Here is a 288,358-nt window from a genome sequence, read left to right as displayed (position 1 = left end):
TCTGGGAACAAGCTATTAGCACGGCTTCTTTTCGCTGCCGTTCATCGCCGCCATTTCGTGAGCTTTTGTTGCCGTGAGCACGCTATGTATATAGACTTTTCCTACTCGCTGCTACCAGCCTCTCATGTCGGTAGCATGCAGAGGGCGAGGTCGCTTGGGTGTATGGGCTCCACTTACTGTCGGCACGCGCATCGTTGTCATGCTTGCTTCTTACTCAGCCCAGTCACTTCACATACGCCGCCATTACCCGATCTGTGGAGGCGTTCTGATACGCCCGGTCGGAGATCACTGATTTCTCAGTCTCTGGGCTATGGATTTTCGCTCAAGAGATAGCGGAGTAAAGCCCTCGCCTTCCGATGTAATATTCCGTCCTTCCAATCCGTGTCGCACCCCTATTAACGCTTCGAACATATTGGGAATCAAACGCCAAGGGAGGAGGTGAAGCCCTAAGCCGCCATCTTCCGCGGCGTCCAAACCACGCCCCCTATGGTGGTGAGTTTAATGCCAAGATGACATTAGACGCAAGTCCCACGAGCAGGATCTTGTTTTTAGCTTCATACAGACAAAGGTATTTCTTCATCTGTATGTTTACATATATACCCAGCCAAAAAAGAGTAAGACCATGGTTATTCACAAACTGCACTTCTATAGTTACTACAGCCAGAAGGAATCCAAAACAGTAGCAAAGTACTCCAATTCAAAGCTGGAGTAAATCGAGCGCCAAGATCTGGCCAGCTACTGTTATTGCAACCCCTGTACAGAAGATAATGGAGATAGGTAGTTAAAATAAAACCCCATAGGAAATAATGGTAAATTAAATTAAATTATTGCAAATAGTAAAAAATATAAATAGATATATTATAACGTCGAAATATCATTTGTTAGAAAGTACTCATTTTAAATTTAATTATAAAATGTTTTAATAATGTTTTAGCATCAAAACATTATTCTGACAATAGATTCTATTACATTATTATTAAATTACTTTTAATAAATTATATACATTCTTGAATAAATATTCATGCATAATACGTTTTTTTTTAATTTATGTGGAATTAATTATTTACTTTAAACTCCAGATAATGTTTTTATTGATATATTTATTTGAAATATAGTAATAACTAAATAAATGTAGAGCTCTATTTACTTAATTTTGAAATAAATATATAATTAATGAAAATATATTAAATTAAATGAAATGTATTTTTCTGAAATTCAAATTACAAAATAAATGTAAGCCTCATTTCTAAAAATAGTTATTTTATTGTACAGTAATACATATTGAACATATGATGTAGAATTTATTAAGAGCAATTTAATTATATTTTAATAAAATGTATTTCTATATGAATTTTTAAATGAAAAGAGGGATATTGAAATATCTGTGATTACATTACAAATGTGCACTATTTTTGTATATTTTTAACATTAAATTGTATTTATTTATATTTTTATTTCTTTGAAATAATTTAATATAATATAACATTATTTCCTGCGGGGTTTACATTTAAGTTCCTACTTCTATTATTTTCTGTAGGAGGGTATTGCACTACCAGAGGTAGGCCATGTGTGGCGGTAGACCTACTACTTTTTTTGTTTAGTAGTAACTTACACTTGTAAGTTAGGCCCCACCTCTTTTTTCAGGGGGTATAGACGTGTAAGGCTACACTTCTGAGTGACTTTACACCCAGATTGTGTGAATATCAAAAAGTAATAAAAGTACTCAAAAGTATAAGAATAAATTTACACATGTAAATTAATAAAAGTGTAGCTTACCTTTGTGAATAGCTCTGTGTGAGCCTGAGTGAACCAATGCTCCTCTCTAAACCTCTATGCACCATCTAGGCATTTTGATTGCAGTTGGTGAATAGGGTAGGGTGTGTGCATTTATGTCTGAAGTGTAGGCTTTGCACTATGGTCAGTTATGTCATGGCACCACCCACAGAGAACTAGGGCACTCCAACTCCCTGGCATCAATATCCAGAGATCCCTATCTACCAACTTTCTCAGCATGGACTTTTGACCTTCTGCATCCTCTATGGCACTCTCTCACCTTGGCACATATCACCTTCTGTTACGCTGCTGAGACCAGAAGTGACATGTAAGACGTAAATAAATGCACACTTAAATGAAGGAAGGGTCTCAAGAAGGTGGCCGCTCTGGCTGCTCGCGGCGAGGACCAGTATTTATATGCTTCGCACTTTTCTCTTCTCGATCTGTCTCCCCCATTCTTAATACCTTTCTGAAGCTAGAGCACTGTAGTCTTGCCACTATTCTTGCTCATCTGTCTCCTGTGAATTTTCCCCCAGTCATAATTTTTTCACCCTACTCTGGTCACCATAGAAAGTTAGGCTGGCAAAGTACTGAGCCCGGATTGGTTTACTATATATGTAGATAACCTACTACATACCTGGAATGGTGTGTGATTAACAGGCAGAGGGTGTTTGTTAAGACTATGCATATAAGTATGCCTTAGGTACGATAACTGGCATCCACATGTATGAATGCAATCTTGTGGTAAAACTCAAATACCTTCTTAATTCTTTTCACCCAGGAACATATTTACAAGCCCCTAACGCAATCGGAGAATCACTTTTTTTGATGCTCCAGCCACGCTGTGTTCTGGCCCATCTTTACAAACCCCTGCGAAACCACTTTGCGTGGCTTTACACAGCATTGTAAATATGTCCCTCTTTCATTCAGTACTCTGCATCAAAGGGGTGTGTCATGGGTGTTGCTGTGGGGGTTCCCATGCAACTCCCATTACTTTTTGACACTGCTCCAGATTTACAAGGATTAGTAAATCTGAGATAGCACCAAAAACTTTCCAGGGGAGGCATTAAAGTGGCGCAACAAGAATACATACTTTTATTTCTCCTTGTTTTTTGCTCTTTCTATGTGTGCTGCATTTTGCAGCAAACATAGAAGGAGCAACACACCATTTATGATTGTTTATGTGCAGGTAGGTGTCCCTTCCTGGACAACAACAATCATCCCTGCCATGCAGGCACCCTTGCACCATGATGGAAGGTGCCTGCGGTGGCGCACAGCTTTTGTTTTAGCACCTCCGTAGGAGAGAGCACAAGGGGTGCATTGTATTCTTGTAAATACAGAGCATCCCTGCGTTTTTCTAAATGACGCAGCTCGGCACAGCAAAATTGCTTGTGGCGCAACGCAGAGCAATTTCATTGTATATATGCCCCCCAGTGTTAAAACGTGTGTGCTTCCTCCATTCCTCCACAATCACAAAGATGACTGCAGACGCCTGAGGAACCGATTTGCTGACTTTCGATTGGACAAACACCGAGTGCAGGCAGGCGGTGAAATGTTGGTCAGCTTTAAAAATGCTGTGAAAAGTCTGAATACCATCTGTACTGGCATACAATTTTGGCAGGGGTGTTTGGGGTGTTACACACTCTAAAAAAAAGTATTCTGTATAGTTAGGTACAAGTGCCTTCAGTTGGGTATGGTAAGGCGGCAGTCGGAATTCCCCTGGGATTTTCAGATAAACACAGACAAAAACACACACTGGCTCCCTTGTCTGTTTTGAAGGTTTTACAAAATGTTGGTTAGTAGGAAAAATATTGTGTTTTAAGTACTCCTAACACACTGGCCCTTATGACCCCCTCATTCCCTGCTTCTCATATAGGGCCAGATGTATAAAACAGTTTTACCCATTCTGTGTCTATGGGAAAATGAGTCATACATTAAACCCATAGTGTTTTTTCACAAGATACATCAGAAGTGATTGTTGTGAGATCTGAAGTGTGCTCCCCCCTTCCATCGTACTGACCAAGCTACGCCCCTGAATCTTGAAGAGAATCAACCTACTGGGCAGACATGCTTGGCATTATCTCTGCCAATTGGATTATGAGGTGTAGGGGATGCGGAAGTTATACCTTTGGGCTGGCCCTGGAGCTTGATGTATTCCTCATAGAACAAGGAACAGACCATCGGAGACCCAAGGGCCCACGGCCAGGTTCAAGACACCTATGCGCAGAAATCTCCAAGACCATACTGGTCCCAACAATCCATCTTTAAATGTGAAAGGTACAAAAGATGGAGACAAGCTGGGAGAGTCAGGCGCAATGACATTTGGTTTGGCATTAAGTCAGCCGTTCGTGTCACCACTGATGGGATTCCCAACCCTAGAGGGTGAAACAGGGATCCAAGCAAGACCATGCTCCAGTGTACAGTGGTGAGTCCTGCCCCTGACACTGGCCTACAGCCAAGTAAGAAACCCATCTGTTTCCCTGCCTTAAGCATACCATTGTTATTTAGTTACTTAGGGGGCTCAGAAAGTATGGGCCTCATACCAGCTCACATGATTCTATTCCATCTCACATTGACTACCTACCACACCAGAACAGGTGAGAGAGACTTCTTGGTTTGAACCAGTGAAGGTTGAGGTGTCTTTACCCTTCATGCAGGAAGATATGATGGAGACTTATCTCACGTGTGATAGTAAATGAGACTGAGGTATGTGTTCCTGTTACGTTTGAGAACGAATTATGTGCTGAAGTGGATATCGTGTAGATCTGTGGAACTGTGAACAATTTAAAAAGACTGCTGCAAAGAAAAATAAAACAAGAACAGTTGCTTTCTGCATGCAATGCATCTTTTAGATAAATAATTTAATGTGCGATGAATGAGTGTACTTTAAATTTGAAAAATAGCCCCATATGCATCACCAACACGACCTAGGAGGCTGAATGATATAGCACTATGCAAAAGCATGAGGTAAGATATAATACAAACCCTGGGTCACAAACTGTGCTCCGCTGGAGGAGTTTGCATATTTTTGCATACTCCGCGTTCCGTGGAGAATGCGAAGTTCCTGCAAAACTTTCGACTCCGTAGCGTAGCGGAGTTCAATCCCGGACCCTCCCGCCTCTCACCCCCCTTCAATAGCTATTTTTCAGATAAAAATTACAATCAAAGTTAAGAAATGCGCACTTACCTTTATCGCAGCATCTCCAGGCCTCCTCCTCGCCGTAATCCCCTACGTCAGACGTTTGTCATGGTAGGACTGCTCATGCGTGCGAACCATGACGTATGTCTGACGTAGGGGAGTGAGCAGACCACGTCGAGGAGGAGGAGGGCAGCCCGGGATGCCGCGATAAAGGTAAGTGCGCTTTTATTTATTTTAATTGTAATTCTTATTTGTAAAATATTTATTGCAGGGGGTGGGAGGTGTGGAGCGGAGCTCCACTGAGTTTTTGCCCAACTCCATAGAGCTCCGCATACAACAACTCCACCTGCTCTGCCCGGGGTTATATAATACCCAACAAGCACACTAGATCATGCAAGCAGGCCAGCTGGTACACAGAAGACCTCTGAGACATCAAATGACACTGTAAACAGCTAGAAAGGAAGTGGAGTGCCAGCAACAACACCACCGACAGAGGTACCTGCAGGGCTGTACTCAGACGCTATCACCAGCAAATAAGAGACACCAAGAAAAAAGCACTAGTGGGTCACATTGAATGAAGCTCCAACAGCTGCAAGGAGATCTTCTCGATTGTTAAGAATTTCACCTCACTCTCAGCCGCTGTCACCAACATTGCTGCCTCACAACAACTCTGCAACAAGCTATTCAAATTCTTCCACAGCAAAATCTCAAACATCTTCAGCAACTTCGCACAGCAATCCAATCACAGAGAACTCATTGCTAGCCTACCCACCACCAACCAAGACAGCCAACTGACCAAATGGACAACCCTCACCAGAAACCACACAGCGGCAATCATGTGGACCATCCACCCAGCGGCCGCACCAGACCCATGCCTCCACAACATCTACAACCTCGGAACATCACGAATCAGCTCAACCCTGACCCACATCAGCAACACCTCCATCATGTTCACCACTTTCCTGAATGAATAAAAACTTGCAGAAATCAACGCCCTCCTAATGAAGCTCATCGGCGACCTGAAACAACACAGCAACTTCTGACACATCTCCCTGCTTCCCTATCCAGTCAAAGTTATTGAGAGGGCCATCAACAAGCAACTCACAACCCACCTCGAACTTCACCATCTTCTAGACAACACTCAATCAGGATTCAGAAAGGAACCTCAGCATCGAAGCAGCACTCATCGCGGTCACCGCTAATTTGGCATTTTGAATCTTGTCTGCTAACAAGTTTGATAAAAAAGCTTTAAGATGTTAAGTAACTTAATCAACAGATCAAAAGGCGAACATGGAAGCATGATAAGATGGATATGTGTCAATAAATGAAAGATCTTCTTGTTGTAAAAGCTGGATATGAGAGATGAATGATAATAGACTAATATGACCAGAAAACGCATGGACTCTGGAAAACGCTTCCCAGTGCAATTTGATGCAAACAGATGTTTGTGCTACGTGCAAACAATGAGCACTAAACCTATTTGCAGTGGAACAGTGACCAGATTGCAGTGCTAATATTAGTAGATTGCAGTGTAGGGATCAATGCAAAAGGATTTCAGGTATAGATGTAAAGAGATTGTAATGCTGTGTTTAGTGCAAGCACGTGGCAGGTGTAGATTCAAATAGATTGCAATGTTGTGTTCAATGCAAGCACGTGGCAGGTGTAGATACAAACAGAATATAATGCTAAGCTAAATGCAAACACATGCCTGGTTTAGAAACAGACAGATGGCAATGCTGTGTTCAATGCAAACACATGGCAGGTGTAGATACAACCAGATTTCAATGTTGAGTTCAATGCAAGCTCATTGCAGGTTTAGAAAAAACAGATGGCAATGTTGTGCTCAATGCAAACAAATGGCAGGTGTAAATACAAACAGCTTGCAATGCTGTGTTCAATGCAAGCACATGGCAGATGTAGATACAAACAGATTGCAATTCTGTGTTCAATGCAAACACATGGCAGGTATAGATAGAAACAGATTGCAGTGCTGTGTTCAATGCAAGCACATGACAGACGTAGATAGATACAAACAGATTGCAATGCTGTGTTCAATGCAAGCACATGGCATGTGTAAATGCAAACGGGTTGCAGTGTTGTGTTCAATGCAAGCACATGGCAGATGTAGATACAAACATTACATTGCTGGGTTGCACATAAACACATTACTGTTTAGTTGCAAATCAAGTGCATTGCTATCTTTAGTGCAATTTGAATTACACGTTTTATATTTTCAGTTTCAGTTTCATTAACTTTTATTCGATTATCAAGTAAATAATCATAAAAAGTACATAATAAAAATTTTTAGACACATGATTAAGAAACACAATATTAAAAAAACATTTTTAAATAGAAAAATAAATTTTAAGATACAGTTCGGTTCCGGAATTAGCTAGAAATGCTGCGACGTGTTATCAAGACTGCTTTAAGAAAGGTCGCTATATATTTAGCGTCATGCATTGATTTTAAGGATTGCAAATAAAGATATGCTGCATGTGTTTGTGTGTGACCAATGGTTCGGAGAATCGGAATAATCCACTTTTTCCTTGATATTTTATAATATTTACAAAAAAGGACAACGTGGATCGTAGATTGAGGAGAAATTCCGTCACAGGGACAGTTCAGCAAGTTGGGCGACCAATTATTCATTTCAGGGAATGTAACTAATCGGAAGAAAATGTTAAAGCGAAGTCTTGTTAATAGAAACCTTTCGTGATTGGATAAAAAATACGTCAAATAAAGCTGCATGGATTTTCCAGTTTGTTGGGCGCCAATTTTTTCATTTGATGGTTTAATGATCTCTGTCTGATTCCGTAAATCCCTTAGGTGGTCCAGACACATTAATTTTAACTGCTTCCTAGAGATGTCTTCCATTGAGGGTGGTTCTTCAAAGTAGGATTCACGATTCAAGTCTTTAAAGAAATTAGAAACATAGGTTAACCAGGGGATTTTCCGCCAATTTGCCAGGGTTAAACAGTCAGCAATGAGGGAGCGAGTTAGATGACATTCAGGTTTGCACCATATTCGATGCCACAACAGAATGGGCTGGCATCGGATGGTGTCAATAATATATTCCATACCAAGCTCCCGATGTGAGGCTAATGTCGGAGAACTTTGGGGAGGGCTAGGATATACTTTACGAAGGCATTTTCAGTGACCTGTAAGTGGTCGATACGTCCATGACCCCAGATTCCAGCACCATAGGTGGCCACGCTGTGGCATTTCGCATAGTATATTGTCAGGAGTTCAGATGGGGCTGGTTTCCCCAGTTTCCTCGAGAAAGATGTTAATGCTAAAGTTGCACGACGAAAGTGGAGATTCCTGGCCTCGATTGCCTTCCGCGAATTCAGAGCATCGTCCACTAGGATACCTAGGTATGGATAGACCCGGGTTTTTTCCAGTTTGGTGTTGTCAACCATTATTGGTTTTGTGGTTTTAGTCCTTGGGCCGAGATGCATTACGAAGGTTTTCTTGATGTTTATTTTGAGACCGAGTGAGTCCATAAAAGCTGTGTACTTGTTGGTTTGGATCTGAAGTTGGTTTAGTGTTCGTGCTAGAATCACTGAGTCATCAGCATACAACAGCGTAGGTATTGGGCGATGACTTATCTGGGGGAGGTCCTGACTCCCGTCCAGCATAGCCTGTTCAAGTCCATTAGTGTAAAGATTGAACAGGAAGGGAGCCAGGACACAGCCCTGTCTTACTCCCTTCGTTATCTGGAATGGACGCGACAGTTCGCCACTGATACCATAACGAACTCGACCTTCGGCATTTGAATAAAGTTCTCGTAGGAATGTTGTTATCGGGGGATCCACACCCAGGTCAGTTAGTATTTGCCAGAGTTTCGCGTGCTGGACGCAGTCAAATGCCGCACTTAGGTCGACATAGATGAGGTAGATGTTACCTCCTTTGGCGTGTACATATTTACCAGCCAATAGAACAAGGTTCAGAGCCTGCTCCACGGTCCCAAGCCCCTTCTGGAAACCATATTGCAGGTCGGTTATGATGTTATTCTCCCGGGCCCAGGATTGTAAGCGGTCCAGGAGTACTCGACCTGCGATTTTGCCCATTGAGTCCAGAAGGGAGATTGGTCTATAACAAGCAGGGTCGTTGCGGTCTCCTTTTTTAAAAATGGGCAGGAGGATGGAGGTAGACCATGAGTGGAATAGGCCGATCTTGGTTACTGCTGACATGACCCGGGTGATTATCTGCGCCCAAAAGTCTACATCATGGAGGAACAAGTCCATTGGAACACCGTCAGGGCCAGGGGCCTTGCCAGGTTTGGAAGCCCTAATTGCCTTTATAATTTCATTAAGATGAAAACATATCTTAATTGGGTAGATGTTATTGCTTGTAGGCTGGACCTCGTGAGTTGTGTTTTCTGTTACGGGACCAGGGGCTGTTCCAAAAGTTTGGGCGAAGTGGGAAACCCAGTTTTCCTCCGGTATAGCCACATCAAGATGATCGATATCTGTTTTGTTGGCCAGGAAGGGCGATCTTATGGTTTGCCAGAATAAGGTGCTATCTTTTCTTTGAGCACTGTCGTGTAAGCGCATCCAGAGGTCTTTTTTAATTTGTTTTTTGCGATCTTGCCTTACTGTATTGTATATCTTCCTCAGATAGGAAATTTCTTGAGGATCCCTAATAGGTTTATGCAAGGCGTCTTTAAGTGATGAGAGGGCCTTTCGACATGCGGTGTCAAACCATCTCGTGGTGGGATGCTTAGTCTTGTTTTTTATGATAACAAATAACTCGCCCCTTATTGTTTCCTGGATGCTTTGGAAACTTCTGACAATCGTCTGCGGTGATGCCTCCGGAGACGTGCATTTGGATAGCCACTGACCTGATTTTTCAAGAACCCTTTGTGTCACCACTTCAGGATCTATCTTGGTCCATTTTACTGTATACCCGTTCAGATTATTCATAGAAAGTGTTTGTTGATTGAGGGAGCTCAGTTTTATGGGATGGACTCTTTCCCGTTTGATGTTAATTTGTATACTAAGCGGGTAATGATCACTTATTGGGTTTGACCCAGTTACGAAATTCGCTAGTTGCCCTTTAAGTGAATTGGAGGCTATTATGTAATCTATGATTGTGCAGCAGCCTCGCCCATGGAATGTGGGCTGGAAATCCTGCTGCGGATTAACCAGTTCGTTCGCATGGGCCATATCAAAAGAGAATATAATTTCATTGAGTTTATTACCGCAGAGCGAGTGGGCGAAGTGAGGTATGGGGTTCCCAAGTTCATTTTGGAGGCCGCAGTTTCCGTTTTTATAGTTTGAACACAGAGGAAGGTTAAAGTCGCCACCCCAGATAGTGTAATTTGAGGTTTTAGTGTTGTCATTTTGAGACACTGCTAGGGCTGTGGCGATCTCCTCTAAGTTTGACCAGCAGTCCGAGGTACCTAAATTGTTGTAGTAGTTTATGAGAATGTAGTTGTTATTGTCTTTGGATGATGACATCTGAGAGATTTGAAAAATTTGAAATGTTGATGACTCCTTTAATAATTTCATTTTGAGGGGGAGGGTGTAGGCTACGTACGTCATGAGCCCCCCTTTGGGTCTGCCCATATTTCCCTGTACTGCTGTGGTGAAGAAAGTTTTGTAACCCGCGAGGTGGAGTGGGATTGTACACCAAGTTTCTTGCAGGCATAAGATCTGATGTCCTCTGCCATGTCTAGCCATGGCCCTAGTGTTATTTTTGATAATAAGCCTGCGATGTTCCAGTAAGCAATAGAGATGCTCAGGTTTGTGGAGTCTGCAGGGACAGGAGGCGATTTTAGCAGAGTATTTGCAGGAAAGATGACTTGAGAGTGGTGGAATTCAACCTGCGGGGAGTTAACAAGAGGATTAGGAGCTAAAATATGCTGGTGGTGCAAACCAGTGTTGATTCCTTCTGAAGCTAAGGAGGTAATCTGGGTAACCTTGTTAGAAGTGTTTGTAGGAACAACTAGTGTTTCCGGAGATAGGTTGTCGATAGTAACAGTATTGGAAAAGCTAAGGGAACCGGTTGATAATTCTTGGCATACATTCCTAAGATTGCAAGGAACTGGCTCCAAAGAAGCTCGCTGCTGAGTGAGGTTCATTTGCGATAAGATGGAAGTGTTTGTGTTCCTAGGTTCGACCCTGGGTGGTCAATCGACCATCTCCAGGCAGTCAAAGCGGTTTTGCGTTGGGAGGCACTGCCAGCCTTCATAGGATTGTATGGGCCTATCTTGCCAGTATTGCCTTGGCCAGTCTCTCGGGGGATTTCTGCCTCCCTGATCATAAGTGTACTCCTGCTGATTCCAAGGCTCTCTTGGGGTCTGGCGCCAGGATTCCCTAGGGGTCTGGTGCCAATTCCAGGGTGGGGTATATCGATGTTGTCGCACAGGAGGGTAAAAGAAAGAAAGGTGACGAGCGTCAATTCCCCCCTTTTTTTCCAGCGCGGGCCAAGCACAAATATGATCCACTACGGAGGGATCTCTGCAGGTTACTATTACGCAGTCTCCGCGGGTCGTTTTTGTTGTTTTGCCAACCCATACTACCCTGCGGACTGTGGATATCCCTCCCGAGTGGTGGGGTTCTAAAGGCCTGTTGATACTTAACCACTGCATGACCTTGTTTTTAAGGGACCATGCGGTTTCAGGTGTATCATCGGTTAGCTCTGGTACACCGGTGAGTACTAGCGTATATGGAGTGGCTTCTGGGGGCAAGTGGACTGAACGTCTGGTAGCTGATGTTTTATTGGGGTTATTTTTGGACGAAGGCTGGGGGACGGCTGATTTTGGTGACAGAGGTACTGACTTTTTTGGTGAGTGGGGTTTGCTGGGTTTGCTGATCACCGGTCCTGGTATATCTTGGGTTACCAGGCCTGTGTTAGATGTTTGCCGATCTAATACCACAGTGGATTTACTCTGCTGCGGTTGGGGCTCTAAAGTTTGTGAAGTTTGATTTATGACACTTTGCGTTTGATTTTTAGGGGGTAGAATAGTCAAATTTGATCGTTTTATTGCTATAGATGGTTGTGGATGAGAATGGTTTTTGATGGACTGGGGGGCTTTTCGCTGGCCCTTTATTTCTATGGATGTATTGGTGTCAAGAAGTGTTGCCGACACTATGGTCATCTGGGCTTCCAGATTTCTAATACTGAGTTGAATGGGTTTTAAGTACTGGTACAGCAAATCTTTTACGGTGGTCAGGACTTGCGAGGTCACGTTACATGTTCTGCAGAGGTTAGCAGTCGCCTCGTTCAGAGTTGTTTGATGGAAAGTGTTGACTGCCGGAAGGAGTGAAATGTTTTGTTGGAGGGGATATACTGCTTGGTTTAAGTGATCTGTGGCATGAGCGGGGATCGGAGCCATTTCTGCTACACTATCAATAGGTTTTGTGCTGCCTTGTTTTGAAATGGCTCCTTCCCTTTCTCCTTGTGAGAGCAAGATGGAATTGCACTGGGATCCTGCCTGAGTTAGGGTTTGGCAGACCGCTAAGTCAGGGGTTGCCTCAAGATTGTCCGAAGTTAGTGAAAGGTCAGACTCTGACTGAGTGACAGAAAGGTCTACTGTAGATGGTACTGTAATGTTTTCAGAGACTGACATAGTCACGGGTAAAGAGCAGTTTTGGGAAATAAGGTGGATCGGGGATGCGGCAGTTGCTATGGTGCCTAAAGATGAACGCTTCGCGTTCATAAGATCCAGTGACACTCTTTTTTCGAGTAGGGAGATACTCTGGTTTATTACCTCATGAGTACGAGTGATGAACAGATCAATGGGGCCGGTTATTTGTGCTACCTCCTGTGCGTTTTTGGACTTGGTCTTTGTAGTGCTCCTTGTCTTCGGCGGCATATTTGTAATCTGCTAGGAATGGATGCTGGGGTGGAAAAAGGGGTGGCCCGGTCCGGTCTCTACCGGGCACTAACGGGCAACAACGGGCCCGCCCTTGGCCCGGGCTTAGCCCCGGGCGCTCCCGCGCGCTCCCGCGCAGCGATGTGCGCCGCTTCTTATAGGCGTCAGAAAAAGGGTGGGGCGGTCAGGGAGAGCGGGCCAGGTGACTTGGCCTCGGGGTAGCCGGGACTCCTGGGAGAGCGAGTCCCGGTCCCAGCGCTCGCAGCCCTGTCACTCACACACTCACCCAGCAGGGGCCAACAATTGGATGGGCAGCCTCGGCGAAGCGGGACCCGCAGGGAGCGGGTTCCGGAAGCTGCTGGTAAGTCCTTCCCTTCGATGGTGGCAAATCCTTCCTTTCACAACAGGGCAGAAGTCAGAGTGGTGTCCCGGTTTGCTAAACAGGCGGAATCCTTTTCAGCTGTTCTGCTGGGCGGGGCGGTCAGGGAGAGCGGGCCAGGTGATTTGGCCTCGGGGTAGCCGGGACTCCTGGGAGAGCGAGTCCCGGTCCCAGCGCTCGCAGCCCTGTCACTCACACACTCACCCAGCAGGGGCCAACAATTGGATGGGCAGCCTCGGCGAAGCGGGACCCGCAGGGAGCGGGTTCCGCAAGCTGCTGGTAAGTCCTTCCCTTCGACGGTGGCAAATCCTTCCTTTCACAACAGGGCAAAAGTCAGAGTGGCGTCCCGGTTTGCTAAACAGGCGGAATCCTTTTCAGCTGTTCTGCTGGGCGGGGCGGTCAGGGAGAGCGGGCCAGGTGACTTGGCCTCGGGGTAGCCGGGACTCCTAGGAGAGCGAGTCCCGGTCCCAGCGCTCGCAGCCCTGTCACTCACACACTCACCCAGCAGGGGCCAACAATTGGATGGGCAGCCTCGGCGAAGCGGGACCCGCAGGGAGCGGGTTCCGCAAGCTGCTGGTAAGTCCTTCCCTTCGACGGTGGCAAATCCTTCCTTTCACAACAGGGCAGAAGTCAGAGTGGCGTCCGTTTTATATTTTAAAGCTATATACTATTTAAAAAGATTATCGGTTCGATTTAATTTGTTTTGAGCCTTTAACGGAGGGCATGGGCCATAAAACTAAAATTGAAAGATGAAGGGGAGGGGCAGCCAATAGAGGGAGATGCTAAAGGGCCGAAACGATCAATTGTACATTCAGCAATATTAACATTAATATTTCTTCTCTGGAAATTTTAAAGTTGCCTCCAATATTGTTTGATTTGGCAAAACAGCAACATGGCTTTTGTAGAAAAACAGAACGTATTCTCATTGATTTACCGAGTTCACGCCTTTACATTTCCAATAAACCATTTATGTATAAAGCTTGACATCTAGTGGTAAGTTTAGGGTATTGCCAAATTAATAACAAAGCTCACGCAAAGCGTAAAATACAAGGAAACACACAAACACAAACAGGCAGCCTCTCTTAAGTAAATAGGAAAGGTGAAATTTCCGCGGTTATTCTACTCACGAAGTAGCACCTGAAAGAGGTTGAGAACCTCAAAACCGAGCCACAAACCGAAGCTGTGTTTTTTTATCTTTTTTTTATCAGGGAGAGGTGTGGCGCCGCGGCCAGGGCGACTGACGCTGGAATCTGGGGACCACGGTTCGATCCCCGGCTCCGGCGTCAGGTCAGCCCAGCACCATGTGACTCTGGGCAATAGCTCGCTTAATCTTCCCGACGGCCCCCAGCGCCTAGAGACCCTACGGGTGATTGTGCGCTTTACAAATGTGGACTTTATCTATGTTAAGTGGTAAATCTTAACTGCAAGCAAAACGCACAGAAAAACTTCCAATTTTCAGCTGTCTATTGTTACAAAATTGTTTATTATACTATTTGCAACAGTTTAACTACCGTAATGGAGAAGTTATAATACACGTAACGTTTGAAACAAAGGGATTATGGCATTTTATTGGTAGGGAAGAGTAATGGAAGTGCTAGAGCACTGGGCCGGTTTTACCATTTCTCCTGCAATGAATCTTTTTAGTAGCCTGAGAGGTAAAGGGAGTTAACATCAACCCAACAATTCAATTTGCAGTGTAGTCCATTTGGCCACACATTAAGCACCATGAATCAGTAAGTAAGATCTGAGGCAACTGCCCCATTGGAGCACTGGAACGTCGCCCCCCTGAATTTTTATGCTCCCTCGGTTCCAGCAGTAAAGTTTAGGTTGTTTTTTCCAGCCAGGCAGCCGCAATGTTTAAAGTTCAGGGCAGGTGCCAATCAAAATGAGAAAGAGCACAGGGCGGCAGGCATGGGTGGGGCTTCAGAGCAGCTTTGGTTTGAAGTAAAGTGCGCATGTCGGGTTGGACAGGTGCCAATCTGGTACAACCCGACATGCGCACTTGAGGCTTCTCCTTTAAGCAACATTAGTGAGCCGGGGGAGATCGGAGCTGCAACCCTTCAGTCTCTTGAGTAGCGCTGGGTTTGCCTGCTCCAGCCAATTCTGGTGCTGCTTCCATGCAATTTGATAACATAAAAAGCAAGAAAGCAGCGTCTGGATTGGCTCAGGATATGCAGGTCTCTGCTATTGCTGCCGGCTACGATGGACTTTAGAAGCACCCGTAATTTCCTTCCTTGTTGAACTCGGAGACTGAGAGTCAGAGAAAATGAGTGGGACCCAAACTGAGCTGTGGGCCATGTCAAAAACGCAAAGAGGACTCATATTCATTCTTCAAAAGTTATGATTTTGGTGAGATTAATCAAGCGTTGCATATTAAATTCAGGGGAGAGGATGTGGCGTAACGACCAGAGCTGCTGACTTTGAAACGGAGGAGGGTGCAGTCTGCCCTCGTTGTATCTCAAGGGGTGCAGTAGGAGAGTACAGTGAGTCCTCTCAACATCTAGGGATCAAAATGTGGAGCAAGGAAGGGAGCAGTGGGCCCTCACAGACCATAGGGAGTGCAAGAGGAGCAGGAAATCTGCAGTGTGCCCTCACAGCATCTAGGGGTTGAAACAGGAGCAGAGAGGCCTTACAGCACCTAGGGAGTACAAGAGGTGCAGAGGAGGCCACAATGAGCCCTCACCATATTTAGAGAGTGAAAGCGGTGCAGAGGAGTGCGCAGTGAGCCCTCACAACATCGAGGACAGCCAACGTGCTCCCTATTTAAGGGCACAGCAGAGGCATCCCGGTGCCTGTGTTCTGCAGAGGGCCCAGAAGCGGCAGCGTGCAACTGATGGTGCTAATTTAAATTCCCACTTTTTATTTTTTCCCATTTTGTTTGCACTTAGAGTCTCATGTCAAATATTTAGACATGATGAACTACGTGCATCTAGTGGCCCTGATAAGCTCAGCAGTTTTTCATCCTTCCGTTATTTTGGCAGAGCATGACAATGAGCAGGTCTCGTGCATTGTTCTTTGTGACAGGCGTGTCCCCTGCTTATGTTTGTCTCACCTGTTGCTAAGAAGCATGCATGTGTTTCCACAAGTTCCACAAGTTCGCAAGTGATTCTCAAGAGTTACTTGTCTGGAGAGGGATTACTGCACACTCTTAGCTGAATCTGCACTTTGTAATCATCTGGAATGAAATAACATTTAAAAATACTGAAAACGTGTTACTATTGCGTGCATATTGCATCATGATTAAGATCCAGTGCAGCCTTTCTGGTGCACATGCCCTTGATCTTGAGGATTAACAGGCCTTGCCCATGTTTTGCCAGGAGGATGCATGTTTTTGTTGGGTGGTGTGTTGCTATTTCTCGTCATATGCTGCCAGGACCTGCTTTAGCACTGATGGTGTCCAGTGCGACAATGTTTGTAGGTGCCACCCTAATGACCACCTTCACGGTGGCTTCCCTCACTACCACCCTTCAACAGTGCCCCTCAAGTCTCCATAACCACTCTCTCTCAGATTAATTTAATTAGTTTTATAGCGGCACTTGTTCCAGTGTAGTGTGTCAGAGCACTTTACATCACACACACATTACACAATCAGTAATACACGTTTACACCAGTATATAGGAAATGTTACACAAGACAGAGGACTACAAGGGGTAAGAGTCATGTCATCCATACTGGTAGGCAGTATAGTTTGAGTGCTTGGTCTGGAGAAGCAAAAACTCACTATTTAAAAATGTAACACCATGGTTGGAGGTTCTACACTTTTTGCAACATTGGGATAATGAAAGCCGGGAAAAAACCCTAACGTTCTAATCTATACCTTGCAGTTTGCATGCAGCTCTTTGATGACAGTTAATCGCTCAATATTCTATGTTAGGACTTTAACTTTTAAACTACAAGTAACAAAAGTATCTCTCTGACAAAAGCTGAAAGCCACTGCATGAATGCATGGTACATATTCAGTGCAACAGGCATATTTAACCCTCTGCGCTACCTTATGATGAGTCAAAACTTCTACTAGGCAAAACTCCGATCTTTCTTTAGCAAGAACATTAATCACAAGAGTTATCTTGACATTTTTATTGTTGCCTGAAAATTACAGGAGGAAAGGGACGTGGCAGCAGGTGCTTTTAAAATGATAATGTACTTGCAAATACGGCGCATAAAGTCAGCACCTAGTGCAGTGGCACCGGTCTACCGCCCTAAATCCGGCCCTGTATGCTGCTGCTATGATAATTAGTAAGTGAACACCTGGGCAAGGTAGATTACAACTAATATGGGCAAGGCAATTTAAAATCAGTCAGCAAACAATAATACAACATGTGTTCGAAATTAGATATTTATTAAATAGAGTCATATATCAAAATATTTTCCTAATTTTCTTTGGTATATATATATATATATATATATATTTATATATATATGTATCAAGAATCTGATAAATCATTTGGTATTAAAATCAATTGTAGACATTAAGTGTTATGTTTACATAATCAATATTGCACAATTTAATATACAGAGGACAAGAGACCTAGAAATATACAATAGATAATTTGATGATCGAATCCATGATCACAGTTCAACAATTGGTGTGGGATCAACACTGTATATGGAAACTGGTGGTATATTATTATTCTACGCGCGTTTCGGCAATGCCTTCATCAGGTTCCATCTCAGAATTCACTGTATGTAATTGGCCTGAAAGATGTCTAGGGGTAACCTACTGGTTGAGAAAAAGAGGGTCACGTAGTGCCACTGAGACTGGGTATAATAGAAAGCAAGTGCACTGACTTCTGTCCTGATGCTTTAGATGGCTGTGTGATAATCAAACCAGTCCATGGGATAAAGAAATAAAAGAAGGGAGATGATGGCAATCAGTATATTGTGGCAGATAATCTGAGCAATCCGGTGTCTAAATAGTTGAGATGCTGGAACTTTTATAGTTAAAACTGAATGGTCATCAGACACTGTTGGGACTTATAAATGGAGTATATTGATGCCCACGGTTGCTTGAATTACGATCAGAATTTCAGTGTTGTATAAACTGGTTCACTCTTAAAACATATAATGCTGCTTGAACATTTCAAAATAAGCAGTATCCAGTCAAAAGCCTCCGACTTCTTCAGCATGGTAACAGTTAAGACACCTGGATCTTCACGATAGTGATGCATGGATTCTCTGGCCATAAAACAGCAATGTGAGCTGATCAGCATTGTAGACAGACCTAGAGTTATGGTTCTGTTGAATTTGCATCTGACACCTCTAATGTACGTCTCCCCTCCCCCGGACTAAACCCAGCCCCACCACTCACAAACCTCATCAGCTGCCCCTGAGTAAGGTTAAGTAGGTTTTATTTATTACAAATTAAGGTACAAAACTGATGCATATAAATCTCAAAAACATATTGAAAAGATAAATAATCACCAAAGGTAAACCAAAACGCAGAATTCATTTAAGTATTAGTAGTATAAGGCATACGTCAAAAATTAACTTTATTTGGTTTATCACAACCTTAAAGTATCCGTGTATAAAATGACCATCGGTATAAAAACAAGATAAAATTTGTATTCTTAAAATTTACAAATCCTAAAATGAAGATCGCCCAAGTTTAATCTGTTTCACTTTTCGAGAGTAAAGTCTCTACCAGAGTCATGAATTTTACTCCACGGCATATGAGGATGTTCGATGATGCGCCCAACCAGCTAGTGACCGCCTGCCTGCAGGTGTGAATTCTTAAAACGTTTAGGATTGATTTCAACAAATATCTTCTTTCGTTTTTTACTGTCTCGTACGTGCACCTTAAATGGTACAAACTTTCTGTGTGGTACCCACAAAGGCGGCATGTCTTTTCTTGCTGTTTACTTTTCCAAGTTGGAATTAGATCTTTTGAGCAATGATCACCCAGTCTATATGCCATGAATTTTATTTTTAGAGATAGCCGAAAGTGAGCTTCAAGGTAAAATTGTGGTTTTAATCTTTTGTATGGATTGATTACGGACCAAGCATGACGGCGTTTGGCTAAGATCCTTTTGTCTTCTATCAAGGATAGTGACTTTGCATTTAGCTTGCAAACTTTATTGAAAGATGTTCGTTCCAAATGGCTGTTCCAAACCTCCTTGATTTTTAGTGACTCCAGGGTGATTCCCAAATAAGTGCCCCAATTGTTTGGTTCTTTTTCTTCATATTGTTTCTTAATTTCCAGTCAACAAAGGTTGTTTAATGATCCTGTTTCTGATGCTCTAAGTTTCCAACACCATTTTGCAAAGATTGCTTTCCTCTGGTAGACTTGATTTTGGAATCCAAATTCCAGGCGTATTTGTGCTGGGGACGATCCTTTAAAAAGATTAAATACGGATTTATATACTCTAATCTGTAATTTATTTAGGATGTCGATTTCTTTCCCGTGCCATATTTCCAACCCATAAGACAAAGTAGGTAACAGTTGAGCTGCCATGACCTTTAGAAGATGGCCGTATGAGGGGCATTGAAGTTTCTTTTGGAGTAGTTTATAGGCGAAGGTCAACGATTGTGCTTTGGCTGAAATATCTCGTTTTTGTTCCACCATGGACATATTTCTGCACAGTTTGATACCCAAATATTTATATGTGGTTGTCTCCTCAATTTGGATATTCTTTGCATACCATCTAAAAGATCCTTTACTCGGGCCCGCCAGTCTCACGACCTTTGTTTTTGTTGTTGTTAAGTTCCAAACCTACTAGGTCGAAGTACTCTGTTAATTTGTTTATGACCCTTTGTAGCCCTATCGGTGTGTTGCTTAAAACCACAATATCATCTGCATATTGCAGAAACTGAATTGATTCGTCTGCCAGTTTTGGGGGGTGACCATTTGCCTGTAGCAGGTAACTGTTTAGGTCTGCTAGATACACATTAAATAGGCTTGGAGAGAGCACACAGCCCTGTTTAAGTCCATTTCTTATGTTTGTTTGTTTTGATATCCTTCTCCCATCTCCTAGTTTTATTTTGGCCCATGTTTCGCTGTATGAGGCGATTATTATGTCTATTAGTTGCTGCGGGAGACCCCAAGATTCTAGCTTTTTCCACAACCGGTCTCTTGGCACTCTGTCGAACGCAGATTTTAGATCGATGTAGCCTGCCAGAAGTCCTGCCTTCTTTTTTTTCTGCTCTTTCTATTAACAACGACAGAACGGTGAGGTTTGTGGTGCATCCCATGCCTTCTCTAAAACCCGTTTGGAACTTCGGGACTATTTTGTTTTTATTTATCCATTCCTGTAGATGGCGTAATATATATGATGAAAAAAGTTTTGCCTCTAAGTCGATGAGGGCTATCAGCCTGTAGTTCCCAGGTTCCAATCTTCTCCCGTTTTTGTAAATAGGGTGGAAGATGTTACCATACCAGGACCGTGGTATCTTTTTATCAGTGAGGAGTTGGTTGAAGAGTGGGGTAAGATAGTTTGCCCAGAAGTCAGGGTCTTGTTTAAATAGGGCGTTTGGTAGCCCATTGGGGCCTGCTGCGCCTTCGGCTTTCAATTTTTTTTATCAACAGAGTTGTTTGTTTCACTGTTGTCAATGGGGATGGCTCCGTAGGTGCCCCACTTGGTGTTTCTTTTTCCCATTTGTCTTTTCAGTGTGTTGTTACTTCATTTCTCACATCCTTTCCCTTGTTTGTTTCCTTCCTTGATTCTGTGCACGGGGGTTGCAACGTATGGTTGTTGTATAGGGTGTCTATGTGTTTCAGTCATGAGGTTTCACTTATTCCTATGTTTTGCTGCCCACCAGTCCCTATTGATAATTTGTTGATTCGGCCCCAGAATTCACTGCTATTTGGGAGTTTACTTGTCCTTAGCAGGTATACCCATATTTTCCCAGTATATAGCCTTTCTGCCTTTCCGCAATCTTTTTTATATTCTTTTCGCATTTTCTGTAACTCGCTATTGTCTATAACCACTCCCTGTCTGTTTATTGCGGCCTTTTGTCTTATTTGTTTGGCAATTTCCTTTTTTTTGTCTCTTAGCTTTGTGGTGTACCATGGCAGTTTGTGGGCGTCATATGCATGTTTCACTGTATATAGATTTTCCCAGTTTTTTGCAAGCGAGTGAAGTTCCGGTGTCGGTGTATTTTCTACATGCGTATACACTGTTTCCATTATCGCGTTTGTTATGGCGCCTCTCCATTTGAGTTTGCTTAAATTGTAAACTTCCGGGATTGTAGCTAACAACGTGATACTTGCTTTTTGTTGGGAGTTTAAGTTCAGTATAGTTTCTTGCGGGAAGTGGTCGCTTTCAGGTCGAATTATGATGCCAAAATGATTAACCAGCTGTATGAACTCTTTACTTATCAATGTGTAGTCTATTATGGATTTTTTATTTCCACACATGTAAGTCATTTTTACAGGTTGGTCGCCCTTTGTGTTTCCGTTTAGCGTCATTAGTCCCAATGATTCCAGGTCGTTCCATATTGTTTGGATTTTGCATTTGTTACTCTTTACTCTTGTCAAGTTACTGTTGAAATCACCTGCGATCAGCATCCCGTAGAATTGGTGAGTTATTTGTAATGTTTTTATTAAATTTAGAAGTTCTAACAGTTTATTGATTTTTGTGGTCTTCTCAGGGTGAATGTAGACATTTAAAATCAATAACTTCCACCCAACTTCTATTGTTGATTGATTATTTTCTAGCTTTGTGATTTGTATCCAATTTACCCCTGAGTCCATTATCTCTGACTTCCAACTGAACTTGTTTGTTATAAATGTGGACAGACCCCCCCTTGGGTGACCATATTTTGCTATTTTTTCTGCCATCACATGGTGTTCCTCGTATCCAGCGATTTGTCTGGGGGTAACATTCCATGTTTCTTGCAAGAGAATTATGTCGAAAGAACCCAGGAAGGCAATTGTCTCACGATCTTGTTCCATGTCTTTAAAACCGTGGACATTCCAAGAGCAGATTCTTATTTTCCTTTCCACTTTCTTTCGATCCACAATGTTTCTTACTTGCTTTTTTCCTTCTGAACTGCTTCCATCAGGATCGATGCGAATTCAATACTTGTGGGATCCAAGACCAGTCCTGGTCTACATCTGGTCGATGGTTTAGTAGTCCCGGTTTTGTACTGGTAGACACGGGTTCCCTCCTTATTTGTTGGGTGATTGTCTCATTTCTTGCTCCTCTTAAAATGGAAGATGTTTTTACTTTTATATTTGTTGCTAGGGGGGCCGTGCTGTTTAATAGTGGGTATGGATACTTTATTTGAGTGGGATATTCAAGTGTTATGCCCCATGCCTCAAAGTCAGTTCTTGTGGAGAAGATAAGGTCCTTTGTCTCCTTTGATGCCCAGATGGTGCTACTCATTTCACAGTCAGGGTCCTTATTCGTTTGAACAAACTCTACTGCTATGAGGTCTTTAGTTGTTATTTCCCTTAGTTTCGGAATCTCTTTGAATAGCCTTAGTATATTCCCCCGGTTCAACGTGTCCATTTTACCTTTTGTCGAGTATTCTGGCCTGAATAGTAGTTTACGACCTGTCTCCATGAGAACCGTTTGGGCTTTCTGAGTCCGACTGAGTTCACTTCTTTCCTCTGTTTGGTCTCGGTGGATGTCTTGCCTTAGGAGTTTAACACTGGATATTTCTACTGGATTAAATCTTAATGATGACACCGCTTCTTTGTGGTACCATGGTGCTGGTTCGACTGGCCTATGCGTTGTAGTCAGCCTCTCAAAATAGCGTTGAATTGCCTTCTGGGGGGCATTATGTGTCCCTTCGTAGTTTCTTACCGTGATTGTTAATTTGGTATTCATGCTCATTGATTGCACTGATTGCTCTGTTTGGGTTTTGTGGTTAATTTCTTTTTCAGATTGATTTGATTTGATTCCATCGCATTCCCCTATGGTCGACTTTAAATTGTCTTGCGCTTTAGGTTCTTGGGTATTGTCTTATATTTGCACTTTTACCTGTGGTATTTGTTGTTTATTTCCTGATCCTCCTTGTGGTTTTGCTGGATCATCCACTATTCTTTTTGTTTTATTTGCTGAATTTATTTTTGTATTTCCATCATCTCTTGGAATTCGTTGGGTGTTAGGCATTGTCTTTCCGTACTTTGGGTTTTTTGGCTGTTCAGTGTTTTCTTCTGCGTCGGCCTCTTGGTTTATTGCTTCTATTATGTCTGATTCTTCTCTCTGATCTATTGAACTCTTATTCCTTCTTTGTGCAAATATAGGATAATTTTGACTTTCTTGTTTGGTTTTGGAGACATTCTTCCTGGCTTTCCGTGCTCGTTTACGTTGTCTTATGAAATTGGGTTTCAATTATGACCGCTGACATATGTGTTTTACTTTCATCTTGACCTTTTTCGTTCGTTTCCCTTTCTTCAGGTAGCGTTTCTTTCTCAATGAAGGAACTTTTACCTTTTTGCTTTTTGGTCTTTAAAACTTCGCTCTTTGTTTCTTGGTATGAGGTTTCTTCAAAAGACCTTGTTGTGCGTGTCACGCGTAAGATTTCTGACAGGATTGCTGGTAAAGTGACCAGTTTATCCATTATTTTCCCACAGTCGCAGTTTGGTAGCATTGATTTACCCTTTGTTTGTATTTCCTTTATTGTTTCTCTTGCAATGTGATCTGAGATTGTTTCCAATTTGGTGTTTATTCCTAATATATGCGTTGCGATTATATTCATAGGATCCACCTGAACGTCCAGCTTGTCGGATTGGAAATTTAAGACATCGATTGCTTGCTGTAAACTTTTTAGTAATGATTCGCTCCAGGGGACCATCTGTGTAATTGTTGGATGCATCGGGGCCCCTGTCGTGGACTCGAAGCCACTGGCGGAGGAAATAGTTATGGCTGAGTGTTTCTTTTGCATTTCCATGTTGAAGGCCACTTTTCTCAGGTTTACGATCCTTCCTACTGATTGGGCTGGATATAGATTTTTTGGGGGTTGAGGTAATTTCCTGTTTTTCTCCCTTTTCTATTATTATCGACCGCTCTATATCATTGTTTTCCTCTTGCTTTTTCCCCCCTGATTCCTCTGCTTTTTGTGTGTTTACCTCTAGCATCTTCAGCAGTTCTTCTTTCTCGAAAATTGAGAAAGATCTTGTCCAGTTTATCTTGTGTGTATTCCCTTGGGGATTCGCTTGACATCCAATTTGGCTTTGGTCGTTTTTTAAAGTTAGGCTATTTCCATTTTCTTCAATGTTTATCTTGTCCGGTGTGGACATAAGTTGGCAGTTCGGTGCATGGATCTGAGCTGTTGTTTTTAACAATCAATTTTTTAATCGTTGATTTTTCTCGGGGCAGTGTACCCATGCTGCCTTCCAATTCATTGCTTTGTTTATGTATAGACTGATTTTCTCGCTGTACCTGACCTTTTCCTTACCCTTTACTTGGTGTGATTAAGTTTATTGGTTTTAATGGGCTTTGTAAGCTTTTTTCTTCTTCTGTTCTCGCGTAAATTGCCGCCATTTGATCTTTTAGAAAATTAAATTTGTGCCTTAAGTTTTTCTCCTGGAACTTAAAACGTTCTGGAGTGGGGACTGGGATCAGGCTCTTTGGCTCCTTACCGGCAGTCTCCTTTGTTTTGTTTTTGTTTACTTGCTTGCTTTGGTCTTTTGTAGCGCCTCTTTTCTTATGTTTGTATGTTGGTGCCTGTCAAATTTTTCCTGACCCCATGGTCTCATTACAGTTACTCAAAGTGATTTCCTACTAGTGGGCTGACTTGGGTTCCTAAATTCGAAACTTGTGCGTGTTATGGGTTTTCTTTCCTGTGTGAGCGATATTTTGGCTGGCTTTAGCGTTTAAGTGGTCTGGGAGTCTAGCTAGAAAATGCCGATTTTCTTAAGTGTCTCTAATGATGACTTTTCTGATACCTCCTGATATTTAGGTGATTTAAAACCCTGTTGTTTGCTTGCTCTGACCCACCGGCGCTAGGTGGAATCACACTGCCCCTACTCTCTCTTCCACTCCACTCCTTCTGCCAGTACTGCTGTGGCTCCTTTGCCTCCCAAAGAAACCTTTTTTCCCTTGTCTCTTGTCTCTACGCCCTGTTCCCTATGTTCTACTCGGTGAGACCTTTTCCCCTTCTCCCTCTAGCCAACACACACACCAGTCAAAACACCACGGCTTACCTCCAAGCCTGTCTGCTCTTCAGGACACCAGCCCACCGACTATCGCAGGCTAGCTGTTCAGTATGGCATCGAGTGCGTGGCAGTGTGACTGTGACATAATTTAAGCAGCTGCCGTCAGGAAAGGTAGCCGTTTGGGTAATGGTGGTGGACGTGGCTGAGGTGATGGCGAAGGTTCAACTTTAGTGGTCAGGCAATTTGGTAGGTAGAGATGGAGAGGGCTGCGAAGTAGCCGGCTCCAGATGTGCGCCTCTTCAATAAATAGGTGATCCTTCCCAATGGTGCTGCTCCTTGTGTTTGTTTTGTTTTTGGCTGGAGCTTTGACAATAACTGGTGGGGTTTTTGCTCTATGTTCCAAAACTCATGCACCCCGAGGGCTTCTCTGCCCTCTTTTGTTTTTGTTGCCTCCTCTTGGTGCCCTTCCGCCTCTCAGCAGGAGAAAGCAGGAGGGGACAGACACATCTGTGGTAGGGCCGGGTCGGCTCAGCTGACTGCTCTGAGCTGTTTCCGCGGTTCCGTGGTCTCTGTTTCTGCTCTGCTCTGTTCCATGGGGACGCTGCCTCGGCCACTCACCGGAGTTCAAGCCAGCTGCCCTCCTGCCCTCTTGCCACCGCAGACCGCTGCCCCGCCGCAAATCCTCCCGGGCGAGCTCCCAGTCTCTGGGCTCCCCCCGCGAGCTCCCAGCCTAGCCCGGCTCCCAGCACCACAACACCACAGACCAGCAGCTCCACTCCGCTCAGCCTAGTTGAGCACAGCACGGCACACCACAGATGAAGAACATGGTCAGACGTGCGGGTGGTCAAGCAATGGCAAACACGGGGCCAGGCAAGGACCAGGCGTGGTTTAAACTTCAGCGGGCTTCTGTGGACTACGGCGGGCTTCCCATCAAAGGCTGACAGGGCAGGCGCGGCTTTGACTGACAGTGAGCCGGTGGGGCCCGTTTCTGCTCAACCCGCTCGCCGCTCGGCTTTTCGGCGGGCTTCCCGTCAAGGGCAGACAGGGCAAACACGGCTTTGGGAGTCAATAAGCCGGAGTGCCGGTAGCCCGTTTCTGCAGCCCGTTTTCTGCAGCAGCAGCTCGACCCGCTCACTGCTCGGGGTTCTGGCGTTTCTAGTGGCTGGCGATTGCAACCCTCTGGCTCCCTCTAGTGGCTCTCTCTGCAAGTAGTATAAGGCATACAAGAAATTCAGTTGCAGCAATACAAAAGATAAGAAATTTGGATTTGATGATCGGTATACAGGTTTCAATGCACCTGTCTATGTGTGAATAAATCTAAAGTCGCCTAAACCAGTCTTAAACTAAAGTTGGGAAAACTAGGGAAACCTAGGTAAATAAGGGATAGCAGGAAGGTGTCAGCATAGCGGAGAATTCAGTATAAGTTCTCCACATCAAGGCAATGCATAGCATAACGCATCACAAAAAATATAAAAGCAGAGAGGTCTGTACTCCTCAAAAGTCCAAGAAAATCTGCCTAAAGAATAACAGTGTGAACACCAATTAAACCCACAGAACAATTAAGAATTCCATGTCATTGACTCCAGTAGTTTTCCACCTTCTCATAGTAGAAATTGGCAACTCCCCTTAATTTCCCATTCTATGGTTTGAATATCAGGACAAGGTTGGCTGTCTCCCTGCTCCTGATACGACACGAATAGGAAACTTCTCTCAGTTCATTAGCACCTCTCACTCTTGCCAAAAGTTCTCATCTCAGATCTCACTATCTCTAAAACACAATATGCATTTCACTGACTATGAGATCATGTGAACGCACCAACAAAGAAAGAACATTGCAGTGCAAAGAAAACTTTCCCATTATTTATTTATTTATTTGCTGGTTTTTATAGCGCTTGAATCGACTCCAGATGGAGTATCTCTGCGCTTTTGGTGCCGGCTAAACAGAAGATGTGAAATTGGAGCAGATGCTAGATCTCATTTTTAAATAAAACAGTTTTCAGTTGTCATTAAAGGCTAAACATTAGGAACTAAATGCTTAAGGCCTTTGGTTAAGCTAACTTAGTAAAACAGTCAGAGTACACTTTGTATACATGATTTTATGTGTATATATATATACATATATATTATTGCACTGTAGCTACAGGACAAAGTCCCTTCACCTGAGCCAAAAGGGTAGTATCCTAGGGGGGAAACGTCCTCCCAATTCAGATGCAGAGCGACCCCTGATTCAGAGCGACCCCTGACCCTGCTTGCAGGCCAGGTCGCTCCCCTGCTGCCACACAGCTCCACCTGTGCGCCAGTGCCTGGCACGCTGCCACTGCCTCCCTGTCCGTGAGTTCATTCCTGCTTGCCCCATTGGTAGAGTGTCTCCGTTTTTGTACCTATAAGCTGTGATTTTGTATTTTATTGTACTGCTTTGCTTTCTGCTGTCCTCGTTGTTTGGTGTCGTTGTCCCCCCCTTTTTTGCCATCTGTTCCCCTTGCCCATTCCCGCCACTGCTCCCCGGCGGCCCCACCCCTTTGCCGCCCCGCTCCCGCCTCCCAGCTGATCCTCCCTCCCTCCCCGCCTTAAATGGCGGCCGCTGCGCGCCAGAGGCAAGCCGGTCTGTGCCTGTCCGCGCCTTGACCGCGCCCAGCACCAGAACCCCTGGACCCCGCGATCACCACAACACCAGACTCCAGTACAACGCCGGCACTCTCCTCGCATTCAACTCCGGACGAGACCACACCTGCATCCAAGCTGCCCCGAAACGCACCCACGGACCCTTCTCCTGCTGCACCTGCAGCTTCACCTGCAGCAGAGCCAACAAACCTCCTAGGAACGGACCCAACTACCTCCAATGCAAACCGCTGAACACCCGCTCTGCACGAAAACACGCCGTCGAGCTCTGGGACCTGCTGGACACCTCCTGACCGAAACCTGGTGGAACAACTTCTCAGCACCCAACATCGCCATAGCCGTCCCGTATGGATACAAGATCACCCGCAGGGATTGCGCCAACGTAATCGGAGGAGGAATAGCCATCGTCCACAAGTCCACCCTCAAGGTCTCCACCCATGTGGACGACACTCTCACTCAACACCGCTGAGCACCTACACTTCCAGATCCACACCGACCCCAACACCACCCTCAGAGGAACACTTATCTACAGACCCCCCGGACCCCAGGCTCAGTTCAGCGACTTCATCGCCGACCTCGCCAGCACCCACCACTCGCCTCCACGGACTACATCCTCCTCGGGGACCTGAACTTCCACCTCGAGAACAACAACGACGCCAATTTCGCCACCCTGATCGACAACCTCGCCAACCTCGGCCTCAGATAACTCGTCACCACACCCACCCACGCTACCGGCCACACGCTGGACCCCGTCTTCTCCACAGGCACCTACGTCGCCTTCAACCACACCACCGAACTCCATTGGACCGACCACCGCTGCATCCATTTCACCTTCAAGAAACCAACCACGCACCACCGCACCCAACAGCGGCCCCACAGCTGCTGGAGCAAAGTCACCGAAGACCAGCTGATCACCACCCTCGACCAGAACCCTCCCATCGACCCCACCAACCCAGACGCCGCAGCCCGCAACCTCAGACAGTGGATCGACGACTGCGCCAACACCCCCGCCCCACTCAAGAAACCCTCCAACAGCCACGCCAGCAAGAGAGCCACCTGGTTCACCGATGAGCTCCAAACCTTCAAACGCGCATGCCGGAAACTGGAGAAGATATGGCTCCACGAACGCACACAGGACAACCACGCAGCCCACAAGGACGTCACCCACAGACATCACCATCTCATCCGATTAGCCAAGAGATCCTCCTTCAAAGACCGCCTGGATAACAACGCACCCAACAGCAAAGAGCTCTTCAGCATCGTAAAGGAACTCTCTAACCCCAGCACCAACGACATCCCGCCCTCACAAGAACTGTGCGACTCACTAGCCATCTCCTTCCACCGCAAGATCGCTGACATCCACGACAGCTTCAACACCACGACCGCCCCGACTTCGCCAGACTCCACCTCCCCTGTGAACACCACCAGCGCCAACCGCCTGACCTCCTGGTCCAACGTCAACGATGACGAGACATGCAAGGTCATGAACTCCAACCACTCAGGATCTCGGTCAGACCCGTGCCAACACCAACTATTCAACAAAGCAGACGCAGCCATCGCACCCCAACTACGGAAGGGCATCAAAATCTCCTTTGAAACAGCAACATTCCCGGAAAGCTGGAAGCACACCAAAATCAATGCCCTTCTCAAGAAGCCCAAGGCAGAGCCCAAGGACCTCAAGAATTTCCGGCCCATCTCCCTGCTCCCCTTCCTGGCGAAGGTCATCGAGAAAATCGTCAACATACAATTGGCCCACCACCTGGAAGACAACAACATTTTGGACCCGTCCCAGTCCGGATTCAGACGAAACCACAGCACCGAGACAGCCCTCATCGCTGCCACAGACGACATCAGGCACCAACTAGACAACGACGAAACATCAGCCCTCATCCTCCTGGATCTGTCAGTCGCCTTCGACATGGTCTGCCATCGCACTCTAAAGACACGCCTCCTAGAAGCCGGAATCCAAGAGAAGGCCCTTGACTGAACCACGTCCTTCCTCTCCGGCAGAACCCAGAGCGTCCGCCTCCCTCCCTTCCGATCCAAAGCCACCGACATCATCTGCGGTGTCCCCCAGGGCTCATCCCTCAGCCCGACGCTGTTCAACATCTACATGGCCCCCCTCGCACAAGTGGCCCGCCATCACAACCTCAACATCATCTCATACGCCGACGACACCAAGCTCATTCTCTCCCTCACCAAGGACCCACACACCGCCAAAACCAACCTCCACGAGGGAATAAAGGCCGTCGCTGACTGGATGAAGAACAGCCCTCTCAAGCTGAACTTGGACAAAACGGAGGTCCTCATCCTCGGACCCACCCCCTCAGCCTGGGATGACTCCTGATGGCCTACCGCACTGAGAACAGCACCAACACCCACCGACCATGCACGCAACCTAGGATTCATCCTCGACTCCTCCCTCTCCATGTCTAAACAGGTCAACGCCGTCTCCTCCTCCTGCTACAACACCCTCCGCATGCTCCGCAGGATCTACAAGTGGATCCCGACCGAAACGAGAAGAACGGTGACACAGGCCCTCGTCAGCAGCAGACTGGACTACGGTAATGCACTCTACGCAGGAATCCCAGCCAAACACCTACGATGACTACAACGCATCCAAGAGGATCACCTTCAAGCTCCTCACCATGCACACAAAGCACTCCACAACGCCGGACCAGCCTACCTGAACAGCAGACTCAGCTTCCCCACCCCCACCCACCAGTTCCGCTCCGCCAGCCTCGCCCTCGCCGCTGTCCCCCGCATCCAACGAACGACCTCTGACGGCAGATCCTTCTCCTACCTCGCCGCCAAGACTTGGAACACCCTCCCTACTCACATACGACAGACCCAAGACCTACTCGCCTTCAGAAGACTCCTCAAGACCTGGCTCTTCAAGCAGTAGCAGCACCCACCTCCCCTCAGCGCCTTTAGACCCTCACGGGTAAGTAGCTCGCTTTACAAGTACTCTGATTGATTGATTGATTGATTGATACGGATCCACAATATTATCCCACCTAGTACAGAGTCGGTCAGGCACTGTTCTCAGCTCCCGGGCACCAAACCCTCATGCGCAGGGAAGGAAGCAATTACTTTTTGTTAAATAACCCTCACACACTAGTAGTGTCATGCTTCGTCATCGGGTTCGCCCTGACTCCTAAAAGTCAGGGTGGGCTAGACCTTATTTCAGGGAGTACTTAAGAGATACAGACCAGGGGAAAGATTAAAATTCCTCCTCCGCCTCCATGTATCCCTTTATTAGCAGAGTTGTAGGGGATATGAAAAATAGAAAAGGGGGGTCATAAGGAGGTGATGGTCCAATGGCCCTAATGCCAACATGTTTCAGCTGAATTAGGGGACACAAGAGGGTCCTGGGCTTTCTTCAGGGCAAATGGATTTCCCTCGCTGGTTTGAATAAAGGACTTGCCTATATTTCAATATAGAGTGCAGAAAGCTAAACTCATATGGGCTGGTAGGTAGAACACTTATCTCTCATCCGGTACCAAATGGTTTCATGCCCTCCTGTAAAAGAAACAATGATTGTCTAATCACGTGTCTAACTCGCGCTGTGCTTATGTTCCCCAAGAATTCATTGGGGATGGGTGCTATAGTGTGCTTTCATCCCACATGCTTTGTGTGGTTGTGATCAAACGCAAGCTACCTGGGGTGCTGTCCTAGGTAATTACATGTACAGACATTGCATGCCGGTACATGAGCCAACTGGAAGAGGAACACATTTGGACTAATAGTCCATACTTCGGCAAAGTCCATGCTCGACCCGCTCACTGCTCGGCGTTCTGGCGTTTCTGGTGGCTGGCGATTGCAACCCTCTGGCTCCCTCTAGTGGCTCTCTCTGCAAGTAGTATGAGGCATACAAGAAATTCAGTTGCAGCAATACAAAAGATAAGAAATTTGGATTTGATGATCGGTATACAGGTTTCAATGCACCTGTCTATGTGTAAATAAATCTAAAGTCGCCTAAACCAGTCTTAAACTAAAGTTGGGAAAACTCGGGAAACCTAGGTAAATAAGGGATAGCAGGAAGGTGTCAGCATAGCGGAGAATTCAGTATAAGTTCTCCACATCAAGGTAATGCATAGCATAACGCATCACAAAAAATATAAAAGCAGAGAGGTCTGTACTCCTCAAAAGTCCAAGAAAATCTGCCTAAATAATAACAGTGTGAACACCAATTAAACCCACAGAACAATTAAGAATTCCATGTCATTGACTCCAGTAGTTTTCCACCTTCTCATAGTAGAAATTGGCAACTCCCCTTAATTTCCCATTCTATGGTTTGAATATCAGGACAAGGTTGGCTGTCTCCCTGCTCCTGATACGACACGAATAGGAAACTTCTCTCAGTTCATTAGCACCTCTCACTCTTGCCAAAAGTTCTCATCTCAGATCTCACTATCTCTAAAACACAATATGCATTTCACTGACTATGAGATCATGTGAACGCACCAACAAAGAAAGAACATTGTAGTGCAAAGAAAACTTTCCCATTAAAGGCTAAACATTAGGAACTAAATGCTTATGGCCTTTGGTTAAGCTAACTTATTAAGACAGTCAGAGTACACTTTGTATACATGATTTTATGTGTATATATATACATATATATTATTGCCCTGTAGCTACAGGACAAAGTCCCTTCACCTGAGCCAAAAGGGTAGTATCCTAGGGGGGAAACGTCCTCCCAATTCAGATGCAGAGCGACCCCTGATTCAGAGCGACCCCATACCCTGCTTGCAGGCCAGGTCGCTCCCCTGCTGCCACACAGCTCCACCTGTGCGCCAGTGCCAGGCACGCTGCCACTGCCTCCCTGTCCGTGAGTTCATTCCTGCCTTGCCCCATTGGTAGAGTGTCTCCGTTTTTGTACCTATAAGCTGTGATTTTGTATTTTATTGTACTGCTTTGCTTTCTGCTGTCCTCGTTGTTTGGCGTCATTGTCCCCCCCCTTTTTTGCCATCTGTTCCCCTTGCCCGTTCCCGCCACTGCTCCCCTGCGGCCCGCCCCTTTGCCACCCCGCTCCCGCCTCCCAGCTGATCCTCCCTCCCTCCCCGCCTTAAATGGCGGCCGTTGCGTGCCAGAGGCAAGCCCGTCTGTGCCCGTCCGCGCCTTGACCGCGCCCAGCACCAGAACCCCTGGACCCGCGATCACCACAACACCAGACTCCAGTACAACGCCGGCACTCTCCTCGCACTCAACTCCAGACGAGACCACACCTGCATCCAAGCCTCCCCGAAACGCACCCACGGACCCTTCTCCTGCTGCACCTGCAGCTTCACCTGCAGCAGAGCCAACAAACTTCCTAGGAACGGACCCAACTACCTCCAATGCAAACCGATGAACACCCGCTCCGCACGCAAACACGCCGTCGAGCTCTGGGACCTGCTGGACACCTCTGCCCCAGACGTAGCCTTCCTGACCGAAACCTGGTGGAACGACTTCTCAGCACCCAACATCGCCATAGCCGTCCCGTATGGATACAAGATCACCCGCAGGGATTGCGCCAACGTAATCGGAGGAGGAATAGCCATCGTCCACAAGTCCACCCTCAAGGTCTCCACCCATGTGGACGACACTCTCAACACCGCTGAGCACCTACACTTCCAGATCCACACCGACCCCAACACCACCCTCAGAGGAACACTTATATACAGACCCCGCCGGACCCCAGGCTCAGTTCAGCGACTTCATCGCCGACCTCGCCAGCACCCACCACTCGCCTCCACGGACTACATCCTCCTCGGGGACCTGAACTTCCACCTCGAGAACAACAACGACGCCAATTCCGCCACCCTGATCGACAACCTCGCCAACCTCGGCCTCAGATAACTCGTCACCACACCCACCCACGCTACCGGCCACACGCTGGACCCCGTCTTCTCCACAGGCACCTACGTCGCCTTCAACCACACCACCGAACTCCATTGGACCGACCACCGCTGCATCCATTTCACCTTCAAGAAACCAACCACGCACCACCGCACCCAACAGCGGCCCCACAGCTGCTGGAGCAAAGTCACCGAAGACCAGCTGATCACCACCCTCGACCAGAACCCTCCCATCGACCCCTCCAACCCAGACGCCGCAGCCCGCAACCTCAGACAGTGGATCGACACCTGCGCCAACACCCCCGCCCCACTCAAGAAACCCTCCAACAGCCACCCCAGCAAGAGAGCCACCTGGTTCACCGATGAGCTCCAAACCTTCAAACGCGCATGCCGGAAACTGGAGAAGATATGGCTCCACGAACGCACACCGGACAACCACGCAGCCCACAAGGACGTCACCCGCAGACATCACCATCTCATCCAATTAGCCAAGAGATCCTCCTTCAAAGACCGCCTGGATAACAACGCACACGACAGCAAAGAGCTCTTCAGCATCGTAAAGGAACTCTCTAACCCCAGCACCAACGACATCCCGCCCTCACAAGAACTGTGCAACTCACTAGCCATCTTCTTCCACCGCAAGATCGCTGACATCCACAACAGCTTCAACACCACGACCGCCCGACTTCGCCAGACTCCACCTCCCCTGTGAACACCACCAGCGCCAACCGCCTGACCTCCTGGTCCAACGTCAACAACGACAAGACACGCAAGGTCATGAACTCCAACCACTCAGGATCTCGGTCAGACCCGTGCCAACACCGACTATTCAACAAAGCAGACGCAGCCATAGCACCCCAACTACGGAAGGGCATCAAAATCTCCTTTGAAACAGCAACATTCCCGGAAAGCTGGAAGCACACCAAAATCAATGCCCTTCTCAAGAAGCCCAAGGCAGAGCCAAAGGACCTCAAGAATTTCCGGCCCATCTCCGTGCTCCCCTTCCTGGCGAAGGTCATCGAGAAAATCGTCAACATAAAATTGGCCCACCACCTGGAAGACAACAACATTTTGGACCCGTCCCAGTCCGGATTCAGACGAAACCACAGCACCGAGACAGCCCTCATCGCTGCCACAGACGACATCAGGAACCAACTAGACAACGACGAAACATCAGCCCTCATCCTCCTGGACCTGTCAGTCGCCTTCGACATGGTCTGCCATCACACTCTAAAGACACGCCTCCTAGAAGCCGGAATCCAAGAGAAGGCCCTTGACTGAACCACGTCCTTCCTCTCTGGCAGAACCCAGAGCGTCCGCCTCCCTCCCTTCCGATCCAAAGCCACCGACATCATCTGCGGTGTCCACCAGGGCTCATCCCTCAGCCCGACGCTGTTCAACATCTACATGGCCCCCCTCGCACAAGTGGCCCGCCATCACAACCTCAACATCATCTCATACGCCGACGACACCAAGCTCATCCTCTCCCTCACCAAGGACCCACACACCGCCAAAACCAACCTCCACGAGGGAATAAAGGCCGTCGCTGACTGGATGAAGAACAGCCCTCTCAAGCTGAACTTGGACAAAACGGAGGTCCTCATCCTCGGACCCACCCCCTTAGCCTGGGATGACTCCTGATGGCCTACCGCACTGAGAACAGCACCAACACCCACCGACCATGCACGCAACCTAGGATTCATCCTCGACTCCTCCCTCTCCATGTCTAAACAGGTCAACGCCGTCTCCTCCTCCTGCTACAACACCCTCCGCATGCTCCGCAGGATCTACAAGTGGATCCCGACCGAAACGAGAAGAACGGTGACACAGGCCCTCATCAGCAGCAGACTGGACTACGGTAATGCACTCTACGCAGGAATCCCAGCCAAACACCTACGATGACTACAACGCATCCAAGAGGATCACCTTCAAGCTCCTCACCATGCACACAAAGCACTCCACAACGCCGGACCAGCCTACCTGAACAGCAGACTCAGCTTCCCCACCCCCACCCACCAGTTCCGCTCCGCCAGCCTCGCCCTCGCCGCTGTCCCCCGCATCCAACGAACGACCTCTGACGGCAGATCCTTCTCCTACCTCGCCGCCAAGACTTGGAACACCCTCCCTACTCACATACGACAGACCCAAGACCTACTCGCCTTCAGAAGACTCCTCAAGACCTGGCTCTTCAAGCAGTAGCAGCACCCCCCTCCCCTTAGCGTCTTGAGACCCTCACGGGTAAGTAGCGCGCTTTACAAGTACTCTGATTGATTGATTGATTGATACGGATCCACAATATTATCCCACCTAGTACAGAGTCGGTCGGGCACTGTTCTCAGCTCCCGGGCACCAACCGCTCATGCGCAGGGAAGGAAGCAATTACTTTTTGTTAAATAACCCTCACACACTAGTAGTGTCATGCTTCGTCATCGGGTTCGCCCTGACTCCTAAAGGTCAGGGTGGGCTAGACCTTATTTCAGGGAGTACTTAAGAGATACAGACCAGGGGAAAGATTACAATTCCTCCTCCGCCTCCATGTATCCCTTTATTAGCAGAGTTGTAGGGGATATGAAAAATAGAAAAGGGGGGTCATAAGGAGGTGATGGCCCAATGGCCCTAATGCCAACATGTTTAAGCCGAATTAGGGGACACAAGAGGGTCCTGGGCTTTCTTCAGGGCAAATGGATTTCCCTCGCTGGTTTGAATAAAGGACTTGCCTATATTTCAATATAGAGTGCAGAAAGCTAAACTCATATGGGCTGGTAGGTAGAACACTTTTCTCTCATCTGGTACCAAATGGTTTCATGCCCTCCTGTAAAAGAAACAATGATTGTCTAATCACGTGTCCAACTCGCGCTGTGCCTATGTCACCCAAGAATTCATTGGGGATGGGTGCTATAGTGTGCTTTCATCTCACATGCTTTGTGTGGTTGTGATCAAACACAAGCTACCTGGGGTGCTGTCCTAGGTAATTACATGTACAGACATTGCATGCCGGTACATGAGCCAACTGGAAGAGGAACACATTTGGACTAATAATCCATACTTCGGCAAAATCCGCAGCTGGTTACGATACATAGACGACATCGTGGTCATTTGGCATGGAGATGAGAAAAGCACTAGAGCATTTGAGGACTGGATAAACCATCTTAATTCGTTCCTCTGCTTCACCATGTCTAGCCACAACACAAGGGTCTCTTTCCTGGATGTCAATATAATTGCCAAGGACGGGAGATTGGAAAGCACGCTTTACACAAAACTGACAGACCGCAATTGTCTGCTTCACTTTAACAGTTCACACCCTCGATCGCTGAGGTAAAACCTTCATGTCAGACAATACCTAAGGATCTGAAGGAACTGCTCTGACCTTGAAAATTACAACAAAGAAGCAGATAAACTAACGAAACAACTACAGGAAAAGACCTATCCTAGAAAGAATATAGAGCAGGCACGGAAAAGGTCCCGTAATACACCACGCGCTGCCTACTAGAGACGAACGTGTAAAGGGAAACTGAGTCATTAATATGTGTCACCACCTACAATTCATCATCTAATATCATAAAGAAAATATTTAACAACAAATGGCATATACTAACTTCCAACCAACTTGAGTTTGAGAAGCCCATGTTTAATTCCGATGCAACAAAAGTTTCAGGAACACTCTAGTCTATATAAACCAGAACAAAATACACATTTCACCTTTTGGAACCAACCACAGGTGATGCGCCATTTTCCATGCGGTTCGTGTGTTGGCTGTAAGTTCACTAACCACACCACCCATGTTGACCTAGGTCTTGCATACCCTTAGGAACAGAGAGATCACGTGAATTGTAATACTGAAAACGTTGTGTATATGATTACATGCCCCTGCAAAGACAAGTACATTGGAATGACCACAAGGAAGGTCAAAATACGGATCAGTGACCATAGGAGCACGATCAGGAGAGCAATTACAGCTACCAGACTCACTTCCCATTACCTTGAAAAGGGACACACAGACAATAATCTGGAATGGACTATAATTGAGAAGATTAAGGGTGGCACAGGCATATCAAAGAGACTGCTGGAGAAGGAACAGCGATGGGTTTATAGGCTATGGACCCACATACAGGGACTTAATGACTCTATCCCATGGAATCAACTGAACCCGAAATGATGTATATTCTTTGGTTCCATCGTCTCTTAGCACATGCCTTGGATACAAATGCAACGGCCTCAAAATCGGCCCCACTAGCACCCGATAATGAAAAACAATATGAGTGAACACTATGGACAACCAGAATTGGAGGCTTATATGTTGAAACAATGTTGGGCTATGGGCTCACTATGCAAATATACTTATAACACACAAATTATTATAATAATTACGGGTTAAAATGTGGTTAGGCAAGTCACATGACCACTCATTTTTATAATATTTGTATTCATATGGAGACTGGTTATCTGAATCCCTGTTTTTAGATATTTTGTGTAAAGACAACACTAACAAACATAAAGACAAGGCAACACAGGGCGTTTCCAAAAAGGAAATTCAAAGTCCCGAAAAGCGATGACCTCTTTTCTTTAGAGATATGGCTAATGACAATGATAACTATCTTCTATGGATAGCCAATACTACTGGCCTCGCATAGGGTTGGACATCCCTTATTAGCATTAGACATCCCTGCTGACACAGGTCCCTCCCCGTAAAAGGGTTAAGCGATTCTGGATGTATAAAGAATTTGTTTTTTTTTAAAACATGCTGCAACAGATAGCCTTGACTGCCTTGCATTACGCTAATTCATGGCGTTGTTCCGAGACCATGACTAGGGAAGTAATTGGACTTCAGTTTCCATAAATCAGTTCCATTCTGTATTCCCGTTTGGGGACCGACGGAATGGCGTCATCGGAAAGCGTCAGAGGCAGAGCTCCACTCCTGGGCGGTTGTATAATGTTACAACGCATACTTTTACAATGCACACCTTTACAACGCATTTTTTACAATGCAACATCCATTACAACGCATTCCATTACAGCGCGTGCCATTACAACAAATTTTTAAAAACTACCTTTACAACGCATTCCATTGCAACGTATACTACCTTTACATCGCATACCATTACAACGCATAACATTACATTGCATGTATGGTAAGTATTGGATGGTGTAGGGGTAAAAATTACTATTCTAACTCCAGGGGGTGCAACAGTAGGGTAAGTGTTGGATAGTGTAGGGGTAAAAATTACTATTCTGACTCCAGGGGGTGCAACAGTATGGTAAGTGTTGGATGGTAATGGTATGCGTTGTAATGGTATGCGTTGTAATGACTGTGTTGTAATGACATGCGTTGTAATGGTATGCGTTGTAGTGTCATGCGTTGTAATTGTTGCGTTGTAATGGCATGCTATGTAATGGATGTTGTGTTGTAAAAGTTTCATTGTAATGGTAGTGCGTTGTAAAAGTTGTGTTGTAAAGGTTGTTTCCCCTCCTGGGCGATCCGGGAATGTTTAAGCAAGAACCAGTTATGAAACACGGTCCAGGCTTTGACCCTCACAAGTGCTGGGAGGCGCTGACCTAAGTATGTGAGGCTATGGAGAAGGACCTTTGATAAAGTAAGTAAGAGGCGAGGAAGAGTGAGAATGCGTTGTAAACAACAGTAAGTTCTCCAGAAGCATTTTACTAATGAAGCGAGTGTCTCTTTTGTCTCCCCTCATTTATTTATTTATTCTTGGTACATGTACAGAGTCTGACTACAAGGCTATGCCGCTTTATCCGCAGTCACTTGAAACATTCGAGATCCTCCGCAAGAGGGTAAAATATTCAAATGCAGCAAATATTAATGAGTGAAGAGTAGTACTTAACCCAGAAGTATATGTATGTTTGTAAAAGGTGCAGGGTGAATGTGATGTGAAATTTATAACCTACATCTTTTTTACCTGGCTCCACATTAAGGGTGGTGAAATGTGAATGGCAACACCACTCGATAATTGTAATTACCTGGGACAGCACCCCAGGTAGCTCGTGTTGATTACAACCACACAAAGCATGTTGGATGAAAGCACACTATAGCACCCATCTCGAATGAATTTTTGGGTGACATAGGTGCAGCGCAAGTTGGACACATGTGATTATACAACTATTGTTTCTTTTACAGGGGGTAATGAAACCATTTGGTACCGGATGAGAGATAAGTATTCTACGTACCAATCCAAATGAGTGTAGCTTTCTGCACTCTATATTGAAATATAGGCAAGTCCTTAATTTAAACCAGGAAGGGAAATCCATTTGCCCTGAGGAAACCCCAGGACCCTCTTGGGCCACCTAATCGGGCTGAAACATGTTGGCATTAGGGTCATAGGACAATCACCTCCTTATGACCCCCCTTTTCTATTTTGAATATCCCCTACCACTCCGCTAATAAAGGGATACCTGGAGTCAGAGGAGGAGTTTTAATCTTTAAACCCCCTGGTCTGTATCTCTTAAGTGCTCCCTGAAATACGGTTGAGCCCACCCTGACCTTTAGGAGTCAGGGTGAAACCGATGATGAAACACGACACTACTAGAGTGTGTGAGGGTTATTTAACAAAAAGGAATTGCTTCCTTCCCTGTGCTTGAGCGGTTGGTGCTTCGGGATTTGAGAACAGTGCCCGACCGTCTTTATACTAGGTGGGATACTATTGTGGATCAGTGCATGATTATATATGCACCTGCTATCACAGAATAAATGCAAAACATTATTAAGGATGACATTTCTGTAAAATAGTTTAACATGAAGTGCACAAGCATAAATATAAGCAAGAACTACAATTTGTAATATTATAACAAATATATTAGAGCACACACCCATGTAAATGATTACTTTCAACAGTGAATACATACAGCAGTATGTTTGGTGCTTCATTATACATTAATAGGGTTAAGACACAGTAAATATATTGCGCTAATGCACACAAATATCATTATGCTGTACCGTATAGGGGTGGAGCTTAAATTGAGTGTTTCCAGTCCCCTCTCTGATGGTGAATTTAGACAACACAACTAAGATATAAATCATATCAGAGGGACCAGTTAAAACCTGTTAGTTTTCATCATTTTTTGATAAATTCCTCCAGATGTTTCATGAAATCATAGTATATACAGTGACTCTCCTCTAAATCTACATCCACTCTCTTCCTTTTCACTCTCAGCCTTGCTTTTGTACACTTATATCTCTTAAAGATCACTACTAGGAATATCACGCAAAGGGCGATTATCACAAGAGGCTTCAAGATAGTGCCCAAAATCCCACTTTCTAGGTTTCCAAACATTTGCCCACTGAAGCAAATCCACTTCCAATCACTGCCCAAGCACCTGTTGCTTCCAACTCCTTCAAATCTTTCTTTAGATCAGTGATGTCCAAAATATATTTTCTCAAGTCCCTACTGTTGCCAGGGATGTAGGTGCAGCATTGATGGACCTTTAATTCTGACAGACTCTTCCATCTTTTGCAAGAATGATGTCTAACACAAGTCTGTTCTGCAAAATCAGAGATCTTATGGCTACCATTTCAGTATCAAAAAGTAATAAAGCTGCAGTACTAGTGGGCAGCTTGTCAAGTACAATAGACAACTTTTTAATCTTCATATCATTCAGTATCACCCTACAGATAGGATCATTGAACAAAAAATATCCCCTACAATTTCACCAGCACTAGCTCCTTGCTTGGGTCTGGAATTCTGTTCCTACAAAGGATCATCAAAATGTTCCACATTATAAATCTTTGGAAAGACTACACCTAAATAGCATGTACAGTACAATTTCTTGGCCAACTTGAAATAGGCATGCTTTCCAGGAATAAAATAAACTCCAGGAATCACAGAATTGTTTCCATCTATAAATAGTTACCAATTTCCTCTAACTTCAAATGTGTAATCGCATTCACTCTTTCCCGCAAATAGAACATCATATTCATTCTTGTTAGTTTGCATACACAATTTCCCTTCAAGTTGCCAATCTTAAGCTAATGTGGTTTGATTTCCTGCTGCTTGATGATCAGTCTTTTCTTTAGTCCACTTAGGAGGAGGGAGGTTAAAGTTTTTTTTAAATGCTTTTTATTGTTTCTCGTAAGTATGAACATTTAACCATGGCATTTTTTAGCATGCATTTTTTCATCCAAACAGATTGAGGTTCCGTGGTTTTCGGGACCGGACTCCATTTTGTTTGCGTTGCTCAAGACGCCATTTTATGTTGCCCTCACGTAGGCCTTGGAAGTAAACGAACGAACAAAGTTGCATGGGCTTCGTTGTCCATGTACATATTAACTTGCCCTTTCTGACTTGTGAGTGAACTGCAGGACGCTGACCTCTTCACCTGAAACTGACCCTTCATGAAGCCAATTTCCCTTGGTTTGATTCTTGTCTGAGATTGCCAATCAATGTTCAGGACCTCGTTAACGTTTAGTTTCCTTGCACATATCTTATCCTAATCAGCATCTGAATTGTTTCTTTCCTTACGACTTTTCATTACATGAGTAGTGCTTTCAATTATGGGTTTGTCCTGCTTGTGGAAATTGAATTTGGGACATTCCTAATAATTAACTTTTGGGTTGGGTTACTGTAAATTGTGTTTGTGTTAATGTGATACTCAGTTAGAAAATGTGTCCTATTGGTCAGAATTTTGCGCAGTGGGTGTACATTTATAATGAGAATAATGTGTATAAATACTGATGTCTTGCTCTATGAAAATTGAACAGTTTCTTAAGTTGTACACCGTGTTGTATTGCTGAGATTACTGTTACTAGCTGCAGCTAATAAATTTGATCTCTGACGCCACCTAGAAGTATTCCGTGTCTCTGTTTGCCAAGACAGGAGAACCCGAAGACTTTGGGTGTGTCCCTGGCGCCGCTGGGTTCTAAAACCCGGTTCTTCAAGATATAAAAAGCGTTTGGATACAGAAAGGTTTACATGTATCATTATATCGACAAGCATACCAGTGATACAATGTTGATGGCATTACTAGGTCATACAATTGCAAGCATAATATGGTAACATTTGCAATAAACATGTAATAAAAAACGTTCTATTAAGTAATGTATGTACACAGTGTCTGCTGTTGTTAGGCGTGATTTTATTTGCATCCTAAAGCGTTCATTTGTCTAGCGTCGTAAATATGAGGCAGGTTTGACGTGAGTGCTGTGTGACACATATCAGTGCAGGTTATTTCTAATGGCACTGGACTGACATCCGGGGTCATGGGGGGCCTGTGCGATATCAAGGCCCTGTTGCGGGTGCTGTTTGTCATGTTTAATGTTGTTTCCACATAGGCAAAATATTTATGCGAGTCCATATGGGTTGCGCAGAAGGGTGTGTGTGACATGTTACATTGGAGGGTCTTGTGTTCTGCCACCAGTGCCCTATGGAGGTCTGTGAGCCAGATAGTGATACAAGGCACCACTGCAGATTTCCAGGACATGGCTAATCTATGCTTGGCTAGGCAGAGTGCCAGGTCCCAAAATTAGTTTAGATTCTTGCGACAAGCATTTCATTTTGTTATGCCTAATATAAAACAACTTCCCTGGACCGTGACCTCCGTTTCCGTTGCCTCTGATAATATTGTGAATATGTCTGCCAAGTATATCGCTATTTGGGGGCATGACCAGACCATGTGGGGGAATGTAGCCTCTGGACTATGGTGCCTGGGGCATATGTCAATAGATAGCACACATTTGTGCCAGCCTGTCTGGAGGTAGATATGTATGATGGAGGTAAATACATTGAGTGTATTTTATCCCGGCGTTTGCAGATATCACTTTGGGAACCCCAATGCACTGCAGCCATTGTTTGTCTGTCATTGATACTGCAAGTGCTGAGTCCCAGTACTCACGCAGTGGCGTCAACGTGGGCAATGCGTCCGGCCTAAGAGAATTGTATAGCATGGTTATCGCCTTCCTGCCCACACTGTGTGTGAGGAGAACCTGTAGCGTGTCGTATGTTGTAAGTTCGACTTGCGAATTCCGCCACATCTTCATCAACTGACATGTGAGTATCGCATATAGCAAGAAGGTCCCAGGGGACACCCAGTAATCATCCAACAGTGTTTCAAATTCACCCAAGTTTGAGCATGTGTGTAGGTTGCCCCAGGGGTTGATGCCAGCAGCTGTCCACTCCACCATTTCAGGCCTCTTGAGGCAGGTATATGTGCCAGGTGTTATCTCAAGAGGGAGATCCGGAGCATAAGGTGGGGGGTTTATATCTGCCCAGTACATAGCTCCTCCAGCTTCTAGGAGCCTATGCCATCAATACATTCCCCTCCATCCTCAGTGCTGATGTTTTGGAGCATTTCAGGATGTCGAAGACCCAGAGCACAAGATTGCAGGCGAGCAAACAATGCATAGGCCATTGGAGCTGCGCTGCCGCATAAAAGTGTTCATAGTTGGGTGCCCCCAGGCCTCCCTCCAAGATAGGAAGGTAGAGCTTAGAGAACGTGACCCTGGCCCTGGATTTGCCCCAGACTAAGGATGTGAGGAGTGACCTCAGATCTCTGAATAATTTGCTAGGCAGATGAAAGAAAGGGCTGCGAAGAAATACAGAAGCCTAGAGAGTATGATCATTTTAGATATTGCAATGCAGCCCAGAGGGGATAAGGGCAGATCAGTCCAAAATGGGAGTGTAGCACAGGCATTTCGCATACGGTGTGGTATACAGCAGCTTCACCCACTGCAGAAACTGAGAGCCCATGCCATATCCTGCGAAAACCGTTTGCAGATAGTCCCACCCTAGGGTGTCAAAAGCTTTCTCGATATCCAGGGAGGCTATCCACATCAGGTCCACCTCCATTCGTGCCCAGTCAAGCAGATTGAAGAGACGCTGGAGTTTTAAGCCTGTGTTTTGCCTGGTGTTGTAAAGTTGGCAGGGATTGGGTTATCATTAGCTGAAGCCACCCTGTATTTAGAGGTTATCTTATCCGTTTTGTGGAATCCATTTTGTTTTTCTGGCAGCCATCTTGTTTGCCATGTGCTACCACGTGCGTGCCATGTGCTCTGTCCTACCTTGCTGTTGTCTGCTCTTGGAATCTGCCTAGAGACAGGTTATATTTAGTTTTTTCTGCTTCGCACATGCTCAGTTGAGCTTGCAGCTGTCCATGCAGCTGCTGTTAGTCTGTAACTGTCAGGATGTGTTCACCAGAATTAGCAACTGTTAGCTCCTCCCACTTGTTGACTATGCATTTTCTGTATGACCTTATATGTACCTAAAACCTTCTTCTTATACTTGTACCGCCTTCGTTTGAGCCTCTGTGTGGGTATAAAAGGACCAAGCTCCTTCCATTCAGGGTGCTATTTCATACATTGCCGAAGGGTGCTGTGTGAATGTAGTTCCACCTGATGAGGTCTAATAAACTTTGTATTTTCTATTAAAGTTTCTGTGCCAACTTCTATCCTATTGGTCTGAGGACTTGTGCAGAGAAGGGCGAACCCCTAGCACTAGTAGGCCTTGCTGAGGCCCACCACTACAAATTGTCGCCCAACACGGGGCTCATCGGCGACTCGGATGCCCGAAGGAGTGGTCGAAACAAAGGATTGGAATCTCGCTTTGGACGCGATCGCTGCCCGAGGAGACCCGAGTCTTGGTAACCACAGCGTTTTTCCTCTCTTTCTGATCTGACCATCCAAGTGGTGCCGGTCCTCGACTGAGATCTCTTCTGTTGATTCACCGTGCAGTGACCATTTGGTTGATTTGAGAACTTGGCAGTTGGAATCTGGACACCAAGTGATTGGTAAGAGTCTTTCTGCAGCACTTGCTGTTGGTTTTGATGCCTGGGATTAGTAAGGTAGTTAAGTAACGCTTACTGTGGCTTTGGATTTGTATGATTGGCCAATATTTGCATTTGGAAATGTGTAATATATAAATTGCAATTTATATAGACAGGTAATGAGGAGATTTTTCTCTGTTTTGAATTGATTTGAATGGCGCAACGTACGAAAAGTACCTTAAGCGCTACTTTGGTTATAATACTGCACATTCTGCACTTTTTTGGCATGCCTGTTTCTAGCACACTTCGTAGGATGTGTTGCTTTTGTGATGGTACCAGTTTGAGACTCAATGAAACACAACCGCCCCCTCCCCCCCCCCCCGGAGGGGACGCCTAATAGGGATATGTATATTAAATATGGTATTTCTTCTATAATGTACAGCATGTTATGGAATGAATATACTCGTAAGGACCCTGAGTTGCATTGGCTTATGCATGGGTCATTTGATTTGCGAAAGATTCAGTATGTAGAACAATGTATGTTTAAGCAGAAGACTAGGCAAGATATGTTTGACTGTGCACAAATGTGGGAGAAAGAAGTGCGTGAACAAATGAAGCGTGAGCAAGCCTTGATTGAAAAAGAACAGCGAAAGAACATTTATGTGAAAGCATTCGAGTTGAAAAATAAGGACATAAAAGAACTGAAAGAGAGAGAGGATAGGGAGCGTCATTTACAGGTAACTGCCCAATATGCTGTTAAGCAACCCCTTTATCCTATCCTTAATAAACCTCAAGATGATTTCTTGTTATTAGATCGTTCTCCACCTCCGTATATTCTTCCCACTGCCCCTCATGAGTCAGATGAGGACTCTTCTAAAGAACAGGAGAAAGCACGGAAAACTCGTTCTATGTTGTCCACTGAGCATTCGTCTGAGCTTAGATCTGCTGCTCGTAAGGCCCTTCGTAGTACCGCCCCTGCTTCTGAGCTTTTAGATGACATAAAAAACTGGCAGGAAAGGGAGCAAATATATTTTACCGAGGTATTTGCCGCAGAGGTTGTTGAGCGGTTTAGGAAACATTCTGATGAATTGGAACCTGATGATGTAGCAACTGATTGTAAGCAAATGCGTGATGGTCTTTTTGTCTTTTCTCAGGTGGCTGATACAATCAGGCGTTTGGTTAAACTGCATGCTGATGCAGTCTGTTTGAGAGAGGAGAAAAAGGCAGCAGCAGCTGCACTAACATCTCAGACCGGCGTAGTACAAGCTTCTATCGTCGGAACAGATAAGACTATGATAGTTCATGCGAAATCTATGCGCCTTTGTATGTTCCTCCTAGAGGCGAGGGAACAGATGATGATAAACGTTCTGCTTATGCAAAGGGTTATTTTATTTATAATTGGGTCTACACTCCTTGGAATAGAGCGGATTTTATGGCCCTTAAAACTGCATTGACTGATCCGCGGAAAAATCCAGCAGATTTTTATGAGGAAGTTGAGGGAGCCATTAGCTCTTGTACTATGACTTTGCCCGATATAGACATGTTCTTTGGGTTGATATTACCGCCTGACCTGTGGAGAACTGTGCGTAAAGTAGATGATTGTGTGACTTTTGAGGTAACATTTTACCTCAAAAGTTAGAAAGAGAAAGAGAAAAAGAAAAAAAAAGAAAGAGTTAGAACAAAAAGAAAGAGTTAGAACACATGGATGTAGAGCGGGAACCTGCACAGAAACTGTGTAAATTGATTTTGGAACTTCCTGCAGCTATATTAGTTAAGTTAAAGATGATTATTCCCCCTAAAAAGATAGATTGGACTGTGTTAGCGTCGTGTAAGCAAAAGGCCAATGAATCAGTTTCAGATTTCTTTACACGCTTTGAGGAGGCATTCCACAATTTTAGGGGCCAGTCATTGACAGATGACAGGGGTAGGCATCTGTTTGTCGATAAATATGTCGCAAACCTGTTGCCAGGAATAGCTAGTTGCCTAAAGGCCAGTGAGAGTTCATGGACTACCGCTTCTCCGGTTTCCCTTTTGACTATAGCTCAGTATTATGAACGCCAGGAATTAGAAGCAAATGGTAATGAGGATAAGAAGACTAAAGAATTAAAAACGAAGGTTATGTTGGCTCAGGCTTATGGTCCGTCTTCTAGAGGTAGTGATAGAGGTGGACGTGGATCTTATGGTTCGTCTTTTCTTTCTTATACTCGTTCGAATTTGTCTGTTGACCAGTGTGCGTACTGTAAGAAATTTGGACAATGGGCTTCTGATTGTCCAGCACTGCGTGCTCAGCAGTATCCACGTGGACGGGGACAAATGAGGAATCATTCAGGATATTCAGGGCCTAGAGGAAGCACAGGTGATCGTGCTATGTTTGATGCTAATACACGTGGGCAGGATGGGTTTAACACTTTTGATAGACGGAACCAATATCAAATGTCTGACTATGTGCCGTCTGATTTTCAAGATTCTGCTTATGCATAGGATTGCCTAGGATGGGTAAGGAATCCGTTGAAGTTCCAGTAGATCAGAGGGGTCCCTATGTTACAGCACATGTTTTGGGTTCTACTGATCAGTTTCTGGTTGATACAGGAGCTACTCGTAGCGCCTTATCTAAACAATTGGTTCCAAGGGCTCCCCTGTCTGGCTCAACCATTACATCGATAGGGTTTGATCGAACACCCTCCCTTAGCCCATTGTCATAACCACTTGCATTCCATGTTGATAAGTTCACTGCTCCATGTCCATTTTTGCTCTCTCCGAACACAATATTGTGGGTATATGCTCAAGTATTTCAGGGCTACGATACGATGTTCTCCTGAAGGAGTACGTGTTATTTTGAATGACAATTACCCCACAATTGAGAGATCTTGTCTTGTTAAAGAGGATACTGCATTAGCTTCGCTCCCTAGTACTTTGTGGGCTACTTCAGACACTGATGTAGGGCAAATGGTTATTACACCAGTGCATATTAGTGTCAAGGAGGGCGCTTCATTGCCATGCTTGCCTCAATACAAAATTTCACAGGAAGGCGAAGAAGCACTTATAGGCATTGTTCATGATTTAATTAAAGTGGGGGTTATGGAGGAAGTCCCTTACAATGTTTGCATTAGTCCTATTCTTCCCATTTTGAAAAAAGATACTGATCCTAGGATTTACAGATTCATTATTGATTTGCGAGAAGTTAACAAGATTGTAGTCCCACAATACCCAGTGGTTTCTGACATAACAACACTTCTTACTTTGGTTCCTCCGACAGCAACTACATTTTCTATGATTGACCTGAAGAATGCTTTCTTTTCGATTCCTATTCATCCTGATAGCCGATATTTGTTCGGCTTCACTTTAAATAATCGATCGTCCAGATTTTGTAGAATCCCTCAAGGGTACATTGAGAGTCCTAGTATTTATAGCCAAGCATTGAAAAGTCAGCTTGATTATTTTGCTTTACCTGAAGGAGGGGCTCTCATACAATATGTCGATGACATCCTGTTGGCAGCCGATACTTCTGAACAATGTGAAAAATGTACTTTGTCTTTGCTTTCTTCCCTTGCATCGCACCATCATAAAGTGTCACAGAAGAAATTGCAATATTGTAGACCTAAGGTAACCTATTTAGGTCACCCTCTGTCTAAGGAGGGCCGTGCACTTACACCAGATCGCATTCCAGCAATTTTAGACACACCAGTGCCTTCCACTCAGAAAGATGTCCGTGAATTCATTGGTCTAACTTCATTTTGCAGGTAATGGATATTAGGGTTTTCACACATTGTTAAACCCCTGTTAGCGCTTTTGACTAAAGACACTCCAATGCCCCTTCCAGGGACAGATGAATGTCAGAATGCTTTTCATCAGTTACGTCAAGCTCTTTGTTCTGCACTAGTGTTAGGTACTCCAGATTATACAAAACCTTTTACACTCAATGTACATGAGAAAGATGTATGCTCATTGGCAGTTTTAGTGCAGACACATGGTGATAAGCAGCGTCCCTGTGCATATTTTTCAGCAGTACTTGATCCTGTTGCTCGTGCATTGCCTGGATGCTTCCGTTCAGTTGCAGCAACAGCTGTGTCCATACGTCAGAGTGCAGGGATAGTTTTGTGACATAAATTGTTAGTGCTAGTACCCCATGCAGTAGATGCCCTTCTAAACCAGACCAAAACGCAGCATTTGACTAGTGCCCGTCTGACAGGCTACGAATTGACACTGTGGGCCCCTCATATTACCCTAAAGAGATGTGCGACTTTAAACCCAGCCACTTTGTTGCCATATCCTGTGACTCAGTGTCAGTCACAGGAGCCTCATGATTATATATTCCTTACTGAGGAACAGACAAAGGGTCGCGTTGATTTGCAAGATACGCCCCTTTCAGATGTAGATGGGAACTGTGGGTTGATGGGTCCTGTTTGATTGTATGACTTCAGCTGCATATGCAATTACGACACTTCAGACAGTAGTGGAAACAGCTCGTATACCTCAGAAGTCAGCTCAAGCAGCTGAACTAATAACTTTAACACGAGCGTGTGAACTTAGCTCTGACTTGCGTGTAAACATCTATACAGACAGCCGCTATGCTTTTGGAGTGGCCCATGATTTTGGCCTGCTTTGGAAGGAAAGAGGCTTTCTTACGTCCCACGGGATGCAGATAATGCACGGAGAGTTAGTGCATAATCTCTTCACTGCACTAACATATCCAAAGAAGATAGCTATTGTGAAGTGTAGTGCACATAAGAAAGTAACTGATAAGACAGGACAAGGTAATGCCTTTGCAGATCGCATAGCTCGTGAGACTGCAATGCAACGAAGCACTACTTCTATGTACGTAGTGAAGTCTCAAGCTGAGCGATGGCATGATGCTAGACAGGAAGTGTTAGATGTACAGAGATATGCTTCTGTAGCAGAACTTGAGCAATTGGCTAAAGAAAGAATATTGGACGATGAGGTTTGTTGCCACAACAAAGACATGGATAAATGGAAACTACCTGCAGCCTATTTACAACCTATGATTCAAATGGCACATGGGCTGGCACATGTTGGAGCTCTAGCAATAACGAAATTGCTTACGCGAGTTTGAGAGCATCCTGAAATTGCCAGCACAGCTAAGAGAGTAGCACAGTCCTGTTTGATCTGTTGGCAGTATAATCCTGGTAAAGGGACACGGACTCCTACAGGAGGGTTTGCTACACCGACTGCACCTTTTGAAGTTTTGCAGATGGATTACATCCAACTTGAACGCTGCAATAACTTAAAGTATTTCCTAGTGGTGGTATGTGCCTTCAGCAAATGGATAGAGGCATACCCAACAAAGGATAATGCAGCTCTCACTACAGCTAAGGTGCTTCTAAAGGAGTTTTTCCCAAGATATGGTGTTTGCAAACTTTTGTGGAGTGACAACGGACCTCATTTTATTGGGCAAGTTGTTGAGTATGTTCTGAAAGGATTAGGAATCAAACAGAAATTCCATGCAGTCTTCCACCCACAACCAGCAGGATTAGTGGAGAGGTACAACGCTACTTTGAAATTGAAGTTAGCGAAAATACTGGGTTCCACATCTCTGAAATGGCCTGATGCACTACCTTTGGCATTGTTGTCCATAAGATCGGTGCCACATTCAAGATCTGGGCTTACACCATATGAGGTGGTGTTTGGGAGACCGATGAACCTTTGGGGAGTTCCTAAGCCACGCCCCATACATGATGTTCCATGTGTTCTGATGAATGATTATTTGGCACAGTTAACTGACAGTTTGATCTCTATTCATCAACAGGTTCGAGAAGCTCTTCCTGACAGATCTACAGGTGAGGCCCACCAACTCCGTCCTGGCGACCACGTGATAGTCAAGGTCTTCGACAGATCGAACAGCTTGGAGCCGAGGTGGCGAGGACCAGAGCAAGTGCTCCTTGCGACAAGGACTGCAGTTCGAGTGACGAATCAAAAGAATTGGGTCCATAGTACTCACTGTAAGAGAGTACTACCTACCTTGGTGGAACCTGCTGTGTTGACCGACCATCAAGAGATTCTGGAGACGGAGAAAGGACAAGTTATCTCACCTGACAAATCTGCGGAAGTCTTCCCGGACCACACGATCGTTGAAGAATCCCGATATCAGCTGAGACCAAGGAAAGAATCTGCTTTGCCGAAAAAGACTTGTTGAGCTACCGCCCTCGGTTGGTGAAACGGAATGCCGATGTGGCAAGGGGGGGGAATCAGTCCTGCATAGTGTAGTGACACCCGTCTTGACCCTTGGTAAAGAAATCAACAGCTAATTGCAGATCTTAGCAACATTTTGTGGAGAGTCAGTGGTAGGAGTAAAACTGACTGAATTTGAAACTGACAGCTTCGGAAAAAAGAAATTGCATTGAACTATTACAAAAATGAAATTGTTTGAAGGTTTAAAGAAGCTCTTGGGAGGTAAGTGAAAAATTTGTTTTTTATTGGTGATGCTCCTGAAGGAACACCTGTGCATTTTATGTCTACCAATTTGGGACAAAATTCATGTATGTGGGTTCACCAATGGTGCAAGGTTACTGAAAAAAGGGGTGCTTCGAGATTTCCCAAAGATGGTACTTTTGAATTGCAAATCATTGACAAATTAAGGGAAGTGTTATGTGAAATAAAGACACCATCTAAAGGTGCACAATTTGAGGCCTTAAACCTGTGGGAAAAGACAGCAAGAGAGAAAGCAAGTGAGGATTAAAAGATAAAGCACCAGATGCAGGAGAAGGGAATTAATGATGATAAAGAGCTTCAAATAAATAATAATTCAGGGGATGAAATAATGGATGAATTGTTAACTGAGTGTCCACCACTTTATGTGGTTCCCATTAAAAATACTGAAAATAGTGTACCAGTAAGTACTACAGGGGCTACTGCTTCTGTTGAACAGGCAGAAAAACAGATTGAGAGAACTTTGCAGACATTTTATATTGACCCATTACCTGTTGATTCAGCACTGACAGTGATACCTCAAGGTGTTACTGCTTCAAATGTGCCTGATTCAGTCCAGGAAATACAAACTGCAGATACACAGATAATGGAGCCAGGCATTGTTTATGTTTGTGCTTCAGACAGACTGCATTTAAATTGCCACACACATTTTGGTGCAAGTTAAAACACATTTCTTAAATTAACAAGGGAACCCAAACAGTTGGCTGAGGACCATGGGGAATTATGCTTTGGAAAACAAGGGTCCTAAGCTTATACACATAACGAAATTGAATGAAATATAGGCCATAATAGGAAGCTATATTTGTCCTCTGCCCAGCCGTCACAGCAGCGGACCACTAGGACATCGCTCCTTCGTCCCACCAGAACCCCAACTACAACAGAGTCATCATACTTGAAAGACGTAACCCACAAACTCTAAACGGCATGGAAATATAGGACAGCGTTCCTCCCAGCCCTCAGAACCTGTTTTTACCAGAACCCCATCTTCAACGGAGTCATCGTACTTGAAAGACGTAACCCATAAACTTTAAACGGCATGGAGATATAGGACAGTGTTCCTCCCGGCCCTCAGAACCCCGTCTTTTTCGTGGTCAATACACCACACTGATGCAGCGTCCTTACCTCCGCGGACCTGCACTAGAAATCAGTTCCATAGGACGTACAGGCAGAACTTCTAACCGGAGCCTCTGAAAACCGCGTTGGCAACCAGCCATACTGGCGGTTGCATTATAAGTACAGGCAGGCAAATGTGTGTCAATTGTTGTCCTGATGATGATCCCATGTAACTAGAGCGTAAAGGGATCGAAACGTCGACTTTAAGTAGTACTTCCACAACCTAACCATTGTGTTGTATTCTAGTTGTGTTTAGTACTGACTGGCAAAAACTTTAATGGAATACTGATTTAAAAGTGGCCAGTTTTGCTCTTCTTTGCCTGTGGAATCCCCTCCCCTACATGTTGTTTGTCCCTCTTGAGTAAGGTACAGGACTGTGCCTACAAACGATTCATACAAGTGTTTTTCATTGTGTTTAAAATAAATACCCTGTCCGGCTGGACAGAGGACAAATATAGCTTCCTATTATGGCCTATATTTCATTCAATTTCGTTATGTGTATAAGCTTAGGACCCTTGTTTTCTAAAGCAGTTAAAACACATGGCCCATGAAAAATATGAAAGTAAGGCCTAGTCAGTCTGAAAAGCTTGTGCTGAATTAACGTGTTTTTGCAGTGTAGAAAAAGTGGCCTTTTTAGCTTTGAAGATTAATAGAATGTGTCTCTCTCTCTTCCCAGGTCATCCCTTGTAATCTAAATTCACTATTTCTGTCTTAAGAGACTTTGACTTATTGCATATTTTGATAAACAAGTTTAGTTTGAAACGCCTCTTTTTATAATGTGTGTGAATTAGCAATGCACCAAACACTACACATGGGGCTAAATGCTTTTTGCATGAAAAGCTACCTAAAACATTAAAGCATGTTGCTGTGTGCGCTGTATTAACTGTGTGCGCTTTTAAATTTGACCCTAATGCATAATAATGCTACGTTGTACATTGCACATTTTTGCATGTTGTACACAAATTATATAAAAAGCTGCTTTAAACTAATAGCTTGGCTAGGTAAACATTTATAAGGGGTATTATTATGAGGGAGGGAAACAATTGGCTGATTTACAAGAAATTAATATTCTCTTTTGTGTCTGTTTTGTTTTTGGGCCTATTATTAAATGGCTGCCTGTGAATCCAGCAAGGCTATGACTTGCATTAAAGAGAAGAGAGCATGCGCAGACACCAGCTTGACTCAAACCGCGGAAGGAGTCAAGGCCACTTTGAACATTCTTGTGATTGTGCCAATGTACCAGTTAACTAAAGTATCCTTCTAGCCTGCGCTGTGGAAGGAAGGAAGGGGAAAAGATAGAAACATTTTTCCTAGTAAATGTTGCTAAACATATAAAACGTTTTCATCATTTGCGCTTCTTTTGTTAAAACTGGTATGCTCTAGAATTTTAGAATGAGTCAGGATAGTGAGATCTCATGCCATCATGGCTGACCAATCATGTACAAGTTTTCCTGAAGATGCAACATTTTTGTGTAGTCTGCCAATAATTAGAGTATAAATAATGACCTCTTTGGAGGCGTGGTTGGCTTTTTTGCTCATTTTGTTTTTTGGCTTAGGCTGTGCTTCATTCGTATGGGTAAGGTATGAGAAACGTTGCGGGAGATAGCTGAAGGGTGGAGATTGCTTCTGAGGACAGGGGAGTTTTTTTTTCAGAGAGTCCTAGCACGTCATATTATGGCACCAGGCCACATTCCTTTAATGTCTGGTGAAGGAAGGGTACTTTCAAGGAGCAGCTCCTATTAGACACACAGAGATGCAGAGAGCAGCAACAGATAGAAAGGCTTTTTAGATTGAGATGCTAAACTTTAAGTTTATGCTTTGACTAATTAATTAGATCTGAAAAGATGTATTTGACTTATGCATTTATTTCTCTTAATGGGAGATTTTTGCAAACTATTTAATTATTGATTAGCCTTGCAAGACTATTTTTCTTAGAAACTCCATTAGAGTTTTAACTGATATTTTGCACCACATGTTCTTTCCTACATGTAATGCTTATATGCAGACTGTAATATGTTCTGTATTAATGCTATTTTTCCAGTTTTCCACATTCTGTAACCTGATTGATATTTTAACAATGAATAAAGGGTCAGAAAATAATTTGTGCTGTTGAGAAAGTGGCTCCTTCTCGACAGCTTTTGATCGCCACTACTCTAGTGCCACTACTTCACGCTTCCCTACCATGAGCAGAAGCATGGACAATCCTACCAAAATAATACATTCATCCAGATGTTGCATCATACTCATAATGCCACAAATACTACCAACTGTTGGGTGTGTGGGATGATACCTGCTCACCAGAAAAAGGAGGAACACCTTTCATTCCTCTTCCATTCTCGCACAATGGTTCTTGTCAAGCTTGGTATGCGCTTTTGTTTGCATCTGGAAAGCCTTCAGTAGGTGGGATTAACTTTCACCTCAATAAAGTATGCTATCAAGATAAAGATGTTTATCCTCAAGCTAAAGGGACCAAATGGGAATGAGAAGAGTACCAACCTGACAATATTTCAACACCATATGTCTTCACGAATATGATAACTATCAAGAACAATGGCCCATTTGTGAATTCTGTTACTAGAGCTAAAGCAGATTTATGTATTAGTAGTTTTGGGAGAATTCCAATGGGGAGAAGTGAATGTACTGTAATTCTAACCATTGAAGGTGCCAATAACAGCAGTTTTACAGCCTCGCATAATACTTACTTTCTTTGTGGCAATAAGGGATATTATCAACTACCTGTTGGGTGGTCAGGGGTCTGCTACTTGTCCTTTCTGTTGCCCCCTGTGTTTTTGGCACCTGCATCGTACCATCGTGATTTCCGACTGTACAATGACATTTCCAGAAGCAGGAATAAGAGGACAATAAGTAGTGATGAAGTGGACCAGACAGACACCACTCTGCAACAATACGTTGATTTCAATTTGGGTTTGTTTTTCTTCGTGGGTGCTGCATTGAACAGCAGAAAGATAAGGCGATTGACCCGTGTTGTGGAAGCTGTTACCAGTCAGACAGCTCTGGCACTTGGGAACATTACAGAGGAGCTGCAAGTTGCGAGGATTGTAGCACTCCAGAATCGCATGGTGCTAGATGTGATTTTGGCTGATCGAGGTGGTGCATGTTGCATCATCGGCAGCAGCTGTTGTGTTTTCATTCCTGATCACTCGCCTTCAGTATATGATGCAATCTCTAAACTGCATACGATTGCTGCAGAGATTCACCCAGAGACTGGTACATGGACTTTTTCTAACTGGATGTGGACACTCTTTATTAGTTGGGGCTGGAAGCTACTGACTATTCTATGTATACTATTAGTGATACTATTTACATGCTGTATATGTATACAATGTGGTCCCATGCTGTGCTCTATTCGCATCACTGCTTGTACACCTGCTAAGAGAAATGTTGCAGAAATGAAAGCCCAATGAATGCTAAATAAAGAGGTCACTGAATTGATGAGCATGCATGTGCAGGATGCATATCTAGATTACCCCAGATGAACGACTGTCTTCAGCTAATACTAAAAGGGTCGTCTGTTGTAAATTTGGCAGCGATTAAGTTAGCATTAGCAGAAGCCATCCTGTATTTAGAGGTTATCTTATCCATTTTGTGGAATCCATTTTGTATTTCTGGCAGCCATCTTGTTTGCCATGTGCTACCACGTGCATGCCATGTGCTCTGTCCTACCTTGCTGTTGTCTGCTCTTGGAATATGCCTAGAGACAGGTTATATTTAGTTTATTCTGCTTCGCACATGCTCAGCTGAGCTTATAGCTGTCCATGCAGCTGCTGTTAGTCTGTAACTGTCAGGATGTGTTCACCAGAATTAGCAACTTTTAGCTCCTCCCACTTGTTGACTGTGCATTTTCTGTATGACCTTATATGTACCTAAAACCTTCTTCTTGTACTTGTACCACCTTCTTTTGAGCCCCTGTGTGGGTATAAAAGGACCAAGCTCCTTCCATTCATGGTGCTACTTCATACATTGCCGAAGGGTGTTGTGTGAATGTAGTTCCACCTCACGAGGTATACTAAACTTTGTATTTTCTATTCCAGTTTCTGTGCCAACTTCTATCCTATTGGTCTGAGGACTTGTGCAGAGAAGGGTGAACCCCTAGCACTGGTAGGCCTTGCTGAGGCCCACCACTACACTGGGATAAAGCGATTCTGGTCAGAGTGCACTAGAAGTGGCACCACTTTGAGAAGTCTGTTGGCCAGCACTCTGCCCAGTATTTTATAGTCCGAATTCAGGAGGGACAGTGGGCAATATGAGCCCTTCTGCAGTGGGTCTCTGCCAGGCTTAAGCAGCACCACCAGTACTGCCTCCTGAAGGGATGGTGGTATCACACCACGATCGAACGCCTCTTGATAGAGGCAATGTAGGCATGGTGTCAATTGCGCGCTGAACGTAACATAGAGCTTTAAGGGCCATCCGCCTGTCCCCGGGATTTTACCTCACCAGCTGCTGACTTGCCTCAGTAAGTTCAAATCTACCTATATGGGTGTCTCAAGGGCATCGTAGTATGTCTCTGGGACCATAGGGAGGGTGATACGTCCTAGGAATTGTTGTATTTCCCACTGATTGAGGTGGGCAGGAGCCTTATATAACACAGCATAATATTTATCGAAGGTACTATTGATCCCTTCTTGCATGTTTATCAGTTGGCCGTCTAGGGTATAAATGGCTGTTATGGGAGTTTGGGACGCTTCATTTTTCAGCAGTCATTCTAGCATCTTACCTGCTTTATCTCCCTCAGTGTGTTGACTAGCAAGGTAACATTTGTAGTCCAGGGCACATAGTCGGCCCAATGCTGTTTTGTAGGATAGCTAAGCTTTGAATAATAAGGGTATAATGTGTGGGTCTGTGGGGGAGAGACGCTTGTGACTTTCAATTTCAGCTTCTAAATCTTTCAGCTCTTTAGTGAGGGACACGCACGAGCTGTAAACAGCTTTTATTGCATGCCCACGCAAAACTACCTTGATTGCATCCCATTCCATACCGGAATGGGATGCCGTGCGTGCGTTGGTTTGAAAATATGTTGTGATGGATTGTTATGTTATGTTATGTTATGTTATAATTGTTTTTATATCGCGCTCTGCTACTACAGAGTATCCTGGCGCGAAGAGTGAGGTTATCCAGAAAAAAATGCACATAGGAAAAATGATTATATGGTAATGTTAAACAAATGTGTTTTGAGCCCCTTCTTAAACATAGAGATTGTCGGAGACGCTCTTAGATGCAGCGGGAGAGCGTTCCAGGCCCTGGCAGTCTGAACAGAAATGGATTGACCGCCCAGTCTTGAATACTTAAATTTGGGCATGGTCATTTGGTACAAATTTGCAGAGCGAAGAGCGCGACGGGGAACATACATGACAAACCTTTTTTGCAGATACATCGGACCTAATTTGTGGGTGTCCCGAAACGCGAGAACCAAAGATTTAAACAGGATTCGATGGGCGACTGGGAGCCAGTGAAGACTGCGAAGGTGAGATCGCACACTGGCTCTCCTAGGAAGTTGGAATAAAAGCCGCACAGCAGCATTTTGGATGACCTGAAGCCGCTGAATAAGATAGGCAGGTAGGCCACTGAACAGTGCGTTGGCATAATCGAGCCTAGACAGAATGAGGACACGCAAAACCGTTTCTTTAGCCTCTCTCGGGAGGAGTGGGAAGAACCTTTTTAACGCCTTAAGAGTGGCAAAGCAGATACCAGTCAGTTTTTTTAGATGGTCTTCAAACTTAAGATCCTGCCCGAACCAAACCCCTAGATTTTTCGCCGGGCCTCCTATTGATTTAGGGCAGGGCAGATCGACTGGCCAGATGAGGTCCCTGAAATTGTCCGGAAAGGTACCATAAAGAAGAACCTCTGACTTCTGATTGTGAAAGGGAAGCACCCAGGGCAGCACCTTTAAGAGCCTCTGTGGGAAGACGCTGCATCGGTGTACTGGCCCTAGGTGCACCCCATGTTAATTGCAACTGCAGGGGGCTATGGTCAGAAAGTGTACGGGCGAGGTATCCGCTTGGGTAACCATGGCAAGGCCATGGGCGAGCAGTATATTGCATCTATTTGTGTATGTAGGTCGTGTAGCCCCGTGTACCCTGTGGGGTATTTGCTACACCAAGCATCCACCAGATGTATGTTACTAGCCCATGCCAGCATTTACTGCAATACAGGAATGGACTGTGCCCCAGGGAGTGGGCGGTGCGTGACCGGTCCAGTTCAAGGTCGGGAGTGCAGTTATAGTCTCCGCCCCAGTATGTGGGGCTGGCGGATCATGGAGTAATGACAGTGACAGTGTGTGTAAATATGCAGACTGACCAGTCTTCAGTGCTTATAGTGATATTAGCGCCACTGGGGAGCCATCCAGGAGTTCCTCCAGTATTACATAGCGGCTGTTCGGATCTGTGCATGTGTGGAGTGTCTGGAGCAAGATCCCGGTTGGCACCCAAATATGGGTAACTCTTGCATGTCCAGAGTATGTGGTCCCAACTACTGTGCCCCTCCGACGTTTGCAAAAAGATGTGAGAGTTTGCACAATGAGATGCGTCTCTTGGAGGAGCGCTATGGAGATCCTACGCCTGCGCAGGTATTGGTATACCCTATGTCATTTGGCATGCCCTGCTAGCCCATAGATATTCCACGTAGGTAAAAGCATTTGGTTACCCTGCATTGCTTGCGTTTGTTGTGTTTAACCTGATTAGTGTTAATGTTGTGCTGGTCTGTGGGGACCAGCCATACGAGTGTGGCTCCCAGTAAAGACAGGAGTCCCATGTGACGCTGCGCTCAGAGTGCATTTCGTGTACAGCATGTGTGTCTTATTAATCTGGATAGAACGTGTATGAACATTTTGCTACCCAACTCCTGCACCCAGGCCAGCATGCCAACGGGCAAATGACCAAACACCCTTAATTGCGAAAAAGCTTAAAAGTAAATAATTATGAGATAACAATAGTAAAGAAAAGTATAGAAGAAAAGATGAAGAGAGAAGAGACATGGGAAACATTGTCGAGTTATTTTTGTATCAGACAGACTTATCGTGAGTGGGGCATGTATAGACGTGACAAATGCAAGAGGCCTGCTTTGATAGTGACAACTTGCTTAGGTCAGGGTTTGTCTAGTGTTGCGAGTCTTGGTCTGCAGTGTCAAATCTGTTTGCAGTGACGTCCTTCACCACAACTGATTGAGTATTTCAGAGAGGGGGTCCTGTCTTTGCGTGTTTCTCCATGCTTCTAACCACCTGTGCTCTCTCCTTCGCTGCCTGAGCTATGGTGAGGCACTGCAGTGGGGCGCCACTGTGCATCCCACGCTGCCTATGGGGGCTGCCATTTCCGAAGGGGACTGCCCCCACCCGTGGGTTATGTGACAGTCCATTTTGTTTCACCCAGCTCCAGGCCACTTCCGGGAAGGAGCAGAATGTGGATTTCTCATGGTGTTGAATCCGCTGAGTGTCAGGGAACTGTAGAGCATACTTTACTTAATGATCCCTGAGGCATTTTTTGGCTTCCAGGAAGGAGGATCTCCGGCGCTGCACCACTAGTGTGTAGTCCAGGTAAATATGCACTGCAGCATTCTGGACATGCCACGGCTCATGGGCCCTTGTCACCTGCAAGCTATGGTCTCTGTCACGATAGTTGAACAAGCCGGCTATTACCGGTCTGGGAGGGTCCACAGGGCGAGCGGATCAACCCGGGACCCTGTGGACCCTTTCCACTGAGAAGAACTTGGAGCGTTTGTACTTCAGTAGTACTTCGAAGACCCATGTCTCAAGATATAGTTTCCTACTTTGTCCATCGATGCGTTCTGGCAGTCCAAAGATGCGCACAATGTTTCTCCGGGACCTGCCTTCCTGATCTTCCACCCGGTTTCTTAAGTGCTCCACCTCAATATGCAGTGACTTTATTTGCTCTGATGTTGTAACTAGTGTAGGTCTCATAGCCGCCAATGATAACTCAGTTTCCTCGACCCTATCCTTCAGTTTTTTATGATCTTCATGTAGGAATTCCAACCCCACACATAGACAGTCTATTTTGGGTCCCAACGTTGTTTTTTTCTACATTACAGCTGCCAAAAGCTCATCAAAACGGTGTGTATGTTTTTTTTATCTAATGATGCTAGCTTTGTGGTTTGGGCAGCATCAGCAGGGGGTCCCCCGTAACCGACGCACCCCCAGCCTGGGCCTGGGGCCTGTCCACCTTAGTTTTACCAATCCTGGGGGGGATAGGTAGATAGGCAATGTTCCGGGCAGTCAGGAGACAGAAGTGGAGGGGCACTGGTGCTACAGAGAGGTCTGCAATGCACTGCTCCCGGGCCCTTCTGGGACCCACAGACAGTTCCATATAATGTCCAGTGCAGAGTTTTTATTCCAAGCGGCTCTGATTAACTGGCTGGTATGTGGGGCTGAGGTCCTGGCCACAGTGCAAGCTCTGGTCACTCCTCAAATCCAGGCCCTGAGTCTATTGTTGTGCCTTTAAATAGCTTTTTCTATTTGTCTTTGTCCCCTTTATGTTGAGCTCCAGAGAATTAGATAGGCTTAATGCGCCCCACCAGCTACAACATACTCAGCCCCTTTGGGTGCTAAGCCTACTGAGTCCTGCAGGTTACAACTGGGGGAAGATCACATGCCCCAGGAGGAAGAGTGCAGTTCAGGCTTCTCTTCAAACACCGGCACTATCATGCACAGTCCTGGCTGCTCCGTCCTACACAACCGTTGATACGGGGCCCCCTGGGCCCCGTAGACGCATGCCCACCTCCATGCCGCCTGGGTCCCTCTCCTCACAGGGTGACACCTTAGGCCGCAGCAGCCGCATCGGACGAATAGGCCGCTCAAAAGCCAGAAAGTCAGGCAGTTGCATTGAGGCTCCCAGCCAGCTCCAGACACAATGGCGTCCCAGATCCGTTCCCCTTCGTCGCGCGGAGGTGTGCCAGCCAGGTATGGGAGACCGCCATCTATTGTGGTCTGGGTAGTGCTCCTGCGTCCGACAGGAGACAACACCGGTGCTGCATGCCTGATCACCGAGCCCGGGTGATCCGGCCTCGGCTGTCGAGCAAGCCCACTTCCAAAACGATAGACCTCACCCACGGCTCCGGGACACCACAAGGATGGTCCAAGCACAGCACCCATGCCGGTGCAGTCAGTGAGAGTCAGTGAGATTCTCGCAGCAAAGTTTACGGGCAACTTACAGTCACAATACAGGATGTTTCAGCTGGTGCAGAGGAGAGCTATTTACAAAGCATCTGTTGCAGCCGCCTTCTTGGCCACGCCCCCAGGAGGGAGGTAGAAGTTAAAGCAACAAATCTAACTAAGGTACCTATCTTCCACCAGGTTTAAAGATTTCTTCTCAACATATGTTAATATGCCGGTTAAATTATGTCTATGAGCATAGGCGGTATCTAATATCATGGTAGGTGTAAAATACCTTTCAGCTATATCAGTGATTTTTGGCATAATAATGTCTATTCAAATGTTTAAACAAGAGAACTTCTGAAAGGACCAAATCATGATTTGAAAAATAATAAAAATAATATTGAAAGCAACCTTGTCCACAGAAAAGGCTCAGCAAAAAACTACAAATGACACCATACATTAAAGGTATGTGGTGATAGGTGATACCTTCTGCAACTGCTGAAGGTAACTGCATGCAGACATAACAAGGCTTTCCAGAGACAAAGAAAGAACAATTCAAGACAACCAACAACAAAAAATATACTTTCCATGCTCCCCGTGCCCCTCCCTCCCTTCCTTCACTAAAGACTGCCCGCCCGTACTGGCTCACCCACTCCTCCGCAACTCTCCAGAGTTGCGGCTGTCCTTCAGCGTCCCTCAGTGGGCTCCACCATTCCTTCTCCACTGCTCCGGAGATTTCTCCATCTTAGTCTCTCTCCTCTCTTTCTCCCACTGGCCAAGACTCGTCTGTCCGATTTGAGGGTTTGGACAACATCCGCTTTCGGCTCCAAGCTCCCCGCGTGACCTCCTTCTCTTTGCCTTCATTCTCTGCCTTCTCTTTAAGTCATGCCTGACTTCCTGTTTCCTGTCATTTTTCTTTCCTTGACCCTCCACAATTGTTTTCCTTCTCTCTGATCTCCATCTCCCTGCTATGACATGTGAGAGGCTGAAGTTATTGCGGAATCGATAATGGATGTCCCTTTTCCTTTTTTCCCACGGATGGAATCCTGGCCCCTGGCAACAGAGAGCAGAGTCATCCTCACCCTTACAAGTAAGTAAAGGGGGCGACCCATCTTCCTAACACTTCCTTAACCCTACTCCAGGTTCTTCTAAAATGACAACCTTCAGCAGACCTGGGCCTAGGTACTCTTCTGGCTTCTCCTACAAATCTATACAAATGTCTCTAATAAATGCACAGTTCAAATTCACTGATAATCACATCCAGAATGAAATAGCCGAGTCCTCTTGATGGGAAAGCAAATTCAAGGTGCAATTTGAGTAAAATGTTCAGTTCAAGGAGGTTCAGTTGGATCCGCACTGTTATTCCAAAAAGCCTAGAACTCTCTATCTCCGTTATTGGCTGCAAAGTATGCTCATTAAGGGGATGAGTACCTCAGACAGGACACTCTCTAGATTTTTTGGATCTCCGTAGCTCGAATCAGAATCCTCAGTATCCTCCAGAAAGGTTTGAAGCCCACATTCATCTGGCAGATTCAGTCTCCCTCTCTCTTGCCCGCTCGGTCAACGTTCCTCAGCTGCCACTCCTAGTTCTACAGCACTAGGTCCTTCATCAGGGTTTGGATCTGGCTCAGTTACCACCACATGACAAGTCTGTCCTGCCTCAGCTCCAACTATTGACCAATCAAGACCCCCCTCAGGCCGAACAAGGGCTGTTTCAGAAGTTTTGCTGGCCCCCTTCAGCTTGACTAACGTGCTCCTGTGGTCTCTCAACCAACATTGGCACTGCAGGGAGAGGTGCTGTTACAAAATCAAGGGGAAGTGGAACAGTGCGAGTGTGAGCACCATGCACTCAGTTGGGGGGACCACCACATTTCACAGCAGTTGTGGTGACTAGGATAACCTGGAAGGGCCACAACAGCGGGGTTTGCGACAACACCTCCACATATGTTTCCTCACCAAGATCAAGTCGCCGGGACTGAGGTCATGGCCCTGCTCCCAGTGAGAAAGGGTGGTGGCTGCTTCAACCTGGTGCGACACAGAATACACCATGTCAGCCAGTCCTATGCAGTAATAATGTATACAAGTGCATTTGCAGTTGCAGCTGGCAGTCTCATTGCTCTGCCCATGATATTTTCATGGGGGACAATCCTGTCTTCTGATCAGGAACACTGGGAAGACTCCTCAACACAAGAGGCAAAGCATCAAGCCACTTCAAGGGTGTAGAAATACACACTTTTGCTAGTCTGGAGTTCAGCATATCATTCATTTTACGATGAAGATAAATATGATCTCGTGCCTCCGTGGTTTCAATTCCTACAAGAGTGTTGTTATTGACTTATTTTCTACAGTAATCTGGAGGGTACAGGATACATAAGGTACCAGTGCTGTTTCTCAGTATGAATTTCAGTATAGTTAATTTTCACGGGAGGTTCATTAATAGTAATTGTGCACTGATGAATCGATACATAAAATCAGTTACTCACATGGTGTGTTATAAAGACTCTTGACAGAATCAATATAATTGAGTTTGCACAAAAACATGATGTATATACAGAATAACTGATTTAATGTACATAGCACTATTTAATGATGTTGCACTTGTATGAGTACTCCCCTTATTGCACATAGAGGGTGCTTTGTCTGGTTTTGGAAATTGATGTTATCAACATGTATAAATACAAATGATAGATTCTATGTATTACTTCCAGCCCTGAGGACGTCGTGGGTACACACCCAATGACGACGAAACCCGTTGGCATAAGGGAGTGGAAGATTTTAATCAAGTGAAACGAAATAAAGACACAAGACAAGCATAAATATTTGTAGATCAATCTATATATCTTTGTGTATTGTCAATTTGTATGTCATTTGGCTTGTGCTTCGGAAAATTGTTAAAATTTGTGTTCAAGCTTTTAATTGAAATATTAGGAGGGATTGGTTGTACACTCTCCATTTCTGTAAAGCACAGCAATCAGGAAATTGCAAGTGCTCAAAAAATTGTGTGTAATTGTACATGAGCGCGCCGAATCTCTTTAAACACCCAATCTGTAGTTTTGTCAAACAAGAGTAGGCGCTCTGTAAACACTGGTACACTAGAAAATACATTAACAATGAGTGACAATTTGGACCGAGATAGGATGGCAGCTGAGCTGTTTGATAATTTGAGCAAGGGGAGCACAGTAAACGAAGCGGTACATAGTGGTAATCAATCAAAAAATGAAGGTCTACATGAGAAATTCATCAGACTTGAAAAGTTAAAACGTGCTGAAATGTCCAAATGGTGGGACGGCACAACTCTAAAACAATATGTAAAATTGGATAGGATACCTAGAGGCCTTCGCTCCCAGATCATCCCAACTTATGATGATTTGGACGAAGACCTCTTAAACATCTGGGAAAAAGAACTGACATCCAGTTCCATGAAGTTAATGGACATATTGATAGAGAACGCAGAGAGGAAAGTAGCCAAATTCCAAGCGGAAACTGCACAGTTGGAATCTGAGATTCAAGCACTAAATATGCCAGAACCTACAACCAAAAACGATGAGATCTTAAAGAAAGCTTTATCTGATCACCAAAATGACATTAAACAGAGAAAAGCCTGTAAATTAAAACGGGATGAGGTGGATTACATGAATGGGAGGGTCTTTACATTCTCAAGCAAATATGCTTATTTGGTGCAGACAGATAAAACTAAACAGGTACCTGCACCATCGTCTGTTAGCTCAAGCAACACCTCACTAAGGGGCCCATTATGATCGCGGACGGACTTGAGTCCGTCCGCGACTATAGAGGAGGAGGGAACCTCCACATGGCCTGTGGAGTTCCCTCCTGTCCAATTAGGATGTGACCCCCCACCCTGGCGGTCACATCCTCTATTTTTACCATTGCGGCGGGTGCGGCTTCAAGCTTCACCCGCCGCAATGGTAAAAATGCATACATTGCATTTGCCTGCCGATTTCTGCATACAAATGCAGGGGGGTACCATAGGTACCCCCCATGTGCAAATCCCACCCCTCCCTTCACCCAGGGGGCCCACAACGGGCCCCCGCAGTGAAGTTCCCCATGCTTTTCCACGGCGGAAAACCGACCGCGGAAAAGCATTTTTTAAAGCCCATCCTAATATGGCTGGCGGTGTCTGAGAGACACCGCCACCATATTAGAGCTTTTCCGCCGCGGTTGTAATCAACCGCGGCGGAAAAGCTGCGGACGGAAACCAGGACCCACCAGCCATCCTAATGTGGCGGTGGGTCTTTGCTGGGTCCGCTGCGGTTTTTCCGCATCCTCCGGGCCGGCGGTGGCTTCCGCCGGCCCGGAGGATGCGGAAAAAACGCAGTCGTAATAGGCCCCTAAGTACAATACCAACTAGTTAGAGTGAGGTAGAGGGAGCATCAGTGACACTACCTAACCAGCCACACCCTTTAGGCAACTCTTCCTTCATGCTAGAAGTAAACCGAATCAAGCGAGGGAACAGGCTCCATGGTCTCACAAACATGAGCCATCCACAGGCAGTGCAAAATCAGATTCAGGTAGTGGCTCATCTTGTATATCTGGTCTTGGCTTGGTGCACAGTTCAGTGAAATCAAGACAGTCATGCTCCACTTCACCATTATCATGGTCATTGTCAGGTAAAGGCAATAACAGGATTCAAAACAGCACAGAGCTTCAGTGTGACATTCTCTGTCTCAAGTATGATTTGCTCATACTTAGTGAAGAGGCTGTTTGTTAGGTGCAGTGTTCGTGTTCTGGTTAAAAATATTTCAATGGAGTGGGGAACAAAGACAGTCAATGGATGACCAATCACAATGCTTTCACACCTCTCTATGCTAACACATGTTGCCGCCACGGAGTTGAGACATCTGGGCGGTGCTTCAGTTACTGGGTCAAGGGTGGCAGAGAAATACGCAACAGGTCTGTGAGCACCTCCATGCATTTGTATAAGAGAGAGCGCAGCTTTCTCTGTCACTGCAAAAGAGAGCAAATTATTTATTGTAATGAGGCATTCCTAGTGCTGGACCATGACAGAGACTTTCTCTAAGCTCTAGTGAGGCAACAAAGCAATTGTTATCCCAGGGTACCAGATCCAACACATCCTTGAGTGTCAACCACTGTAAAGGCTTATCCACTAGGGAAACATTGGGTATCCACAGATGCCAGTCGCCCACCATTCTCTAAAACATCCTTACCTCTCTCTGTGTTATTGGTGGATTACTTTGCAGAATGGCTGAGATACTTTCCTGTGACATCTTCTTTGATCCTTTCTCATGCGATGTCTTAGATGCAGAACTTCTTTTAAATAGTACTGCACCTTATTTGGGGACATATTATGTCCATTCTCAGCCTGGCGGTTCAACAGTGCAATGGTATCAATTTTACAAGCTTCTTGTGTATTTGATGCAACCAACAGGTTGTCAATGTATTATACCAGGGCAGATGGACTGATTATTATGTCGGATGGACCGCAACCGACCAACCGTCAGTTGCGATCTGCCTGCTATCTGCCCCTGCGGTCCGCCCGCCACATTACGATGCGTCGGACAAAGGTATCGGGTGGAGGGACCATCCGCTGCTCTTTTGACAGGCTACTGGAGCTGTTGGAGCATCAGAAATTCTCATGAACCCTTAATGAAAGCAGAGCCAGCCTCGGCTTCGCTTCAGGATTATGATGTCATTTTCCAACAGCCTTTCCATGGCGGCCTTTCTGACATGGAAAGGCTGTTGTAAAATGACTTTGACGGCCTCCTGCAGGGCCTCCTTCCCCCCTGGCCCTCTGCCATTAGGCATGGGGGGCACCTATGGTACCCCCCAAACATCCCTGCTCCATGTGGCACACAGTGCAGGGATGTTTCAAAACATCCATTTTACAATGGCAGCTTGTGCTTCGGTCCTTTTCCACCAGCCATACAAGCTGCCATTATTAAATGGATGTTTCTAACCGCCTATAGGCCGTTCGCATCCTAATACTGAGGTTGGAACCGTCGACCTAAGGTCAGGTGTTTCCAGACTGCTACAGTGATGTCCGCACAACATCGTAATGAGCCCCAGAGTTACAGAGCATGATCAGGGACTTACAATTCTTTTTAAGGATCTGGTTGAAAATGGGCGGACTCTCCATATACCCTTTGGGGACTCTGCACCACTCCTAAAAAAGTTGCCGAAGCGAAAAGCGAAGAGGAACTGACTGTCCACATGCAACTGTATGCAGAAAAAGGCCTGGCAAAGGTCAATGACCATGAACCACTCAGCCTCACATGTGACCGGAGATAAAATCAGAGCTGAATTCTGTACCACAGGACAATTGGGAACAACAATAGTGTTTATATTTTGGCAATCCTGAACCATGCAGTACTTACCGCTACACTTCTGTAAGCCCATAATGGGTGAGTTACATGGACTCCCCATAGTCTTCTTTAAAATGCCTTGTTGGACCCCCAACTCAATCACTGGAGTAATCCCAGCAATAGTTTCAAGGGTCAAATTGTATTGCGGGGTTCTTGGAAACTCAACATTGGGCTTTATTTATGTAGGGACAGGCTCAATTCCTTTGATGAGTCCAATGTCCTTTCCTGAAAAATCCCAAACTTCCAGCTTCATTGCGTCTTTGAGATCTGGGGGTAACCTTTCACTTGTCATCACAGGAAACAGTTCAATTGTTGAACTCTGATTTCCCAATTTAAAAGCAACGTCCTCATCATGAGTATGGAACTCCACGCCCTTTGGTGTGCAGCAAAAGCAAATTGTGTCCCAACAGACTCACAGGACTTGAATAGCATACCACAAATTGACGATTCTTTACAAATGATCCTATCTTTACCGGTACTTCCTCTGTTGTGGGGTTTGTCATTTGCTTATTTGCGACTCCTACACTTGGATTCTCTTTCCGAAGAGTGGCAGGTTTGGAACTTCCACTATTTTAACAGTAAAGCAGATAGCACCAGTGTTGATCAAAAATGACACAGATTGGCCATTTATCTTATCATCTACAAATAGACCACTGTGTTCTACCACCAAAACTGCACCAAATAAGTAATCTTCCTCCCCCCTCAGGCACCGTCAGGTGTACTGATCGGAACCGTACTTCTCGAATATATCAAACACAGCATACTGTTGGAATGGGTTTTGCTCTGGAAAACATTTTGCTTCATATTTGGAACTTGGTTAGAATACAATCTGGGGCCATTCACATTTACTGCGATATCAGGGGTTTTGGAACTTGCACCATTGGAGCTTGAGGTTCATTAAAATTTGCTCTCTTGGTCTCTGCATATTCTGACACTGCACTGGGTTATTTTTCTTGGGCTGTGCAAACCCTGATTAGCAGGATTAAGACAACATTCCCTCTTCCAATGCCCCATCTTATTGCAATAGTGACAAGGGTTGGTGGTCTTCAAAGTAGCTACCTCATGCCGGTGTTATCCTGGCCACTGAAGCCTGCCTGAAATATTTTTATCAACACTGTGGGGCACCACCCACAGGTGCCATGTGAGGAAGGGTCCCCTAGTAATCTGGTTCCGGGTGTGTACACGTTTTGCGGTACGCTCATCGATTTGCCAACTTGCATGCTTACGTACGTAATTTTGTGTCTGACCCTCTTGAGTGTAATGTATCTGTAAAGCAGTGGCTCATTGGAAAGTGATGTGGGCACAAGTACCCCTACAATTTTACACCCCAAAAGATACCTCAATAGCACGGCCATGGGTGAGTGTATTGGGGACAGTGTTAATCCTCAATTTCAGGAGGTTTTCAGATGATTTTGGACTTAGACTATTTTTGATTTTGCCTATTACTCTGTATTGTCCTGTTACTGAGAGCCTTCATGCAAGGACTCCCAAATTGGAGGGTTTATATAGGAAATCTTCTCAAAGATAAAATGGAAAGTGCAGATTCATCATGGTGTGAGCTAAACAATTGCAATCCCAACAAATTAGAACATTGAATATTAAAGCGTCATTCAAACTTACCACCAGAGACGTTTTAAGGCATGGCCAAAGTGGACTCAGGCGCAGGGCCCCAAGCTTTCGGGGGGGGGGCATGAAAGAATCAGCTCTGTTCTATAGATAGTCTTGCCCTGATGACCTTGAAGAATTATTAAACAGAATGTTTTAAATATTGTTTTCCTTTAATTCATTCTAATGTGAGCCATGTGTGAGAGACTATTACAGACATTTTACAGAGAAATGTTGTGTCTATGTTTAATGCAACAGCCATAAAAAATGTTTTTTAATCTAAACAGGACCTGACATATGAGCAATGGTAGAGTGCTGCAGATTATTTACAGTACTATTAGTGAACTGCTGCTGTGTTACAATATTATCACTATACCTGAATATTAGATCTAAACACATTTAGAATTTGTACGAGTGTGCCTGTTCACTGTCAGGGACCTGGCCAAAGAGGGCAAAAAAGAGCTGAAATTGGATTATAAATTCAAATCTCTTCTGAACAGGCGCCCTCAAAATACGTTTGGCCCAGGGCCCCCAAAAACCTTAAGATGTCCCTGCTTACCACCTGAGCACAATCCAAGTACATGGATATTGAATCAGCCCCTCCATGCTAATGTCATTCGGAGACGTCAGCGCAAACAAATTACAAAACAACAGTGAACCATTGTGATGAATGCACTACCATGGGCCGGTGGAAGAACCTCGAAGGAATGTTTCATTAATGAGCCCATGGTAAAGAGTCTTCTTCAAGAACAGTTTATTTGGAAATAAACAAACATGACTTGCTTGAATATGTGCAGCAGAAATTATTAACAGGGCACAAATACCACAAGAAACCCATTTTTAAAAAGAAGGCATCAAGACCTACTTGAGGCTTACTTAACATAAGCCAAGAAAACACACTTTATCAGATCATATCAAAAAATGTCAAAGACAATAGCATCATATTAGTATAAACATTTGTTTTTTGAATATAGATCGCTATTCTGCATGTTGTTAATAGAATATAGTTGATACAAAATCAGTCGCGATGGGGGTCCCGCACTCATGGCAGAATCTCTGCAATGAGAAACTGCTGTAAGGAGGTCCCACCACGAGTGCAGGACCCCCACTGCGACTGCAGAGGCAATTTGTGAATTAGGCCCTCAGACTTTAGTTGTGGACAGGCTAACCTTCAGGAACTTGGTGTGATTACTAGAGGGGCCTTCAAATACATCTTACTGATAGAACTTGATGCTCTTGAAGAGGTTGAAGATGACAGTTGACAAGATCGCATATTTGGGTACACAGCGGATCATGAGGATATCCTTAGATCCTGAGGAGCTCAAATGAATAGGATGGTGTTGGTTGGTGAATCACTGCAGGGCAGGGTCATCAAAGCCCATTTGTAAAGAGGGTGTTGAACTGTGCTTGATAGTTAGTGGTGTCAGATATAGCTATAAGGTGTAGCTGTAAAGTCTAGCAGGATGAGGAGAAACAGGTCACCATGGCTTGTACGATAAAGGTCATTTTCAACCACTACGCCTATGGATCTTACTCTTCTATGCACAACATAATGGTCTGAATCCGGATTGGCTGGACCCAGGCATGCCATAATAGGGTAATGGTCTTTATCTTTTTTGCAGAGAAATGTCAAAAACCTTTCTGGTGATCTCAACCATTGGGATGAACGACTGGCTGATTGTGTGGCTACTGAGTTATGTTTGACATTCTTCAGTAGTAAGAGAGTCTGCCTGTCTAGGTGGAATCATAGTAAATGTTATGATTCTGTCTCTATGCCTCTGGGAGGAGCTCTATGCAAAGCAGCTACAGCCTGGAAATTATCATCAGAACTCATTCAAAACCTTTTAATACTGCAGCGTTTGTTATACCCGCTGGCCAGGGGTGGACTGGCTGTAGCAGGTACTGGGCATTTTCCCGGTGGGCCGAAAGGGTGGGAACTGTTTTTTGACCCGTGGGGCGGGTTTTGTTACAGTGGGCTGGTTTTACAGCAGTGCTGTAAAATCGGTACCCTGTAACAAAAGCAGGAGCGGTGAAGTAGCGCGTGACACTAGCACCCTCAAACGGGCCGGTCAAGCGTAAGTGCCGGGCTGGTTTAGGTTCCCAGTCTGGCCGTGCCACTGGCTATCACTCATGGCTAGCCTAAGGACACATGTGACACCTTTCAGGTGAAACTTAGTGCACGGAGCACCGTGGCTACTGGGAGAAGTCACCCTTTCCTTGGGCAATTAAGAAGACTGAAGGAACAGCTCTCACTACACCTGGCCTTTGACATGTTGTTCGATCAATGTCTTCAGTGTTCTGTCATAACCATGAATGCCTCTCAGGATTTAGTGCAAACTCAGCAGCAACCGGCTCAGGTGTTATAACAATTATGCCATAAAAAATTATAGCCTTAAAACAGACCTTAGCATTAAGGTCAGGCGCGCAACACCCATTGGACTCACCGGGCTTCAGCCCCCCCCCCTGTCGTGTGTGGCAGCCCGGGATGAGACAGATCCTGGGCACACACAGAGCCGCACCCGAACGTTTCACAGGTCTTTAAAAGACCATTTGAATGTTAATTAGGCCTTGAAGTTGTTTCACCCCCTTCTAAGAGCCCCTGCAGCTCCACTCTGCCTACTGATTAAAGGTTCACCCCCCCCCCGAAATTTTTTCTTAGCCACCCCCGAAATTTGGCTCTAGTTGCGCCTCTGATTAAGGTCTACTGACATACTGGTAGTCTCTTCTGAGCTCCTCGTCTTGCAAGGAATTTTCAAAGAAACTGAAAGATTTTTTTAATTTTTCGATGGTGCATTTTGTCTTTCGTCCTGCACAGTTCATGAACAAGCCAGACTAAGGCACCTTATTGGTTTCCATTCTGGTTTGCCCAGGCCTTTTACTTGCATTTGTAAGAGGATGTTCAAAGCTCCTAAGATTTACTATTCAGCAGAGCAAGCTCTCTGTGATATAGGTGGCATAATGTTTTGATTAATGTCAGGAACACTTTAAGAATTTTGGGGGCTCTGGGTCAAACATAATTTGGGACCTCCTGCTCAGAACAATTCTGAATTTATTATCCATTTAAGGCTCATTCACGCCTTCGGTGAGTATGGTTGGATCATTGACAACTCTCTTCCTTGGCCAGCATACATCTGGGCCCAACCCTGAAGTAAACAGCCTCCCTCACCACCAAAGTAGCAGAAAGAGTAGCGGCCTGAACATGCCCGCTGCATGTGGTGCGGTGGACTGTAGTTTCATCATTTAGGCGTGTGCATATGAAGCCTATTTTTGTTTACTTCACTTTTGTCAGTGCGCCTTGAGGAACTGGGACTCCAATTCAAGTGCCACTAGCCTGTGATTGCACCATCCCAGCAGCTGCTTCAAATTAACACTGTAGTCATGGAGAGAGCAAATAATGCTGCCCTGCACTGCACATTGGCATGTGATCTAAAAGCAGAATGACTTGTAGTTCAACCACGCCTTCTGAACAGAATGTGTGTTGTAGCTAGTCAGTTATCACCATTTGGGCATACGGTGTGGCTGGTCCTTTTTTTACAGCACTGCCTGTACTGCGTGCAGTAGGTATTTGGACTCAAAAGGCAGCAGGTTGTGGTTACACCTGCAGGCAGCAGCTCCACGGGGACAATGCCATTCCGTTGTTTGCTGCTTCTAAATGCTTTGCACTAGCTCCTTTATTTAAGCCTTGCTGCTCGAAGCCACAGATACCCAGGGTTGATTTAAAGGTTTTACTAATGAGCCTGATTGGACCCAAGACAGTTTTGCAAGTGTATTACATGGTAAGGTCGCACAACCATACCACATAATGCACCACAATCATCACAGTTGTATTTCCTACAATGTTTAACCCATAGGTTGTCATTGCACTAGTACACATATTTTTCAAGAGCTGTCAAAGTTCCCAGGGCCCTGCGTGAATATCTCATCCAGTACAGGTTTTTGCTTTGCCTTCAGGGACTTGTTGCCACGATTTTATATCCGGACGATCTGGGCAATACATCCTGAATGCAAAGCCAAAATATAGACTGGACATGCTTTTTAGGCGTGAACCTGGGAAGCACGACAGCTGTTTTCAATCCTGAAATGTCTCATTATAAATAAGAGTATTCAGGTGTGTTAGCAAGTAGCTTGAAGTGAACGAGGACTACAACTCCCAGAATCCACTGGCATGTTAAATGAAATGTCAGGGCTGGCACACTGATCCTTTTAACAGCCCTAAACCTTCAATTTGAAATCCAAAATGTTAAGCTAGTAAGGAACAAATGATCAAGCACACAAACATATTAACCTGCAACTAATAAAAGAAGAGTTATTGATTTTGCTGCAGCCAGATATCTTTGGGGGGTGAGGAGGGGTGGAATTTACATAGTCGCGTATGTTCATTTCAGAGAGATTGCCTTCAAGGTCGGGTCAGTGAGAAAAAACGAACGAAAAACGTTTAGGCCACTCCCTTGACAAATGTAGAAGGTGTATGCGAGCTCCCTCCACCGTAAACAAACACGATTTCAAGGAGCGAACACAGACTGAAAATAAAAAGATAAGAAACAACGGAACTTTTGGGTCATAAGGTGGCTGCTCTCCCAGGAGCCAGTGTATCATATGCCCTGGTACAAGTAAGGAAATTAGTCCTCTGGATGCAGTTTGGACTGTAAAATACAGCAATAATGGGGTTTCTCTAGGCCCGGGTGCCACTGCACCTGCCGCCCCAGTGGAAGCTACGCCCCTGCCAGGAGCCACGCTTAGGGGCTCGCGCTGCCGCCTGCTAGTCAATAAAGGTGAGGCGCGTGAGCCGGGCTCCGCCTACAGAGCTTCCCTGGAGGTCCCTGGGTCACGCGCCGCGCCATGACGCTACTGCTTCTCTTCGCCTTCTCTCAGGCCTTCTTCCCGCTCTCGCTCGGGGACCGCCTGAGCGGCGAGTTATTCAGAGCCGTCTTTCATAACAACCAGAATGTGGAGTTTAAGGCAAAAGATGTGAGTGCCAACACCTAAACCCCGTGGTTTGACTGGGCGGGTGCTGTCAGGTACTGAGCACACCTACACACTCATTTTAAAGCGACGTACCGGCACTTTTCTACATATGTGCAATTCTTTTAATGGAAAAGTAGTAGTGCTTCTAGTGAACAGGTGCCCTTGGGTGGCGAGGCCCTACACTTCCACATACCAATTTCAAACACTGCCTAAAACGGTTTTGCCAATTTAAAAAATCTGACATCCCTGCTTTTTTCGCTAGTGAGATACTTTTTCTTCACTGTTGGAGTTCAAAGCATACATGTATTCCACAAATGTCAATGTAATTTACCTGTGACAAGATATAATATCTGTCACTCATTTATGTAAGTATTGTTTTAACCTATTTTGCACCATTCTGTAACTGTCATTTTTATATTTAAAACAAACAACGCTGTTTTAGCCACAGTAGACTTGAGTTGCAAATGCCTGGTGTTTGTAATCGTGTATGCTTTTTGCAGATCAATTCGGCTCTACAGAAAGCAAAGCAGCAACATTCCGGTAAGAAACGTCGACTAAAATAACTGAGCAGTTCTGCAGCTTGGCTGCTTGATACAATTTGATGTAGAATTTCAAATGTGTCATTCTTTGTGATAGCATTTGGGTGGATGTGTGAAGAAATCTCAAGGAGTCCAATTGTTTTGTTTGAGTAACTTATATCATTGTGACGTAACTGGTTTTCGGTCATTGTGATGTAACTGGTATTCGTTTAGTTGTAGTTTTGTTTTCCTATTATGTCAAGGACTACAAGTACCAGAATGCAAAGCAAAATTCAGGGTTGATGAGTTAATTTCACATAGCACATCTTTTGCTCAGTTCACACAGTTTTCCAGAGATACTAAGTAATCATCCTTCTTGTGAGTGGGTCTTTAAAAAATGTACATTTGTGTAAATATTGATGCTTGACATTTTAAGGTGGCAGTGTTGCCGATAAGGCCTGATTATGAGTGTCCCTTTATATATAAAACACACACACGCAGGAATCACAAAAGCATACATTTATCGCCCCCTGGGACCAGCGAGTGCGTGGGCCGCCACTCTTCCTGAGCACATAGCACCTCTTATCCAGAACTCTACTAACTTTTCAATTCTTGGTGATCTCAACCTACATCTAAATGATCCCTGTTGCTCCATCAGTAGCAACCTTTTACAGGACCTGGCTGCATTAAACATCACCCTACATAACTCGGGTCCCACGCATATAGCAGGACACCTTCTGGACCCCATTCTCTCCAATTTAGAAACCATCGATTGCGAGCCCTCACTACCCATCTTATGGTCTGACCACTTTATGGTAACTTTTACCATTACCATTGGTCGCCAACTTAACATTCCTCCTAAACCTACTGAATCTAGACCATCTAGAAACTGGAACAAACTAGACATGAATGAATTCAATCTCCACCTTGAGAACACTAGACCTCTCACGGAAGGTACTTGTACTGAAGCTGCTGAGGCTATTAACGCCTGGCTAGCAAAGGCTGCAGATGCATGCCTACCCCAACGCATGCAAAAACATAATCCTCACCATCCGCCCGCACCCTGGTTTACAGCTGCCTTAAAAACAGAAAAAACAATCTGCGAAAATCTTGAGCGCAAATGGCGCATAAAATATGACCCTTGTTCCAAGCAAACTTACAAAGCTGCTCTATCCAAATACCACTCTTTGTGTAAAATTGCTAAAGTTGAACATGTTAACATAACCATCCTCGAAGCACAAAACCGCCCTAAAGCTCTCTTTAAGGTAGTACAGAGTTTGTCGGGCGCATTGTGTCAATCCAAACCACCATGCTTAGATATTGCACAATGTAATTCATTGGCCGAATTTTTTTATTGCCAAAATAGATACCATCTATTCCAATTTTGAGAAACCTGTCCCCTCCCCCTCGCTGCCTTACCTACCCGCCCCTATCCCACTCTTTGAACATCTGACTCCAGAGGACAAGTCTCTTACTTCGGGTCAACCAACTCTCTCCACTCCCCCTGAACTTACAATTTCCTGTGATTCCAGGATTCCCCGAGAAACCAGTTCTCCTGCTTCTCTCTTGATCGATACTTGGGAGCCATTTAACATTACGACTCTCTCTGATATCATCTGCAAAATTAACTCCGGTTCTCCACTGGACCCCCTTCCTCCCAATATACTAAAAAAGCTGGACTATTCTTCCCTTGCACTCATTGTGGATCTTCTCAATACCTCCCTTAAAGCAGCAACAGTACCCTCTGCATGGAAACATGCAATGATAGTGCCCCTGTTAAAAAAGACTAATGCTGACCCTAGCATCCCATCTAATTTTCGCCCAGTCTCACTTCTTCCGTTTTTTTCTAAAATCATGGAAAAACACATCAATTCCCAACTGTCAACCCATGTTGAAGCAAGTGGATTATTACATCCATCTCAATCCGGGTTTAGACGTGGCTTCTCGACAGAATCCACACTGCTAGGGGTCTCCGAACACATCCGGTGCCGAGTTGATAAGGGGGAAACCGTGGCACTCATTTTACTTGATCTGAGTGCCGCATTTGATACGGTTTCCCATCCCATCCTTATCAATGCCCTCAGATCATCTGGCATTATCGGCACAGCTCTCAACTGGTTTGTTAGCTTTCTTTCAGATCGCACCTTTCAAGTTTTCTCCTCGTCCTCTGCTTCTCAAACCTTCACATCGGCGTACGGTGTGCCGCTGGGTTCCATCTTGAGCCCCTTGCTATTCAATTTGTACGTCAGACCTTTGGCTACTATTGCGGAGCAAGCTGGGCTCACTATTTACTCGTACGCCGATGATACCCAGGTTATCTACTCCCTTTCCTCTGACTCTCATTCCTCCTCCTCTTCCCTCCGTACAGGACTGAGTAACATCGCAGCCTGGATGTTGGTCAATAAACTGCAACTAAACGGGGGAAAAACAGAGGTTCTTCTGTTCGGTCACAACACCACCTTATGGGGAACCCGGCAATGGCCTTCCCAAATGGGCCCTCTACCTACCCCGTCCAAAACAGCTCGCAACCTTGGTGTCATCTTTGACGACCAACTATCTATGAAGAACCATGTGGTCAAAACTTCATCCACTTGCATCACCATCATTAAGTGGTTGCGTAAAATCATTTGGATGCTTCCCTTGGACACTCAGAAAACCGTGGTCCAGGCTCTTATCACCTCGAGACTGGACTACGGGAACATCCTTCTTCTGGGAGCCAGTAAAAAGGTGACTCGTAAACTGCAGACAGTCCAGAACATGGCCGCGCGACTTCTCTGCAAATTACCTAATACTTCCCCTACCTCCAACGCCCTTCGCACCCTGCACTGGCTCCGAATTGAAAACCGGACAAAATTTAAGGCCCTCTGCTTCATTCACAGAATAAATTCTGGTCTAGCTCCACCTTATCTCAACTCCTTGGCACAACAATACTGTCCCCCTCGTAATTTACGATCTTCTAACCAACACTTACTTTCAGTTCCTAGAATTAAAAAAGCCAGAGTGGGTGGCCGCTCTTTTGCATGGCTTGCCCCCTCACTCTGGAACTCTCTTCCCCTTCAGTTACGAACTGAACCCAACTACCTCAGGTTCCGCAGACAGGTAAAAACCTGGCTATTCAACATCTAACAGTTCTCTTCTGACTCTCCCCTCTCACCTTTTGGTTTTAGCGCCGGGAAACCTGCGGGTAGCTGAGCGCTTTAGAAACTTAATTATAATAATAATAAATACAGCAGTAGGTCTGGGCATTAAGACAGGAGACCATCTATCTCACAGTCCACATTGGCAAACATATCCATGGTAAGTGTCACAAACATCTTACATAACACCTTGCATGTGTGTCAAGCTACTGAGAGAAGACATAGGATGAGGGGAAGACACTGCTCAGGTGGTCGGCCTTATGCTGTGTCATTAACTCGCACATGCATTGCTGAGCGAGACAAAACACCGTTTCCCCCCAAGTGCTCACCAGCAAAGCTTGTGCAGTTGTAGATTATGAGCTGGTGTTTCAACATCTGTTTATGGAGGCTTTGGCAACCATGTTGAGTTTATAATTTCTCCCCGCTTGGTCTTCCAGACGAGAAGCAAATTTCGTGACTGGCAGCAAAAAAATGCAGATTACCCCTCTGATTTTGAAGAGTGAGTCTTGTATAAAAAAATACAATTAAAAAAGAGTCCCAGAAAGGAGAAAGAGCTCAACTTAGCCTTCCACACATAACTGTTCAGCTGCTTAGTGAGGTTCTGGTGGAGAGGCAAAGAAGGTGGGCCCAACAAAAAATTAATGTCACTGCTACCCACAAGCCTCGTAAGGGACGGAATATATAGATTTTCGGATAATTAGGCTCTACGTCTTCACTACTGAAAGAAGATCAGCCTAGAGAGTACCTTATTTATCATGCCTAGCTCATGCGCATCCAATCCCGGCTAAGGCCGGGTCAATCTCAGGAAAAAGATGGACACACATCTTCACAACTCTTAGATCTGAGAGAAATCAACTAAAAAACCTTGATATATTCTCAAGTGCTCACAGAGAAGAAGATTCAACCTATTTTGTACTGGAAGTACTTCTATGGTTAGAAGGTTGCAGACAAAGTGATCAATGCTAACTGCTGGATGGCAAGAGACTAAGTAAATCTATTGTTCAGATAGGGGTGGACTTTGCTCCAGCGTTGTTGTGGGTCCACTTGCTTACCATTGTTCCCCCAATGGACATTTATATCCATCAAAGAGGCGATGGGTGTTAGCATCAACAGTTAATCAAATTTCAATTAACAGTGCAACCATTTGGCTACACAATGAGGACCAGGAACCAGTAGACAGTTCAAAAAGGTTTATTACAAGTTATTCAAATAAATGACTCGGTACCATGCTATAAAGTTACAAAATTACAACAGCTATTGCCAGACGCCGAAAAAAATTAAGGTGATTTAGTATCAGGCTGACAAACAGTTCTGTAACTGCTATGCAGAACAACAACATTAACATTTGATGCTCAGATAATAATATAAGGTTCTCTCTTCTATACATTAGTAATCTAGGATTCAGACAGCAGAGGATGGTTTGGGGAGAGATGGTTCGGGCAAGCAAGGGAATTCCTTAAAGGAAGTCTGGTCAGGACAAAAGAAATTAAATAGAAAGTGTTAGCATCTCAGATGCTCAGCCAAGAGCCTTCTAAGGGTCAAGTGTAAATGTTAGCCAAAGTTACTTTTAAGCAAAAAATCCGGAAAAGTAATAAGGAACCTGATCAGCATTGCAGCAAAGTCAGAAAGGGAATGCAAGGAATCTGCGAAAAATCTGAGTAACCGGCCAAGGGGAATGGTATTTTATAACGTGTAAAGTCCATGGGGCGACACACCCTCGATTCCACCATCAGGGGTCTATTGAAATCCATGAATCATCACGTTTCAGCTGCAACATTTCCAGTTTGTCCCACACTGGACATGTGAACAACATCTTTTCCCAAACACATCAGGGGCGTAACACAGGCCCCCGCAGCCCCTGCGGGGTTACCCAACCTTCATGGGCCCCCCTCAACACTGCACTTCGGCCGGAGAGCTCCAGATTGGGTCCAAAGCGGGCCCCTCCACCTACCCTGCAGGGGGGCCCCTTCAAGGTTCGTTATGCCACTGAAACACATGTAGGTTACAACTTCTGGACAACAGTCAGTTAGCACTGTTTCTCCGTGTACCTGTCGTCCTGGTCCATTCTCAGGCTCCTGTTTCCCCTCCCTCTAGTACAGTAATGTATCTATTCTAAACTAACCATGCATGAGAACTAAATTAAAATCAAATATTTTTAATATTAATGCACACATTACTCAAATTGATTGTCATTTGTAGCAAGATTACATTATACATATGTAAGGAAGTGTTTAGTTAGTGTCAGTTTATCTATTCATGTGAAGTAGCACACACGTTTAGGAAATCACATTTCATCTCTGTTGGGCACATTTTATACTTACTGAAGATGATTCTTTATTAATCACACTTAATTAAACTAAAACATTTGTTTAAGTAAGTTTTTTAATCCCACAGTAAAGGCACTCTTTAATATATGTCAAGTGCAACAGTTAAAATATTTTGTTAAAACATACATGAATCATGTGCTAAGTTCACTTTCATACCATGTGTTTCTTAAGTGCCAGTGGCATTTGTGATGTGTAAAGGGTGGGCAATCTGCGCTGCACCAACTGTAATCCCCTAGTTGTGGCTGGACAAAAACACTCTTGTTGAAGAACCCTCATCAAGATCTCTGCAAATAGTCTTGAAGCAAATGTTGCATCAAATGGGAAGACAAAAAATTGAAAATGGAGAATCAAAATCAAAGAAAACATGGATGCTCTTGTAGATTAGAAATATAGAGAAATGCATCCTTTTGATCAAGAGTCATCTACTCAAGTGTCCATTCTGAAATGCAGATTCTACAAACTGATTCCCTTCATATTTATAACAGGCTGATAGCCACCTTATGTGTCTGCTAGAATTGCAAAAAGAACTGCCTGAAACACTCTTATGTCCCTTCCCGTGAAGGTGAGCTGGAACAATTGTGGTTTACTTGAACAAACTTTAAGATGCCCCGTGATGCCCTTTATTTTAAGGCAATAGACTTCACAGGTAAGTGCTGTAAACATCCCCCACATGATCAGTTGCCACCTACCTTCCCTTGCAAAATGTTTGGTAGAGAAATTGGGGGGTTGGGTACCCCCCCTGACTATGTGGTGCTTAACTTGGTGCCAATGCCTGCTTGAGGGCTGAAAGGTAAGCCTGAACTGTTGTATGGAAAACTTTCTTGTAAGCATTATATAATAAGTCATCCAGCTGCATGCTGAACAGCTTCTGTCACAGGAAAGGCCCCGTGTATAGGCCAAACATTCTGGACAGTACCTACCTTCAGATCTCTCATGCATGCTTGTGGGCAGCTACTGTATGACTTGCCACCGAAGAAATTGACATCGACATCCGATCACCAATAGGCCAAGTAGATTGCTTGAACTTTCTTCCACTCATGCATGCCAGGAACATCCTTTCCCCTCTGGATAGCAGTAGAACGGGTCCAAAAACCTTTCACCTAGGAATGGGAAGCTTCTACTTAATGTCCCAGCCTTCAGTGGCAAGATAAAATCTAGTTAGAACTTCGTTAATGCAGACTTGATGTCTTTATCCCCACTGCATTGGATGGTGTTGTATTTTGATTCAATCCCATGTCTTTCTTTCACCAAACTACACTTCATGCTTCTCTTTCTTACTCGTGTAGGGTCTTTTCATCACTGCTCCCATGTTGTCAGTGTTTTCCAATTGTTTGCTTCCTCCTTTATCCCTTTTGTGCATTATCTCTTGTTTTGGGTTAAAGTGCGATTATGAAAAATTAGTCCTGGTCCCCAAAATTAGTGCCAGTGCCCACTACCCGCAAGCATTGCCTCAAATTAAACATGACTCAAATTAAACATGAATAATATTTACTGTGACCTTCCTACACCCCCCTGCGGTCCAGTGATGGGTGTCATTTGGAGAAGTCCACAGTACCCTCCTCTTCTCTTTAAGAGTATGTACTATCCATTTCTGAACCCCAAATATCGTTAGGGATTTTCCCATTCACCTGATCCTAGACTGTTGGGCTGTAGGTTTGGCAAGGGCTGTTAGAACCATTTTTAATTATTCCCAGTTTCCCAATAACTGCATATTAAAGGCCTGGTTGCAGTCTTCCCATGTTCCTGGTTTATCATTTGTTACTAGTGCTGCCAGACAGTTCTCTGGGCACCCATAAACCTATTGGTAGCCCCCAATGCAAATATCATGGCCTCAACTAGCTATTTCTCAGAGGCAGGACCCTTAAAACCTTGGTAACCTTGAGTAACTAAACAATTCCACTCCATTCCCTGGCACCATGAACGTATGAGACCAGTTCAGCTACTACTGGTTCTCTAAATGGGCTCAAAATCCCCATTACCAGGAGTTGAAGTTCTGATATACAAAACACCACTAGAGACTCCATATTTTGTCCAGTTTCCCTTTTGCCTATCTGTAGCCCACCCTTTCACTGGTTTGAGTTCCAGTTTGATTTTAAGGTCTGTGATTGGATTTTGACATTTTAGCACAACATCTTGTCCACTGGTCCATGGAGTGGTCAGTCAAAGAAAGGGCTCATGGATTATAGCCTCAAAGATACACTGATACTATCCATCACATGAGGTATACGTGAAACAGCTGGTAGTCCGCTTTTGGGTATTCCACATCATTAAGCATATTTCTCAACATCACAAATCTCAATCAGTGTGAAGAGTAAGACCGCTTTGATGCAGTGCTTGAGCGATTTATGAAATTTAGGTTTCTGGATCTGCTATTTCATCAGCAGAAAACAACTAAAACATGAATTTCAAAACCGAGATAAATTTAGAAGAAACCAAGGTCATCGACTGAAGAATGTCAGATGTTTTAACATTATTGATAAATGGGTGGTGAATCCAATTTATTATGTAAGAGGATATAAAAAACCTTCAATGATGGAGTAACATACGAAGTGTAGTAATTACATAAGGAGCTGAAGGGCATGTTCCCCATAATGTGCACCTTCCAAGGGAAATTTAAAGAACACAGTATTCCTTTCCAACCCCACAAGAGAATCCATTGAACCACGTGTCTTTCCTGTGAATTTGCCTCTGTCCTCTCAGTAAACTAGTACATTTGGGAGACCATTCAGTTTTGTAGACTGACTTCACTATCTTGTTAAACCATCCAGGATATTGGGTGCTGTGGGATATCTCCAAGAGCCATTGATGCCCAGAATAACTCTAGATAAATAATATTTCTTGTGCCTAACAGTAGAAGAAACAAATGCTGCACTAAAGTTAATAAAGATGCCTTCTCTGACATGAACGAAGAACGTGCTAATTCTCTAATGGCCCGTAATCTGATTTATGCTTTTTTGGGGTGTAAATGAGGTCTTTTTCTTTTTGTGTGTGACTGGATGGGAAACTCAGCAGTGTCTCTACTACCTTCTTGAGGACAGGAACACATCAGACCCAGTAGGATATGTGATATGGGAGATGACCTGGAAAATTACCATAACCGGAAGAAGCTGGGTCAGTTAAACAGACCACAAGAGCCCTTCAGTGTATAGGAGGCTGCCATTCACTAACCAGTGGATGAGGACAGAACCGCGAGAGAGACCAGAGGGCCAATAAGTGTAGGAGCAAGGAGATCACCGCACAACACCAATTCCCGGACAGATACAAAAAGGACTTGCTTCAAGAGCAAGGAGGCTGTAAGTTGAGACATGAGCTAAGGAAGATGGTCAGTAGAAGACAAATGGATGCCAACCCAGTATAAGAAAGGATTGAGGACTGGAAATCTGGTGCACTAGCTGACCACCCAAGGCATTACACTACCTGGGAGAGAATGCTGTGAGCGGAGTTCCATGTTCCATTATCTGGAGGCTGAAGAGAGAAGAAGAGAGACAGATAGTAGAACAGGGGAATATAGTAGAACAGGGGCAGATAGTAGAACAGTTGGAGCTGGAAGAAGGGTACAGCAGTTGGAAGAGTGCATGACCCAAAAGAAAGATCTGCCACTGTGTGACCTGAATGCGTGCTCAAGTTTTGTCATTCTGCTGCACTGTAATTTTGAAAACGTACACTGTGGGTTGAGGTGGTGGCAGTTTTGGCAAGTGTAATACAACTTAAGAGGACTTTCTACGTTAAACCTGCATGGTTACCTCTTTAGGTGACTTAAATCCTTGGGAGCATCCTCCTAGACTGAAACAAGAAACATAAGCTCAACCACATAAGCTGAACTTTGTAACCCTGCTAGGCCAGAATAAGCAAAATAGTGTAGCATTGGTGACCGAAAAGGCTGCTCATGCCTGACTGGTGAGAGCACTTATTCCTGCTCTTGGTTTCAATGCAGTCCGCATGCTTTTCTCTTGGCTAGAGTCCCTTGATTGTTCTCCTTCTTCGAGTAATATAAGCTGAAAAAGTATAAAGTACTCCTTGGCAGTGAAGTTGCCTTCACACCCAAAAAAGGGTCCTGCAAATCTTCTTCCAGTTCTCACGTTTGGGAAGGTGGCCTACTCTTTCACCTCTGAAAAACCTGCCTTAATCCACCCAGTGGTTATCTCCCGCCTTGATTAGTGTAATGACCTCTATATTGGCCTCCCAACAAATCAATCTCCATACTGTTTGGTCTGAATTGTTACAAGCATATCACCCCTGCTTTTGGCTTCCTCCGTTGGCTTCCAGCAAAGCAAATGGCAAAATTCCCTCAGTTTTGTTCACAGAGCATCACATGACTGAACAAAGGACTGCTTAGCTAGGTTGCCCATTCCTTATCTAGAAAAGTATGATCTGCAAATTGATTGCAACCTAATATCTGTTCAACTATTCCTGTAAAAAAAAAAAATAATTGGAGAAAGGACCGTTCATGTGCAAGGATAATCTCTGTGGGATTCTTTCGACTGCATCTTAGACTGGAAATGATAGGTTGCTAAAACTTTCTAGTCATGTGGGCTTTTAATTAGCCTTCAATATTAATAATATTTTTTCCTAGTCAGCAAACTGTTGCCTAGGAATAATTATTATTAATATTGTTGTTGCCCTGTCCTAGGAACTGTATCTAGACTCAGGGGGTCCCTTTTATTATATTACTTTTAGTTAGCCTTCTCCATTTACTAGGCTTCTGTTGCCTACCTCCACCAGGTACGATGCCTTAAAATAGCTACTGACTATCTCCTTGGGTCAATTCAGATCCTGTTTTACCCTTTCCTGAAGCATTACCATCTCTCAGCGCTTATGGTTATTGGTTTAGACTGTCCATAAAGATCAGAGTGCCCGCTGATCGGATGGATGACTCTGATAGTCTGATTAAAAGCATTCAGAAATTACTGCAAGGTTGTTTATAGCACTTTACAAATCCGCCAAATCAATAAATATATATATATGAACTACAAATAAATTAATTTATCTCTTTGGAAAAAATGAACTAGGTAGACTATCTAATTAAACTCGTCTAGCTACAATATTAGTATTATTCTTAGTGGAGGAATGGCTTTACACTGAACATTTTCAAATATCTACGTCTTACTGACATTGCTTTTTGGACAGGATTTTCTGCAGTTTTCAGAACATGTTGAGATGTTTTTTTCAGATTATTATTTTTTTAAAATTAAAACTGGAAATGACCACAAGTCGGAAATACCCCGTAGACACCATCCAATTCCTACACTATTCCATCACCTTTTTTTTAACCTGTCTTCTCGTTTTTACTTTCTTTACTCTCGTCTTTGCGAGGGATATGTCCTGGTTATTTACCACCTTTCTCCTATCCTTCTTGTATTAATCAAGAAAAAATGCTAGTTTCAGCACCTGGATACAGACCGGATAAACTATTTGTTGCAACCTCTGGTGGCATCCATACAGGCGCATGGATGGCATCGCTGATGTTTGCACACTGCATATAGTTCTATAGTAATTTTATATTTTACAGTTCCACGTGCATAGAATAATGGCGCAACACTATGCCTAATTATGTCTATTATAGGCATAGATTACAATGCAAGCTGGTGGGGTGGCATTGCCAATGCTTGTTTGTTTTCCCCTGCTGATCTGTGTTTGTGAGATTTTTTTAATTCGATTTCCTTGTTCTGTTTTTCTTTAAATTTAGAGCCATGACACCCACCCTGGATACCCATAGTTACAGGAAAGTAAATTATTTTTCCAAGACTATTTCTCTGCATGGATGGTTTCTGAATGGTTAATGTTTTTCTTTTCCAGAGTTGACACAGCATTTGTTGTCCTTTGATCCTGGCGAGAAGTGTCATTCAATTCTGATGGAAGATTATGGAACTTTTTCCCTTCCGATGAATGCAAGCAACTCACACAGCAACATCTGGTGTAACTGGATCATATGGGCAGGCCCCAGAAGACACATCAAAGTTAATATTACGGGGTTTACGTCTAATGACGACTGCACCAAGAACCAAGATGTGATAATCTTTCATGCTATTGCTTCCACTGCAGAAAGTACTGTGATCTATGCTTGTTGGAATAAAAATATCCATTCTTTTTCTGCTCGAGCTATTGCTCTAAATGTTGTTTACATGTCGGGGAGGTCTTCCCAGATGCTTGAAAGTGCCTACTTTAAAGGGACCTATTCCGTATATGAAGACCATAAGGGCAATCATTTAAAATACCCTTCGCTTTCTTCACCGGTTGCAAAAGAAAAGGGATGGCACAATAAGAGCGGAGTAAGTAAAACCTCATCAGCTCATCTTTTGGGTTCATCAGTTGCTGTGACCAATGTGCCAATCAAAGGGAGGTACACGGGTAGCATTAAAACTTCTTCACACATACCTTCTTCTCTTTCGTTTGCTACAACATCATGGAAGAAAACCTCTTATAGGAGAGAAGAGTTCCTCAGTCAGTTAAGACCTACAAAGAACTCAAAAGGTGCACATAGTTCCACAGATGGGGATGTCACTATAAGATTGGGAGATCAAAAAGTTATGGCAGTGTCTGCTAAGCAGCCAATGGATACAAATGGTGGTGTCAATATGCAAAGTGTTTCTCAACCCTCAAGCATCCCAAAAACAATGTGGCTTTTCACGACTACCAAAAACCAAGTAAAGTCACTTATTACGCTGAATGCCTACGCAAGTGCGGAGAAAGAGGGAGGACAAGTAACATCAAAAAATATACAGCCTTTCCCAAATGTGAAACAAACTGTTCCAACAAAAAAATTGTACCAGGTTTACAACTCCTCTTCACTGGTGAGTGACAGTGACTACTTACAAGTAGAGCTCATAGATCAGGATAGTGGGACTATTAAAAACAATTTCTCTGAAAAAGGTCTGTTGTTCACTACGGAATTCAATAATTTAAACCAGGCTGAGCACATTAGCCGATCAAAACAGACATTCCCAAAGGAGATGCCAGTAGACGAAGGTGATGCTGGAACAACTCGCCAAATACAAGATGCATTGTCTCAAACAGTTGCCACGTATTGGGGAGCAAGTGTAGTGCCTACAAAGGCTCACAAAAGTGCACGCAGAGGGTATTCCATCACAGCGAAAAGCACACCTCAAGGTAACCCTGTTTTTACCAACCAAACCCCTTCTTTAAATTTGGTGATCACTACAAAGACTGTTAAGCAGACCCCATTTAGAGACCAACAAAAGTCTCCTGATTCCAAGCCTATCCAATATTCAAAAAGCTTCCAGGATGGAATAAATAAGTTGTCATTGGAGCACAAATATGGACCTTCTGTCTCTGATGCATATGGTAATGGAGCCTCTCCAGAAAAAGACCCAATCACAAAAAGCACTTTTTTTATTAAAGCTCGGAAGAACAAGAAGAATCCCTTGTTTAAACCTGACCGGAAGAACAGAATTAAGACTCTTAAAATGGGTGAAAAAAATAACAAGCCTGAACTCATATTTCTAGAACTTAGCAATTCTAACTCGGTAGCTACTCCACCTGTGAGGGTTGTTAAAGATTTAAAAACTGAAACCATAGTATCTGCACAAGGAAATATTGACCCACAATCTCGAGAACCTCAAAGTATTCCTTCACTTCAGGAATCAACTCTTGAGCTCGGCGGATTTTCTCCACCGGGTGACCTTATGATGGAAAAACCCATTGCCACAGTCAGCTCTCTGAACATCACTACTGTGGAAGCAGGACAACAGGATGATCCTTTTGGTATGTACCGTCTATTTATGAAATGCCTTATATTGTGCTGCTAGGTATTTGGGTTTGAGCTGTGTTTTTTTTTTTTTGCCAGTGCTGTTAGCTAAGTGTCTGTGTTGATCCCCTTTCATGCACTCCGCATGTGTTTGGGTCTGTCATGCAAAGCCTTGGGTATGGAGGGCGGCAGAGCTAAACCTGGGAATATACTTGCATGCACCAACTCTTTGGGACCCTATGGGACCAGAAATCAGAGTCGAGCATGTAAAATAGACTGTAAACGGTTGGATCATGATTTAAGATCCGAAACTCTTGTGTGGTGCGTTAGACCATATGGAGTTGCTTGTGTAATTTGCCTTGAAAACATATTACTCAGCTTCCCTACGTCTGCCTGTAGATTGACATTATAGTATGATTTTCTTTGAAACATTTATAGCTAGAATGTAGGCATTTCCCAATGTGAGCCTGCATACTGTAGGCCTCTATCTGAACTTCGATAATGTGGTGAAAACCCCGAATAAAAGTGCTTTAGGGGTTTGGTAAGTTTGTATGCATTACCATATGGATTCTACAATTTTATTTTACTTTACAGATGATGGTTATGATATGCCAGTTAATTTATAATCTAGGTGTCCAGTTGTTGCTTGCCAATTATTTCATTCGTGCCCAGTCAGTTTCTCCTGGCAATCAGACTGTAGGGGTATACCTGCCTGCCTTACCGAGTGGAGAAAATAGACTAGTGTCCCATGCCTGCTGCCTCTTAATGGTGTTAGCTGAAAAGGGGTCATTTTTGGGACACATAACCAGCCCGGTTAGAGACTGGACAGGTTGGGGGTTCCCCTTAGAACTAAACACTCTGGTAAATTCTTAAAACCGAAACCAGTAGATTTGTATACTAAAAGCTTTTATTATAAATCAATCTAGTGCAAAACATTTGTAGCAAAATGGTTGAAAAAATCCCAAATATATTGGCAACAGAAATGATAAACTAATGATCATATTAGTCTGTTTACATTTCCTGCATGACCTAGATCGTATTAGTAATAGGTACTCAATTTGACATAAGGAGAGATGAGATGCAGAATCCACAAACCTGAGACCAAGGGTGAGCGCTCACCAAGATTACAGTGGGTAGTCGACTATGTCTGAGACTTATGGCAACTGTGCCCTGGAAATGCTTTCTCCGGGATCAATCTGTCCTCTCTGACCGAAGAGCGAGAACACCACCCTGTTGATATGATATTGTCCTCGGATCTGTGAGCAGACGATTTCATAACCAAACAGTGATGTGAATGGTTTCATGAGAAATTGTGAAAATATGCTTGTGCACAAAACGTAGCATAATATTGCAGTGGTGGGTGCCACGTATAACTATGCAGTATTTTGTTTAAAAAAAAACACAAAAAAACTTTCTTTTCAGTTTTGAAACAAAGTGATAAATTGTAATCCATTCCTTCACATAGTGCAGTCAGTCAGCCAATTATCAAATTGAGAGGGTTTGCTACACCCCCTTGTCATGGCAACTCTATGCTTACCCAGCAGAAGTGTGATAACGATATATTTGCGACAGTTATTTGGGATATCTTTTACATCCCCCAAAAATTCTATCAGACGGGTGATCTCTAACCAAATTTCCATAATCTCCTAAAACATGCAGTGCCAAAAGGCTTCAATCTGGAGACACAGTGTAGGAAATCAGCCTCCTCCTCTCCCCGACAAATCAAAGTGATTGGACCATACCGAACCTTGCTGACTAGAGTTTAGCATACACCATGTATGAACTTGAGTTGGATTAGCCAGACTTTGCCATTTGTGGAGACGCCTTTTAATTGTCTGGAACAAAAAGCCATTGCTCATCTTTGTCCTATTCTAGTTTTCACTCTAATTTAATTTTGACATTCTCAGCTTTGGCCAGTAGTTCATTAACAGTACTTTTGCACAGTCTTGTAATTAGTTTACAGGGACTGGGATTGGACATTATCAGTTGTGGTGTCCTGCACTCTGCAGCTTTGCCAGACATAGGGCCTGATTGAGTGGGTTGGTTAATTCGGACCCATGCGTAAACACCGGTTTACGCATGGGTCGGAATTATGAGTTTGAAGGTATTTAACGCATCTGATAATCGAATGTGTTAAATAACTCAACCATCATTACTTCAGACAAGTCAAACCTGCCAAAATTTATGTTGGGCAACCACAATGTGTGTAAGTTATTAATTGTCGATCTGCCTGGCGTGAAACCCAATTGATCCATCAAAGCAGGTAACAGTGGGAATAACCTATTGGCCAATATTTTGGCAAGACCTTTTGTCCACATTAATCAGTGACCAGCGATAGGAGTGACCTAGGGTGGAGAGCTTTGTCTCAGCAAAGTTATCACAATGTCCCATAATCAAAGGTCTTGCTATATACAGCCAGTAGTAATGGAGCGATCTCTTCTGCATATGTTGTATAGAAATCAGTAGAGAGCCCATCGCTCCCTGGTACTAAACCAGTTTTCATAGATCCAATCCTCCCTTTTATTTCCTCTTGCATATTTGTGGAGCAAAGTGGTTCACGTTTGCTCCATTCCAACCATGCCATAGTGGCCTTCTCTCAGTAGGTGTGAATCATCTGTATGTCTAGATCTGCTTTAGCTGTTTAAACTCTGAGTAATACTTAACAAACTCATCAAGGATCACAGACATGCCATGGAAAGTGTTCACATGGCTGGTCTCTATTTCAGTTATGTCTGGTGCCTCCAATGCAGGGCGACTCATGACCTCCAATGTGTGGCCTGGATGTTTCCCCGCTGTAAAGGTCTTAGCCGCTGCATAATTCCCAAGAGATGTAACTTCTCTTTATGCTGCCTCTCTGAAGTCCACTCGTTCGAGATTCACAGCTGCCATTACTTCCAGGCTCACCCCCACTATCTGTTGCTTTTCCACTTCACTGATTTTGGATTCAAGACTGGTCAGCCTACCAGGGCCGGACTGGGAACCAAAACCGGCCCTGGCAAAGTGCTCGGCCGGCCCCCCCTTCTCCCCCTGGGGGAGGGGGGGGATGCCACCAAGCTCTTTACCAGGGCCGCTTTTCCGCCGAATTTGTTACAGCGCCGATTTTGCAGCTTTGCTGCAAAAACGGCCCTGTCACAAAAACGGCCCCCAGGGGCCCAAAAACGGCCCCCACCCTTGCGGCCGACCGGGGAATTGCCCGGTGCCCGCAACGGCCAGTCCGGGCCTGCAGCCTACCCCAATATGCCCACCGAATTTCATGTCTTTTTCCAATGCACTCTCCACTTTCTACTACCTTAAATGCTTCCCATAATGCTGCACATGTCTCTACTGATCCTCAAATTTATTGAAAAATAACCAATGAATGTCCTATTAGGATCCTTAATGTATTTAAAAATATAATCAATGTATGCCCTATTATTTCTTCTGTAAATACCGGCTCAGCTAATGTAATGTAGTTTTCCATAGCCTATGATCATGTGCAACAGATGGGACATTCAATATCAAAATTACCATGTGTGGTCAGACAGTGCGCGGGGTAAGGCTGTAACCCAATCCAACCAAGCATCTATGCCTCTGGTACCCAACCAATGTTCCAGTCTAAAGAGATGTGAACTGATGAGAGGAAAGTGTATTTTCAGGAATTTGGGGCGCAAGAACATAATACATCAAGCAGATAAAATTGTTTCATTGTGTCTTTAAGCCCTGTCTGAACCTGCTTATGTCTGACCATCTCTGCGCCCATGCTGTCAATTCCAGGTCGTAGTGTTAGGGTCTAATCGCTTGCTCATATAATGCTGTGTAGTGCGCAGTCAATCAGTCTTTCTCACTGCCTCAAAGAACGGAGTCATCAAAATTAGGTCCATATGTTTGCTATTGTTTAGTGTACTCCAAATTCATCTTGTACCAGTGGTGCAGCAACTTATGTTATCTGCTGTTGCATGAGTGGGCCTTAATGGTGTGCCACGCCTCACCAGAACTGCCGTTCCCCTGGCGAATTTAGAGTAAGCAGAAAAATAGCTATAAGTTGCCTATCTCATAACGAATTGGGTCAGACAATCTAGAGTCATACGAGTCCCTTGTAATAATGCAATGTCAATGTTGTACCTATCCAAATAGGCTACCACTCTGCATGCTTTGCTGCAATTTATAGCCCAGACATTACGCATTATACTTCGTTGATGTATTGCCATTAGTATCTCCACACTGTTTTTTATATTTGCCATTTGTCTGCATCAGTAATATCTGATGATCGAATGCACATATGTCTGTGTTGCACAATGATTGCCCACAAATATCCCTTCCCCCTCAAACCCAAACTTTTCGATGAAGGCACCCGTAATCACTTCTTGCAACTTGAACCAAAAATAAATGTAGATATTACTACACTTAGGAACACTGACCACTATGTTCTCACTGGGCGGTAGCGAGCTTAGGCATTATAGTTATAAAACCTGCATGCTACCGTGTTTTGCATGCTAGCTTGGACCTTCGAATGATCACTGTACTGGTATAGGTACTGCATTCTCACAAAAACACATCCAAATTTGAGCATATAATATTAATTGCGTACTTCTCAAGAACGCAGAGGAGCTCAGACTGCATTCCCAAGCTAACGTATTGGCAAACAATAGCCGATTACTTTACCTGACACTGTTCTAGTACCATTAGCGTGCATCCCTGATGCGCTGGGTGCGTGGCCTATCCAGCATCCTACATGCCCTAGAACAACTCTGACAATGATTTGTGTCAGAATCTATTACAATGGGAGTTAATAATAGAATTGAAGCTATTTAGCTCCATGCCATCTATGCATATCACTGAGGTGCTGGCCATCTGATGATTCAGAATATTTTCATTATCTGTGCTGTTGTAGGCGCTTTGCATATCAGTTTCAAAACTTCCTTCGGATCTGTTAAAAAAAATGGAGCTTCCCCTTCTGTTCAAACCAGAGTTTAGCTGGGTCATTGCACTGCAGATATCAAGGATCCATCGTTTTCTTTTTTTATTTCTTTTTTTAATGGTGCAAATTTCTTTCTCGCCTCTTGCACAGATGGGGGGGGGGGGCGATAGATCATTCATGCATGTATGTCTTCTTTAGACTGTTTCAGTAGTTGGCCACAGCTCTTGTAGTTGAGCAATTTTACAATAATAAGAATAGGGGGGAGCCCCAGGAACTGTTCTGGGCCTCAATGTGTGGTGCATCCGTTCCACTACAAATGTCAAAAGGTTGCCTTTGCCAAGATATTGCATAAAGCTCCACCATAAAGTCTTTGATGCAGCCCATTGCTGTTGAACTCTGGTACAACAGCTATAAGCAAGGTGCTCCTTCTGGTGCATGTTTCTAGATCTGCTCTGAGTCTGATCTGTTCTAGCACTGTCTGTAATTCTTTTTGCAACTTTGTGTACTCCATTGCATCATTCTTCATACCGGAGATATGGCATTCTGAAGGAAAATAAATGCACCTTGCTGATCTACTATTTAACTCTAATCGTAGGTTCCGGAGTAACGTGCTACTCTCCGCAAAGTGCTTCAACTTTTCGTCAGGAGTAGTAAGCGCTATACAAATTTAATTTACAATATCCAGGCCCTCAGTGGATTCGGCCCCAAATTCATCCTCTGGGTTCCATCGAGCATGAGTGTATTCATCCTTCGAAGGTCAGCCTCAGGGCCGGACTGGCCATAGCGGGCACAAGGCATTTTGCCAGTAGGTTGGAAGGGTTGGGTCCAGTTGTTGTTACTGGGGCCTGTTTTGTTACTGAGGCCAGTTTTGTTGCAGTGTTGCAATATCAACCCCATGTAACAAAAGCGAAGCAGCAGTGTTTCCCACTAGCAACCCATCCCCACCACTCCTCCCAGGGCCAGTCCAACGTAATTGCCAGGGCTGGGGTGTGTTCATGGCTTGTTGAGCTCCAAAGGCAGGCTCCAGCCAGTGAAACTGACTGAAGGTTCCCTAGTATTTCCTGCAGTATTTTATTTAGGCAGTACACGCTGAGCACTAAGATGCTTCATAACTGTTTCAGTCTGTTTTCACATACTGTTAATATAGAGAGGCAGCGGAGGGAAACATGTCATTGTGAAGGAAAAGAAAACGAGCGTTGGCAATGCCAATAGGTCTGGCTTTAAAAGCATTTGGTATGGCATTGTGAAGCATTACAAGTAAATAGCTAGGGAACTATGGAATAATATTGGCTAAGGTTAAAAGTTTGGTGACAGTTGAACTTTCAAGCCAAACCTAAACATCCATGTAGGCTAATGACTGCCCAACTCACATCTGTGCTGCTCTCAGAGAAAAACATCAAAATGTTTTCACACACTTTATTAGCTTTACAATGTCATGTGCATGCCCCTAAATGTTTAAGCTCAGGCAGCTAAATACATTAACAAAATGCTCACAGGTGAGTGGAGGGCAAGCACTTTGTTTTGTGAAAGCACACAATTTCTGCCCAAATTAAATGTACTCCTGAATCCCAACATCTGGGTGGAGCAAGAGCCACTCGCCTGGTAATTCTTTCTTGCAATAATTGCCAGGCCACCGCTGCGCTGTCAAGGCAGACCATAATAAGGCAATGTAAGAACGTGCCACATTGGCAGGCTATTGTAGATTTCTTCTTTGCTGCTGTAGACATTCATTACTATTTGGTGGCCATTAATGTCATGTTAGTTGTTGGCATTGCTCAGGCTTAGCCTGCAGACCCAGGTCATGGGTCTCAGCTGGCCTCCAAGACCCACAGTCAATATAAGAAAGGTGCCTGCTGCAGTGGTGCCAGAACAGCCAGTCCACAGATGGCCAAGCAGGCACAGAAAAAGACTACGATTGCTCCGCTCCACTAGCATGCACAGTGGGATCCCTGGGGAGGTGCCTGTGTCTGAGATGTACACTGCCTGTAGCAGCAAAGACCACCCATTTGGGGATGAGAGGAAATATAGTGCTAGGGGCTCAAAAGGGGTCCAAAAGCATGCTCAAGAAGGTTTTCTAGGCAAATAAGCAGTACCATCCTGGTATGTGGTGGACCGCATTTGATCAGGCCTAGATCTGAATCAAGAAAAGTTCCTGCCCTGTCTAATGGTGGCTTGTCTTGCTTTAGAGACCAGCTGAGAAATAGGGAAGCTGGCTCTGGAAATAGTCGCTAAAACAGTTAAGCTCTGGCCTCCTATACATTGGCTGTGCAACACGAAGATGCTATTCTGCATAGGCAACAGATCTGACAACAAGTGTTTTCCTCTAGCCAGATGAAACCCTCTCTGTATTGAGTTATTTTTTTATTTCAATGCAAATTATGTCAGCTATGCTGCTCAGGCTACATTTCACATCTTTGGGATAGAAAGGCTTATATGACTTGTTTAAAGGCTGCATTGGCAGCTTGCGGGGTCAGCGGATAAGCCCTCTGTGTGGCAGTAACTCCTGTAGAACAGAAGCCTTACTGAGAGGGAACCCCACCACAGTGATGTGGAATTGCTTGGGAGAACCAGTGATTTTGGGGTTTGGGGAGGCTATGTGACAGAAATGGTTTCTAGAGAGAAAGGTAGTCTCCTGAAGTGTGTCTACAGCGACAAGGAATGGAGGTGCAAGTCAAGATTGCGTTTATAAACTGCACATGCAGCAGGACGCCTGGAGCATTTTTGGAGCTGCCTCTCAATACTGACAAAGAATTACCCTTGCAGTCTGGATCCATTGGGAGCAACGTAGGCTCCCGCAGCTTAACACATGCAACGGTAATATTTAGGCTAATTCTAGACAGTGGAAAATGGAATGGACGCGCCACACTGTTGGACATTAGCATCTACGAGTCGTAGGAAAAATCTAAAGACAAGTATGAGAGTTGGAACATAATTATTACCAAACTTCACCAATTACTTTCTATATAACTAGTACACCTTCAGAAGATCTCTAGTTTTGTCTTTAAATCTAGATACTGATGATATAATGACACACACTCTTTCACCTCTCTTACCTCTCTTACCTTACACTCAGATCTTTTAGTTCGCAAGGCAAAATTGGATTGGGCCTGTATAGTTAGCTACACCAGATAATATCTGACTTTAACTGTTATGGTAAACAACCGTAGGAAATGCTTGAAAGTGCTCTTCAAGCATGTACTGCAATCTAAATGTATTTTATGTATTCCAGTCTAAATCTAGACCATTAATGTTGGCCCACTGATGATGCATGGGATGTGCAGAAAATTGCTGAATGAGAGCACATTTCCAAATTAACATGGTCTTCAAAGAAGCAGATAGCACATACAGGAAACAATACATTGTCACCGTACATCAAACTCCTTCTTCCATAATTGTAATATAAAAATATTGTGGTTTTTTTAATCCATACAGATGCAGTTGCTGAGGCTTTGTCAAATAACTCTTCGCTTGAACACCAACATAATCCCGGAGGTACTCTGGAAGCATTTTTGGGGAGCGCGGGATGATGGAATGACCAGTTTAGTTTGTGTTCACTGAATGGGAAATCGTTCTGATGATTCAGAAAATTTCACTTGTGACAATTCTGTTATAATGATTGAACAAATATGTTGGAAAAATAATGCATTTCAGCCAATATTTCAAACTGCTAAATTCAAACAGATTGTTCAGTTTAGAAAATTGTGACAAAGTATTATACTGTGAAACTCCTGGCACTTTATTTGTCGTAGTCCAACAAAATCTTGGACCTAGCGAAGTCTGAGTGTTAAAGACATTTCAGTCTTCTGAGTTTATTGTATTAAAAAATGTAATTGGTCAGGCGGCAGAAGAACGAATGTCATTGAATGCTGGAAGAAATATAGCTGAACAAGCAGCATGCACACCCTGCTTCTGGTAAAAATGAACTCCTGAACTTTAAGGAAAAATGTTAAAACTATGGGCCTAATTACGATGCGGTTGGAATATGCAGGTCTGATTCCTTTCCAACCAACCCATTATGATGTAGTCAGTTGCAAAGGAATCAGAACAGGCTTTCCGACTGGCTTCTGACCGGCTCAGAGAACCCTGCCTGCCAGTCAGAAAGCGGCCAGTAATCCCAAGGGCGGCTCTTTCCGCCAAAGGGATTACGATGTCTGCTTGACAGACTTTCTATGCTAACCTTTCTGACACAGGAGGGATGTTGGAACCTGACTTTGGGGGCCCCCTTTGGTGTGCGGCCCCTGGGTGGAGGCTGAGCCATTTTGATGCCTGCACCTCGTGGCAGGCACCTAGAGGTAAACACATGGAGATGATGGACGGAGTGCTGAAACTTTTCAAACACTCACCCCCAGTCACAGATCTGGGTTGAATCCATCATTCTTTAGTTCACTTTGCCACCTCAGTTGAGACACACCTGGAGGTGCCTGCCACAGGGTGCAGGAATGAACTGCACCTCGCATTTTGCAACGGGAGCATGCATTCCGGCCGTAATACATGCTCCCATTGTAAAGTACAGGAGCGCGACCAAACGGTGTTCGGTCGCATCCTAATTAGTCGGTCGGGACCGCTGACCGGGTGCTGGTCTGTCCCTTGACCGAGTCGATGTCGGGCGGAGGAAACTCCGCCCAACATTGTAATTAGGCCCTGTATGCAATATGAATTTGCTCTTACTAGGGAATTCATAGATGGGTTATCGACACAAAAACAATTATCAGACAATTCAAAATGTCAGTCAATGACTTACAGGTACAGTTGAATGCATACTAAAAATTTGATTTTTACAAATGAGTCATTTTAGTAATCTTTCCATTTTTACTCTAGTTTAGCTAGCACCTGCCTACCAACCCTTATCTATCAATGGCTTATCAGCTTTAGAAATAGCTTTTACTAAATTGGGAGTTATTCTTTACATTCTGCTCCTCCTACTCAGTGATGTGTCTAGAAAATCAGTTTTAAGGCTACAGTACCATTTTCAACCACTATACATCCCCACTCGCAAAACATAACTGGGGAATTTTTAATTACTTTTTAATTAGATCGCAGCCTACCAGACTGGTTTGCTAGGGACATCTTGGGGACATTGAGAAAGTTGATCTAGGAATGCATTCCGCCCTTTGCTTACCATTGGCTTTGTAACTCATATTTTCTCTTTGCTAGCTTTATTTGCGTTAGTCAGTCCGGCTAGAGTTTGTCCCTCCCGTTGCCCAAACCTTTTTTTTACTGTATTCTTCCACAAACTCACATTCTGTAAACAGGCCTTTAAATCTTGTTATCTTGTCACATTTGCTGTACATTCAAAGACTGAGGTCAAATGCCAGGCTAACTCCTCTAGGGACCTTGGTGTTTATTTTTATTTCTCTAACTTCAAAGTGAGAGATTTATGTGACAATCGAGCTAATGGGGTCTGCTTGAAGAAGGCTGTACAATGTTGTTTGTTTTCCTAGCACAGAACAACATTTAAATGTCTGACAATGACCCGAGCCTACAATCAGATGAATAGATGCATTTCCACATATTGTTGTGTTGCATTCTTTTATCAGTAAAACTGTATGGGAGTGCAAATGTAATCATTTCAATTGAAGATGTGTTGTCTGTAATGGCAGTAATCTAACATATCATGCATACTCCATGTTACCCCACTCCACTCCACTCCGAAATACTCCATGCCAATACACTCTACTCTGGACCATTCCACACTACACCATTCCATGTCACTGTGCGCTATACCCCTGCATTCTAAGCCACTTCACTGTACTCTGAAACAATCTACTCTATGCCGCTGCAGTCTACGCCACTCTATTCACTCTGCACCACTCTATTCTACCCCACTGCACTCTAAACCAATGCACTACACCACTTTACTCAAAACCAATAAATGTTATGTAAATGTATTCTGCACAACTGCACTGTACACCAGTATACTCTACTTTGTCACTGCACTCTATTCCACTGTACAATATTGCTCTTTGTCACTTTACTCTGCATCGTTCTATACCGCTGCTCTCTACCCCAATGCACTCCGACGCTCTACTCTACATCACTGCATTCTGTGACCCGCTACTCTGCAGTACGGCACTCTGCAGCATGGCACGCTGCAACTGAACTCTGTGCCACTCTACTCTGCACCGTTCTATTCTATGCCACTAAACTCTACTGTTCACCACTCTACGCCACACCACTGCACTCTAAGCCAATGCACCTAATGCCACTCTAATCTACCGTGTACCACTGCACTCTACGCCACTTTCCTCTGTGCCTCTCTATTATGCACTACCCCACTCTACTATGCACCGCTCTATGCCGGTACACTCTACCCCACTCTTCTATGCACTCCTGCACTCTTCGCCTCTGCACTCTACACCACTCCTGTCTAGGCCAGGTCACACCACACCACACCACTGCACGCAACTCCACTGTACAACACTGCACTCTACGCCAATGCACTCTACACCACTCTACACCACTTAACTCAACAACAGTCTACTCTGCAACACTGAACTCTCCGCCACTGAACTCTAAAAACAAATTTCTAAAATGTTTGTCACTTTGTAGGCACGGGCATCTGTGTTGCTCGTACCAACAAAGTGGTACGCACACACACGTCATAGTACTTTTTTTGTTAACTCTTTAGCCTTGCTGCACAGCATTGGGGATATGCCGCACAGCAATGGTTCTTAATCTGTGGTCTTGGGACCCCTGCGTGTCGCAGAGCCTACTCAGAGGGTCCATGCAGCGGCGGCTCCTCCGGTAAGGCAGAGGAGCGTCACCCCACTGCTCTGGGAGCAATTTAAAAATGAAAACTAAAATGTTAACTAACTTTATTTTCATTTTAGTTTTTCTTACTGCTTAGGTGTGGGGCGGATGAGGCTGGGCTGCCAGAGCAGGGGCCAGGGAGAGGAGTGTTAGGCACACTCCAAAGTGCGCAGGACGGTTTGGCCTCCCTTCTTGGCCCAGCCAAACCATCCGGCGCACTTTGCATGTTCTCCACCAGGCTGCATTACATAGCCTGGTGGAGAACTTGCACAGCCTCCCTGTCCCCGTCTGTGCGCCACACCATGGCACTCAGACCAATTACAACGCTGCAATACAGTGATGTGATTGGCCCAGGGATTCTGGAAGGCTGTGGGCTTTTTGTTGCGGCGTGGAAAATACGTCGGGGGAGAGCCGGCGGCAACCAGGCAAGACTCATTTTATTTTGTTTTATTGCCCTCCTCCTCCTTCCCCTGTTCAGTGGCAGCCGCTACTGGAGAAGTTCTAAATCTCGCCAAATAGCTTCACCTATCAAGAATTAAAAGCTCATACATTCCAAAATGTTTTTTCATACAGTTGCTTCGAAATAGACGTACAATTCTCAAAATGAATCACTTATGCACATAGATTGGTCTGTGTGCAAAATGTCTCTACTTGAATAAAGATGATTACGTTAATCAATATGAAGTGTAAGGCATTATTCTTCCATTTGTGCAAACTACGTTTCCGCTATTGATGCTGCCAAATATTTGCTCACAATCTGCAAAAGAGCAAAGTGACAGCAAGTCATAAGAAGCATTGAAAAAGCCAAAAGGACTGGCCCTTATAATGTGTGCTGTATATTTTTATTTCTTGTATTTTAAATTTCGGACTTGCTTACATCTATAGTTTGTACAAAAGTTTAAAAAATACTAGATTCCAAAATAGATGTTAATGGTGGTTAAATGTAACCCGTTATTTTTTCATTTAAATGTATTATGAAAAAATCATAATTAGTTGCTAGTAAGTGTAAATATAAAGCTTTATGGTTTGCAAGTGCCCAAACATTAGTATTCTAATTAGGGAGAGGATGTGGCGTAATGGCCAGATCTGCCGACTTCAGAGCTGGGTTTCTAGGTTTGTCTCTCAGCATTGCTTAACATCCTGTGATTCTGGACAAATCTCTTAATTTGCCTGTGCTTATGGACAGGGCCTGGTTAACTTCATGGGTAATAAGCCGCACTATACAAATCAGAGTATTCTTAGTAAGAGCTGATACATGCACACCAGACAGCCGCCACTTGTGCCCATTCTAAACACTATTTGAAAATCAGAGTGTTACTCTAATATCTCACACAGGTAGCTGGTTTTCATTATGAATAACTAATATACTAAAATTAGCCAGATTGGCTACCTTCCACCAACACCAATAGAGACAAGCCCTACCACAGCCAATAGGTCTAGGCTATGCATGGTCTTTTTTTTTTTAAGCGGCGGCAAGCTGGCTGGAGGGCAGACAGGGTGGGATGCAACATAGATGTTACCTAAGGGGAAGCGCTGTGACATGGCGGGCCCACACAGACAACGTAGGGTTGGAGGGGTCAGAGCAAAACTGACAATGGAAGGAGGGAAGGTGAATGTGGATGAAGCAAAGCATAACTGACCTCAAATGAAGGGAGTGAGGGATGGTGGAAGAAATGCAACGTGGTTGACTGCAGGATATAGGAAGGGCGGGGGCAAGCCAACCGGACAATGAACAGAGCGAGAGAAGGATGGAGAGGCTAGCCAATATGAGCAACAGAGCTTACAGCAGCTGACCAATAAGAAGTAAGCAAACGAGTGACAATGAAGCCAACCAATGGTAAGCAATTGGAGGTCTCTAAGCCCACTAATAGAAGAAACAAAAGGTCTTGAAGAGATTGCGTATGCGCTATCTAGAAGAGACCTAAAGTGTTAAGTGTGAGGGAAACGCTGGCCAAAAAATCATAAAGCAGCCTAAAAGCATGCTATCTTCAAAAATGCTTCTTAATTAAGTTATGTCCATGAAGCCTTCTGGCTTCTAGCTTTAATAATCAATATGGTATATTGGCAGAAGATGCTGCTTTGAACCATGAACTGTGTAAACCTTTTTCATTTGCTTTTTTCAATAGCTTTATATAGCACAAATGTGGGCTGAGGGCCACATAGCTTTACATGTGAACCAGACGTTGCACATTTTCAGGCACAGGGGCATTAAGTGATTTACCCTGAATCACAAGATTCTTAGCAGAGGTCGGGGTCCGAAATCGGTTCCACAGTTTGAGTCCGCAACTCTAGCTGCTGGGTCATATATACTTCACTTTTGTACATATTCGTAGCTGGCATCTGGCCACGTTTGGAAGGTGCACAGTAAACAAAGTTTTGTTAATATCAAAGCCAGATATTTATTGAAGAATTCCAAAGGGTAGCACTAGCAGCTGGCTGTTCTAATTGTTCTAATACGTGTTGTTACCCCGAGATGTTGCCAGTCACAATCAATATTATACAAGTACATAGAAAAAGCTGTTTTATGGGCCTACCTGAAAGACACTGGTCACACCCTGCACTTTTTGTTTATATTAAATGTGATTTTTTTATTTTTATTAATCAACATCAATGAACAAAGCATTTGCAGAATCTTGTACAGTCGAGATGTAAACATCTATATAAAACTGTAAAATATGCAGGTGTTTCACAAAAATCCTTGCTGCAACTGATCAAATGGTAGTATAAGGATACCTTTCATAATATTTAACTCTGTTTCTGCTGCTATTTTACAGCTGAATACTACAAGATTACTCAACCTTTCAGACATTAAAAAAGGGGAGAACCACCCCATCCCACATACACTTAAAAAAAGCACAAAAATATCAACACCTAAAGCTTAGTTCAACTATGTTTGAACAAGTTCTCATTGAGAAAATGCAGCCACGTTATAGTTTAACATTCCTGAAATTGAAATAATTTGGAAAATGTATGGCTTGCACAATGAGTATTGAGAATATTGGATATAAATGAATATAACATTTCACGTCCTTCGCCTCCAACTGTTGAGGTGTATTCAAAATTTACCAAATTAGAAATACTGCAGTAATCAATAAATCTACCATGTGCATAAAAGCAACATGATAAATCTTTCTTTGAAATGAAACCTAGGCTGATGCAAATTTGAAATAAGTCACAATGAAGCAGATTTGTAAGAAGATAAATAAACTATCCAAATTGACTTATCTAGAAAAGACATTATCAAAGCTGTAGTAAAAGAATTAATTTCGTGATGATGGATCTTTTGTTTCGACAATTAAAGGAGACAAGCTGAAGCATACTTCAATGCTTCAAAAGCTGTAAAGATCCAACACCAGTAACAGATTGTTTATTCTTTTGTTTTGCCACTTGTGGTATGGCATTGAATTTTAGGCAGTTGATTTTCTATATTGTCTGGGGAGGGGATTTGCGAGTTTGTATGTTGCTTTATTACAGCTTTCATTTTTTTATAGTTTGATATTTTAGTAATGTCTGTATGTCTCTCTGCAAGGACACTTGTTCAATTAATGATTTCAGTGTTGTACATGCTTTTCGGTCGAGCCTATAGCGGCAACGTTTTGCGAGGCATGCAGTAATGGAGAATGGAGTGGAAGCTCTGTGGAAGCTCCGCCCACTCTCCGCCCATGTTTTTAATTGGTTCGTGTCATTCGTAAATGCTGATGTCTGATTATGAGGCTTGTTAGTCCCTCCTTATTACGGGGCCATGTCATTTGTATCTTTCCATGGTTACTGGCCCCTTTACTACGAGTGTTGCACGGTATGTGTTATTTAGCTTGTGAGCACTATTTTTCTTTAATAAGGTTCTGTTACTGCCCATGCCTTCTCCCCCTCCTGCAGTCCGTGCCTTCTCGCCCCGCACTCCCTTTGTTCATGTTTTTTTCTCCCCCTGCCCCCCGCCTGCCCGTTTGCAATGCAATAGGTCTCGCGTAAATGCGAGTCCTATTGCATTGCAAATGCTTGTTGGACCTGTATCCGGAAGCAGCACTGTAATTGGGGCGCTACCTAGAGATGCACTTTCACCTTAAATTAAACTCTGCTAAAGGTGAATCATTTTAAAGTGTGGATATTTCATGGCAATATAAGGTGAAGTTTGCAATATTTGGTTCCTTTGTGCGCTGACATACGAGTCTTCTCGTGAACACGTTTGAACAGAGTTTCACTACGACATGTAATTAACAAGTATGTTTCCATTTCTAACACATTTTATTTGACATATGTACACATAGAAAGGCATTATTTTAAAAAAATACAACTTTTGAAAAGCATTATGAAGAAAACCGATGCCACTGCTAGTTAATACCACTAAATACAATGGCACCTAATTATATGGTGCTTGCAAGAGGATTTCTGCTGAGGAAGGCCACAGGTGGTTCTCATTGGACATTATCTGGAACAAATAATGGAAAGAGGGAAATTAAGCAGTTTGCCTTATTTCTGTTGCACAAGTTCTCGCACAAATCATCTGGTGTGATGGCAGGAATCCGTTGTGGCATGAAAGCATTCTGACCAGTCTCTGGGTGGCCAGGTTGTGATCGGGCATTGTCTGATGCAGGTTTTTGCTGCAGATGGCTTGAATTAGAATCAAAGCAATGGCGGGATCCCTTATAACCCTCTAGAGCATGGGTCAAATAAGTAAAACTGGTTATGCGGAGGCATGCTTAGGCAGAGCAGCAACTGCTCTCTACGGTATTGCTGCCACCTTTTTAAAAATTGTTGAACTTTTTTTTTAAAAATTGTATTTTGCGCCATTTTAAAAAAAAACAATCTGCTTACTACCAACTCACCCGCACTCCTGCCTGCACCCTTGAACACTTGCCTTCCCCGCACCTCCCTGGTCCACCACGGAATTTCTCCCGATTGTTGGGGAGGGAGGAGCGGAGCGTCAACCACTTCCAGGCTAGAGGGTAGGAGGAGGCGGACCTCACCGGCAACATTTAATCTGATGCTTCTCACCGTGTTCAAGCGGGTGCGCTGGCGGCGCGCCGAAGGGACGCCAAAGGCAAGCCCGTCTGCGCCTGTCCACGGCCGGCAGGGGCCATTCCCCCTGTCCAGTCGCCCATCCGCATCAGGAGCTGTAGTCCAAACCTCCTACACAAGCTAAAGGGGAAAGTACCCCCCTCGTGCCACTTTTCCTGGGACCCAGCAGAGCAACCCACTACCTGCCCTCAGTGTGGGTTTCAACTTCTACCTGCACCCCCAATTAAAACCTTACAACACACTATGTACCTCCTAAATTGCAGGTCTCTCCCTAGGCACACCCTAGAAATCTCAATGCTACTAGAGGAGCTAAATCCTGACGTTCTATTCCTCACAGAGACATGGCTGCACGATCAGTCAGAATCTGACCTCGTCCAGGCCCTCCCCCAAGGATACCAAATACTGCGCAACGACCGCAAAACAGGAAGGGGGGGGTGGACTGGCAGTAATCTACAAAAACTGCTATGTAATACGCAGCTCCCCCACCCCTATCCCGGACTGTGAAAGTCTCCCTTACACTATTAAATTCACTCCCACATGCATTTTCTCTGGAATACTTATATACCGCCCTCCCGGCCCCCAGGGACAATTCCCTCTCGCCCTTTCACCCATCATAGCAAATCTTGCCTACAGCCCTTCCAATTTCACTCTTAGGAGATCTCAATGCCCATTTCGATGACCCCAATGTCAGAGAAATAACTTCCAGCCTATCCGCCCTCGAACTCTCACAACAAGTGCTCTTACCTACCCATCACAAGGGTCATCTCCTTGACCCTATTTTCAGTAACTGCTCGGACTTACAAATAGGAAATCCTTCCCTCTCCCCTGGACAGACCACTTTCTTATTCCTCTCATGTGGACCACCCCAAAACCATGCCTACCCAAGTCCATAGCAGTTCGCAAATCCCGGAACTGGTCAAAACTCCCCCAATCAGAATGGCTGGAGAGGCTCGAATCCACCAAACCACCCAACACCTCCAACCCCACCGAGGGGAATGAGAACTATAATAATTGGAACACCAACTCACTCGATCTGGTGCTCCCCCTCAAAACCACCAAACCCAAACGCAGCAATACAACAGCCCCGTGGTATACCACCGATCTACGGGAATCGAAACGTAACTGCAAAAAATTGGAGAGGAAATGGTGCCTGGATTACTCACCCACAAAAAACTGGCCTACAGAACTGCAATCAAACCCTACAAAGCCTGCATTAAACTCGCACAGGCAACCTATTTTGAGGAAAAAATCTCCAAATCAGCCTCTTAAACCCAAGGAAATATACCGCATTGCGAAATCCCTCCTTCAACTACCTGAGGTGCCCAAAGAATATGTGAATATCCATACCCACTGCGACAACCTAGCAGAGTTTTTTCTCCGCAAAATCGAAACGATCACCATCTTTCTCCCACCGTTTCCCCTTGCCCGGTACCTCCCCAGACACGGCCCCCCCCTCCCCCAGTCACACTTGAGCACTTCCCTCCTCTAGATCCCACCAACTTCGAGTTAATCATGCATCAGGTTAAGTCTGGCTCACCAAAAGACCCCCGTGCATCCTTCTCCCAGTCATCCATCACATCTCACCCACCATTCTTGATCTACTCAACACCTCCCTCTCCACTGGTACTGTCCCACCCCCCTGGAAGCAAGCCATGGTCAAAGCCCTTTTAAAAAAATCAAACTTAGATCAGAATAATCCCTCTAACTACCGACCCATCTCCCTACTGCCCTGGCTTAGCAAACTCCTAGAAAAACATGTCAACGCCGTACTAACAAACTTTCTGGAGTCAAACACACGTCTGGACCCCTCCCAGACGGGATTCCGCCCCCTCCTTGGGACTGAAACCACTCTGGTCGCAGTGACGGAGGAGGCCAGAAGGATCCTGTACAATGGTGGCTCGGTAGCCATCATTCTCCTTGACCTAAGTGCCGCCTTCGACACTGTAAACCATAACATCCTACTGCACCGACTCAGCGGGACAGTAATCTCAGGAATGTCAATTACCTGGCTCAGGTCCTTTCTCTCTGACCGTTCATTCCATGTATTCGAGAGGGAATGTACCTCCCCCAGCAAACCTTTGAACTGTGGGGTACCACAGGGCTCCTCTCTAAGCCCCATCCTTTTTAATGTTTATATGAGCCCACTGGCTGAGATCGTCCGCCCCTTTGGAGTAAAAATCGTCACGCGGACGACACCCAGCTAGTGGTGGCTCTAGATCCCCCTCAACTCACACCATGGCCTGGAAAAATGTCTGGAAGCGGTCACCGAATGGATGACATCCTCCTGCCTCAAATTAAACGGGGACAAAACGGAGCTTATGCTCCTTGGGAACACCATTAATAAGACCATAGATTCACTCTGGCCCCCCTGTCTGGGTCCTCCCCCTCCACCCAAAGATTCGATCAAAAGCCTGGGCATATGGCTAGACAAGTCACTCGACTTTAACTACCAGGCGGCTAAACTATCTGCCACCTGCTTTGGCCTTCTGAGACTCCTGCGCAAAATCCTCCTGCTCCTACCCTTTCACGCCAGACGGATTATGGTCCAAGGTCTAATTTTGTCCCGCTTGGACTCTGGGAATGCCCTATACCTTTGGGCCCCCCAGTCCACCCTAAACAGGCTACAGATAATCCAGAACCCTCCTCCAAATCCCTCGGCGAGTCTCGGGTAAATCCAGACTAAAGATCTTTACTGGCTCCCAGTAAGGGCAAGGATAGAATTCAAGGCTATGTGCATTGCACATCGTTCCTACTGGGGAACAGGCCCCATCATCAATCGCCCCCTGATAACCGCCTACCATCCCAGCAGACAACTCAGATCAGGATCCTCCTTCCTTGCCGTAATACCCAGGTTCAAGAGAGCCAGATGGGGAGGCCGCTCATTCTCTCACAATCTCGCTAGGCTCTGGAATGCCCTTCCTCTCACACTCAGATCAGAGCCCAAACTACACGCCTTCCGAAAACTCCTAAAATCCCTGCTCTTTAACAAACCAGAGTAGCTTTCATCGGCTCTGTCTCAAGCACGACCTCTTGCAGCGCTGGGACCCCTTAGGGTAGCCATCGTGCTTTACAAATTGTCTTTTCATATGCAAATAAGTGTAGTCACTGCCTTCCTTGCTTCTGGCGCAACAATGCCTCTTATGAAGTGTGCATTTTGTTATTGAATAAAGAGGATTTTTTCCGACAGGGCAACTCCAGTCCCAGTGAGGCTACAAATAACAAGTTTGCCTCTCTGTGTAATTTATCTATCCTGCTAGAGCTTTTTCTTCATTCTTTTGGATGGCTTAATTTAGGCCGGGTGACATACCTTGTGGGATCCAGGTGATTGAGAGTAGGGCTACATGGTCACCTTTTAAGAATTTAAAACTACCTCTTGTGTAATGGTTTGGGATGTGTGTTCAATGAGTGTAGCCTGATCTGATATCATAATTACTGTGTATGATGGGTAGCTTTGGACGAATGCAGCATTTAAAGAGCCAGTGGAGAAAGGTATACCATCCTGGGCAGATATCGGTCTTGTGTTAAATAAAACCAGTGAATGTAGATAAATCCACATAAAACAAGCTTTACATGCCACCTTGTTTTTCTGGATGCCATCAAGGTGCGATTGACATTAGTCTATTGTGTGTTTTGTTCCTAATAGATACCCTGTTCACATTAATACTGGTTATTGAATATCAGGATATCTTACCAAGGAAGGGGCAAAAAATGGATCTTCTACAATCTATCAAAGATACGGTAAGCCAGAATGCATCTTTAACAAACCGTATTTGTGTTTTTGAAAGTGTCACTGTGGAAGCAACATCAAAATCACAATGGCTAGTTAATTTTAGAGTAATTGAATGCACTGTTAGGAAGTACAAACTGCAGGAACTGAACTAATACATTTGCATCTTAATCTGAGACTTTTACATATTCCAAACATCACTAAAGTCATTTCTCCGAAATCGCAGTTTAACCCAAATCCTCCAAGTAATGGATCTTGATAGCTGTGTGAGTGTGCCATGTCTTTCAAAGCACAGCTCTGGAAGGTGGAGAGAGATTGGGTGACATGATGTACAATCATGGCACTTGAAAGCTGATGTCTCTCTAGGCAGAAAATCAGTCAAGTGCTGTGTATGCTTCAGTGAGGGAGATATGGGTCTATAGAAGTTTCTTTAGAAAGTAACATTCTAGATCTAACGTTCAGTCTTAAGGGAGGTATCAAATGATCTCCATTGCTTTTCACTGAGTATCTCCTCATACGAAAATAATCCACATTGGTCATTGTTTGGTTTCTGCAAAATGGATCTTTACTTATTGAAAAGCCAGCCAACAAGTGTTTCGAGAGATATACCTCTTCGTCAGGGCTGTAAAAATGAATTGAACATAAGTCTATTCAAATCTGTAGTAAGCCACTTAACAATGTCTTTAAAGAGTGGTTTATTTGATAAAAAACTACACAGCTTATCATCTGCTTGGCAGGTCCACGTCCACAGTCAGTTGGTTGTACAAGTCAAAGCATAACAATCTATGTGGAACCAGAAACAATGACATCAGCAGCTAGATGATAGCAGCAACCATGAGAGCTGATTAATACAGTATTTAGCATTGAATATAGAATATAACATACCTCCTTTCCTTCAAGCAAAGGGAACAACAAAGGAAATGAAATAAAGAAATACTAAAAAAAACAATACTATATAACGTTAATCACAATCTGTGGGGAGTAGCACGAGCTCTAGAACTCCTTTTACGTTGTCCAAAAGGAACAGTAATAGAATCTTGTTGTTCATTCAATCTCGGAACATCAGGAATGGAAAAAGACCTAGTCTTGACCACCTTTGATAAATTCCACCAGCAACCACCCTCAACTTGAACAGCATTGTTACAGATTCTAATAACTTTTACAGGATCACCAAATTTACATTTTCCTTTCTTGGTGTGAACAGAATTCTTAATGCAAACAAAATCACCAATAGTAAGAGGAACAATCTTGACACCTTTTTTTTTTTTTTGTCAAACCATTTTTTCTCTTTTTCCTGAGCAATGTCAGAATTGATTTGAACTTTCTCCATGACAGATTGAACATTAGTCAGAGTGTCTATCAATTTCCCCATCCATCCTGGTCGAAAGCTAGTGTTAGCCTTTCTTCCTCTTAATACATCAAAGGAGATGTATTAAGAGGAAGCTACACAGCTTATCTGCTTGGCAGGTTCATGTCCACAGTCAGTTGGTTGCACAAGTCAAAGCATAACATTCTATGTGGAACCAGAAACAATGACATCACAAGCTAGATGATAGCAGCAACCATGAGAGCTGATTAATGCAGTATTTAACGTTGAATATAGAATATAACCAAATCATAAACATGAAAATTCAGTGTAGAATAAAAAACAATCACGTCATATGTATTGTGTTTCAACATTATTTTTTTTACTATACACTGAATTTTCATGTTTATGGGTTTAATACACTTAAGTTAAATTATTTTTTAGAGCCATGAAGAAGAGGGATATTCCTCAAAACGTGCTGGTTGGCTGTACAATATTTTAAATAAAGATTTATTATGCAGAAACTAAACAATAATGACCAGTGTGCATTATTTTCACATGAAGAGATACTCTGTGAAATTGTAATCTCTGAAAGAAATTGAGATCAGTTTATACCTCCATCAAGGTTGAACTTTAATTTTGACAAAGACCGTGGAGGTTGGACTTGGAAGAAAAGGTGTCGGGCCTATGATCCCTTGACCCCAATCGGTTATCAACATTCTAGATGTGTTGTAGTCTAATCAATGTCTGAAGAGGTCAGGCTCCGGTGCAAAACATTCATTGTCAAGGAGTGAATGTACACAAATCCACCTACAGCCTCATGAGTTGATTTAGCTGTTAATGAAGTACATTGTGCTGAGCCCGGTGCTGAAAGAAACATAATGTGATTGCCTTTTCTTGACTCGCTAAAGCAATAGCTTGATTTAAGAGAAGCCCTAGCTTCTTTACCGTAGTGACTGAGTTGGTTGCCGGTCAAAGAAGGCCTAAAATTTCAGGAATACAAGTGATCTGATTATTTACATTTACTAGTACCCCAGTTTTATCAGTGTTTACATTTATAAAGTTTTCATCAACCATCCTTGAATCAAGTTTGAGTAGTTTCAGAGGTGGCCATTAATCTCATAAATTTGCTTAAGTCTAGGGTAATCTTGATATAGACATTTTCAGAAGGTAAAGAGTCTCCTCACGAGAGAAAGGAAAATCTCCCCCTAATTGAGCCACCCTCTGTCAGAGTTTGGACAGTAGCATGAGTTTCAGGACCCCTCACTCCCTGTCCTCAGCAAAGGTTGTGCAAAATCAAAGTAAGGTAGAGGTCGATATCTGCAATCCACACCACAGATTTTATTTTGGGGGAAACGCACTATGGGTATGGCAAGGTGAATGTAGCTGGGACAAATGCCATATGAAAATAGCATTCCAAGGTGTATGTAACTGGGTCAAGCTTGAATGAAAATATGAGCATAACCGGGTCACTGTTATATTGGTGCAGCAACTTGCTGTAGGAACCTAGCTCTAAATTTAACATGCATGGATATGTGCGCCTAACGGCAATGTTAACCTGGCAAAGGAATATATGCCAATTTTGATAATTGTGCTACTTGCATGCAATTATATATCTAATTAAGACATTGGGGAGATGAGTTGGCCTAACGGCTAGGGCGGTCAACCTCAAATCTGGGGAACTGAGTCGAGTCTTTGCAAGGACGAGCAGCATCCTGTGATTCTGGGCACATCACTTAATCTACCCATGCCTAACAAAAAAAAATGAATGTGTCCTCATGTAATGCAACTGGTGCTCGTGTAAAGCGTTCTGATACCCGATACCTTCGGGTCAAGTTCGCTCTATATAAAACTCCATAAAATAAATTGTGATACAGCCATGGCAACAAATACCTAACTGTAACTGGGACATTGTGATAGTGACGTAGGCATGAGTCACATTAACTAGAGCCCTGGCTTATTTGATCAGCACAGCTGCCAGGATGGTACATTTATCATCCTACTCTTAGCAGCCGCCGCTAATGATTGTGCGTTACCAAGTTATTTATCATAGTACCCTTGAATATTCATGCATCACTTGAATGTATATTAGTAGAAGGGTGAAAACCCAAATCCAGGTCATTACGTATGCTATCCAATGCTTCATTTCAGGCCAGTGGGGGCCACCGAGACGTTTTGTTCTGATCAGACATTTCTTGAGAGTAAGAGATAAAAACAAAGCTGAAAATCTGGAGAAGAGAAAGACAGAAAACCATCATCAAGGTGGAAAAATAGAGTCTGCAAGAGTGAGATAGGGGCATGGAGAGGCTGGCAGTGGACAAGAGGCCTCGGTGGATTCAGGACTATGCAGCCTTGGTATTCGGCGCAACAATATTTAATGGCGTGGGCCGCCGGCTCCTGAACAGTACTTTGGGAACCGGAACTCCTTTTATGAATTAGGCACTGATGAGATCTCAGTCCTAAACTATGTACCGCCATTTAATTTTTTTAGGTGCCGTCTAATTAGTTCAAAGGAATTAAAACAATACCACAACACCCAGAATGCATATAGCTTTCACGCATTAGTCAGGGACTGAAAACGGGTCTATAATGACCTGGAGGGAGGTGCTCATCCTATTTAGAAGTGCTTTGGTATTCGATTGCATGCAGCATCCAACCATAAAATAGCACATCCAATGCGATTTTATATTTTGGCACATACATTGTAAAAGTGCATGACCCAGGACAAAAACAACGTACATTTCATTTCCAAATACAGTATGTAAAACTGTCCACCTTTTCCTAACAGCAAGTTAGGATTGGCATGTTTTTCTGATGGGGTAGCATCACATTGTATCACACTAAGTACTGATTTGCTATTTGTATAGCACTAACCTAGCCTAAAAGGCAGTGGAGAGCTCTACAGGGTCAAAACGAAGCATAAAATCAATGAGTGATAGTAGAGGAGGCTGGATTGTTCCAGCATTGTGGTGTAGAGTTCCTTAAAGAGTTGTCTTCAACTCTTCTAAATTGAAGCAGCTTTGGACAGTAGCGGCCACTTCTATTGCGAAGTGGTAAGATGGGAGAGGGAGAATACAAACACAAAAAAACTGAATTATAAATAAAGAAAATAGAACTTACCTGCTGCGACGGCCACTGCCTTGCTCTCGAACCTCGCTCTGCCCAGGAACTGCTGCACACTACGCAGGCTTGGTCGGAGTGCCTCAGTTCGTCTTTCAGACATAGAATGGTAGCCTGTGTTGGTTTCTCCACCCAGCTGTACAACACAACTCTGGTGGAGAAAGGCTAAGGGCTCCTGGTTTGGCCAGCCAAACCATCATGTTCACTTGCCAGTGCCCACCACTCCCCCTGCTCCTCCTTTGTGCTGCAGGGTCAGTATGGGTGGCCAAGCCCCTTCCTCTGCTAGCAGCTTGCAGCCTGTGAAACTAAAAATAAAATGATAACATTGTTTTATTATCATTTTATTTTTGCCCTTTGCCACAGCTGGCTTTCAACAGGAGCGACGCTCCTCCGCCATAACAGAGGAGCTACCCCTGGCATTTGGGCGGTCCTCATTAATACTACTTAAGTAGTTTCCACAAACATCTTTCCCATGCTTCATATAGTTTCTGATGGGCATATAAATGACTTGCTGCTGCAGCGAAATAATGCTCCTAAAACCATGGCAGATCCTAAAGAAGTGAAAAATGTCCTCAGTTCCCATTCAGAACTGTTTGTATGACTAATGGCTTTTTGGTGATCGTGTTGGTATGTTGTGGTGTAAAGTTTATAGTCTCAGTAAGGTAATTGTTTCATTTGCTGTATTGAGAAAAGACTGAGCTGAAGGTGATATGAGATTCATGTTTAACCCATCTTTCAGTCCATATAATCCTACCATTATCCACATTTCTGTGTCACTGTAAGATCCTGAATTGGTGAGAGGTGGCCACCCTACAGAAAAAAACTTACATTTTAAAAGTTGATCACATTTGAAAAAAAAAAAAAAGACTTCGAAGTTGTGACTTTACACCCTTCTTCAAGGTACTCTAAAAGTAGAAGCGAGAACACAAATCTCATTTTAGCAATTCATTCAACCCATTTTGAAGAAGGAGCACATTTGAAAGCTTCACCCGAATCCAACGTGCAGCAATACATTCTCCCACTTCAGTGGCTACAATTAACCCTCGGCTGTATTTGAGTATTTATTTCTTTATTTCATTTAGGGTTTCCAAATTTCTTCCATTTTCCAGAAGCACCTTCTGCCTTCATAGTCTTACTTCTCGCCCTGCATACACCAGCCCATATTGGAGTATCATGCAGATAGAACTAAGGTCTCAGAGCAACCCCATATTCTGTCAATGTCCTGGTGGGCAATCATCAAGCCTGAATCAGTCTTTTTTTTATATTTTGAGTAGAGTTTATACCGTCAGAGGTCCAGTGTTCAAGATTGGAATCTAATGCCGGATTTTTTTTCCTGTTACCAGTTGAGATATTGACACACTCTTTTCCGGACTATCCGAACAAATGAGCAGAACCACAGGGCATGAAAACCACCAACTTAAAAGAATCCTCTAATAAAGATCTCGAACTCCAGGCTTTTTGTGCTCAAATGACATCTGATACCCAATGTGGTGCCCTGCGACCCGATGTACTGAGACAGGTCACAAAATGTGCACTGACTTTTTGCGACTGGTCTCTGAATCTGGGATAAGACCTATTTAGTAACAAGTCACATTGCAAAATCGCTAGCTGCAACTGCAGAATGATCTGCCTAATGAATATTAATTGGGCAGGTGGCTTTTTGCAGCACCCTGCAATTGGCCATAAAAAAAGTGGTGGCCTGAAGGAACAGCAGACCATCATCTGTGTCTGTAGTCCCAAACTCTTTAAAAGAACCAGTCCTGCTTTTAAACAAAAAAAGGTTGCCCATATGGAAAAATATCCAGGGAAGAAGGCAGAGGCCCCTGGCCCACTGCCTACTACTCCGAATGCTGCTATCAAAGTTCACAAAGGGGAAGGTGTACTAAAACATCTTCCTCTCTGTGAATCAGTTACCACCTCCTTCGAGGTGCTGATAACCGATCAATGGTTTGTACACACCTTCTCAAACCATTGATACATACCACTGGGATTCCCAGTTTGGGAGGGACGCCCCTTTCTACTTGTGATTCAGAATGGATAGTAAAACCCATTTTGTGAACTGGAAAGGCCTTAGCAACTCGAGAAATAGGCTTAATTCATAGGGGGAAAAAAACGTTTGCTGTGACTATCCCTTTGATTTTGCTCCTGCAACAGAGCTTAGCACATTGGATCCATAATGCCTTATGGTCAAGATCCATAAGAATTTATTAGGTATTCAGCACATAGATTAACACTGAGATTTGTATTGTCTCCAAAAAAGACAGGTGGTTGCGCTTGTTATATGAACACATCAGGGACTTGTGGGCTGTAGTGAATTATCAGAGCCGTAATATTGCAGTCAAAAGGACCTGGGGTAAAATAATGAAACCCTTCCATAGTCCCTACCGTAAAATTGAGTATGCTGGTGGCTAAATGCTGTGCCAAAATGTGATGTATTCCCTATTTATCTCTACTGGGAAAGTGGTATTGGTGAATATTGGAGAAGTGCAAGAGTATACATAGTTTTGTATGCAAACATGCCAAATTAAGGACTGGAAAGATTGTCTGCAGTCTATACTGCCCTGTTTAATATGAAAGACCTCTTTTGGATGAGTTTTAAGCCATGATATTCAGGGGTGAGGTAGCAAGAACACAAGCTCTGAGAAAGTGCAGGCTCCTGCTGTAGACTGGGCACCTGATCATTCCACTCACTTCACAAACTCCTGTTTGTGCAGGGATTGGAATTTCAAGTTGTGCAAAATTTTCTTTGTGCAACAAAGTCCGCATTCCCTGTTACATTGCCAAAATATACCAGTGGAAAAAAGGTCCAATAAAGACCAGGCAAGGTGAGCATGATTGACAGCAACATTGAAGAATGTTCATGCTGCCCTGACAAAGACTTCGGCCTTAAATTGAAAAAATAAATACACAATCCATCTATTTCTGCTTTTCAGATTAAAGAGCATATATTGGACCCTTCCAGTCAACATAATGAAATAAAATTACAACATGTACAGAGGTAGGTGTCTATCTTTAATAACTAATGGTAAAGTATTCCTAAATTCGTAACTAAACGAGATTAATGATATTTGTATTTATTGAAGTATCAATGACATTACTATTGATGCAAGGTGGTATATGAGAACATGGCAGCGATTACAACAACCTTTTGAGTAGCATAGTAAAAAAGCAGTATATTCATAGAATGATTATCTCTTTCGTCTATAGCGTTAACCATCAAAGAGGATGGACAGTTCAGTGAGGATTTCAAAGAAATGAGTCTTCAGAGTACCCTTTAATATCTGGAAGGATGTAAATACTTTAAGGTCCAGTGGAAATGCACGTATTGGGATTAGTTGTGAGAATTCACAAAGTGGGGTCAACGTATATAGGATGATGGGTAGTAAGGTGTTACTGGCTTGTTGAGCATAGTGAGTGGACTAGTGTGTATTGGCTTATGTCAATGGGAAGGTAGTCAGGTGAGAGGACATGGATGAGGGCTTGAATAATGGTCTGTTTCAAGGAGATGGCCATCCAGGTTAGCTCTATTGCTTTATAAAGTAGGGCTGATGGTCGCAAGTGAAAATGTGCATATGATGAAATGCATCACCTTGTTCTCCACCGGATGGAATGCTGTGGCAAAACAATTAGGAGGCTGTACTATGTAACCATTTTGTGAATTGCAAAGAAGATAATTTTGCTGTAGGGTAGACAGGAAGGTGATAAAGGATGTTGTGGTTGTTTGAATCAGGCAGCAGCGGTGTCTACAGAGGAGTCTTCTTAATTTGTCTAGTAAACTCTACAGCTCCTGGATGGAGAGGTATAGGTGAGGGTGCTGAAGCTGCTGAGGGATAATGGGAGTGAGGTTTTGCAGTGCTGAGTATGAGTAAACAGGTGGCCATCCATTAGTGGGTGGCTGTGAGGAAGTCCAGGACGGATGGCTGTAGTTGTGCATTGAAGTGAAAGGAGAAGATTTGTATGTTGGGATTAAAGGAGGACTTATATCCTTCAAGGGAGATCGCACAGAATGGGAAAGAGGAGATGACCATAAGCTATGCTTGGGGCACTCCCATGGGTAGAGGCATGGAAGTGGAAGTTGAGGAGCCCAGAGAAAAGGAGGAGAGAGATGGAAGATAGAAGGAAAACTAGGCTGATGTTCTGAAGAGTGGGTTAACCTAGTTTCCAAAGAAGAGAGCGATGGTCAAACGTGTCATTTTCTAGGGAGAATGGTAAAGGATAACTTGTTCTTATCAGCAATGACTATGAAACTGAAAGCCTGTGTAAGGGTGGCTTCAGTTGAATGCTGTTGGCAGAATGCTCACAAGACAGTATCAAGGGCAATCAGCATGCGAGTGGAAATGTAGTGTAAGAGCTGGTTGAATACTAGCTGATCAAGTTTTGAAATGTTGTATAAGGGTGCAGTGGCAGCTCTCTGCTATGGCGGAGTAGCGATCCCCCCCAAACCCCAAAATGGCAGAAAAGGAAAATAAATTAGACTTATTTTATTTTTCCTTTCCTACCGTGTCTTGAGGGGGTGGGGCTTGGGGGTGACCGCACTGAGGGGAGTGGTAGTGCACTCCCTTCACTGCGCATGATGGTTTGGCCAGCTGTCTCAGGCCGGTCTCATTCCAGTCCATAAATAAAGTTGAGTTCTTTAATCAATCTAAGGCACTAGTAATTTCTCTGGAGCAAAATCAGTCCATTGTTTTGTGCTTGCTTTGCTAGCCCTGGACCCAGAAAATGTAAATAACAATGATCCTGCACTAAAAGGTAATACAGTATGAAAAGCTAGGCTTCAACTGCTTTCAAGCACGTTCTTAAGTGGCAGTGGGCCAAGCATAAGTTTCTCAAAAAAGGATCTAGCATGCCTTTGGTATGTGATCATAAATCATTCTGAGAAATTTTCCTCTATTAGCCACTGTCACTTAAAATACTTCAGTGTATTTTTTTGTTCTTATAGAGTACCTAGTAGCAGATGGGAAGAAGGTCAATATTATTTTCTTAGCGATTCACCTACCTTTGCTTTTGGGGGCTGCCTGTGGTCTTTTCTTGCATTGTGGTGGCTCTGGTGCTGGTACATTTCTCCTAGTCTTTTACTAGCTGCTCCTGCGGTTCTATGTGCGAAGCTCCAGTCAGGGAAGTCAGATCCCTTCAGGAAATAGGAGTGTGATTGGCTTAGATACTTCCCTGTGTAGGTTTTAGCTGCTGCACAGATGTTAACAAACTGGTTTCACTCTTTTTATTTATTGTCGTCAGCGCGTCATCAGTGGTTTTGTTGCATTCCTTTATTTTTTTGCAGTATACTCTATATACTCTACAATATATTAAGCAAATATTTATTGTAAACTGCAAAAACAAATCCAATATACTCCATATACTTTGTGCAGTCATTTTCCCTTATTAGAAATATGGGTGGGAAAAATAAGTCTTGCCATGCTAATAACTATAAACAAAATCACTACCACACATAAAATCGAAAATTGTTGATTTCACAGAGCCATCGCTTAATACAATTTTAGGAGAACTTCAGGCACTCATTTCTAACACTAATAATATTATTGTGGCGGTTACTATTATTTATAAAGATTTGGCTGTTATATCATAGAAAGTTTCTGATGAAGAAATCAAATTAGAGACACTAAAGCTGTTCGACAATTAACTTTCAGTTACAGCAAAGCGCATTACTATGAATTAACTATTACTATATCTCAAAAATTGAAAGACTATACAAATGTAAGAATTTTGTATTTACTAGAAGACATAGAAGGTGTGGTCTGTAGATGAAATTCAAAGACCATGCTGCGTAGTCTACTCAAGTTAAAAATGTATTGGAATAATTGGAATTGGCAAAGCTCACCATATCCCTTCACATCGCAAAGGAAATCAACAGAAGCCCAGGCAAGTGTGAATTAAAGTTCTGTGTCACCGCCATCTAGATAGGACAAGAAAACCTGCAAGGGAAATGTTTTCTTTGATGGTAAATGGAAATAAAGTTTTCATACATTAATACTTTGCAAAGGAAACAGTGGATATTTGTAAAGAATTCACAGTGCTACGATCAAGATTGAAAAATGATGGCTTCAAGTATGGTCTTTTTGGTCCTTCAACTTTGCGAATTTGAAAAGGTGGTATATCAAAAGCATTTCATCACCCTGATGATGCTAGAGTCTACCGTGATAGCCAGCCTCCCTATATGGACATGCATGAAGCTGGAGAATAATCTGTCAATTGCTCTGTAGTTTTGAAATTACCGACATGTAGGCCTTCTTTTTCCAAATTCAAATTGTTGGCTCGTATATTGGCTAATCTAAGGTGCACGTGTGTGTGCGCGCCTCAAGCTTGTTCTTTATGTTGTACTTTGTTTATTTTTTGATCTATAGAGTTTCTTCTATGCCCTAATTGTAAGGGCTACTTTGCTATTTATTATTGCGCAGACGTGTTATTGACCTACTCTGTTAGACTGGTTATTGTTTTTTCTTGTTTTTCAATTACTTCATGCAGAAATCATATTACCTGAAAATGATATCTCAAAATGGTAAGAGTTTAGGACTCCCAGTTTAGCACAAGAACATTTTAAAGTATTTAGCTAGACATAAAGCTGATATTTGTTTAGTTCGGGAGACTCCTATACACAAGTTCCTATCCTTTATAAATAACAACTGAGTTGGGCCTGTTTATAACCTCTTCTTTCATTGGTAATAAAAATGGGGTTGCATTTTATTTGCTAAAAACTCCAGGTTCAAATACTAGACAAGCATGGTGATACAGATGGTAGAGATGTCTATGCAAAGGGCAAAATTGATTCTTTTGTGTTACATTTGATTAATATTTATGGTCCCACTGTGGATGATCCAACTTTTGGAAACCTATCACTACCTAAATTGTAAATCTAGGAAATGTTCCCCTTACTATTGGTGCTGATTTTAATTTAATATGTGATCCGCATCTTGATAGACTACACTCTACCAAATGTAAACCCCCTAAATCACATACATCCTTTAAAACCTATTTGAAGATTTCTAAACTTGTTGCCATTTGGAGACTGTTTTCCAACACCTAAAATGTTTTATATTTTTCTAACCCTCATAACTTATTCTCAAATTGATTATCTATTAGCATCAAGAAATGTCATTCAATTTCTAGTTCTCAAGTTGGGAATATTGATATTTCAGACCATGCTATCCTTTCTATGTATCTAAAATTAGATGTTTCTGTTCCTAAAGCAAGATGGCATATGAATATTGACAGTGATCTGAATGATAACAAACGTAAAGTGCCTTTTGCTACTGAAAATTATATTTCTTTCAATATTGATGTTACATCTAATGCTATACATCTCGATGCTTTTAAAGCATATTGGAGAAACCACACTTTCCAAGATGGCCCGTGATTACCCTCTCACTACAAAATGTCTAATTTTGAAGAAAAAATTGGCAAGTTTGAACATTTTTTTATTTCTTCCAACATCTTTAAACTCAAGTTTCAAAACCTTTATGAATAAAATTCCTTACTTTCCAAAAGAGCTGGTTTAAAAATATCAAATGAGAAAGCAAATGTTTATTTCAATATAAATCTATCCTGGGACATTATTAGCTAATTATCTACCTATGAAAAAAGATGGAACCCAAATTTAACCTATTCTGGTATCAACATTTCTTGAAATGTATTCCTCATATATTAAATCATAATCAACTGATATTAATACAATAGATTTTCTGAACTCTTGTTACCTTCCTCCTATATCACAATTTAATAAGCCTAAACTTTACTCGCCTATAACCGTGGATAAAATTACTGCTGCTAATACCCTGAAACCAAGAAAATCTCCTGGACTTGATGGTACACCTGCTGAATTTTTCAAACTATTTTCTTCTCTTGTAAACACTACATAGTTATATGTAGTGTTTACTGAATTTAGTAATACTGGTACCGTATCAGGGTCATTTACAGAAACATTATGAATTGTACTTCCTAAATCTGATAAAGATCACTTTCATTTTTAATTATCATTTTAGATCACCATAAATCAATATTGTAAAATGAATGTGAAAATCTTAGGGCCTGATTACGTGTTTGGCATTGATGGACCCGCCGTGGCAGAGGTGTCTAATTCCCTGCACGCTGAATTACTATGCCGGTTGGTTGCTGTAGGGAAGACCGGCGGAGTACCTCTGACAGCGCCATTCATTCGCAGACCACTGATATCGCAGCAGGTGACAGCAGCTGTCAGAGGGCGGTACAGACAAGGTTACCGCCGTCCGGATTATGAGTTGCCTTTTCGTCGAGCTGACCGTGCCAGTGAGACCACCTACTTTGAGTCAGCAGAAGCAAAGGCAAAGGGGTGCAAACTTGCCCATTTCCTTTTTTTCTCTTCAGTCTTCCCACGTGAATCCCTTCCTCCTGGGCCCCCCTATGCATCAGCAACTTGAACCCGAAGAAAACAACCCTGTCAGCACTGAAACCCAAGTAAGTCAGTTTCGCACTTGTCACCCATTGACTGAACTGGGCACATATGGTCCGGACACCAGAAATACCTTCATTGACACACATGAAAATATTCCCTGCCGTCAGAAACACTGCCGTTGGGCCAGCTGGAACATCGTAATATGGCAGGCAAGAGACTGTTGACTCTGCAATGCACTTGGGACTGCTGCCGTGATATGGTGGTAAGACCCCCAAACTTCTAATCAGACCCTTAGCCACTAGATTATCAAACAAACATTTTGAATACTATTACTCATATAGACCAAACAGTGATCATAATGGGTAGATGCTCTATTTTATGTAATAGAAGCTGTTCCCTCTTTGCTGCTCCCTTCTGGCCTTCTGGCCTTCTACCGCTAGACGCTGATAAAGTTCACTGGCAATTTTCATTCCAAGAATTTAATTTGGTAAAACCTTTATTAAAATAGTTTCTGATCTTTGCACTCACCCCTGTGCAAAGTGTATTATTAATGGTCATTCTTTCATGTCCTTTCAATAGTTTAGAGGAACTAGACAAGGCTACTCATTGGCACCTTATCTATTTTTATTAGCTGTAGAAAATGTTCTCTTTTTAGAAAATCAGATGATAAAGACTTGGTTATAAAAAATAGCAATATAAAAGCATGGGTTTACGCTGCTGATGTTTGTATTTATTAGTAATCCAGGTATCTCCATTTCTACTGTCACAAATATTATACATGAGTATGCTGTAGTTTCTGGGTATTCATTAAATGTTACTAGGAGGATTTTCCATTAAATGTTCATTGTACTCCTGACGTTAAATAATATAGACATTCTATGGCAAAAAGAGGAAATGGAATATCTTGGCATTTTTTCCCAAATTCCATCAAAAAACATTGTTTTGTGATCAATTAATTTGCAAACTTACTGACAAAATTATTAACTGGTGACACTATGTATGACCTGGTGTGGGATACTTGAGTTCATTAAATAGGTCAATCTTCCTCTAATATTATGTATTCTATCCTGTACAACTACTTCCCACTTTCTACAAGAACATAAATAGATTATCTACATTTTTCTGGAATAACAAGCCCTCAAGAATAATTATGCTGAACTCAAAATTGGTCCAATTAATGGTGGTTTTGACTTGCCTTATTTTTATAAATACCATTAGGGATTTATACCAAAGCAAGTATCCTTATGGCTTCAACAGATCAATCCGTAATTCTCTCCTAAATAGATTGCAATTGAACAAAGCTTGGCCCTTTACCATTACAGGTGTTACTGTCTAATGCAATAATAATGTCACCAATCATAAAATAATACTACTAGATTTTGATTCTTATTTCATGTTCTTATTTTCACCTCAAACCAATGTCTTCAAGGCCCAATCCTATCATAAAATTGGAACATATCAAATGTTGAAATCTTAGATTGAAGCTGGGATAATGTATTTATATTTGTCCATGTGATGTATTTTTATACTTTTTAGAATTACAACGGAAAATTTTATTACATTCCCTCAGATTACTATAAATATGAATGTTTTTGTAATCAATTCTGGTCAGTTTCCCCATCAATATCCGTTGCAAAAATGTCAATCAGAATTATTTGAAATTTTTTAATGTCTAGTCTTTGTGTTTGTAAAAGGTATAAAAAGTTGAATAATATAGGAATTGCTAATTTATCTTTTATTATCAATTTGTTTGACAAATTCTTCAGAAAGGGGAAGGAAAACATTGGTATCTAATATCTGGTTGGATTTGTTTATCTTTAACTGTTTATAGACACCGTGTAAATTATTCAAGGAAAAACTTTTGGATTGTCCAATTTGTTTGCATTGTAATCAAACTGGTGGTTCTTAAGAACATGTACTATTTGAAGGCCAATTATTTTAAATTTTTGGTATGAAATATGGGATATTATTACCAAAATAATCCCCATATGTGAGACTTTACCCTGTAGATCAATTGTATGCAAGTCTCATGCTTTACTTATACATTACTTCATTCTCATAATAAGTTGTTTGATTTTTTTTGTTATCCTCTGCTAGCAAATGTAATTGGAAAAAATGCTTCATTACTATGAGTTCATACCTGGTTGTCTTGGATAACGTTTACTAGACAAATTTCACTTTATCTACAACTGGATTAACGGGTAACACATCTTCTTTCCACTTGTTCTAGGAACCAGTAGATGATTATATTCCAAGATATGTGATCAATTAAATATTGCTTTACAATGGATTGACCTTAATTTAATCTGTCTTATGATTAATTATAACAGTAACACTTTTGTATTGTCTTGTATTTCTCTAAAAAATGAATAAAATATTTTTGGACTTAAAAATAATTTTAAAAGTGCTCAAATTCGCTTTCTCCGAGTCTTTTGCACAACAACAATCTGCGGTATAGCTTTCAGACTTATAAACCCTTTATTACATTTCCAACTTCACTTCAAAGGCTGCCCTGCTCTACGAGGTGGCAATTATCCTACGATGTCTTGCAGAGCAGTGCAGACCGTAGGAAACCGCTCACCTCTTGAAATGTCTGAGTGATATACACAAGTCAATCCCTCTCCTCCTTCATGGCTATTTTATGTTTTATTATTTGAAACTTGAGCCTGGCAGTTGCTTTGGACTAGGTTAAGAATTGTAAAGCGCTATGAAGCCTTTTGGTCACAAGAGTAGTATCATTAATTCACTTAAGCAGACTCGTAATCACTTGGATGCAGACTCCTGCTAAAATACGACCATTTGGGATATTAAGCCTGGGGGGTCTAGATTCAAATCTTATGAAATAGTATCCTACTAGGTAAAAAAATCCTGATAGAATTGAATAGTGCAGTAAAGTGTGTTCTCCCTGCCAACCTTATATTTCTGATGGGGGTATTTTTGCTAGCTGAGCTGTATTTTCCTATTATCCCAAGAAAATACTGTCCCCGCAAATAGATAATCAACCATCTAAAGTGCTTGATGAGAGTTGCACAAAAAATCCAACTAATTGTCCAGTAGAGACTGAAAAAAGTCCCTTCTCCTATTTGTAATCACTAATAACGTTTTATTACAAAAGGAATTACAATTGTAGGAATTCAATGTAACTTGTTGCTCCATCCAGCGCCAGTTTCTATTTTTGTGTATTTAACCTGGTTTATATTTTCACTAATCTCATATGACTTTCCTATGTTCCCTGTTACTGATTTGTTTATACTTTCTCTCCAAGTTTATTAAAGGCGTTTGGAGCACATCACTCGCTCGTTATTTTAGAGAATCAGGTGCAATTCACTATTTGTGGAAGACTGTTTAAGAACATTACATTTCTAACCAAAATAAGTCCGTTTTAAATAATTGTATTGATCAAGCATTCTTGTCCACCCCTGTCATGTATACGAAAGATTAGGTTCTGCACAACCCCCTCCCAATAAGTATGCAGGTACATAATTTTTCAACAAGTTTACCACTTACCATTTCATGGTTTCCCAGTGTAACGATGTGAGTGTATTGATTCCATAAAATAGAATGACCAGGACCCCACTGGGGAACTTAGCCCTTGTCCCTGAATAGTTGTCTGCCTCACACTATCAACATAGTTATTCTATTCCTTCGCGAGGAAACAGGATTGACAACAAAACTTTAAACGAGAAAATATTTGAAGTGCAAAATACCCCAACTCCCATCCAGTTTGAGAACAACTGGGGCTTGAAATCCAATATAGAACAAATGCTCCACACAAATTCAGCAGCAGTACAAAATGAAGTGTAACACTGATGTGCAGAACAGCCTAATGGTGCTGTGAAACAGCTACACTATACTTATAAATAATAAAGGTGGAAATCTAGATTTTCCCACAAACAATTCAAACTTGGCTACACTTATGAAAAAGGATTAGTGGCAGTCTTGTTGAGGTTAGTTAATTGTCAGATGAAGTTATTAAACTTGTTTTAAATAATAATATTTTGCCATTTTGTCACCCTCCTCAGTGATGACACCCAGGGCGGCCCGCACTTACCGCACCCCCTTTCCTATGCCACTGATTAGTGAAAATCAGAATCGCTGTCCCTTCTCTGTTTCGCCCAAGTTTGCAGCAATATTGTGTTCATAGTTTTAGGTAGGATCTTACAGGTGTGGCTATGTATATGGCCACTTGCAACGTCCGTGTGCCCCTCTTTCTTGTAGTATTGTTATATTTATTTTGTTCTATGTAATTTAGAATCCAACTTAAATGGTAGGTCAAAAAGACAGTCCTTTAGGTCAATGTGACAGGGCTAAAATATTTTAATATAGTTTGAGTGTATTCCGAAGAACAACCGGATATATGGAATAAATGCTGTGGTTTGAGTATTCACATTGTGCTTCACTGGGACACCTACACCTTCATCGTTTGACCTTTCATGTTGTCATTTTCAGGTTATATTCTTTTCATATTGTGCTGAAATAATGGAAAAGACGCAATTTAAATGGTTCTCCTGTTGAACATTGTCTCTCATATCAGATCCACTCTAGTGCCACATGGAATATTGTCACCCCGTCGTCGTGTACTTGCACCTAAAACAGCCATAAAGGGTATTGGTGTCGGTTTTAGCTTGCACCCATAAGAAGCTAAAAAAAAAATGTGCTTCTTCCGTTTTGCCCTTGGAGTACCACGGCTTAACAGCTGTTGACAACCGCTTGCACAAACCGTGAATTTTGGGTGATAGCACAGGCAAGGTAGATGCAAAAACAATTAGCACGCATTATTGCACTTTTTTTTTTACAATCAATCATGGAATTAAGGCGCTGTACTGTATAGTTTGAAGTTTGCAGAGTAGGGACTTGATGCCGGCGTGTAGTGCGTTGCCATAGTCTAGTCTGCTGGTGATGAGTGCGTGGGTGACTGTCTTCCTCGACTCAGGGGGGATCCATTTTACAGTCTTGCGGAGAATGTGGAGGGTGTTGAAGCAGCTGGAGGTGACGGCGTTGACCTGTCGGTTCATGACGAGTGATGAATCGAGTACAATGCCGAGGTTTTTGGTAGCATCTGTGGGGCTAGGGGGGCTTCCGAGGGCAGTGGGCCACCAGGTGTTGTCCCATGCTGAAGGGGTGGTTCCAAGGACGAGGACTTCTGTTTCTTGGCGTTGAGTTTTAGGCAGCTTCTTGCATTCCTCTCTGGAAGTTGAATTTTGCAGTGGTGGGGTCCTTGGTGAGAGAGGGAAGATGAGCTGGGTGTCATTGGCGTAGAATACGATGTTTGAGGCAGTGTTGTCGGACGATGGCTGCAAGGGGGGCCATGTAGATGTTGAAAAGGGTCAGGCTCAGAGATGACCCCTGTGGGACTCCACAGGTGACTTCCGTGGGGGTGGAGAGGAAGGGCGGTAGTCTGATCCTTTGGTTTCTTCCGGTGAGGGACGAGCGGATCCAGTCTAGGGCAGTTTCTTGTATGCCGGCGTTGTGTAGTCCAGTGAATAGTGTGCAGTGAGAGATGGTGTCGAAGGCTGCAGATCGGTCGAGGAGGATGAGGGCTGCAGAGTTGCCTTGATCCAGGAGGGTATGGATGTAGTCTGTGATGGCGAGTAGGGCAGTCTCGGTGCTATGGTTGCTTTGGAATCCAGATTGGGACGGGTCGAGGACGGCATGATCTTCTATGAATCGTGTCAGTTCCCTGTTAACTGTTTTCTCTGCGACTTTTGCTGCGAAGGGGAGGAGCGAGATGGGCCGATAGTTCTTGAGGTCTTGTGGAGAAGTGTGGCTCAATGGTTCGTGCAGGCAGACCTTGTGGCAGAGCTCTGGCCAGGGGCCAGGGTTCGATTCCCGCCTCGGCGGGTCTCCGGCTCATTAATTCCCCTGACTGGATATTCTTGCCTCAGTGCCTGTTCTGATCATGGGTCCCACGCTGCAACTCTGGGCAATCGCTTGCTTAGTCTCCACAACAGCCCCAAAAGCTCTGGGATGCCTGGCTGCACCTGGGGTGTGCCCAGGAGTGGACATTTCCCAGGAAAGCCAGGAAGGGTTCCTAAGCGGTATCCGGACAGCGCCGGGACACCTCCGGTGGAGGTAGCTGTGCGCTTTACAAATTGCGACATTTATATGCTGTGGGCTTCTTGAGCAGAGGCCTGACTTCTGCGCGTTTTCAGTCATCTGGGAAGGTGCCGGTTTTGAAGGTGGTGTTGATGGTGTGTTGTAGTTTGGGTGCAATAGCAGTTGTGGTACTGTGAAAGATGTGAGGGGGCAGAGGTCGGTGGAGGCCCCCAGAGTGGATGCCTTTCATGGTCGTGGCAGAGTCCTCTGTTGTGATTGGTGTCCAGTTGGAGATGGTGGGTGGCTGTGGTGTCTTGCGGGTGGTCGACGAAGTTGTCGTAGAGTGATCTGATCTTGAGGTGGAAGTAGGTTCCAAGCTTGTCGCAGAGGTCTTGGGACAGGGTGATGTCTGTGGCTTCGCTGCGTGGGTTGGTGAATTTCTGGATGACACTGAAGAGTTCTGTGGAGTTGGTGAGGATTTAGTTGTGGATGAAGTTCCTTTTGGTTGCCCTGATTTGGTTGTGGTAGTCTGTGATGGCCTCCTTGTGGGTGGAGTAGGTATCGGTTGTCTTGGTGTTCCTCCAGTTCTTTTCCAAGTGCCTGCAGGTGCGTCTGGTTTTTTGGAGGTCATTGGTGAACCAGGCGGCTTTTCTGGGGTGTTGTTTGCCGGGGTTGCGTAGTGGGGTGAGCTAGTTTGTGCCGTTGGAGAACCAAGTGTTTAGTCCTCTGGCTGCGATGTTTGTGTCAGATGCCCAGGTGTCGCTGTGTCTGGTAAGGATGGAGTTCAGTTGCTCATCAGTGATATTGCTCCAGTTCCTTCGTGGTGGGCGGGGGGCTGATCTTGGTGCTTTGGGTTTGTTTACGGTGAAGTGAACGCAGTGGTGGGCGGTCCATGGTGGTTGCGTTGTGTGGCTGAAGTGAACGCTATTACCTGCTGCACAGATGTTATTCTTGGGTAAGGAAAACCACCAGTGCTCACCCTTATTTTAACTGTGAACCTGGGGTTGTTAGAAGATGGTTCCCAAGAATTCATCCAAAGAAATATTACATCATGTTGATGTAAGTATAAGTTGAACCGCTCCACGCTAAATTTATAACATCAGAAACTAGACTAAATCTGTAATCTGTGGTGATAAATAAGATGTCTAAGCATCACTACATAGTCGTAAAAATTATACAAAAGACATTAATTTGCCTATATATAATATACATGTGTGTGTATTATAGATAAACATTATATATTTACAGTACTGACAGCCCAGTAAACCGTGATTGGTCCTGCCTGCCAAGAAAGTGTTTAGACTGGATCGAAATTGAGGGAAATGACCAACAGCAATTGTCTTTCTGGGCTCATTTGGATATTTAGTGATTTAGTCTGTTGAAATCCAAATATTTCTACGAAGCAATCATCTGCCAGACTATATACCCTACATCTGTAGAAACAGAATTGCAAATGATCTAATAAGACTTGAGGGACCCAAAGAGGAGTGCGAGGTGGAGTATTTGTCAATTAAACTACTCACATTTGCCAGTAATCCCACTGATGAGAATCTGTATATTAAATATATAGAAGCCAAAAATAGGGAATCCAGTATTTGATTTAAGCAATAAGAAAGGGAGTCAAAGAATATTTCCTACTCATGAAGACCCATGCACCTGTTACATTCTGTCGACATCGGTCATTGACACATTAGCTATCAACACTGAAAGATATGAAAGTAGTGTAGCTAAGTCTTACCTGGGTGAATTATCGATGAAGTAAAAAGCCAGCAACAAAATTGCATTCGTTTTAAAAATATCAAAAAGAGGAAAAATTTGGAAGTGAGGTCCAACTGAACGAAAGGGGTTGTCTTAGTCTAGGTGAATAAATAAAATGCATATCTAACAGGAAATTGAAAATTTCCGGAGTGTTTGCGGAGTCAGGAAAAGCACCCTGTCCGCCATTGTAGAAAAGAAATACCTGGCAGTTGGGAATACTCCAGTAAAAAATTCAGCATGCCAAAGAAAAGATGGTACTTCCAGGAATGATTAGATCCATGCCTCACATGGGAGAAACAATCTTAGTGGCACAGTGAAGTTTACCTCACGCTTAGGAATCTATGCTGAGCCATAACTCTGAGTATTGTGAAGTCGCCTCAGTGGCGATAAGGACCAATCAATTTGTGTGTGATTAAGAGTAATAAACATTATTAATAAAGAATAATCAAAATTTGTAGTTCACAAACTGCAAATATTACAACAGAAGCCATAGTACATTGTAAAGCATCTATACAATAATTGACGTTATAAATTTCACAGAATTCGAATAATCATTTACCTGTAGTTACCTGTAATAGTTATTGTTCAAGAGTAGACCAAGATGGGTGTTTTGATACCTCACCTAGTATCTCTACAGCAGTAAACAAACTTGACAGGTAAAACACAATGTAGATATTGGGGCTCAAAAAGTCCCAGAATCACAAGAATTATAACTTTTATGTTTTAGTGTGCAAGGTCATTCTTCGAAAGTAAGCTTAAAAGGGTAGTCAAGCAATAACATGTAGGTAAGATGCTCTCTAGCGTGTATATTGCTGTGCATTAACCCAGATCAGCCATAATGATAAACACTGACAATTATACCACAACTTAGTAATTGTAATAGCTTATTTGTGAACTAGTGAAAATATCTTTTTTTTGTGTGTTTATTAGTTCTGGAATGTTATGTCTGCCCGTATTGGCGTGTAATCTATCAATCCTGGGGCACTCTTGAATGCATATACATTTGGAGATCCTGTATTTAAAGAAAAATGACATGCATAAGACTTACCATAGAACTTAATCTGTGAATAGGCCGTGTACACATTAACCGTGTATTTTTCAATGTATTCCTGCATCGCAACAGGAAATTGGGCAAAAACAGTTTCCCTCAAATGTAAAGATTTAAGTGGAGAAATCCAATGCTTAATTTGTAAAATAGAGTACAGGTGCCAGAAACTCTGCTCAAAAGACAGCAGCCTTTACAATTAAATGTTAGTGTGATGAATACCAAGAGAAGCAGTCTTAAATCCACCTCATGCCTCCTTCTTCCACTACTAGCCACCTCCTACCCCTTTATCTCGCTCTTGCAGGTTCCTGCTTTCTCCCTTGGTGATGGTTTTTCCATCTACATTTTCCTCCATCTTTCTGCGTTGTGTGCTTTTCCCATGCGTTCTCCCAGTAAATACTGATGTGGAAAATAAGTGCTGGTCCCCCAAAAAAAAGGTGCCCGCTGGCAACCACTAGTTAAAATTAAGCACAGCAGAAAACCATTGTTTATGCTCATTATGGAGACACAGCAACAACAATGCAAATTCAGTGTTTGGAAATATTTCCTTGGTGTAACTTCTTAATATTAATTTGGACTGGAACAGACCCAGTTTGCTCAGTTTCCTATTGCGCAAATGTCAAAAATAGAAAATGGAGAGGGCACACATGTATGGGCTTTTCGCAATGATGTCCAGCTGTGTCATGGAATATGAGTTAAAGGTAAGTTTTAAGCAATGAGGTCATGGAATATGTGTTAAAGGCAGGGCGAGGGCTGCCTAATAGTTCATGATCTTGCATATCAAAAAATCTCATAAATAAAATCTGACCGTTATGAAATTCTACAGTTCAGGGGGTTTGAAGGCAATGTACTGATACCTTTTGAAGCACATTGGAATGTTAAAATGAATTTAGAGTAATTCGGGTGTATATTTAATACCAAAATGGGTGGTTTCAAATTGCAAGTTTTCAGTGTTAAATCCATAAATAGTCACGCATGGGCGTGAAAATAACAATGGGCCCCATTCTGATGTCGGGAGGAAAGCCTATCTAATAGCTCATCTGAGGCTTTCCTCCCGGCATCATAGGTTTCCGTCCGACTGCTGTATTACAATACTGGCAGTTGGAGGGAAACCTGCCCTTCGGATAGGCTCACAGAGCCTGCCGGAGCGGTGTGTTTAATAGTAATGCCCTAATGACTTTGGAGCTAGCCTTGGCTCTGCCGTTGGGATTATGATGTTGCTTTCACTTGCCTTTTCGTGGCAGTCTGCCCGCAATGAAAAGGCAGGCAGAAAGTGACTTTCGGGGCCCCTAACAGGCCCCCTTTGGCCCTGAGCTATAGGGCCTGCCTAAACATCCCTGTACGGTGTGGCAAGCACCACATGGTTCCTGCCACACGGTGCAGGAATGTTTGAAAATATCCGCCCGTCACACAAGCTGCTATTGAAAAATGGAGGTTCGATTGCATCCGAATTCAGCGGGTGGAACTGCCGACTTATAGTCTGGCTTTTCCATTGCGCTATGGTGTCATCGTAATTAGGCCCAATGTGTCTGACGTTTGAGACTGTAATTGTACATTTCAGCGCTCATCTTAAAAAGCATTTTTTGAAAAAAAAAAATCCTGCAAGTTTGAAGGTACTAATTATCGCAGGGAAAATGTATTTGAAAAATTCCTTATAAGTTTATTCTTTTAGGCTAGTTAGAAATACTCATTTCCTGCCCTCTCTTTAGAAGAATTTGTGGGTGACTTATTGGGGGCATTGCCAAGTACCTTTTTTTTGACAAATTAAATTCTAATGGCTACAATTGGGTGTAATCATTTTTTTTACCATTTTACTTATGCATAGATGAGTGACTTACCTGGCTTACAAAGTTATTTTATGGTGCCATCAATTGTGGTTTTCCAATGTTTCCCTAGTCTTCACACAGTGAAATGCTCATTTCAAGTCTGATTGCATTCATGAAGAAATCACACACGTTCTCTTGATAGTGGCTCAACGTTAGAACAGTGCCACGGAGACCCCTGTATTTACAGTTTTGAAACCATATGTCTCTAACATAGTTTGCTGTTCTTTCACTACTTCCTGCCTGTAAAATTAATTCACTGATTTTTGGTCACATTCAGGACAACAAACTTCAAGGCATTAATATCATTCTGGATTCATCTGAAGCATGATGGGAAAGATTTGCATATTTTAAAAACTCAGCTGGAAAAGTTTGGAGGCACTACTTTTGTAAACGGGAAGTATGTGCTGGTTTCATTCTCAATTGAAGGCAAGTTAAAATTGGGGTTCTGTAAAATTATGTATTTTATTCTGAAATGTGATCATAATTCTTTACATATTTCACAATATTAACAGTTTATATGGAAATGTAGTTTGTGGGTCTCTCGTTGGACTTTTGTTGTTTCCTCAAACCACAGGCCTGTTCATGAATATTTTTTTAGCTCCACATAGCTCCCAAATTGAATAGGTCATTAGAGCTAAGATTTCGTTCTTTTTTTTTTTACCATTTAGGCATTCTAATATTGGAAAAATTAACAGAGAAGTTTTTGAAACCTGTATATATCCCTTCATTTCATGGTAGGAGTGCAGACTTTTTTTTAGCAAATATACTTTACTGATATCTGAGTGTGTAAACAACATCCTCTTGCTGACGACCTTGTATTTGGAGTCACGTTTTCAGCTCAGTCCAAGTGTTGAGAGGTTTTACAAAGCTGGAAGGAGTCAGGAAATGGAGTTCACATTTCAGAGTAGAGAAGCGCCTATAGCACTCATTTAAAATAATAAAAGGATATATTTCAGAGAGTTTAGATTAGTAGATTTTTATTTCATATATTTATTCATTAGAATGGAGTCTTAAAATTGTGGTTTCAAGGCACAAAGTCAATGAGAATAACAGTGGTGGCTGTGACGGGCAGTAGTGGTGGGGTGGGGGATGGGTTACAAAAGAAAAAAGAATTTCACCTCCCTGGCCAGCGGCCGCCACCTCTCCTCTGTCCTCTTCTGTCAACCTAAAGCACAGGCTCGGCTCCCCTAACCAATCACAGTGCTGCTGTCACCAGCATGACTGCAGCATCGTGATTGATCTTGGTGGCCTGGTTCGGCACTCAGACAGGGAGAGGGAGCCTGTGCAATACAGCAGAGTTGAGAACATTCTAAGTGTCCAATACACCTGGCCAAACCGTCATGCGCACTTAAGGGCACCAACCACTCCTCCCCCCTACTGCCTGTGACACAGCCAAGCCCCACCCAAACTGACTTTAGCACAGAACAATAAAATATAATAACGTGGTGTTATTTTATTTTTCCTTTTTTGCACTACTGAAAATCAGTGGGGCGACGCGCCACTGGATAATAAGCAGCTGATTTGTGTTTCACTCGTAGTCATAGGATCTAAGAGGCTTATTTACCACCCCATTGCGCCGCTTTTGCAACACCTTTTTTGACGTACCAGCGGCACAGTGTGCCTGTCCATATTTACAAGGCCACGTAAAGCCATCCTGTATGACTTTTCATGGCCTTGTAAATTCACGCATTACTCTGCATGAAAGGGGCATTTCATGGGTGTTGCTGTGGGTGTTTCCACGCAACATCCATGGCACTTGATGCATTACCAGATTTACAAAGTTTTGTAAACCTGGGAATGCATCCGATTCCTACACCTCCCCAGGAGAGGCATTAAGGAGGCGCAACAAAGAGTAATACCTTTATTTCTCCTTTTTCTATGCTAGCTGCATTCTGCAGCACACATAGAGGAAAACACCTATTGAGTTTATTTTAGGGCAGGAAGCAGTCCCTTCCTGTACAAAAACAATCACCCGTAAAATGCAGACACCCTTGCACCATGGCACAAGGGTGCCTACATAGGCGCATGACAGTCCATTGTGCAAAAGCACAGGGGAAGAGGAAGAGTATCTTGTAGATGCTGCGCATTCCTGCTCTTTTCTTTTGACACAGTAGCACCACAGGAAGGCTTGCTGCGCTGCTGTGCGTCAAAATATTTGAAATAGGCCCCAAAGGTTTTGCAAAGTTGTTGAGAAGCAATATGAAGCAGTATATTTCACAGAATTGCAACCAATATATACAATTAGGGCTCCATGTTTTCCGTTTTTACTGATTTTTACAGATAAATACAGACCATTCTTTTTATTTTCCTGAATGTATTAATTTTTAAATGTAGATTAAATCGGAAATTGGGTTGCTTTTTGAGTGATTCTAAATACTGTCTGCCATGACTACTAGGCCAATAGCTGTGTGGATTAACAGGTAAGGGTGTTAACAAAGAAAGGAATTTTTGTACAGAGGCTTAAGGCTGAAATGTGCATATTTTCATATAAGTGCATTGATTGATCTACTGCGGGTGTTTATCATTGAAACCTGGCAAGCATAAGTGCATTTTTATTGGTTAAATAAATGTGGAAATATACTAGTTTCAGGTTAATTTTTTAACAAAATCCAAAATAAAAATAGATAGATACAGATAAAATGACCAAAAAAAAATCTGGATTAATACAGATGGAAGTGTAAAAAAACACAAAAAAACATACAACCGGAAGGGAGCCCTATATCCAATGAAAGAAATTGTAACTGATAAGTTGTAGTGAGATGTGCCATTTCAGTCAGTCTGGCAGCTTTCATCGCTGTGCATGTTTGTGAGAAAACACAACCCAGCACTAATACTCATGATTTCCTAGAACAGAAAAGGAACCTAAAAATAGGCTCGTCCGGTTTTCTCAGAACTGTAGAACTTTGTCAAGGAAGGTCACCGTGGTGGAGCGGCACGTAAAGGGTAACATAATCCGTATATGTTCGGTTAGTGGGAGGGTATTTACACCAAAGACAAAGAAAAATTCTCAGAGAGCCACCTGTATTATTTTTAATCAGTAAACTATTTAACCGATTTGACTGGTACTGGTCAATAGTCATAAGTTTCATTTATTTTCATACAAAATGATAGCATGTTATTACTCACTTGTGAGGGTACAGCGTTTAACATAATACATTTATGATGACATTTTCCTGGAAAGGTAATAATGAATCAATGTGTGAATAATTTTTTTTTAATATTATTTTTTTTATTGTTTTATTTAAAGAGTTGAAGTGTGCGCGCTACCGATTGGGCATTCCCATACTATCTTTCTTCAGGTTCAAGAGTAACTGGCACTGGGAAAAGCCACCCAAACCTACTCCTGACTGATAATGCACATTGTCTCCTGCGTTCGTGTTAAATCCTGAAGCATGCAGTTTTTCACTGTATTGCCTCACCTCCTCTGCCATTTCTTCACGCCTTGCTATCCTGTTACCCTCGAGCACCAAACCAGTGACTGCCCTCTGTCTCTGACCGCTGACTAGATGACCAGTAGCATTTCTTCTATTATAAAAGATGGCTTTTTGTCTAAATCAGTTGCAAATACTAGCCTATTTCACTGAGCTAGCGCCTTGACACCTCCGGGTATTTATTTGTGCGCTTAAAAATATTCAATAACGCATTTTAGTTTCATGAAACCTAGTTGCTTGGCGTCAACTATCAAAACTCCTTGGGGTTCCTCCAGAGCTCCCGTTCAGCTGTCCTATCCAGTCTGTCTGATCATCTAGCACTACTCCAAGCTTGCCTATTTTTTACCATAACTTGTCTCCAACCACGCCCCACTCTTGCCCTGCTCTTCCCATGAACATCACTGTACCCCTAAAATGCGCATTATAGTCCTTGCAGATTAAACTCTCTCAAATCATTTCATCCCAGTTGTCCGTGCAGTGGTTGCAGGTTCTCTTAAACCGTCTCATCTGCCAAAATATTGCATATAACTAAAGGGTTGTGTCCTCACGAAGCATTTTGCTTTTCTCAAATTATATGGCGACCCAACGGGACTATCAGAAGGGGAGGATAGCCAGGGCCCGAAGGCCTCGTGCCTACAGGTGGGGCTCGATACTTTTATCTCGTAAGAGTCCAGGCAACAATCGTGAGGTAAATTATTGTTAGACGTTGGGGTTGGTTCAATCTTAACTTCTTCAATCATAGGGAACAAACTTAACTGGACCTGTGAGGTAGTCCATATGTGCCAGTGCTTAATTTGTAAAAAAAATAAAGAAGTGCCAGGGCCCACGGTATTTCATAAGAGTTACCTGCCAGCAGTGACAAGTGCCAGTGTCCCTGTCACCTATCAACCATCACACTGCAACAAATGTGACAATTTGGATTATTCCAGGTCATCAAGGCTTTAAAAATTACCTGAATTATGTATTATTTTAATGTCAGTGTATTTTGAATTTTTGAACTCTGTGCAGATGTGCTTTTCTCAAAAATAGGTAGACGGCGCCAACATGAAAGGTAAACACTGGCACAAATTAAGAACACGCAAATGAGTCATAAACTAGGGAGTAGAAATTAAATCTCTTGGCGACTGCCTCGCTCCATCCTAAGTGGCAACTGCGCTTGTATGTACAGTTTTTTTTTTAGACTTCTCAATTCATCATTTGTCGCAGAATTGTATCCCCTAGTCTGTGACCTGCTAGATCTCACACAACGTTAAAACTCTTTTTAAGAAATGCGTAGAAATAAACATCTGAAGTCTTTTCCCAAATCCTTGTTTCTTTGATTCAGGCAATAGATGCAACCTATTGAAACCATGTTCTCCTGCCAGTTACCATTGTCAAAGGGCATACGCACATCTCTATTTACCCCTGTTGCTGCGAGTGCTGCCTTTCCCCAACATTACAAACAATGCCAGCAGCAATCACAAATCCGATGGGTCCTCTACCTCTCAAAGACCACCAAGGCAGGACATCAGTAAGTTCAGAGTTGCTGCAATGTGCGAATGGACCCGCTTTTTTAACCTCATTGAAGGGGTGGAAAATAAGAATTTAGCTTCCAGTTTCCCTGAAGATGTTGTTCTCAAGTAGGTAAAAAACAAGAATTTGCAATGCAATAGGTCTCGCATTTGCGAGACTTTGAGCTATTGGTATTGTAAATGACAATGCCTTTTATTTGTGTTGGTTTTTAAAACATAAATAAAAGGCATTGTCATTTACAATGCCAATAGCTTCAACTCTTGCAAAAGCTAGACCTATTGCATTGCAAATGCTTGTTTAGATTGTGCGCCGTTTCATGAGTCTGGTGCTTTGTCTTAAAACAGCGATAGTTTTCCCCTGCCTAAAATAGGAAGGTGGCAATGTAGCGCCTGAATGCCTGGCCGGGCTCTATATTGGCTTGCTAGACCCCATAGGACACACTTGCAGTCCTTCGGCGGGAGTCCAACTAGTGACCTGCTTGGCCACAAACTAGTGAAGCATCTCGGGGTGGGTGAGCTACAAATTAACAGGGATAGCTGAGGCAGACGTCCGCTCTGCACCGAGCCAAGCCCCGACAATATTTGGTATGCAAATCACGCCAAAAAAAACCCACAATAAAATGTCTTTAAAGTAAAAAAGAAAATTCTTTAACATGCAGAAGCTTTTCAGATTTACTATATTGAAAACACAGTGGTAAAAGGTTAAAAGATGCTCAAATTACTTGGTATGGATGGATGCATGAATAATGAACAACTAAGGGTTATTGACGGTATGAGTTGTTGAATGGGGAAAGTATTGGCAATAAAATTAGGTTTAAGGGTGGCGGTGAGAGGTTGAAAGGTTTACAACTGGTATTGATGTAATGGTTTTAATTAATCAAACAATACATTTTTACTTTAAAAAAAAAAAACTGGTATTGATGAGGTAATTTCTTATTGTATTAGAATGCTCAATTTTCTCTGGCCAACAGGGGAGCTCTTTTTCCATTAGACATCTATTAGGTTCCAAACTAAAGAAAACATTTGCAAAATAAAAAAATAAAAAAATTAAGGAGCTCTGTTTAATCGTTCTGAAAAAACAGGGTGCAGTCCGTTTAAATGTTGGTCGTGTTCGAATTATTCACATTGAAAAATAGCTTTAAAACGCAGTTGGTGCACCGTTCTGTAATCAAGAGGACAAAGAGGTTTTATAATATGAAAAAATGTCTAGTGAAGATAATATGAATATATTTAATGGATCAGCACACGGGCTGTATATTTAAACTCAACCCATTTGCAAAATGATGTGTCGAACACGTTTTTTTCCTTCAAGTGTTGGCGGTATGGGAGATGCACTTTGCCTTGCATTTGTTTTCTTAAAACAGTGTGCAAAAATATACGAGGGTTCTTGCGATCAATGCAGCCCACTTCACACTTCGGTTCAGATGTTATGTTATGTTATTCAGAATTTGTAGAGCGCAAACTGCCGCTCCGAAAGGAGCATCCTGGCGCTAAGGAGCAAGGGAGTCAACAAAAGTGAGAACTAGATGGCAGCCAATACATATGCATCTGGCAAGTTAAATAGCCAGATTTTAAGTTGTTTACGAAAAGGGGCTTCTCGATCTAATAGTCCTAGTTCCTTTGGCATAGCATTCCATGCCCTGGAAGCCAGGACACTAAGGGTTTTTCCCCCTTTGGTCTTATAATGAAAAATGGGAGTGTTGATTAAGTTACAACCTGCTGATCTCAGAACTCTAGTGGGGTTGTAGCACGAGTATCTTTTTGAGAGATACTTAGGGCCAATATTATTTAGTGCTCTAAAGGAGGTCAGTAAGATTTTAAAAAGAATCCTTTTATGGAGAGGAAGCCAATGCAATATCCTGAGGGCCGCAGATGCTGAAGATTTCCTAGGCAGTTTTAATACCAGGCATGCAGCTGCGTGTTGGACGCTTTGTAGTTTTTTCAGCGTCAGCATTTTTACTCCTGCCATCAGGCCATTGCAATATTCAAGACGGGAGAGTATAAGAGCAACAGCCACAGACTTTCTTGAGTCGGTGGGAAGAAAATCAAAGAATTTTTTCAATGATTTGATGATATTAAAACAGCTACTTGCTACATTCCTTACTTGGTGGTCAAAGGATAGATATGAATCAAAAAGAATGCCCAGGTTTCTGGCCATGTCCACTGAACTGGGAGGTGGAGTGGCCCCCTTAGGCCACCATTTACTGGGGCTGAAGTTGACATTTTTCCCAAGGGGCAGTATTTCCGTTTTACTCTAAGTGCATTTAAGATGATTGTCATTCATCCATTGGAAGACATCGGTAAGCCAATTCTGAAAATTTAGTTCAGCCCTTGTGGAATTTTTATCAAGGGATACAATCAATCGGGTATCATCAGCATTTGATGTTACCAGTATCCCATAGGATTCAATTAAATAGATAAGCGGCGCCATATAAATATTAAACCGTAAAGGGCTCAGAATGAAGCCCTGGGGAACTCCAGAGGTGACACTTTTCTCCTTTGAGAGAAAAGGCCCCAGTGAAATGGTTTGAGTTGTCTCTGACAGGAAAGACCTTAACCAGTTAAGGGCCCCATCTGTTATTCCACTCATTTGCAATCTATCAATAAGGATTTTATGGGAGATGGTATCAAACGACGCCGATAAGTCAAGTAGAATCAGGATGGCGTCTTTCCCTTCATCCTGTAAATTTTTGATGGCATCAGTTAGTTCAATAAGGGCCGTTTCCGTGGAATGCTTTGGTCGGAAGCCTGATTGTTGGGGATGTAGGATATTGTGTTTCCACAAAGTTCGCCAGTTCTTGATGAACCATATGTTCGGTTATTTTACCAAGGACAGGGAGAAGGGATATGGGACGAAGGTTAGAAAGGTCTGAGGGGTTTTTATTTTGCTTTTTCATCAGAGGTTTGACTATAGCTTTTTTCCAGTCCACGGGCACAATACCAGAACTGAGTGAATCATTAACTATTTGATTTATAATGGGATTCACAACATCAACTATCTGATGAAGAATAAATGGGGGACAAGCATCAGATGGGGATCCTGATTTACCGGCCATAATAACTTCATGGGTTTGTGCGAGGGTTACAGGCTTAAACATACTGATGGTATTCAGCACGGGTGGGGCAGGGTCATTTACACTCTTTGTGGTGAAATACGCAGTGGGTGAAAATTCGTCCTGTATAAGTTTTATTTTTTGATCAAAATAGTCAGCGATTTGATTGTATCATTGTGTAGGTGTCTGCACAAGAAATCAAAAGAAAGACTTTGTGAGAGTTTAATGCTTGCTCATTTGATGGACCCAAGACCGAAGAGAGGGCTTGCGTTTGTCTCCATCCTTGCTTTTAGTGATTTTATTAGCATCTTTTTATCGAAAGACTGCTGGGAACAGAAAAGAGCTGGCCGCGGAATATTTCCACTCATTCTGCTAGGTGGGGACTCTCTGTATCCGGTGTCCTTAAATGTAAGTTAATACAACTTTATCCTGGATTTCTTACTGGAAAATGCGCTCTGTATAGGACTGTGAGCATCTTTGCTATTCCACTCCCCAACGTGGCAGGCCTCGGTCTGTGAGATCTGGAGGGCAGAACCGAGAAGGAATAAGAGGGGAGACACGCTCAGGCTGGGGTTTGTCCGAGATAGCTGCACAGTTCATGCAAGGTTTTCTCAAGACTGTACATTTTAAGCTGACACGGCCAAAGCTGTTCCCCATCTCCACCTCTGACGTCAGCAGACAATTACTTACTAATAGAATGTGCCACTGTAGAATGCACAGCATTTCCTTACTTCTAGTGGGCTGGAGAATCTTAACAGCACATCCTTCATTTTGGGATAGCTTATAGGAATTTAAAAATAACACAATTTAGCACGAGAGAGCTGGAATTGGAGCATTACAGAACAAGAGACTGTCGATGAGCGGTCCTGCAGTCCCCCCGGGACACAAGCAGGCATCCACTTCTGTCAGGACAGCTGATCGCAGCAAAAAGACAGAAGTGGATGCCTGCTTGTGCCCCGGGGGAACTGACAGCAAAAAAAAAAAGCTTGCGAGGCAGCAGGAGGAGGTGCGGCAGCAGGGGGAGGAGGGGGATCTGCACTTGCGGGAGCGATAATTGCTGCCATTAGTGGCGCGCACTCCTGCAAGTAGATCGCCTCACATGCACACGTTGCCATTGATGGCAATGGAATGCGTGCACGTTTTTGGCCGAAAAGCCAAAGCGATCGAAAAAGGTCTTTTTGCCTAAGCAGCGCATGCGCAATATGTAGGCAAGACCTAAACAAGCATTGGCATTGCCAATAGGTCTCGCTTGTGGGACCTTAGAAGTATTTAGTTTTGCAGCACAATATCCTTGTTGCACCAAGGATATTGTGCTGCAAAACTAAATACTTATAAGGTCCCACAAGCGAGACCTATTGGCAATGCCAATGCTTGTTGAAAATGTGTTTATCTGCCCACTTTCCTATCTCGTGCTCTCGAGATTCGGGTGATGCAGAGATTACTAGCGCCACGCTAAAAAACATAAAAGTGCAGAAGATAAAGTTTACAGCCTCCCCCTCCTCAAGCAGACCCTCACGTCTGCCCTAGAAAGAATGTCATTGGTGCGTGTGGTCTGTGGAAGGGTTGGCACTGACTTACCTATCGCTCGCAATGTGGTGTAACCTCATCTCTCGCTGGGCTGGTGCGTCTTTGGTGTGTTTCTTCTGTGCCTTTCAGGGGTGGGGGGTGAATGAGTGAATCCCTCTGTAAATATCACAAGTGGGTAGGGGGAAGTCAAGGATTCTTGAAATTCCCCTTTCATTTTATTGTTAAATTTGAACACTGCGGGTGGGGCTGGGGGTGTGTATGTGCGTGAGTGTGTTTGTTGAGTGTGTGTATGTGAGGGATTGTGAGTGTGTGAGTGAGTGTGTGTGTTGAGTGTGTGTATGTGAGAGATTGTGTGTGTGTGAGTGACTGTGTGTATGTGCACAAGTGTTGCTGTCTTTGTACATGCCCCGCTGTCCCTCTGTCTCCCCCGGCACAGATCCTCTGCAGTCATGTGCTCAGGGGAACCCGGGCTGTTAAGCGCTAGTCGTGGTTAGCAAACAAAGTTTGAGAGTGCAGCTGAAAGCGCTGCTCCCCAGGAGGAAGCGCTGGCCAGCCGAGCCGTGCCTTCAGCGCAAGCGGTACATTCCCCCACAGGGTCATGGGATCTGGGTCATGGCGGAGCTGGGGCTCCTGTCTCGGCACCTACAGGCCCTAGCACCAGCGACGCTCACACGGGCACGGAAACAAAGTGTAGTGGCCAGGGGGCTGGCTTTTGTGACTGTGGCTGTAATAATGGCGGGAATAACTGGATAGTCAAGTTGGTGGCAACTGGTGTTGGATTTGACGCTTTTCATTATAAAAAGCTAAAGTCCCCTCAAGAGATCACCACGCAATGCTTTCCGCAATAAAATAAATAAATAAAATGAAAGACGAACGGTCTTCAAAAAGGAGACGGTGAGGGCGGGAGACGGTGAGGGCGGGAGACGGTGAGGGCGGAGTGAGTGGGCGAGGAGAGAGAGAGAGAGAGAGGGAGATGAGGTAGGGAGCAATTGTATTACCGCAATAAAATAAATAAATAAAATGAAAGACGAGCAGTCTTCAAAAAGGAGACGGTGAGGGCGGGAGACGGTGAGGGCGGAGTGAGTGGGTTAGGAGAGAGAGGGAGATGAGGTAGGGAGCAATTGCATTACCGCAATAAAATAAATAAATGAAATGAAAGACGAGCGGTCTTCAAAAAGGAGACGGTGAGGGCGGGAGACGGTGAGGGCGGAGTGAGTGGGCGAGGAGAGAAAGGGAGATGAGGTAGGGAGCAATTGCATTACCGCAATAAAATAAATAAATGAAATGAAAGACGAGCGGTCTTCAAAAAGGAGACGGTGAGGGCGGGAGACGGTGAGGGCGGAGTGAGTGGGCGAGGAGAGAAAGGGAGATGAGGTAGGGAGCAATTGTATTACACAGTAAACAAGCAAAAGCAAATGGTGGGGGCCTGAAGGAGGAGGGGGTGCGAGGGGTGAGTGAGGATGGGGTAGCAGGGGAGGGAACACGGCCTGGGGGAAGCTGGCTGGGGAGGGGGAGGAGAAATGCAAGGAAGGCTGTGTGCGGCGGCCATCCAAGAATAATTAGGGGAGGAGAAGCCGCAGCGCGCACGCTGGGCGAAGCCCTTTGATGTGCTCTGCGGCAAATGCAATTAGGAGGGAGGGAGGCTGATGCGCGTTCATGTTTGATCACGTGGTTCACGTGAACTTCTTGAAAACCGCCAGCAAAAAGCTGGTGGTTTCACAAGGATTTTCGCCACTTGAATTCTCGCTCCGCTCGCGAGACCTAAAAATCATGGGTTGAAGTTTAGATATTTGGATGCATTTGTTCTTAATCAGATTGTTGGGCTTCAGGCGCCCTCCAGTGGAATTTTTCGGTAAATCTTTTCTGCTCCCCATGCAGCAAAGCCCACGTAACGTTTGCCTGATTTCCACTAATCGTCACCAGAATGCCTTCCGTTGTCCGCACGTTTAGGGTTATGCTATGACTGTGATACGTGATTTTAATATGAATTATATATTTGTAATATGTGTTAAAATTGCATAGTAGTGTTTATATGATTGGTAATGCCTGAACAATAATGTGCATTACTGGAAAGTATCCTTAGTTAACGTCCCACCTCGCTTTACCTTGAAAAAAACCGGTGTCAGAAGTACTTGGTGGTGATTAAATCACCTATGTTGCAGCAGTTTGCTGTTTTTTTCAAATCGGTTTTCCTCAGACAAACCTACATTTTATGTCTATTGTGAACTGCTTTGGCTGTGTGCTCGAACCCATGTCATCATAATACATGCACAGAGGAGCTTTGGGCCAGTCTCCTTCAGTCATTGGGTCATTTGGGTCAGCTTCGAACCTCCCTTCAACTAGTGATTGAAGTTTGGGCATTTCACGTTTTGATTCTGGTCAGAGGGGTATTTTCGTCTGAACGTTAACTACTGGGTATTAGTGTACACCCACCTTCCTATGGATAGCTCCAATTGCGGTGCATAGGCAGTGAAGCAAAGCATCTAATCAATGTAATGGAGGTGCATTTGTGCTCCTGCTGACCTAAAGGTGATTTTGCGCCCAAATATGCTTTCCTAAGTTTGATTTGCGACCCTAAAACCGTAACCACAGTCCGTCTGGGGCCAAGGTGGTTTTGCACTTTCATCTGCTTTTGTACTTTAAAATGAAGACACACTGCTGTTCCTTTTGTTCCAACAGATTTTGCAACTAGAAGCTGACACCTAAAAGTGGCTTTTGCTTCTTAAAACTTTTCAAACCTTTTGTGTTGCACAAGGGTCGTTTTATAGGTCAATGTGCTGTCGGCGAAAATGTGTCCTATTAATGCAGTCTTTTCTCCCTATCTTGATCGCTTCCTATCTAATTAAGTGCTTTTTCACCTGAATATGATGCCATACTCCTGCTGACTTTGCACCAAGGAAGATTTTGCACCCATATGTGTGCATTTCATTGTGATTTCCAGTGTTTTGCTCTTGGAACCTGTGGTGATTCCACACCTACATAACTTTAAGATGTTTTTCACCTAAATGTGTATTTGCACCGAAGTGTTTTCACATCCCTTATTATATTCCAAGGGTGAATTTGTATATACATGTGTGCTTTTTCTCTTAAATCAGATGCCACAGCACTGCTTACTTTGCACCAACAGTAATTTCCCTCCTAAATGTGATCTATTTTGCCTACAAATTCTGATGCTGCAGGAAGGGTAACTTTTCACACATCAGTATCCTGTCAACTACGGAAGCTTTCCTTCTACATCCAATGTGTTTGAAAGCTTTATTTAAGGTAAAATTGTCAATACAATAAGGTGACATCAGCAAAGCAATAAGAAAAGGTAAATTATGAGAGATAAAACATAAGCAGCCGATGGCACAATGAAAAAGCAAAGCATTTTTGAATTTTAAGGGGGGGGGGGGAGAAGGGAAGAGAGGGGAATAAAACCATGATAATACAATCCAAAAATGAAACCGAAATAAGCATAATGAATGTTGGCAATAAAGTACAGTAAATACACACTTATCTAGTGAATATATGAAATATGAACGTTAGGAAAAACATGAATAAAGAATAGAAACTGCATTAGTGAAATTTAAAAACCTGTAGTTGCAAGCAAGAGTACGAATGTTCACGGGGGTTTGAAATTGTCAGAGGAAAATGGAGAGTATTTCTTTTTGGCGGACTGATCCAAATATAGGGTGAGAGGCAACCAATAGAGTTCAACATTTCGAGAGGGTTTGCAGGAGGACGCGAAAGCAACATCAAGTCTATGTGAATGACATAGTAGGTTCCACCAGCAAATTAAGGAAAGTTTGGTCAGAGATTTCCAATTAGAAACAATATGTTGTAGTGCAAGGGCTAGCATAAGGTCAAAAAGACCATGTGAATGTGGAGAGAGGTCCAAGGATTCTGAAAGGCTACCCAGAAACACTAAAGAGGTAGAAAAAGGAATAGGGAGATCAAAGATACGGGAAACACGAGACCATATCTGTGTCCAGAAAAGTCGAACTGAGGGACAGAGGAAGAAGAGATGAAAAAGATCAGCATTGGGGGCATTACAGGTCCAACAGTTAGCCGTAGAAGAGGATAGAAAACGAGAGAGAGAAAGGGGAGAAAGGTAAAGTCTATGATAAAAGAAAAATAGGGATTGAGTTAGAGATGCAGTACGGGAAGTCTTCAAGGATTTAGCCCAGAGTTTGTCCCAAAGAGAAGTCGGCCAGGAGTGACCTAAGTCTTTTTCCCAAGAAAGCTCCAGTTTTGATTTGGGACGATCAGGATCAGGAGCTGAAAAGTATCGGTAAATAAGGGAAGCTTATGGGGTAGTAGAAAGAATGGTAAGTAGAGAGGAAGACGAAGCGGGCAGTACATCAGGAATAAGAGAGTAGTATCGATCAAGAACGATTTCCATAAGAATGAAATATTTCTTTGCGAACGAGGAAGGACAGTGAAATTGGGATTGAAATTGAGGAAAGGAGCAAGGAGATGAACCATCAAAAAGATGGTGAACCCAGATAATACCCTTCGATCTCCACAAAGGCCAGGCAATAGGTCTATTGCATATTAAAATAAGTGAGTTATACCAAATGGGTAATAATAAGAAGGATTCCCGAGAAACAGAAGCTGTGGATACCAAGGGCCGTAAAAGAGAAGAAGTGTGTTTAAATAAGAGGGGATTAAGACATGGAGCCTTAGCAGTGAAGCGAATGACCTCCTGAAAAGAGTAAGGGAGTAATAATTCAGGCTCAACAGAGAGCCAAAGGGGAGAAAAAGGGGATATATCCTGTGATAACCAGCGAGAAGCTTGGCGAAGTGAGAAGGACTTATGATAAAGACGGAAGTCCGGAAAGTTAACCCCACCATTTAATTCAGACTTACGAAGGGCTGAGAGAGATATACGAGCCTTTTTCTGCTTCCAGAGAAACTTAGATAAAACAGAGTCAATACGACGGAAGTAGAGCGCTGTTATATGGATTGGGAGCATGGACAGTAAATAGATTAAGATCAGAGCAATCATCATCTTGATGGAATCAAGACGACCCCACCAGGAAAGAAATAGAGGGTTCCAAGAGGAGAGTAAAGAATCTATTCTAGAGATGACTGCATTCATATTAAGTTGGATAAAGGATGAGATAGAGTTAGAGAAAAGAACACCAAGATATTTTATTTTCTTAGAATTCCAAGCAAAGCCAGTGGAAGTAAAGAAATGTGGAAGGCAAAATTTAGTTAGAGGAAGAATCTCCGTCTTATCCGAATTTATTTTATATCCTGAAACCAGGGAAAATTTCTCAAATTCATCTAATAAAGAAGGGACAGAGGCAACAGGATCTGAAATAAATTAAAGTATGTCATCCGCGTAAGCAGATAATTTAAGATGATGATCACCGTATGGGAAGCCAGAGATGGAGGGATTGTTACGAATAGAAGATATGAAGGGTTCGAGAGCTAAAATTAATGAGGTGAAAGAGGACAGCCCTGACTAACTCCACGTTTAAGTGTAAAAGGGGGAGTCAGTTGACCGTTGACGAGAACTGAAGCCTTGGGCATAGAATATATTAAAGAAATATAAGAAATAAATTTTGGACCAAAGCCATGCCATTTCAGTGAAGCCATCAGAAAGGACCAGTCAACCCGATCAAAGGCTTTCACAAAGGCTTTCTCAGCATCAACCGAAATAGCTGCAATGGGAATAGACAGAGAGGGGGCCTTACTTAAAACATTAAGGAGGAGTCTGGAGTTGTCTGAGGTGAGGCGGCCCTTAACAAAACCACATTGCTCTTTCCCAATGAGATGTGGCATGAGTGGGTCAAGGCGAAGAGCTAATAATTTTGCAAAGATCTTATAGTCTACATTAACTAGAGATATTGGCCGATAATTCTTACAAAATTTGGGTTCTCGACCCTCTTTAGGGATAAGGCATATAGTAGCATCTTGGAATGAGCCTTGGGCCAGACCGGAAGAACAAAAAGACTGAAAAAGAAAGAGAAGTTTGGGTAGGAGGAGGTCGGAAAAGTGTAAATAAAATTAAACTGGAAAGCCATCAGGCCCAGGAGTCTTGCCTTTGGTTAGAGAAGACAAAGCAGTGGATAATGCAGAAATGGTGAGATCAGTATCAATGTCCGAAAAATTAAGTTGGGAAGTATCTGGTTTAGGCAGGTTCTCAGAATAGGATTGGAGGAGATCTGGGGTAGGGGGATTTTCAGGAGAGTATAAGGATTCATAAAAAGATTGAAATTGGTCCAACATTTCTGCGTCTGTATGTAAAAGGACATTAGAAGGGGAATAGATAGTCTATGATAGTCCGTTCTTTACGCGATTTTAGATAATTACCAAGTAATTTGCCCGATTTATTGCGACCTCCATAGTACTGTGCACTACTTCGAAGAAGAAAAGAAGAAGCTGAATCCGTAATAAGTTTGTTATAAGCAATTTTAGCTCGAAGAAGGTCAGGAGACATATGATTTGGAGAGGAAGTGTAGAATTGATGTTCTAATGACTTAATATGCGCAAGGGCAACTTTACGTTTTTGAAGGAATTTTTTCTTCTTTTTAGAGACAAAGTCGATAATAAATCCGCGGGCTGTGGCCTTGAAAGAATCGTGGGAGAGGGGTTGGCCTAACGGCTAAGGCGCTCGACCTCGGACCTGGGGTTCTGGGTTCGAGTCTCGGTAACAACGCCCAAAAAAACAAACCCTGTGATTCTGGGCAAATCACTTAATCTCCCCGTGCCTAAAATGAAAGTGTGTCCTCATGTAACGTAACTGGTGCTATGAAAAGCGCTCTGATAACTGATTCGGTTCGGTTCTAGTTCGCGCTATATAAAACTCTGCAAAAAAAAATAAAAATTGGAAAAATTCAGAAGTGAAAGAACGAAAAGAGGAAGAAAAAAGAGGATCAGCGAGAAGAGAAGAATTAAAACGCCAGCGAGAGGATTTAGTAGTAGGAGGAAGAAGATCAAATACAGTAATAATAGGAGCATGATCAGAGATAACAATGGGTTCAATAGAAGAGGATAAAAGATGTTGAGATAAAGAGGAGGAAAGAAAGATGTAGTCTAAACGAGAGAAAGAAGCATGTAGAGGAGAGAAAAAAGAAAAATCTATAGTGTCTGGGTGAGTGAGTCTCCATGAATCTACAAGATAAACTTGAGTAATAGTATCAAGAAACTGTTTATGGGGCTTGTGAGGGGTGAAACGAACAGAGGACTTACGATCTAAAAAAGGGTCGATAATCTGATTACAGTCTCCGCCTAATAGGAAAGAATCGTCTTTGTATTGGATGCATTTTGCAGTAATCGAGGGCCAAAAAGAGGAGTCAAAGCTTGTAGGGCCATAAACATTGAACAGAGTAATTGGGATAGAATTGATAAGTAATTTAGCTAGAATCCAACTACCCTCATCATCCTTTTCTTCAAGAAGTACTTTACATTTGAGACGTTTGTGAATCAAAATAGCAACACCATTCTTTTGATGAGACGCTGGAGAAAACAAGACAGTACCAACCCATAGTCTTTTTAGCTTCATAGATTCAATATCTGAAAGATGGGTTTCTTGAATGAGAACAATATCAGGATTGTAAGAGGAGAGGTGTTAAAGTACTCTTTGCCGCTTAATAGGATGGTTAAATCCTTTCACATTCCATGAAACAACTTTGAAGATGAAAACATAGTAAACTGTTCAAAATTGAAAAATGCAAAAATATACTGTACAAGCAATAAGTCAAACTTTAAGGAAGGAGAAAATAAGCAAACAATTAAAAGATTAGAAGGAAGAATAGGAGGAAGGAGGAGAAAAAAGGAAAGGGAAAGGAAAAAGACGAAGGGAAAGGAAAGAGGAGCAGCAAAGGAAGGAGAAGGAAGAAAAGAAAGAAGGCATAGAAGACAGTACAAATCCATAAGGATGACTGTAAGAGACATACCTGAAGGGGGAAATACACAAAGGGGAAGTGGGGAGGTGGTGATGCGTTACAAGACGGGTAGACCAGAAACAGAAGCACAACCGCACAGAGACCTCACAAAAAGTACAAAGGGTGGAACATGATGATGAAGGGAACAACCGATACATATCTGCATGGGGGAAGAAAGAAAATAATTAGTACATCACGGAACCTGTGACACAAAGCATATAACCAAAGACAGGATATAAGAAAAAAGAAGTGAAAGATAAGAAGAGCAGTTTAGAACATGTTGGAGGAGACACAAAAAAAGGAAGAAGGACAAGGTTACAACGGGAAACTTGGGTAGTAAGCAAAGAATGGGAAAGACGAAGAAAAAAATTAGATAAGAGTAAATGAGACTAGAGAAAACAACTAGAGATCATTATACAAATACAACAAAACATTTCAGCCACTATTTGAGGGAGAGGCTTCCATTCCTTTCTCACTCTGCAGAAGGAGGAAGTTTCGTAGTTCACCAGGATCTTGAAAAGACCATGTCTTATTCCGATGAGTAACTCTGAAGGTACAAGGATGGAACAAGCCATATCGTGCTCCAAGGAAGCGCAAAGAAGGGCGGAGAGCTAGCAATTCCTTACGCCTGGAGGCAGTAGCATTAGATACGTCTTGAGATAAGTAGACTCGTTGACCCAGCTAAGTTATGTGCCTCTTGGTCCTTGCTGCTGAAAGAATCGAGAGAAGATCTGTGAACTTCAAAAAGAGAATAATAACACCACGAGGTTTTGTAGATGAAGTTGTTCGTGCTCCCAGTCTATGAGCTCTTTGAATACTGATGGACGTAGAAGGGGGCATGTCTAGAAGTTTCGGAAGGAGGTAAAGAAAGTCACTGGCTCGTCACCCTCAAGATTCTCTGGTAAACCATAAATACGAAGGTTGTTTCTTCTGTTGCGATTTTCCAAATCCTCCGTATGTTGCTGTAGAGAAAGGACAGTCTTTTCTAATGCTACAATGCGTTGCGTGTTGGACTGAACTTCAGGGATCTGTTGTTCAACTGAAGAGAGTCGTGCATCCATGGTCTCCCATTTATCTTTTAAAAGTTGCATATCCTTACTCGTCTCTTTGATGAAAGGGCGCATTGCACGAATTTCTTCCAAAATTAGATCAATGGAGGATGAAGAAGAGGAGTTATCTAGTGTAGGAGAATCTTGTTTAGGTCGTTTACTGGATGTAGTAGGAGGGGAGGATCTATTAGATGAAGATTGTCCCGAAGGGGATCGCTGAGAAGAAGTCGTCGCCATCTTGGTAGATTGAATAGATGTAGACGCAACAGTTGAAGAGGTCACCGGGGTAATCACAGAAGGAGTGAAAACAAACTTAGGTTTATGTAACCTTACCATAGGAAGTTTGCACTCTAGTCGAAGAACTAATCTCAATTCTCTGAGAAGAAGACAAAAGTGTGCGGAAGGTACACGCTTCTGTAATCAAAGTAAATGTGTCTCAGAAGGTCAGCAACATGAGGCGGACGAAATGAAAATTATTTTCCTCAGGATGCACTTGAAAGTTGCATTAGAACAGCGCCAGTGGATTGAATGGTTGATATGCTAGCGGCGCCAAATAGACAGAGCGCTTAAAATGGCAGCCATGTATAGAAATGCTGGGGATGGCGTATTATAAGGCGCGATATCGTGGGGCACCTGAGGCTTGATGATATAAAGCATTTATTCATTAGGAATCCATTATGAGAGGCACTGGTGCACTGTCGGTGAGGAGGAGGGCGCATAAGCTAGGAGAGTCTGCAGCGCTGAAGAGACGGAGCGCCTAAAATGGCGAATCTCGCACAGGTGGGGCCATGACGCAGCTTCCAAGCAGCCACTCCACAGAATAGACAGAGCAATAAAGGCTAAGGAAAAAGTTATTGAAAGTCCCGGTTGCTCACCCCAAAGTCCGTTGATGCAGGATAATACATGGTGAAAGAAATTTATCCTGGCGGTTTGTGGAGGCAGAGGTCCGGTAGCGTGAGGAGCGTCGAAGATGGCGGTTCAGTGAGGCGCGACAGTCACATCGCGAAATTAGATGAAGGCGGCACTCTGGAAGCCGCAAAGCCACTCCGTTTGCTCTCCTCGTGTTCCGGTTAAGAAATCCGGCAAAGAGGTGTAGGAACAGCCCCCTTCACATCGGGAAAGCTGCTCTGAGGCGATACGGTGCGGCGGAGCTCAGCACCTAGCCGGCCATCTTGCGCGGCATCCAAGCCACGCCCCCCCCCCCTTCTACATCCAATGTGACATGCAACTATCACATTTTCTTTTAGTATAACATGACTTTGCACTGGGATACCATGTATCTGATGACTTTGCATCAAAGGAGATTTTGCACCTAAATGTGATTCTGCACCTTAGTGTATTTTTTTCTGCTAAATGTTATTTGTGCTCTCACACGCTCATCAGTGTTGTCCCATGGATGATTTTTCCACTGAAATGTGATTTTTGCACCGAAATGGGATTTATTTTTTTGTTGCTTTACCAAAATAGGATTTTGAGCTTAAATGGTATACCACAAAATTGCGTACTTTGCACCACGGGTGACTTTGCAACCAAAGAGTGATTTTTGCATCCAGATGATTTGTTCTCCTAAACTTCTATTGATGTCACACCAAGGGTGAATTTGCCCCTCAGTGTTATGGCGACCAAATATGGGGTTATACTAGTCCATTCCTTTTGCCCCCAATGTGATGCCATACTACCAAATTGTCTTAGTCCAAAGCTGCATATTGAGGTTGTCACTTTTTCAATCTGCTCCTCAAGGGAATATTCTACATATTTTACATGTGACCTTTTCTATGGCCATCAAACGTGAAACAAAGAACATCATATCAAATGATGGTTCAGGACACGATTGACAGGACCCCAGATGTGGCTTATCCAAAGCTATCTTCAAATAGCTCAAAGAAAGAGCCAAGCAGCTGAGGCTACAGATCTTTATCTGTGAAGAACGCATAGTTTGATCATAGGTTTCATTAAAACCGACTTGCCCTGCTGCATACTCTCAAAGAGCACAACCCGTATGGAAGAAAAAAAAACTTACTTCAGGTTACTATTACCAAAAATGTTAGCCACCCTCACCCATACTCAAATGGAAACAGAACTGTAAAAATCTGGCGACCTCAATGCGTTGGCAGCAAGCATTGGCAAAGCCAACTGGACTCTCTAATTCTCTAACAAATGCAAGCATAGGTATGCACAAATGCACACACAGTGTTGTACTGTGTCTTTCAACTATGTGTTTGGGCCTCATATTTCTGTGCCTTGTTTGTTTCCTCCCTAATTGTGCATTGCTGAAGGTTTTATTTTTTAAATTTGCTCATGACACACAGCACCACAAGCCTGGAGAATAAACATAGGGTATAGACATGAGGTACAAAAACTGCACATTTCGCAGAGAGACAGCACAAATAATCTGCACCTTTGGGCACTCCTGTGTTTATATGTCAGCACATTCATGCCATGATTTTTTGCTTTGCCATACTACAGTGTGACTGTTTTGGCGCGCTGGAACCTGGACCCGCTCAATTTACTCATTATATTGTTGCTGAACCAGGAAATATAAAGTGTTATTCTTTAGTTGCCAAGTAGGGATTCTGTAGGATTTCCATTGTGTTGCTACTGGATGAATTGTCTATCACCTCCATAAAGATGCTTAGAAAGCCACAAATAGCACCACCCATATTGACAAAGAGTCTGTTCACGTTCATAGAAACCCGTGTTTAATCAATAGTAAGACGCATGTAGTTTTTGTAATACAAATACTCTGAATGCTCTCTTATAAGAATACTTTTCTGTTTATTACAGATATCAACGAATGCGAGTTTGGCGCAGAGGCGTGTGATGAAAATGCAGAATGCCACAATGAGATCGGCACATACACTTGCCTGTGTAGGGATGGCTATGAAGACCCTTCAGCTGACCCATTGGGAACAGCATGTGTGCGCAGCCAACCATCAGGTACATGCCAATACTTTTCATCTCAGCATGAAACCTGCACCGATCACTGTAGTTCACTAGTTCCAAGCGTACTCATTTTCATACCCAGTTCGTTAATGTAAACCTCCTCTCCGCACATGAACCTTGTAGCCCACCTACTAACCAGCTTCTTTACCTCAATTTCTCTCCAATCCTCTTGTACAGGGGTCCTTTATACCTCCTTAACATTGGTAGGTTAGTTCCATAGATTCTATCTAATGTCAGTGACATTTAGATATGTGGTCATGCCACTTTCCAGTGGATATCTCATCGCAAGTATTGCCATGATTGCGGAGTGTGTATCACTTCCGGAATCCGTCATTTTGCAGTGACCCCTAACCCTCCTCTTGAAACTGCCATGTTATGTATGTTAAGTCTGCGTTGATCACAAGTAGGCACTTTTGTGGGAAACCATGCAGTGGTTGGCCAACAGCCCCCAATGATCAATGTGCATTGCGTAAGAATTGGTTGTTGAGGGTAACAAACATGACTGCTCAACATTTGCAGAGAATTGGTGAAGTTCAAACTCTGCAAAGTGTATGGGGCAAGCGCCCATAGAATGCTCGGATTTATGCCCCATCCTACACCTAGCCTGACTATTTTGTCGTACAAGATGAAAACCAAAGTGGGTTTGCTCCTACCGGTCAGGACTTAGACAATGTAAGGTGCAGGGACGAACAGTTAAAGGATGGGTGGCCACTCTCACAACCCAGGATGTAACAAAACAATGTAGCTGAAGGGGATCAAATGTGAAATCGGACTCAGCGCAATACGCTTCAGCCCTTTGCCACATACAGCACTAAAAGTGTATGTTTGAGTGGCCTATTAAATTGTGATTACTGTACAAAGACTCATTGGCACAAAAATCGCAATTATAAGTGGTGCAGTGCTTATCGCACCTGGTAATTAGAGCGTACGAATAAGGCCACACTTGTTGTTAAGTTTCAGCAGGTCAAACCTAACGATATTTAAAGAGTAAAAAAGACCCAGAAAATTCAGAGGCAGCATCAGAACCGTTTTCAGAAGGTCATGGGGCAAACAGGAGTGTTTGGGACCAGCTTTGGGTTTTTGTGGCCTTTTACTCTTTCTGTCCTATGGCCTGATCTACTGTGGATCCTGAGTAACTGGGCCAAGTATTACTCCTTCAGCACTTGAGTGGTAGCGCATGTGAAGCAGTCAGGGAGAAGTAGGCACAAGGTACACGAGGGCCCACAACTCAAAATACCCACAGTGACCCCAATAATATGACTGTTCAGTCCAATACTTAATTTTTGGCAAGAAAAGAAGTGTTACCCACGCAAAGTATAATAAAGAACACTAAACAGACCATAAAAGTCTCTCAGGGCTAGCACCCTACCTACCTGATTTTCACACGCTGCACCACAGAGGGAGAAGCCGCCACCGCCAGGAGTCATCCGCCCCTAGAACTCCGCGCCGCCGCTCCGGGAACCACAACACCCGGCAGGCCTCGCGGCGGCGCGTAGAGTGACGCGCACAGAGAGCGCGAGCGGGTTCAAAGGCGGGCAGAAACCGGCAAAGCGGGGGAGACCGCTACCTACCTGATTTTCACACGCTGCACCACAGAGGGAGAAGCCGCCACCGCCAGGAGTCATCCGCCCCTAGAACTCCGCGCCGCCGCTCCGGGAACCACAACACCCGGCAGGCCTCGCGGCGGCGCGTAGAGTGACGCGCACAGAGAGCGCGAGCGGGTTCAAAGGCGGGCAGAAACCGGCAAAGCGGGGGAGACCGCTACCTACCTGATTTTCACACGCTGCACCACAGAGGGAGAAGCCGCCACCGCCAGGAGTCATCCGCCCCTAGAACTCCGCGCCGCCGCTCCGGGAACCACAACACCCGGCAGGCCTCGCGGCGGCGCGTAGAGTGACGCGCACAGAGAGCGCGAGCGGGTTCAAAGGCGGGCAGAAACCCGCGTCGCGGGACGCGAGCGGGACGCCCGGGGCTAAGCCCGGGCAAAGGGCGGGCCCTCTTAGGCCCTCAGAGGCCCGAGGAGCCTGGCCTGTGCCAGACACCCTGCCCGACTGCGAGTAGCCAAGGACACCGAAACTTCATAACTGTAAGTAGGCTAATTCTTGCTGTCATACACCGTCGTGAGCCCGTAAGATCTTGATGTACTGAGACTGATAGCGGTAACTGGCCGTTACCACCTCCTGCTTTATTGTGGGAGATTTATTGGCCTTGCCATGAACCACCCAGAGACTAGAAGCATGGCAGCTGCTGGGGTAAAGAAATTGACTGGTACCTTAGACGATTTTATTGTGCGCACAAATGCCCTCATTGATGAAGGGATTATACTGATGAACAGAAGGGTGTCCCAAGATTTAGCAATGGCAAAACGTTCCTCTTTGGGCCATATTGCACAAGCTTGCACTCCTAATGGTCCATCCGCTCCACACACACTTGTAATGGTACACAAGGACGGGGGCTGTGACATACCAGCCTCCCAGGAAGGTCTGGAGGCAACCCCTAATCTTTCCTTGTTGGTGGTAAACAGCCCGGCTGTAAACGAGCATGAAACTACAGCTAGTACCTTGACTGAAAGGGGCAGGAAAGAGGGGGCAATCCCTAAACAAAAGAGTAATAGACAAAAACCCATTAAAACAACCACTCGCAAAGGGAAAAAAGCCCAGACTGGTAAAAATCACAATCCAACCCAGCGGGATCCGATCCCTTTGAATGTGAGCACCAACTTAGATGCTCATACTCATATCGAGGACACCATGGGTGGGTCCCAGGCAAGTGTGCCCATAAGATTAAGTCTGCCAGACGAAACTGTCTTGGATAGTAGCTTGGAGGGGATTTTGGAACTAAGTGGGGAAGTTGATAATCAAGCCAGAGGGAGTGAGGACAGTAGTGGCCAAATCATGGTTAACAATAACATCTTTGAAATGTTAAAAATCCTCTTAGAACCGATTGAGGTTAGGCTACGATGTCTGGAAACAATACTGAATAATATCCATAAAGATATTAGTGCCCCTAACTTCAATTTAAACAATAAAGTTCCACAAAAAAAACCGTCTATGAATAGACCACCCACAGTCGCTAAAAGCATCGCTAGCACTAATCTACCTCCAAAACCCACCACTAATCTACCTTCAAAACCAACCACTAATCTACCTCCAAAACCCACACCAACATCTAAAAACCCAACCACAACTGACAATGTAGCGCCACTCATACAAACTCCCAAATTACAACAGGATAAAGATAACGTAGAAACGAGGGAGTCGCGCAGAAATATACATCTACCGCCAGAAGCTTCACCATACGTTGTGGTCCTTACCGGAGTCCCTCAACCGGATGCCAAATCAAATGAAAACAACGGGGGACTTGTAAATAAAACAATACACTGGCTAAATGATAACTACCCTCTCCCCCCAGCCTTCAAAAGTAACATCCTGATGGTTGAAAGGGCTCCTTGGGTGGGGTACAATAAAAAAAGGACACACGGTGATTGCGTGGTGATAACATTTGAAAACCCACGCACAGCTGAATTTATTACGACAAGGCCCCCAAGAAATTATGGGCTGTCCATTGTGGCTAGGGCATTATCCTACTTCTACCCCGAGGGTGAACATCCGGATAATAGGTGGAGTTGGACCAGGGATAATCGACACCATGGTGGTAATAATGGGCAGGTTTTTGATAATAACTACCACAATGCACAGTGGAATGGGAGGTATGATGATGGTTGGAACATTGTGCAACACAAAGCGAGGCCTCCTTACTTTCGCCCACAAGGTTTTGACCTAGGACGGGCAGGCAATCTGCAATTTCCTCCGATCTTTCCGTGTTACAACCGGTTTGATTGTTTGGAAGCGGTGGATTGACTCCCCAAGATTAAGGAAGATGCCCAGATGTCTAATAAACCTGTGGACTTGGATCTTAGAAGTTGTTCAGGGTCTGAGGAAACCCCAGAAACACAAGTGGGGGACGAGATTACACAAGGGAGTGAGGTTAGACAACTAGATGCCACTGTAGACATTCTACCCGCAGAAAAAGATTATTGCAAGGTGGTCTTTTGGAACGTGGCAGGGTTAAAACAGAAGATTACCAATCCAACTTGGGATGAGGCCATTACCAACGTGGGAATTTTAGCCCTTCAAGAAACTTGGGCTACCACGCCGATACATCTCAATGGCTACAAAACTTACTTTACCCCTGCGGTGGGTGGTGTACATGGAAGACCCAAGGGAGGGTTGATTGTATACATATCAAATCTCCTAGTTTATGATAAAATTTATTTCTCTCCTGGATCCAGTTACTATCAAAAAATAGTGATAGACACAAGGAAGGGTCCAAAGATGGTTCTTTTTAACTTTTACAATAACTGCTTAGGTAGCATGATTAAGGATGTACTTGCTACACTAACCTCAGATATGCAATACGAACTTGATATGAGTAAAAGGGGCGAAGTTATGTTATTATGGGGGGGTGATTTTAATTGCACTCTTTGCAAAAAGGGCCAAAAGGGTATTTGCGGTTTAATGCTGGAACAAGACGTCAACTTGACGCATTTCGAACATACCCTACTAGGTGACTCATTAAACGAGATGATTTTTAATTTCAACTTTGGGTTTTCAAATGAGTTAGCACATCATACAACGACATTTGCTCCAACCTTTGTTGGGCGGGGTGCCTCATCTATTATTGATTTTAGTTTATGTACACAAAGCTCAGCGAGCAGATTGATTAGCGTGAACATCATGGACTTACCACTGAGTGACCACCTGCCACAGGTATTAAAAATGGAGAATTTATTTGTTGTAACCGATACTAGAGAATGTCCCAACCAAATGGTTCAGGATGTGAGGTTGGGCACCCAAAATGGTTATAACCTTAAATGGAGTAGAGTGGTCCCGGATGATTTTTTGCTTAGTATATTGAGTAAATGCACGAGTAGTTTTTCGATCTGTTTAGATGAATATGCAGAGAGTAGCGAAATAATAACCCATTTTAATATCATCTCTAGTACAATTAAGGAAGCACTGTGGGTTGCCAGGAAAAATTCCCTAAAGCCCAATAGGAAATGGTTTGATAGAAAGTGCACTAAAGCCTTAACAAAGCTTAGATATGCAATTCATAAAAGACCACGGGATGTCATTCTAATTAGAATTGCAAGGAGGGATTATAATGTAGCATTGAATGACAGGAAGGCCTCGATAAAAAGGGAAGCCTGGGATAATTTGTGCGGCATCAAAATCAAAGGATCCGGCTGCTTTCTGGAGGGTCATTAACACCCCCCTCCTACATGAACAAAAAGCACGCATGGAAATCGCCGTTTCAGAAGATGAGTGGGTGGCTCACTTTTCCTCCCTTTATAAGGTTGTGGAATTAATCCCTGAAACATGCCAGGATGCAGGGTTGCTAAATTTAGATACATCTAGAACCCTGGTTGTAACCCTTCCTGAAGTTATTGCGAGCTTGAAGGCGACTAAGGGGGGCAAGGCGGCTGGACCAGATGGCATACCAGCTGACCTTTATAAGGCTAACATCGAACTATGGGGGCCACTGTTAGTCCAGCTTTTCAATGCCGCTTTGGCAAATAGTCTAATTCCTACTTGGTTCACATCAGTAATAGTCCCAATTTTTAAAAAAGGGGATAGGCTAAGTTGTACTTGCTATAGGCCAATTTCCTTATTGGACTCTTCTATAAAAATTTTGGGGAGAGTGATTTTAGCCAAATTACAAAGCTGGGCTGAGGATGATGGGGTGTTAAGCGATTTTCAATTTGGGTTCCAGAAGGGCTTAGGGACCATAGAGCAAGGTTTGAATCTTTTCACCTTGCAACAGAAGTATATAAAGGTTAAAAAACAACGTCTATACCTCACATTTGTTGATTTATCATCAGCTTTTGACTGTGTGTCACACACTAAATTATGGTCAATTATGGTTGAATTGGGGGTAGACAATGCCATCATATGCTTTTTGAGAGACTTATATTCCAGGGCCACTGCAAGTGTCAGATATGGAAATAATGGTGAATGTAGCAGACAATTTGGGATTGGTCGGGGTGTGCGCCAAGGGTGCGTTCTAGCCCCCTTTTTATTTTTGTTATATATAAATGGAATGGAGAAGCACCTCGTGCAGGAGGGCAGGGACATGCCTATGGTGGGAGGTAGGCCTGTCCCTGCACTGATGTACGCTGATGATGCTGTTTTGATGGCACGCACCCCAATGGCTTTACAAACTTTGGTTACATCCTTTAATAGTTTTATGCTTGATTTAGATCTGAAAATGAATTGTTCTAAAACTTTGTCTATGTACTGTGGGTCAAGAACAAGCAAGCATCTGAAGCCAATTTTTATAAATTCCAATCCCTTAGAAAGGACCCCCACCTTCCCATATCTGGGGATATTGTTCCATGAAAGTGGCTCATGGACTACTGCAATCCATGCTAGATCTCTGTTATTTTCTAAGACTATTATGGCCCTAAAATGCTTTATGAAAAAATTAGGGAAAAAACCCATAAAGGAGATTTTAACTGTTTATAATGCGACTTGTATATCTGTAGTCACCTATGGTGCAGGATTATGGGGTTACTCAAATATTAGCGCAATTCAAACCATGGAAAATAAGTTTTTATGTCACATTCTGTCCGTGCCCGAAAGTACTGCAACGATGATATGCCATGCTGAATTGGGAACATCTTACGTCACTGACACTATTAAAATTCAGCCAATCCTACTTTGGCATAGGGTTTGGACAAATGATGAATGTGTTGTTAACCGGGCAATTTTAAAGGATATTTTAGTATTGGACAATATCAATGCCTTTAAATGGATATGTTACGTCAGAAACTTTCTTGAAAAATTAAGTTGCCCCCAATACTTTGAGGACCCACAATCAATGGAATACATATCTAGAAGAGACCTGAAAAATCTGTGTATGGCGTACCTCAGGGAAAAGAGACATATAGAGGAGGCGAGAAAAAAGACTGTTTCTGCCCATCAGGACATTTTATGCGGAGAGAAATTGCAGCCATATCTATCATTGTATATGTCCAATCATGAACGATTCCTTTTGACCCGATTTAGATTTAATATTGTTTTTAGGACATTATCGTTCCCCGTGATGAATTGTTGGTCGAGGGATCTATGTCTTTGTCCATGTGATGATGTATCCCAACAATCCGATATACACATTATTTTTCTGTAAATTTTATACTTTCTTTCGAAAGAAACTTATCATCCCTATCCTCAAAGACTTAAATGTATATAGATGTCGCCTAGCGTTTTTAGAATGCCAGAAAATGGAAACTGTTTTTATGGTAGCTTCAATTGCAGAATTTTTAAATTTAGATTTAGATTTAATATTGTTTTTAGGACATTATCGTTCCCCGTGATGAATTGTTGGTCGAGGGATCTATGTCTTTGTCCATGTGATGATGTATCCCAACAATCCGATATACACATTATTTTTCTGTAAATTTTATACTTTCTTTCGAAAGAAACTTATCATCCCTATCCTCAAAGACTTAAATGTATATAGATGTCGCCTAGCGTTTTTAGAATGCCAGAAAATGGAAACTGTTTTTATGGTAGCTTCAATTGCAGAATTTTTAAAATCAGTTTTTAAGTGTCGTAAATCAATTCAAATCGATTAATTTCCTATATTGTACACATGAACTTAATTTTTGTTGTCTTCCTTTTTCCGTGATTTTTAAAAAAATGTTTACTTGACCCCTTGTAAATTGTACCTTTCATGCTACTTTTATGGTTATTTTGCTTTTATAACCGAATAAAGTACTTTTGAATCTTGAATCTCAGGGCTAGCACCCTGGCATTGGCAATGTCCACCCAATGGGTCATCCCCCCTCCACCCATGTTTATAAATATCTCCCTGATGGTTCTCGGGAGCTCAACCCACTGGTGCTGCTTGCACTAGTGATGCGCAACAAAGTTTGGCTTTGGCCCTGAAATCTCAGCTCGCACTGCTGCTTCTCTGCTAGCTTGTCCACGTCTCAGAAGAGCCTGCTTGACCCGCCCGTTCTCACTCAAACGCCACCTGATGAAGTGACCTGGAGGCAGGGCAAATCTTCCTGTGCTCCAGTAATCAGCGATGATTTCTAGGTGCATCAGGTGGCTTCTCCTTTATGGTTCCCGCCAGAAAGGTGATCTAGCGGCAACGGTGCTGCAAGGCCGCATCGGTCTCTATTGCTAATCCCTCTCCAGTCTTGTGGACCCCTCCAACGTGGGTCCTTGTAGCAGACTCCTAACATAATGGGATCATGGGCGATATCCCCAGTGAGATCAGTTTTGCCAGGTGACAGCCTGCAACTTGATAGCACTCTGGAATGGGGTTACTGACTTTCACTAGGTGAACAGCTCTCTTGCAACACCAGTCCTCACTGGACAGGTGGCTCACACTCTGCTTAAGGGGATCCATTCACCAGGATCCCCACTGGGCCTTGTTCGCTCCTCTTCCTCACAAGACGCAGTGGTCTTGGCATCTACTTGGGAGGGGAAAGGGGGGGGGGCTGGTGTGTGGAAAAATAGACAAAAATACGACTTACCAACGTTTATGGCTCCGGAGCTCTTCTTTGGTAAACAGCCACAGGAACTGGATGCAGTAACTCCCTCCAATCAGGGCTGCTCTCACAGCATGCGAGCAGCACCCTGATTGGAGGGAGAAGACTCACTAAGCGCCCCACAGCGCTGTGGAAGTCTGCGGTTGCTCTAACCCATCTATCTTAAAACAGCTGGGTTAGAACTATTTAAAGTGTGCATGTGTAGCTGGCTGTCGCAAGACGGCCGGCCAAAAATACATGCGCACTGTAATGTTGCAAACATTTAGCAATGCTTTTGCATGGTGTGAAGTGGGAGTAAGAGGTAGTAGCATTTTGCCTATACCTAACATGTTTGCATGAGTGGATAATCAGTTTATTGTGGGGATTGAAAGGGTGTACCATTGCAGAGCACCTATGCAGACGACTTTGGTGAGTGTTCCTTGATGTTAGAGGAGTGTTCTAAACGTGCTGTGCTGAACTTGTGGCTGCACTGTAGCTCTGGTTCAATTATGATACATTTGAGACATTTGGTCTTATAGCTATGTATATCTCTGTATGCATTAGAAGGCTGGATGGATACATAGAGTGGAGTATCACCCACCTCTAACAGTAAACAATGTATCCATTTGGGAACAGGCGGGTCTTCACACCTTCCAGAATCCCAGGTGACCCGAATGCCGCAATTTCAGGTTCAGGCTGACCGTGATGGAACATGGACAGGATACAGGGACCAGATTAGTCCTGCTGAAACAATGTCCTAAAGTCTAGAGCAAAGAGTTCCATTCATGGTGGAGGAGGCCTTCAGGAGCATGGTAAGCATCATGGATGGTAGTCGCTGTAGTGCTAATAGCAGTCTGGGTGTCATGGATGATCATCGCTGTATGGCAAAGATCATGTCCAGCATTCCGTACAGTCTGAGGTTCGTGCTTGTAGGCACCACACGCTGTTGATGTAGTGTGAAGTTCAGAACTTGGATTGCTGGTTGCTGTAGCGTGAAGTCTGGTTCACTGGCGCTTCATGTTTGCGGGCGACAAGATCTTGGCACAAACGGGCCTGTCATGAATAGTTCAAAACTTCAGGATTTCTTAGCGGAGGAGCTCAATTGATGCCAGACCAAGGGCCAGGACCTGGGGGGCACCTCTTAGAGATTAGGAACTCACTCCATTAGAGGCCAGCAGGGCTCGGACAAATACAGTTTCAGGTCCAGTGCAGCTAGTCAGCTTGACCATTGCAGAGACCTCTGGAGCTTTTTCTCTTCCTGAAGCTCAGAACAGATCAGTCAACTGACCCTTGGAGTTACTGCAGCCTGCGATGAAGGGTGCAGGTCCACTCTACCTATTCAAATAGCAGGACAGTCCTTTGGCAGCTGGGCAGTCCTTCTGTAGTAGATGCAGGCCCAGGAGTCTACTGAAGGGTGGGTCTGAGTGTCCTATTTTTATACATGATGTCCCTTTTTTTAGTGGAAGAAACTTCTATAGTTTTCCCCCTGCAGAAGTGTCTGGCATTTCTTGCATCCATGCTCTGGTGTCAATGTGTCTGCAGGCACAATAGGCTAGCGTGAAGTCATTTGTGTGTGAGTGTAGGCAGTGTCTTTGAAGTTAGTGTTACATGTGAGAGCTCCGCCCCTCATCACATCAGGATGCTCCATCCTGCCAACACCCAGACCCTCAATTTAGTGGCTATCTGGGAGAAATATACAAACGCCAACTACACTTTGTCATGTGACCAAGGACACAGGCTGCAGGCAATAAATGGATAGGACCAGAAAATGTCAAATTTCTAAAGGTGGGATTTTCAGAATTGCGACTTAAATTCTGACTTCACCATTACCAAGGGTTTTCAATTACAATTAATCAGACAGCAAGCCTGACATTTCTACCTGCTCCCCATTGCAAGTTATCACTTAATAAATGTTATAAGGTAACCCAATGTTGCCCTATGGGAGAAGTAGGCCTCACAGTAGTGAAAAACATTTGTGCAAGCTTTTCACTGCCAGGCCATGCAAAACCTAAAAATACATGTCTACCTTGCATTCTGCCCTATGGACTGTTTAGTGCCTACCCTAGGGTTGGGTTATTTGTATTATAATGGGAATTTTAGACTTGGGAAAAGGTTTATTTTGCCAAGTCAAATTGGCAATTTAAAACGGTCTACAGAAGGAATGGCAGTTATGAGACATGTTTTAACGGGCTAGGAAGTGGATGGCTCAATAAGTGCTGCAGCTCAATTTAGAGACAATGTGTAAAGTATTTATGGAGCATTCAAACAGTAATAAAGCAAACAAAATACAAAAGTAAATTTTAATTAATTTGACACCAAAATGACAAAAATCCAATCGGTAGAATCAGAGATACACAATTTCATATATCAAAGGCATAAATAGCACCTAAAAGCACAATGAACTACTCACTGCTATCTGGTCGTGCAAGACCAGGAGAAGGTCATAAGTTCAGGATGACTGTGATGGGAGCGTGGGACAGATGCAGGGACCAGGTTAGTTCTGCTGAAAAAGTTACCTTCTAAAGTCACTGAGAGTTCTGTTTGCAGTGGAGGAGGCCGCAAGGGTCAGAGAGAGCAGTGTGGATGATTGACGCTGTAGCATGTAGAGCAGACCGGGCACTGTGGACTGTCATGGCTGTAGCACAAAGATCCTGACAGGTGTCAAGGTCAGTTGCTGGAGTTAATGTTGAAAGTCACCGCCGGCTATCGGTGCTGCAGCACGAAGTGCAGATCTCATGTTGTCGGTCTTCACTGGCGGTCATAGTAGCGTGAAGGGTCTGGTTCACCGCTTTGGCAGTCAGTACAGGTGGCAAGATCTTGGCTCAAACAGGGCTGTTTGTGGTCTCCAACATCTTAAAATTTCAAGATGTCTTCTTTTCTTCAAGGAGGTGCTCAACTGATTACACACCAAGGGCCCAGGACTAGCGAGGCACCTTTTGGGGATCAGCAACTAGCTCCAGTAGGGCTCAGAAAAGTCAAGTTTCAGGTCCAATGCAGCAGGTCAGCTGGGAAGTTTCGGGGAGACCTCTGGAGCTTTTGGTGGCACTATGCATCAGAACAGAAGGTCAGCCAGCTGATCCTTGGAGTCACTTCAGTCTAGAAAAAAGGGTGCAGGTCCAGTCTGCCTTCTCCGACCGCAGGGCAGGCTTCAGGCATATCTGAATTGCAGGCAGAGCTACCTGGCAGCTGTAGGCACTATTTCATCCAGGAACTGCTCTATCTCAAAGTCCTCATTCACCAATAAAGTCGACGTGAGGGGACCCATGTTGGGCTGGCTTTGCAATGAACCCACATTGTATTGCCAAACCCCCCTCTTCATTTGAACTTTTGAGATCACACAGGCCACCTCAGGAGTGTTCCAGTCACTCAAGCCCAATATTTGTGAGGGTTAGCTTCACATGCCTAAACCATGGAAGAGCCCGGGCACCTGGCAAACGTGGTACCTCTGCTAAACCCAGCTGGTAGGAACTCAACTCGGTTGTTGCCCAAATCCTCCTCCAAAACAAAATAGGCCTAAGACTGGCACGGTCTGAAAACATTTCTAGCCTCAAGTCCAACCTTGAGGGGGAGCAGCAGGGTACTAATAGGGAAGCCAGTAAGTTGTAGCGAAAAGTGATTTTTAACTGCAGCTGAAGACACCTCCCTGAGTCCCCAGAGCTCCAACACCATCCAGGGCTGATCCTACTGCCTGATAATTATAGACTTAGAGTGCCAGAGAAATGCGCGAAAATGGGAGTGTTCTGTTAAAGTAACACCCAAATAATCAAGAGTATGGGCCCGCTACAAGGGGGACCCTCTCAGCAGGGGATCTGAGTGAGTAGAATGGCAAGGGTTAAAAAACAAATATTTGGTTTTTGCATTAATAATATCTAGGCCCCTTAACTTGGGGGATTTTGAGAGGAACAGCATAGCAAGCATCAGGGCCGGCACCCTGATGTTTGCTAGGAATGGTGCATTAGACTCTCAATAGTCTACAGACCCTACCAGGTCATTAAAAAATAGCTAAAATAAGTGGGTGCGGGATGCACTCTGCCTGACCCCTCTGTTTACTGGGAATGGATTGATTTCCCCCATTTGCCCACATCTGGCTTGTTCAAAGTTATTATCATTGAGTCTCATGATCATAATCTGTAGATAATACGGAACCCGTATATTGGGCAGGATTTGCCACAACTTGGAGCAAGAAACAAGGTTGAACGCTGACCTCGGATCAACAAACACACATAAAGGCGCCGGTCCACTAGATGAACAATCTTCCAATATAACAACTGCAGTCGGAGCACCTGATCTATTGTGCTGGTGCGTTCTCTAAAGCCAGCTTGTAAAGGGGTCAATATATCTGAGACAGTCATCCAGTCTTGCACTCTCCTCCGGATGACCCTCACGAAGAATTTTTGGGTTCTATCAATGAACCTTATTGGCCTATAATTTATTGATCGCTTGCCTGATTTTTTTGGGGGATAAAATGTATATCTTCCAGTTGACTACCTGACGGGGCAGATACACCTGCCATGAATTCTAGCCCAGTGGAGCTACTGGTGCAAATATTACTAGGAGCCTGCTCAAGGTGTTCACTCTGATCCACAGACCCAATCTGACATTATAATAGGATTTTCAGAGGGAAAAACCCCTTTAGTGGTGCCAGAGGAGACAATATTCCAAACGTGCAGGAGTCGCCTCTGTTTTCCACTACTAACAGACTCTCCAATTCCCGGAGTTCCCACTCTCTTTGCTTCCTGTATGGCTTCTTTGTAACCCCCTCTAGTTGCTTGAATCAGCAGTCTGTTATGCGATTTAATAGCACTGGTTAGTGCCAACTTTATAAAAGTGCTACAGCAACAAATGATGGATGGAATGCTGAGTAAATCAAACAAACTAACTGCAGAATGTTTGGGCCCTTAATCAGTAAGGCTGGGCCCAATACTCATAGATACCACCAGAAAGCCAATACTGATATCTCTCTAGCTCATTACTTATGGAAGTGGCACATGGGACAACTCAATGTGACACAAAAATTCATTTAATTTTCTCCTTTATTTTTTCTTTTCAAATTTTACTGATTCTTTTTTCAATTACTGTATCAAAAAAGGTTTCAACTCTACAGTAAGATCCAGAAGAATCGCTATCTGGGACCAATGGCACAGACAGTAGCTTTATGGCATAGGGCCTATAAACGTTTGGGGTGGGCCAACAAACTCACAAAAGCCACACCACTGTGGTCCTCACAGAGGCTCGGCTCCCTTTGCTTCCAATTGGGGCTCGATAAGTGGGACACAATCGGCATAACTACACTGGGGGATCTTGTCAACTAAGGGAAACTTCTCACCTTTTTAGACCTACAACAGAAATATGCTCTTGCACCTGGCGAGATTTTCCGCTATTTGCAAATTAGGCATGCTATCCTTACACAAATGTCTGACCTCTCCTCCCTCCCCGACATATCTCCCCTGGAGGACAGGCTGCTCTCCGAACCACTCTCCGAACCACTCCTGACGAAGGCCATATCCTGCACTTACCGTAAACTATGCAACAATCTGCCAGACTCTTTTCAAACTTTACGAGAAAATTGGCAATCAGACCTAGGTCAGCTGGAAGACGAGGACTGGCAGATGGCACTGATGTCTCCCAAGGAGACGGCAATAAGACATCGCTTTCGTCTGATACAACTAAAAATCTTACATAGATCCTATATGTCCGGAATCCTCCTGGCCAAGATAGGAAGACGTTCCGACGATTTGTGCTAGAGAGGGTGTGGCCAGACAGGTACTATTTACCTTATCCTGTGGGATTGTCCACATATTCGGCCACTGTGGGACAGGGCAACCCGAAAAACGGCTGATAAACTAGGTAAACCTATTTCACTGTCACCCCGAGAAGGGATCTTGAATATTTGGGGGGGCCACATACCTCACAGAGAGAGAGCAGCAATGGGTGGCTTTGGGGTACCTGTTGGTGAAGCGTACAATTGCGATGCATTGGGGAGCCAGTGTGCGACCATTGACAATTGGATGGGTGGCAGAAGTGGACAGATGCATGATTGCCGAAAAAGAAGTCTACACATTTAGAGGCTGCCCTAAGAAATGGGACAAAAAGTGGGGAAAATGGAACACCTATAGGGGAGAAATCTGTAGTTCCCCGACTGCAGATATTGCCATGGACAGAACCAGATTAGTAAACCCCCGGGCCCACTGACACACGTTCTCCGCTAGCCAACAGTGTCTGTATTAGTGATTCTTGTCTACCACTGTATAACTGTATTGATGACTCTGCACTGTTTTAATTTAATAAAATTGTTATAAAAAAAAGGTTTCAACAATTTAGAAATATCAAATTTACAATCCACACCCACCATTTTTCACATATTAAACGCAAAATTCAATTTTCAGACATCAAAATGTACATGGCCAAAACACCACATATAACATTAAAAAAGTAAGGACAAAAAAACTCATTTAAATGTAACCATAAGACAAAAGACTTTAGCACGTTTTGACAAATGGCTTTCTAAGCCGTACATTCAAACTCTCTTAGAGTCTTGAACAAAATTTCTATGCTTGAACATAACCCGGGGTAGCTCCCTTTTCGTAGCACTTGCTTGGAAAATCCGCAGTAGACGCGTTTCAAACCCAACAGAAAAATTATGGGGTTCTCATCATGACCATTCGCTAGAAAGAACAAAAGTTGAGTTTGTATTAGGAACTGTGCTATACCATTTAAGGCACTCTTTCTACACTAGGTCCAGTGTCCATGCTCCTAATGTCTACATAGTTATCATAAAAGGACACTGTTCCTATAGCGGGGTGCAAAACGTCACCCACACATCAGGGCTCGAATAGTCACCCGTGCAGAAAAAGGAGGGGAAATTGAAAAACAGAAAATATAAAAGAAAAATATAAAATAAAAATAAAAAACATCCCAGGTAAATGTGACCCACTAATAAGGTGAAACAAACATTTGTTTTCCTCTGTTGCCCTCACACACCCCAAGAGGTGTCATGCTTCATCATCGGGCAGTTGCTCCTCGTAGGGCCGGCGCTGCAATCCCCTACGAGTCCCCCGAAGGGTCTCTTTGTCGGAGATCTTTTCAAAGACTGCCGGATGGTGCATGTGGGTGTATCGGGTGTGGGTCCACTGAGGGTGAAAAAAGTGCGTGCAAGCTAGTGAAAATATTTTAAGGGTAAACATGCAGCGAATGTATATATTGTAAACCCTTTGCAGATAAATCGCTGAATAAAATCATAAAAACTTGCCCCAGAGGCACACTATTCCTGGGTGTCTAAAGGTCATAGGTCAACATGTTTCACACCTGCGTCGCCATAAAGGTCATTGGAGCTTCGTCAGGACCAGAGCTATAATGTAAAGTGCACGGGATAATAAAAAGAAACTGCACCCTCTAAACCAAACCAGGCGGAACAGTAACCAATATACTTATATTATGGTAGGATGATGAAATAATGTTCCGGATGAGGACCTGGGACACAAACAAAATGAAACGATAATTAAGAACATCAGTGACAACTTGATGCCTTATGATGTGCCACATCTGTGTGCGCATCCATTATATCAGACAATAAGTAAAAGAACGGGCTCAGGAGACATTCAAACATATTCAATTGGGTCCTGACCCAGTGCGATGGTACACAACCATCACGGACTTTAATAACATTCCAGAGGCACCTAAGACCTGCCCCCATTTTTTCAATATGGAGATATGCCCCACACTTAGCTAATATTCTGGTAGAAACATTCCACCACCTTTTAATGGTACCAAGTTCTTAAGATGTGCTTACCTCGCCAAGTAATGGAGGAAACTCCACCGGCAAGAGCAAGGGCCGCCCGCACATTACCGGGCTGTAAAGGAAATAAACAGAACAATAATGTAGGAACAGATACATGGCACGGACTGTAGTGAGCTAGTCGCTCGTCCTTTCCCAATCATTGCTGTGTAAAACTACTTACAATTTCACCAGGGTGCTGCCGCCTCTTCACCTACCCCTCCCCTGCGTCTGCCGGTAGTCAAAGAGTAGTGGCAAGGCGCTGTTCTAATGAAGGAAAAAGGTCAAGTGTGGGCGGTAACCCTTTCCGGGTTTTCTTCACAAAATCTCTGTGGCATGCATGCGCGTTGGCAAGGAGAGACAGACAGCGCACGTACAGAACTAGGGTTAATTACTCCCCGGTACATGCGCAAAAGTAAAAGGATTGCAGGCACACTCTGGTGGGTAATCTTCGAATTTAATGTGATGTCCTTTTTATTAGGTTTTGCCTAGCGAAAGCTGCGCTCTGCGCAGCTTTTTCGCGCAGGCGAAATCCTGTTGAGAACTGTAGGGTGCTTTGGGTCGGCCCTCGTCATTGATTGGCTGGCTCCGTAAACGGAGCCTTGCCATTGGACGAGGGGCCTGTCCGTCAATGCCGGACCAGACACGGGGGCGTTCCTGACATTCTTTGCCTTTTGCCGACGTCACGGGACGCCGGGAACGCCCCCGTGTCTGGTCCGGCATTGCCGGCACTTCTGCGTCTCTCCTAACCCCGTGACTGGCCGGCCGGCCAATCCTAGCGCGGCCGGCCGGAAGTGCCCGCCCCCCGCAGCCCGGGGAAGAAGGAGAGGAAGACGGCAAGCACTATGGCGGCGCCCGCGGGGAGACCGGAGAAGTGCCTCTCCAACCTGCCGCTCTGTCTGGGCTGCCCAGCCTGTCGCTGCTCGCCTCCCAGACCGATCGAGAAGTGCCGCCGTCGCAAGGTGCAGGTGAGTCGATTTATTTGTTTGTTTTTTTCCCTCCTCCCCTACCCTCCGAGCCCCTGCCCCAACCTGTCTTCCTCCTCGTGGCCGGGGCTATGTTTAGGGGCGCTAGGCCGCCCGCATGGCCGGGCTTTGTGTGCCGGTTACGGGATGCCTGGGAGATCCACGGAGGCTCTTGAGCCCCTGCGGGGGGATACAGGGGGTCCGCTTTGTGTCCCACCGCTGGCTGCAGTCTGCTCGAATGTTTTTATTGCTGCCCGCATTGCCCCTGCAGCTTTCTGCTGATGTGTTGGCTTTGTGTGCCGGTTACGGGATGCCTGGGAGATCCACGGAGGCTCTTGAGCCCCTGCGGGGGGATACAGGGGATCCGCTTTGTGTCCCACCGCTGGCTGCAGTCTGCTCGAATGTTTTTATTGCTGCCCGCATTGCCCCTGCAGCTTTCTGCTGATGTGTTTTACAGCTGGGAACCGGCGCTCGCTGGTCACATACCGAAGAGGGGGTCCGCTTTGTGTCCCACCGCTGGCTGGTGCAATAACACTAAATTGCTGAAAGCTCATTTGTACTGCTGACGCGGCCATCATTTTGTTTTCATGTAACCTCGGTGCCCGGTAATGGCCCATAAATAAAGCTTTGACATCCCAGGTGACGCATGCCTCGATTCCGGGTGGCTCCGTCTCCGCCGTGTGCCTTCATGTGGAATTTTCAAAGACGGGTCATCTTTGGGTGTAAGCCGACCTGCTCTCCTCTGTTGTGTTAAGGGGCACCTTGTGTGTGTGATTGTAGCTGCCGGGGCACTCTCTGTGCAGGAGGGAACTTCGAAAATCACCCTGCCTGGCTCCAGTCGAGCAGCCCTGTCCTTCAGCAGATAGAATGATTGCTTTCAGTGCTAATGACAGGTTGGTGTTATTAACTGTTCCATTTGTTAACTGTATCGAGCCCGGGTAACATTCCGGCATTTTTAAATATTTATCGCGCTGCCTGTGCCTTGGTACTGCACAGAAACGTGCAATAACACTAAATTGCAGAAAGCTCATTTGTACTGCTGACGCGGCCATCATTTTGTTTTCATGTAACCTCGGTGCCCGGTAATGGCCCATAAATAAAGCTTTGACATCCCAGGTGACGCATGCCTCGATTCCGGGTGGCTCCGTCTCCGCCGTGTGCCTTCATGTGGAATTTTCAAAGACGGGTCATCTTTGGGTGTAAGCCGACCTGCTCTCCTCTGTTGTGTTAAGGGGCACCTTGTGTGTGTGATTGTAGCTGCCGGGGCACTCTCTGTGCAGGAGGGAACTTCGAAAATCACCCTGCCTGGCTCCAGTCGAGCAGCCCTGTCCTTCAGCAGATAGAATGATTGCTTTCAGTGAAAATTGGTATTCTGTTGCCCTTTGTACATCTGTTAATCCTTATCGTCATGACAAGGGGAGGGAACGGTGTATCATCTATTAATAAGCGATCTGGAAATTAATGTCTGTGCTCATATTTTACTACACGTTTAAATATGCCTATATATCACCGTATTTATATTTTTTATATAAATGTATGTGCATTTTCTTGTATATATACACATATACCCCCCCCCCCCACACACACACATACATATATCTATATCTTATATATGTACACACACGTGGTATGTATGGCAGGTGTATGTAACATTTATCATCCCGTATGATCGTCAGTTTCCTAATAAATGTAACCCACTTCTCTTGACGTTAAAAATATCGTTACTAAGGTTGACGAGTTAAATTAATCCAGTTGATAACTGGTTTAACGAAGGGAAAGCTTTGTGAGTATACCTTCAGTGAATATTCATTTTCTACATTTTATAGTGCTTCTTAGACTGCTTTGGAGATTACGAAGGGAGGAGCTTTATTCTAAAAATCAATATGCATCATATTCAGGCTGCAACTTTATTGCAGAATTTTGACGTGATAGACCGATACATTTTGCCAACGTCACCGAGGGGCAGCGTTTTAAGGAAATCATTTTCCAGAATGGATGTGAGCAGAAAAAGCCTGTGTGTGGTCAATGAAATCGGAAACACAGCGATGTAATTGTTCTGTTCTCGCCGAGAACGAGAATTACTCTTCATTTTGCTGTGCCAAGGACTTTTTAAAGCGTTAACCTGATGACTTGTTACCGTTGCCATAGAATCAAAAGATGGATGTATTTTGAGAATGATCTGTAGACTGAGTAATCTCCAAGCAGCGATCACCCTCGAACAGGGAAGGACGACCATGCTTCCCAGTAAATTGGACCTTTACCACAGAGGTTAATAGAAAATAAATTACTTTCCCTGTTGGTGCAAACTTTATGTACGCGGTGAAATACATATTCATCACGGGGGAAGAGATGGCCTCCTACCATCCAGGTGAGAGGCAGGCAGGCTGTGGGAGCACAGTAAGGTCCTGTTTGTTGCAATAACATCTGTAGCACATTAGAACAGAACCTGATGTCTCGGAAGATCAGCAGACTCCTCACGAGAGAAGCACTAATACAGGCTGTCTTAGCCATGGTGATCTCTCATTTAGACTGTGCCAATTCTCTATACTTTGGCATACCACTGTATCTCACCAGAAGACTGCAGCTAGTACAGAACCAGGCTGCTAGGTTGATCTTTTGGCAACCCAGATCCCTCTGATGTGCCGTTCCAGTCTTTCTGTTCTACACTACAAAGTTTGGTTGGTCAGTTTCTTCCTTCCTCTCGTTTTTATCCTTTATTTCAGCATTGCGAAGATTTGGTTGACTTTGGGCGGCACATCTTTACTTTGTTTGTGGAAAAGAGCGATATTTATTAATTTGTTGACTGCTGTGCCCAGAGTCGATGACTTTTCTCACAGTGCATGTTGTACATTATTTTGAGAGAAAACATTGTTCATGAAGTTTTGGGATCCCACCCCTGCTCAGAGCGTTGTTTGTTGTCAGGTGTTCACAGCTTAGCAAATTTAGGAATTTAATTGGTCTCATGTCCTGATAGGGGTAATAATACTGGGGGTGTGCTACCGCGCTATCCAACCACCGTACGTCCTTTGTTCTGCAGTGAGGAGCAGTGAAGAATTTCGGGGTCCAGAACGTAATATAATGTTTCTACACTCCGTGTGCCCCTGTTGCCTGCTTGTGCTGTGTGGGTGTGTGTGGAGGGCTCTGTGTAGCTGTGTGTGTGGGAAGCTTTGTGTGGCTGTGTGTGTGGGGGGCTGTGTGGGTGTGTGTGGGGGGGCTCTGTATGGGTGTGTGTGTGGGGGGGGCGCTGTGTGTGTTTGTGTGTGTCATTTGCGAGAGATAAAGCTAGTGGCATTGTAAATGGCAATGCCATTTATTTATGTTAAAAAAACATAAATAAATATAATGTCAAGAGCAATGCCAATAGCTCTAACTTTAACAAAGGCAAAACCATTGCATTGTAAATGCTTGTTTAAAAAGCGGAAACCCACAAAACTACTGTGCAAAAAGTCACCCTGATGCAAGGGTGACTTTTTGCACCCCGCTATAGGAACAGTGTCCTTTTGTGATAACTCTTGCTACACTAAGACCACCTCTGTCAAAAATTGTTTACCTTTTTAATGAGATCAGCCGATCTCATGTGTTCCACTCATGTGCTCTATTGAAAACCTATTCAAAAAGAAAAAGGAACAGAAAAGTGTCAATGTCGTCTGTCTTTCATCTGAGTGTATAGTCAATAATGTTTCAATAACGGGGACCCCTTACTTTTTGTCAGGCGGAGACCACTTCTACGGCCATACAGCCATCAGATCGGCTAAACGCAGCTATTTTGCAGGACGCATTAATAAAGCAAACAACAACAGTAGGGAAATCTTTACGATCGTAAAAAGTTTTGTGTCCCCCTGTGCATCACAACCTTTGTTGCCTGCTTCGAAGGAATGGTGCGAAGAACTATCTGAGTTTTTCATTGAAAAAATCGCTAAAATTCAGGAGGACCTACAAAATGTTTGCAATGGCCCCACACCACCTCTAACCACTCTGCGTCCCTTAATGCCCACACGTACTGAGCAATTGGTTACGTTTACTCCCCAATTAAAATCTGACATCACTTCTATTGTGGCTGCTCTAAAATCAGGATCCCCCTCTGACCCCTGCCCGGCTAGAGTATTTGCGGGATTAGCGGAAACATTGGGAAATGAGGTTACTCAGCTGATCAACCTTTCGCTCCTTACAGCTACGGTCCCTGCATGCTGGAAGCAAGCAAAATTGCTCCCATTGCTTAAAAAAAATGGATTAGATCCGGCCACGCCGTCTAATTACCGGCCTATATCTTTGCTCCCAGCTCTTGCAAAGATTTGTGAAAAGACTGTCTTTAAGCAGCTGGATAAATTCGTTGAGTCAACTGAGGCCCTACATCCAGCTCAATCCGGATTCCGGGCCTCCTATAGCACCGAGACGGCCTTGGTCGAAATCTCAGAAGCTATTCGGGAGTGCCTTGACGGAGGTGGCAGAGCGGCTCTGATTTTATTGGACCTCTCTGCTGCCTTCGATACGGTGCCTCACTCCCTATTACTCGCCAGATTAGCAGATATTGGTGTCACTGGTCCAGCATTTGACTGGCTGACTTCTTATTTGAATAATCGTACTCAACAGATCTGGCTGCCCCCATTTGCTTCCACCCCTAAACAACTTTTCACAGGTGTTCCCCAGGGGTCCATTTTAAGCCCCTTGCTTTTTAATATCTACCTCACTCCGCTGATTTATCTCGCTGAACAACTAGGGGCAAAAATTATGGCGTATGCCGACGATACGCAGCTTTTGTTCACCTGGCCTAAAGATAATTTAGATACGTCGGATGCCCAACTCTGTCTGTCCTCTGTTTTTCAATGGCTGGCACACGCACAATTAAAATGCAACGAGAGTAAATCCGAGGTTCTGCTGTACGGCTCTTTTCCTGAGGATTTTAGTGAGCGTCTTTGGCCTGCTGATCTCCCCCCCCCAAAAGCCACATCTGGCCCAGTGAAAAACTTGGGAGTCTGGTTTGGCAAGAACCTTAAGTTCGAGGACCATATAAAGAAACTCACGGGGGTTTGTTTTGCCACCCTAAAAACCCTACGTAGGTTCTTCCCTCTTCTACCACAAGAAGCAAAAGAGACAATCATCCGTGCCTTAATTCTCTCTAGGCTAGACTACTCGAACGGACTGTTCTGTGGATTGCCGGCATACCTGATTCACCGCCTTCAGGTCATTCAGAACGCCGCCGCCAGACTCCTGTTTAATGCACCTAGGCGCTCCAGCGCCCGTCCCCTGCTTTGTGCTCTCCACTGGCTCCCGATCGCCCACAGGATTTTGTTCAAAATTCTAGTGCTGGCCTTCCGAGCCATCTATCAAACTGGCCCTGTCTATCTGAGAAAAAGGTTCTGTTTGTATGTACCTAACCGCCCTCTACGATCGGCCAACTTGTGCCAGATGTCTGTCCCCAAATTTAAATATTGCAGACTTGGCGGCCAATCAATCTCGGTAAAAGCAGCAAAATCCTGGAATGCCCTTCCCTTCCACTTAAAAACTGCACCGTCTCTTAATATTTTTAAGAAAGGACTGAAAACTCACCTTTTTAATATTAAAGTCTAATCCTTTCTGCTATGTTTCTTAATATTTGTCCTTTCCCAGTCTGTTCCGCCTTTACCGCGCCAGGATACTATTTTTTAGTAATAGAGCGCGTTATAAAAACCTTTAATAATAATAATAATAATAATTCACATAGTAGTTTTGAAATATCTTAAAAGGAAAGAAGAGGGGGTGGCGTGGCTTGGCTAGCCGGCGTGGCTTGGCTAGCCAGCATAGCGGATGTGTGCCGAATGAGCTCCATCCAGCCCGCCATAAATCCTTAAATCATCCTTACCCTCCGATGCAGAACTGACCACAAAACGTCTCCGCAGTCCTGTGGCACAAGCAGCATTACCCTGAGGGGCTTTGAGACGTCTCCGGGGCCCGCGGTTGTCTAGCGGACCATCGGCTGAGACACATGGGAGCGAGGCCTGGCTGACTGGGACGCTGCGCTGAAAGCCGCCGGAATCCGTAGCTTGGGAGAGTGAGTCAGCCTCAGTGCCGTCTATCGATGAGGGAGCAGAGGGGGTGCCCCAGAGGTCGGTGGACACACAGAGGTGGCAGGTGGGGAGCTGGCTGCTGCCTCGGGGCGTATCCTGAGGCAAGGACTGGCTGAGCGGCTCAGTGGCTGGATCAGGCCGCTGAGGTGAGGTGAGGTGCGGCGTTGGGGTCACTGTCAATAACCAGTGTCTATTAGCCAGACCCCCCAGGATATAGCGGCATGAATTAGCAAATTTAGCGGCACAAAAATGGAAATTTAGCGGCACATATATGGAAATTTAGCGGCAATTTTGCGGCATTTTATGTGGCCATTTTTCCTACAACAAACACAGATATCTTACTTTTTTTTAGTTATTTAACAACATGAAGCACACGCACACACCCCCACACACATCTTCTACCATCTCTCGCCTTTCTACCCGCTCTCGTGCCCTCTTCCCCTTCTGTTTCCTCACTCCCTCATCTTCGACCGCTCTCTTCCTCTTTCTCCCTGTCCTCTCTCCATTCTCTCTCCCACATTTCTGTCTGTCTCCCTCTTTCGCTTTTCTCTATCTCTTTCTTATCACCCCCTTTATCCCCTCCCTCCACACTCTCCCCCTCTCTCGCCCGCCTCTTTCCTTCATGTCCCCTTCCTATCACCCACACCTTCTCTTTGCTTCTTCGCTCTCCCCATTTTCCAACTCCTCTCTCCTCCTTATCCTCTTTCCTTCCCCTGCCTTACCTTCACCTCGGTTGTGCTTATCTCCTGCTTCTCTCTCGCTGCTCCCCCACCTCTCTTTCCCAATTATCTGTCTCGCTTTCTCTCCCACTCCTTTTTTCTCTCTCTCCTTATCCTGTCCCTCACTGACCTCTCTCCTTCTCACTCTCACTGATCTTTCTCACTGCCCTTTCTTTCCCTCTCTCTCCCTCATTCACCTCTATCCCTCCCTCGCTTTCTCACATCACTCTCTCGCTCTCTGATTCTCTTTCCTCTCTTCCCTTCTTTCTCCTCACCCCGTCCTCCATATGTCGCACCCCATCTCCTTCTGTTTCTTTTTCCTTTCCCTCTCTCCCTCTCTCTGATTCCGTTTCCTCTTTCTCTCCCTCCACTCTCCTTTTCCTCACTACCCCCTAGCTCTGTATCTCTTACCCTCTCTCTCTTTCTCCTCAATTCCCCTTGTTCCCCTCACCCATCCTCTCCCTCCCTTCTCTCATTCTCACCCCCTCTCCCGCACTGTTTCCCTTTCCTCTCTCCCTCCACTCTTTCCCCTCACTTCGCCCTCTCCCATTTTGTATCTCATACCCTCTCTCTTTATCCTCACTTCCTTCTCTTCCCCTCTCCCCTCCCCACCCCGCTCTGTAACTCACCCCCTCTTCTTGTTTCTCTTTCCTGTGTCTCTCCCTCCATTCTCTCTCCTCACCTCTCCCTGTTTTGTATCTCGTAACCCCCCCCCCCTTTCCATATGACTACTGCCTATCCCTCCCCCGGGTGCTACAAACTGCTTGCCAATGCTTAATGTTTCCAGCCTCATTTGCCACCCCTTACAAATGAGCTCCCAATATCACTCCTCCGATTGCCTCGCTTCTGAAATGGAAAAAAAAAATAAAAGCAGCTGTTCTGCCGTTCGAAGCCATCCTGGGTTTATTTAGGCGCTTCCATTAAAACCTGGACGTGGACGCGCTGCTCGGAGCCGGAAGCTCGCCTGTTGGGCCAACAAAGGCTTTGTCTGCTCCCAGCAGGCGAGACGAGCAGCTGCGTTCATTATCACCCGCAGCATTATTAAGAATCCTCCATCAGGCCCCTAATATCCGGCTGCAGAAGAGGGTGCAGTTAAAACCCTTGCTCACAGTTAAATCACTACCGTACCTCATGTCTGCCTGAGAGCCTGCCGTGGTGCACCACGCGATCATGTGATGCATCTTTGCGACCTAGTCAGACCCCCCCCCCTCGACCTCCTCGCTCCTTCTCGCTGCGAAATCTAAGGCGGAAACGGCGGAAACTGCAAATTTCGCGGGCTTTTGCCCAAATATCGCGGCACTTCCACAGATCGGCCGATTTCGCGATTTTTTTGCAAATCGCGATAAGCTGGAGGGTCTGATTAGCCCCTTGGAGGTGCTCGCCCCCTCGTGTGACTGTTTTAGGGACCCCCTCAGCGGCGGTGGGGGCACGAAGTACATGCGGCCTGCGGGCCTGGTGAAGAAGGGCCTGTCTCCCTGGACCCCTCTTCCCCCTTGGCCTACGCTGCAGGTGGAGATCGGCGGCTTTGTTGCGCTGAGGGAGTGGGGCAGTCTCTGCTGCGGAGGGCTGTGGAGATCCCTGGAGGGTCCATGGGTTAATCTGGGCCCCAGTGTGTGTAGACCCTCTTCTTCCCCCAAGGATACTGCGTCAGGCTGCAAGGGGCACTCTTACCGGCGGTCAGTTGGATCGTGGGGGTTCCTTCTGGGACTCTATGCTGGCAGTGGCCAGGGCACGCTGGCGGGTGTGCAGACAGGAGGCGCGTGACCTGGAAAAACTGAGGTGTTGAGGTGACACAGGTGATTGGGGGCCCATCTCTGGGATTCGGGGCACGGTTGCCTCGGTGGTCGATCGGGCTGTACTGCCACTGGGGGCCTTGGTTAGGTCCAGAATGACATGAACCCCTGGACTACTCGCTGGCCCTGGTCTCGGGGTGGCTCCGTATAGTCTCCCCAGCGGTGGTTGGGTCATGCCGCTGGTACGCACCGTTGGGCAATCCCTACTCCTGCTCCCTCCTCTGATCTCCTTGGGCTTGCGTGGGGAGTCCTGAGAGCGGCCATGATATGGGCCAAAGGTGGTGGTGGCCCAGCCATGCAAGGCCCCATAGACAAATACACCTGTACGGGAGTGTCAGCTGGGACGTCCGGAGGACAGCAGGGGATGATGCCTGATCATGCAGCACTCATGGCGGCCATCACCCAATCCAGGGACATGCTGGATGCGAAAATTGGAGCGGTCGGCTCTGATGTCATGCTGCTGAGACAAGATTTGCGCAAAGCGGTGTCACGCATTACTGAACCTGAAACGCGTATCTACGGAGTAGAAGAGGATGTTACCTCCCTAAAAAAAAAGTCACTGCCATGGAGAACATGCAGCAGGGGCTTGCGATGCGAGTGGAAGATCTAAGGGACGGGCCCGACGCAATCTCCTCTGATTTGTTGGGTTTCTGGAGGGCTGTGAGGGGGGCAACATGGAAGGCTTCCTCATGCAGTGGCTGGAGAGCTGGCTTCCCCCCAGAGGCCTTGTCATGGTGTTTTGAGGTTGAGCGGGCCTACAGGGTGCTAATGGAGAAACCCCCACCAGAAGCTCGCCCACGGCCACTTATTGCAAAACGGTTGAACTACCTTGATCATGACGCCATATTTAAACAGGCCCGGGCCAAAGAGCCCCTTCTCTGTCAATGCATGTATCCTTATTTTCCCTGACTATAAGTGACTGGTGCAGCAACAGCGACAATCATTTATGGCAGCGATGGCTCGTCTGAGAGACCTCAAGCTTCCTTATGCTCTCCTGTTTCCGGCCTGCTTACGAGTGATGTACCACTCCTGCACGCACTTTTTTGATACTCCTGAGGAGGTATTCAATTGGACTGATGAGACGTTGCGGGTGAGGGTGCACACGCCGCCTGGAAGGGAATCCGATTCTTCGTCGAGCAAGATGGCCAGGAAAGGTTCCCGGGGTCAGCTGAAGGGCAACAGACGGTCATGGTCTCTGCGTCGCTCCCAGTCCTGTGGCGCTTCCTCTCGGGGAGGATCCATATCTGGGCGACAGACATTGGCAGATTGATGTATGTGTCCATGCAGAGCTGCGGAGTTCTAGAATGGTGAATTCTAATCGGAGAGAATGACATGGGCTGGTTTCTCCGCTAGGCCCTTGCTGGCGGGGCACATGCCCTGGGGACATGGGCTGCAGTTTGGGGATCCATTGGTTGGGACGGCTCCCGTCCCCCCGTTGGGGATCGGAGCTTAGCCCCGCCGCGGCAGATGCTTGTGTTTTTGAGGTTTAGGGTGGTGGGTTTGTTGGGTGGGGGTTGTTTATGTTCACAGATCGCACATTCGCTGATGGTCCACTGCTCCTCCCATATGTTCCGAAAAGTCCCCATATTTGCTATAGTGGTAGATGTCCGCCCAGATGGCCGGTACACCCCGTAGGGGGCAAGTGACCCCAGGTACCCTCCGTATTGTTAGGTGGAATGTCCGCTGTGCCCTGGACAAAATTAAACTTGGGGCCATACTTTACCAAGCAAAGTGGACTGGGGCTGATATACTTATGTTGCAGGAAACACACCTCATGGGTATGAAGGCCCTTTGCCTTCAGCGATATGGGTTCCAATAGGTCTTCCATTCTGGCTTTACAAGGGTTTCACTGGGGAGCTATACTGATACACTGCAGGGTCTCTTACATCCATGATAACCAGTGGACAGATACACAGGGGCGCTACTTGTTTCTTCGGGGCAAGATCGGGGCGGACCCCCTGGTGCTGGGTAGTGTCTATGCTCCCCCTCCCTTGCAATGGAATCTGGTGGAGCGTCTTATGACCAGAGCCGGACTGCGAACCAAAACCGGCCCTGGCAAAGTGCTCGGCCGTCCCCCCCTGGGTTTGGGGTGCTGCCAAGCTCTTTGCCAGGGCTGGTTTTCTGCCGATTTTGTTACAGGGACGATTTTGCAGCATAGCTGTAAAAACAGCCCTGTAACAAAAACGGCCCCCAGGGGCCCAAAAACTGGCCCACACCCGTACGGCGCACCGGGGGATTGTCCGGTGCCCTCCACGGCCAGTCCGGCTCGCTTATAACCTTATGGGCGGACATGCCAGGTGCTATCTCTGTGGTTGGGGGGGGACTGGAACGACGCCATGGAGCTGGCCAGGGATCGATGGTGGGCTGGGGGTGGTCCGGAGAGTGGGCGCCCCACGAGATTGCACTCCTTCGTGACTGGACTTGATTGGGTTGATGTATGGCGGTGCCTCCACTGCGATAGCCGGGAATTCACCTTCCTATCTGCAGTCCATGATTCTTACTCCAGAATTGACTATCTTTGTTCCCAGGGTGACAGTGGGTAGGGTGGTGTTGGAGCAGATTCTGCCCCGGGGCCTTTCAGATCACTCTCCGGTGGCCCTCACACTCCAGATCGAGGGCAACAACCATTCCAATGTCGCCTTTCTGTATGGCATTTACAGAACAATGATTACAAAGAACATGATTGAAGCCACTGATCACTACCTGATGGCCAATGTGGGTTCTGTCTCTAGCGCTGAGACACTGTGGGAGGCACTGAAACCCACACTGCGGGGTGTGGATATTTCCAGGTGCATGGCTGTACGTAGGGAGCGTAGGGAGGAGCTGCTGCAAGCAGAGGCAGGAATAGAAGCACTTGATCGTAGGAGCTGGGAGGCAGAGGGAGGCCAGTTTAGGAGACCACTACTGATGGCCCAACAGAGCTATGCGGCTCTTCTGATGGACAAGGCCCACCAAGCCTGGCTGGCGACGCGTAGCCATGTGTATCAATGGGGGGATAAATCCAGCAAGTTGCTGAATTGACTCTGTCAAGGAACCTTCCATTTCCAGGCCCTGCCAGGTGTCTTGGGTTCATTGGGGGAGCCGATTACGGACCCCCCGGCCATCGCGGAAAGCTTTGCCAACTATTACGCAGATCTATATGCCACCAAGAATGCCTTTCGGCCGCCGTCATAGATAAATTCATAACTGACCTACCACCAAAAACCATATCAGATGAGGTGAGAGAACAGTTGGAGCTACCACTGACAAAGAATTGGGCACAGCTTTGGGGGAACTCAAACCTGGGAAGGCGCCGGGACCCAACGGGTTTCCTGGCAAATTTTTTAGATAAGATTTTGTGCAGTTGGCCCCTCACTTTCTCCCTGTGGTGGAGGAGGCTTGGGAACGGGGCTCGCTTCCCCCGGACTGTAGACATGTGGAGGTGGTGGTATTCCATAAGCCGGGAGGCCTCCGGAGCAGCATGCCTCATGTCGTCACATTTCCCTCTTAAATGTGGAGGCAAAGGTTCTGGCCAAAGACTTGGCTAATCGCCTTCTGCCACACATTTCCATCCTAGTACACCCTGGTTAGGCTGGGTTCATACCCCAGAGGGCAACCAGGCACAACATTAGGCGATCGCACATGGCAATGGCAGCTATCAGGCAGTTGGGGGACCCAGCAGTGCTCCTATTGGCCGAAATGGACAGGGTGTTTGACTCCCTGAGCTGGGTGTATCTATTTGCCTTGCTGCGCAGACTCAACTTTGGACCGCGATTTCTCTCCTACATAACGGTCTTATACACAGATCTGACTGCATCGGTGCGTGTGGCGATCTCGCCCACTTTTTCTATCAGGCGGGGCACGCGGCAGGGCTGCCCCCTGTCCACATATTTATTTGCGCTAGCTATGGAGCCTTTAGCTGCATGGGTGCGCATAGATGGGCAGATTCATGGATTTGAGTGTGCGGCAGGCCTGTCCGATAGGATCGCATTATATGCAAATGATGTCCTCTTCTTCCTTACAGCAGTAGACAGGACGGGGCAGTGGCTATTGCACATTATGCAATTTTTTGGGGAGATGTCGGGTCTATATATGAACCCCCATAACTCCATATTATGGATTCTGGGGGATCAGACGGGAATGGGTGCGTGGACTTCATCGGTTCGGTTGGCGGTGGGGGGGACAGAAATACCTAGATGTGTTCTTATCAGATGTACCTGCAGTCTCCTGGGAGCGTAACTTGGTTCCAGTGTGGGAACGGATTCGGGAAGATCTCAAAACCTGGTCCCGTATGCCCCTGTCATTATATGGCAGATCAGCAATATTCAAGATGGTGGCGCTTCCCCAGCTCCTCGATCAGCTACAAAATCACCCATATCAGATCAGGCCCTGATGGTTGACAGGTGAACGCAGCGCTCGGGCAGTTTTTGTGGGAGGAGGAAAGGTGCGCGTAGCTCTGTGCACATGCTTCTTGTCCACCTACTGCGGGGGTTAGCGTCCTCTGATCTCTCATACTACCAAGCCTCGCATTTGCTGGTTCTGAACGAGTGGTGGTACGGCGATAGGGGAGACACGGCATATGCAGTCGAGCAGCAACTCATGGGGCACCACTCACTACATGTAATTCTATATTCAGCGCCTTTGCGGGGTTCACTGCCGTCTGTTACACAGGTAGTGTTCCTGATTTGGAGGCAGGCGCTGTGACAGATGGGGTGGTGGAACACTGACTTGGGAAACCCCCCTCTGGGATAATGGGCGCTTACCCCAGCTGGCGGCTCTGCAGGGGTTCATAGGGTGGGACAACATAGGCATCATAGTCCTGGGCGATGTTATGAGGGGCTGGACGCTCAAATCCTTTCAAGACCTTCAGAAAGAATTTCTTATGCCATGGTCCCAGTTTTATCGCTACCTTCAATTTTGACACGCCCTGTCCTCTAGTTTAGAGGGTTTGGATTCACTACCAGAATTCAGCCCACAGGAGGCTAATGTTTTTATGGGAGATTTACACAACAGGAAAATTTCACGGATTTACCAATCCCTGGTTACTCATTGCTCCCCCACACTACAGAAGCTTCGGGGTGATTGTGAAGAGGATGTGGGCAAACTGGAGGAGGACTGGACCGGGCCCTAGCAGCCCTGCGTGGGGCGGCCATAGTGATGCGACTCCGCCTTGTCCAGTTCAAGTCCCTACACAGGGTTTATTTTACTAGAGTGCGCCTATGGAAGGCAGGGCTCATCGCCTCTCCCATGTGTCTTTGCTGCCGTCGAGAGGAGGGTACATTTATTCACACAGTCTGGATTGGTCTTTCCCTCGACTGCTTTTGGAAGGGGGTGTTTGCCTGCCTTTCGGAGGTCCTGGGGTGGGGGCTCCCCCGTACACCGCAGCTGGCCTTTCTTCAAGTTTGGAGGGAATAGGAGCCAATATTTACAAACGACACCTCATGCAATTGGGTTTTACTCTGGCGAAACGGGACATTGCCAAGGCATGGAAGGCGCCAAGGGCCCCATTGGTGGCCACATGGAAGAATGGGATAGACTTCTGTATGGGGCTGGAGCAACCTATCACTATCGCCAGGGGGTACCCGCGCAAACACTACAAGATTTGGAAACGGTGGACGGACTATCTGGGACAGTTGGTAGACCCGCCATCAGTAACAGACGTCCATCCTTTGGGATGACTCATATGTACATCTTTCGGACTGTGGGGGTGCATTGAGGGGGGGCCCGGAGGGGTTCACCCTTCTTGCTATGTTTACATGCTGTGGACAGGATTATGCGGATTGTGTGCGATCAGGGGGGAGGGGTGGGGGTGGACGGGAGTTGGGGTATTTTTTTCAGTGTTTATATATGCTAACCCTGGGCATAGTTCGCATAGTAGGTCTACGCGTAGCTATGCAAAGTGCACTCCTGCACTTCGCGAACTGCATAGTGCACTGTGCAAAATGCTGTTCACACTGATTGCACAGTGCCAGCTGCTTGTCCGCACTGTGCAATCAGTGCAAACCGCAATTTGCACAGTACAAGCTGTCGTTTTCTGCCACTCAAGTAGATTTCTACTCGAGCGGCAGCTTCCTCAACGTGGACTTGTAGTTTCTCATTGCAACCGATCGCGGGCATACGCTACCACTCACAATGAGAAACCTAACCTCCCCGCGTTGAGAATCTCGCTGGGAGGTTTATTTTCCACGCTCGCGATCGGCAACTTGATGTTGCTGATCGCGAACGAGGAAAAAGTCTCGCTGGGATGTCCTTTTGTTCGCTCGCGGTCGCCAACTTGACGTTGAGGACCACGAGCAAGCAAAAAATGACCACTACACATGTTTGCACTGTGCTATGTGCAATCCGCGAAGTAGCGCAAACTTCGCAAACTACACGAGCGTAGCATAGTACTTCGTCCAGTGTTAATATATGCTTTGTTTCTATTGGAAAAAGTCAAAGTCCTCATCTCTGTATGGTTTGATAGCGCATTTGCCTCTGGGGTGCAGAGCTCTGCAATACAAGTGTAACTTGACAAATAAGATTTGTTTTAAAAAAAAAAAAAGGAAAGAAGAGTTGTTCCATGAAGGTCTGAACAGTGGAAAAGAAATTCCATTGGAAAGGTTGTCGCATAACCACATATCTTTTCAATTTTCTTTTAGGCATAAAACGCCATCTCAGCTCTCGAAATAGAGTTAAAAAATAATAATTAAGCCATGTTATGCACAAGATTCTAGCCCGACTCATAAGGCATGATTTGTTGTTTTTTTATTTTTTTGCCCGCGTCTCACTGTATCTTTAAGAAATATCTTAAGCAATGTAAGTGACTGCATCAATGTAACAGCCTTTGCTAGCGCGAATCATTATTTACAAGCATTCTCAACACCAGGAATCCATATGTTAGTTTTCAAACCCGCTTTTCACCAGAGGCTTTAACACGCTTCTTAATGCGCGTTTTTCTTTTTTAACGATCCTGCCCTGTGTGTTGGCATCCGCAAAAATATGCACGCTGCCTATTTTTCAGCATCTTTATTCTTTAATTTCTCAAATTTTATGATAAAACAAGAAGACAATTGCACGATGGGAACAGCCTACGCGTTTCGTTCCTATTTGCATGGGACTTCTTTAGGGCATCACTCCAACTCGTGGGAAGTCTTATCTTTAACCAACTGTAAGATGCCAAAGTCTCAAGTGTACAGTTAAACCTCCAGTGTCACCTCTTTTAGATCCAATGGTTCGTAAACCCATCTACAGCACAATCTGATTTGACTACGGTATCCCGTTTCCTTACACGCTCTCCTCGTGATTTCTTATTCAGTAATTCAAAGAGGAAAGATTATGCTAATGTTCACTCAAGGAACATCTTCTTAGCAGGCATCAACTTTTATCCATCCCGTCCGCACTTTCCTCTGACCACACGGGCGTGTAATGCCCCCTGCTTCTCGTATGAGTCTGTATTCACCATTGTCAGGGACATGGGTTTACCGTAGTCAAATCGGATTGTGCTGTGGATGGGCTTCCTTAGGCTCACAAGGAAAGGCGGCATATCCGTGTCTGATTCTGGTAGTTGTGCTCTGAAATCTGGCAACTTAAAGCGAGACAGAGCGTTAGCAAGTCTGTTCATAACTCCTGCTACATGTTTCGCTGTAAAGTGCACATTCTCTGTGAGGCACATCTTAATTATAGATTTGAGAAGTTGCAGGACGAGTGGGCTCTGCGCTGTTTGATTTTTTTATGGCAGAGACTACTGATATGTGTGACCAAAAAGTTATTCTGCTGCTAGATAGCTGAGACCTTCAAATATGTAATGCCACATTAATGGGAAAGAGCTCAAGGAATGTTAGGTTGCTGGTCAAGCCTCTCTCAACCCAGTCCTCTGGCCAGTGCTGCATACACCACATGTTCCCCAGGATGGCTCCAAAACCCACGCTCCCAGCCACATCTCTGTACAAGGCTAGTTCTGCATTACTCTCTGCAGGGTTTTATTTTAGTTCCTATCATATCACTGAAAACTAATTGATCAGGGAGGATGCTTAAGTCACCATAAAGCAGACAATCATCAGCTGTATCATTTTGAAGAAGGTTCATTTGGTGCATACATAATGCCCATTAAGTTCATACCATTCACTGTACAGGAAAAACCTGTTCCTTACTGATGCACCTGGAGCCCTAGCGACCCTCTGCCCCATCAACACCTCGCAGTGGACTTCCTCATCATACACCTCCATCTCTGCAGTACAAGGCGCTGAGAAGGCGCAGACTCGTAGGAGGAAGGTGGAGTGACATTCTTGGGTGATACCATGGATAGTGGGGGAATCTATATTGTTCTCGCTCTCAAACACAGAATTCAAACCGGTGCACACAAGGCTTTACCTGATGACAGGAAACTGCAACTGGGCATTTGATGTGTGGTCTGAGCATTCCAGGTTATACCATGCATGCTTTGGCAACATCATTTGTTTATGAGGCTACCCTTGGTATGAGAAGTCACTTCCGCAGGGCTGTGAAGGCAGCTGCCCAGCACACTGTCTTTGCTAATGTGAACGAGGCCATATGCGAGAGCCGTTTGCATGTTCTTTTCATAGGACACACGTTTGAGATGGTATTGTTCCTTATGGCTAATGCTTATCATTGGCCTTCTTAAACGAGGTGCCGTTCTCATTCAGCATGCTGTTTATTGGACGCTGCGTGGTGTGTGAAATGACTGACTGGTTTTCTTGTGCTCTTAATGCTGCAATTTCTCACCTTAACCTTTTACTTTTTTCTCCTCCTCAGGGATTGGCTTCTTTTTTGGCTATCTGGAAATCCTATTGGGTACGTTGCTCGGTGTGATCTTGCTCATGGTTTTGGCAGTTGTAGCTTCCTGTGTGCTAGTGAGAAAAAGACAAGTGAAGAGAACTGTAAGCCTATGCGAGGAAAACGATCTTTCTGGGCAGCCGCACAGGCCAAGGCCATCATTTGCGCATATGTCTATCGACTCTGAAAATATGACACACAGGATCTTTCCTGTGGTAAAATTGGCCACTGTTGAAAGACAGCCTACAAGTAAGCGGATGAGCGACGTCAATAAGGTCACCGTGGAAAACTCTGAGTGCCTCTGACATTGAACTGCACGGCTCCATGTATGAATATGAAATACATGTGAGGCTTTGGGACTCCACGGCATGCCTGGGGCCATGCTAATTTAAATGCTTGTATGTGAACGCCAAGATTGGAATACGAATTGCACCCCAGAAAAAATAAACATAAAAGCATTAAGTATCTGGGCTTGTTGATTTGAAAGAAGCAATAGCTATGGTCTAGTGTCTCCCTCAATGTGTATTAATATTGACTATTTTGTTAGGGTTTTTATATGCCACCGCGGCCTGTGCAGGTAAGAGCAGTGGGGCCAGGTAAGGGGGGGAGTTCGACGGACGATGAAGAGGGAAAATGTCAATAATTAATTTTCCATCTTCATCGTCCGTCAATCTCCCCTCACCTGGATCCACCGCTCTTGTCTGCACGGGCCGCTGCTCTTTACATGGTATTTTGAAAAACTACCAAGGTATCAGTCTAAGTTATATGCTACACTAGGAGTGTGTGAAATTGTGTTCATTTTGTTTGTGAAATTGGGACAACTTTGCTGAAAACTACACGAATGGCTCAAAATGTTTGCTGGCAGCATGTTTTTCATAAAAGTCGGTCAAGACACAGGAAGGGGACTGGTTTGAGCAGACAATGCCTCAATTCTGTTCAAGTGCTTAATTGATTAAAGAATAAGTGCTGGTGTCGAAAGTTTTCTTAGGAGCCCGCCATCACCGCTGCTGTTTGCCCTGGACTGCAAGATACCAAGGATATCTAGTGTTCATTACATTACGTCCCTTTCATTCACCACCTCACACTCCCTGCCCCTTTATCTCTCCCTAGCCTTAACATATATCTCACTTGATGTACTCCCAACCCCCATCATCACTTGCCAACACACTGTTAGCTTATTTTTTATTCAGCCATTTCCATGTGAAAACCCTCGACATTCCACAATGTCATTTTTGTTTCCAGTTGCAGCAGGTGCAGGTAATAGCAGTGGGGTGGGGGGATCGGGGGGGAGGGAGGGAGGAGAGCTTGAAGTTGGCAGACAAGGGAAAAAAAAGAAAAACAATTACCTTGTGGTGTGCGCAAGGTAAGTGGTTTCCTTTTTTTTCTTCTTTTATTTACCCTTGTTGTCTCTCAACTTCACCCTCCTGCCTGCCCCCGCCCAACCTACCTGCACTGGGTGAACTATTTCTTATAATTAGAAGTTGTAGGGAGGTTGTTGGGGGTCATAGTCCATATCATCATATGTCATCTGTGAGAAGTTGGCCTGGCATATGCTGTCCACTAGTTATAGTGGGCACCTTGCACCAGTCCAAACAATCCCTTAGAGGTGATAGGTTAAAGACAACCTTATTTTAAAGCTATCCTAGTGGTAGCTATGGAGAGCAGCCTTCAGGCTAAGTCTTGAAGGAATGTAAAGCAGCTTGTTTTACCAGTCTATAATCTCTTGAATGACCAAATGAAAGGAGAACCACACCAGGTATATATATATATATATATATATATATATATATATATATATATATATATATATATATATATATATATACATTCATTCTAAACACACCCTAATAGCCTAATAGGCTCTTTATGAGGCTAGAGGTCAAAGCACATACGTTACACTTAATATAGCACAGTAAATTAGCACAATATAAGTTAGGCCCTAGGGGCGAACCAAACCATATATTAAGAAAGTGGTATGAGAACCACAACTTGATTAGACACAAGGCCTAGAGCCTGTAGAATCACTGGGACCACAAGGAACCACCCAAGGTAGTGACACAGGGGACCCACCGGGGGACGCATGCAGTGTAAGAACACAGCCGCGAATCACCGTTCGCTTCAATGGGGAAAGTCGTGGTTGGAAATTTAAAAGATTAGGGACACTTCGGAGAGGACTTTGAGCAAACGCCTTTAGACTGGAGGGGTTCTAGGGTCAACACCCAGGGGAGCACCGGAGTATTCATGTTACCTCACCCCGGAAAGCCGGGTGTATAGGTGTCTTTTGGTGTCGGAGATAGTTGTTGATTTCAATGGCAATCTGCTGCAAAGTGCTGCTGCCGTCTAAGTGGAAAGTTTCCAGGGTGATCCAAGCCTGGATCAAAGATGAGAAGAACCTGAAAGCAGAGGGGACAGAATCTGGGTCACTAGCCAGTGACCAGGGGCACGATAGACGAATGCCCACCGATGTTGGGTGATTTCAGGTTGAAGAGGTGAAGCTTGACTCTTCAGCCAGGAGGCATCGACGGCAACCAGGAGCTGGATTTAAGCTGTCTCACAAAAGATGTTGAGTGCTGCGGTGACAGGAAACCTATTGTCCAGGCCTCCCCTGCCGGAGTTTCGTCCAGAACCGGTCCCAGGATGTTTGTTTCCGATCCAGGGAAGACATGGCTTGGCAGTTTGGACTGGACTGTTCCCATGAGGCACAGGGTCAGACTGATTTGCATATGGCCATGTCAGAATGATGATGGATTCAACCCAGATCAGTTGACTGGGGGTGAGTGCTTGGAATGTTCAAAACTCCGTTCATCATCCCCTTTGGTTTTGCTCTGTTCGCCCTAAGTTGGCAGGGTATGCCCAGACGTGGGTTCCTTGCTCACTTTGCCACTGGATTCAAGTTAGCCTGGCTGATGAAGGCTGATTCACCAGAAACCGGTCCTAGGATGCTTGTTTCTGGTCCAGGGAAGACATGGCTTGGCAGTTCGGGCTGGACGGTTCCCATGAGGCACAGGGTCAGACTGATTTGCATATGGCCATGTCTGAACTAGGGTGGCGGAGTGAGCTAATTGAATTGAATTGAAAGTAAACTTATAAACGCGCAACTTTGCCCGAAGGCATCAAGGCGCCTACCAAAGAAAATCACAAAAGAAAAAAAAAGGCTGAACCAAAAGCGAATAGTATGCTTTACCAAAGAGCCATGTTTTTAAAGCTTTTCTGAAAGAAGGCATTGAGGGTAAAATCCTGATCTCCAAGGGAACGATATTCCACCATCTTGGAGCAAGATTGGAAAAGGCTCTGCCTCCCCATTTAGCTCTACGCACTCGAGGCACAGTAAGGAGCAATTTAGCCGAGGAGCGAAGGTTCCTCACAGGAAAATACGAGGAGAGGAGATTTTTTATACCTCCGGTCTCTTTCCTGTTTAAGGCACCATACACCAGGCATAACACTTTAAATGAAATCCTGGCGTCAATGGGAAGCCAGTGCAAAGATTTCCTGGCAGCGGTCGCAGACGACCTTTTCGGAAGGTCCAGGACAAACTTCGCCGCAGCATTTTGCACCGATTGAAGACCTCGCAACAGACCTTTATTGGCTCCGGCATATAAAGCATTGCAATAGTCGAGCCGAGATGTTATCAAAGCTACGACAGTTTGTTTCCGAGCTTGCACAGACAGATAGTACTTGATTTTGCGCAGGATTGCAATGATGCCCCAGCAGGTGGAAATAGTCCGCCTTACTTGAAGAGCCATGTCAAGGGAAGGATCGATCATAACCCCCAGATTTCGTGCTGCCCGAGTTGGAGCCGGACAAGTCCCCAGGGATTCGGGCCACCATTCCGCCGACCAGATGTCTTCCTTCTCGCCGAATACGAGGATCTCCGTCTTTTCGCCATTTAGCCGCAGTGAATTGTTAATCATCCAGAGGGCAACTGCCTCCATACAGAGTCTAAACTTGGAGGCAGAGGAGCTGACAGGCTGGGCGAGAGACAGTAAGATCTGCGTATCATCGGCGTACGACACTACCTCCTCCCCGAAAGATCTAATAAGCCTGGCCAGGGGGGTCACATAGATATTAAACAGGGTTGGACTTAACGCCGACCCCTGTGGGACCCCCCTATTCAGCGGCAGGGATGGAGATAGGAACTCTCCCAGCTTCACTCTCTGTTCCCTCTGGTCCAGGAAGGAGGCCAACAAGCTTAACGCGTGCCCCTCCACCCCTATCTCCCTCAAACAAGATGTTAGAACGAGGGGAGACAAAGAATGATGATGGATTAAACCCAGATCAGTTGACCGGGGGTGAGTGCTTGCAATGTTCAACACTCTGTCCTTCATCCCCTTTGGTTTTGCGGAGTTTCGTCCAGCAGCAGGAGGCCAGACTCTTGTCTGGGGCTGCAGCATCCATTTTGTGATACCAGGGCTCTTTAAAACTGGTACCGGGTATACCAATGTGTACATGCCTCTCCCTCTAGAAGGGTGGGATCATACCCCCGTTGCCAGGACTGGTGGGGGTATGATTCCAAAGTGTTTGACACCAAACACGACATGTTTCCGTGCAGCCATTCCAAAGTTAGCATTTACCGCGAGGTTATAATGCACTTAAGCGTATATGGTCTGACTGCATCACGGAACAGCCCCAGAGAATAGATTCCGAAGGCTGCAGAGGGGCCCAGCTCATGCATGGGCACCCACTCACACAAAACCCAGCACCCTGCCTTCAGGATTGATAAGGCCTGCCATAGGGGTGACTGATAGGTTTATATGTGCAGTGATTTAGGGTAGCTATAGGTAACCTATATCTAAGTAAGGGGTGCATGCATAACCTTACCCAGGCTTGGCTGCAGTAGCAGTCCTGTGGTGTCATTGTGAAAGGCTTCCCAGGGGTGGCATAATACATGCTGCAGCCCCTGGTAGGCCTCTGGGGTACCTATGCCCTTGGTACCCATGGTACCATATACTAGGGACTCATAAGTGTACCCTAGTAACCAAACTGCAGTGTACCTAATAAACATGGAATCAATTTAGAGAGGAAGCAGCTAGACTGGAGTCCTGAATATCAGGGCCCCAGCCAGACTAAAGTTGAAAAACAGTGAAACATCAGCAAAAAGTGGGGGTAACCATAAGAAGTAGATCCTACATCAACCATTCAGAAAATGCTTAGGCTCTATGTTCGGATTTTTATATTATTGACAGACAATAATATACATATGCTGCACACTAAAGTACATGTATACTATACTGAGATGTGTAAGTCATGTAGTGAAATACAGTACCCTGCTAAGGTCCACAGTGTAGCAGGGCACTGTGCATCTGCAGGTAATCAATATAAAAGTTAAAGAACACACATATAAAAGTTATTTAATATTCTAAAAATATCTTGGAAATAAAAGCAAACTTGTAGAGCGGAGGGCGGCCGTCCATTCAGAAACAGGAGCCATTAAAGGGCGGCTTTAACACTGGTGATGCCCCGTTTGACCGTCTTTGTTAGTGCTCCCCAATGGCATCCTTCTCCACGGATTCCCTCACACCATTCTCCAAGGGTGCCATTCATCTCTCCATAGCCCCTCTCACATGTATTGAACTGTTTTACGGGTGACTGAGCTCTTTATATCACACCCACAATATGCAGAGACCATGCAAGTGAGTAAACCAATGTATGAGAAATTTTACATAAGACACTGAGGAGTAAAAGGTGCTGGAGACAAGAGTCATCAATATTGATATGCAGTATAATTGCAGAGTGTTTGATCTGGAGAAGCAGAAAATAAGGGTTTAAAATGTAATACAATAGTTTGGGTTGGCTATACCAATAATGTATTTCTACCTAAGCACACCGTTTTTAGAAAAGAAAAACTGGAGAAAAAACATAAGATTCTAAACTTATGCCTTGAAGTTTGCATGCAACTGTCCGTTCATAGCTCACTGTACTTCTAACTTTGAAGTTGTAAACTGCAAATAACAAAACTATATCTACGTCACCCACTGAGCAATCTGCATAAAATGCCTTTCTTTGATCTACATATTACACATGCTTTGCAGAAGGCACATTAACCCTCTGCACTACTTTATGATGAACCCAAACTGCCACTAGACAAAACTCCGATCTCTCCAGCAGGTACATTAATCACCAGAGTTATCTTGACATTTTTATTACTTCGTGAAAATTGCTGGACACACAATGATCTCTCCAGCAAGTGCTTTTAATCCTGTAAAACATTTAAAAACGCAGCTCCCCTCGACCTCTGCGCTAAGTGTGGCTCGTCCTGAAGCTGACTCTGGAGATATTTATAGAACCACACTACTTGGAAGAGCCACTCCTCTCAATCAATAATGCAAGAAACCGTGGAGGAGCCTGGGTTGAGAATCATTTGTTGGCGTGTGGGTCGCCAGCACCATTCAGCTTCCTAGAGCACATTAGCAAGGTGGGCTGCAGTGCTGAAATCCACAGACTTAGGTAAGGCTGATGAAACATAATAAAATATAGAAAATAACCAGTCAAATTGCGCAGGTAAAACACAGCAAACTTAATTGTGTGAAAGCATTTGTCATTGTCTGTGAATAATGACAGGATAGTTGGGCCCTGGCCATGTCCCTTTGTTAAGAGTAAAGGAAGAAGAAAGGCACTTGCTATAGAAAGGAGTGTGCTTTTTATGGAATAGAAGATTCTCTGTCTTAGGCTAGGACGAGCATCACTTATTAGAAATGGTGTTTCTGGTTGGCTAAGGTATGCACCTAAGCCAGACTGAAGACACCCCTCTAGTCAGGGTAAGTATAGTACACAGTAAAAGTCTACCTGTGCTCACCCTCTGGTACCTTTGTACAGGGCAGTCAGGCCAATGTGTAAAGCATGTGTGCACACACACGCACAGTAGCACACTGAAAACACCACAAAAGTACTCCACATCAGTTTTGAAACATAGGCAATATATATATATTTTTTTGCAAGTTATTCGTCATTTCGCAGCAGAAAGGCCAAGGAAACATATCTCCATGCCTTGGCAGGGATTTGTTCTGTGTATCCTAGGAGAACAGTGAGGGGGCCGTCGGAAACGTGCAGTCCAGTCATTTCATCCAGCGCATGGAGCACTTCCCTCCAATAGTCCCGGACAGTTGCGCAGTCCCAGGCTAAGTGTCCAAAGTCAGCACCCCCCGCCCCGTATCTATCACAGCAGTCAGTGTCTCACACGTGCAAGCGGTGTAACCGAGCCGGCGTGTAATATAATCGATGGATGTATTTATAATGTATAAGGCGTAGCCTACTATTAGTGCATATGGTGCCAGTCTGGCGGCAGCAAAAGGACCATGGTTCGGCTGTGATGGAAGATCTCAATTCTGCCTCCCACTTGCTTTTTGCTGGAGCTGGGTCCCTATCCCACTCCCCTGAGTTGTGCGATAAAGTTGTGACACTACCTGTTCAGGGGAGGTCTGCTGTAAGAGAGTATGTAGAGGAAGCATAAAAGGGGGTTCTAGCGGAAAGCATTGGGTTAGAGAACGCATATCCTTCCAGAACTTCACATAGTAAAAACGCTCCAAGGGAGTGAGGGATGTGGTGCCAAAGAATTCCACACTGGTGCTAAACTTCCCATGTGTGTACAGTTGGCCCCAAGTTAGGCAGGAGAATTGACGCAGCATGCGGAAGCACCCTCCCTCTGTTGTGACTGGTAAATCGTGTCGCCCCTGTAACGGCACTAGTGGCGAGTAGAGTACAGGGCATTGGAGTTTTTGCACCAGATCGCGCCATGCACTAGTGGTGCATTGTACAGTTTTAGATGCAAGGTGCCTGGGGACTGCGGGAGTGCTTAGGTGTGGGGGCCATGTATCCATCTTTGATTGCCAGGTGAGGCATATAGGCGGAAGTGCATTCAATATGCCGCAAAGTGTGCTTGGGCGCAGGTGAAATAGTTCCATATCTGGATCTTCGAAACCTCCAGGCTCAAAGGGGCGAGGGAGAACATTCCAAGCCAGCCTGGGTTGCTTTCCACCCCATGCCAAACGGATAAGCTGGGCCCTCATTCATTTAAAAAAATGCCGACTAGGAGCGTGAGGAATATTGGTAAAAAGGTAGAGCAGTTTGGACAATATAACCATTTTGATCTGAGATACTCTGGCCGCCATGGAGAGAAGCATCGCGATCCACCTGGTAATCTTGTCAGTTATGTGGTCTAGTGCGCGGCCATGGTTGGAGCGCATCAGTTACTCATGGCATCAGGAAACATGGATACCAAGATATGTGATCGTGTCCGCACACCATGCAAGAGGGTAGTCCGGTTCAAACTCCAGTGTGGAATCTGTAAGAGGGAATATTTGGGATTTTCCCCAGTTCACGTTTATTTCAGATATTCCCAGTTCATGTTTATCCCAGATAGTTGGCCAAATAGGATGAGCAAACGGAGGATGGGGTTGAGGCTGATAGCGGGATCCTAAAGGTATAGCGTTTGATCATCCACATACAGGGAGATTAGTATCTCCCTCTCTGGATAGATCAATGCGTATTCCCGAAAATGTTGCCTGACTTTGGCCGCAAGGGGCTCGATGGCTATGGCAAAGAGGAGAGGAGACAGGTGCCACCCCTGTCGGGTGCCCCTTGTAATCGTGAAGGGAGATGACTGAATGCCATTAACCATCACTCTAGCTCGTATTCCCGACTATAGTAAGTTTATCCATGCTAGGAAGGGGGCGGGGAAACCTATACGTTGTAAGACAAAGGCAAGATAATCCCATTCCAGGTAGTCGAACGCCTTAGTGGCGTAGAGAAATATAGCCGTGGCGTTAATGTCAGGGTTGATATCGTGGAGCAGTGCAAACAGTGTGCACAAATTGTGAGATGTGCCTCTTGTGGGCACAAAGCCCGACTGGTCTGGTAGCACCAGGGCTGTCATGAGGTGGCCGATACGGTTAGCGATTAATTTAGCTAAATGATTTTCAGCAACGTTTAGTAAAGATAGGGGCCTATACGAATCACAGTAAGTAGGTGATTTGCCCGGTTTAGGTAGGGAGATGATGCGCGCTTCTCGCATTGAGGGAGGAAGTATACCAGTCTCTCGAGCCTCCTCATAAACCTGCCGCAGTACCGGGATGAGAAAGTGTCGGAAAGTTTTATAAAATTCAGCCATAATACCATCCGGTCCTGGCGCCTTCCCAGATTGCAATTGCATTATGGCGGATATAATTTCCTCATCCTCATGGTGTTGCAGAAGAAACTCCCTCTGTCCGTCCCCCAGCCAGGCAATAGCAGTGTCTTCAAAGAAAGGGGAGAAATCCACTGGATTAGTTCTATGGGTCTTATAGAGGCACTTGTAGAACTTTCGAAAAGTCTCTGTGATCTCAGACGAGTTTCTATGCATTTGATCGTCGTCCTGATATATTTCAAGGACAATGTTTGAGAATTGCGGAGGTCGAATTAAGGATGCAAGCGCTTTCCCAGGCCTGTCTCCCTCCCCATATTGGGATGCCCTATATAATTTCCCTCTGAATTTACACTCGCTCTCAGCTGTCCCTTGATATTCACTGAGCGCACTTCGCAGTCTAGCCTGTAACTCAGGTGTGGGATTAGTTTGCATTTCTGCCTCAATGTGTTTGAGGTCTGTCTCCAATTGACGTAAGGTGGACCGAATGGCCTTCAAGATCCCTCCACTGCACAGGCCACGTATGGTAACTTTAAAAGCTTCCCACACCATGGAGTATTGCGAAACCGAATCCTCGTTCCGCGGGAAAAAGTCTGAGATCTCCTGCTCAAGTTCTAGCTTGAATACAGGGTCTAGCAAGGATAGTGGATTTAGGTGCCAAGATAAGAAGAGAGATTCTACATGTGGGGGGGTGACAGCGATGACCACCGGGGAGTGATCCGAATATGTCCGGGGAAGATGAGAGGTATGTGTCACCCAAGGGATGATGCCCTTGGTGATGAGCCATGCATCAATTCTCGACCTGGAGGTCTGGGCCGTGGTATAGCATGTACCCTCCCACCTAGATGGGTGCAAGTGACGTAACGCGTCAGTCAATTCAAAATCAGTCATAATCATGTTTAAAGTGGATTGTGAGTGGGAATAGTGTTGTGGCTGCGGATGTGAGCAGTCCAGTGTGGGATTGACTGTAACCTAGAAATCCCCTACCCAGAGAAAGTGTGTAGAACCTATTTCTAGGATCTTGTCCCATATTACCCAGAAAAATTCGGGATCATCCGTATTTGGCCCATAGTAGGAAACGAACGTAAAGGATTGAGCAGCTAGCCTGCCCCAGAGGATAGAGTATCGGCCCTGTTTGTCTGTGACGGAGCCTATTTGGGTATATGGAAGGGATTTCCTTAGTAGGATGCAAGTGCCTCTGCAAATGACGAATAGGAGGACAAACCGGTGTAACTGGCCCAATGGGTGGTGTTAGAACCGGGAGTCTCTGGTTGGCAAAGGTAAGCACCTTGGGCCAAGTAGGGACCCCTAGTTCCGGTCAGGGCGACGGAATAACCCTCTGAGATAACCCCTGCTCACCCTCTAGGTAGCATGGCGCAAGCAGTCTAGGCTAAACTCGGAGACAATGTGGATAACATTTGCACTTAACACAACAATAATTCCAAATCCACCACAAACTGAGACCACACAGGTAAGTATATATAAAATATAACTTTATCTAGTTTCAGCATGTAAATGTAGCAGTTGCATGATAATCACTTCTTTAGAAAACATAGCATTCTAGCTTAACGGTTGCACGTAATTTTCTAGGAGGGTACTTGTAAATAGGCAGTTCTGGTCATTCAAAACAATAGTCTCAGGTTCCAAATCAAAAATAGTCTCTAGTCTCTTAAATCAGCGCTTACAAAAATATGGCCACTGATCTATAACTGTGATGCTCTCAACATGAGCAAAGAAAGCAAAGAAAGCAAGGCCCACGTGTACTTATATCTATGGGCTCCCAGCGCGGTTTCAACTCCCTCGCGAGGCCCAGGGACTCTTTCTCGTCCCCGGGGCAGCCTCGCGTCTTCCTGGGACTCAGGCGCACCACTGCGCACCAGCCGTGCAGACTGCACGCGTCCCCGCCCCGGCCGGTCCCCTTTCCTCTCCCGCCCGCTCTCGACAATCCAACGAGCGGCGGGGGAGGCGGTGAAGCTCACCTGATGGAGGGACGGCTGGCCAGGGGTGCGGGACGCTTCCAAGTCCCTCGGCGGGGTCAGAGCTCTTCCCCGGTCCCGGCGGTGATTTCGGCAATTCTTCGGCACCTCCCGCAGCTTCAGCGGAGGCAGCCAATCCGGTCGCGGCCCTCAGTCGAGCCCCTCTGAGCGCGAGGCCGCCAACCAATGGCAGCGCGGCCTCGCCGATGACGCTCCGCAAGCTCGGCCAATCACGGCACCAGGACGCTGATGATGCTACGCCGCACGGGCCAATCCCGTCGCGGCGTTGGTGAGGGGGCTTGGCTCCCTCAGCCAATGGGGTCGCGGCGGCTTCGTTCTTCGCCGCGGCAGCTCCTGGACCTCGGAGCAAGTCGCGGGGGGGGTTTCCTGGCCCCGGGCCGCGGTGGTGATTTGGCGGCAAAGGGTTTTCAAGGGCGCTGGTCTCGATTAGACCCCCCTCTCGACCTTGCCACCACCTGGGAGCAGATTTCACGAGGGGAGGCTCCACAAGCCTCCAACCCTCACGGTTAATGTGCCGATGAGCACACCGATCCCTTCCTCACGCTCCGCAGTTCAGCACCACGCGTCTCGGGTCCCAACAGCACGATTTTCCAGCCGTTCTCTGGGATAGCTTTAGGAACCTTTAGTCCTGGGTTCCCAACAGGAGGCCAGCTCTTCTCAGGCCCTTGGAGATTCAGTTGTAGACACAGCACACAGCAGAGTCTTGGCAGTTTCAAGTAGGCAGGGTCACAGCACACAGCAAAGCCCCTTGTCTTCTCCTCAGCTTCCAGGTAGACCGTAGAACAGGTCAGCCCTTAGAGCACACAGCAAGGCAGTCTTCCTTTAGTTCCCTAGCTGTCCTCCTTCCAGCAGAGGTTCCTTCTTGGTTGCAGAATTTCAGAATCTAACTCTCTGCAGACAGGGGTCCTTTCCTTATACCCCTCAATGTCTTTGAAGTTCTTTGTGCATGGAGGCCCTGGGTCCAGTCTAAACCAGTTCTGGGGGTTGCGGAGCACTGAGGTGTCTCTGGTTTTCTTCTTCCTGTCAGCTTCAGGGCCAGTGGTGTCAGTTGACCACCAGGAGAGAGCTAACGTGGGGGAGGTAGGCAGGCGCAGCCCAGCACTTATCAGGCATTCCTTCCTCCCTCCTCCCAGGCAGGCAGATGTGCCCTTTCATCCCTGGGATGGCTCTGACCCTCTCCTCTGGGGCTCTGCAGCCCCTCCCTGTCACATCCAGACCAGGCAGACATTCCACAAACCCAGGCACACAGAAAGGTTTAGACAAGAGAACAGCCACTTTCTAAAAGTGCTATTCTCCAACCCAGGATTTAAAAACACCCTTCACTAAAAGATGTGTCATTAAATTCTGAGTCCAGGGATATCTTTCACTTATGTCCCATCTTGTTCCTATGGGGAGATAGGCTGGTATCACAGGGGCCCAGCCCCCTCCATGTTACTCTATGGAGCAAGATAGCCTTACAGCAGTGAGCACATAAAATGGCTGCAGCCCACTACCAGAGCATAGTACCTGCACTAGCACATGCTCTACCTTATCCATACACTGCACCCTGCCCAGGGGGGTACCTTGAGCCTTCCATAGGGGTGCCTGATGTGCACCGACAGGGCAGGGTTAGGCCTAGCCAGTGGGGACACTGGCCAGGCTGACATGGCAGTCACTGACTGCACACAGGCTCTGCGCTGGCAGGCCTGAGTCACCATTTTAAAGCTACTCATGTGGCTGGCGCAATCTGCGCTGCAGGCCCACTAGCAGCATTTGTCATCACCAGCCCTGGCACACACAGTGCCCTCTACTAGGGACTTCGTGGTGATACAAATATGCCAATTAGGTATACTCAATCAATATCACAATTTACAGAAGGAGCACTTACACTCTGACACTGATCAGCAGTGGCAGAGTGTCCAAAACATCTAAATCAGCAAAAACGAAATCCAGCACAGCATCAAAACACATGAGTCAGAGGCAAAAAGATGGGGGAAGAACCACGCCAAAAGGTGTCAGGTCTAACAGGTGGCAAATGTGGAGGGGGTGGTAGGAGTGAAATGCGTCTCCTGCAGCATCGTGCAGTGAATATTGTGCCAGTCTAAATAAGATAATATGAGTCTTGCTTGAGGTTGCACATTTTTAAACAGTGGCATGAAACAAACTGACGTCGATATCTAGGCGTGTATATGATTAAGAACACAGTGGCATGTGGCTCATCGCAGGGTCTTCTGCTACTCACATGGTCAAATAAACAGCTCCCCCCTCCCACATCAGCAGCCCAATCCTGCCGTGGTCCTCTTCCCTCCCCCCACCTACCATTCCCTTAATGCCATGATCCCAACAGAGGAAAGTGGCGTGACCGATAATATAACTGTCAATAAAACAGTACTGGTAAGGGTTCACCTGAGAGGTGGAGTCCAGAGGGCGACCAGGGTCCTCCTCGCCGGGGCGAGGGTGTTCGGGTGTTCATATGTATGGTCATCTCGTTCCGATTTTTAGTGCATTCATCCAGTCCGATGGCTTCCGCTAGCACAGCTGAACAGGGGTAGGATGTAACTGTCGGAGTCCCTTCGGCCAGGGACAGGGGGGCCATCAACCCGCCACTTATGCACGCTGGGGTCCCAAGGTCCCCATGGGTGTTTTTAGTTTCACGTGTGTAGGGGGACAGCAATATCCCCGCAACAGCTGGGCAGCCATCATTCCCTTCTCCTGCCCTCGTTTCCCGCCACAGATTCAGAGTAGCCTCCATCATGCGCGACGCCTGGTTCAGTTCCGTGTGGCGTGGTTTCTACTTGATAAAGTCTAGGTAGCATGAGTTCATTCTATATCTGAAATGTCACCTTCCCTGATTTGGCGATGAGGTGGAGAGGAGCGACCAGCCGCTGGTTTCGGCAAGGTTTTTTCGGAAATCCTGAGCAAGTTGTGTGGTGTTGAAAAAATGAGGTTTACCTTGGTGTGTCCCACTTTGAGTCTGGCAGGGAAGAGTATCGCGTACGGGATATTGAGCTGTTGCAATTTCTTCTTTATGGGGAGAAATTTCCGTCTTTGTTCTTGTACGGCCATGGTGAAGTCCAGATATATTGAAATGTTTGTTTTGTCCCCTCATAGCGAAGTTGACCCTGCTCCCTTGGGAGGCGGGGGGCTGCATCCCGGGCCCGATAATTAAGTATCCTGGCAATTATCGGGCGGGGCATGGCTCCAGTGATCGGGCGAGCTGCCAGCGAGCAATGAACCTGCTCCACCACCAAGACTGGTGAGAAGGCGTCCCTCCCAAACAGCGTGATGAGGAGGAGCTCTACGTATTCCTCCATCCTGCCAGTTGCTGTTGATTCCGGCACTCCCAGAATGGGGAGGTTAATTCTCCTGGAGTGGGATACTAAGTCTTCATTCTTGTCCGCTAGAATTTTCAGGACTCTTTCCATTTCTAGCACGCGGGTCGTCGTTGCAGTGGAGGTGTCCTTCAAGTCCGAAATTTGCCGTTCGGTCTCAGTCAGACGTTCTTCATGTTTATCCACTCTGTGCGTGACGCCATCTAGTCGTGCATTTATGGAGTCCATTTTGGATTCTATAGAGGTTAGGCTGGACAAGCAATAGGTCTTTCAGGTCAGCAGTGGAGTGGAGGGTACCGGTGCCTCCGCCGATTCTTCCTCGGGATCCATCTGGGAGCAAGTGCCCTTTCGCGCCTCAAAATTAAGCTTCAGCTGGCGTCCGTCTGGTTTCCCCTTGATGTGTGGAGGTCTGGCGTGCCGTCAAAAAGGAGCAAGAAGTCTCCGTTCAGCGCTTAGTAGGATGGCTGGGAGGTCGTATGCTGGTAGACCAGACCGCCTCTAGCGCGTCCTGGCCAGAATGAGGTCCACAACTCTACTCCACTCTCCCTCCATGGTCCTCAAGGCGCTTCGGCTGCAGGGCAGAACTGCATCCGCAGCGTGCTCTCGCTGTGTGCAGGACGCTGCTGGGCACAGTAGACTGTCCGGGAAGCTACCCAATGCCAGGGTATATACTCCACTGCCGTGCCTACACCAGTGTCTTCAGTGAGTTCCCACACAGCAGTCTGGGGTGTGCTTGCAGCATAAGATGTGCCCAGTTACGCACCCGCAAGTCAGTGTTCTGCAGGGAGGCCGTGGGGCGCTGAGGAGCCACGCTCGTAATTAGTGTCTCCCTTCACTTTGTTTACCAATGTACTTCAGCTCAGTTCAGGCCACACTGTGCTCCCCCAGGGGGGGTATCAGGTCGGGGAGTCTCACAGGCTGCAGGAGGCCCGTCTTCCAGGTCAGGCCCTCACTCCCAGCATACTCGCGTACACCAATTTCTATTTAAATCAAACCTGTGGAGGTGGGAGGGGTGGCGCAACACAAAGTGCCCCACGCCATAGGATTATATTGTCACCTCGGTATTGGGGCCAGCGCAGCTTCCCACGGCGATCCATCACCTCACCGCATCTAGTTTCTAATCCTAATGTGCGCCGCAGAGCGCCCTCACCATTCAGGCAGTTGGGCTCTGGGTCGCGTTTTGATCCGACGCGGCCGCTAGGCCGTCCTTCAAGTTATTTAAAGACACAGCGGCTCCAGATATTTATTACGCTCTCTGCCGCACGAATGGGCGCCAAGCACTCACCAGTCACCGTCTTGTTGGTGCCTCCGGTTCCCCGGCTCATCACACGCCGTGGCCGCCCTCTTCCTCAGTGGCCTGCAGGGCCGCGGCAATGCATCGTCGGGGCCTCAGCCTCTGGCTTGATAAGGTGCATCTCACAGCGCTTTCCTGCCGGCAATCAGGCTCTGCACCCAAGCAATACTCGCAGGGAGACGATACCAGGAACGCCGCTCCTGCCGATCACTCCTGCGCCGCCCAGCCTCGCTTCTCAGGCTCTCACTGCCACCATATTGGAGCTCTAGAGCATGGGGGATCGGCAGTGATTTCTGAAATCCCGCAGTCAGGTATGTCAGCTTTTTTACGTTGCATGCATAGCTTCTGTGTTTCGATGTACAAATCTTAGTTCTTCATGGTGGTAAAGGTCGAGCTGACCAGGATATGTGACGGATCTGGACCCGAACCGCAAGAGCATCACACAGGTGCAGCCATCTTGCTTGGCGCCCTCCAGCGCCCCCCACATAGGCAATATTTATCTGAAAAAAAGACCAAAATGACTAAATCCACCATACAAAAGTTAAGATCTGAATTTTGCAAGATTAAATCAAAATGCACTACTTAGAAGTCAATAGCTCTAACTGGGGCTGTATGGTCGATCTTTACAGAACAAATCCAAAAGTTCAGTCTGATTGTGATGGAGCACTGGCCTGATACAGGAGTCACGCAGATTGACAGTACCTTGGATGCGTCGGACATAAAGGACAAAGTGAGGTACAGAGGAGGTGAGGCTTCGCAGATGCAGGTGATGCGTCGGTCCCTTATTTTGGTGCATGGTAGTTGAAACTCTAATGCCCAGAGACGATGCAGTGCACAGAGGAGGCGATGCGTCGGGTGTTAGTGCGAGGTCTAGGTTACTGAAAGTGACGCAGCATTGAGGAGGCTGCAATGTCAAGAGCGCAGTGCATTGATTGTTCAGTGTCTAATTCTAAGTAAAACTGCTGGGCTGAAGGCAATGCATTGGTCGAAAGCCATACAGGGTTGGGAATGCGTCCGAGTCCAGACGGTGTACAATGGACATCGGTGGTGTAGTGTATGAGATTAACACAGTGTCTGTTTTGGAGGTGCTGCGGCAAAGTCTGGGCAGCAGTGTAAGTAGGGGGCAATACGTCCTGCACTCTGAGCGGAGACCACAACTTTGGTGTAGGCAGCAGCAATGCACCAGCTCCAAACTGACGCCTTGGAGTAGATGTGTCCAATTTTTCATTGCAGCACCAAATTCACCTTCAAGGGCCCAGGACTGGATTTGTCACCACTTGGCAGGGCAGGACTTACAGCAGAGGAGCCTATTTGCTGGTAGCAAGATGCAGGTGAAGTCTTTGATGACCCTGAGACTTCAGTAACAGGAGGCAAGCCCTTGGGGAACCTTAGAAAGCAGGATATAGAGAGTAAAGTCCAATACTCTCACTCCCTGGCAGGAAGCAGCAAGCCAACACAGCAAAGCAAGCAGCAAAGTGGCAGTCCCTCCTGACAACACAACAGCTCTTCTTCCTGGCTGAAGGTCTTCAGTCCAGAAGTGTTCTGAGTATATGGTGTCAGAGGTCCATTAATTATACACATTTTAGCCTTTGAAGTAGGAAGACTTCAAAGAAAGGTATTTGTAGCACACTGGACCCTTCCTGCCAGAGATACTACTGGGGGTTATGCAGCTTTTTGCATCGGGACAAGCACAGCCCTGTTCAGGTGCAAGTGTCAATTGCTCCCACCACTCAAGCTCAGGAAGACCCATCAACCTGTTGATGGATGGGCCAGCGGGATATACAGGGTGCCCATTTGCTACCTTTGTGTGTGACTGTCTAGAGTGATTTCACAAAGCCCAGCTGTCACCCTTACCCAGATGTGTATTCTAGGGACAGGCAGAGGCACAGAATGTTTAAACTAAGAAAATGCCAATCTTCTAAAAGTGGCATTTTATGTGTTTTTTAAATTGTGAGCCCAGAGATGACAAACTTCAATTTTCTATCTGCTCCCAATTGGAGATGCATTTGTAAATTGTTACAAGGTAGCTCAAATGCTAACCTATGGGAGAGATAGGCCTCGCTGTAGTGAAAAACAAGCTTGGCAGTTTTTTGCTACGACATGTAAACCTCAAATGTCTGTGTCCTACCTTTTAAATACATTGCATGCTGCCATGGGGCTACCTAAGGCCTGACTTAGGGGTGCCATACATTTAATAAGAGGAAAGGTTTGGGCCTGGCAAGTTGGTGAACTAAAGGAGCGGAAGGGGAGCAAAAAACTAGTTCCATGCCACACAACAAGAGTGCAAAAACCCAACAGATATGCTCTATAGATGAGAAAGCGACCTTTATGAAATAGTCGGATTTCCATCAACTGCCACGCAAGGCCAGTGTCATCACTTGGATATCCTTCCTTCCTACCACAACACCTCTTGATCACAGAGGGGAAACATGTGGTTTGGATTTTGTACGGACCACTGAAATCACAACAAGAGGAAGTACAGAAGGAGGGCGAAAAGAATGACCAGCTTAGTCACTTATATCAAGGAAGTAAACATAGGATATCTATTTAGTCGGGTGATGGAAAATAGTCGTGCAGTACAAGGGAGTGAAGATTAAAAAGGATTTGGAAGAAAAAATACTTGTATTAAAATATCTCTTCCAATCCTCTTTAAAAAGTGCAAAAGCAGCTTTTAACAAATAGTCCACTTGTCAGAGATGGTCGACTAGTTTCAGCCCGATGGGCCACTTGCCCAGGCTTTCTTCAGGACCTAAGCTTTTAAATAGCTACTGCATTATTATATTCGAATATAATAATGCAGTAGCTATCTAAAGCTTCAAGCTATAGAGCATATCTGTTGGGTTTTTGCACTCTTGTTGTGTGGTAAGTAACTAATTTTTTGCTCCCCTTCCGGCTCTTCTTTTGACCACCAGATTTGTTTGTAATGGATATAAGTTGAACTGGGTATTAAATCTGTGAGTTGGTCGTTAAAGTATCCCTAGGACCCTTTTTCCCTTGTGGATTCGTATGTTATATTAAGTTGGTGGACATGGCAGTTTAAAACTGCTCACACAGGCTCTGCAGGGACAGGCCTGAGACCTCTTTTCAGGGCTACTCGTGTGGGTGGCACAATCAATGCTGCAGGTCCACTAGCAGTATTTGAGTTACAGGCCCTGGGCTCATGTAGGGCACTGTCCTAAGAACTTACCAGTAAATCAAATATTCAAATCATGGAGAAACCAAATTCCATTACATTTTAGACACATAGCACACACACTTTAGCATAAGTCAGCAGTGGTAAAGTGCCGAGAGTCCTAAAACCAGCAAAAACGAAGCTCAGCACACAGTCAGCAGGAGGTCAGCAGCAAAAAGACAGGGGCAACCATGCTAAAAGATTTCAGGTCTAGCACCTACATACAAAACGTGACGAGGAGTCTTGAAATCTACAGGTTAAGTAATACAGGTAAGTAATTGGGACATTAAGATCCATGCCATCATCCGATCGCTCGATTCTTCCAAGCAAATGTTGGAAGAAAGAAGTGATACTTCTAACTATAGAAGGCTGAAGGTAGCATACCTGCATGAGTTTTTAATAGGAGAGTGAAAGCAGAGTGGCAGCCTACAAACAACCCACTCCTGCAAAATATGAATGAGGGAAGAAATGCAGGGATGAAAGTGAAGAACCAAGGGTGAATTGAGGACCAGGGAAGGCAGATATATAACTTGGTGATTGCAAGAAGGGTCATGTTGGGGATTTTGGAAGAAGGGACAACTCCTTGTGTTCGCATTATCATCTGAGCGGTAAGACCCTTTGATTCTTCTACGTCAGGGATGCTGTAAGTAGAGGTGTGGCAGGTTGCAGCACCTGACCACACCAAGCACCACCTCTTTTCTTAAGTACTGCTACAATAATCGTTTATTTCTGTGTTCGCATTGCCTAACAGTCTAAATAACTAGTTCTTAATCTTTTGACTTCTGTGGACCCTGACTTAGCCATTGCAGAAATCTGGGTACCCTTACGGAATCATTATTGGAATTCGGGGACCCCCACTGTTAATACTGGAAGCCGGGGAGCCTGGCTTATGTAGCTTCCGTGATTTAACCTGAAAACAATACATAAATACAAGCATTCATCAAACAAATACACAACTAATTAAAAATGTAATATACAAACAAATAAAATAAATTGATTTTAAATGAAAGGTTGGGGCTTTTCTTAATTTGACTGAGGCTACTGATCGTCCACATCACATTCTGTTTGCTACATTTGCGATGAATCAATCTGAAAACACCAACTTAATTTTTTATCCTCCAAATTCAGTCCTTCACATTCAAGGGCTGTTTTAAAAATGTTAGTTTTACATTTTGTTTCTTTAGCTTAGCTATGTAGACTTTATAGATCTGTTATTATTATTTAATTTTCTGAGCAGTCACGGACCCCCACAGGTGCTCGGTCCACAGGTTCAGAAACCGCTGCTGTAAATGTTATAACATGTAGCGGCTTTAAAGAAAGCATTACTCTGAAACATCTGTACCGTTTCCAGTGTATGTCATATTAGATTCTGCTGTAATAGTTTGGTTTGTAATTGTATACACTTTTATCTATGGTATACACTTTTTCTATAGTATTTATTTTTGCCTCAAAATTGAGTATTTTTGCATCTGTGCACTAAGTACATGAGAATGGTAAACAATAATACCATTCATTGGGACTCACCTTCTAGTTAAGATTTCCTCCATTCTATGTTTATACATTACGCACAATAACAAAAAAGTAATTACCTGAATTAGAGTAAGGACAATATCAGAAATATTGCATTGTAATGTACTGCATTTTAATTGACATTCTATAGCATTTCGTACTTCTAACAAGGCACGAAAGCACTTTGTAGATGGGGAGCCTGCAATCTGTAGACTGATTAATTAGAAGGTTGTGGGTTTGTTGCATTTACTGTGCAAGCGTTTTTTTTATGTTGTGCATGATGACCTGAGTTGTGCCGGTCTCAAACGATCTGTTGTACCTTTGCATTTTGTGGAGCTGAAAGGATTGAGAGATAGAATGCTTCAGCATGTTGGGATTTGTGTTTCTTTAGAAAAGTGTGAGAGTACAGTCTGTCTGGGACATGTTTATGAGTTACATATGATTGATTAGCATGGTGGGATCACCATCATGAAAACTGGCAGTGAGGAAACTCCGAATATGCTTTGCGGTGCCACAGAGGCACTGCCAGCATATTGTTGGGCCAGACCTCTGCACCACCGCCAAGGGATCATGGATACCCATAGTCCTGTGGTGTTGGGACCTTCCCACTCCTAATGCGGCGGTCAGACTGCCAGCGTGGTGTTCCTACTACCACGAGGTTGGCAGTTCAATGGACCACCAAACTCTTAATCTGCCCCTTAGTCTCTCCTCAGTCATGTGGCCTTTCATTGATCTATATATATCTGCTCTGGTATTGAAGGTTCGGCCTTTGGCAACACTTTTTTTTGACGCAGAGTCAACCTTGTGGAGGAACAGCCCAGAGCAGACTTTGTTTGTCTTTGAGAGCTTTGAATGCCAAAGGGATGAAAACTCTGTCTAGATGGGGCATACGGTCACAACGTCTATCCCTACGCACTCCAAGTGAATCTGTGTATTAAGAATAGTACTCTGTCTGGGCATTCTAAAAGCACATCTCCGATTATATTTGTGTTATCATTAATAGAACAATAAGATGGCAGGGTGTTATCAGAAACTGAGTTGTTAGAGTCTTTAGCAATTATATGGAGCAGAGCTCTGTTAGACCTGTCATCTTTTGGCGTGTTTCCCTTGTCTTCTTGCTTTCTGACCTCCTGGTATGCTGGACTTCATTTTTTGCTAGTTTTAGTGTCTCTGCACACTTTTTCTCTGCTATTCAGTGCTAAAGTGCAAGTGTTCCTACTGTAAATTGTGTTATGATTGGTTTTCCATGGTTGGTATATTTGATTTACTAGTAAGTCCCTAGTACAGTGCACTGTGTGTACCTAGAGCCTGTAAATCAAATGCTTCTAGTGGGCCTGCAGCACTGGTTGTGCCACCCACAAATGTAGCCTTTCAAAGGTTTCTCAAACCTGCCACTGCAGTGTTGACCAGACAAGTACACCCACTTGCTAGGCCCTAACATTCCCTCTTATTGCATGTAGGGCACACCTAAGGTAGGCCCTATGGGCAGGGTGCAGTGTATGTGAAAGGTAGGACATAGAGATGTCTTTTACATGTCCTGATAGTAAAATACTGTGCATTTCGTTTTTCACTATTGAAAGGCTGTCTGTCCCATAGGTTACCGTGGGAGCTGCCATGTAACATCTTACAAGTGTAACTTTCCATTGGGACAAGATGGCCTAGGCCAATAGGTCAGCCCTCTTCAGTCACTGATTCTCTAGTCCAGCCAGTGAGTGAGTGACGGCATATAGCTCATCGCACGTGCACAACCCCATGAAAAGAAATCCTCCTTAGTGCCAGTTGGACAATTCTGGACTTTGCTAATGCCTCGCCCCCCCTCCCCCATTATTTACCCTTTTGCTTTTTTAGTCATCCTTGTGTGTTTAAACTGAGTCGACGGTTACACTAATTCATTGCCATTAGTATAGTTCTTAGTTACAACAATAATCATGTTTTCAGTAATGTGCATTAAAAATAAGATATGTGTATGCCTTTTCAAAGTGAATATGCCTGCTAGCAAGCACTTAATAGCACTGTTCCATTAAAATGATGTGATTTTACCCAGATGTTGCCACGTTGAAATGATAACATGTTTTCTCGAATCACTTGTGTGGCATATGCTTTTAATTTTTAAAAATGCATGTTATCAGCTTGCCAGTGCGTGTTCCTTTTGCCGTCACCCCCAGTATATATAGTTATGATTGAACTGCACTCTCTAGCAGGGAGAGCTTTCAAAAAGGACGAGAACGGCAAGTCCTGTCTTTTGTAGCACAAGAAGTTCTTGTCAGATCTGCCCATCTCCTTGGGCGTACACGGAGTTCCAGACCCCCGGAGATGCATTTCAGAGATGGCGAGAACATCCCAAAATGGTGTGTTAACGAGAGGGGCACTCATTTCAACCCCATGTGTTATGGCAACAAAGACGCCAACATCTGCTGCAGCAGAGTAATGCGAGAGCACCTGATCAGCAGCCAAAGTGGATGAAAAGAGGCATGAAATAAACGTATTTTTTTATGCGCGTCAACATTACTCCATTGTTTTGAAGAAGAACATACCTCCACGCGCCTGCTGTGAACTGCGTGCTGTGCGCGCGGCCTCTTCTCTCCAGGTCAGTTTCCCGTTGCTACGCAGCACTGCCAGACACTGGGTGATTTGAGACAGAGGAGGCCCGTCCTGACAGGAACAATTTGCTTTCTTTGTGAAGTACTGAAATGTATTGATTTCATCAAGGTAGTAATTTCCAAGTTTGGAGGATACGGTTCTCGTTTAAAAAATACGAATGGTGTGCCTAACCAGTATTTAAAGTTTAGGGTGTATGAATGAAAGTCGTCACAGTGAGAGGGGGTGCTGTCCCATACCCTACTGACCTTGTTCTCCACCAGCGGTTTCCACATCTCTGAGTCCCTTGAAGGTGCTGTAACTTGTTTTTATTGCTCTTCAGTGAACCCCAAGACTCGGCTGGGGGTGCAGCCACAGTGAAGAGGTGTCTACAGACCACCAATCTTTTCCCGCCCGTTAAAATTGATGGACTGCTCATATTTCTATACAAGGTTCTCATATGAATAAAAAGAATGCTGTAATGTGGTGCATTCTTCGTAAGGAAACCACATTGGCATAAGATGTTCCACACACATGCTCACAAGCTCACCCCATCTTGATCCCACCCCTCTTCAAGTTATATTGAGGCAATATGCGGGTACCTGGTCCTGAATGTGGATTAATGGGGTCTTATTGGACCACTTTCTTGTGCGGAGGGGGAAAATGAGCCTCAACCTTCCCCCAAATACCAGAACAACCCTTACCTGCTGGCATTCAGCACTTCGATGGATTAAGTGGGATAGAGTTATTAAGGTAGAGACGAACCTGTGGGGGCCACAGTGTTGGAACATAGGAAATCATTTTAGTGACTTTAAAACATGGGACGTCATTGGCATCTCTCGGCTGGGAGGAGAGCCACATCCAACCTTTCTCATTTCTAGTGGAGCGTACAATATGCACCATACACAATTCTATCAATATCTGTAACTGCGTCACGCACTGCAGACACATAAAGATACTCTTCTCAACTCCCTGATCATAATACACTGGAGGCACAGGTCATACAAGCAGTCAGAGGGAGCCAGGGCATTTGCGAACTTTACCATACACTAGTTGTCAACACCCTGACCCTCTAGTACCCTGCCCGATAAATAGACTATGCAGATTGTTTGGGAAGCAAGAATGACTCCAAGGATACTGGCAGCCTTATCCAGCTGAAATACTTACACAGAGTCTACTGTAGCCCTTCATGGCTTAGCAAAATGATGCAGGGCCTCAATCCAGGCTGACGTAGGCGCAAACATGTGTTGGGTAACTTTTATCACACTGCGTGGATGTGCCCAATAACACAGGAACACTGGTCTCGAATACATTTGATCCTCAAAGTGGTTGCGGGCAGAATTGTTACTGCTGAACACACAATGGCTCTCTTGGGACTGATGGATGAATGGGAGGGGGTGCCATGGTCCACCAGAGGAAACATCCTTTACAACGCGGTGTTTACACCGCGTGTCCTTTACGACGCTGCCATTACAACGCAAGTCATTACTACGACTTGCGCTGGATGGCACTCTTGCTTAAGGAATAGTTTGATTTTTCTATTCCAACACCTTCCCTACTGTTACGTGGGCCGGATTTGGAATAGAAAATTAAATTATTCCACAATCCAGCGCCCTCCAACGCAAGTCGTTGTAACGACTTGCGTTGTGAAAACTGCGTTGTCAAGTACCGCCATCAAAATGATCGCGTTTATACTGACATACATCCGTCCACCAGAAAACTTGTGGCACTCTTTGACTCGCCAAATGTGATATAGCACGACACAGGTGCTCTGACCGAGATCCCCTATACAGGAATGGACACATGGTATGGGCTGGTGCACCAGAGCTCAAAAATATATCCAGGGGCTGCCCCCACAAACATACAAAGATATGGGGCATGTGGTTGAACTAATCTTTTACAGCTGACGTCTAGGCAACGGATACTTCCTATTTCCCTCCTGTTTGTATGACATATATTGCGCTTCATCTCATTATTTACACTGTTGTGCAGTATAATGATACTTGACTGTTCTGTTATCATGTTACCTTAAGGATCAATAAACAATGTGGCAAAACAATTGTTTGATGAAAGGGTGACTCTTCTCAGCAGGCATGAATTCGCCCTGCACAGAATAATATATATGAAAAGGAGATAAGTTAATCCTTTGGAGGGTCACAGCTAGAAAAAAAAAAGTACACAAAGGGTAAAACAACTCCTAGGGAATACAACTCCTTGGGCAATTTATGTAGTTCTTGATCGAAGATGTAGACTGCTTTAGTGAACTCAGAAAGACTCAAAACTTCCACTGACACCAGAAAGGAGAAAAGATAAGGGTTAGCAAATCAACGTGGAAGTTAATCAAACTGATTTAAATCAAAATAAATACTTAGCCTTCCCAGGTGAGGCATAACGAGGAGAAATATGTTTATTTCTCCTTCTTATTTCCTGTTTTAGGTATGCTGCATCCTGCAGCACGCCTAATAATTAATAAATGTAGAGAGCATTCTTGCTATCTACATTTATCTACATTTGGCGCAGGTAAGTGGTCTTGTTGTGTTGCGTCAAATGTTGATAAGTCTGGGTTTTGGTGACTACAATAGGCATACCCTGTGTTGAAGCATTAAAACGCATTTGTGCAGTCCCTGCGCCCTTCACACAAAAGCCTTCGGTATAGCTCGCTCTTGCAACATCCCATGCATCTTAAAGGAATGTATTTTCCCCTTTGAGTAAGGCTGCGGCCTTCGCACCACCTCCGCGCTGAAGCTGTCTGCCTCTTTTCCATGACATTGCAGAGCTGCTTGAATGCGCATTTGCAAAGCTCCAGACAGGGCGACAGCCTCTGAGAAGCAGCAGGCAGTGAGTCACAGTACAATACAGTCATATCAACCGCGCGATAAAATAGAGGTCTCTCTATCAAAAAAATCAAAGGCATTGTTCCAGGTTAAAGTCGCTTCCATATCAGGGCAAATTAATCGACAAAATATTATATCAATTCCTAAAAGGGCATCGTGTTTTGGTTCCATGTATCTTCAATGCTTTTAAAATTGAATAGGAGCCAGACCAGTAGAATTGACAAATAGGTGCCCAACCAGACCCAAGAAACTGACCAATGTTAATACTGAGAAAAAAAGAGCATGTTTTAGGACGTTCCTGAAAAAAGACAATATAAATTCCGACTTGCATTAGGTTGTTTTATTGCGAGCAAATCTGTAATAATTAATGTGATCATCAACTAGGGATAAGCCATGTATTGGTTTTAATACTTTCATTTAAGGGGCTGCATTGGTTCTTGAGAAACATTTTTGTTTGATTTCTTAAATGAGCTTTTAGAATGTTTCCTCATGTGATCTATTCTAAATATACTTCTTCAGGGTCTGCAGAGTATAATACAGGTCTTGGCAATAAAAAGTGAACTGCTGAAACAGTTTTTCTTGATTTTGACATATTTTAGTCTGTGTAGCTTGAGCATGTTAATGACATAAAACATTTACTCCCTGATGTAATGCTGTAGCGGTCTAGATGATGCACGCTCACGCATCCACACATCCGCAGGCCAGGCGTGGCCTGCGGGGCTCAATAAAAGGAGGACGGGCGCTCGTGCACGTGACTTCCGACCGTGACACGGTGTGTGCCTGAGTGCTATCGCGGCAGCGCAACCTGCCCCTGCGCAAGCGATCCAGGCCGAGAAAGGCCCAGCACACACCCCCACCACATTGGCGACGAGCGGAGGGGGCCCAACCCTCGCCCGTACACCGACAGCCGCCTGGAGCGGCCTGCTCTCTTCCGCGGTGCATACCGCGTGTCCGCCGGCTGCGGCGCCTGCTTCTGCTGAGCCGGGCTGCCTAGCCTTGTCCTCCTCGCCTGGGTCCTCGGCGCTGCTGGGTGCCTGAACGCTCTTCTTCGAGCAAGAAAACGACCGGCGGGAGAAGTAGAGGGAACTGCTGCCACTCCGGCCGACCTGGAAACGCGACCGGCTGCCAAACACCACGCATCTCGCGTGAGTCACGGGCCGGCGCGACACCTTGCCAATGCTCACGCATTGCGCGTGAGCCGCGGAAACACCCTGTTTTTCCCCACACATCAGGCGTGTGCTGTGTTGTCGACGAAAGGAGGCCCTGCTGCACCCTGGAGGGATACTGCTGGTGACCTGGTGTCTGAAGGAAGATCCCTGCAGGGGTTACGACGCCCTCAAGCCACGAGAGGCTGACCACGCCCGCGACGGAACCAAGGTGGGCCGCGCAGCTACCACGTGGCATTGCCGAACGACGCTGTTGAGACTGAGACGCTCTCGGCGGCAGCCCATCTACCCACACCGACATCTTCGCCATGGGGGATGAAGATCCACCTGCACCCACCATCAACATCCCATTTCAGCACGCCGCTGCGGGGGTATTGCCGCCATTCAGTGAGGCGGCGGACCCGTCTACTGCCTCGCCGCGATGGAAAATCTGGCTCGAGAGGCTGGAGAACTACTTCGTGGTCTCGAGGGAAACAGACAATGCGGTAAAAAGATCACTATTACTTCACTATGCGGGGGATGAGATCTTCAGACTTTTTAAACATTTACCTAATACGGGTGCTGCAGATAGCTACACTGCGGCCGTCGCAGCCCTCAACGGCCATTTTGATCCCCAATTGAATGTGGACTTTGAAGTATTCAAGTTGGGTCAGGCACGTCAGCGGGAGGGTGAGTCGATGGATCAATTCCATACCCGTGTCAGGGAACTAGCCAGCTCCACTGATGAGGACCAACCAAGAGCCATAAGACGACAGATTATTCAAGGGTGTAGAGACAAGAGACTGAGAGGACTAATTCTGCGTAAACCAGGAATTTCACTGGAAGATATCTTAATCCTAGCCAGATCTCACGAACTCTCAAGCGTCAGAGCCACGGCCATGGAACAGGCCCTACACAAAACTCCAGTGAAATCCGAACCCATCAAGGTGGAACGAGCAGACGCCGTACGGCCGCGCCCACGTGGGCCACCACCGAAAGGATATCGGAGGGATCCGCCCCAAGCCCGGTGCGGATATTGTGGCCATGAGCCCCATGCGGCCAAAGACTGCCCAGCACAGGGCCAAACATGTGCGAATTGTGGGATCCCAAACCACTTCGCATCGGTCTGCCGCAGGAAGAACCAATCCAAGAGCTTCAAGGGACCACGGGCGCCTACCAAGGCCATCCGTCAACTATCGCTAAACGACCCACCACTGGCGAAAGCAGAAAGACACTTGCCCACAGTGTATGATGACTCGGAGTCGGAGGATGAAGAGGCGTACGTCATTTCGTTCGCACAGGAGCTCAAACAACAACGGCGACCACAACCAACATGTATTATCCAGATGGGGAACAACGAGGTCAAGGCCGTCATCGACACTGGCGCCACGGTTAATGTCATGGGCCTGCAACAGTTCAACAAACTACGCCCACGGCCTGAAGTACTACCATCCAAGACAAGAATCTTCGCCTATGGAGCAGACACACCACTGCCCCTCAAGGGTAAAATCATAAATCCTATCCAGGCTGACGAGTCAGAGGTAATGGCGACCGTTCACATCATCAACCGAGAAGCCGACACTTTGCTAAGTAGTCACACGGCGGAGGACCTGAAACTAATAGCGTTCGCCAACCGCATCAGGGCACACCAAGTAGACGAACTGTTGGAACGATTCCCGGAACTTTTCAAGGGACTGGGATGCATCAAATGTGAACCCATCAGACTCCACATTGATAAGTCTGTCACTCCCACCGCGCTACGCCACCGCCGAATACCCTTCCACCTTCGCCCGCTGGTGGAACAGGAGCTTGAGAAGCTGGAGAGCCTAGGCGTCATCGAAAAAGTCACGGGGCCCACCCCGTGGGTCTCGCCCATGGTCATTGTAGAAAAGCCAAAACAACCGGGCGAAATCCGCTTATGCATTGACATGCGGCTACCGAATACCGCCATCCGGAGGGAAAGACACCTGACCCCTACCATGGACGACATAGTGGCCGACGTCAACGGGCCAAAGTGGTTTTCGAAAATTGACCTCAACGCGGGATACAACCAACTGCCACTAGCGGAGGAAAGCCGTTTCATCACCACTTTTAGCACGCATCTGGGTCTCCGGTGCTATAAGCGGCTACATTTTGGCATCTCATCAGCGGCAGAAGTGTTCCAGAACACAATCAGGGAACTCCTATCGGGACTACCCTGGGTGATAAATGTCAGCGATGACATTCTGATTCACTCTGCCACCGCGTCTGAACACTACAAGCACCTTCGAGATGTCCTAAAGAGACTGAGCACATATGGAGCGACACTCCACAGAGAAAAGTGTCAATTCTTTCAACCATCAATTGAGTTCTTTGGCTATGTCTTCAACCAGGAGGGGATCCAGATTGACCCAAGGAAATCCAAAGCCATAAAGGACGCACCAGCGCCGAAGTCCCCGACGGAGGTGAGGAGCTTTCTGGGGATGGCCACGTACTGTGGCCGGTTCATACCAGGCCTGGCTACTTGAAGCGAGCCGCTGCGAGCACTGACTAAGGCGGATGCCACGTGGCAGTGGGGCCTGAAGGAAGATGAAGCCTTTCAGGGTATCAAGGATGCCCTCTTGGAGAAAGCCACCCTCTCCTACTTCGACCCCGCCAAACGCACCGAGGTGATCGTCGACGCCAGTCCGGTGGGCCTGGGCGCTGTCCTGACCCAAGAACATGAACCTGGCCAATGGACAGTGTTAGCCTTCGCCAGCAAGGCGCTAACCCCAACTGAAACCAGGTACGCACAAATCGAGAGAGAGGCCCTCGCCATCAAATGGGCCTGTAGTCATTTTCATTTGTACCTACAAGGACATGCTTTCGTCATGGTCACTGACCATCAACCCTTAGTGCCCCTTTTCAAGGGATCTGCACCTCACCCACCACCTCGCATCGAACATTGGGTGATTCAACTTCAGTCGTACGAAATGGAGGTGGTGTATCGCCCAGGGGCCAAGAATCCTGCAGACTATCTGTCGCGCCACCACAGGAGCCGGAACCAGTGGATGATGACTGCGACGAATATGCACAGTGGGTGGCACTCACTTCATGCCCACAGTGCATGTCGGTAGAAGATATCAAGGAAGCGGCCGCCGCCGACAACATATACATGAGGTCGCTTCAGGCAGTCCGAGAAGGTTCGTGGACTGACTACCTACGCCCCCCCAACTCCTAGACGGCAGAAGACAAAGAGGCACTCACGAAAATCGGGCATGTCCGGCACGAGCTAAGTGCCACTGAAGACGGAGTGTTACTCAGAGGATCACGGCTGGTGATCCCACGAGACCTAAGGCACCAGGCAACACAACTCACCCACGGAGGTCACCAAGGCGCGACGAATATGAAGGCACGCATGCGGGAAAAGGTGTGGTTCCCAGATCTTGAAACCACAGTGGAAAAGTACGTGAAGAACTGTATGTCATGCCAACTGACCAGCGACCCTGAGAGACCTGCACCGATAATCACGGAAGAAGCCTGCACAACACCCTGGACCAAAGTCAGCATAGACTTTGGCAGCTTCCCGGGGGAAGGACACACGCTGGTGGCCATCGATTCCTACTCGAAGTACCCGCTAGTGGAAAAGGTTGTCTCCACTGCATTCACGCACGTCGGGCCGGCACTGGAAAAAATCTTCTCCATGTTTGGATATCCCGCCGAAATACGGAGCGATAATGGCCCACCATTCCAGGGAGCTGAGTTCGCCACGTTCCTAAAGACCAGGGGCATCCTACATCGTCGCATCACACCTCAATGGCCCCAAGCCAATGGGGACGTTGAGAGGTTCATGCGAACACTCAATAAGGTATCCCGGATAGCTGTGGTGGAACAGGCCGACCCCGAACAGAGACTACACGATTTCCTACGGGAATATCGGGGAACCCCTCATTGCACCACGCAAAAGAGCCCCTGGACCCTCATGTTCCAAGGCCAACGAAGAGATCTTCTTCCCAGTGCCCCAGAGTGGACACAGGACTCGGCTCACACCGGTGATACTCAGGGACGGAGACAACTAAGGAACCAGCGAGCGAGCCGACGCCTGAGAGCCCATCAAAGACTCCTCAGGCAGGGGACCCGCGTGATCGTACGAAACAGACGTCCGGGAGGAAAATTCCAAACACGATACTAGCCAGGCACCTGGATCGTAACATCCACCAAAGGCACCATGATCACTGCAAGGAAAGGTGAAGAGGAAATCTCGAGGAACATTTCCTGGTTCAAAGAGATACCGCCAACATCGAGTCAATACTCAGAAGATGTGAGAGAAGACCATGGGTCACCTGCAGCAGCAATACCGGAGGAGGCAGGTAGTTCACCCCCAGGGAGCCAGACAGAGAGATCTGAGCCGGAGTCAGTCTCCGCAACTCCGTCGGATACTGTCAGGGACAGTCACCAAAGCACAGAAGGGGGCCGGGGCAATACTCAGAGGTACAACCTGCGGCCCAATCCACCACCGAGTCAAAAGTTAAAGGACTACGCCTGTTTGCTAAGGCCCTGAAGCTGACATCAAGGGACATGCGAATACAGGAACATTTTGTTTTGAATCCCGTGCCCAGATGGAACATTTTATAGAGATGGATAGGGATGTAAGGCTGTAGCGGTCTAGATGATGCACGCTCACGCATCCACACATCCGCAGGCCAGGCGTGGCCTGCGGGGCTCAATAAAAGGAGGACGGGCGCTCGTGCACGTGACTTCCGACCGTGACACGGTGTGTGCCTGAGTGCTATCGCGGCAGCGCGACCTGCCCCTGCGCAAGCGATCCAGGCCGAGAAAGGCCCAGCACACACCCCCACCACACCTACTACCACTGCATTGCTTTCTCCTATTTCCAAAATATTGTTCCTGTGAGTTTCTAGTTCCTGTCGGAAGTTAGTGAATTCAAGTTAGGATACGTTTCCGTTTACTGTACACTGGAATACATTTTAGCAAGTGGAAACGTGTTTCCTACCAGATGAAGTTACTGAATTGTGTGAAAGGGATTCATCTTTATCAGGTACTTTGTGGACAGGGGTACATCAAGAAGTAGACAGACTGGCAGGTCATTTACAGTATACACTTCAGAAAAAGTATCCCATATCAACTTGTTTGCTATGAGGAAAAGAAAGATTCAACATCTATTTAAGCACCCTGCTGGTATAGAAAAAAAGAAATTATATTTTCTTTGTCAGACCCTCATCCACTCTAATGGTGGCATGCTTCATCATCGAGTCTCATCCTGGTCCCTAAAAACCAGGATGAGCTTGACTATATTCCAGGGAGCGCTTTTAATAATTTTCTAACCTTTGTTTTATTATACATACTAAAAATACCTCAAACCACTAAGGTATCCCTTTATTTGTGGTTGTGTAGGTATGGTTAAAAGATTAGTTATGCGGGGGTAAGGATATAATGGTTCTAAGATGGTTGACATGTTTCATTGCATAAACTAAAGCCCACTTGGGTCCAGGGCTTTCATCAGGACACACAAATTATGACACCCCGGTGTTTATTTCAGGAGTATTCAGACAAAATATATATTTTTAAGAATCGAGGAGCACAAATATCGAGTTGGAAATATCATGATGCACAAATATGGTGTGCAAAAATATTGTGGATAAGAATATTGATTTTAAGGTAAGTAATAGCGATGTTATAAATATCTATGTTGTTTATATCGATGTTAAAAATATCAATGTTGGTAATATAATTTACAAAAATATTGGTGTTTATAATATACTTTTTAATTCTTTTTATGTATTTTAGAACATACTTTTAATTGTATATTTTATACATTGTTTATAATTATTGTTAATGATTTTTAATATAGTTTGTAAATTGTTAGTTGTTTTTAAACTTAATGTAATTGTTTGTATTTTAGTGCCATAGTGGGTTGTGGGAAACAGATAGTACCCTGGTCAATGACCTACCTTCAACCTGTCTCAGGGATGACTTATATCAATAAAAAGAGGAGTTTAAATATTCGCGGGTTGTTTTTAATGCCTAGTCTGCCTGGTAGTAAAAACTGCACATACAGCATCTGCAGTAGCAGGCCCAAGACATGTTAAAAGGGTTATTTCATTTGATGGATGACTAGGAGTGTCTACACTTGAGTACATATGTAAGGGGGTGTATCACTCCCTTTGTGTGTCACTGGATGTGTAAGTGAGTGTGTCACTGAATGTGTAAGTAGCTATGTCAGTGTATGACTGGCTATCTTAGTAACTCTACAGTTCTGTGGATGTGCATGTAAGTAGCTGTACAGATTCCTTACTGTGTGTGTTTGTGAGTGTTGACATATGTAACTGTGTGTACAACTGGCTCTCTTACTCCTAGCTACATTACAGCTAATTAGCTGTATTAGTACATGTGTAGTTACATCTGTCACTGTCTGACTGAGTGTGTGAGTGGCTGTATGGTTTTCTAAATAGGTATCTCAGTGAGTGCATAGATGGATGAGTGGATATTTAACTGGGTATACTAGTCTGTAACTGTATTTCTAACTCACTGAACTTTCAAACTACATGTTTTACCTTTTAAGCACACACCTTCCCCCCTATTGGCTACATACAGTTTACCTTAGCAATGACTTAAATGTAATAAAAGATAACCTTAACACTTCCCAATACATTATAAATCTCAATTCAACATAAAAGTCTAAACTGAAAATAAAGGTTCTGGAGTAGCAAGCCTCACACATATTTGAAAGTCAACTTCTCTGGATTGGATCAGACGTGGACTGTGTCTAGTTCTATTTAATTACTAGGTTCTGAGCACAGTTACAGAATAGAAATACAGGCTTACAAATAAATGAACAAAGCACCACACTCAACAGTGTGCGAGTGTCTGAATAGGTCTGTGACTGGGTGCATGAGTGTCTGAGTCAGTTTGTGAGTGGGTGCAGGAGTGTCTGAGTGGATCTGTGAGTCAGTGTGTGAGTCTCTGTGTGGGCCTCTGAGTGGATCGGTCAATGGTAGCATGTAAGCATGGGCGTAAAATCCGCTCCGCTCGCGGATTTTTCGGATTTTCGGCAAATCCGCAATCCGCGAACGCTCGCGAATTTGTCGAAAATCCGTGAATCCGCTCGCGGCGGATTTTTTGCTTGGTTGCGGCGCGCGGCGTGGTGCACGGCGTTCACTTTCCGTCATTTAGCGTTTGCCGAGTTGTTTTTCTTTGCGAGTGACGCGCCATTTTAGATCTTGCTGCGTGTTCCCGCGGGAGTTTGGCGCCCGCGAATACGTACTCGCGGCTTGCCACCTTGCACAGCACACCTCGCGAGAGTTCGCAATTGCGAACACGTAGTTGCGGCGGAAAGGAACAATCTCGCACTTGCAAAATAGAGATTTTGCAATTTCGCACAAGAAAATCACCAGCAAACAGGATAAACCTTCAGAAAATTATGATTTTTATCAGAATCACTCCTCAGGTTGACATTTGCATGGCCTTTTTTTTGCAAGGAGTCCATTTTGGGGGGGGGGAGGAAGGAAGTGCCCCACAGTCTCCAACTTCCTGTTCCTGTCCAGCAGGCTCCTCCCAGTGCTTTGTCCATCTCCTGGTCACTTTCATTTGGATCTGGAGCTGGAAGGATTACTTTTTGTGGGTGCTGCTGGATATTTGGATTTGAGGCCTTTTTGACTGTCTTTGGATCACTTTTGGATTAGAAATCAACTTTCACAAGTAAGTTTGTTTGGGGCATTACAGTTGCTGCAAGTAAAATTTTGGAACTTTTTCAGAACATTAAATAAATTATATTGTGGGTAGCCACAGTATCCAGTAGGACCAGGGTTGGTTAGGGGTGCATGATACAACTGTTTTGTTGAATTTAAACACCATTTAGGCCATGGATGGGCTGGGATTGTGCTGATTTTTGTCCTTTTTTTGGGCCTGCTGGTGGGGCCCTTTGCCCAGGGGTGGTGAGTGTTGCATGGGCCTAGTCTTTCTGTGGGGTGTCTTCTTAAATTTAAACATAATTGAGGCCATGGATGGGCTGGGATTGTGCTTATTTTATTGTTTTTTGTCGTTTTTGGGGGGCTGCTGGTGTGGCCTTTTGCCCAGGGGTGGTGGTGCATGGACTGAGTGTGCCTGTGGTGTGGTCTCACTCTCTTTAATGTAAACATCATGGATGGCATTGGATTGTGGTGATTTCTGGCTGTTTTTCTGTTTTTTGGGGGTGTACTGTTGATGTGGACTGGCCATGTGGGTGGTGGTGGTGGCCATCTTGAGTGCTGGCTGGTACAGGCAACATGTGCCTGGGGTGTAAGGGGCCATTTTGAGGAGAGGCAGTGTCTGAGGCCTGCACTTATTTTGCCTACTTTTCATCCATTATGCCCAGGGGTAGTGAGTGTTGCATGGGCCTAGTGTTTCTGAGGGGTGTCTTCTTGAATTTAAACACCATTGAGGCCATGGATGGGCTGGGATTGTGCTGATTTTATTGTTTTTGTCGTTTTTTTGGGCCTGCTGGTGGGGCCCTTTGCCCAGGGGTGGTGAGTGTTGCATGGGCCTAGTCTTTCTGTGGGGTGTCTTCTTGAATTTAAACATAATAGAGGCCATGGATGGGCTGGGATTGTGCTTATTTTATTGTTTTTTGTCGTTTTTGGGGGGCTGCTGGTGTGGCCTTTTGCCCAGGGGTGGTGGGTGGTGCATGGACTGAGTGTGCCTGTGGTGTGGTCTCACTCTCTTTAATGTAAACATCATGGATGGCATTGGATTGTGGTGATTTCTGGCTGTTTTTCTGTTTTTTGGGGGTGTACTGTTGATGTGGACTGGTCATGTGGGTGGTGGTGGTGGCCATCTTGAGTGCTGGCTGCTACAGGCAACATGTGCTTGGGGTGTAAGGGGCCATTTTGAGGAGAGGCAGTGTCTGAGGCCTGCACTTATTTTGCCTACTTTTCATCCATTATGCCCAGGGGTAGTGAGTGTTGCATGGGCCTAGTGTGTTTCTGAGGGGTGTCTTCTTGAATTTAAACACCATTGAGGCCATGGATGGGCTGGGATTGTGCTGATTTTATTGTTTTTTGTCGTTTTTTTGGGCCTGCTGGTGGGGCCCTTTGCCCAGGGGTGGTGAGTGTTGCATGGGCCTAGTCTTTCTGTGGGGTGTCTTCTTGAATTTAAACATAATAGAGGCCATGGATGGGCTGGGATTGTGCTTATTTTATTGTTTTTTGTCGTTTTTGGGGGGCTGCTGGTGTGGCCTTTTGCCCAGGGGTGGTGGGTGGTGCATGGACTGAGTGTGCCTGTGGTGTGGTCTCACTCTCTTTAATGTAAACATCATGGATGGCATTGGATTGTGGTGATTTCTGGCTGTTTTTCTGTTTTTTGGGGGTGTACTGTTGATGTGGACTGGTCATGTGGGTGGTGGTGGTGGCCATCTTGAGTGCTGGCTGCTACAGGCAACATGTGCTTGGGGTGTAAGGGGCCATTTTGAGGAGAGGCAGTGTCTGAGGCCTGCACTTATTTTGCCTACTTTTCATCCATTATGCCCAGGGGTAGTGAGTGTTGCATGGGCCTAGTGTGTTTCTGAGGGGTGTCTTCTTGAATTTAAACACCATTGAGGCCATGGATGGGCTGGGATTGTGCTGATTTTATTGTTTTTTGTCGTTTTTTTGGGCCTGCTGGTGGGGCCCTTTGCCCAGGGGTGGTGAGTGTTGCATGGGCCTAGTCTTTCTGTGGGGTGTCTTCTTGAATTTAAACATAATAGAGGCCATGGATGGGCTGGGATTGTGCTTATTTTATTGTTTTTTGTCGTTTTTGGGGGGCTGCTGGTGTGGCCTTTTGCCCAGGGGTGGTGGGTGGTGCATGGACTGAGTGTGCCTGTGGTGTGGTCTCACTCTCTTTAATGTAAACATCATGGATGGCATTGGATTGTGGTGATTTCTGGCTGTTTTTCTGTTTTTTGGGGGTGTACTGTTGATGTGGACTGGTCATGTGGGTGGTGGTGGTGGCCATCTTGAGTGCTGGCTGCTACAGGCAACATGTGCTTGGGGTGTAAGAAGGGGCCATTTTGAGGAGAGGCAGTGTCTGAGGCCTGCACTTATTTTGCCTACTTTTCATCCATTATGCCCAGGGGTAGTGAGTGTTGCATGGGCCTAGTGTTTCTGAGGGGTGTCTTCTTGAATTTAAACACCATTGAGGCCATGGATGGGCTGGGATTGTGCTGATTTTATTGTTTTTTGTCGTTTTTTTGGGCCTGCTGGTGGGGCCCTTTGCCCAGGGGTGGTGAGTGTTGCATGGGCCTAGTCTTTCTGTGGGGTGTCTTCTTGAATTTAAACATAATTGAGGCCATGGATGGGCTGGGATTGGGCTTATTTTATTGTTTTTTGTCGTTTTTGGGGGGCTGCTGGTGTGGCCTTTTGCCCAGGGGTGGTGGGTGGTGCATGGACTGAGTGTGCCTGTGGTGTGGTCTCACTCTCTTTAATGTAAACATCATGGATGGCGTTGGATTGTGGTGATTTCTGGCTGTTTTTCTGTTTTTTGGGGGTGTACTGTTGATGTGGACTGGCCATGTGGGTGGTGGTGGTGGCCATCTTGAGTGCTGGCTGGTACAGGCAACATGTGCCTGGGGTGTAAGGGGCCATTTTGAGGAGAGGCAGTGTCTGAGGCCTGCACTTATTTTGCCTACTTTTCATCCATTATGCCCAGGGGTAGTGAGTGTTGCATGGGCCTAGTGTTTCTGAGGGGTGTCTTCTTGAATTTAAACACCATTGAGGCCATGGATGGGCTGGGATTGTGCTGATTTTATTGTTTTTTGTCGTTTTTTTGGGCCTGCTGGTGGGGCCCTTTGCCCAGGGGTGGTGAGTGTTGCATGGGCCTAGTCTTTCTGTGGGGTGTCTTCTTGAATTTAAACATAATTGAGGCCATGGATGGGCTGGGATTGGGCTTATTTTATTGTTTTTTGTCGTTTTTGGGGGGCTGCTGGTGTGGCCTTTTGCCCAGGGGTGGTGGGTGGTGCATGGACTGAGTGTGCCTGTGGTGTGGTCTCACTCTCTTTAATGTAAACATCATGGATGGCGTTGGATTGTGGTGATTTCTGGCTGTTTTTCTGTTTTTTGGGGGTGTTCTGTTGATGTGGACTGGCCATGTGGGTGGTGGTGGTGGCCATCTTGAGTGCTGGCTGGTACAGGCAACATGTGCCTGGGGTGTAAGGGGCCATTTTGAGGAGAGGCAGTGTCTGAGGCCTGCACTTATTTTGCCTACTTTTCATCCATTATGCCCAGGGGTAGTGAGTGTTGCATACTTGCATGTCCGTAGTCTTTCTGTGGGGTGTCTTCAATGTAAACATCAAGGATGGCATGGGATTGTGCTCATTTTTCTGTGTTTTGTCGAATTTTTGGGGTGTATAACTGAACTGATGTTCCTCTGTCTTCCATTGCTTTTAGGTGCACAAGAAGACTCAAGAGAACCACCAGTGCCAGGAAGAAGTCCTGCAGCGGTGTGTGCAGCATAACGTCACGCGACGTCACGTCTGGACACAGAACCCTCTGCAACTCGTGCAACTGCTGCCTGCTGACCTGCTCTGAAGAGGATGGCCCCAAAAAAAGTAACCCGTAGCTCCTCTAGCAAGAAAGGTGCCAGTAAGGAGCAGAAGAAGCAAGTTACCAAGGAGACTGGTGTGCCGCCCGCCCCTTTTTTTGGGAGTAAAAAAAAAAGTATGCCTGCAGCAGCAGCAGCGGGATCTACTGGGGACCAAGCTGGCAGCACCCCCCCCCGCTCCATTGGGCTCAGTGCCACCACCACCACCACGCCAACTTAAGTCCAAGCCCTTGAGTGCTGCAGAGGCAGCCAGTATAGTTCTTCAATCACCATCGACCAGTGATGTTGGCTCATCGCAAGAAAGCAGCAGCAATGTCCCTCAATCAACACAGGTTGTTGTAGCTCATCTGACGAGTGTTGAACAACCACAGCCGCAACAACAATCACATGTGCAAGTACAAGCCCAAGTACATGTGGAAGGAGAGGCAGCGCAAGGAGATGCGCAAGCAGAGGTGCATGGAGGGTCACAAGTGCCCACAATAGTTGTTCCTCCCGAAGTAGGGGCACATCAGGAAATCGACAATCAAGGCGAGGTATCATTTGAGGAAGCCACTCCTCCTGATGATCCTTCATTGTCTTCCACAACCCTAGCAAGGAAGAGATCAAGGGTGGTGTCTACATCCTCTTCAAGCACACCTCCTTCTGATGATACGGATCAAACTTGGGAACCAGCACCACAGCCGTCTGAGAGTGAGGCACACCATGATCCAACAAAGGTACTTAAGCGTAAAAGGAAGCTCGTCCAAAGTCTCAGAGTTATGGAGTGTGATGAGGCTCAAGAAGAAGTGGCGGATACTGCTGCTGATGAAGACTCTGCCAATGACGACCCAGTCATCATAAAGGTCACTGCAGCCCCAGCGGGCATGCAGCAAACAGACATTTTGACCCTAGCCCGAAGAGCTGCTGCGCGTGATGATGATGATGATGTTGTCGATGAGGAGGCAGTGGAAACACCACAATCATTGGAGTTAAGTAGTACACCAACTCGTCCCGCTTCCATATTTCTTTCTGGCAAGAAGAGACCTCCGTCAACCTCGACCTTAATTAGTGGCGGTGAAAGTGGAAAACGTACAAAAGTTGGGCAATCCAGATCCTCCACTTCATCTGGCATTAGCTTCATGACCACCACCACCAGTATCGCCGCCTCCTCCAGGTCCCACAGACACTTCAAGTCCCCAGTTTGGGACTTCTTTACTGTTTGTCCCAAAAATCCAAAGTTTGCCATTTGTACCCTTTGTAAGCTTGCAGTTAGTCGTGGTAAGTCAGGTACCAACTATGGTACCGGCGGCCAGAGTGGTCATCTTGAGAGAAAGCACGCTGTCAAATGGTTTGCGCACCTAGCTGCGATCAAGAAAGGCCAAAATCAAGGAAACGTTGATGTTTCATCTGATGATGACGAGCAGGAAGAAGACGTGTCAAACACTTCCCTTACACCCAGTACCCCTGTCAGCAGCACACCCAATGTGAGGCACACTAAGAGTGTTGGAGCGAGTGAGACACCAACGCACAAAAGTTCACCAGCGAGCAAAATTGGGTCAACGAAGTCATTATCAGCCCGTAAATGCTTGGTCCAGGGCAACATTAGAACAATGCTTACTTCAGACGTGCCATATGAACGCAACCACCCACTGACGCGTCTGTATAACACTAAGCTGGCTAAAATGCTAGCTGTGGACCTTCTACCTTTTTCTTTTGTAGAAGCGGTAGGTTTTCTTGAATTAGTTGCAACGCTCTGCCCTAAATGGAAGGTTCCGAGCCGGTTCTATTTTGCCAGAGTTGCGGTTCCAGCACTACATGAAGATGTGCTGCAGGCGATTGGGGCAGCTTTGCAGAAGAGTGCTGTTCACACAATACATCTGACAACAGACATGTGGACCAGTGGCCCAGGCGATGATTACATATGCATCACTGCACACTGGGTCTCTTTTTCAGGTGTTAAAGCAAAGCTAAACGCAGGTGTTGACCCGGACCAAGTTTTCAAAGCTGCTCGGAAACATGCAACACTAGCCATGTTTGGCTTGGAGAAAAGTCACACAGCAGAAAACCTTTTGGAAGAGTTTGACAAAAAGGTCTTGACAATGCTATCCCCCCTAAAACGCAAGATTGGTTATGTTTCCACGGATAATGGCGCCAATGTAGTTAAGGCCATGTTCATTGGTGACCATGTTAGAGTGCCGTGTTTGGCGCACTGTATCAACCTGGTAGTTCAAAAATTCTTGAGTGATAAAGAGAGTCCAGGGTTCGAGGTAATGGCCACCTGCCGCAAAATGTGCAACCATTTCAGCCATTCTTTTAAGGCCCGGAAGCATCTGCGGAGACTGCTACTTCAACGTGGAATGCCAGTGAAAGCACTCATCCAGGAGGTGGCAACACGTTGCAACTCAACCTTCTACATGCTTGAGCGTCTGTATGAGCAGTATACGGTACTCGATCACTATTTCTTGACAGAGGCTACATCTCAGAAGGAGGACCTGCGGATGAGTAAGGCGCAATGGGACATAGTTAAAAGCCTGACAGACATGCTTCGTCCTTTTGAGTTCTTCACGCGTGCAGTCAGCCAGGAGGACTGTAATTTGGGAAAAGCTATCCCATTGTTGTGCATACTGGAGCACCAACTGATGGCGGTTTCTTCTGAGTTTGAAAAAGATGAAAAAAAAAAAAACATTTCATTTTGTCTGAGAAATTATTACATCGCCTACGTGGTGATGAACGTCTTCAAAACATCAACTCAGATCAGCATTACATTTGTGCTACTATTCTGGATCCACGCTACAAAAAGGCGCTGGCAGACAACGCATTCTTTCCTTTCGCTGATGCAGATGTTCAAAAGTACAAACATTGGTTAGCCTGGTCAGCCAAGAGGTTTGAAAAAGAACGGCAGGTTATTGAAGGAGAAGCCAGTACATCAGCATCAGCATCAGCAGGCCATCCGCAGTCACAAGAATCCACTTCTGCACCTGTGGCTGGGGCACAAGTGACCTCTCAGCCGTTAAAGACACCGGCAACTGGATCATCTGCACCACACACAATGACAACACTAACAGTGGCTGGGGAGGAGGATTGGCTAAGTTTGATGGGGTATGGTTCTCGAAAAAATGTCACAGGCACAGCAAAAAGTAAGCAAAGTGGAGGAACAGTTGATGACCTTGAGTCGATGGTGCAGGACTATCTGAATGACTCAACAGAGGTCTTCCTTAATGATGAGCCATTGCAGTATTGGCATGGCAAAAAACAATTGTGGCCACAGCTCTTCAACCTGGCTATAAACTATTTGTCTTGCCCACTCGCAAGTGTGTCTTCTGAACGTGTTTTCAGTGCTGCTGGTGGCATTGTAACTCCCAAACGGAGCCGCCTCTCGCCCAAAAATGTGGAGCGGCTGACAATGATCAAGATGAATCTGCACCTCATACCACCAGATTACAAAGTACGAGAAAGCACGCCGCATGAAGACGAGGAGGACAGCAACGTAGATGAGGGGATTTTTTCTCTGTTCGGTGCCACTGACCTCATCCAGCCTGAATTCGCAGAGTATGATGACGAAATCTTGTTCTTATTCCCTGACACCGAGCCCTGAAAATGAGACAATCAATCAAGAACTTTCTTTTTCGTCCTTATTCACTTTTATTCCTGTGTGCTTTGTGTCTCTCTTTCTTTGTTTTGCACAGTTAATTTAATTCAAACTTTAATCACCTAATCCCAAAAACAAGACCATCATCAGAACTGTCTTCACTTGTTTGCTTATTGATTTGAAGGTGCCGCAGTCTACATTCCTCAGGTTCACAAGTTCTGAAGAACATGCTCCTCTATCCTCCTCCTCCAGACTGCGATTTCCCTCCAAGCAGAGTGCTGGATTACGCACAATGAAGAAAGACTCAGCACTTGTGGGGGTGTTGTACTTCTTTGCGGGTGAGTTGACGGATTTGGGCCCATTGCTGTGAAGCTCTAATAATGGACAAAAGTGTTTTGGACCAAATATGAGGTGGAAATTTCTTGCCGTTTTTGCTGACTTGCTTGCCTTTGAGGTGCTCTTTGGCGGGGTTCCGGGGGTTTGTGTGTAATTTTTGGTGTCTGTCGAAGCACTGCTGCGACAGTCTAATCTTGATTGCATTTGCTTTTCAGGAAATCCGTGGTGGAAAACAGGAGTTATGATGATTGATGATGATGACCTAGCTGAACAGCGCCGCATTTGGAACGAAGGCCGAGAGATATTGTAAGTATGAGATTTAGCTTTTTCGCTGTTTGGGGGTGTTGTCGGGTGGTTTTTTGCGGGTGGGTTGGCGGGTCTTGCCTGGGGCATTCCTGGGAAGGTCTAATACCGGATACAAGTGTTTTGGACAAAATCCATAAGGAACAGCCTTTTTTTTGCCATTTCTTCAGACATCTTGCTCAATGTAGCGTTTTGGGGGGCTTCCTGCTGTTCGTGGGTGGGTTGCGGCCGGGGTCTCTGTCGAAGCACTGCTGCGACAGTCTAATCTTGATTGCATTTGCTTTTCAGGAAATCCGTGGTGGAAAACAGGAGTTATGATGATTGATGATGATGACGACCTAGCTGCACAGCGCCGCGTTTGGACCGAAGGCCGAGAGACATTGTAAGTATGAGATTTAGCTTTTTCGCTGTTTGGGGGTGTTGTGTCGGGTGTTTTTTTGCAGGTGGGTTGGCGGGTCTTGCCTGGGGCATTCCTGGGAAGGTCTAATACCGGCTAGAAGTTTGTTGGACAAAATCCATAAGGAAACACCAGTTTTGGCACTTTTTGTAAGTTAGGGTTCGTTAGGGTTAGCCCTAGCAGCAGGATTGCATGTGTTTAGGGGGGTTCTATTGCAACGCGGTTCTGTTGTTGTAGAGCACTGTTGGAGCGATGCTGGCTATGGATACTTTTGCTTGCTTGCAAGTGGTTTGAATACAATCCACGGTCTGTATTTGGGCCTACTGTTACTTTCAAAGTACGTTTTGTAACCATTTTTCTGCTAGGCATCGTTTTTGGAGATATGATTGGGGTTCTTCTACATTTTTGCGACTGGCTTTAGTAAGGGTCTTGGTGGGAGCATTGCTGGGAAGGTCAAATTTTGTTCTAAAACACAGTAGTACACCCACCTTGAGGGGAAAGATCCGCTATAATATTTTGGCCATACTTATTGATCCTTAAAAAGGTGACTCAGACAGAGCACGCAATTTCAAAAATATTGTACTGTCTATTAAAGTATATCAAAGTGTCACTTTTTGAACCACACAGCGTACATACCTTTTATTTATTTATCAGTGGTATTGTAATAGCACTTCCTGTTTTCCGTTCAATAATTACAGGCCGGGTTTCAGTCAACATCCGCCAGGCAGGCAATGGACAGGGTGTCTCTTCTGTCAGTGGTCACCACATTGATGGACGAAGCGTCAGCTGGAATGGAGGAGTGCCGCCAATAAGAGGAATTGTTTGCTGCATGCAACTTACTTACCAATTTCAACAGGACAACTCCAACAACATACGCAATACAGATACAGTATCCATTGTTGTCTTTTATTCTATGAGTGTGACTGCATGTGCTTATCTTTAGTTTGTAACCAAAGATTGTCTGTAAACTCTGTATCTTCAATTATTGTTTGTCCATGCTCTGCTTTTTTTTTCTTCTCTCAACAAAACCTACCCAAAAAGAAACCCCCATTCCCATCCATTTTACAAACCCTAACCCTCTTCCCCCGGGCTGTGTTGTTTTGCTTGATGTCTGACTAAAATGACATCAATAATTCCACACACTTGCTGGGGAGGATAAGGTCATAGCAGCAACAGGCTGGTGAAGGAATACGAGGATATCTTCTAGACTTACTCAGCTTCAGTACTATATCTTCTAGTAGTAGTAGCCAATGTCAAATAAATTCAACGCAAGTACTAGTTATACTTGCAAGCAAATACTTTACCATTTGTTAGGCTACATTATGGCACTGTTCTAGTGTACTGTCACCTGCTATTTTCTCGATCGTACCGTAACCGTTGTAATGCTACAGTAAGGAGGACAAACAAGGTTTCGTTTTCTTTTTTTCCATAGGCATGCAACTGCCACTGTGTCACACCACTAGTACCACCGCAATGAGGAAATGTCACCCGCCCAGGATTGACAACGTTAATCCCCATTTCACCTGGAGCCAGCCCTGGGCCTAGCCCTAATTTCTAACACAAATTACAGGTAAGATAAGCGTTTGGTGGGAGGTAGTATAATGGAGTATTATTTCGGAGTAGACAAGAGATTGACGGTTGTACTACTAAAGTCCTACGACTGTTCAGGAAAACAAAGTTACTGTTACACCCCCGCCCCCCACCCACCAGACTGAAAAGCAGTAAAAAACAGGTATGGTCAGATAAAGTTGAAAAATATATTTATTTAGCCCTAACAAAATAATCTCCCTCACCCACCCTAACCCCAACGATTGTCTCTGAAACGTCCCAAAACGATCCCAACTCCCAAATCCCACCCCCCAAAAGTCTATAAAAAAAGGGCAAGGGACACTCCACTACTGGAGGGTGCTGGTGCTGGTGCATGATGCGGCATGGGCATCATACTCCTTGCGGAGGGTGGCAAGCTCGGAGCGGAGGCCCTTAACCAAGTTCTTATACCTCAGGACCTCCTGCTCCAGGTTGGACATGCGGACTCGTAGGCGGCGTTGGCGTTCCTTGCAGCTCCTGTGGGGGGCAGCTGGTATTTTGGTTGCTTGGCGGTGGCGGTCGTCTTTCTTAGCCCGGCTCGGTCCCGCTGGCTTAGTCACGGAGGAGGATGCAGTGGTCACAGTCGAGGATGTTGCCCCGCTCGACTGCGTGTCCTCCTCCTCCTCCAGGGCCACCAGCCGCCGATACTCGGCGACTGTGGCCTCCAGCCTCCGTTGCCGGGCCAATCTAGCCTGCTCCCTCCTTGTTGTTGATTTGGAAGGAGCAACTATATGAAGAAAGAAAGACATAGTCTGTAACCAATGCTCCTTATTAATAACACAAAGTGATTGAGCCGAAAGTTGGGTCACAGAGTACAAGTAGCAAATTGAAAGCACAGTACATAACTATTGAGGACAGTATCTATGTAACCTCCCACTTCTGCATCCTTGCTCTAACAGTAGTGGTAGTTTAATGAACTAATTCTACGACCACTATGGACTTCCATTACAGTCGACTATGACAGTACACCAGTCTTATTCTTCTTCTTCTCTCTTGTTTAGGGAAATGGGTACGTTATCTTATGCAAGCCGGCAGAATGACATGGACACAGCACAGTGAAGTTGCACCCGAGAAAAAAAGTTGCACACCATGATGAGTGAGACAGACTTGCGTTACTGTACCGGTCCAGTACATGCAGGTGGTGAAGCTATTACTTTTCTATTACGGGTGGCACTGAGAATACTCTGTTACAAGGGCTACTGCTTAATTAATTTACCTTTCACCCTACAGTGCAAATGAGTACTAGAAAAGGAAACTGAAGAAGCTAACTAATTTGATTATCTATCACTTCACATGGGACGTATTTAATGACAGATGAGATGACTTTAGGTGCTTTGCTTAATATTGAGTGAACAGTGATACACCCACACATGAATGACGTACTACAAGTAAACTAAAGTTATTAAGAGAGGTACGGAGTGTCCACCGTAATAACCAGATATATGCTGTGAATGCAAACGCAATACAAAGTACTGCTACTATTCATGGTAGTATTGGACACATTTACAATTTCTTTTCCTTGCCTTCCCTGCACTGGGACGGACGTGCGGGTGCGGTGGTACATGCTCTTCAAGGTAACACTTACTTCACCTGGCGACCATCTACTCTCTCTAGATACACATGTGCTATCTAAGAGTCAGAGAATACCATGCTCCAGGCATCCATTCAGTCAAAGTATACGCACACATACAGTTTCTGTTTCACCCACCCAGGCTGCTGTCCTTCCACCCATCCTTGCTTCATCATTGACCCAGCCATGCACCATACCATATTCTTTCCTTCCCAGCCACCTCTGGGTCCAAGCAAACACATATCGTTCTTCTTTGCCAGCCATCATACAAGTTCGCGTCCCACTTACTTACACCCTTCTTTCGCTTTTCGTTCATCCCATCCATCACGTTTGTCTAAGAACTTATTGGGATTCTTCTCACCAAAAACTTCACAGCTAAGTCGAAGTACATTTCGAGGAGGCTACTACCTGGTTGATTTGTAATTGTAATACACCCGTGCAGAAAGCACACTATGCAGTCTTCAATCTCAATAAGTAAGGAATATATAGCTTACCTGTTTCCGCCACCACCGTTTGATCCCCCACAGGAACGGCCGCCAGCTCTTCTACCGCCGCCTCCTCCCCAGAGGCCTCCGAGTCCTGGTCCAACACAGCCACCTCCGCGCTGGCCCCGTCACCAGATGTTACACCTACAAAGTACATTTAAGAATGTTAGAATACACCACTCACTACTATATAATATTTGGTCTAGGAGAAATGTTAAAAAAACAGAATACAATGTAATAATTTGTGACTGTCTACTCCATAGTAAAAATGTCCCATTTTCCAGGGAAGGCTGTTGTCTTGCTGCACTTTTATGCACAACTGATGAATGCTTGCTTTTGATTTTTAACACGCACCACTTTTTCTCCTAACAGACAGAAGCTTGACTCCTGAGTCCTAAGAACACGACCAGGATCAAGTTCAAACTAGGTGAGAGTTCGGCTCGACCACAAGAAATGTGTCCAATTAATCGTCAGCACTAACCACTTTTCCGTTTACAGTTAAATAGTTTTATGACAAAGTAGATTTTAATAAATGTGTTTACTTTTAATAAAGCTTTTAAACTTAAATAGACTCTGTGGTTTTTGTTCCTCTAGACTAGAGTGGATGAGCTAAAGGTTTTGGAATTTTTGCAAGCATGAGTGCCTCTGACACTTCTTGACTGTGCTGTGACTCCGTACTACTCTCTTGTCCTGCGTACGATAATCTAGAGATCATTGGGGATCTATAATCGGTGACTTCGGGAGCTGAATGACTCTGCCACACTATCTAGTCAGTAAGGAGACAGTGCATAGAGGTATTGCTGAATATAATGGGAGTCCAATGGAATTGCCAAATGTCCAATCTTAGTTAGCTACACAGACAGACTAATAAGAATAGTCTAGTAATACCACAGGGAGTCATATTCGAGGCAGGATAAGAATTTATATCCAGTCTACAAGAAGATCAAAGACGATTTAGAAAAAATCGAATGAGGAACGCTAGGAAAAAATAGGTACTGTTTATTAAAATGTAAACTTACTGGGGCCAGCAAAGGAGCCCTCGCCTGCCCGATCCTGGCCTGCATCCTCAGCACCCTCCTCCTGTGTCCTCTTGCCCTTGGGGGGAGCTGATGTACAACATGAAAGAAAGAAAAACCAGAAAACATGGATGAGATTTTTCAACCAAATCAAACATTTCAAAAGAACAATAACAACATATTTTGGAAAAATAGCAAATAGATAGACAACTATTCCACGGGATCTATCTCATGTGGTATACTACGTTATTCGTATTGCCTGATTTGCGGAACGTTGACTTAGAAAGTTCCTATGTAACTCAATAAACAGACTACTAAAGAGGTTTGCCTAGGCCTGGCACTGCAGGCAGCAGTGCGCAACACGTGACAGACAAAGTCCATCCTGCTTGCAGATCAGTGAATACTCAAACTATCAATCCACCCGCCACCACCGCCACTATTTCTTCTTATAGCCATGTGACTGTCTAAAGGAAGGACTGGACTTCAGTCTGTTGGGGCTGATTTATAAGTCCCTTGCGGAAGTTGCGGCTGATTTTCCTCCATTGTTGCGTGCCTTTTCTGACGCAGCGGCAGAACAAAAGACTCGCCATGGTGTTGGTGCGGCGTATATATTAAAAAAAAAAACACATATGGGCATATGGGCGGTGCATCACGTTGTAAAGCCCTGCGCCATCAGGGGGCGTTCCGGCGCAAGGGAGGGCGTACCTGCGCAGGAACGAATCCTAAAAGTGGCTGAGGGAAAAGATACAAGATGTCAATCAGTCACTTTTAGGACAATGATGCATGACTCAAACCCTGCGCGCTTGAAGCCGACGTACGGCTTGATGCAGCATTGGGGAGATAGGGTACCCCAGAGCATTGCTGGAGCTGCGCCATCGTTGGCACGCAACTCCAGCAATGCGCTGCCTTTACGGCACAGATGCGTAAGGCTTCTGTGACGTTTTGGGCCAATGGGTGGTGGTGGCATGGCACACAATTACTGCCGCATCCCTGCTACTTTGCAGGGATGCGCCGGTAATTGAAAATATGACCCTTACTGTCTAGCATTACGCAGTTCTTTTCTTTACAGTACACTCATACATAATTTCTCAGGCCAATGAAATGCTTCTGAACACAACATACAAAACAAAGAAGCATAGTAGCAAGCAAGGCTACTGAGAAGGAGAGCAGTGCACCTGAAATGCATAGAAGATTTTGAAATATAATTTACCTCAATGTAATCGGCAGCATTATTGCTCTTGGTAAAGAACAAAGATTTGCAAATAACAGAGCAGGATAAAACAGAGTAGTAAATGTACTACTACTACTACTCACCAAGCCCGGGGACCTCTACGCCGAGCGCGTCCAGCAAGTCCCGCTCCCGGTCCATGACATCGGTCCAGCGGTGGGTGGCCTGGTTATATGTGCGCCGGACCCCAGAGATCTTGTACATGGCCCGGCACACCTTCTCCCACCGCTTGCGACGCTCCCGGATGCCATAGCCGGTCGCGATCTTGCCGCCTCCCAGGATCGTCTTGGGGAGGCGGCGCTGGACGTGGAAGATCAGTGCCGCCACTTCCTCCGCGCTGAAGATCTCCCTCGGGACCACTTGCTCCCCCCTTAAACGCCCGCACGGGAGCCGGGCACGGGGTGCGGGACCCTTCCCCTTCTCAGGGTGCTTCCCGGCTCCCTTTACCATGGTCTGGGCAGAAATAAACTTAAATGATAAAGAAGAAATAGAATAGTGAAGAAGAAAAGAAAAGAGTTTAAAAAAGTAGTTTAAAAGTAACTAAAAGCTGCAGAAAACACAAAAATATAGAGCTAGAAAAATAGAGGGTTAGATAATAAGTAAAATTAGATCAAAAAAACTTCAAACAAGCAAAGGATGGCAGAGATTGAGAGAGGATAGAGAAAGCATGCCCAGAACCATAGCAATGAATGAGAAACAAGATGGCCGCGCCCGTTCACGACCGCGTGGGTAAGTTCGCGCGAGATTTTCCTTGCGAGTACGCGCAAAATTGTACTAGCGAGCAGCACACTTTGCGAGATTACACATAGCGGGCGGAAACGGAATTACGTCACGCCAACAAGATGGCCGCGCCCGTGTACGACCGATAGGGTAACTTGGCAAACGTATAGCTAGAAGCGCCTCGCGAACACGCGCAAGATCACGCGAACATACACGTCGCAACAAAAACAATTTTGTATTCGCACGTATTCGCGGCTTCCGAAATCGATCTCGCACGGATTCGCGCCCCAAAAAACGCGCGAAATTGCAGAAAAAACGATTTTAGCTAAACTGAAAGCAATGAGCAGGTGCAAAAGTTCAAACTTAACATTAGTAACATTCAAGGTAGTGCTTCCTGATGGGCCCCTCCAGAGTTTGCAACTATTCTATGACCCTGCTATGACCCAAACAGCAGGCTCATAGAATAGCACCATAAAGGTCCTGTGAAAAAAAAATTTCACTGCAACAAAAAGCAAATTACAGATAAGGAAGGAAGCAGGTGCCAGCCAGACTGGAACTTTCAAAATTACTGACACATTAATGAAACACAAATTAATTGATGGCAGTTGAAGAAGGGCAGGTGTGCTTGCTTTTTTCAACCACCATAATCTACAGTGATAAATAAACCTAATAGGTGCCAGTGAGGATGTACTAGAGGGTGGCATGGGTGTCCCAGAGGGTGGCAGTGGTGAAACAGAGGGTGCTGTGAACCTGTGATGATAAACCAGACGTAGAAACAACATAGTCGCGGCCGTTGCAAGCCGAAAAGTAAGTTCGCAATTGCGAACTTGTCCCAAAATCGGCGCGAACACGCGCCAACACAAAAAACGGAAAAATCCGCAAATCCGCTAGAGTTCGCGGATCTTCGCGGATTGCGAATCCGTAAATACGCAAGTTCGCGGATTGCCAATCCGCAAAATCCGCCCATGCTTAGTAGCATGTGTCTCTCAGTGGATCTGTGAGTGGGTGCATGAGTATAGGAGTGGGTCTGTGAATGGGAACGAACATCTGAGTGGGTGCATGAGTGTCTGAGTGGGTCTGTGAGTGGGTGTGTGAGTCTCTGAGTGGGTGTGTGAGTCTCTGTGTGGTTCTTTGAGTGTGTGTGAGTCTCTCAGTGGGTCTGTCAGTGAGCGCATGCGTGCCTGAATGGATTTCTGAGTAGGTGCATGAGTGTCTGAGTGGAACTATAACTGGGCACATGAGTAGCTGAGTGGGTCTGTGAATAGGAACATGAGTGTCAAAGTGGGTCTATGAATGGGTGCGTGAGTCTCTGAGTGGGTCTGAGAGTGGGTGTATGAGTCTCTGAGTGCATTTGTGAGTGGGTGGGTGAGTGGGTGCATGAGTCTTTGAGTTGGTCTGTCAGTGAGTGCCTGAGATGGTCTGTTTGTTGGAGTGTGAGTGAGTGGGTCTATGTTGGGTGTGTGAGTCTGTGTGTGAGTCTGTGAGTGGGTCTGTAAGTGTGTGTGTGAGTCTCTCAGTGGGTCGGTGAGTGGGTGCATGAGTGCCTGAATGGTTTTCTGATTGGGTGCAGGAGTGTCTGAGTGGGACTATAACTGGGTGCATAGGTCTCTCAGTGGGTCTGTGAGTGGGTGCATGAGTATCTGAGTGGGTCTGTGAATAGGAACATGAGTGTCTGAGTGGGTCTATGAAAGGATGCATGAGTGTCCGAGTGGGTCTGAGAGTGGGTACATGAGTCACTGAGTGCATTTGTGAGTGGGCATATGAGTCTCTGAGTGGATGTGTGAGTGGGTGCAACAACATCGATCAAGTGTTACTAGTTAAGCCCCCAGAGATAGACAGCAACATCTCAAAGGAATTTCCGGAGGTATTTACTGAGCAGTTGGGGAGTTAAAAAAAATGACGTGCACAAAATTACCCTCAAAGAAGGAGCTGTCCCCGCAGTCCATAGAACAAAATCGATTCCACTCCTAATGAGAGTGGGTCTGTGAATAGGAACATGAGTGTCTGAGCGTGTCTATGAAAGGGTGCGTGAGTGTCTGAGTGGGTCTGAGAGTGGGTGTATGAGTCTCTGAGTGGCACAAACTAGAACAACAAGGGGTGATAAAAAGAAATTGAGGGATGAGAGTGGTTGGCACCCTTAGTTCTTACCACCAAGGACAATGGAAAAACATTTGTCTATATGTAGACTTAAGGGATCTTAATGCCAACATCTGGGTGGACAGGCATCCCTTACCCAGGATACATGAGATGTTAAGTACCATACAGGGCACCAAGTACTTCAGTGTTTTGGACATATCATCGCGTACCACCAGGTCACTCTACGTCCGGACTCCCAAATGTTGACTGCATTCATCACCCCGTTTGGTAACTTTAAAATTTTACGAATGCCATTTGGACTGACATGAACTGCTGCTGCATTTCAAAGAATAATGCAGCACATATTGAAGGAGTGAGCAAAGACTTTGTGCTTTCAGGATGATGTACTGATATATGGGTCCGGTGAAAGTGAACACAATTACAATCTTAGAAAAGTTTTGAGCGAACTAAAGGAAACAGGTTTTACCACCTAGGAAGGCAAGTGTAAGCTGGGTGTAACTTCAGTGGACCACTTAGGTCACACTATTTCAGAGGAAGGAATAAAGCCCAAGGCAGATTTGGTGGAAGCAGTAGGTAGAGCCCCCAAACCTATATCCAAAGAGGAGATTAAATATTTTGTACAAGATGGCCGCAAGGAGGGAGTGATTAGGATGAGCTCCGGGTCAAGGGATCACTTTCTGTGTAAATCCCGACCAGAGCGACCCCACCAAAACCCCCCCTTGTCTAAGGCATCGGTCCGCACTTAAATACTTCAACCCGGCTGCCTCCGGGAACCCGAGGAACCGTCAGCGGGATCAACATGCCCGACTAAGAGGACCGGGCTCATTCGTGCCAGAGACCATCGCCCACACTCGGTTCTTGACCCGGAGCCTTGCCCCGCTCCCCTACCCGTAGCAGCAACGCTCCGGCAGTGAGTTGTCTCTCTCCACTTACCGGGGTGGTAGGAGGTGGCGAGGCATCCGGAGGCGGCTCTGCCGGGCTCGCGACTCCGAGACAGCGGGAGCGGTGCCGAGCCACGATCCTGAGAGCGTGATGGCACCGGCAGCAGAGGGGCGCCTGTTCTCGTCTGTCAGACCTGGAGAGTAGACCGTCTACGAGGGGCCGTGGGCCCCGCATCGGTCCCGAGGAGACGCTCTTCACCGCCAGGGCTGCCTGTCCCTAAGATGGCCGCCCACCTTTCAAAGCTCAAGGTCTTCAAAGTCAATAAGTGAGCCCAAATGCAGTGAAAAGGCCCCCGCACTGCCAGCCTGACGTCGCGGCCAGAGGATCCAAGCGTCGATCCACAGGGGCGCCTCACCCCATCCTCCACGCAAGTACCATCCCATTTTCACACGCTAAGTGCCGCAGGTCCCTAATATGGCCGCCACATTAGACATCAAAGGGGCAGGGAAATCGGACTTTCTCTGCCCGATTTCAGGTTACCAATGGCTCTAACCTCAATGAATTAATTTCTCCTAGCAAAGGGACACTGGAGACGCTAAATAACAGCGTCTCTCACCCTGATTATGCAGCAGAATACCCACCTCTGGAAAACGCTGGCCTCTTCAGATGCTATCTCACCTCACACTTAAGGGGCGGCCTGTCCCTAAAATGGCCGCAACGTTGGCCATGTTCTGCCCGATTCCTTGAAACATTGGGCTTTAATCCGAGGCGGAATAACCCCTACCAGTGAAGGTGCAGTGGAGGTCTCAGGCTAAGCTGCTACTACTCCTCTCTCCTGAATTTGCAGCAGTGACACCCCCCTACTGACAACGCCGGCCACTCCAATAACCATCCGGTTTCACGCTCCCCCTCCCCCCTCCCTCCTCCAGTCCACTCCTCTGTGCGCAACACCCCAGCACATACCTCGCCGTACAGCCCAACCCCCCCACCGGTTAGTCACCCCTTACCTTCCGCGCCGAACAACCCAGCCCCCCTCCGTCTTACTCCCCCCTTCCTTGCCCCAAAGGTCACATGCCTCCCCTAGTCCAGCTAGGATGCCCCGGCCGTGCAAATGTACACGCATCCTTGCCCTTCACTCAACCACCTGTCTCCACGAGGGCAGAACACCTACGCTATACCATTCCCACACAGTCTCTCCTTCAAAGCAATAAACCGCTTCAAACAGAATTTAATCAGGCAACACCCCGAGACACTAGTTGTTGACACTTACCACTGCTCATCTAGAGGACAGAGGAAAATGGACTTCATTTTCCACACCAACAGACCTGACCTGTGGGCCACCATCTTTAACTCACTCCTCCCCGTCTCCAAAGCCACCTTCACTGAACACAACCGTAAACTAACAATCTCCCCCCTGAACCAACAGTCCCAGACCGGAGACATCTCCATCACCATTTTCGTGAATGGCACCATTCTAATTCAGGCGAAAGATGAGAACCTGGAGTTCTTCGACTCCCTCTTCCCCACACTTACGATGGCTACAGCTCACTACCCACACCAGCCGATCCCCTCCCCCCAATGGCTCCTTACAAACTCCAAGTCTTCGGAGCATGCTTTCACCACCACAGCGTCCCCACCCTACCGTGCTTAGTCACTCTGCCAGTCATACGTCATCCTCAGCCCTAGCTCCCCCTATCTCCCAACCCCCGTCCTCCACCCATCTCACCCAACCTTCCAGTACTCAGCCCCCCTCTCATCCCCAAATGACTCCCAACCCCCCACTCCCTAGCTCCCGAAGCACTCCTAGTTCTCAGTCTCCAGCCCTCAGAGATCCCAGATCCCCTATCCACTCCGATTCTCAGCCCCCCCATGCCAACCCCCACTCCACTAGTTCACATCTTCCCCTTCAGTGAAGAAAACTTTCACCTCCAAAAGGACCGCAACCCTCTCCCTCTCTAGCCTTCCCACAATCGAACTCCAAACCTGACAACGCCGATTCACAGCCCCCCAACCCGCTAACCCCGCTCCACTAGTTTTCTTCGTCCCCCTCAGTGAAGAAAACTTTCACCTCCAAAGGGACCGCAACCCCCTCCCTCTCTAGCCTTCCCACAAACGAACTCTAAACCTGATCCAGCTCCCCCCCTCCTGTTAACCCTCCCCAGTAGCGACTCGCCCCAAAGCCCCTCACACTCAGGGCTCAGCTCCGCCCACCCTCCCCTCCTCTCCCCCTCACTCAAGCTGACGCAACGCCTCGACCTTATAGAAGCACAGATCGCTACCCTGATTCATGGCCTGCAGGAAACCTTATCCTCCCTAGGGAATCTCCAGCTGCCCTCCCCTCACTCCGCCTCACCCCACATCCCTCCACCTCTCTTTAGGAATGACTCTCCGCCCCCCAACCGGTCCCTGTCTCCCCCAGGTTCCCGGTCTCCACTGACTAAACGCCAGACTGAGTCGCGAGCAGACAGTCCCAGAAGAACTATAACCTCCCTCGCCCCCCAGGAAGTGAGCGCACTCGGCTCATCTTATGAACTCCCCTCGAACCAGCTAGCCCAGGCCCCACCCCTAAAATCTACTTTCAGCTCCTCGAGCCAAGTAATTACTGAGTCGCGAGCAGACAGTCCCAGAAGAGCTATAACCTCCCTCTCCCACCAGGATGTGAGCGCACTTGTTTAATCTTACGAACTCCCCTCGAACCAGCTAGCCCAGGCCCCACCCCTGAACTCTACTCTCATCTCCTCGATCCAAGTCATCACTGGAGTGGGTAGGGACCCGCCCCCCCAAAGGGCCACTAGACTCCCAATGTATCTATCCTCCATATCCAGAGTCAAGCCTGACAATTTGAAATCAAAAGAAGACCCCCCCATTAACTGTATGCTTATCAACAGCCGGTCCGCAGTCAAACATGCAACGGAAATAGCTGAAGCCATCCTCTCTCATGACCTGGATGTAGCTTTCATCACGGAAACGTGGCAAAACACCCTATCCCTCCCCATTCTGGACATGCTGGTGCCACCCGGTTTCTCAAGTATCCGCAAAGATAGGCCGAACACAAAGATGGCGGCATAGCAATTATCCACAAAAGTGACCTCTCCATCTCTGAAACTCCCGCCTGCCTGTACAACTCCTTCGAATGCCTATCGGTCAACTTCAAATCTCCCACTCATAGTTCACTTCAATGCCATCTCCTTTACCATCCTCCAGGCAACTCCAACGAATTTGGAGCTCAGCTGTCAGATCTGATCACCCAATCCGCACTCAACAGCGACCACAGAATAATTCTGGGCGACCTCAACCTAAGATGGAACGAAACTAAAAACCCGCTCATTCAATCTCTCAACACCCTTCTGCAAGACAATGATATGATCCAACACTGTTCAGACGAAACGCACCATAGAGGAGCGATCCTGAATGCAATCATTGCGGTCAAAAATGCAATCACGATTGATCTCATCATCCCGGTGGACTGGTCAGACCACCACATCATTCTCTTTCATATCAACCATTCGACATATCCCTCCCACCCACTCAATCCTCCCCTAAGTGGGTCAGGAACACATCCAGAGTCCCCCTAGACAAGCTAGAAGAAGGACTTAGCTCACTCCTGCCGAACACGATGGAGCTCCTCTCAACCATGGAACTCACCTCGCTCTACCATTCCAACTTGGAGCTCACCCTGAATCAGCTGGAACCTCTGAAACTAAAAAAACCCAGAAGCATCCCCTCTAGGTCTTGGTTCTCCACTGACATTAATGAGGAAAGAAGACACCTCAGATCCCTGGAAAGAACTTGGAGGAACAACCCCACCTCCCTCCACCGAGATCAACGCAAGGTAGCACGCAAAAACTACTATAATCACATCAAGAGCAAAAAGTCATCCTTCTTCTGTTCTGCTCTAGACAATGCCAAAAACCGCCCCAAAGAACTCTTCAACATCATCAGGAACCAAACCTCCAATCCAGTGACAGCCAACTTGGTGGCGTCCAAAACCCATTGCGACAACTTTGCAAGCTTTTTCAATGAAAAAATCGCCAAAATTGATCGAGCATTCAGCTCTAAGCCCTCCTCCCGAACAGAAACCCGGATTCCTGCAACTAACCACAACTCCCCAACAACCTCGTCTATCCGCTGGTCATCCTTCCGGCCTGTCCAGGATGAAGTGATAAGCAATCTTATGGCCTCCGCTAAACCCTCGTCTCACTCCCTCGATCAGCTACCCTCGAGACTGACCAAAGAGCTGAAGCTCACTCTAGCCCCAATCTGGGGCAAGATCATCAACAGGTCTTTGAGTGAGGGTTCCATTACTGACTGCCTCAAATTAGGACAAGTCACGCCACTTCTAAAAAAAACTGGCCTTGACCCCTTGGACATGAACAACTTCAGACTGGTTTCGAACCTTCCGCTCTTATACAAATTTCTTGAAAGATGTCTGCTGTCACAGTTAACCCAACACCTAGAGAATACTAATCTACTTGACCCACACCAATCATGATTCAGAAAGAGCTGCAGCACTGAAACGGCAATCCTAAATGTCCTAGATGATCTGCACATGTCACTCAACTCAAACCAATGCAGCCTTCTCATCCTCCTAGACCTCTCGGCTGCGTTCGACACAGTTGATCATACCCTGCTACTCAATGCCCTCCAGGAGAGAGTGGGCATTGAAAAGATGGTCCTAAAATGGTTCTCCTCTTTTCTCAACAACCGCACTCAAAGAATAAAAATCAACAGCTTCGACCCCCTCCCCATTAGTAGAGGAGTTCCACAAGGGACAGTACTCTCCCCGCAACTTTTCAACATCTACATGAAACCCCTCACCTCACTTCTAAGGAACTCCAACATCCCCTTCCTCCTCTACGCGGATGACACACAACTCTATCTGGAAACCACATAGATCGCAGACATTCACAGACTAAACGGTACACTCATTGAGGTCCAACATTGGCTCTCATCCAACCACCTCAAACTCAATGAAGAAAAAACAGAAGTGCTCCTCATCTCGAATAAAGATGAAAACCCCCAAATAGTAGAATGGCTCAAAGCCTTAAATGCCCTCAATGTTTCTCTTGCGCCAACAGACTTCGCAAAATCCCTAGGGATAACTCTCGACCCCAAACTGGACATGTAAAAACACATCTCAAAAACCGCCAAAAGTGCGTTCCTTAACCTGAAACTTCTCTAGAAAATAAAACCCTTCCTCCCCCCAAAAGATCTGAAACAGGCCACTCAGGCACTGGTGCTCTCCAGAATTGACTATGGCATCGCAGCTCTGACTGGAACAGCCAAATCTCACCTGGGACCTCTTATCACCACCCTCAACGCTGCAGCAAGAATGGTCACAGGAACAATGAAATACGAGCACATCTCACCGGCACTCAATGCACTGAAGTGGCTCCCTATAGACCAACAAGCCAGCTTTCGTACAGCTTGCCTCACACACACAGCCCTGCATACAGGCAAACCAGAATACCTGGCCACCAAACTCAAAAGGGCCGGTCAGTCCAGGAACCTCAGAAGCTCCAACATGCTCCTACTCATCCCTCTGAAATCACAAAACCTCAAATAAATCCTTTGTGGGTTATGCTCCCAAGATCTGGAACTCCATCCCCCCATATCAGAATGACCGCCTCCTTCCCGAAATTCAAGACGCTACTCAAAGCCCTCTTCCTTGAGCGCTCTGAATCATAACGAGAACCCCACGCCTAACTGTGAAAGACCGCTATCTCTTTGAACCCAGAGCCGGATGATTCGCTCCTGATCTCCGTCCCGCAGTGCGCTCAGGTTGATGTGTGCAAACTTTACTTCCCGCCTGTGTTCCTTGTTCTTGTTTTTTCATCCACATTTTCCTTTGTTGGATATCTGTATTTGCTGTGAAGCGCTCTGATACCCGCCTGGGTTCCTTGTTCTTGTTTTTCCATCCACATTTTCCTTTGTTACATATCTGTATTTGCTGTGAAGCGCTCTGATACCCTCGGGTCTAGTTAGCGCTATACAAAACTTCAATAAATAAATATAAATATATGTCAAAGTTCGTAAAGAATTTCTACATCCTCACTCAACCACTCAGGAGCTTAATTAGGAAAGGGGCAGAGTTTGAACAGGAAAGGAAGCATGATGCTGCATTTGAGGCGATAAAGAGTTGGATTGTCAATGCGCCTCACATTGGTAATTTCAGTGTGTAGAGGGATACATTTCTTACCACTGATGCCAGCAACAAAGGAATAGGAGCCACCCAGTCACAAAGAATAGCCAACCAAGAGAGAAGTGTTGCGTTCGCCTCCAGGACACTTACTGGTCCGGACGTTCATTACTCCACAGTAGAGAAAGAGGCACTAGCTTGTTACTGGGTCATCACTCATTTTAATTAACTTGTGGGGCTTACTATTTGAGCTTAGGACAGATCATAAACCCTTATTGTCTCTGTTGTCTAAAAAAGAAATAGAAAACACCACGCCACGCATAGCCAAGTGGATTCTGGGGCTCCAAACCTTAATTCCAAAATAACGTATGTGCCTGGATGCAAGAAAAGTGCTGCTGATTACTTGTCTAGGGCTCCTGTGGCCAAGGAAGAGGGTGGTGAGCTTTTTGAGGATGCCATTTTGGAAGTTAGAGTACATGCATTGATACAGAGTAAGTGGAAATTCAATTCTGATCAGGATTCTGAACTCAAGGCTGTCAAAGGATTGATTATCAATGGATGGCCACACAGATGCAGGGAACTTCCAGAGGAACTACAGTGCTTCTGGAACGTTAGGGATGAATTATCCTTAGAAAGTGATCTGGTATTGAAGTCAGGCAAGATTGTCCCACTTGAAGGCCCTAGGGACCAGATATTGGATTTGACCCATGAGGGGCATTTGGGGAGGAGTCTATGTAAAGCTAAACTCCGTTCTGATTACTGGTTTCCCCTAATAGTTCAACGCATGGAAGAAAAGGTCCGAGACTGTCGGGCATGCAGTCTTAGTGACAAAACCAAATGTACCGGGCGTTCCCCCCTCGTTCCAGTAGAAGTACCTATTGTTCCGTTGAACAAATTAGGTTTGGGAATTGCGGGACCTTTACAGGCCATGGGTTCCCAGACCAAGTACCTTATTGTCCTCATAGACTATTTCTCACACTGGATATCACACACATTCGTCAGTATGATCAATACTAAGACCCTCACTGATTTTCTATCGGAGGTATTCTCCAGGGAAGGTATCCATGACACACTCATAACCGACAATACTGTATAATTCGTGTCTTTCTGTCTCACATGTGCGCACACCTTTGTATTGCCCCAAGGCCAACAGCAAAGTTGAAAGGGTTAACAGAATGCTTAAAGAGTCCATTCAGTTGGCGCTGGCCTCAGGGAAACCCATAGAGAGCACAGTGAGAGACATGTTATAGTCTTACCACATTGTCCCTAATGCCACTACGGGCTTGTCTCCATTTGAAATGTTGAGGGGGAGAAAGGCGGGATCCAAGCTCTCTCCCAGCTGGTTGTTCAAGAAAAAGACGATCACTTTTGACCCTGAGGAGGTCGGAGAAAGGGTGATGAGACAGCAAAATGTATACAAAGACTCTTACGACAGAAGGTGGGGTGCCAGAAGCAAGGCTTGGAGAACAGGGCAGTGGGTTGTGGTAAGAAAGCCCCAGGTGGCAAGCAGCAAAGGGGACAAATTCTATGAGCCAGAAAAGATAAAAACTTGTCCAAAACTATGTAGTGGTTCTGGAGAAAGGTAAAATGTGGAGAATAGATAGACTTACGGAATGCCCCACAAATTTGAAGGGGGGGAGGAGACCGGTTCCGGTCTAAGTGGGGTTCATGTCCTGGAAAAAAGGTTTGCAAGACAGCGTTCCCTCCTAGGTGGCAGAAAGATTTTGTGATGACTTAGGTTCTAACACTGTTCCTATTTGCCTACTTTTGCATTTCATACTGGTGTTCTTTCTGTTTTTGCTTTTCTTTTCTCTCCCTCTTTTTCCCCTTCTTGTCTTCTCTCCCTCTGCCCTTCTCTTTCTGCCTTATCTCCGTGAGGGAGAGAGATGTGTTGTAACCCACATGGTCTCTCCCATACTCCCTATTCCACCTCCCTTTTCCTTCCCATAGCCTCTTCCTTAGAGTGTTCTGTTGGAGGCGATTTAGAATGTTGGCTGTCCTGTCAGACTGTCACCTGCGAGACTGGCAATTTGAGGTGTTTACTTTACATCTGCAATAAAGAAGTTTTCCTTACCTTCTGGTGTCTTCAGTTACTTCACACACTTTTTGTTATTTGGTGTAAATCCGTTCAGTAGTTTTAGAGTTATTTAAAGAAAACCAAGTGTGTACATATAGGGGCGCAGATCCTTTGAGATGCCTGTGTAGAAAGTTGCATCTGCCATTTTCTAAACAGGGACTCCCTGAGTCACTTTGAGCCATTCTCGGAGGAGATTTTCAACAGAACTGCCATGAGTGTGTCCTCAGGGTCCCCTTTAGACCCCTTACCCCACAAAATTTGGAAGGAGATGGGCCCAGAGCTCTTTCCTATCTTGCGTTTGATCTTCAACAGCTCTCTATCCTCTGGCTTAGTGCCAGCATGCTGGAAACAGGCGTTGGTTACTCCACTTGTGAAAAAAATGACACTTGACCCAGCCTGCGCTGGCAGCTACAGACCAATCTCACTCTTACCTTACCCGATTAAAATCACTGAGCGGCTGGTCAGCAATACCTTGGCACAATTTCTGGAATCTAATTCCAGGCTGGATGACGTTCAGTTCGGCTTTCGACCTGCCCATGGAACTGAGACTACTTTGGTGACCGTGTTAGACGATCTCCGTATGCGGGTAGACAGGGGACAATCAAGCATTCTTATATTGCTTGACCTGTCTGCCACGTTCGACACGGTCAACCACTGCATTCTGCTGACCAGGCTGGTAGAAGCTGGGGTGTCAGGGACGGCCTTAGAGTGGTTTTGGTCGTGTCTATCTGACAGATGTCAGGCGGTTTCCCTCCCGCCGTATCAGTCTAAATTCTCCACTATCCATCATGGCGTTCCTCAGGGCTCTGTGATAATCCCTATTCTTTTCAACATCTACATGAGACCCTTGATTGGAATCATAAAGGCACATGGTGTGAAAGTGGTGTACTATGCCGATGACACCCAACTTTCTTTGTCTCTAGAGGGTAATCAGTCGATCTCTCTGGCAACTTTTCACAATTGCATGCAGGATACTGTCCATTGGTTAAGAACCAACTCACTCCAATTTAATTAAGATAAGACTGAAGACTTATACTGCACTGTGGGGAGGATTCCTTTCCCGGATAATTTTTGGCCCTCCTCTAACACGTCCATTTTGGTTCTGGCTAAAGCAGTACGTTATCTGGGAGTGCTGTTTGACATGAATTTAACCATGGAAACGCATGTAAACAAGGTGGGGGGGAATTGCTTTTCTTTGATCAGAACATTAAGGAAGATTCTTCCGCTGCTTCCACAGACGGCAAGAGCACTGATTGTTGGTAGCATCATTCTCAGTAGACTTGATTACTGTAATGCTCTACTGCTAGAGGCTCCCAAATGTCTGATCGATCGCCTCCAAAGAGTCCAAAATGTGGTGGCCAAACTGGCATTGATGAAACCACGACGTTCGTCAGGCTCACTGGCCCTTGCAGAACTTTACTGGCTGCCTATAATGCAGATAGTCCAATTTAAGTCTCTGTGTCTGGTCTTTAAAGCCCTTCATGGCCTTGGGCCTACACCTCTTCGAGAGACCTTTGTATGGTACACTCCCACAAGGTGCCTTCGCTCTGCCACTGCCTGTCTGGTGAAAGTTCCAAACATCGGAAGAGCTTGGTCAGGAGGCAGGGCTTTCAGCTCGGCCGCCGCCAAGCTTTGGAACAACCTTCCTTTAGAACTTAGACAGCTACAGGATCTTCTACAGTTTAGGAAGATGATCAAAACATGGATGTTTCCCAGAGCTTGATAGGCTGGATAGCTTAAGATCACACATGGCCACTACTTGTGCCTGGCAGGCTGGAACTGTCATTTAGCTCACGTTGCTCTTTCCCCACTGCTTGATGAGGTTCATGTACTATAGCGCCAAGATACCCGTTGGGTGATAGTTGCGCTCTACAAATACTGCATACAATACAATACTATAGAAGGGGGTCAGGGTGGAGGTACCTTGACCTCATGGGTGCATTGTAGGGGTCTCCGAGGAACTTGTTATGAGTATCAAAATCGCCCAAACCTGTTTTGTTTTTCATGTGCGGGGAGTCGCGGACCTGTTGCGATGATCAGTGCAGCCCCCCCTGTGTAGCGTCGCGGAGGAGTTACGAACATTGCCAGAAAAAAATACATTCACACACTCACTCACACATTAATACATGCAGTGACGGACCCACACAGACACTCATGCACCCTCTCACAGATCCACTCAGACACTGTCGCACTCATTCAGACACTTGTGCATCCACTGAGAGACCAATTCAGACACTCATGCACTCACGCACAGACCCACTCAGGCACTCATGCACCCATGCACAGACCCACTCAGACTCACACACCCAACACAGACCCACTCACTCACACATCCACACACAGGCCCACTCAGGCACCCACTGACAGACCAACTCGAGACTTATGCACCCACTCACACACCCACTCAGAGACTCATATGCCCACTCACAAATACACTCAGAGACTCATACACCCACTCTCAGACCCACTCAGACACTCATGCACCCTTTCATAGACCCACTCAGACACTCACGTTCCTGTTCACAGACCCAGTCTCATTAGGAGGGGAATCGATCTTGTTCTGTGGACCGCGGGGACAGCTCCTTCTTTGAGGGTCATGTTTTTTCTTTTTTTCTTTTCCTCATTAGCCTCTAACCCCAGCTAACTGGAGATCCGAAGGTCGCCACTGTTGCTCACTCAAGAGAGGTAGGTCATTGGGGTAAAACCCCACCAGTCTGTCGCTCGCCTACCAGTAGCAAACCGACTTCCTTCCTGTTACTGACCTCTTGTTGTTAACGAGAGGGTGGTTATGCTCTGTACCGATTCCTGAGAACCGTAGAATGTTGCTGAGAACTCACCTTAGATCGCAGTAACCTGGGGCCCCAATGGTAGTAGCGAGGTCCAGCACAGTCTAAGAGCTTCCCATGAGGCTTAATCATTGGACAAAAAGATTTTTACAAGAGTGATTTATCAAGACAAAAAACAGTAGTGATGGCTGTCTAGGCTGGAGTCCAATTTAACAGGCAATCCCAAATGGCTCTCTTCTTACTGTTTTTTAATTTGCCCAGATCGGTCTTAGATGCTTTATACAAGGAAGAAAGCCAATCCGAATGTGTGGGAGGTGAGATCTCAACCCATCTCTTGCATATTTCCCGTCTGGCCAGCAATATAGCAAAAAATAAGAAACCTCTATTGGGGCCGGTGATTTCACCCATTATGCCGAAAATTATTAAACTGAGGGAAATTTGTACTGGGTGTCCCAAGATAGTCGTTAAGGTATTCCCTACTTTTTCCAAAATGGCAGGGCAAGCCCAGAACACATGTGTGCCAGGGGCATTTTCAATGTCACATTTTTTACATCTAGCAGGTGGACTATTGGACATCTTAGAAAGTCTCACCGGGGATAGATAGGCCCTGTGTTTGGTGAAGTAATGGTTTCTTCTCAGCCAGGCTGGCTTCACAACTGAGAACAAAGTACTATAAGAAGTTTGCCATAGCTCCACCCAATTATTCTCCGGAATGAGTTCTTCCCACAACTCACCGGCTAATCTAAAATCCCCATCAATGGCCTCTTCAATTGCCCAGTAGAAAAATAATACCTCCTTCTTCCCTGCTAGCTTTTTTACCAGATGTTGTTCTAGATCATTACTGTTAGAAGCGGCTGTCTCTAGTTGGCAGAGGTATACACTTCTGACAAATAGGGACACACCTTTTCTAGTCAGGGCAAGGGGATCACACACTTAGATAACTCCTGCTCACCCCCTTGGTAGCTTGGCAAAGCAGACAGGCTTATCTCAGAGGCAGTGCGTTAAGCATTTATGACCACATACAGTAATAAAGTGAATACACTACAAATGGACACGACACAGTAGTATTATAAAAATAAGAATGTTTATATAAGGCTTAGCACAAGACCAAATAACGACAAAAATATACCACAATCTTAATAAATACTCTTGGAAGGAAAAATAATAGTTCAAGCGTAGTTTCTTCTTAGCACAAAGTCTTTAGTATCAAAAGCAACTCTTCGTCTCTAAAACACAGTTCTTGGCAACAATGTAACTCACACGGGAGTCACACGACGTCGAGGCAAAGTTAATCCAAAGGTTCGGCGTCGACCGCGAGGAGCGGTACGTCGAGCCCGGAGTCGCACAGACCCCCACAACACAGTACCTTGGAAAAGTGAAGCACTCGATGATCAGCGGCGTCGAGATGTCCGGCGTCGCGTCTTCGGCGTCGATCGGGCCTCGGAGTCGGGGCGATCTGCAGCGGCGTCGACCGAAGTCAGGCAGGAGCAGCGCTCACGAGATGAGGCAGGATACGGCGTCGTCGATGTTGCAAGAGTGAGCAGCGCTCACAGCGTCGAGAGGGCTCGAAGTCGATGCGATCAGCAGCGGTGCAGACACGAGGTCACTTGGAGCTGGAGCCGAACTCACTACTCACTGGCGTTGTTGCTGGCGTCGATCGGGCCCGGTGGCCGGCGTCGAGGAAGCGGGACACTGGAGCCGTTACTCACGATGTCGAGCTGGATTCGGCGGCGTCCGTCGGCGTCGAGATTGCTGGATTCTTTCAGAGGTGCTGGATTCACAAGTTCCAGCAAACAGCACTTTAAGCAGATGAAGTCCTTTAGCCCTGTGACTTCAACAGGAGACTGGCACTCTTCCAGCCCTTGGAGATTTTCTTAGCAAAGATTGAGAGTACACACACAGTTCCTCTCTCCTGGTTCCTTGGCAAAAATAAAGAAGCAATGCAGGATTCCCCCAACAAACAGCACTCTGGCAGAAGGGGTAGGCAGTCCTTAGATCAGCAGGCTTCTTGTCCTTGGTTCAGGTTTCCTTGTCAGAAGTGATCTAAATTCTTGGTTCAGGGGTCCTTCTCTTATACCCCTTTTTGGCTTTGATCCCTTTGTCCATGCAGGGGAATTTCCCCCCATCTTGGGTTTGTTATGGGTGTTGCCAGGCCGAAGCACCTGGCCTATTCACTGTGCAGGGCAGAGTCTTCAGCCGCCCAGCAGGAGCGGAGCCAGCATTGTCACTGGCAGGGGCAGGGCCATCAGTTGCCCGGCAGGAGGTGGGGCCAGGAAATTCCCTGGCAGGCACAGAGTCATCAGTCGCCTGGCAGGGGGGCCGAGCCGGCATTGTATCAGGCAGGGCAGGCTATCAGGAGCTACTCTTCCCCTACTCTCAATGTAAATGCCCCACTCACTCCACACTGACTCATTCAGACCTCTGGAGCCACCCAGCTCCTGTGTCACGCACACCAGAACCAGCAGAGACCGGTAGACAGTTAGACAAGAAAATAGCTACTTTCTAAAAGTGCTATTTTCAAACACAGAGTCCAAAAACCACCCACACAAACGGATGTGTTATTAAACCCTGAGTTCAGGGATACCAAACTCGACATTGCACCATGCTCCCCGAGCCCGCTAGGATTATAGCATTAATAATCCTGGCAGCCCATTCTAACTTATGGAGAGCAGGTTACCTTACAATAGTGAAAAACGAATATGGCTGTAATTCACTATTAGGACATGCCAACCTTGTCAGGCTTGTCCTACCTTATGCTTACAATGCACCCTGCCCTTGGGCCTACCATAGGGGTGACTAACATGAAGTTAAGGGAAGGTTTAGGGACTGGCAAGTAGGTGTACTTGCGCAGTCCTCGTGACAGTCAGACTGCACGTGGTCCAGCAATGGTAGACCTTCAGACATACTTTTACTAGGCCGCTCTTGTGGGTGGCACAACACGTGCTGCAAGCCCACGAGCAGCATTTGTATTTACAAGCCCTGGCACTCCTGGTGCACTCTACTAGGGACTAATAGTAAACCAAATAAGCCAAACATGGAAGTCAATCAATACAGCAATTTCACATAGGGAGCACTTGCACTGTGGCACTGATCAGCAGTGGCACGGTGCCCAAAGCAATATACCAGCAAAACATTGTAAACAGAGGAGGCAAACAGAAAAAAATGGAGTAGAGACTCATGCCAATGATGTCAGGTCTAACACGTGTCCCCTCCAGCTGAAATGTGGGGAGAACTACCCTTACCCTAGGGAGTCCTCATCACTAAGGCGGAAAAATCTGGACAGACCATCAGCATTGGCGTGATCTGTGCCAGGGCGGTGTTCCACCGTGAAGTCCATTCCCTGTAGGGAAATGGACCACCTCAACAGCTTTGGATTCTCACCCCTCATCTGCATCAACCATCTGAGGGGCCTGTGGTCTGTCTGAACCCGGAAGTGAGTCCCAAACAGGTAGGGTCTTAGCTTCTTCAGCGCCCAGACCACAGCAAATGCTTCTCTCTCTATTGCACTCCACCTCTGTTCCCTGGGAAGTAACCTCCTACTGATGAAGGCTACAGGTAAGTCCCGGCCCTCTTCATTCACCTGAGCTAGAACAGCCCCCACGCCATGCTCTGAAGCGTCCGTCTGGACAACAAATTCTTTAGAAATGTCGGGTGCCTGGAGTATGGGTGCTGTGCACATTGCAGTTTTCAGGGTGTCAAAGGCCGTCTGACAGGCGTCAGTCCAGATCACAAGTCGTGGCTGCTTCCTGGAAGTCAGCGAAGTCAAGGGGTGCACAATGTTACTATAATCCTTGACGAACCTCCTGTAATAACCCGTGAGACCCAAGAAGGCTCTCACCTGAGTCTGGGTTTTGGGCGGTGCCCATGCCAGGATGGTATCAATCTTGGGTTGTAAGGGGGCCACCTTGCCACTCCCTACTTGGTGCCCCAAGTACACCACTGAACCCTGCCCAATCTGGCACTTGCTGGCTTTGATTGTGAGGCCTGCTCTGCGCAGGGCCAACAACACTTCCTGGAGGTGGTGCAAGTGTTCCTCCCAGCTGGCGCTGAACACTGCGATGTCGTCCAGGTAGGCGGCACTGAAATCCTCCAGTCCAGCCAAGACCTGGTTGACCAACCTCTGGAAGGTGGCAGGAGCATTCTTCATCCCAAAGGGCATAACCCGGAACTGGTAGTGCCCATCTGGTGTTGAGAATGCTGACCTCTCTTTTGCCCCATCAGTCAAGGCGATCTGCCAGTACCCAGACGTTAGATCAAACGTACTAAGGTACCGGGAAGCCCCCAACCGATCTATGAGCTCATCAGCTCTGGGGATGGGGTGTGCGTCAGTCTTGGTGACTGAATTGAGTCCTCGGTAATCCACACAGAACCGAAGTTCCGGTGAAGCACCAGGCGCTGCAGCCTTTGGGACCAAGACCACTGGGCTGGCCCAAGGACTGCTAGAGGACTCAACCACCCCTAAGGCAAACATTTTGGAGACCTCCTCCTTGATGTATGCTCTGACCTTGTCAGTCACTCTGTAAGCCTTGTGCTTGACAGGAGTGCTGTCCCCGGTGTCCACATCATGGACACACCACTGAGTGACACCAGGAATCAAGGAAAACAGATCAGGGAATTGTCCCAACAAGTGGCGACAATCCTGCTGCTGTTCAGGGGTCAGTGTGTCAGAGAGGACAACACCATCCACTGACCCATCTTGCTCTTTTGCAGACAGGAGGTCAGGAAGAGGCTCACTCTCCTCCTCCATTCCAGCATCTGTAGCTAGGAGCATGCCCACTTCGGACCTTTCTAAGTGGGGCTTTAAACGGTTGACATGCAGGACCCGCAAGGGGTTCCTGGGAGATTCCAAGTCCACCATGTAGGTGACATCGCTCTTTTTCTCCACAACCTTAAATGGTCCAGTCCATCTGTCCTTGAGCGCACAAGGTTCCACAGGGGACATGACCCAAACTTTTTGTCCAGGCTGAAGCTCTACCAGAGTGGCCTTCTGGTCGTACCACCGCTTCATCTCCTCCTGGCTGGCCTCCAGATTTGCCTGAGCAAGATCTCTGAAGCGCCTAGTCTGGTTCCTAAAGGCCAGCATGTAACTGTATACATCCTGGGGAGGTTTCCTGGGAGATTGCTCCCAGCCTTCTTTGATCAGACTCAAAGGTCCTCTTACCGGGTGACCATACAAGAGCTCAAAGGGGCTGAACCCTAGAGACTTTTGTGGCACCTCACGGTAAGCAAACAACAGGCATGGCAAGAGGACGTCCCATTTACGCCTCAATGGTTCTTCAAGACCCATAATCATGCCTTTAAGGGTACGGTTGAATCTTTCAACCAATCCATTACCTTGAGGGTGGTAAGGAGTGGTGAACTTGTAAGTTACCCCACACTCCTTCCACAAAGACTTCATATAGTTGGAAATGAAGTTGGTGCCCCGGTCTGACACCACCTCTCTGGGGAACCCCATTCGGGAAAAAACACCCATCAGTGCCCGTCCCACCACGGGGGCCGTCACTGTTCTGAGAGGGATGGCTTCCGGGTACCGTGTGGCATGGTCCACCAAGACCAGGATGAACCTGTTGCCCAGGGCTGTTTTGGGGTTCAGGGGCCCAACAATGTCAATCCCCACCCGGTCAAAGGGGGTACTGACTACGGGAAAAGGTTGGAGGGGAGCCTTCTGCTTCCGCCCGCTTTTCCCACTTGCCTGGCAAGTTTGACAGGTCTTGCAATGGATATCTGTATCCCTTCGCATCTGAGGCCAATAAAAATGGGTGACAAGCCTGTCATAGGTCTTGTCCTGCCCCAGATGTCCAGCTAAAGGAACGTCATGAGCCAAACCCAGTAGGAAGGCTCTGAAGCGCTGGGGTACCACCAGCACACGGGCTGACCCAGGCTCAGCAGCTTTAGGCTCGCTATACAGGAGGTCGTTCTCCCAGTAAACCAAATGTGACCCTGACTGATCACCTGAGGTTTGGGCTGAGGCCTGCTGCCTCATACCCACAAGAGAAGGGCACACTTTCTGTTCTGCACAGAATTCCTCCCTGGAGGGACCACCATCCTGCTACCAATGGGTCAGCTCGGGCAGGTCTCCCAGTTCAGCAACTTGTTCACCTGTGGGTTCCAGGGCATGCCCCTCAAGGCCTGCCTCCTCCTGGACCACGGGAACTACGGGGGACGGTTTCCCGCGCCCCCTGCCTCTTCTCTTCACAGCTGGGTCCTGGGCCATACTTTCAGGCTCCAGAACACCATCAACACCTTTACTTGCTGTCATCGATCGAGTGGTTGCACACACCCACTCTGGCACACCCAACATTTTCAAATGTGTCTCCCTCTCCACCTTAGCCCAAGGGGAGTCTTCTAAATCATTGCCCAGGAGACAATCAACAGGCATGGCGGGCCTTACAGCAACTTGAAGAGTATCTGAAACTCCCCCCCATTCAAAGGAAACTTGAGCTACCTCACACTCTCTCTGGGAGTTGTCAGCAGCTATCACAGGGTAGAATGCGTGGGGAACAACCTGCTCTCTGGACACCAAGTGACACTTGACAGCTGTCACACTCGCTCCGGTGTCTCTGAGAGCTTCCACTCTATGGCCATTAATGGTCACCCACTGCCTATATTTCTTAGTGTTACTAGGCAGAGGGGGTGGAGGGACCATTTCCATGTCTCCTAAAGAGACCAGGGACATCTCCGCGGGACCCTCCCCACCATGGGCAACCATCTCCTCCCCTCCCAGGGCTACACTCGCCAACTGACGGGGGGCGGCACGGGGTGGTGCACCCGAGTTCTTCAAGGGACACTGGGGATCATAAAAACGGTGTCCCACCTGCTTACAAGCGAAGCAGGTCATTGGACCCCTACGAACAGGTTTACTTGTCGGGGCCTCTGATTTCTTATCTGGGGGAGGCTGGGAACCCTTCCCTTGGTTCCCTTGGGGATTACTTTGGGGCCCTTTCTGGAACTCCCTCTGTTTACCCTTGTCCCCCCCACTCTTCTGCTGGGGACCCTGCCCACCTTTGGCTGAGTCTCCCACTGGACCCTTGTGGACCCTGGTACTGACCCAGCGGTCCGCCTCCTCAGCAAGTTTTCTAGGGTTAGATATCTTGCTATCAATAAGGTGCTGGCGCAGCTCTGGAAAACAGTTATTAGACAAGTGCTCCCAAGCAAACAAATCATACAGAGCATCATAACTTTCCACTTTGCTGCCCTTTACCCAACCATCCATGGCTCTGCAAAAAAATGACACATATTCAACCCACATAGTACCAGGCAACTTCTTACATTCTCTAAAGGCCTGTCTGTACTTTTCTGGGGTTAGGCCATACCTTAACATTAAAGCATCCTTCATATGAGTATAAGACATCCTATCCTCAACAGGCATGTCTAACAGGGTATCTCTTCCCTCATTCACAAAGCGACCCCACAACCCCGCTCCCCAATCCTTCTCAGGGACCCGGTGGGCCAACAATGCTAACTCACATGCTTTAAACCACTGACCAATATCTTCATTCTTCTGAAAATCTTTGATCACATCTTTAGGAAAATAAAACCTACTTTCTGCAGGCACAGATGGGATGCTGCCACCAGAGGGATTCAATTCTAACTCTTTAGCTTTGAGCTCCAACTCCTTCATCCTGGTATCACGCTCAAAAGCTAACTTCTCTCTTTCAAACTCTAACCTTTTGATCTCCATATCAGCTTCTCTCCTGCCTCTTGCATTCTCTATTTCCAACTGCCCATTTATCTTAAGTTTTTCCATTTCCATGTTGTAAGCTCGCTCTTTCTCCCTTTCTTCTCTTTCTTCAGGAGAAAGACCTTTGGAGGAAACACTGCTGCCAGGAGGGGATGGGGGCCTATTCACTGGCACCCTCTCCTCCCCTTCCCCTTCTTCTGTTGGTACCACCACCACATTAGAAGGATCTCTGGCCTCTAACCAGGCCTCCAAAGCTTTAAGATAATCTTCTTTCCTTGAGATGCCTGGGGTAGGAACTTTAAACTGCTTGCAAAAGGATTTCAGCTCCATTAACTTGTAATCCTTTATCTTGCTCCTATCAAATTCCTCCACAACAACAGGGGTAGTGCTTCCAGCATCACTCATGGTCAAAACTGGCAGTTTGAAAAATCAAGTTCCAGGAAAGCGGAGAACAAAAATAGAATATCCAACCAAGTAGATTGTGAATGCGCTATGGTCTGCTTTCACTATGTAGCGCACACTAATCACTGCACATGGGTCATAAATGCAAAGTTCAAATCCTCACCGCTGACCCACCAATGTTAGACGCGGCTGTCTCTAGTTGGCAGAGGTATACACTTCTGACAAATAGGGACACACCTTTTCTAGTCAGGGAAAGGGGATCACACACTTAGATAACCCCTGCTCACCCCCTTGGTAGCTTGGCAAAGCAGACAGGCTTATCTCAGAGGCAGTGCGTTAAGCATTTATGACCACATACAGTAATAAAGTGAATACACTACAAATGGACACGACACAGTAGTATTATAAAAATAAGAATGTTTATATAAGGCTTAGCACAAGACCAAATAACGACAAAAATATACCACAATCTTAATAAATACTCTTGGAAGGAAAAATAATAGTTCAAGCGTAGTTTCTTCTTAGCACAAAGTCTTTAGTATCAAAAGCAACTCTTCGTCTCTAAAACACAGTTCTTGGCAACAATGTAACTCACACGGGAGTCACACGACGTCGAGGCAAAGTTAATCCAAAGGTTCGGCGTCGACCGCGAGGAGCGCTACGCGAGCCCGGAGTCGCACAGACCCCCACAACACAGTACCTTGGAAAAGTGAAGCACTCGATGATCAGCGGCGTCGAGATGTCCGGCGTCGCGTCTTCGGCGTCGATCGGGCCTCGGAGTCGGGGCGATCTGCAGCGGCGTCGACCGAAGTCAGGCAGGAGCAGCGCTCACGAGATGAAGCAGGATACGGCGTCGTCGATGTCGATGTTGCAAGAGTGAGCAGCGCTCACGGCGTCGAGAGGGCTCGAAGTCGATGCGATCAGCAGCGGTGCAGACACGAGGTCACTTGGAGCTGGAGCCGAACTCACTACTCACTGGCGTTGTTGCTGGCGTCGATCGGGCCCGGCGGCCGGCGTCGAGGAAGCGGGACACTGGAGCCGTTACTCACGATGTCGAGCTGGATTCGGCGGCGTCCGTCGGCGTCGAGATTGCTGGATTCTTTCAGAGGTGCTGGATTCACAAGTTCCAGCAAACAGCACTTTAAGCGGATGAAGTCCTTTAGCCCTGTGACTTCAACAGGAGACTGGCACTCTTCCAGCCCTTGGAGATTTTCTTAGCAAAGATTGAGAGTACACACACAGTTCCTCTCTCCTGGTTCCTTGGCAAAAATAAAGAAGCAATGCAGGATTCCCCCAACAAACAGCACTCTGGCAGAAGGGGTAGGCAGTCCTTAGATCAGCAGGCTTCTTGTCCTTGGTTCAGGTTTCCTTGTCAGAAGTGATCTAAATTCTTGGTTCAGGGGTCCTTCTCTTATACCCCTTTTTGGCTTTGATCCCTTTGTCCATGCAGGGGAATTTCCCCCCATCTTGGGTTTGTTGTGGGTGTTGCCAGGCCGAAGCACCTGGCCTATTCACTGTGCAGGGCAGAGTCTTCAGCCGCCCAGCAGGAGCGGAGCCAGCATTGTCACTGGCAGGGGCAGGGCCATCAGTTGCCCGGCAGGAGGTGGGGCCAGGAAATTCCCTGGCAGGCACAGAGTCATCAGTCGCCTGGCAGGGGGGCGGAGCCGGCATTGTATCAGGCAGGGCAGGCTATCAGGAGCTACTCTTCCCCTACTCTCAATGTAAATGCCCCACTCACCCCACAATGACTCATTCAGACCTCTGGAGCCACCCAGCTCCTGTCACACGCACACCAGAACCAGCAGAGACCGGCAGACAGTTAGACAAGAAAATAGCTACTTTCTAAAAGTGCTATTTTCAAACACAGAGTCCAAAAACCATCCACACAAACGCATGTGTTATTAAACCCTGAGTTCTGGGATACTAAACTCGACATTGCACCATGCTCCCCGAGCCCGCTAGGATTATAGCATTAATAATCCTGGCAGCCCATTCTAACTTATGGAGAGCAGGTTACCTTACAATAGTGAAAAACGAATATGGCTGTAATTCACTATTAGGACATGCCAACCTTGTCAGGCTTGTCCTACCTTATGCTTACAATGCACCCTGCCCTTGGGCCTACCATAGGGGTGACTAACATGAAGTTAAGGGAAGGTTTAGGGACTGGCAAGTAGGTGTACTTGCGCAGTCCTCGTGACAGTCAGACTGCACGTGGTCCAGCAATGGTAGACCTTCAGACATACTTTTACTAGGCCGCTCTTGTGGGTGGCACAACACGTGCTGCAAGCCCACGCGCAGCATTTGTATTTACAAGCCCTGGCACTCCTGGTGCACTCTACTAGGGACTAATAGTAAACCAAATAAGCCAAACATGGAAGTCAATCAATACAGCAATTTCACATAGGGAGCACTTGCACTGTGGCACTGATCAGCAGTGGCACGGTGCCCAAAGCAATATACCAGCAAAACATCGTAAACAGAGGAGGCAAACAGAAAAAAATGGAGTAGAGACTCATGCCAATGATGTCAGGTCTAACACGTGTCCCCTCCAGCTGAAATGTGGGGAGAACTACCCTTACCCTAGGGAGTCCTCATCACTAAGGCGGAAAAATCTGGACAGACCATCAGCATTGGCGTGATCTGTGCCAGGGCGTGTTCCACCGTGAAGTCCATTCCCTGTAGGGAAATGGACCACCTCAACAGCTTTGGATTCTCACCCCTCATCTGCATCAACCATCTGAGGGGCCTGTGGTCTGTCTGAACCCGGAAGTGAGTCCCAAACAGGTAGGGTCTGAGCTTCTTCAGCGCCCAGACCACAGCAAATGCTTCTCTCTCTATTGCACTCCACCTCTGTTCCCTGGGAAGTAACCTCCTACTGATGAAGGCTACAGGTAAGTCTCGGCCCTCTTCATTCACCTGAGCTAGAACAGCCCCCACGCCATGCTCTGAAGCGTCCGTCTGGACAACAAATTCTTTAGAAAAGTCAGGTGCCTGGAGTATGGGTGCTGTGCACATTGCAGTTTTCAGGGTGTCAAAGGCCGTCTGACAGGCGTCAGTCCAGATCACAAGTCGTGGCTGCTTCCTGGAAGTCAGCGAAGTCAAGGGGTGCACAATGTTACCATAGTCCTTGACAAACCTCCTGTAATAACCCGTGAGACCCAAGAAGGCTCTCACCTGAGTCTGGGTTTTGGGCGGTGCCCATGCCAGGATGGTATCAATCTTGGGTTGTAGGGGGGCCACCTTGCCACTCCCTACTTGGTGCCCCAAGTACACCACTGAACCCTGCCCAATCTGGCACTTGCTGGCTTTGATTGTGAGGCCTGCTCTGCGCAGGGCCAACAACACTTCCTGGAGGTGGTGCAAGTGTTCCTCCCAGCTGGCGCTGAACACTGCGATGTCGTCCAGGTAGGCGGCACTGAAATCCTCCAGTCCAGCCAAGACCTGGTTGACCAACCTCTGGAAGGTGGCAGGGGCATTCTTCATCCCAAAGGGCATAACCCGGAACTGGTAGTGCCCATCTGGTGTGGAGAATGCTGACCTCTCTTTTGCCCCATCAGTCAAGGCGATCTGCCAGTACCCAGACGTTAGATCAAACGTACTAAGGTACCGGGCAGCCCCCAACCGATCTATGAGCTCATCAGCTCTGGGGATGGGGTGCGCGTCAGTCTTGGTGACTGAATTGAGTCCTCGGTAATCCACACAGAACCGAAGTTCCGGTGAAGCACCAGGCGCTGCAGCCTTTGGGACCAAGACCACTGGGCTGGCCCAAGGACTGCTAGAGGACTCAACCACCCCTAAGGCAAACATTTTGGAGACCTCCTCCTTGATGTATGCTCTGACCTTGTCAGTCACTCTGTAAGCCTTGTGCTTGACAGGAGTGCTGTCCCCGGTGTCCACATCATGGACACACTGTAAAAGGGGGACACTACCAACCAGAATATAAGATCCTTAAGTATTGCCCGGCTGTGTCGCCTCTTAAAGCCACAAGGAAGTTAAACTACTGAAGAGGCAGGCGCTGGAGACTGGAAGGCAGGAAACAAGGTTTTTATTCTCTCCGGAGGAGAACACAGCAAAACAGACAGCAGGTATCGTTCTGAGGTGCTCTACTCGCATCTCTGAGGCCTGGCCTCTTATACACAAGTTAATCACTTTATTGCATGAAACACATTCTCGTTAATACTTTGATGTACGAAAAGGCATCCTCGGAATCTCCCCTTCAGGTCCGTTCCCACACATAGTTACAGTTGAAGTCCCCACCCCGGTCACAATAGGTGGTGATCATCGCACAGTTGGATATTCCGCCGATTCACGGAATGTGTGGGGTTCGATCGGATCTCATGGGGTGGGGGCTTTGATCAACTCGGGGGTCCTTTGATGAGGGAAGCTTCCTACTGTACTGGGGGGTAATAAACAGTATCCGCAGAGCCAGATGGCGGCCTGGGAGCGGGGAAGACAGACGGGCACACAGGAAAAGGGGGTTTGCATCAAAAGGACCTGGGATCATGGAAGGGAAGAAGGGAGGTGTTGCGCTGGGAACAGGATGGGATTCCGAGGCCGGGCTGCGCTGGAGAGGGGTTTATGACCCGAGACATGTGAGGGCGAGGGGGTTGTCAGCATGCGGGGGGGTGGCCGTGAGGCTAGGAGAGGGAGAGAGACGCGCTGGTTATCAGGAAAGGGCAGGGAAGCCATGGTGTTCAAAATGGCGGCTGTTTACGCGCACGAAAAAGGTTCGAGAAGAGCAAGAGGGCGCCGATAATGTTGACGGTTTTAGCCTAACTTTCAACAGTCCTCCCTTTTCAACATATCTAGCCAACTTGCTTACTCAATGTCAATTTTCATCAAATTCCTAACCTCGGTATCGTATAATGCTCTCATGTGTTCGTTTCCAAAGTCCACAGTTTTGGGGAAAATACAACTTGCACATAAAGAACACAAAGGTGGCAGACATTGAATTCCTAAGCATAGACCACATATTACGACCACAGGAATCAGGATAATGGTGAGCAGTCTCCAGCCCCAGTTCTTAACGGAGTCCCAGAACCAACCACCAAGCGACCATTCTTCTTGTTCTTGGTGGACTTCCGAAGAGAGTCTGTGAAGATGTTCAATGGCTTTGTACACTGATGGTGAGTTGTCTGGTATATATGTACAACAGCTGGACCCAATAATGCGGCATGCTCCTCCGCGGTCCGCCAGAACCACGTCTAGAACAAGGCGGTTCTGGAGAGCCACCAGACGGACCGCTTGGAGCTCGGCAGTGTTGTTAGCAAAGATACCAGCTGTGATGTTCATAGTTGTCTCAACTGCCTGAGTCAGGTGTCGGATGGCACGGCTGTTTGCCATCGGGCCCCAGAGGGGGACGAGTCCTTTCATGGCATCGAGGAACTGTGCTCCTGTTGAGTCGGCTTGTTCAATGTCTTTGGCTCGTTTTTGTCTATGGTGATTCGCTGGGGCCACATAAGTCGGAGGTAGGATGAAGGAGATGAAACAAGTGCCCCCCCAGCCTTTGGGGAGCCAGGTGTAGGCCTTGGTGCCGCAGACGAAATACATGTTTGGTGATGCCACAAAGGAAGGTGGATCCGTGGAATCCAAAGTTCTGGTAAAACGGCAGGCGCTGCGACCCACCAGCTGTGTCCCAAGTCCTTCTACGCACATGTGGCCTGTGACGTTGATGACCGACAAGGCCACAGTCAGAGTGGCCGCCGTTCGTTTCCGCAGATAGGAGAAGGTGGGTCTGGTTGGATTGTTGAACACCTGTATTTCGATCCGTTCTTTAGCCGGGATGTCCATTTGGATTGAATCGTTGGAGGTCTGCGGGCAGAAGTGTATCTTCGTTTTGTTTCGTCGGACCCCGTGGGAGAAATGCGTTATGGTTCTGCCTGAGGTGGCATTGTCCTTATAGCTTTCTTGTAGGAGGATCAGCCAAGCAAGGCAGGAGCCGTGAACAGAGAAGGGTGAAGGGATGAATGGTATTGAATGTCCAGTGGCATGGGGCAGCAACCCACAGATCCAGCAGTTGGTGGCATTGGTGGCAAGATTGTGTTGGTGAAGCAGCTGCACGAAAGAGTTATTCCAAAATTCCTTTCGCCTCTCTCTTAGTTGAGGAGAGAGCGAAATTAGATAATGTTCCTTCATGGTTGTAGGCTGAGCAGTGGTTAGGAATGTTTCGCGAGCAGGTGCATGCTCTTCCATAATCCAGAGCGTGGTCATGAGGAGAAAGCAGAAGAGGATTACGATGAAGAGTGCAATTGTCTTTGAGCTATGGAGTCTGTCTGTTCTCGGAGTTCTGTAGTGGGTATTTCCTGCTGTCTCCGTCGGCTTCTTATTTGGCGCTTCCATCATCTTCTTATCTGGCGCTTCCATCATCTTCGTCTTCAAGGTGCTCGGTAGTGGGCAGGACCACAGACTTAGTTTAGCTTCTCTCCAGGTAACCCTTGGTAGTTTGGGTCACCGTTCTGAGATCCTTTAACCTAGTCCGTGGCCTACTTAGCCGAAGCTCCCTCCTTTCGACGCAGGAAATACCCTTCTCGAGATGGTACAGTGGGGTCAGGATGTTTTGAAAGTTCAAGTGTCTCTGTGTCAGGATAGCAGTTCAACGATGGTCGGTCCTGGTTCAGGAGCTCTTCTTCAGTGTTGACGTTGTCTGTCGTGGCCAGGGCTGAGGAGACCTTTTTGCAGTGATGGGCGTGCAGCCAGTGCTTCTTCCCCTCCACTCGAAGTGCGGTCCGAGTGGTGATCAGCACTTGCCAGGGGCCCGTCCACCGGGGTTCCAAACTCTTTGATCGCTGAAAATTCCGGATCAACACGAAGTCCCCCGGCTGGATGGCGTGACCCGGACCCCTGGAAGCATCGGGGATGGCCTGCTGCACCTGCTGATGAAGGACAGACAGAGTTTCAGTCAATTTATACAGATAATCAGACATTAGGACGTCCGGAACGTCATGAATGGAAGTTGGTTTCGGGGCAGACCAGACGCTCATGGGTCGACCGAAGACAACTTCATAAGGAGTTAAGTGATGTCGGGTGGGGGTAGAGCGCATCGATAGCAATGCCAGTGGGAGGGCGTCTGGCCATTTCAGGCCCGTGGTAGCCACTATTTTGGCCAGTTTAAGCTTTAGTGTGGCATTGTGTCGTTCGACAAGCCCAGCAGATTGGGGGTGGAAGACTGCGTGGAATTTCTGTTTAATACCCAACCCATTTAGGATGAGCTGGATAACTTTGGCTATGAAGTGGGGACCATTATCACTCCATAAAACACGACAGAGGCCATAACGGGGGAAAAACTCCTTTAACAGAACCTTTGCAGTGGCCATAGCGGTGTTGTCACGGGTTGGATATGCTTCCACCCACTTGCTAAATGCGCACACCACAACAAGTGCATATTTCAGGCCTTGGCATCTGTCTAGCTGGATGTAGTCCATCTGCAGGACTTCAAATGGGTGGTTTGGGACCCCAAATCCCCCCCGGGGTACTACAGTTCCTTTCCCGGGGTTGTGTTGCAGGCATATTAAGCATTGCTGGACCAGGCGTTTGGCGGAATCTGGGATCTTATCATTGTGCCAAACCCTGGAGACAAGTTCGATCATGGGGGCTGATCCTATGTGGGCAGGGGAGTGTGCCATGGTCAGTATGGGAATCAGGTATGAATCAGGTAGCAACCATTTGTTTGTGTCTTTTGTCCGCCAGCAGCCTTCATCGTCTTTTAATCCCACCCGTGTCCATTCAGTCAACTCGTGTTGTGTGCTAGCTGTTTGAATGTCCCTGATAGTGTCTCCAGCGTCAGTCCATTTTTCCGCTTGTGACCTGGTTACGTACATATGTGTCGTCGTCCTATTTTCAGCTGTCGTTCGGGCAGTGATGTCGGCTAGTGCATTTCCCTGTCCAATAATGTCTGTTACCTTCTTGTGTGCCTGACATTTGATGACGGCAAGCTTGTTGGGGAGAAGGACAGCTTCGATTAAGGCGGAGACTAGATCCCCGTGCAAAATGGGTGTGCCATGCGAGGTCAGGAATCCCCTTTCCCTCCAAAGGAGCCCAAAATGGTGAACCACCCGAAGGCATACTGGCTGTCGGTGTAAATGTTCGTTGTGGTTCCTGTTGCCAGGATGCAGGCTCGTGTCAAAGCAATCAGTTCCGCTGCCTGGGCAGATTGCTGGGTGATGCGGGCTGTTTCTACTACGGTTCGAGCTGTGGTGACTGCATAGGCAGCGGAAGTGGTACCGTCGGAGAGTTTGATGCAAGAACCGTCCACCCACAGCTCCCCGTCGGGGTCAGGGAAAGCCGTGTCTCTGAGGTCAACCCTACTCCTGGTTTGTTCGTCCGTAAGAGTCACGCAGTCATGCACAGGGTGCACATTGGGATCGTTCTCTGGCAAGGGAAACAGAGTTGCCGGGTTCAGTGTGGTGCATCTTTTCAGGGTGATATGGGGGGCAAGCAAAGTCAGTTCGTATCCAGTCAGTCGTGCGCTCGTCAGATGTTGCGTCTTGGTTTGGTTCAGGAGGGTGTCGACTGCATGGGGTACCAGTACCGTGAGGGAATTCGAGAGTACAATCCCCTCACTCTGTCGGATAGAGATTGCAGCAGCAGCTACAGCTCGAAGGCAGGCAGGCAAGGCTCTGGCGACAGGGTCAAGAGTGGCAGAGAAGTAAGCGCACGGTCGTTGCTTAGGGCCGATGGCCTGGGTCAGGACAGATAAAGCGCACCCCTCCCTTTCGTGAGTGTAAAGGGAGAAGGGCTTTTTGTAATCAGGGGTACCTAGGACGGGGGCTGAGCAAAGGGCATCTCGCAGTTCCGTGAAGGAGGTTTGACACTCAGGGGTCCACGGGAGTGGGAAAGGGACGTCTTTGTTTAGCAGAGAAAGCAGTGGTTTTACAACGAGGCTGAAGTTTGGTAACCATTGTCGGCAGAAGGAGGTGAGGCCTAATAGGGAGCGAACCTGCTTCTGGGTCTTAGGGACAGGGGTATCTAGAATGGTTTGGATTCGATCAGGAGTGAGTTTTCTTCCATCTTTGGACAAAAGGTGGCCTAGGTAAGTGACCTGGGGTAGGCAGAATTGCAACTTCTTCTTGGAGACCTTGTGGCCATTTTCCGCAAGGAAGTGCAAGAGTTGAATGGTGGCGGTAACCGCTAGAGGGGTGGTGTCGGCTGCCAAAAGGATGTCATCGACATATTGTACCAACACCACTCCGTCGGGTAACTGGACTTGGTCTAGCTGTCTTTTGAGGGCCTGGCTGTAGATGCTAGGGCTTTCCGTGTAGCCCTGGGGCGCTCGGCAAAACCTATATGAGCGGGCTTTTAGGGTAAAGCCGAAGAGATATCGGCTGTCTGGGTGGATGGGGATGGAAAAGAATGCGTTCTTGAGGTCGATGACGGTAAAGGTGGTGGCAGTAGAAGGAATCAAGGTCAGGATGGTGGTGATGTCTGAGACCACAGGGTACTGGGGTACCACCACTTTGTTGATCTCTCGGAGGTCGATGATAAAACGGTATGCTTTCTCATCTCCCTCTCCCTGCTTCTTGATAATGGGCAAGATAGGGCTGTTGCAAATGTTGCTAACCACTTCCTCTACCACTCCTGCGTCTATCAGTGACTGGATAATCATTACCAATGCCTTCTCGCCCTCTGGCGATATCCGATATTGTGGGAGTTTTGGGAGTGTTACGTCTGGTCGGACAGTAATGTGTACTGGGTCAATTAACATACGCCCTACGTCCGAATCCGCTTTGGCCCACAGATACGGAGGCAGAGTGTCAAGCAGGGATGCGTCAACGTCGGTGATGGAAAACATGTGTTGGGGAGAGCAATGTCTAAGCAGAACGGGGTTGTCGTAAAGAAACACTCGAACTCCATCTTGAGAACACCTGATCGTCGCTCGGAAGTGTTTCAGTAAGTCAAGTCCCATAATGGCGTCAGGGCTATTGGAGGAGAGCAAGAACGTGGTGTCAGCGGTGTTGTTTTCTACGTCAAAGAGAATCGGGGCAGACAAAGGGTTGGTGGAGGGCGTTCCATCGAAACCTGTCGATGTTATGAGTGAGCCAGACAAGGGTGCCCTTGGAATCAGTCGTTTAGATAACGCACTACGTGTTGCGCCAGTGTCTACCAGAAATGGAGACTTGGTACCCAGGACCTTAGCAGTGACGTAAGGGCCCTGCTGGTCAACATAGAGCTCGACTGGATCCCTCCCTTGCCCTTGGCTGTCCTATGCGAAGTTGTGGGTGTCTTCATAGTCAGATTGTTGATATTGGTTCTGCCTGGGTCGATCGAACGTATTTGGTCTGCCTGATCTGTCGTTAGTCGCGTCATTTGGGGGCCCTCGCTGTTGTCCCTTAGGTCTCGGTCCGTTTGCTACGTCCCTGGGGTCTTTGTTTCTGATCATTTCCAGAAGAACTGGGCACTGGGATTTCCAATGGCCAGTCCCTTTGCAGAAAGCGCACTGGTTCTCTCTAAGGTCTGTGCGTCCACTGTAGGAAGTCAGAGTGCGGTCCTGGGGAAATGTAGTCTTAGGGACGTTTGTCTGGTAGTTTCCCCGATATTGGTCTCGTCCTATAGTCACCCCTTGCAGTTTGGCAATCATCACCCTCTCCTTTAAGTCCTTCTTCTTTTTCTCTGTTGCCCTATCGTTTTCATTTTTCTGATGCTCATAATATTGGGCCATTTGGAGAATCGCTGTAGGTTTGGAGGCTGCCCAACTACTCTCGCTGGCCTGTAGTTTCTGGGAGATCTCCGATGACAGGCCCTTGACATAATTCTGGACAAACAGATGGTGTCCGGTTGCAGTGGTCATGTCCTGGCCGCTGTAATCGGAGAACACCGTTTCAAACCGGGAGAAGTATTCCGATACATCCTCCTGGGGTTTCTGGCGACAGGCTGTTACTATCGACCAGTCCACTTTCTTTTCTGGGATCAGGGTTTTTAATTTCTCTACAATTTTATCTGGAAGGTCTAGAATGGATTTCAAAGGCTTTTGTCCTGGTCCCCGTTGTTTATCCAGGTCATTGAGTTGTGACCAGGTTTGTCCAAACAGCTCAAGGTGGTCGACTTTCCGGATTTGCTTCCACACATCAGCTGGTAGACATAACCCGAAGAACAAGTCGATGTCAGCCAGGGTCATAATCGTTGAGCCCAGGGCTGTACCCAATTCAGTATAGAAGGCAGTGGGGTTTTTACGTAGGTCGGGTAGAGATTTCCGGAATGTCAGAATCTCTTGCCGGTCCCATGGCTGGTAGACCCAGTTGTACACTACCCTTCCCTTCGCATCTTGGTTGTTTGCATCATCGTGAGTCCCTGTACCTCGGGGAGGAACCCAGTAAGGGGCAGCCTCTCGTATCGGCATCATGGTGTTAGATTGCTCGGTTGGTGGTTTGGTCACTACGGAGGTCGCGGATTTAGCTCCCGGCTCTCGTTCAGTGAGGTGGCGGAAAACCTCAAGCGTACGCGTAAGGAGGTCCGACACATCACACTCGCCCTCATCCCCGATATCGACCTTCCGGTACAGAGTCGTTAGGCTCCCGGGACCGTTGTCTCGATATCGGTCCTCGTATGCATTCAAGACATGATAACACAGTCGTACGGTAAAATGTCGTCTGTGACTCCCTGTATACGAGCTGAACATATCCGTGATGTACTCTTCATCATCCTTCCTTTCTACCAGTGTCCTTGCTATTTTGTCGATCCCCGCTCGCTCATCTTTGCTTAGTCTGCTTGTTCTTGCAGGGCCAGCCCCTCGAGTCTCATGGTCGTCTAACGTTGTTGTTGATGCGGTTTTTAATACAAGGGGTTCGGCTGGCACAGAGGCCATTGGGGCCGAAGCTGTGGCGGTACCTTCGTTTGTACCTGGGGGTGGCGCGTGCTGCGCTAAGGGTTGGGAAGGGGCATATGGAGGGGGCATGTAGATGATAGGAGGACCTAACAGCAGGTCCTCGTTGGCTCGTTGTTTCGAGGGTAAATCAGGGTAGAGCATGGAGGGAGTTCTAACCGGACACTGGCTTGGTGTTTCCATTTCTAGTTTCTGTTTAGCTTTCTCTCTTTCCTTTATCTCTTTTTCTAGTTTCTGGGCAGCTAGGTGGGCTGCTTTTCGCAGCTCTTTTTCCAACCTACTCTCAGTTTTCTTTTTACGTTGTTCAGTTTCTTTTCGCCACATGCCGAAACTGTCAAGCATAGTGGGTGTTGTCTTGTTTTTACCCAGGGCAGTTTCTAGCATTTTTATTTTATCATCATCGAAGGATCCTATCAGGGGCCACTGACTTTCTTGACCCTTTTTCGTATATTTATGCCATAGTTTACTATAGGCTATAGCGGTCAATCCATGCTTCATGAACATGTCCTTATTAGGGGTGCCTTCCAGTGGGGCTGGATGGTCCATCTCTAATAAGCGGTCCGGGCTAAACAGGCTACTAATCAGTGGGGAGAAGACAGACATGACGGCTCGTAACGAGGGACTAAAAAGTCAGCACTGCCTATCTTATCACTAGGTGCAAAGACTGGACAGAATATTTCTATTCTACGTTGTTTGCAGGCAGTGAATACCTCATGGATCAAAATAACAAAAAAGACCAATAAATATTCAATGGGGAGAATGAGTAGATCCGCAAAGGTCTGCGTTACCTACCCTTTTCACTATCTGCAAAAAGGGTGGTCACTTCCCTGTTTGCAGACAGAGAATCTCCAGAAAACAATAGTTTTGCGAACAACAGTTCAGTTTCAAGTAATTATTGAGTGGGGGAGAAATAAAATAAGCACAGCTGCTGCCCTACCTATCCTCCACTGCTTGCAAAGAGAGAGAGCCCGTTGTTTCTCCGTTTGCAGACAGCGAATCTCCAAATAAATAAGAAGAGCAATACTAGTATTTTTTTTTTTTTAAACAATCAAGCAATCAAGCAATCATTTCGCAACTTGTCGTGTTTACACGACCTTACCCGGACCGCATGGACAGTTTCTTGTCTTCCGAATCCAGCGCCCGATCGTCCTCTCTTCTCCGTTATCCTCGCGGCACTCCTGATGGTTCCCAGTCAGGACCGTAGATCACTCGAGAGAGAGGTCTGTTCGGAACCAGTGAAGTTCGGATGATCGGCTGTCAGACGAGGGTCTATCGGACAGACGCGTTCCCGATCGTTGCAGTCGTTCACTCTGTCGTCGGGACCTCTCCCACTGGATCCACGGGTCGCTGATGGGCCCCACGCTTGGGACGCCAATTGTAAAAGGGGGACACTACCAACCAGAATATAAGATCCTTAAGTATTGCCCGGCGGTGTCGCCTCTTAAACCCACAAGGAAGTTAAACTACTGAAGAGGCAGGCGCTGGAGACTGGAAGGCAGGAAACAAGGTTTTTATTCTCTCCGGAGGAGAACACAGCAAAACAGACAGCAGGTATCGTTCTGAGGTGCTCTACTCGCATCTCTGAGGCCTGGCCTCTTATACACAAGTTAATCACTTTATTGCATGAAACACATTCTCGTTAATACTTTGATGTACGAAAAGGCATCCTCGGAATCTCCCCTTCAGGTCCGTTCCCACACATAGTTACAGTTGAAGTCCCCACCCCGGTCACAATAGGTGGTGATCATCGCACAGTTGGATATTCCGCCGATTCACGGAATGTGTGGGGTTCGATCGGATCTCATGGGGTGGGGGCTTTGATCAACTCGGGGGTCCTTTGATGAGGGAAGCTTCCTACTGTACTGGGGGGTAATAAACAGTATCCGCAGAGCCAGATGGCGGCCTGGGAGCGGGGAAGACAGACGGGCACACAGGAAAAGGGGGTTTGCATCAAAAGGACCTGGGATCATGGAAGGGAAGAAGGGAGGTGTTGCGCTGGGAACAGGATGGGATTCCGAGGCCGGGCTGCGCTGGAGAGGGGTTTATGACCCGAGACATGTGAGGGCGAGGGGGTTGTCAGCATGCGGGGGGGTGGCCGTGAGGCTAGGAGAGGGAGAGAGACGCGCTGGTTATCAGGAAAGGGCAGGGAAGCCATGGTGTTCAAAATGGCGGCTGTTTACGCGCACGAAAAAGGTTCGAGAAGAGCAAGAGGGCGCCGATAATGTTGACGGTTTTAGCCTAACTTTCAACAACACCACTGAGTGACACCAGGAATCAAGGAAAACAGATCAGGGAATTGTCCCAACAAGTGGCGACAATCCTGCTGCTGTTCAGGGGTCAGTGTGTCAGAGAGGACAACACCATCCACTGACCCATCTTGCTCTTTTGCAGACAGGAGGTCAGGAAGAGGCTCACTCTCCTCCTCCATTCCAGCATCTGTAGCTAGGAGCATGCCCACTTCGGACCTTTCTAAGTGGGGCTTTAAACGGTTGACATGCAGGACCCGCAAGGGGTTCCTGGGAGATTCCAAGTCCACCATGTAGGTGACATCGCTCTTTTTCTCCACAACCTTAAATGGTGCAGTCCATCTGTCCTTGAGCGCACAAGGTTCCACAGGGGACATGACCCAAACTTTTTGTCCAGGCTGAAGCTCTACCAGAGTGGCCTTCTGGTCGTACCACCGCTTCATCTCCTCCTGGCTGGCCTCCAGATTTGCCTGAGCAAGATCTCTGAAGCGCCTAGTCTGGTTCCTAAAGGCCAGCATGTAACTGTATACATCCTGGGGAGGTTTCCTGGGAGATTGCTCCCAGCCTTCTTTGATCAGACTCAAAGGTCCTCTTACCGGGTGACCATACAAGAGCTCAAAGGGGCTGAACCCTAGAGACTTTTGTGGCACCTCACGGTAAGCAAACAACAGGCATGGCAAGAGGACGTCCCATTTACGCCTCAATGGTTCTTCAAGACCCATAATCATGCCTTTAAGGTTACGGTTGAATCTTTCAACCAACCCATTACCTTGAGGGTGGTAAGGAGTGGTGAACTTGTAAGTTACCCCACACTCCTTCCACAAAGACTTCATATAGTTGGAAATGAAGTTGGTGCCCCGGTCTGACACCACCTCTCTGGGGAACCCCATTCGGGAAAAAACACCCATCAGTGCCCGTCCCACCACGGGGGCCGTCACTGTTCTGAGAGGGATGGCTTCCGGGTACCGTGTGGCATGGTCCACCAAGACCAGGATGAACCTGTTGCCCAGGGCTGTCTTGGGGTCCAGGGGCCCAACAATGTCAATCCCCACCCGGTCAAAGGGGGTACTGACTACGGGAAAAGGTTGGAGGGGAGCCTTCTGCTTCCGCCCGCTTTTCCCACTTGCCTGGCAAGTTTGACAGGGCTTGCAATGGATATCTGTATCCCTTCGCATCTGAGGCCAATAAAAATGGGTGACAAGCCTGTCATAGGTCTTGTCCTGCCCCAGATGTCCAGCTAAAGGAACGTCATGAGACAAACCCAGTAGGAAGGCTCTGAAGCACTGGGGTACCACCAGCACACGGGCTGACCCAGGCTCAGCAGCTTTAGGCTCGCTATACAGGAGGTCGTTCTCCCAGTAAACCAAATGTGACCCTGACTGATCACCTGAGGTTTGGGCTGAGGCCTGCTGCCTCATACCCACAAGAGAAGGGCACACCTTCTGTTCTGCACAGAATTCCTCCCTGGAGGGACCACCATCCTGCTGCCAATGGGTCAGCTCGGGCAGGTCTCCCAGTTCAGCAACTTGTTCACCTGTGGGTTCCAGGGCATGCCCCTCAAGGCCTGCCTCCTCCTGGACCACGGGAACTACGGGGGACGGTTTCCCGCGCCCCCTGCCTCTTCTCTTCACAGCTGGGTCCTGGGCCATACTTTCAGGCTCCAGAACACCATCAACACCTTTACTTGCTGTCATCGATCGAGTGGTTGCACACACCCACTCTGGCACACCCAACATTTTCAAATGTGTCTCCCTCTCCACCTTAGCCCAAGGGGAGTCTTCTAAATCATTGCCCAGGAGACAATCAACAGGCATGGCGGGCCTTACAGCAACTTGAAGAGTACCTGAAACTCCCCCCCATTCAAAGGAAACTTGAGCTACCTCACACTCTCTCTGGGAGTTGTCAGCAGCTATCACAGGGTAGAATGCGTGGGGAACAACCTGCTCTCTGGACACCAAGTGACACTTGACAGCTGTCACACTCGCTCCGGTGTCTCTGAGAGCTTCCACTCTATGGCCATTAATGGTCACCCACTGCCTATATTTCTTAGTGTTACTAGGCAGAGGGGGTGGAGGGACCATTTCCATGTCTCCTAAAGAGACCAGGGACATCTCCGCGGGACCCTCCCCACCATGGGCAACCATCTCCTCCCCTCCAAGGGCTACACTCGCCTGACGGGGGCGGCACGGGGTGGTGCACCCGAGTTCTTCAAGGGACACTGGGGATCATAAAAACGGTGTCCCACCTGCTTACAAGCGAAGCAGGTCATTGGGCCCCTACGAACAGGTTTACCTGTCGGGGCCTCTGATTTCTTATCTGGGGGAGGCTGGGAACCCTTCCCTTGGTTCCCTTGGGGATTACTTTGGGGCCCTTTCTGGAACTCCCTCTGTTTACCCTTGTCCCCCCCACTCTTCTGCTGGGGACCCTGCCCACCTTTGGCTGAGTCTCCCACTGGACCCTTGTGGACCCTGGTACTGACCCAGCGGTCCGCCTCCTCAGCAAGTTTTCTAGGGTTAGATATCTTGCTATCAATAAGGTGCTGGCGCAGCTCTGGAAAACAGTTATTAGACAAGTGCTCCCAAGCAAACAAATCATACAGAGCATCATAACTTTCCACTTTGCTGCCCTTTACCCAACCATCCATGGCTCTGCAAAAAAATGACACATATTCAACCCACGTAGTACCAGGCAACTTCTTACATTCTCTAAAGGCCTGTCTGTACTTTTCTGGGGTTAGGCCATACCTTAACATTAAAGCATCCTTCATATGAGTATAAGACATCCTATCCTCAACAGGCATGTCTAACAGGGTATCTCTTCCCTCATTCACAAAACGACCCCACAACACCGCTCCCCAATCCTTCTCAGGGACCCGGTGGGCCAACAATGCTAACTCATATGCTTTAAACCACTGACCAATATCTTCATTCTTCTGAAAATCTTTGATCACATCTTTAGGAAAATAAAACCTACTTTCTGCAGGCACAGATGGGATGCTGCCACCAGAGGGATTCAATTCTAACTCTTTAGCTTTGAGCTCCAACTCCCTCATCCTGGTATCACGCTCAAAAGCTAACTTCTCTCTTTCAAACTCTAACCTTTTGATCTCCATATCAGCTTCTCTCCTGCCTCTTGCATTCTCTATTTCCAACTGCCCATTTATCTTAAGTTTTTCCATTTCCATGTTGTAAGCTCGCTCTTTCTCCCTTTCTTCTCTTTCTTCAGGAGAAAGACCTTTGGAGGAAACACTGCTGCCAGGAGGGGATGGGGGCCTATTCACTGGCACCCTCTCCTCCCCTTCCCCTTCTTCTGTTGGTACCACCACCACATTAGAAGGATCTCTGGCCTCTAACCAGGCCTCCAAAGCTTTAAGATAATCTTCTTTCCTTGAGATGCCTGGGGTAGGAACTTTAAACTGCTTGCAAAAGGATTTCAGCTCCCTTAACTTGTAATCCTTTATCTTGCTCCTATCAAATTCCTCCACAACAACAGGGGTAGTGCTTCCAGCATCACTCATGGTCAAAACTGGCAGTTTGAAAAATCAAGTTCCAGGAAAGCGGAGAACAAAAATAGAATATCCAACCAAGTAGATTGTGAATGCGCTATGGTCTGCTTTCACTATGTAGCGCACACTAATCACTGCACATGGGTCATAAATGCAAAGTTGAAATCCTCACCGCTGACCCACCAATGTTAGAAGTGGCTGTCTCTAGTTGGCAGAGGTATACACTTCTGACAAATAGGGACACACCTTTTCTAGTCAGGGCAAGGGGATCACACACTTAGATAACCCCTGCTCACCCCCTTGGTAGCTTGGCAAAGCAGACAGGCTTATCTCAGAGGCAGTGCGTTAAGCATTTATGACCACATACAGTAATAAAGTGAATACACTACAAATGGACACGACACAGTAGTATTATAAAAATAAGAATGTTTATATAAGGCTTAGCACAAGACCAAATAACGACAAAAATATACCACAATCTTAATAAATACTCTTGGAAGGAAAAATAATAGTTCAAGCGTAGTTTCTTCTTAGCACAAAGTCTTTAGTATCAAAAGCAACTCTTCGTCTCTAAAACACAGTTCTTGGCAACAATGTAACTCACACGGGAGTCACACGACGTCGAGGCAAAGTTAATCCAAAGGTTCGGCGTCGACCGCGAGGAGCGCTACGTCGAGCCCGGAGTCTCACAGACCCCCACAACACAGTACCTTGGAAAAGTGAAGCACTCGATGATCAGCGGCGTTGAGATGTCCGGCGTCGCGTCTTCGGCATCGATCGGGCCTCGGAGTCGGGGCGATCTGCAGCGGCGTCGACCGAAGTCAGGCAGGAGCAGCGCTCACGAGATGAAGCAGGATACGGCGTCGTCGATGTCGATGTTGCAAGAGTGAGCAGCGCTCACGGCGTCGAGATCAGCAGCGGTGCAGACAGCGGTGCGATGCGATCAGCAGCGGTGCAGACACGAGGTCACTTGGAGCTGGAGCCGAACTCACTACTCACTGGCGTTGTTGCTGGCGTCGATCGGGCCCGGCGGCCGGCGTCGAGGAAGCGGGACACTGGAGCCGTTACTCACGATGTCGAGCTGGATTCGGCGGCGTCCGTCGGCGTCGAGATTGCTGGATTCTTTCAGAGGTGCTGGATTCACAAGTTCCAGCAAACAGCACTTTAAGCAGATGAAGTCCTTTAGCCCTGTGACTTCAACAGGAGACTGGCACTCTTCCAGCCCTTGGAGATTTTCTTAGCAAAGATTGAGAGTACACACACAGTTCCTCTCTCCCGGTTCCTTGGCATAAATAAAGAAGCAATGCAGGATTCCCCCAACAAACAGCACTCTGGCAGAAGGGGTAGGCAGTCCTTAGATCAGCAGGCTTCTTGTCCTTGGTTCAGGTTTCCTTGTCAGAAGTGATCTAAATTCTTGGTTCAGGGGTCCTTCTCTTATACCCCTTTTTGGCTTTGATCCCTTTGTCCATGCAGGGGAATTTCCCCCCATCTTGGGTTTGTTGTGGGTGTTGCCAGGCCGAAGCACCTGGCCTATTCACTGTGCAGGGCAGAGTCTTCAGCCGCCCAGTAGGAGCGGAGCCAGCATTGTCACTGGCAGGGGCAGGGCCATCAGTTGCCCGGCAGGAGGTGGGGCCAGGAAATTCCCTGGCAGGCACAGAGTCATCAGTCGCCTGGCAGGGGGGCGGAGCCGGCATTGTATCAGGCAGGGCAGGCTATCAGGAGCTACTCTTCCCCTACTCTCAATGTAAATGCCCCACTCACCCCACACTGACTCATTCAGACCTCTGGAGCCACCCAGCTCCTGTCACACGCACACCAGAACCAGCAGAGACCGGTAGACAGTTAGACAAGAAAATAGCTACTTTCTAAAAGTGCTATTTTCAAACACAGAGTCCAAAAACCATCCACACAAACGGATGTGTTATTAAACCCTGAGTTCAGGGATACCAAACTCGACATTGCACCATGCTCCCCGAGCCCGCTAGGATTATAGCATTAATAATCCTGGCAGCCCATTCTAATTTATGGAGAGCAGGTTACCTTACAATAGTGAAAAACGAATATGGCTGTAATTCACTATTAGGACATGCCAACCTTGTCAGGCTTGTCCTATCTTATGCTTACAATGCACCCTGCCCTTGGGCCTACCATAGGGGTGACTAACATGAAGTTAAGGGAAGGTTTAGGGACTGGCAAGTAGGTGTACTTGCGCAGTCCTCGTGACAGTCAGACTGCACGTGGTCCAGCAATGGTAGACCTTCAGACATACTTTTACTAGGCCGCTCTTGTGGGTGGCACAACACGTGCTGCAAGCCCACGAGCAGCATTTGTATTTACAAGCCCTGGCACTCCTGGTGCACTCTACTAGGGACTAATAGTAAACCAAATAAGCCAAACATGGAAGTCAATCAATACAGCAATTTCACATAGGGAGCACTTGCACTGTGGCACTGATCAGCAGTGGCACGGTGCCCAAAGCAATATACCAGCAAAACATCGTAAACAGAGGAGGCAAACAGAAAAAAATGGAGTAGAGACTCATGCCAATGATGTCAGGTCTAACAATTACCCAACCCAATTGGTTTTTTAAGATTCTGGACCAACTCTTTAATTGTAAGTATTTAAATCTGGACATGCCCTCTTCCAGTTTTTCATTAAGTGTTGCCCAAGGTAGGAGAGAGACATCTGCAGCTAAATCTCCCCATGTTGCTAACCCTACTGTTTTTAAAGGTACAGCCAACATATCTTTCAGGCAACTTGGTGTCCCCAGGCTATCCCACAATGGAGCTAACCTTGAATGATATTCTAGACCGTTAATTTTTTAATTCTAACCCATATTTGAGCTACCCCCGTAAAACCTTCAGCCTTACTTTTTAAAAAAAATGTTGTCTCCATATTTGAAAAGAAAGCCTTCATGTGGAAGCCCCGCCTGTTCTAACATAGCCGTAAACATCTTCCCTCTACCTGATGAATCTGGAGATTTTAGTAACATTCTTGAATGGGTTAATTGAAACGCCCACACATAATACTGAATATCTGGGAGTGCAAGACCACCTGTTTCTCTTCTCCATCTTAGCTTTTAACAAGATCTCCTAGTTGCTTTATAGGCCCACACAAATTAATTGATAGATTGCTGAAATCTGTCAATTATTTGTTTCTCAAAATGTAATGGGATGCTGTTAAAAAGGAATATTGCTTTTGGTAGAATTGTCATCTTTATCAGATAGTCAGGGGAAGGTGGGCCAGGATTTAATTCGTTTTTGGCTCTCTTTTAGAATATTCAGAAGATTCACCTTGGCTATCATCTCTATGTTAGGGACAATTTTAACTCCCAAATACCTCATCTCGTCTTTGGTTTGGTGTCGCCCCTTCGGTAGGTTCCAAGTCATGGTCTCAGTCTTATCCGCATTAGTTTCATAGCCAGAGACTCAACCAAACTCCCTGGCTAAACTGATAACCTGAGGAAAAGATGACTCCAAATATGACGAGAGAATAAGAATGTCATCAGAGTACAGGGCTACCTTCCTCTCCCATGTATCACTCTTAAATGGTAAAATAGCTGACTCCTCCCTAAGACGCTGAGCAAATGGCTCTATATACAGGTCGAAAAGGAGGGGGGAGAGGGGGCAGCCCTGTCTGATTCCTCTCTTAATACTGAAGGGTTTAGTCAATTTGCCATTAACCACCAGTCTTGCGGAAGGATCACTATATATCAGATTAATGGTTCGGTGAAATTGTGGCCCAAAATTCAATTTCTCAAGCACGGCAGCAAGGTATTTCCAGTTAACCCTGTCAAAGGCTTTTGTTGCGTCCAACGTCATTGCTGCCAAAGGGAGTGTAAAGCTGGAGGTGAAGTTAATCGCACCTATGAAATTGTGCGTAGGATCAAAAATATTTCTACCTTTTAAAAAGCCCCTCTGGTCGGATTGCAGCAAATCTCCAGCAACTGCTCCCCACTTATCGGCCAATATCCTGGTAAATATCTTATAATCTGAGTTTAAAAGAGAGATAGGTCTATATGACCCACAGTTTGTAGAGGGTTTGCATGGTTTTAGGATCAGTGTGATGTTAGCTTCACCCCACGAGGTAGGTGGATTAGCCCCATCGACCAGAATTTTGTTGAAAATAGTGGTCATAAATGGAATAATCTCTCCTGCCAGTAGGCCATTAGGCCCTGCAGCCTTACCAGCCTTACAGGCATGAAGTGCCTTCCTGACCTCCTGTTGTGATATTTCCACTTCTAGATTTTCTCGCTTGGTGGATTCCAAGACTGGGAGATGGATCGGATTTAACCAATCCTGTGCCGATGAGCTATCTATGTCATTGTCCTCGTGAAAAAATGTGAAAAGCTTCTCCTATCTCTTCTTCTTTGATTGTTGATTTGTTGGTATGTGCCATATGTATTGTTTTATCAGATTACGCACTCTGTCCGATTTGGCCTTCCAGGTTAGTAATCTACCGGCCCCCTCGCCATACTCAAAGTGTGCAAGCTTGCTCACCTCCCACCTATTGGAAATTCTAGTCTGAACTATATTATCCAATAGGGTTTTCAAAGATTCCAGTTTGGCTGCTAGTGTTTGGATATGGTCTTCATCAGTTTCATTTATAATCTTTTTTTCCACCTCCTCCATTTGACGTTCCGTTGACGTAATTTCCTCCCTGTACTGCCTGTTTTTGTAAGAAGTGCTATTTGTAACTAAACCTCTCAAAAATGACTTCAGAGTGTCCCATACTACCAAAGAATCTGCTGAACCTATGTTAATGTTTAAGAAGGATTTTATCTCCTGGCATAAATAGCCAGTTCCAGCCTCATCTAGGAGGAGTGTGCGATCGAATGTCCAGACCTTCTACTGTTCATTACCTGCAAAATCCAAATCCATCCATAGGGCCGCATGGTCCGATAGATGGGGGGTCAGATAACCTATATCTTTGATGTTAACTCTTAAGTCATTGCTAATTGAAATATAGTCGATCCTAGATTTGTGTCTATATTTTTTATTATAGAAAGACACCCCCAGTTGAGTGCCCAACCTTTCCCTCCAGATATCAGGTAACGCATTCTGCCTCATCATAGTGTGTAGGTAAGTTCTAGATTTAGACAGGACATTAGCCCTACTAGGTGGGGATTTGTCCAGCATAGGATTTAATACTATATTGAAGTCCCCAGCTAGGATTGTCGTGTCTGGGAACCCCAAAAGATTTAAAAAGGTTGTTTTCAAAGTTGAGGGGTCGTCCTGATTGGGGCCATAGTATCCAACTGCTGTAATGAGTGTACTTTTCACAGATATCTTGGCTATGACCCACCTACCACTTGCATCAGTCATGGCATTCAGGAGGCCAGCATTCGCTTGTCTTTTAATTAAAATGGCAACACCCCTAACATTGGCAGATTGACAGGAACAAAGACAGTGTTCGACCCACCTAAGCTTCCCACACATTTCAGTAATTTCTTCTTTCAGGAGGTGTGTTTCCTGTAAGATAATTATATGTGCGGGTGAATCCTTCAAATACTGGAAAAATGTTTCCTTCCTGCTCTTACCTCGGAGGCCATTGACGTTCCAAGATAAACATTGTAACGTTCTTATGGGGGGTTAAAAAGCCACGCTTTGACTCTGCCCCATCCTGCAGAGTAATGACACCAAACCAAAAACAGTGAAAAATAGAATGTAACTGAGTTAAAAGACGAATGAGATTATTTTTTTCTTTTGTACCCCTCTGCTCCCCCACCCGTGCTACCCCAACCCCACCCTTGCAGCCCCCCGCCCACACTGGAGAACCCTACACCCATTTACCTGGACAAGTCCAGATTCTGCCTGCCGGTAAACCCTGCTCTACCCCACTCTTGCCTTTTTCTAGTGCAATGCTTAGTACATACGTTTATATCATTAGAGGCCTTAATCAGCATATCTATTCATAGTGTAGCTAAGTCTATTGTGATATGTGCTATGTGGGTTTACTGATGGAGTTTTCTTATCGCAACCAGGTACCCATCCCTCCTAATCTCGCTGGTATGATGAATCCAGCGTACTTCTATCTTAGAAGAGGGTAAATTATATTAGATTTTCCAGGAGATCATCCGCTTCCGGCACTGTTCGCACATTATACATCTTGTTGTTAAACATAATTTTCAATTGTGCTGGGAATCTAAGTTGGACAACAGCCCCTAGTTTCTTAAATTCTTCCATTTTCTTTCCCAACTCCCATTGACTATCTAAAGTAGTGCGTGAGAGATCCGATCTAACCTCAAAGGCGAAGTCCCTCGGTTTCAAAGATTTCTGTTTAAGAGCAGCTGTTAATATTTTCTCTTTTAAGGCAAAAGTAAGAAAATTGATTAGAATTTTCCTCGGTTTTGTTTGGTTGGGATGTCTCCTAAAAGGATCTCTATGTATTCTTTGAATATCCCGCTTAAGTTCTTCTTCTGATTCATCAATCTGAACTGCGTCTTTAATGAGGGTAACTATGAAAGATTTTAGATCCTCACCCTCCTTACCTTCCGGTACGTTTAAGAAGCGCAGGTTATTGCGCCTAGAATAGTAATCCAACTATTCCACTCGGTCGCGGAGTGCAGCTACGTTCTTCTTGAGTGTGGAAATATTCGCTTTAGCTGCTCCTAAATCTTCTTTAACTTCTTCCACAGAGTTCTCTAAAACCACCATCCTAGTGCTTAAGATGTCAAACTTTTTCTCAAGTGACTCACAGAAAAGTCTAATGTCTCCCTGATTTGACTCAGAAATATCGAATCCTTTTTTAATATCAGATGCCATTGAGAGAAATAGCAGCTCTAATGAGCTCACCCAGGGGGGGGTCTATCCCCTGAGGCCGCCCCCACTTCCACTTCCTAATTGTCACTCCCAGCATCTCTCTCATCCTCTCCCACAAAATAAACTCCTTCAGAATTGACTCCATCAGAGCACTTTATTTGTTCGTTTAAGCTCATGGCCACTCTAACTTCTGTAGCTTCTGGGATTCCAGACTCATTTGACTGAATGGGCTGCTTAGTTGGTGGCTTAAGCGATTTAGAGAGGTTTGAGGTCGCAACTGATATGGGCACAAGGGCCAAGCTAGTATTAAGCAAGGGCGAGGGGCTTTCTGTTGCCATGCCTGAGAGAGAAAGGGACTACCTTCCCAACCTATACTGTCCAGAGCCTTCCCCGAGAGCTTCTCCCTGTTTTACCACATCCAAAACCTGTGGGAGAACTTTTAAATATGATCTCAGCGAGGGGGTAACTCTTACTTTCACGTCTGCAGGGGAGCCTCTCTCTCTGATACTTTTTGTGCCCTTTCCTTTATACTCCCGATATGGAAAGGAACTTTCTTCAATGCACCTCACCGACTCTTCACCTGTTATTTCTTTATTTTCCGGGGGGGCCTTGTTGGTATCTTTGGATGAGCGCCCTGCCCTGGACTTTCTCATGCTGCCCCACGCTTCCTGCCTTTTTTAATTGGCTTAATGTTAGGGGTTTTGAGCTATTTTACCCATTTCACTCAGCTTATTCACCTGCAAGTTATGGCTGTTCTGAGCTAGTTTGAAGGAAACAGCGTCCCCCTTCCGTCTTAGACAGTAAGGCGCAGAGGACTTACCCTATTTAGGGGTACCCCGACTTCCCTCATTGCCTTCACTGCCCTCAAACCTGTTTTCTTGGAGCCCCAATACCTTAACCGCCTCCCTCGTTTTGCCATCTTCAGTCAGGCACAAACCGCTGCTCTCCGCGGTGGAATCCTCGCTCTCCAGTCTCTCCGTCTCCTCGGCTCCAGTCTCCTTCTCCAGCATGGATGCAGTGGCACCCTTCCCTGTGCTGGCTCTGCCTGCAACGCTGCCGGAAGCGCCTCGGAAGAGACCTCCTTGGAGCAGCCCTCGAGCAGCAGACCTCCAGCCTCTCCTTAGTTCCAGGGCAGCCACGAGACAGCACGGGAGGTCCCGCGAAATTCCCACACACATCCCCGAGTAGATTACGCAGGTAATAGGCTGACTAAACTCTTAAGAAAAGTAAAGAAAGTTAACCACGGAACCATGGATGATTATAGCATACTGCGTGATGGCAGAGCAGGAGAGCTACCGGCATCAGCAGGCGACCGCTCAGCTCACGGCCGCCATGTTCTCCTTCTTGGCATTGATGTTCTAGGTTGTGCCACTCAGAGACTCATATGCTCACTCAGAGACTCATACACCCACTCTCAGACCCACTCAGACACTCACGCACCCTCTCATAGACCCACTCAGACACTCATGTCCCTATTCACAGACCCAGTCTTATTAGGAGTGGAATGGATCTTGTTCTATGGACCGTGGGAACAGCTCTTTCTTTGTGGGTAATTTTGTGCACGTAATTTTTAAACTCCCCAACTGCTCAGTAAACAGCTCCGGGAATTCCTTTGAGATGTTGCTGCCTATCTCTGGTGGCTCAACTAGTAACACTTGATCGATGTTGTTGTGATAGAGGGTGATGCCAAGCTCCTTCTGATGGTTCTTTGTAATGTATAACTTCCCAACTATGTGCCTACCCTTGTAGCTTACTCATTTTTACCATGCCCACTAAAGGAATGGGTTCTCCGTTGTACCCACCAGGATGAATGTCTGCAGCCTCCACTACAAGATTATGTGTGCTGAAGACTTTCTCAAACAGTTTCTCTTCTATAAGTGTATACGGTGAGCATGAGTCAGCGAACACTTGGATTTTGACTCCCTCAAGAGTTATCTCACAAGTGGGGTACTGTACAGGTTCTTCCACATCCCATTGCTTAATTTGAAACACAAAGTCTTTGTTCTCATCACCTTTGGGGTCTGGACCATTTAAGAAGTGTACTCTTTCACTTGCAATTTTGCACACCTTGGCGAAGTGCCCCTTTTATTACATTTCCTGCATACCACTTTTCTCGCAGGTAACCTCAAATTAATCGCCAGATGATTATGGTTACCACACCTGTATCAACGAACATTTTCCTGCTTATTGCGCTGTACCTCTTTTTTACTTTCACTGATCTTGCACACAGTGTCTTCACTAACAAGGATTTTCACCTCCTCTTTCTCCTTGTCCACCACTGTCACCTTTTTCCTCTACCTGTTGCATAATGCTGTATGTTCTATTCCTTTGACTATGCTAATGCCTTCCGTTAAGTCAGGGTTCCTGGTGAGCAGTTTCTCCTGTATTTTTTGACCATTAGTGCATCTGGCAATCTGGTCCCTTATAAGGGAATTCGTCAGGGTGCCAAATTCACAGGTAGCAGACATTCCCCTTAAAACAGCTACGTACGCTGATACTCTCTCATCTTTCCCTTGGGCCCTTTTGAAAAATGTATGCCTCTCTAAGACTACATTGATCTTTTCTCTGAAATGTGCCACCACTGTTTTTAGTGTATATTCATATACATCTTACTCTCCTTCCTCTCCCTCTAACATTTCATCTACATCTCTTCCTGTTATATCCTCATACACTCTCCTTCCTTGAATACCTAAGATGTGTTGCTTCCTTACTGATGGTAAATTCACTCCCCCAATGGCTATGAGATAGGATTTGAAAATCCCTAGCCACTTATGCCAAGGTATGTCTGGTTCACCTGATTCATTCAGAAAAGGTGGGGGCTGGCTTATGCTTGCTGCTGCTCTGCCAAGACCTGGAAGCATCCAGGCCTGCAGGGTGCTCAACCCAAGGTCCCTAGGGTTTCAATTAAGTGTATCCGTTTTATACTTAATTCTAAAAATTGTTCCTCAATGTTTGATGGTCACGTAAATAAACAACAAATCATCAAATGGGTTATTCAAGTTCATGTATTATAAACTCAAACTTTCAATCCACTTAGCGCTTTTTTAAGTATAAATCACGTTGCAAAACAAATAATCTCCATTACAATCATGTAAAGTAATATCAACAAAAACGTTCGAAAACCCAATGCATTTCGGGTTCTGGATGAACCCTTCGTCAGGGGTTAAGTTGTGGATTTCTTCTTTAATTGAAGTTCCTCAATCCTGGCACTGAAAGTGTGAAACATAAACATCTGAGACTACTTTAAAACACTTAAAGGTTAATTATGCATATAAACCATAAACACAGTTTGCTCAAGTGCATAGTAATACGTTCTTCCAATGACTTCATTGTTAGATGAATATATACAGATTGAATCAGAATTGGCACTTCCGTTAGCATAGTACAATTGTAAAAGATGAGTCAGAAATAAAGGTGAATGAACAGAAGTCTAATGTTTAAATGCATTGCTAAATACACCTTAATGAGACAAGGTAGATATTTCTAGTGTATTTTGTCCACATAACAAAGGTTTATGGGTGTCACTCACTAGAACAAGGTCCTCCACTCTTCCAATTGTGAACGTGAATGAGATAAGGTCCTCCGTACACTAGCAGACAAAAAATAAAATGGGCAAGGGTTGTTTAAATTTGATTCTCACAGTTCGTGAATATCGATTAATTTAAGATGACAACGCTTTATACGCTGTTCCACAAGGCCGCTTACCTAGTGTTTAGATCATGTTGCGGGTTAAGTATTCCTGTAGATTAATACCACCCAGGTGTAGAAAACCGTAGATATTATAGGTACCCTGCCTGGGATTAAAACAGGTTGTAAATACCAAGCATTTAAACC

At 45.7% G+C, this 288,358-nt stretch overlaps 1 protein-coding gene across 1 annotated transcript; it reads left to right on the top strand.

Annotated features, from left to right (window-relative positions):
- The first annotated feature begins 74,736 nt into the window (after positions 1 to 74,736).
- On the top strand, positions 74,737 to 188,921 carry LOC144761843 (uncharacterized). The gene is made up of 9 exons (XM_078647069.1): positions 74,737 to 74,913; positions 75,411 to 75,450; positions 86,689 to 88,614; positions 96,927 to 96,986; positions 108,904 to 108,998; positions 116,347 to 116,411; positions 132,739 to 132,887; positions 153,694 to 153,846; positions 188,417 to 188,921. Exons 1-9 carry the CDS (start codon positions 74,785 to 74,787, stop codon positions 188,740 to 188,742), a joined length of 2,943 nt encoding a protein of 980 aa, XP_078503195.1. The 5' UTR covers positions 74,737 to 74,784; the 3' UTR covers positions 188,743 to 188,921.
- Positions 188,922 to 288,358: the final 99,437 nt, after the last annotated feature.

Source organism: Lissotriton helveticus, chromosome 6, assembly GCF_964261635.1.
Source record: "Lissotriton helveticus chromosome 6, aLisHel1.1, whole genome shotgun sequence".
Lineage (NCBI taxonomy): Eukaryota > Metazoa > Chordata > Amphibia > Caudata > Salamandridae > Lissotriton > Lissotriton helveticus.
The sequence above is the reverse complement of the archived record's forward strand: the minus strand, read 5'-3'. Positions and strand labels throughout refer to the sequence as shown.

What these genes read in the sequence shown, in the direction of transcription:
- LOC144761843 (XM_078647069.1), top strand. Translation starts at nt 74,785, where the DNA reads ATGACGCTACTGCTTCTCTTCGCCTTCTCTCAGGCCTTCTTCCCGCTC. An exon ending in ACACCAACATAATCCCGGAG is followed by an intron (nt 96,987 to 108,903) that starts GTACTCTGGAAG and finishes TGTTCCTAATAG; the next exon opens with ATACCCTGTTCACATTAATA. An exon ending in AAATTACAACATGTACAGAG is followed by an intron (nt 116,412 to 132,738) that starts GTAGGTGTCTAT and finishes GGTCACATTCAG; the next exon opens with GACAACAAACTTCAAGGCAT.